Here is a 225922-nt window from a genome sequence, read left to right as displayed (position 1 = left end):
TTGTAATGGACAAAACCATGTGCTGGTGGTTTAAGTGAGGCCTGAGCTCTGGCTTGGTCCAGAACACCAAAAGCAGGAATAACCAGGCCCGTGGCCACTCTCTGGCAGGTAAGAGAAACTTTTATTTCCCAACCAAGTACCTTCCAAGATCAATCTAGAGAGTAAACATCCAGCAGGGGCCACGTGGGCCTACAAGCCTCCTCCCAGCTCGAACCCAGGAAAAGTGGCAGCCACTGCTGTTGCCTCTGAGGAATTCCTGACCTCAAAGCCAGGGCCATCACTCTGCAATCCTGAGGGACAGATGGGCCTGCTCATGGTGATGACACACCAGGTCACTTATCTGGAATGAGATGACATGACCATGAGGTCTGATAAGTCCAAATACTCTCCTGATTTTAAGTATGATTCTGGGCTTACTCGACCTGCTGATGTTATTTACGCTTGTGTATAACTCAGCACACTTGCTAGTACTTGCTAGTACGGTTCCCTTGAGTCTTGAGTGATCCTGGGTTTCCTACCACCAGGCCAGCTTAACTTACAGTCAAGCAAACAGGGATACTGCTCCCTAATTTTCAAATCTGTCCTTTCAAATTAATATCAAAGTTATGAGAAAAAATAAAAACTTTATTGGATGGTGTTACACTTATTTTACAGTTTAGTATTGCTTTATTTTGCAAAACATAAGGTAGGGGATGGCACACCCTCATGTTTCTGAAGTTTAGGACCTTTAAAGGTCTTAATCTGGCTACCCCTGCTATTAAGGAAAGTAGGGTGGCTGCCTTACACTGGCAAAGTAAGAGGCTAAACTTCCCCTATTTGCCCTTCCACCTCCCTTGCAACTTTACCTCTGTACCCTGACATAAAGCACTGTTTTAAAACATGGTGGTTCCAACGACTCCTATCAAGCCCTGCTTCTCCCCCCTCTCCCCTCCCTCCATCCCAACTGAAATTGTCCCGTGTCCCATCTGTTTCATTTTGTAAGAACACTTCAAATCTAGCGTCCATCAGACTGTGGCTGAACATCTCTGACCTATGAATACTGTCTAGTCTCATTTTAGCCCATAGAGAGATTAGCAGCTACCTCCAGAGTGTTTAAATGGGTTCATAAGCATTTTGCAAAGCAACTTTACTCTGTAAACAAGAACATGGACTAGGTACTAGCTTTTATTTAAACAAGGAAAACACTAAGGCTCAGACAGGTGGTCACACCGTCATTCGCCCAAAGTAAGTCATAAAGCATACTATGTACTCAATAAATATTAGCCCACCAGTCTTGACGGAAACAGCAAAGCTGGATACAAACCCACTCTGACTTCCAAGCCTATGTTCTTAGCCATTCTTAAGGGACGAACTCCATCATTCTGGCACAATGTTTCTCTTCCTGTCTCACCATATAAGCAGAACCTCCATCAACTCAGGTAATTAAACCAGCATCATTCAGGAACCTGCCTCTTCCTGATAGCTAATCAATTTCCAGTTTTTAAATTTTAATTACTATGTGGCTCTCAGCTGTCAATTTCCCCCCATCCTCATTTTCACTTCTCTGAAATGGTATATGGCCCACCCCCCATCTCCTTTCTAGATGCCCTCTCTACCTGTCAGTGGCAGTGACTGAAGACCGTCTGATCATGTCACTGTGCGCACGCTCCCCACTGCTCTCAACATTAATGTTCAAACTCTTCAGTGTGGTTTACAAATCCCTTCATGACCTAGTCCCTGCCCTCTTCTCCCCATGCCAGCTCTCCTGAACAAGTTTTCATCTCCCTTCTTGAACATGCGGTTTTGCTACCCTACTTCCCCATCTCTCTCTCGGCTAACTCCTACTAAGTCCTAGCCCTCAATTCCACATTTTCCAGGGAGCCTACCAGGACAATCCCCAATTTGTGACCCCAGGCAACTCTCCTTTGAGTTCTCTGCAATTCCTCAATCATAGCAGTCATCACACCAGGTGTGATGTACACCTGTCAGCTCATTTTTACCCTCTAAACCAGAAGTCCAGGATGGCAGAACTGGTGTCTCTTATGTTTAAAGCTGGATCTCCGAACCTGAGAGAGACTCAGTAAATGATTGTTGGAAGAACTGTTCTATTCTACCTCCTTGTGTGCTACCTCTCCTGAAGAAGTTTCCTGATAGCACCTGCTTTTTCTCTCATTGGCACCAAGTGTCTTGCCCAAGGAAGATATTATTAGTACAATTTTTGGATGAGTTCAAGACTACTTACTAGCCAGACCTCAAATTTTAGAAGAGATAGGTGCACTCTGCTCGATGCTTGATAAACCTGACTACCCATGTAGGTCTAAAAATTACAGGATGGCTGTTAACTCATAAAAGCTGTAAAAGAACGGGCCTTAAAAGCTTAAGTCTCTATTTTAATCAAATACCTTTATAGTGCAAATATAATAAACTCACATGCATTTTACTTTTACATACTCATAACAAGGTAATTACATAGGCTGAAGTCACACTGTTTTCCCAAGTGAATCTTCATTATAACCAAACCTACAGAGCACTTATGGAAACAAACTTCTGGCAAAGCTGGAACTGCACGGCATCACTGCTGTAGTGTAGAACATTAAGTGGACAAACTCAAGCTGTAGAAGCAGTAGCCAAATCAGCCACCCTGCTCTTCTGGGGAAGGACCCATATGCACACACCCTTTCCCCCAAGTACTATGATGCTACACCTGGTAGGGGATTAAAGACTGAACACAGTGCTTCCATCACACGAAGATTTTCACAAAGGAAACCCATCACAGAAATGGTGGGTTTTTTTTGTTTGTTTGTTTGTTTGCTTTTTAAGGATACTGCAATAGAAATATATTAACAATTGGCCTCAAATATCCAACATTTTCTTACACTTTAAATCAAAGTTGTAGGATCCTACAGGTCAATAAAGAACTCTCTTCACAGCACAGCTGTAATTCACTTTAAAACGCAAAATGTTCCCTTTGCACTATATCCTTACAAATAAACATAATATACATATAAATGAAAAGTTCAGATCCTGCATCAAGCATTACTTAATTTTGCCCTCTGATATAAACCTGGATATAGTCAAATTGGCAAAGTGTTCACTTAGTATTTTAGTTGAAGCAAAAGTAAAATAGATAATGGGCTTTCAGCAAAGCAGACCTTTATGAATTCTCAGAGGTTCAGTTGAAGTCACGATTGGTGAGGACAAGTGGAGCCACAAGGGTCCAGACATAGAGGAGGAGGCAGACCCAGCTGGAGCTGATCTTGACCCACACAGCTGGCCACTTGCTGGTCATGCTCTGGAACTCTGCGTCAGGGCTAAGAAAACAAAGAGTCAGGTAAAGAACTGGTTATCTGCACCCACCAGCCCCCTGAGCCAAAGCCAAGAAAACTGGCTGACATTACACTCTAGTAAGGTTCTAGAAGGAACTTGTGAAAGCTGCTATTATTAGAAGCAGGGGACTCTACCTCTCAAATAACTCTTATCTTGTCAGCATGAAGAACTGACTACTGCGTTCACTGGGCAAAGTTCTTCAGGAACACCTACCTGTTCTAGATATTGGGAAAGTCTAGATTAAAATGGCATCCCTGAAACTTTCCGTATCACATCATCACTTTGATCAGAATACTCTATATGGCCATCTCAAGACACAGAGGAAAATTAGTGAAGATGGATAAGACTGCTTTATGATTTTCTCTCTTAAGTAACTCAAGTCTGGAAGAACCCTCCATGGTTTGTACTGTAAGAATTCCAACTGGATTTTAAATCCAAGAGGAGAAAAAGTCAAAAGTATTTCAGAAAAGAGCACTGAACACAATTTCATTACATAGTTAAGAGAAGGGGATTCTGAGGTTAAGCATTGGATAGAGATTTTATAGACAGCCCAAGGAGGCCAAGTGGTCTTCCATCTGATTTGTCTGTGCCTCCTACCTGTACCAGCTGGTCAGGGTCATCATGATGTACAAAGAAGCCAAGGAAAGCATGAAGTGGAATAAGAAGTAGCTGTACTGCACTCCTTCTTTCTCATTGTCCACAGCCCGCCGAGGCTGTCCATCCTCTTCATCATTGCCACCATTGGCAGCTGTATCACGGAGGATCACACTGTCACTTCCTGACAAGGTCAGCTTACTTACTTGGCTATTGTTGGAAGTGCGGATGCTGGAAGGTGATCCAAAAGAAGACAAATCAGAAAAGAGGAATGAATTGATGAGATGAATTGCTGCCTTTGGCCTATATACATGAAGGTTATTTCTTTTTCTTTTTATAAATTTATTTTTTATTGGTGTTCAATTTGCCAACCTATAGAATAACACCCAATGCTCATCCCGTCAAGTGCCCACCTCAGTGCCTGTCACCCAGTCACCCCCACCCCCCGCCCACCTCCCCTTCCACCACCCCTAGTTTGTTTCCCAGAGTTAGGAGACTTTCATGTTCTCCCTTTCTGATATTTCCCACTAATTTTTTCTCCTTTCTGCTTTATTCCCTGTCACTATTTTTTTTATATTCCCCAAATGAATGAGACCATAAAATGTTTGTCCTTCTCTGATTGACTTATTTCACTCAGCATAATACCCTCCAGTTCCATCCACGTCGAAGCAAATGGTGGGTATTTGTCATTTCTAATGGCTGAGTAATATTCCATTGTAAACATAAACCACATCTTCTTTATCCATTCATCTTTCGATGGACATCGAGGGTCCTCATGAAGGTTATTTCTGAACTGCCCCTATGTGGGAACTGAAGGCCTTCTGAAGGGCTCTCCTTAAGAGTTCTCAACTGCTGCCTGTCATCACAAGACAGAGAGCACTCTCATCGGTTACCACTTAAAGTTTAACTGCTTAGGAGTTTCATTAAGTTTTCAATGTCTGCTTCCATGACTTCACAAGTGCCTCTTCCATGCTTAGAATGTACCACCTACCAACATTCTCCCAGCTATACTCATTCAATTCTCCATGTGCCATGTCTTCTAGAAAGCCTTCCCTGACACCAAGTCATCATGAGGCTGGGTTAAAGTCCTACAGCTCCTTATGCTTCCCTCTGCCATAGCACTTACCATTCCTGTCTTTCTTCCTAGTCCTAGAACTCCTCAACAATAATGACCGTAGTCATCTATGCATTTCCAGCACATGGCAGATGCTCACTGCAAGCTTATTAAATGACTGAATAAAAAAGTACACACAACTAAAGGACAAGAACCACATGATCATCTCAACAGACACACAAAAAGCAACCTGACCAAAATCTAATACCCTTTCCTGATAAAAAACACTCAACTTAGGAATAGAGGAGAAATTCTTCAAACTTATAAAGGGGCATCTATGAACAACCCAGAGCTGATATCATACTTAATATTAATAGTACAAGACTAAAAGATCTTCCCCTGAGATCAGGAACAAGACAAGTAGTCCACTGTCACCATTTCTATTTACTGTACTGGAGGTTCAAGCCAGAGCAATTAGGAAACGAAAAGATAAAAGGCACTTAGATTGGAAAAGTAAAATGATCTCTATTTGCAGGTGACTTGACCTTGTACATGGAAGATCTTAAGGAATATACACACTATTAGAATCAATAAATGATCTAGCAGAATACAAAATGAATATATGAAAATTCTATGTCTATACAGTAACAATGAAAAACCTAAAACATATATTAAGAAAACTATCTCACTTTTGGGCAGCCCGGGTGGCTCAGTGGTTTAGCACCGCCTTCAGCCCAGGGTGTGATCCTGGAGACCTGGGATTGAGTCCTGCATCGGGCTCCCTGCATGGAGCCTGCTTCTCCCTCTGCCTATGTCTGTGCCTCTCTATGTCTCTCATGAATAAAATCTTAAAACAAAAACAAAAACACCATCTCACTTCTAATACTGTCAAAAATAACACTTAGAATTATTAACAAAACATGTTTAAGACTTGTACACTAAAAACCATAAACCACTGAAAAAAACTGAAGACCTAAATGAAACATCCCATGTTACAAACTAGAAACCTTATTAACAGTGTTGAGATAGTAATACTAAGTTGATGAACAGATTCAATGTAATCCTTATCAAAATCTCAAACTGACAAGCTAAACCTAAAATTTACACAGAAATGCAAGGCCTTCTGAATAACCAAAACAATCTTGAAAAAGAACAAATCTGGACAAATTTGGAATAGGGTTATGAGTCCAGAAATAAACCATTACATTTATGGTCAAATGATTTTTGACAAGGATGCCAGGTCAACTCAACACAGTAAAGAATAGTCTTTTCAACAAATGGTGCTGAGACAACTAGATAGCCACACACAACAGAATGAAGGTGGACCCCTTACCACAAGCCATATACAAAAACAATAATAAGACAACCCAACTTAAAAATAGGCAAAAAATTTAAATACACATTTCTTCAAGATATACAAATGGCTAACCAGCGCATGAAAAGAAGGTTCAACATCATTAGTCATTGAGAATATGGAAATCAAGACCATAATGAAATGCCACTTCACATCCTCTAGAAAGGCTACAATAAAAAAGACAATTACAATGTAATGATTAAAAAATTATCAAATTGGAAGTCTTGTACAGTGGGACTGTTAAGATGATGTAGCCACGTCGGAAAACACTGGCAGTTCTCAAAAAAGTAAACAAAGAGGTACCACATAGCCTAGCAATTCTACAACTAGGTATAGATAAAAGAGAACTGAAAATGTATATCCACACAAAAAACCTGTACACAAATATTCACAGCAGCATTATTCATTATAGTCCCATTATAGTCCCATAGTTCATTATGATTCCATGGTGGAATCAACTCAAATAAACATCCATCAACTGACGATGGATTAACAAGATGTAGTATATATATCCACACAATGGAGTATCATTTCCAACAATTAAGTCCTATATAACATGGATGAACCTTGAAAACATCCTAAGTGAAATGAAAGCAGCCAGTCACCAAAGACCATATATTTCATGATTCCACATAAACGAAACATTCAAATAAACACATTTACAGAAACAAAAGGAGATTAGTTTCTGCCACTGCTGGAGCGGTAAGGAATAGGGAAGTGACTGCTAATGACCATGAAGTTTCTTTTTGGTAAAATAAAATGTTCTAAAATGGATGGTGGTGATGGCTGCACGATCCTGAAAACACAGACTAAACTACTCAACTGTATACTTTAAAAGTGTGAATTCTATAGTATGGAAATTGTATCTCAAAAACAAAACAAAACACATTAGGCCAAAAGCAAAACAAACAAAAGTCATAGACAACTTAAAAACACATAAGTATAGCTGTGTTCCAGTACAACTTTACAAGAATAGACAGCCCAAGAGCTGTAGTTTGCCAACCCTTAAACAATCATTAAGAAAAAAAAAATCTACATATACTTGGAAAGTTGTCCAAATTATGACAAATTCATATTTGAGAATACTATATGTATTTATAATATGTCCCTAACTTATTTTTAAAAATTATTTTATCAAGTAATATAAATACAATGTTATATGTAACTACATATAGAATTAAAATTACATATAATTATAAGGAAATAAATAAATTGATAGATAAGTAGAAGCACAGGGGGAAAAAGTATGAAGTAATACGCACCAAAATGTTAACCATAGAAGAGGTAAATTTGGAGGGAGGATACTTTCATTTCCCACTTTACCCTTATCTCACCTATGTTTTTAATTTGTATAAATATATTCTTGCCCATTTTTAGCTCATATTTTAAAACTACATGCTATTATATACAAAATATCAATAAAAAAACGGGTAAGAGGATGAACGCAAAGTGCTAACACATATTATATCTGAGCTCTTGTATTAGAGATTTTAAAATTAGATGTATACAATTCTACAGTTCTAGAAATATTTTTTACAACAATCAGAAAATTAAGATTTTCTTACCAAAAGGGGAAACCAACCAATTTTCAGAGCCACTACCCTAGCAGATTTATGGTCAGGTGAAGACTTTATCTTCCTATCCAGGGAGAAGGTATCTCTATGTCAGTTTGGAAGAACTTATTTGATGAGAGAATTTACTAGGCTTTAAGAAATATATGTGGCTAGGTAACTGAAGTTGAGGACTTTCAATAAAAAAGAGTTAAGTTGTTTTTCTTACTTCCTCACACTTACTTCCTTTGAAAGCAAAATAGCTTCTTTGCTCTGCCATTAAACTTGATGAGATTCTTGTCCCAAGTACTTTTTAACTTACCTAGAATACAAAAGGCAGAGAACGAAGCCTGTCAGCCCAATAAAATTCTCTAGATCTATAAAATGCCCACCCTTTGAGGGTGGTGCAGAGGTAGGGACTATGGCAGTTGAATTTCCAGGAGCCAAGGTTGGTGCGGTCATATGCGTCACAATGGTCCATAGGCCAGGGTTGCAGGAACGATCTGAAAGTGGAAGACTTTTTATTATCTTTAGTTAGAGATTCTCTTGTTCCAGGAAGGGATGTGAGGGATGTGCTCACACATCATTCAGTCATGATGTAAAACATGGGAATGCTAGACTTAAAAGAACCTGCAAATTCAGCAATTAGTTACCTACTTGTGTTGCAATCAGGGACTTAGTTTTAGAAAAAAAAGAAAAGATACAACAAAGCATTTGTCAAATTTCATAAATGTCTATCTTGACTTTACGGATTTTGACGTTTAACTGGCGAATCTTTTTGGGTCTGTTGTACAAAGGCTTTAAAGCACCGGGAGTTTTTCTGCTAGCTTTGTTTTTACAAGGTTATTAAAGAGGAGTACAATAGCAGTAAGTTGAGTCATCATTGAAGGGTCTGCTGTATAACCATTTTCCTTTAAAACAAGTCCATAGAATGCACTATTGAGACACAATGCAGTAACTACAGAAGGAGGTTTCTACAGCCATTTCCTCTAGAGCCTGTAACACCACAGTGAAATTCAATTACAACAATGCTACAAAGGGCCAAAACAATGGTGCCTTGTCCAACTCTTGACTAGTTGACTTATTCCAGGGAAAAGCCTAGACTGTGTAAGGACTGCGGTCCTTTAGGCTGTCAGCTATGAACAGCTACAGACAGACATGGAGAATAAAACTTGAAATGTGAGTATCTGCATCATCATACAGTGAACACAGTCCATTTAAGTGAAGCTTTTTGTTTGTTTGCCTGTTTGGTATTTGCTCCACCTCTAGTTTTTGCACCTGCCAAAGGAGTCATTTCCTACTTTCTCTCCATCAAATGAATGTGCTATTGACATTCCCTTACCGGGTTCATTTGACATGGCTGACCAGGTGAGGTACATGGTGTAGAGGGTGATGAGAGAGGACTGCAGGAGACCAGACCGAGGCTGGTGTTCCTATGGAATCAAAAAGAAAACAATGCCACAGGAACTGCAAGGGCTGACTTTCTAAAACCCAGTGGAATTCCCTGGGCCCCCCATGAAATGTTACTAACTGAGAACCTTCTTATTCTATTTGACAGTTGAAAGAGAACAAATAACCTTTCAGTCTGAGTTGGCCTGAAAAAGAACCAAGAAAGAGGAACCGTGTACTATTGGTTCCCAAGGCATTTGATAGCCCTGGAATGCCTGTGTATTCCGCAGAGGCTTTGATTTTAGTCCCTTGGTGGCATAGAGGCTAAGCTCAACGGCGGTGCTAACCAGCTAGGTGACCCATCATCTCTCTGGACCTTCAGTTTTCTCATTTTTGGAAGGAGAGGTGATGTGTACATCTCTTTTTCCTATTTCTTATATAAAGCTCCATGAATTTTTTTAAGGTATGGTATTTAAATGATGAAACTTGCACACATGAGTTTTGTTTTTAAATATTAAAAGCAACGATTCTCTAATCTCCCTAAAGCAGCTTAGTTATTGATTCATAAAAATCATTCTCATGACATAAACTATTTTGTAAGAGCTATAAAATTCTCAGGTTACCTAGGTGTTTTCTTTTCTTTTTTTAATACACTAGGGAAATTATTCACTTAATTATGATACAGGCACTCAATGGCACATTTTACAGTTACTAAATTAGAATTATGAAGAATTTATCATAATATGGGAAAATGTTTAAGTAGATAAACATAAACTCATATAAAGGTTACATTGGTTCAAGTTTAGCATTCATTAAAAATCTTTCATAGGAGGAAGGAGCATAAAACCATACCTGAATTTTTGGGTGGATGGATATAATAGACACCACAAAACAAAGGATCAAGTTAATACTGATGAAGAACTTGTTCTCTGTGCAGCCATCTGGTTTGGTGTAGTACGTGTAGAGCAAGCCGACAAAGACGACAGACAGAATGTAGCAGATGCTTGTGACGGAGAGCAAAGCTGGAAAATGGGAAACCAACATGAATGCACGTGACTGTGGCAAACATTTCTAACAAAGAATTCTCTTCTTCATATAAAAATAAAGACACGTTATTTTACTGTGATGGTGGTCCACATTTTACAGGGAAATTACAGAAGAGCCCAAGGTTGACGTTTCCGATCATGTTAGAGGTGGCTGGATTTACTTTATAGATCACCTACCTCAATTCCATGGGTTCAAATACCAGATATTTGATCATTCCAGCTAGAGTAAACTCTAACTGTATGCTACATAATGTGCATTATAAGCTTTTCTAGGAACTTGCACACCTTGTGGGCCCTCAAATTGGCCCAGTTCTAGCAAGCTAAATGCCAGGGATGGAGTCAGCAGAAAACAATGGACAGGCATCTTTTATGAAATTTGTCCTCTGCAGCCACTGGCTACATAAACCCGCTTCCTGCCATGATGAAACCACATCATTGTGGGAAAGTGGCATATTTGCTATTTTCGAAAACCTAAAATAATATTCCTTTATGTTCACATAATCAAGTTAGCTATATAACTCTGAAAATTAGAAAACATAAAAAAATAACAGTATGCCCAGCCAACTGTAGCAGTGGTGAGCTCAATTAACTTGTGCTTAATTCACAGCGTGGACTTATTTGAGAAAACCGGTTTCTATTAATTATCTCCATGGGTTTTGCATATTTAAAATTAAGCAATGTATATGATGTTACTATAAAATGATAATGTATGTTAAAGTACTAGCACAGTTCTTAATATTTTTCCATATGAATATGCAAGACGTATCTACTCTTTAGTTACTCCAAAATGACAAATCTGTAACTCATTATTAAATTCTTTTAAAGTTGAGTAATTCAAATGAATTATAAAAATTCATTTTTTATAGTAAGTAAACAGAAGTAAATAGATAAAAAATTAATACATTTCTATCAGAAATGGGGAGGTGTTTTGGGATTTCTAACTCATTATGAGAAAACAATTTTTTAAAAAAAATCTTCTATTTATTTATTTATTTATTTATTTATTTATTTATTTGAGAGAGAGAGAGACAGCATGAGCAGGGGGAGGGTAAGAGGCAGAGGAAGATGGAGGGAGAACTGTACTCCATGCTGAGTGTGGTGCCTGATGTGGGGCTCTATCTCAGAACCCTGAGATCATGGCCTGAAGCAAAGTCAGATGCTTAACCAACTGAGCCACCCAGGCACCCTAATAAAACAATTTCTTAAATTTCATGCTAAAATAAATAGTTATCAACAACTGAAGTGACCAACAAAATAGGGCAATGGTTAAATAAATTATGGTCTACCATGCCACAGAACACCATGGAACCATATACCATTAAGTAAGATGTATCTAAACTCACTGATATGTCAGAAGATACTCATCATATAGTTGGTGAGAAGAGTAAGTCATGGAGAATATATAATGTGAACCTATTTACATTTAAGAAACAAAAACATGTGTACATGTGCACAAATACATACAGATCCAGTAATCGTGGTCACATCTAGATAGGAAAGTGGGTTGCAAGTGAGTGGAGATTGGCATTTTTATTTTTTATTAAGTTCCACCATCTTTGTATTCGTTTTGGGGTGTTGTTTTTCTTTGGTTTTGCTTTTGTTATTTAAAATGCAAGCTAGGAAAAAAAAATGCAAGCTAGGGGGCGCCTGGGTGGCTCAGCTGGTTAAGCGGCTGCCTTTGGGTCAGGTTGTGAGTCCTGTTTTTCCCTCTGCCTCTCCCCCTCCTTATGTGCTCTATCTCAATAATATTTTTAAAAATTAATAAATAAATAAAAAAGCAAGCTAGATAAATAAGATGAAAAGAAAACTGGGCAGTTTGATAATGTGTACTAAAATCCCTAATATATCCATATTCTTCCACTCTTCTACTTCTAGGAATTTATTTTTTTTTTTTAAGATTTTTTATTTATTCATGAGAGAGAGAGAGAGAGAGAGACAGAGAGGCAGAGACACAGGCAGTGAGAGAAGCAGGCTCCATGCAGGGCGCCTGATGTGGGACTCCATCCCGGATCTTCAGGATCACACCCTGGGCCGAAGGCAGGTGCTAAACCACTGAGCCACCCAGGGATCCCCTAGGAATTTATTCTAAGGAAAAAACCAAGTATGTGCTCAGAAATATATTATTAGGTATTTATTGTTACACTGTAGTCACATAGTCACAAGCTAGTTCTCTGAGTCAACTGTAAGCTATTCGAATGTATAATATATGTAAAAATTAAATAAGATACAAATATACATCTTTTTCAGTGACTCCTCAGGTACATATGCAAGAAAAGACTGAAGGATACAGAATAATATGTTAACAGTGAGTATCAATTACTATAGATTTGCATTACAGGTAATCTGTTTTCTTCTGTAATTCCTGGTTTTTCATTCTTCACACAAGAGCAGCTGTTATGTTAATAATGGGTGGGGTGCAGAGGCTAGGGATCTCAACACTATTTTTTTAAATGGCTAGGTCGTTGCCCCTAATAAGTAGAGAACTCCAAAGTCCTTCCCCATTATTACAAGCTAGAAATCCTATTCCCACCCTAGAAATTTTAAGTGCCCTTTTTCCACCAGAAAGCTTTTACAAGGGATGTGGGCCATACTTTGAATAAAGCAGTAAAGACTGTTCACTTCTACCTGCCTGAGGGATGTGGGCAGATGACCCCTATGTATAACCTACCTGAGTACCCTGTCTGTGGAAACAAGGAAATCAAAACCAGAACTGTATCACCAAATATACAGATGTTTTTCCTTATCTGAACACATCTAGTTACATTACAAATTTCAAAATAAGTGAATTGAGAGAGCCAATGATTTCTATCACCTGTGCTTCCCCTTTCCAGTTATATGTATAATTCGGAATTGACTCAACTGGGAAACTAGTTTTTAAAAAGTCAGCTCTAATTTGGAAGTTTACACATTTAAATCAATGGAGATTTTTACTGTACATCCTGTTTAATACAGCATAATGCAATATGGCTCTTATAGGGGAGTTTAGATACTTACCGGCATACCAGCACCTTGGATTTCCTTCTTCCATTCGACTTACCCATGATTCATTCCAAGAGTGAGCAAAGTCTACCAACAGCACTAGCTGGATGAGGATGAACAAAAAGGCCCCAATCATGCCAACAATAAACCAGGCTACAAACCAAAAGAACAAAGTTATGCTTTACCACAAGAGTAACATTTCAGAATGTTACTATCCAATTTTAAAACGATTTCGATTCAAGAGAGAGGTGAGTAAAGACATATTCTGTCTCCAGCAGTATAAGATTATTCCAATTCCAAACTCAAAGGCTATTCTCTGAGAAGTGTTTTGCTGGGTTTCAGACCTTTTAAAACTTGTTCTGGCTGTGCCAAGGGCAGTATGGGATCTGACATTCCAAATGGTATAATAAGCCTTTTACTTTAGAAGGGGAAAAAAAAACACAGTGGAAATCCACAGCTATTTGACAGTGTATCTCTGTCTCTCATGAATAAATAAAAAATTCTTACCTGATATTATGGTAAGAAAGCATATTAAGATAGGGATAGTAGGACACATATGAGTACAGGTCCCCATGTTGACAAACTCTCAGATTAACTTAGTATTGCCAAGTGAGAAGGTAAGCGATTAAAATATTGGCAACATACGGTTCCAGAACAGCTGAGAAATGGGCTGAATACCTCCTGAGTATTCAGCCCATTTCAATTAATTGCTACCTTAATGGTAGTACCAAGTCATATAATTGAACGCCACCTCATTTAATTGCCAGTTCTGCAAAACCAGTAATGAAAATGTAACTTCAACTCTTATCATTTGTAAAGTTTGTATATATAGTATAATTAACTCTCAGCAGTGAGCCATACCTGTGGTGAAATGGCCCCCAGGGATGTAGAAAGAGCCAACCATGATACCAACAATGGCAGCAATTTTGAAGAACCAAAACCTATTAAAATACAAAAGTGCATTTATGAAATGTTAACTTTCGTCCTTCCACTGAGAAAAGTGAATTCCTGAAATGCAAAAGACTCAGTAGCATTTTCAATATGATTTTCTGGGCTTATTTCTTCATTTGATATGAAGTTGCTTCACTGAATTTTTCAGACAATTTCAGGACAAACATTAACCCAGAGAACAAATCATTGATAGACATAATAAGAGATAAACCTACAACTTAAGAATTTCCCTACATTTAGCAACTGAAGATAGGAATTTTTCTAGAAGTCTGGAGCATTCAACTAACAATGTTAGCTAAATATAAAGCAATTCACTATTAGATGTAGGGAAAAGTTATCACCTAATCCTTCTTTCACATATAGGACATAAGTGCCTTGTGCCCACAGTCACACAGTTCATCACTGGCAAAGCTAGGACCAAACGTGGCTTTTAGTCCACGATCTTTAAAGGCTTGTATGGCAAAGTGGAAGGAATCAGGCTTTGGAGCTAGACAGACCCAAGTTTTAATCCCAACCCCAACTCTCACTGGCTCAGAGATCTCAGGCACTTTATTTAATCTTTCTGAAATTCAGTTACTACATCTACAAAAATGAGATTAAAATACATATAAAGTGTATAAAACTTCCTTCAGTCTCCAAATAAGAATTATATGTCAAAGGAGAACGGAGGTGGGGGCAGTCAGGAATAGGAAACAACAGATTTATAAATCAGTGGCCCATGTATAACTAGTTTATCTTTCTGTATGATGTTCAATAGATCAAGTCTATTTCTTTTATTTTTTATTTTTTTCATTTATATCTTTTACCAGTAAAAAGCATATGTGTTTGCGTGTCCATACAGTGCCTAGCACAATCCTTGAACTGTTTCACAGGTGTTTGAAAAAATCTAGGAACTTGAAACAAAGGTATTGAAAAAAAGACAAAACTTTGCTCTTCCCCTCTACGCTACAGAACTCCAACTGAAAATGACACTGAAACAACTTCACATGTACAATAGGTCAGAAATATATGTGGGCCACTGATCCATATACTCTACTGCTTCCATGAGAATGGCAACATTAACTGCCCAAGGGGGGGATCCACACAATATAATATGGTAAGTAAATAATAAAATAAATTTACATACCCATTGTGTACTGCTGCTCTGGGATCTTTACTTGTTTTTACTTTTAACATGAGCAGAGAGAAGACAAAGAAAAAGATGGCCAAGGCAAAGTTGATCCTATATACAGCCTTATAACCAACCAGAACATCACAATCTTTATCCACCTTCCTATCAGCCATGTTGATTTTAAATCCCCCTTCACAGAATCCAGGAATCTGGAAAAAGCAATTTCAATGTTATGGGAATATCCACATTTAAACAAAGACTGTATCCTGTCATAAGAAGGCCTGAATTTATAAAACTGACTACTTCAACAACTGCAAGACTGTTTTGTGGGACTTTTCTCTTTGTCTTCCTTTTTTTCTTTTTTTTTTAATTTTTATTTATTTATGAGAGTCACACAGAGAGAGAGAGATGCAGAGACACAGGCAGAGGGAGAAGCAGGCTCCATGCACCGGGAGCCCGATGTGGGACTCGATCCCGGGTCTCCAGGATCGCGCCCTGGGCCAAAGGCAGGCGCCAAACCGCTGCGCCACCCAGGGATCCCATTCTCTTTGTCTTCCAATTCACTTACAATCTTATCCCCAAAGAGTAGAAACAATTTGCATTTCACAAATAACAGTGTTCTTTTCTTTGCTCTTCTTGCTGATGAGGTTATCTCCCATTTTGACATGAATTTTCATGCTACAACCGTCTCTTTCCACAGGTGAAGGGCTATCCTAGTTAAATGTTTAACTCTAAAACATATGTGGAAAGAATTTTCTCGTGCCACTCTTGTAATATCTTTCTTTCAAATGCTAGAGTAGAGCCTGAAGACGTTATTCTGAGTACCCTTATTTCTGGAAAAGGACTAATACTTTTATATTCTATGTCCTGACCGTACCCAAAAGTAATTTAAAAACCCAACAATCACAATGAATTTGACTGAGTTTTATAACAGTAAAGAAACAAGAACGTTAATTACAACTACAATTATGCAAAATAGAAAATACAAATAACCAGTCCATTAAGGCTACCGTTACTTCTACTCACCTTCTTCAGCTGCGTTTCCATCCCTTCCGTCAACATGATACAGGACAAAGCAGCACCCAGGAAGAGAATGAAAGCATAGATGAGGCGAGTCACCGTGGAATTCTTGCTGTTGGGACAGCAACTACACAGCAGACATGAGGCACCGCTGCAAAGGCAGGGAACCTGTAACAAGCACACCACAGCTATTTGAGACCTCTTCCAGTGGACTCCTTCATGTCATAAAGGTCACAGAGTAGAAGATGAGGCAAACCAGACTTTAACAGCTTTAACTGAAAGAGTTATGGCTAGGGGATCCCGGGGTGGCTCAGTGGTTTAGTGCCTGACTTCAGCCCGGGGCGTGATGTTGGAGTCCCGGGATTGAGTCCCACGTTGGGCTCCCTGCACGGAGCCTGCTTTTCCCTCTGCTTGTGTCTCTCTCTCTCTCTCTCTGTGTTATCATGAATAATTAAGTAAAATCTTAAAAAAAAAAAAAAAAAGGTATGGTTTGGAGGAAGTGGTTAAAAGCAGGGGTCCTGGGGCGCCTGGGTGGCTCAGTCAACTAAATATGTGACTCCTGATTTCGGCTCAGGTCTTCATCTCACAGTCATGAGTTTGAGCCCCATGCTGGGCTCTGTGCTGGGCATGGAGCCTAGTTAAGAAAAAAAAAAAGCATGGGTTCTAGAGTCAATATTATTTGTTTCTAACTCAGCAAGTTACATAAGCTAAGCTTATTTCTCCATCTGCAACTGAATAACGGAATCTTCCTCCCTCAGACATTGCTGTATTAAGTACTCAACACATGCCTAAAACATACTAAGACCCCAACAAATGTTACTTATACTCACACAGGATCCTACTTTATTTAGAAACAATATAAAAATTTAACTCTACTTGCTATTTAAGGAATCTTAGTTACCAAATTGGTATTATAGCATCAAGCACCATTACATGGAAACCCTTATACATAAAGATAACAAGAGCCATTTAGCTCAATTTAAAAATAACGTGGAGATTCCTCAAAAAAGTTAAACACAGGATCACCACTTGGCCCAGCAATTCCTCTCCTAAACATACACTTAAAAGAACTGAAATAGGTATTCAAACATAAGCTTGTACATGAATGTTCAAAGCAGCACTACTGACAGTTGCCAAAAGGCAGAAACAACCCAGATGTCCATTAATTGACAAATGGATACATAAAATGTGGTAAATCCACACAATGGAACATTATTCAATCACGAAAACGAATGAAGTACCGATACACGGTGCAACATGGGTGAACCTAAAAAAAAAACCATCAGGTTAAGTGAAAGAAGCCAGATCTAAAATGTCACACATTGTATTTCATTTATATGAAATATACAGAGTAAGTAAATCCAAAGACAGAAAGCATTAGTAGTTTCCAAAGGCTAGAAAAGGAGGGACACAGGCTGGGGAGTGACTGCTTAATGGGAATCAGGTTTTCTCTCTGGGGGGATAAATATGTTCTGGAACTACACAGATATGATGACAGCATAACACCGTGAATATACTAAATGCCACTGAACTATACATTTTAAAATGGTTAATTTTATGTTATGGAATTTTATCTCAATTGAAAAAAAAAAAAGAGTAACCTGGATCTCTGGTGAGCATTCTGGATGAAGGCATATTTGGAGCCATTTTTACTTGTAATTGCAACAGCCATGGGAAAATGATCACCCAGCTTCAGTCTCCAATTCTTAACTACAGTCTGGGCCAAAAGACCATATAGAGGTGAATAGCTGACTGCAGACAGAAACAGAAGTTTTACAGCCAAAAACAATGACACTAATTGCTTCATGTTTACTTTATCTGCATTCTCACACTCTTGACTCTCTTTAGCTAGTTATTTTCTGCCCTATTAAATAACCTCATAATAATTGCCTAGTGTTTGTTATGGGCTGAACTGTGTCCCCTTACCCCCACAAACTCATATATTGAAGTCCTGTTTCCCAATACCTGAAAGTGTAACCTTATTTGGAAATAAAATAATAGCAGATGTAATTAGCTAAAATGATGTTGTAGTGGAGAAGAGTGAGCACCTAATTAAACATGACTGGTATCATAAAAGGGAGAAATTTGGGCAAAAACATGAAGCACAGGGAAAACACCAAGTGAAGACAAAAGCAGAGATCTACGAGCCAAGGAATATTAAAGACTGCTAGCAAACCACCAGGAGCTGGGGAAGAAGCATGGAATAGATTCTCCTTCACCACTCTCAGGAGCCAACCCTGCTGACACCTTCAACTTGGGACTGCTAGCCTCCAGAAACTGAGACAAGTTTCTGTTGCTTAAACCACCCAGTTTGTGGTTTTTGTTTTTGTTTTATTTAGCCCTAGAAACCTTATACCCACTAACTTGTTTTTAAACATCATGAAAATATAAGTGCTTTTAAGAAGGGCCACCTACTGTTGTATCTCTTGTACCTTTAAAGTAGGCACTCAAAAAAATAAAAAATAAAAAAAAATAAAGTAGGCACTCAATCTGTATAACTGACCTACTATGTTAAGTCACTTCCCTATCTCAGTAAATGACAACTCTATTCTTCTGTTACTCAGGCCAAAAACCCTGGAGTCATCCTTGATGTTTTATTTTTCCAAAACCCTCGTCCAATCTGTCAGCACATTAGCTTTATCCTCAAAATATATCCAGAATCTGGGGCACCTGGCTGGCTCACTTGGTAGAGCAGGGACTCTTGATCTCAAGGTTGTGAGTTCAACCCTCAGGTTGGGTATGGAGCCTACTTTAATTTTTAAATAAATAAATAAAATAAATAAATATATCCAGAATCTGACTACTTTCTTAGCATCCTTAGCTATCATGTTGGTCCAAGCCACTACTATCATCTTTCACCCGGATAAAATGCGATGGCTCCAATTTCACTGCAGTAGCCACCCGATCAGAAACCAGAGTTGGTATGAAGATTATTTTAAGATGAAGACACTTGAAATTCAACAGATATGGTGAAGAAAAGGTTCTTGGAGCTTTCCTCATCTGACTAAAAGCAGCAACCTCTGGGATAGAAGGCTGCCATAAATTCCCTCTCCAAGGGAGTTTTATGGCCATCAAGAAGGCAAAAGCCCTTTGTACCTACATAAACAAGTATTACCACAAACTTTCTCATCTCCTGTTTGTTCTCCTAAAAACCCATTTGTCTTTCCTAAAGAAATCTATTTGTTCTTCCTATAGAAGCTCTTTTCTTTTCCTCTATTAAGTAAGGTATACAATAAGCCCTATTTTCTAACCATCCTTTGAGTTATTCATCACTGAACGATGAATAACATCCTGTGTGTGTGTGTTGCATGTGTACATAGTGCTTTTTTCTCTCTCGCTAATCTTTCAGCACTTTAATTTGCAGGCCCCCAACCACCAACCCCATAGAGGATGCAAGCAAAGTTTTTCCTCCTCTACACTGGTTTACCCTTTCTTTTCCACAATCTGTTCTCCAACACAGGTCAGATCACATCATTTCTCTTTTCTACAACGGATCCGTATATCACTTGAGTTAAAGTCCTTAAATTGGCCTGTTAAGACCACACAATGGGTATCCACATGATTTGGCTCCCTGCTACTTTTCCGACCTCATTTCCCATTATTCTTTCCCTCCCTCATTCCATTCTCTGGTACACTGCACTCCTTGCTATTCCTGCTGAACAAGAGATTAATAAAATAGAAAAGCAGTTTACAGATAGAAATGCTTCGATGGCATTAAGTCAAATATTAGTTTTACATCAAGGGCAAATGCGTTTCAGGTTATTAGGATGAGCAAGACATCTTTGTTTCAATTTACAAATTTACTCAGTTACCCTAACTATATATTTCTTCTAAATCTACTTTGCAAGTAGTCTGACCCACTACTAGGCTGTAAAATTCAATTTACTGGGATTTATTCTGTGATAGAAAAATTGTACAGCAGATGCTAAAGGTAAAAATCTCACAAAACTTGTGTCTAAACGCGCGTATTAAGTAAACTATGTAAAATCTTTTTTTTTTTTTTTTTTTAAATTTCGGGTCAAGGTCAAAAAATTGGAAAGCCACTGCTCTCAAGGAACCTGTAAATGACCAAACGCCCTTTTGATTTGGGGCCAACAACCTTCAAGAACGGAAAATACACTTTGTCCCTAAGAAGTGGTAGTGCAATGAGCTGAGATCGAGTCTTTGGTCAAGGAAAATCAGTTGGGAAGTAATGAAACATATAAGTGATTTTAAAAAATCCTACTCCTCGGGAGGGAGAACGTGAGGAAACTCACCATAGTCTCTTCCACAGATCCTAAAATTTCCTTGCAAAATATGGCGTTTACAATCTACCGAGCGATTCCACCCATTTATTCACTCTATCCTCACAGCAGCTCTCAGGGCGATGAATGCTGGGGTGATTATCCCCATATTACGGGAAGGGCCAAGGCCTTCTTCTGTTCCTTTGCACAACTGCAAACTGGCCTCGGTTAAAATCCCAGCTCCGCCACACACTCAGTAGCCCGGGTAAATCCGCGCTATGCGATAACGATATCCCGTAAGCCACCCCAAATTAAACGACGCCACTTGAAGAAGGCCCCTGGAAATGAAGCAGAGCGCCCTCGCCCCGGAACTCTCATTCCCCGGTCCGGGTTCCAGCGCCCGAGGAACCCAGAGGCCGGAAACCCCGCGGGGGCGGGGCAATCGAAATTGTAAACAATGACGGCCTGGCCTCCTGCGTTCCCCCCACAAACCCGGAAGGCGAGCCGCCCGATCCCGACCCGGGGGCGGGGAGCAGCGGGCATCACGGATTTGGGTCTGCGCCCCCGGATACGCTCTGCAGCCCAGGGCCCGTCCCCACAAGCCCCCAGCCGAGGCCCGATCGGGTCAGAGCTTGGGACGCCCTATCGCCCTCTCCAAAACGACACGTCCCGCAGAGACACCAGACCCCGAACTCACCCAGCTGGCGAGAGAGAAGACGCCCAGCACAGCCCCCATGGTGACGCTGGTGATGCCGGCGGCCGCCCGGGAGGATCCTAGCGCGGTGGTAACTGCCAGTCGAGGCGTCGCCTCAGAAACGCGGCGTTTTCTCAGGCCGGAAACGCGCGGGTGGCGTCATTGCGTGGCCCCGCCCACCGCCCTCGGCCGCCGCTGCCGAGAGAGCCTCTGTCATTGGTAGAGGGAGAAGGCGGGGCTAAATCTGCGTGGCGCAGAGGGAGAAGGTGGAGCCAAATCGACCCGGCGCTAAGGGGGAGGCGGAGCCAAACCGGCCCAGAGGGGAGGGAGGAGGCGGGGCTAATGCGGCCGGCTCGTGGGAGGGGAGGAGGCGGGGCTAATGCGGCCGGCTCGTGGGAGGGGAGGAGGCGGGGCTAATGCGGCCGGCGGGGGGAGGAGGCGGGGCTAATGCGGCCGGCTGGGGGGAGGAGGCGGGGCTAATGCGGCCGGCGGGGGGAGGAGGCGGGGCAAATGAGGCCGGCTGGGGGGAGGAGGCGGGGCTAGGCCGGCTCGGCGCGGGGAGGAGGCGGGGCTAATGCGGCCGGAGGGGGGGAGGAGGCGGGGCTAATGTGGCCGGCTCGGGGGAGGAGGCGGGGCGAGGCCGGCTCGTGGAGAGGAGGCGGGGCTAATGCGGCCGGAGGGGGGGGAGGAGGCGGGGCTAGGCCGGCTCGGCGGGGGGAGGAGGCGGGGCTAATGCGGCAGTGGGGGAGGAGGCGGGGCTAATGTGGCCGGCTCGGGGGGAGGAGGCGGGGCGAAGCCGGCTAGTGGGGAGGAGGCGGGGCTAACCCGGCCTGGCGCGGAGGAAGGAGGCTGGTCTCAGCCGGCTTGGAGAATGGGGCGAAAGCGACCCACAGCTGCAGGAGCTGTGAAGGCTTTATTCCTCCACCTCACCTGCATTTACTGGGAACCCACTATATGTCGAGATCGGAGGTACAGAAGTGCACAGAAATGTATGAAAAGAGTCTGAACATACATGCACCACGACACATTGTGATGGGTACCCTAAGTACGAGGGAGTACTCTTCAATAAAAGTTTATATAATGCTTACGATGTGAGGGGAAGGTAATGTAGTTGGGGGGGAGCTAGTCCCAGAAGGGTGTTCTGAGACGTTTATATTTAATCTGAGAACTGAAAAGACCAGTTTCAAGCAGCGAAGGATGGGCGTTGTTTCTGAAAATGTGAGGTGTAGACGCCACTCAGGGTACGTGAAAGGGCCTTGCGGTGCATGGACACGTTAGGCAGAGAAAAGTCCTGCTTCAAACCTAAGAGAGTTTGACACCAGTACTTAGTTAACGTGTTCCTAACCTTTGCTTATCTCCCTTTTTGACAGGGCGAGGGCTTCATTTTCCAAATCTCTCCAGAAGGTAAGCCCATCTTAAACAACATTGTTTTGTCTTAGGGTTTGTGTGTGTGCTTGCAGAAATTCTTTCATTTCTACCAAGCGGTGTTGCTGAACCCCAAGGTGGGCTGTCTGTCGCACTCCAGGCCAATACGCAAGAGACTGAGTTTTGCTTGGAAAGGAATAAGGAGCTTTATTCAAAAGGCTGACCACCTGGAGAGAAGGCACACTATTTTTTTTTCTAAATTTTATTTATTCATTCATGAGAGACACAGAGAGAGGCAGAGACATAGGCAGAGGGAGAAGCAGACTCCCTGTGGGGAGCCCTATGTGGGACTCCATCCCAGGGCCCCGGGGTCACGACCTGAGCCGAAGGCAGGCTCTCAACCAAGAGCCACCCAGGGGGAGTGCTGAGAAGGCACACTCTTGTCAGAAGGCCAGCTCTGAGGTTTCTGCCTGATTCAGGGATTTAGAAAGGGGTTTAGGGCAGTTAACCAGTAAAGGGAATGCAGTGGCCCTAACACTTTTTGGTTACGTGCCAGCTTTACCAACATTATCACAGGGCTGGAAGGTTGTGCAAGGGGGCCTGGTTCCTTAGTGCCTGGGGTTTGTGGAAGGGGGTCTGGTTTCTGTTTTGTGAGGTGCAGAAGTGCTATGTTACTTCTAGGAAAGAATGCACAATCTATAGATACACAAAGAAAGGTTAGTTCATCAGTCTTTGGGCTCTCAGTGTTTCTGAAGTTTAGATTATGAGGTTGGCCTGAGGGGCCAAGGCGGCTTCAGCCACGCTGGTTTTCCATTTAAGAAGTGATGTAAATTTCACTCTGGAAATTTAAGTAAAAACTGAAGGTCTATTTAAAGAAAAAATTTTGAGAAATGATTCACATAGATACATAAAAGTGCAGGTGGTATGCAGATATGGCAACAGTAATGAGTGTTGTACAGAGAACGAAGAAGGGAACATTTACCTCGGAATATAAGAACCTCTAGAGTTTGGAATCCTAGAATATTAAGATTAGAAGAAGCTTAGAAATATATTTCAATCTGTTTTTTTTTTTTTTTTTTTTTTTTTTTACAGAAATGGAAAAAGGCTCATAGTGAAATGGTTTACCCCAGGCCACAGAAAGGGCTGATGGCAGTGGAAGGAGAATTATTCAAACTTTCCCAATTCCCACCTGAGCCCTTCACCCCACCCCCATAACCCCTACCACTGAATACCTGCCCAAGTGGGGTTGCTTCTCCATCACTGAAAGTAACCCTTCCAAGTAACCCTTAAAATTCTTATGTCTTCCTATTTGGGTACTGCTGGACTGGGCTGAAGAAAGCTAAGACTGCGATAAAGTCCACAATCAAATCCCATCAGGAGCGTACCCGTACTCAAAAAAAAAAGAATCAGATTTATTTATCTTGTTCAGCAAGGGAGAATTCACATCAGAGAAAACATGAGGTACCTTGCTAAGAGGGAATTGGGAAGGGCTTATTGTAGGATTTGGGTTTGTGGTGGGTAACTAGAAGGAGGGTTTAAGCAAGTGGGGAACAGTTTTGAATTGGACTACAGTCGCAGGGGCAATTCAATGGTTAAGTATCTTATTAATAATTTTACCCAGGAGGTGGGAGGATTGAAGTGGGCCAGAATTATTATTGAGAAGGAAGCAGGACTTACTCATGTTAGGAGGAAATTGTCATTATTTGTGGTTCCACAGTGGCCTTGTCCTTGCCTTGTTCCAACTACAAAGTGGCCTTGTCTGAGATTTGTTTATCTTCCTTGAGTGCTATATACGTTCAGTAAGGAACATTGGGTCTGATAAAGTTTCATTTTCTCATCTGCCCAACTGTGGGATCCTGCCCATCTCTCAGTGTTTCTCACGCCAAGTGGTCGAGTGTACCTCCTCTAGGTGGCAAAAGTGGGGAAGCAGATCATCTGCTCCAATTTCCCACATCATGCAGAAACCTCTCAGCAGCATCTCCTGTGGGTGAGGAGCCCCCTGCCAACCAACGCAGCCCCTCCTATCTTTACAAGTTGATTGTCAAAACTGGGTTGTTTTTTCCTTTGTAAGGGAGGAAATTTTTCTCTACCCCCTAGGTTCAGAGATGGGACAGGGGAGGTCTGGAGGCTTTTTTTTTTTTAAATTTAAATTCAATTAATTAACATATAGTATATTATTAGTTTCAGAGGTAGAGTTCAGTGATTCATCAGTCTTATGTAATACCCAGTACTCATTACATCACATGTCCTCCTTAATGTTCATCACCCAGTTGCCCCATCCCTCACCCTTTTCCCCTCTAGCGGCCCTCAGTTTGTTTCCTATGATTAAGAGTCTCTTATGGTTTGTCTCCCTCTCTGATTTCGTCTTGTTTTATTTTTCCCTCCCTTCCCCTATGATTCTGTTGTATTTCTTAAATTCCACATGAGTGAGATCATATGAGAATTATATTTCTCTGACTGACTTATTCCTCTTAGCATAATACCCTTCAGTTCCATCTACCTGCTTGCAAATGGCAAGATTTCATTTTTTGGTTGGCTGAGTAGTATTCCATTGTGTGTGTGTGTGTGTGTATATATATATATATCACATCTTCTTTATCCATTGATCTGTCTGTCCATCTGTCGATGGACATCTCAGTTCCTTCCATAGTTTGGCTATTGTGGACATTGGTGCTATAAACATTGGGGTGCAAGTGCCCCCTCGGATCACTACATTTGTATCTTTGGGGTAAAGACCTAGTAATGCCATTGTTGGGCTCTATTTTCGACTTTTTGAGGAACCTCCATACTGTTTTCCAGAGTGGCTGCACCAGCTTGCATTCCCACCAACAGTGTAAGGGGGTGCCCCTTTCTCTACATCCTTGCCAACGTCTCGTGTTTCCTGACTTGTTCATTTTAGCCATTCTGTCCGGTGTAAGATGGTATCTCATTGTGGTTTTGATTTATATTTCCCTGATGCCAAGTGATGTTGAACATTTTTTTCATGTGTCTGTTGGCTGTATGTCGTCTTTGAAGAAATGTCTGTTCATGTCTTCTGCCCATTTCCTGATTGGATTATTTGTTCTTTGAGTGTTGAAAATCTATAAGGTCTATATAGATTTTGGATCCTAGTCATTTATCTAATAAGACATTTGCAAGTATCTTTTCCCATTCTGTCAGTTGTCTTTTGGTTTTGTCAACTGTTTGCTGTGCAAAAGCTTTATATTTTGATGCAGTCCCAAGAATTCATTTTGCCTTTGTTTCCGTGTCTAGCAAGAAGTTGCTGCAGTTGAGGTCAGAGAGGTTGCTACCTGTGTTCTCCTCTAGGACTTTGATGGATTCCTTTTTTTTTGTTTTTTATTCCTTTTTCTATAAATTTTTATTTCTTTTTTTTTTTAAGATTTTATTTATTTATTCATGAGAGACACAGAGAGAGACAGGGAGAAGCAGGTTCCACGCAGGGAGCCCGACATGGGACTCGATCCCAGGTCTCCAGGATCAGGCCCTGGGCTGAAGGCAGGCGCTAAACTGCTGAGCCATCTGGGCTGCCCCTTTGATGGATTCCTGTCTCACATTTAGGTTTTTCAACCATTTTGAGTGTTTTTGTGTATGGTGTGAGGAAATGGTCCAGTTTCATTCTTCGGCATGTAGCTGTCCAATTTTCCCAACACCATTTGTTGAAGAGACTGTCTTTTTTCCATTGGATATTCTTTCCTGGTTTGTCGAAGATTAGTTGAGCATAGAGTTGAGGGTCCATTTCTGGGTTCTCTATTCTTTTTCATTGATCTATGTGTCTGTTTTTGTGCTAGTACCTTACTGTTTGATGATTATAGGCCTGGAGGCTTTTATATCATTCTGACAAAGGATGGTAGGTACATTTTAAACTTGCAGAGAAGCGATAAGATGATGAAAAGTTTAGGCTATGAGGGTGGCAGACTATGGGAAGGTAAATATGGGAGAAATTAATGGAAGATAAGGATTGTTTTACAAGGTTTGTTATATATAGATTCCTCTCACTGATAAAAGTCTAGAGTTGCTGCTTGTGATTAACTTCTGCTCTTCCTAAGTGGGAGAGGAGGGGGGCAACACCTTCGCACACAGAAATTTATAAGGGTGCAGGCAGAGAACTTTTCTGTCTCTACTTCTCAATTGCTTTCAGCTCAAAATAATCTTTATGCCAAAGTGGCATATTCTGATTCGTTACATTCTTATATATTGTTTGAAAAGATAACACATGTACTTGGTTTTTAAAAACACTGCATAGGGAATCCCTGAGTGGCTCAGCGGTTTGGCGCCTGCCTTCAGCCCAGGGCCTGACCCTGGAGGCCCCCCCCCAGGATGAGTCCGCCTGGGGTTCCCAGCATGGAGCCTGCTTCTCCCTCCTCCTGTGTCTCTGCCTCTCTCTGTGTGTCTCTCATGAATGAATAAATAAAATATTTAAATAAATAAATAAAAATAAAAACACTGCATAAAAGTATAGTGAAAATGTATTATCTTACTCGGTCACCTCCCAGATCTCTTTACAAAGCTCATATATGCATATACCAGCATTACATGTATTATGTCATTCCCTTTCTACACGTGGTAGCATTCCAACCACATAGTGGTGCATATTGCTTTATTCACTTAACTTTTTTCATTTATTCAATAAATATTTACCAAGCTCTTACTATGTGCCGGGCAGTTCCCAGTGATGAGAAAACATCAGGGAACAAAACAAAATGCCTGCCCTTAAAAGAGCTTCTGCTGTGGTGAAAAGAGACAAGCAATAAACAAATATAAAATGTCAGATACCTGACAAGAGCTGTGAAGAAAATAAAACAGGTGAGAACAGAGTTGGTGGGCGTCTACTATCTTGAGTAGGCGGGGCAGGTGTTTTTGAAGACTTGGTGTTTAAACAAAGATACCAAAGAAATGACAAAGCAAGCTGCTCCAATATCTGGAGGAAGTGTGGTCCTAACGTGGAAGGAACAGTGAGCAGAAAGGCCACAAAACAGAAGCATGTGTTAAGTAACAAAATTCAACCAAGTAAATTTGAAGATCTAATTGGCTTTATTAAGTGATTCATCAGTCTAGTAGCACCCATCTAGCAGGTGGAGAGGCACTCCAAGGAATTACACAAAATGGAAGCTTTTATACAAGGAAAAGAGGAGCAAGAAAAGTCATTAGCAAAGGAAAGGGATTGTTCTAGGCCGGCCACTTTCTGAGAAAAAGCAAGTTTTCTTATCATGCAAATTACCTTGTTCTTTGGGGGATGGAGTGGTCCCAAGCCGCTTACTCTTTGGTGAGGATTGAAAAAATGAGGTTGAAACTGCAATTAGATTATATGTTGAGCACCCATTTGGGAATTCTGTCTAAGTGACACCATTTTGGGCCTGTGTTGTTGTTTTTCAAACACATGCTTTACTTAAAAACACAGCCAGTGTGACTAGAGCATGAACGAGAGGGAAAATGGTAAGAGATGAAGCTGAACATGGTAACAACTCTAGATTTTATTCTAAATGTGATGGAAAAACTGTTGAAAGGTTTTTTGTTGTTGTTGTTGCAAGGTTTTGAGCAGGGAAGGGACATGATCATACTTACATTTTATTTTTTTAGATTTTATTTGAGAGAAAAGGGAGGGGGGGAGATAGAAGAGAGAGAGAAGCCCCATGTGGGGCTCTATCCCAGGGGCCAGGGATCATGACCTGAGCCACCCAGGCGGTCCCACACTTATATTTTAAAAAGGACATTTTGGCTGCAGGGTGGAGAATAGACTGGGGCAGGGTTGGGTAAGGTGGGAAGTAAGAGTAGAAGCACAGAGGGGACTCCTTAGCAGACCACTGGTGTAAGCACAGCTTGCAGATAGGTCTTTTTTTTTTTAATTTTTATTTATTTATGATAGTCACAGAGAGATAGAGAGAGGCAGAGACACAGGCAGAGGGAGAAGCAGGCTCCATGCACCGGGAGCCCGACGTGGGATACGATCCCGGGTCTCCAGGATCGCGCCCTGGGCCAAAGGCAGGCGCCAAACCGCTGCGCCACCCAGGGATCCCTGCAGATAGGTCTTGATCCAAACTGTATCCACATCTACTTCTGTCTCTCTTAATTCTTGCTGTAAGTAATTCATTTCATGGGAGCAATGGATATCCTTTGTGCTCGCGTTCCAGTATATCTGCTGCAGGATTATTTCAAGAAATATAATTGCCGGTCAGAAGCTAAAGTAGACTTGCCATATTGAAATGAAATCTGATGATTTAATTGTCACGTTGAGCCCAAAGAAACAAGTTTATTCATTCTTTGCCACACAGCCCCTTCTGAGATTAAAGGGAAACGCATCTGCCACTCCTCCCACATCAGTTTTCTCGACTTTAAATATTCCCAGTCTAGCAAGCTTCTGCCTATGGCCCGGTTCCCTCCTGGAACCGTCCCTGTATCTGATGACAGAGAGAGAAACTGAGGCAAAGACCGGCTCGGAGGTACAAGTCCCCACCCCTCCCCCGCCTTACTGTCTCCTTTTTCCTCACCGTTCCTTTCCTTTCCCCTCCTCCCGGGGCCCAGTTCCAGGCGGCCAAACCCCACGCTGGTCCCCGGGGGCCCAGGACCGCAACTCGCACCCCTTTTCCCTCCCCTGGCCGCTCGGGGGCCGCGGAAGAGGACGCGAACCTGCCCGGTCCCTTCCGAGCCGCCGTAGCTCCCGCCGCGGGTGTTCGGCAGCTCCGGTCGCCAAGGCAACGCGCTCCGCTGCGCGCTGCGGGCGCCGAGCAGCCCGGCGGAGGCGCTGCGGGCCGGCGGCCCGGGCTCGGCGAGGCGGCGGGGCGGCAGGTGAGCAGGGCCGGGCGGCAGTCGCGACCCAGACGCGCCCGCACCGGCGTCGGCTCGTCGGGCAGGCCGGGGGCTGGGGCGCGGGGGACCCCCGGGAAGGAGGCTGGGGTCAGACCTTTATCCCCCTCCGCCGCGCCGGGGCGGCGCCCCCTCCTGCCCTTTAGCCCTGCTTGGCTTTGGCTTGGAGCGCGCTCTAGACTGTTTTCTGTATTGGGAGCGCATTGCGTGGCCTGACCTCAAAGTTTCTTTTCTTTTCTTTTTTTTTTTTTTAAGCCCCTTTAGTTTGGGGTTCGGGGAATAACTCAAAACTGAACAAAATGTATGTCTGTGTGACTCTCCTGGGGCCAGAGAGGATTGACTTCATTGTGCATCAGTTTTCCCATCTGCTAAATGGGCATAATAATAGTCTCATAAGGCACACGAAATTCATATTTAAAACTCTCGCAGGTAAGTCCTCAATATCTTGGAGCTTTTTATCATTTCTACTACCACTACAAGGAAGTCCATCATTGAGCCTGTATTGTGTCATGGCCTGGGCAGACCGCCAGGGGTAAAGTGAATGAGACATCTTGTCCTCAGGGAACTCCGCAGTTCTAAGGTATAAATAAGAATTCCTTGCAATTTGAGCTATGGTTTTGGACATACAAGGGACTGTGAATGCACAGAGAAGGCAGTTAACCTAGATTTCAGGAAATGAGGCTAGAGAGGGTGGTCAAAGGGAGATTCTAAAAGAAGATGATTTCCAAAATGAGACATGAAGGCTGTCTGTGAAGGCCAGATGAGGCTGGTGAAGTGCAGTGTGTTCCAGGCAGGCAGAGAGAGCTGCTTGTGCAAAGCTCAGAGGATAAGACTGCATGCAGGCTTATGGGGCCTCTGCAAGGATTTCGTAGGCTGGGTTAGAGACGGGATTCCAGGAAGCCAAAGTGTTCTGGCCAAACGATGTTTGAAAGATAAGCAGGTGTCCCTTCTGAAAGACTTTCTTGTATCTCCTTGTAAGTTTTGAAGAGTTTGGATTTTAGCTTGGGGGCATTGAGGAGCCCCCAAGCTTAAAATCAAAGGATTTTAAGCAGCCAGGCAGTGTGTGTTGCATGTGTTTGATCAGAGGTATGGTTTCAGAAAGATCAGGGTTTTTTTTTTGTCTCTTGGTCTTCATTACTTCAATCTGGTTTTCATTATGCAGCCATTCATTTATGGTGATTCAAAAAAATATTTATTAAAAGATTTATTTATTTACTGAGTGTCTGCTGTGTGCCAGGGATGGGGCGGGGGGCAGTAAGGACTCAGATCCTTGCCCTCATGGCATATATTCCAGACACGTTCCAGGGTATATTTGTGGGGTACAGATATAAATCCAGTACCAATGGAACTTAATATTGGAAGAGAATCATCAAGAGAGATTGAAAAAAAAAGAAAGAAAAAAGGGAGACCTAGGCCACTGTGTTGCACACTCTTGGATGAAGAGTTCACTTAGTCTATACTAAGAAGGAATGGCCAGAGAAGTAGGAGGAAAACTAGGAGGATGTAGTAATGAAAGCCAAAGGAAGATTTTAATTTTGGATTTTAATTTTGCTGGATGCTGCTTAGGTTTCAAGTTAAAGAAGTTAAACATTAAAATGTGTCCTTTGGATAAATAAATATGGAGGTCACTGGAGACCTAATTGAGCAGATTTGGTGAAATGGTGGGGGCGGAATCTAGAATATCGGCAGCTTCCAAAGGTTCAATGTAATATATCAGTGGGATGAGGAGAGAGTGGGATGTGAGAAAGTAAAGACAAAGTGTAGGCAGCTCACAGGAGTTTGGCTGTGAAGGGAGAGAGAGAGAAGGCTGGAGAGTGACTGGGGAATAAGGTGAAGTCTTAAGCATGAGAGAGATGTGAGCAGATTTAAATGCTGATGGCAAAGAGCCAGTAGTGAGGGGAGAGACTGAGAAAATACGCATGAAAGGGGGGAATCGATGACACTACTTTCCTGAGAAGGGAAGAGTGGATGACATCCACGGCACAGATCCTTTAGAAGGAGTCGATGGCTTCTCCGGAAGCAAGGCAGTCGCCAACAAGGAGTGCATCCCATGTAATGCAACAACAACTGCAAAATAAATAAATAAAAGGTCTGAGTGTGGAGAGAAAGTTGTATTTTCACTATCGTGAGATACTAGACATTTATTGAACTAATACATGTGTTAAGCACTTTTCATGCACTAGTCTCAATTAGCAATGTGATCTTGACAACAGTCCTGTGAGATAGCCTCTAGTATGATTCCTAGTCTATGGATGAGAAAATTGAGGGGTAAAATGCTTACTCCAGATCATACAGGATTTGAACCCAAGTCTGGCTGAACCCAGAGCTTTTACTTTTAATCACAATGATATGAGGATCTGCTGAGAAGATTCAAGAGAATTAATTTAAAAATAATTAATAATAAGGTTAAGTAAACAAGCTGGTAGGACATAGACAAAAAGCAAGAGCTTTATACAAGCAGTAATAGAAGACGTATTGTAGATGACATGAAAATAACAACATGAAAAATAAATATCTGGGAACAAACTTTCAAATAAATGTGCCCAGGCTAGCCACATAGAACAAGAGTGGCTGGAGGGGAGGGTGCTGGGTACTGATGGGTCTTTGGATAAGGAGGAAATATTTTTCCTTTTGTAAACTTGGGGTATTGATATCAGAAACTGGTCACATAAAATGAATGTCTATAATAAGGTATAATGAGAAAATACGCAAGATGTTGACTGTGATGTTTATATTATACAAAAAGCTGAAGAGTGGTTAAATTATGGTGCAATCATATGATATATACTGTAAGCCATTAAAAAAGAATGAGGTGGGAGCTATATATATGAGAAAGATGTTTGCATCATATGGTTCAGTGTGAAAAGCTCATTACAGTACAGTGTGTTCCTATTTTTGTTTTTTTAAGTATATACATATATACCTATGGGGAATAATGTCTAGAAAGATTAGTTCTTTTTAAAAATTTTGAATTGTGGCAAAATACCCATACCATAAAATTTGCCACTTAAACATTTTTAAGTGTATAGTTCAGTACTTTTAAAGATGTTCACATTGTTGTGCAACAGATCTCTAGAATTCTTTCTTCCTGTAAAACTGAAACTCTATTTCCATTTAACCTTTTCCTCATTTCCCCCCTCCCCAACCTCTGACAACCACCCTTCAACTTTCTGTTTCTATGAATTTGACTAACTTTATATAAATGGAATCATACAGTATTAGTCTTTGTACAACTGACTTATTTCAGTTAGCATAATGTTATCAAAGTTCATCCGTTGTATCCTGTGTCAGATTTCCTTCCTTTTTAAGGCTGAATAATATTTTATTGTAGGTACATATGCATTTTGTATATACACTGTACGTATAAACATTTTGTGTATCCGTTCCACAGATGGGCACTTGGGTTGCTTCCACCTTTTGGCTGTTGTCAGTAATGGGGCTATGAACAGGAGTGTACTAGAAAGATAAGTTCTGTGTGTCTGTGTCAGGAGATCATGGGGAGACTTTTATTCCTTTCCTTATTGCCTCCTTTTTCTTTTTTTATGAGCATGGATTGCTTTTATAATCAGAAAAAGCAATAAGGATATGTCCTGTTTGGGGAGATGGGGGGAGTAAAGGTTAAAAAAAAAAAAAAAGGCCTGATCTTGGGCAGTGGCAGCAGATTTGGGAGACATTTCAGGAGAATTAACAGGACTTGACCACTAAAAGGTAAGATAAGGCAGAGGAGAGTGGAAGACTGGCTATGCCAGGGACATTAGTCCTGGCTGGGCTTAGACTAGGGGAAAAGAGAGGATGCAAGGCTGGAGAGCCACCTGAGTCTTTGTCCGGGAATTTGGACTTTTTCCTGAAAGCAGAGGGAAGCCATTGAAAGGAAGGAAAATGACTTACCCAGAAATTGCGTTATAGAAAGATCACCCTGATTCCCTCCAACTCATTCTGCAAACTGAAGCCAGCCAGTGCCAAGTTTCCCTTTGTGTTACTTAGGCTTGGACCTCTGCTAATTTCCTTTTATTTGAGATGAAGCATTCGTGTTGAAAGATATATATCCACTCTCCTAAAAGCTCCTGGAATATTTATTCAAAGTCCTGTTTAGATGACATTGATTTCTAATTGTGTTCAGTTTTATCTCAATAACACAGTCTCCTGTAAATTTACTTTCTACCTTTAGCAGAGGAAGTATGAATAATTGGTAAAGTAAACAAGAAGTATAATTAACTCAAGTTAGAGGACTTCAATTTATTGCTAATAAATTTTGACACTCTCCTTTTGGAAGAAAAGGGCCAATGTACAGTAAACATTGTCATATTAAGGAGATATGTACTAACAGATTTTTGTTTTGTAATAACAAAAAAAAATTCTGGAAAATTCTAATAGACTTGTCTCTTTACCTATTTCTACTCTGACAAAACTAATCTCTGCTTCCAGAGCATCACAGAGAGAGGGAACTATTATGCTAACATATGTAAGAATTTTGCAGTTTATAAGGGCTGGATTTTCAAAAGATGTGAATCCATGATCTCATTTCATTCCTCCTCACAGTTGTGTGAGGCAGGGATTATCATTCCCATTTTCAGATGAGAAAATTAGAGATCAGAGGATTCAGGAGACCTCCAAAGTCCTACATCTGCTAAACTCTGGAGTTTCAATCTGTTTTTTTTTTTATATTATAGTTTCTTAATATGGAAATTTTTAAATATATTCAAAAGTATATAGTTAATACCAGTATACCCATACCCCCGCTTCAGTAGTTATCAGCATATGGTCAATTTTATTCTATCTGTAACCTTCACTCCCTCCCCACCTTGGATCGTTTTTTGCACCTTGTATTATTTTAAAGCAAATCTTAGCCAATTTATCATTTTGTCCGTAAATGCTTCAATAGTCAGCTAAGAGAGGACTCCCCCTTCCCCCGCTCCTTTTCCCCTATCTTCGTAAACCATTATCACACATGAAAAACGAATAGTTGTAACTCCTAAAAAATACTAATACTTACTTGGCATTCACATTTTCTCAACTATTTCATAAAAGTCTTTTTACAATTGGTTTGTTTAAATTGGGATCCACCTATGAAATCTGGTTGATAGTCTCTTAGGTCTTTTAATTTCTCCTTTCCTTTTTTTTCCCTATTTCCCTTTTATTCGTTGAAAAAGGAGGTCATTTGTCCCGTACAACTTCTCTTTCACATTCTGAATTTGGCTGATTGCCACCTCTTTTTTAATGTGTCCCTCCCTTCCCTTTATTTTTGTGGCTGTTATACTTTATAGGTGGTGCTATGCATCTCATCAGCAGACAGTAAAGTCTAGTTTTCTCACTGGATATGATTTTATGATTGATCATGGGGTTCAGGTGTTGTTAGCATGGTCCATTTGTTATGTTTCTCATCAGTCTTTTGCAGAATGGTTTTAGCAGCTATCCGTGGTCATCGTCCAGATCTATTATTTCTTTGGGGGTCAGAAAATGAATCTAGGTTTTCTGATGCCAAGTCATATACTCTGTTAAATCCCACTGTCTCCTTAATAAGGGAATGTTTTGCACACTGACCTATATTCTCTGCTCTGATAGGTGGAGAAAAATCACTCAATTAATAATTCAGCTTAATATATATATGTGTGTGTGTGTGTGTATGTGTGTATATATATATATATATATACATGTGTATATATTTAAATAGAGCCCATGTGCTGTGTCTAGTACTCATGGCTCACAACATTGCTTTCCTGGGCTGGTCTTATGTATTAGCAAAACCACTGATTGCCTACATCAGTGGTTTTCAAACTGCATGTTGTTCCACATGAATATGTTAAAGAATTATTTGGGGGATTTCTTCTTTTTTTAAATTTTTTTTATTTTTTAATTTTTTATTTATTTATGATAGTCACAGAGAGAGAGAGAGAGAGAGAGAGAGAGGCAAAGACGTAGGCAGAGGGAGAAGCAGGCTCCATGCACTGGGAGCCCGACGTGGGATTTGATCCCAGGTCTCCAGGATTGCGCCCTGGGCCAAAGGCAGGCGCTAAACCACTGCGCCACCCAGGGATCCCAGGGGGATTTCTTTTTTAATGAAAAACCAGAACAGAAAGAACAGAAAAAAAAAATCAGAGTACATCTCATATAGTAAAAATAAGCTTTGGTTTGTAAAGTTTTTGTTTCAGCTCTTTTTAGGTATCTCTGAGGCATGATGTAGAATGTATTTCTTATTAAGGTCTTGGTCAAACCAAATTGTTCCAGTGTTCAGATGACTATCCTGAGTTATAGCAAGTTTCTCAGTCAAGGGTTGAGTTATGTTCAAATGTGTTACTTGTGAAATAGTACAGTATGTTGATCAGTTTTAGAATTTCCTTTAAAGGCTTTTTTGGGTGACTGCCAGTTAGCCAAAGTTACATTACCCCAGTGACCCAATCCTCTAGTATTGAGGTTGAAGAAATGTGAATTCTTCAGAGATTATTTTTTTTCTTAAGATTTAATTTTTTTTTTTTTTATTTGAGAGAGAGCACAAGCAGGGTGGAGAGGGAGAAGCAGACTCCCCGTTGGGCAGGGAGCTGGATGCGGGGGCCTGGATTCCAGGACTCTCTGATCATGACAGTAAACCAAAGGCAGATGTTTAACTGATTGAACCACCCAGGTGCCCCTACAGTTAACATTTTAAAGCTGTGGAGATAGAGATGGAGTGAGTAAGTAGCTCAGAATTAGCCAGTAAGTGGAGGAGCAAAATTTCAAGGGTTTATCAAATCCTGGAAATATTCTGAATAAATGCGTAATGCTGAGTAGGTTCCTTAATAATAGTACCTACAGCATGGGATTGTTATAAGGTTTGAATATGTAGTTAAAGCAATGAGCATAGTACATAGTAAAAGCACTTAGCACAGCTTTCCACAAGAACCACTCAGTAAATATGAGCTATTACTATTTCTTTTTTAAAATAATGAACCCAGGATGCCTGGGTGGCTCAGCGGTTGAGCATCTGCCTTCAGCCGTAGTCCTGGGATCGAGTCCTGCATCCGGCTCCCTGCATGGAGCCTGCTTCTCCCTCTATCTCTGCCTCTCTCTCTGTGTCTCTCATGAATAAATAAATAAAATATTTTTAAAAAAACCATTTTCCTTTATGTCTCTCTTTTTTTTAAAGATTTTATTTATTTATTCATGAGAGACAGAGAGAGAGAGAGACTGGCAGAGACACAGGCAGAGGGAGAAGCAGGCTCCATGCAGGGAACCTCATGTGGGACTATCCTGGGTCTCCAGGATCATGCCCTGGGCTGAAGGCGACGCTAAACTGCTGAGCCACCCAGGCTGCCCTATGTCTCTTTTTAACCTTTCCTTATTCCAGAAATGATTAAAGCTATATGACAAGGATTCTTTTTTATTATTGTTTAGATTTAATTATGATTAATTAAATTAATCATTTAATTGATTTAATTGATGTATATTGTTGTATTAGTTTTAGGTAGGCAACATAATGATTTGGCTAATATTATGAAATGATTACCACAATAAATTTAGTTAACATCCATCAACACACACAGTTACAAATTTTTGTTTTTCTTGTGATGAGAATTTTTTGTGTGTGTGATGAGAATTTTTAAGATTTATTCTCTTAGCAGCTTTCAGATCTACAATACAGTATTGCTAACTATAGTCCTCATGCTGTACATTACATTTCTAGGATTTATCTTATAACTGGAAATTTGTGCTTTGACTACCTTTACCTGTTTTGCCATCCCTACCCCGTATGTCTGGCAACCACCAATTTGTTCTCTTTATCTATAGTTGTTTGTTGTTGTTGTTTTTTTTTTTTAAGAAGAAAAGTGTTCTCCATATATAAGTGAGAATACATGGTTTTGTTCTATGGCTTATTTCGCTTAGCATTATGCCCTCAGGGTCCATCCATGTCGTTGCCAATGATAGGAATTCTTTCTATTTTATGGTTGAATAATAGTGCATTGTGTATATATACCATATTTTCTTTATTCTTAGGTCAGTGAACACTTAGGTTGCTTCCATGTCTTGATATTATAAATAATATTGCAGTGAACATGGAAGTGCAGATATCTTTTCAAAATAGAGATTTCATTTCCTTCAGATCAATACTTAGAATTCCTGGATCATATGGTAGTTCTATTTTTAAGTTTTTGAGAAACCTTTATAGTGTTTCCATAGTGGATGTACTGATTTACATTCCCACCAACTGCATAAAGCATTTTTTCTTCTCCATATTTTTGCCAAGATTTGTTATCTGTTGTCTTTTTGAGAAAAGGCATTCTAACAGGTATAAGATGATACCTCATTGTGGTTTTGATTTGCATTTCCCTGATGATTAATGATATTGAGCACCTTTTTATGTATGTGTGGGCCATCTATGTCTTCTTTGAAAAAACATGTATTCAGATCCTCTGCCCATTTTTTAATTGTATTGAGTTTTTTTTCTATTTAGTTGTGTGAGTTACTTGTATATTTTGCGTATTAACCCTTTAGCAGATATGAAATTTGCAAATATTTTCTCCTGTAGGTTGCCTTTTAGTTGTGTTGATGGTTTTCTTTGCTGTGTAGAAACTTTTTAGTTTGATATAGTCCTACATGTTTATTTTTGCTTTTGTTCCCTTTGCTTTTGGCGTCACATCCAAAAAAACCATCATCAAAGACCAATGTCAAGGAGCTCACCTGCTATGTGTTAGGAGTTGTATGGTTTTAGGTCTTACATTCAAATCTTTAATCCATTTTAAGTTGATTCTTGTGTGTAGTGTAAGTGGCCCAGTTTTATTATTTTATATGTGGCTGCCCAATTTTCCCCAAACCATTTATTAAAAAAACCATCCTTTCCATTGGCTCCTGGCTCAGCAGGGAGTCTGCTACACCCTCTTCTTGTGCTCGCTCTCTCTCTCTCTTTCATGTGAATAAATAAAATCTTTTAAAAATATATAACTCCTAAGTTTTCTTTTTTTTAAATTTTTTTTAAAAATTTATTTATGATAGTCACACACAGAGAGAGAGAGAGAGAGAGGCAGACACACAGGCAGAGGGAGAAGCAGGCTCCATGCACTGGGAGCCCAACGTGGGACTCGATCCCGGGTCTCCAGGATCGCGCCCTGGGCCAAAGGCAGGTGCCAAACCGCTGCACCACCCAGGGATCCCAACTCCTAAGTTTTCATAAACCATTTAATATGATAACATTAGTTGCAAATGAGGTGGATTTGAGTGTTTTTTTGTTTGTTTGTTTGTTTGTTTTTTAAGATTTGTTTTAGAGAAAGAGAGTGTACATGAGGTTGGGGAGCAGAGGGAGGAGTAGAGAGAATCTTAAGCAGACCCTGTGCTGAGTGGGGATTCCCACACAGGGCTCAGTCTCATAACCCTGAGATCATCACCTGAGCCAAAATCAAGAGTTGGATGCTTAATCAATTGTGTTACCCAGATGCCCATTGGCTGAGTCTTTTTTTTTTTTTTTAATGTCATTTTTATTGGAATGCCTGGGTGGCTCAGCAGTTAAGCTGCCTGTGGTTTAGGATGTGATCCTAGAGTCCCAGGGTCAAGTCCCGTGTTGGGCTCCCTGCATGGAGCCTGTTTCTCCCTCTGCCTGTGTCTCAGCCTCTCTCTCTGTCTCTCATGAATAAATTAAAAAAAAAAAGATTTTATTTTTATTTACTAGAGAGAGAGTGGAGAACATGAGAAGGGGAGGAGCAGAGGGAAGACTAGCAGGCTCCACTGAGTGTGGAGCCTGATGCAGGGCCCCATCCCTCAACCCTGAGATCTCAACCTGAGCCAAAATCAATAATTGGATGCTTAACCAACTGAACCACTCAGGTGTCCCTAAGGTGAGATGGGGTTTGTTTGTTTGTTTTGAGAGATTGTCTGTGGCCAGTGTAGTTTTGAGACTAGACTGTGTTTGTATTTAAATATTTATACCACAACTTAGCAATTTTACTGCTTTCTGATTGTATTTTACTGCCTAGTAAAATAAATACTATATGTATAATTTTAAATCCATTTTTCTGAAACACAATACCTGTTCCTTGTTTAAAACTTGAGGTATTAGGTCTTTTCAACTTAGGTTCTTTTGTAATGGATAATCTATTAAAGCCAAAGGTACCATGATTGAAAGTCACTGAAACTTAATTAAAATAATATTTCCAGGGAGAGGCCAATAAAATGGCGTAAGTTTCCTGTAGGCGTAGAGTCACTGTTCTCTTCTAGCCAACGTTTGGGAAATGCTTGACCTCATAGGAATGCAGAGTTATATATGAGAAGAAAAAGAACTTGGGTTTCAGGCAGATCAGGGTAACCTTGGGCAAAGTCTTTGAGTCTTGATCTCTTATCAGTGAAATAGCTTGTAAGATCTTTTGAGAGTTAACCATTATATAAAACCTGGCCACTAGAAAGAGCTTAGAATGAGTTATGTTATCTTCTGTTCTTCTATTCCCATTTCCACAAACCTGCCTACTGTGTGCTTCTGCTTACCACCAAAAGGAAATTTGAAAAAAGGAAAAGTTGGTGGCCCCATCCTACTTTCAACATTAGTTAAACATGTGCAATTATATTGTTTTTTTGTGTGTATGAGGTTTAACATTCAGTGGTTCTTAATGATCTCTGCTTGTTTACATGTGGTCCATATGGCCACATTTTCGAACCAAAAATTGGCTTGAGTATAGTATACTCAGGATCAAGAAAACAGAATATATATATATTTTTTTAAGATTAAGTAATCTTTACACCCAACATGGGGCTCAAACTCACAACCCTAACATCAAGAGTGGCATGCTCTACCAACTGATCCAGTCAGGCACCCCTAGAGAACAGCATATTTTAAAATAGTGTAGTCTCAGGGAAATCCTAGATGTGTATTTACTGTATCCTAAGGAAGCAGTACAAAGTCATGGTGAGGCATTGGAATCCTTTGGACATGACTTCAGATCTTGGCCTGGGCACTTTTCTACTATCGTGCATGAGTTACTTAGCCTTTCTTTCTAAGGCTAAGCTTCTTTCTAAGCTCCAGCATTTCTTTGTTTGTAAAATGGATATAATGAGAGTTACTTGTCTCATGAGGATTGCAGGAGATAAACGTCTCAGCACAAGGCCTGGCAAGTAGTACTTGACATGTAAATGTTAAATGTTGTCATTATTATGAGGTCTTTGAAACAGGTACACTTATTCAGTAACCTTTTTTGCAAAAGCCTGTAGAAGAACAAAAATTTCTAAAGTAACTCAATATTTGGGAACTTACTATATAATAGCAGGCTTTATCAGGCCTGCTATGGCAAAGGTATAGAAATATTTTGAAGACCTAGTGCCCAACTTGGCATGCCCCTGGGGAAGACCTGATTTTCTCACAGTATTTGAATAACTCTAAGCACCTATTCCATTGCCTCTAAGATGCTCTTGGGAATGTGGATATTTTTTGGCTCATATAACTTGTATTTGTTCCAGGTAGGACAGATTTCAACATTAACTTAATCCAGCTGAGCTTCTTTCCCTGAGATTGTCTTGGTTGTGCCCTCCCCAGTTTGTTGGCTTCATCCTCAGGCCAGCAGCAAAATAGTTGTGGCAGTGCTGGGTCCCAGGTCCGCATATGGCACCCAGCAAAGGAATTGAGATTCTCTCCTCCTCTGTTCTCCTAAGTGAGAATTTTTCTCAGAAGTTCTCAGAATACTAATCCTAGAGTCTCAGTGGCCTGAATTGGGTCATTCGCCCATTCTTGAACCAGGTCCTGTCAGCATTGTCATGCAATGCCTTTGGCATAGGCTTTGTTCTTGAATAGGTTATGAGGAGGATGAAATTATCTTTAGGCCAATCAGGAATAGAATTGTGTTTCTATTAAGGTGTTTTTCTGTGAGCATGAGGAATGGCCTCTGAATAGATTGGGTAGCTAGGAATTATCGTTGGCTGCTGACCACAGTGCTTTAAAGAAGACAAATTATTCTTCTTTCAAAAAACATTAAGTCCAAAGTAGGCAGTCTGTTGCTCGCATGGTGGTTCTACAGTGCCCTCAGGCCGTCTACATCATTCTCTCTTTCAGCTTCACCATCTTTATCACATGGCTGTCACTTTCAGTGGTCACCTGTGGTCACCAGTGGGCTTCTGGCTCTAACCAGACAGTCCGTCCTCAAGGCAGGAAGAAGCAGGAAAGGAGAAGGCAAAAGACATGCTTTAAAGTACTGGAAGTCCCGCGAACACATTCAGTTACATCTTGTCCTTTCTTATGGGTGAGGGATGCTGGTAAATGTAGTTTCTCAGCTGACACATTGCTATTCCCAACAATCCAGGGATTGTGTTGCTGTGGAAGGAGGAAGGGCTGTAGGCCTGGCAATGTGCAATGCCCACCACAGAAGGCAGACGACAACCTCCACTATACCCTTCATTTGGAGGAAACCACAGTTTTTTGTTTAAAGATTTTTATTTATTTATTCATGAGACCCACAGAGACATAGGCAGAGGGAGAAGTAGATTTCCCACAGGGAACCCGATGTGGGACTTGATCCCAGGACTCTGAGATCACGACCTGAGCCAAAGGCAGATGCTCAACTGCTGAGCAAACCAGGTGTCCCAAAACCACAGTTTTGTATGTGTTTACTGTCCATGATTTTTTTTTTTTTTAAGATTTTACTTATTTATTCATGAGAGATACAGAGAGAGAGAGGCAGAGACACAGGCAGAGGGAGAAGCAGGCTCTCTCCAGGGAGCCTGACGTGGGACCCGATACCGGGACTCCAGGACCACGCTGTGGGCTGAAGGCAGGTGCTAAACCGCTGAGCCACCCAGGGATCTCCTGTCCATGATTTTTTAATCAAATAATGAGATCAGGGCAACCCTGGTGGCGCAGGGGTTTAGCGCCGCCTGCAGCCTAGGGCGTGATCCTGGAGACCCTGGATCGAGTCCCACGTCGGGCTCCCTGCATGGAGCCTGCTTCTCCCTCTGCCTGCATCTCTGCGCCTCTCTCACTCTCTCTGTGTCTCTATGAATAAATAAATAAAAAATCTTTAAAAAATAATGAGATCATATTCTACATGTGTTATAATTCATATTTTCCCTTTGATGGCATCTTGAGTATTTTTTCACATCAGTTAATATACAGTAGAAGCTTCTTTATCTCCACTTAACAGATGCTAGATTAATAGACCCTCTTCATTTTCATTGTAAAATTTAGTGTTTAATTCCCACAGCCCTCTAAATGTTCTTGGCCAATAAATAACTCTGTAGTATGCTGTCCACTATGATAGCCACTAGGCACATGTGGCTGTTTAAATTTTAGTTAATTTAAATTAAATAAAAGATTCAGTTTCTCTATTTCAAGAGCTACATGTGACTAATAATTACTGTGTTGAACAGCCCAGATATATATAGAACATTTCCATCATTTCAGAAACTTCCGTTGGACAGCCCTGTCCACAGCACCAGCACCCTGCAGTTCTCGCCTGTTTGGGTTTAGGGAGTTTAAGTGTAGTGATTAGAATCACCAACTTAGAACCAGACCACCTGTGTTTGAATTCTCATTCTGCCATTTACCAGTTTTGTGACTGCAGTAAGTTCCTTAGCTTCACTGTGCCTCAGTTTCCTTATTTGTAAAATGTTGGTTACAGTGGTACCTAGACTGTGACGGGTAAAGGATTCAGTGTATGTAGAGTGCTTAGAGTAGTGCTTGGCACATAGTAAACAATTATACATATTTGCTATGATGAGGATGTTATGATGATGGTGGTGGTGGTGGCGGTGATGACCATCAAGGTTAGCTGGGTTTGTTCCCAAATCTGTTCATGCCAGTTTGACTTACTCTTATAATTTCAAAATAAGTGTTATGTTGGCTAATGAGATTTGGGTACATAAAGGGAAAAAAGGACATTGTTCTTGTGAAAAATAAGCTTAATATGTCTGAAAGACTTGATAAAGGACAAAAAGAAAGTTCTTGTCAAATTAGAGGTGGAAGAGACCTCTGAAGAGACTGAGAAAAAGAGTTCATCAAAAGATAGGATTTTACCCTGAATAGCCAGGGGAATATTGAAAAAGAAAACCAGAGCTGGGGCATCACAATGTCAGATTTCAGGTTGTACTACAAAGCTGTGATCATCAAGACAGTGTGGTACTGGCACAAAAACAGACACACAGATCAATGGAACAGAACAGAGAATCCAGAAATGGGCCCTCAACTCTATGGTCAACTAATATTCGACAAAGCAGGAAAGACTGCTTCTTTTTTTTTTTTTTTTTTTAAGGAGAAGGCCTGTGAATATATTTGCTCAGTTATAAAACAGTGGCATTCAGTTGGAACCCGGACTATTTACAGCGGGGAACAGATACATACAGTTGTGAAGCTGTACAATAGAAGGGGTGTTAACCATAAGCCACCTGGCTAGCCGTGTGACTGAAAGGACGTCTGCGTTGCTGCCCAGTCCTCTGCTTCTTTGTCGGTCGCAACCAAGTCACTGGCAGGTATAAACAGGAAACACCAGGAGTGCAGAGGCCCATGTCTCCCACCCTTCCAGCCAAGGAGCCAGCTGCCCATCACAGACTGGTTTGTCTCCTTTCTTGGCCTCTGCCCATGGTGGCACTCAGTCATCCAGCAGGAAAAATGACGGTCTCAATAAATGGTGCTGGGAAAGTTGGACAGCCACGTACAGAAGAATGAAATTAGACCATTCTTTTACACCATACACCAAGATAAACTCAAAATGGATGAAAGATCTAAATGTGAGACAAGAATCCATCAAAACCCTAGAGGAGAACACAGGTAACACCCTTTCTGCACTTGGCCACAGCAACTTCTTGCAAGATACATCTATGAAGGCAAGGGAAACAAAAGCAAAAGTGAATTATTGGGACTTAATCCAGATAAAAAGCTTCTGCGTAGCAAAAGAAACAGTCAACAAAACTAAAAGACAACCTACAGAATGGGAGAGGATATTTGCAAATGACATATCAGATAAAGGGTTAGTATCCAAGATTATAAAGAACTTATTAAACTCAACAGCAAAGAAACAATCCAATCATGAAATGGGCGAAAGACATGAACAGAAATCTCACAGAGGAAGACATAGACATGGCCAACAAGCACATGAGAAAATGCTTCGCATCCCTGGCCATCAGGGAAATACAAATCAAAACCATAATGAGATACCACCTCACACCAGTGAGAATGGGGAAAATTAACAAGACAGGAAACCACAGATGTTGGAGACCATGTGGAGAAAGGGGAACCCTCTGGTACTGCTGGTGCACTCTGGAAAACTATGTGGAGGTTCCTCAAAGAGTTAAAAATAGATCTGCCCTACGACCCAGCAAATGCACTGCTGGGGATTTACCCCAAAGATACAGATGCAGTGAAACGCCGGGACACCTGCACCCCGATGTTTCTAGCAGCAATGTCCACAATAGCCAAACTGTGGAAGGAGCCTCGGTGTCCATCGAAAGATGAATGGATAAAGAAGATGTGGTCTATGTATACAATGGGATATTACTCAGCCATTAGAAATGACAAATACCCACCCTTTGCTTCAACGTGGATGGAACTGGAGGGTATTATGCTGAGTGAAGTAAGTCAATCGGAGAAGGACAAACATTATATGGTCTCATTCATTTGGGGAATATAAAAAATAGTGAAAGGGAATAAAGGGGAAAGGAGAGAAAATGAGTGGGAAATATCAGAGAGGGTGACAAAACATGAGAGACTCCTAACTCTGGGAAATGAACAAGGGGTAGTGGAAGGGGAGGTGGGTGGGTTGGGGTGATAGTGACGGGCACTGAGTGGGGCACTTGACAGGATGAGCACTGGGTGATATGCTATATGTTGGCAAATTGAACTCCAATAAAAAATATACAAAAAAAAAAAAAGATAGGATTTTGCTTTCAGACTATTTCATGTGGTTGTGGTTCATGTAGGAACTTTTTTTTTTTTTTTTAATTTTATTTATTCATGAGAGAAACAGAGAAGCAGAGACACAGGCAGAGGGAGCAGCAGACTCCCTGCAGGGAGCCTGATGCAGAACTTGATCCCAGGACCCCGGGATCACTCCCTTAGCCAAAGGCAGACGTTAAACCACTGAGCCACCCAGGTGTCCCTTATATAGGAACTTTAATTACTAGAATTTATTTCAAAGAAACAGCCTTAAAAAAAAAGTTTTGGTCCCTTATCAAGTATTAGGCAGATGGACATACATTTTTATTGATTCTTTAACTGACTATTTCTGGTTTTGTTTTGTTTTGTTTTGTTTTTTAATGATTTTTACCATGATTAGTCCTGATCCCATCGGGCAGAGAGTGGCTGTTTTATTTTTTAAATTGTTTTTTAAGGATTACTCTGCAACAATTGAAATGAAACTGAACCCTATTGTTGGACATTTTACGTGCTTCCTTGGTTTTTAGTGTTGGTGCTCTGGTGAGCTTCTTTACAGATAAATCTTCTACAATCAGCATGTTTTGATCTCAGGATTTCAGAGGAATCCTGCCCTTTTCACTGAGAGGCCTGAGTCTTAATCTAGGAACGATTAGAATACCATAAAAGAGGGCATGTGGGCATTCCAGCCCTAATTTTGCTTTTGGATTTAGCTCCATTTGTCCTTTTGGGCCACTTGCTGATTTTAGATAATGTTTAGTGTTTGATACACCAAGAAGTTTGGACTCCCCCAGAAAGTTCAGTGTAATGGAATACATCCTGATGTGACTTCTTTTTCCAATTCACATGGTACTTTGTTTGAACTTTGCTTTTTATAGCTTTTCTCATAAATAGTCTTCCTCTGTAATTATTTTTGCATTTGTGTTGTATTTGCTACTAAACTCTTGTAGGAGTTTGTTGGACCTAGAGTACTTTGTTGGACCTTTATATATCCTAACATAGTCGGCCTCCACTTTGTGTTCAAGGAAAGAATGGATGAATCAACGTCAGTTTCTTGTATTATGATATAGTCATCTACCATAACACTGCCTTTGCATTCCTTGTTGTTGGAGGCTAGTCTTCTAGGCTCTTTAATAGGTCAGATTCCACATTAGAGCAAAACATGTTAAATGTAAGGTAATTTTAAGATGTAAACAAAGGTGGAATAGCAGAAAAAGAAACTGCCATTACCCATCATCCATCTAGGTTATCAACATTTTAGAATCAGTTTTGATTTGGACATGAGGACCCTGGTGTGCCCATTTTGATTTTGTGGGGAAAGACACAGGCCAAGTATGATGGGCAGAGTGGAAAAAGAAGGTGATAGCCTAGGAAAACCTGCCTACCTCCCTCCTAGGATTGTTTTGAGGGTTATGTGAGTTGACAAATGAACAGTGCAAAGAACAGGGCGTAGCACAAGATGAATGCACCTCAGTGCTGCCATTGCCACACCAGTACTGTCACTGCTGCATAACTTGAGGGAGCAGAGTTTGTTGGCTGAGGCACTTATTAACTTGGTGACCGTGGACATCAGCCTTTCCAAGCTGTGGTTTCTTCATGTGAAAAATGAGAATGATAGTAACATCTTATATACCACATAAGGCAGTGCAATGAGGCATGTAAATGTGTTGTGGATCGATTAACATTAATCACAATTTTCTAGAGTGATGTTCTGTCCTAGAGGTACCATGCTTCCGGAATTTGGGGGGAGTCAAGCCTATTACTTGTATGAACTCTTGTTCTGAGACTGTATGATATTAACAGGCCCCAGAGTCATTCATCAGCCTAGCAGATAAATACTATAGCACAGAAAGCTTCATTTCCATTTGCAGAATAGTTGTTTCTAAAGCATGGAAATAATTTTACTTTATATAACTTGTCCATATATGCAGTGGAAATGAAATACTTATCAACCAAGTGGATAAAGGGATAAAAATAGTTTTCCTAAGGAACAGTTTGCTGGGAATTAGTGTTGGAAAAATATTGTGGCAGAATCGGTTTCATCATCTTTGAAATATAAACAGTATTTTCATTTGTCTTTATTTTTCTTATAACACTTTGCTCAATCCCTAATTAAAAATAGCTTTCCCGAATTCCTCCAGGATTCCTCTTTTAAAAAAATCAGTTTTCTTTTCTTTTAAACGAAGTCTAAGTTTGAAACACTTTGCTTTCTCCTTAGTACTGCAAAGAATTCTGTTTATGCAGAACATTCATCAAAATCACATGCCTATCTGTCTGAGATAAGAATTAGTAAGATACTGTGGGAAGAGAAGTGCAATATCCCTGGTGGTTATAATAAATTTCTGCAATGTTTGTTTGGATGGGACAATCAGCTGTCTTGTCTCCTGGGCATGAGAGTTATATAAATCCCAGTCAAAAGGTCAGTGTCCTGAACTTACATTCTCAAGAAGATTTTTCTTTTTTCAAACTACTACTTGCCATAGGTTTGACTTTTTAAAAGTTTGGTTTTTGTTGTTTTAGTTAGTAAAATTTGACCTTGTTACCATTTGTGATTTATAGCATCTTGTACTTTTATAAACTTCTTCATTCAAACAAACTAAACTCCCATTCTGTACTCCCAAATAACAACATAAATAAATACAAAATGCAGTTTTGTCTCAAAAAGAGCAATATCCTAATTGCCAGTATTTGACCCCAGTGACATATGACTCTCTTAGCTTTATTTCCCACAGACTGTTCTATTTAAATGTTTTATTACACGGCTTCTTTTCTTGGTGCTTTTCCCTGGGTTTCTAGTATATTTTGTTGATATTTCTTTTGAAAGGATATAACTTGGGGCACCTGGGTGGCTCAGTGGTTGAGCATCTGCCTTTGGCTCAGGTCATGATTCCGGGGTCCTGGGATCCAGTCCCACATCAGGCTCACTGCAGGGAGCCTGCTTCTCCCTCTGCCTATGTCTCTGCCTCTTTCTGTGTCTCTCATTAATAAATAAATAAAATCTTTAAAAAAATATGAAAGTCCTTAAAAAAAAAAAAGATCTACCTCACATCATCTCTAGTAGTCATCTAGCCAATGTTATACTAGAAGATATGCTTCTTCTAATTTTTACTTTTTTTTTTTTTTTTTTAGGATTTCATTTATTTATTTGAGAGAGAGAGCACAAGCAGCCCGGGAGGTGGGGTAGGGACAGAGGGAGAGGGAGCAACAGGCTACGCACTGAGCAGGGAGCCCAATATCTTAGGACCCTGTGATCATGACCTGAGGGGAGGGCGGACACTTAACTGACTGAGCCACCCAGGCTTCCCAGTGCTTCTTCTAATTTAAATCTAATTTAACCTTCTAGATTGGTTCTAGAGATGTTGACCAGGGAAAACTGTTGGATTTTTATAATTATGGGAATGCTTCCTTCTCTGTAATATGTGTTTACATCTCCTTGAGTGAAAAGGAAGTTAGAAAGGGGCTGAATATACTCCTTGATCTAACTTGTTAATCACTGAAAAATGAAATTTGGAACTAGTTTTAACTTCTGAAGGGTTTGGAAGATTTCTATCCAGTTTATGAGGTGTACCTTCTTTTTTTTTTATGTAATAGAACTATGGGATCAATTTTTCCTTTCATTTCAACATATATTTAGCATCTACTATTGTGTTGAGCGGTGGTTTTTTTTTTTTTTTTTTTTTTAAGATTTTATTTATTCATGAGAGACACAGAGAGAGAGAGGCAGAGACACAGGCAGAGGGAGAAGCAGGCTCCATGCAGGGAGCCCGACGTGGGACTCGATCCCGGGACTCCAGGATCATGCCCTGGGCTGGCGGCCGCGCTAAACCGCTGAGCTACCTGGGCTGCCCTGTGTTGAGTGCTTTACATATACTAGTTCATTTAATTCTCAGAGAATCCCTGGGTAGGTAGATAGGATTTACATACCCAGTTGCTTAAGCAGAAAATCTTCCTTGATCCCTTATACTGTCCTGTCCATACCCAGTCCATTTGGCTACATTGCCATAAGAGCAAAACCCTCTGCTCACTCTGCAACCTGTGAGCATTGGCTGACTCTTCACATGTTTCCCTGATTCCCTTTTACTTTTTTTTAATTTAAATTCAATTAATACATAGTGTATTATTAGTTTTGGAGGTAGAGTTGAGTGATTCATCAGTCTTCTCTAACACCCAGTGTTCATCACATCACATGTCCTCCTTAGTGTTCATCACCCAGTTGCCCTATCCCCCACCTCTCTCCCCTCCAGTGGCCCTCAGTTTGTTTCCTATGATTAAGAGTCTCTTATGGTTTGTCTCCCTCTCTGATTTCGTCTTGATTTATTTTTCCCTCCCTTCCCCTATGATCCTGTTGTATTTCTTAAATTCCACATGAATGAGATCATATGAGAATTATCTTTCTCTGACTGACTTATTTCTCTTAGCATAATACCCTTCAGTTCCATCTACCTGCTTGCAAATGGCAAGGTTTCATCTTTTGGTTGGCTGAGTAGTATTCCATTATATATATATATTACATCTTCTTTATCCATTGATCTGTCCATCTGTCAATGGACATCTCAGCTCCTTCCATAGTTTGGCTATTGTGGACATTGGTACTATAAACATTGGGGTGCAAGTGCCCCCTCGGATCACTACATTTGTATCTTTGGGGTAAAGACCTAGTAATGCAATTGTTGGGCTCTATTTTCGACTTTTTGAGGAACCTCCATACTGTTTTCCAGAGTGGCTGCACCAGCTTGCATTCCCACCAACAGTGTAAGGGGGGTGCCCCTTTCTCTACATCCTTGCCAACATCTCGTGTTTCCTGACCATTCTGTCTGGTGTAAGATGGTATCTCATTGAGGTTTTGATTTTTATTTCCCTGATGCCAAGTGATGTTGAACATTTTTTTTTCATGTGTCTGTTGGCTGTATGTCGTCTTTGAAGAAATGTCTGTTCATGTCTTCTGCCCATTTCCTGATTGGATTATTTGTTCTTTGGGTGTTGAGTTTGATGAGTTCTTTATAGATTTTGGATCCTAGCCCTTTATCTGATAAGACATTTGCAAGTATCTTCTCCCATTCTGTCAGTTGTCTTTTGGTTTTGTCAACTGTTTCCTTTGCTGTGCAAAAGCTTTATATTTTGATGCAGTCCCAAGAATTCATTTTTGCCTTTGTTTCCCTTGTCTTTGGAGACGTGTCTAGCAAAAAGTTGCTGCAGCTGATGTCAGAGAGGTTGCTGCCTGTGTTCTCCTCTAGGACTGTGATGGATTCCTGTCTCACATTTAGGTCTTTCATCCATTTTGAGTCTATTTTTGTGTATGGTGTGAGGAAATGGTCCAGTTTCATTCTTCTGCATGTGGCTGTCCAATTTTCCCAACACCATGTGTTGAAGAGACTGTCTTTTTTTCCATTGGATATTCTTTCCTGGTTTGTCGAAGATTAGTTGAGCATAGAGTTGAGAGTCCATTTCTGGGTTCTCTATTCTGTTTCGTTGATCTATGTGTCTTTATATCCTTCGACTATACTAAATTCCTGTATGAGTTATAGCAATTTGGGGTGGCGTCTTTTGGGTTTTCCACCTAGAGTATCATGTCATGTGTGAAGAATGAGAGTTTGACTTCTTTGCCAATTCAGATAGCATTTATTTTTTGTTGTTGTTGTCTGATTGCCGAGGCCAAGACTTACCTGATTCCCTTTTTGACTACTATAAAATTTATGGTTGTACACCTAAAACTAGTCCAATGTTATATATCAATTGTATCTCAATAAAACTGCAGGGGAGAGTGAGTATAGAGAGAAATGAGGGTCAATGTTAAATGCCCATGATCCAAGGCTTTAGGTATAGAACTCTATAGTTGTATTGTCTAGTATGATAGCCATTAGCCATATGTGACTATTTTTTAAAAAATATTTTATTTATTTATTCATGAGAGCCACAGAGAGAGAGAGGCAGAGACACAGGCAGAGAGAGAAGCAAGCTCCATGCAGGGAGCCCGATGCAGGATTCGACCCTGGGACTCCAGGATCATGCCTTGGGTTGAAGGCAGGCACTCAACTGCTGAGCCACCCAAGTGTCCCTACCACATGTTACTATTGAACACCTGAGATGTGGCTAGACTAAATTGAGATATGTTGCATATAAAATGGATTTCAAAAACTTAGCACAAAGATAAAAAAATATTAATAATTTGAGATTGATTACATGTTGAAATGATAATGTTTTAAAAATACTGGGTTAGGGACGCCTGGGTGGCTCAGTGGTTGAGCGTCTGCCTTCAGCTCAGTAAGTGATCCTGGAGTTCCGGGATCTAGTCCCACATCAGGCTCCCTGCGTGGAGCCTGCTTCTCCCCACTCTATGTCTCTGCCTCTCTCTGTGTCTCTCATAAATCAATAAATAAAAATAATAAGAAATGATCTAAAACTCTTAAAAAATACTGGGTTAAATAAAACAATAAAATTTTAAGAAACTATTTTATACATATATTACATATTATGTATATACATCTCCATATGGCAACCAGAGTGATTTTTTAAAAAAACTTTTGAGCTAACTGCAGATTCATATGCAGTTGTAAGAAATAATACTGAGATCCCATGTGCTGTTTACCTGTTCCCTTAGTTATTACTTAGCTCACCTGTGACCTCTTCAAGGCCTCTTTGACCACTCTCCCCACTTTCATTACCCTGCCCTATTACTCTTAATTTTTTTCATAGAATTTGATAATGTCTGAAATTATTTATTTACTTAGTTGCCTTCTGTCCAGTAGAAGGTGAGGTAAAGAGAATGGAAATCTTATCTGTTCTGTTCATTGCTTTATTACCAGTGCCTAGGAAAGGACATGTACATAGTAGGTGCTTGATAAGTATTTCCCGAATGACTGAACTTTAGGGAGGCAGAAACTAAGTTTCAAAGTGATTGAGTAACTTAACTATGATCACACAGCTAATAAATAGTGGAACCATGACTTGGAGCTACAGGCACAAAGACCCTAAAGGAGGGCTGGATTTGTCCTGTTCAAAGAACAGGTAGGACCATGATGCTGGAGGATAGGCAATGAGAGGGAGAGTACAGATTACAGTAGAGAAATAGTCCACGTGCAGGTCACCTCAGGCTTTGTAGACTGCTATGAGTAGAGTAGATCTCATTCTGAGTACAATGGGAGGCACTGGAAGGTTCTAACAAGGCAACAGTATGAAGAACATGGTCCAGCTTAGCTCATGGGAGTTCTGGGACCAAAGTCCTGGTCTAGAATGAAGCTTTCCTATTCCTTACTTTGCCCCTGTGTGCATACATTTCTCTTGGAGACCACTTCAGGAAAAGGACTATATCACCCAGTAATCACATTGGTCCTCCCAATAGAGAGTTCACGTAGAATGATGGATTTGCTGGGAGGGAAAGGATGACATGGCTCATAATGGCCTTTGGTGTGTTCAGGGAGGAGGCACCAGGTGACACCCAATCAGTTCGTCAGTGTACTCTGTCATCTGTAGGTGTGGCATATGCAGCTTGGAATGCTTTGGGATCACCCTTGGTGTGATATCTTACGTTAGCACAGAAGGTATTGTTAACTGAAGTATTCTGTTTGGGGCAAACCCTTTGGATCCAGTTTTTATCTGAGACAGCATTAAAAACAAGGGCAGTTCTTCAGAACAAATGCAGCAGCTGAGATGGAAGAAAAATTTCCTCATGCATTTGTGGCGAGGGACTATGAGAAGCCCAAGAAAATAGGGTAGCAAAGAAAGATGTAGCCCTTGTTCAAAGAACTTAAAATCTGTTTGGAGAGACACCTGCAAATTGAAAGGTTGTTGACACTTCAAAGCAGTTTTCTACTACTTGCCTGGGAGGACTCAGAGGAGGTCAGCCAAATATGGCTGAGCCTGGTAAGGCTCACAGAGGAGCTGGTACTTGGCCAGCATCCTGAAGGGTGAGTAAGAATTTAGGAGGGACAAAGGAGGATAGGTGTTCAGGTGGGGTGTGAGAGAACAAGGTCAGGAGGCATCTGAGAAAAGAAGAGCACTAGAGTAGCCTAAGGAGGATCCAACTGGTGGGAACAGGTTCAAGAAGGGAAAGAGAGGGAAAGGATCTAATTGGAAGGAAGTAGTATGACAATGACTTTTGGTCAAGAATTTCCAGCCTTTTTCTGTTTGAGCAAATAATTCAGAATGGAGAGATGGGCAGATGCATGGGTGGGTGACTATTCACTGAGGTATGATGAGAATAGCTGTCACTTCAGTAGCATCTACTCTGTGCCAGGCTCTGTTCTAAGCAGCTTCCATTTATTAACCTGTTTTATCCTTAAAACAGCTCTGGGAAGTAGTTACTGTTAATGATCTGCTTGTTACAGATGGGGAAACTGAGGCAGTAGTCTACCTAAGGTCACAGAGCTCTAGAGTCTGTACTCTTAGCCTCTATTATGGCTTCCCACTTAGTGGGGGCCAGGTAGATTCCCCCCCTAGCTTTGTATAATAAAACATTTCAAACATACAGGAAATAAATTTTTTTGAAGTACAGTGAGCATCTGCATCAGATACCTAGATGAAACATGGAACAGTGCTAACATTTTGCTGATATTTATAGATATTTATCTATTATAAGTGTGTATTTTTCAGTTTTTTACTGGACTATTCAAAGGTATGGCACAGATGTGATAATTCACCCCTGAATACAAAACAGCGTCATCTTCCTTTTAAATGGCATTTATATCCTTCCTTTTCCATGCATTCTTGGAAAATACATTGCCTCTAAAACCATGTGAAAGTATGCTGTTACAAGTGAAAAGGATTTAAGTTCTAGGCTCAGATCATTGTATTTTTTTCTTTTTTTAATTTATTTTATTTTTTTTATAATAAATTTATTTTTTATTGGTGTTCAATTTGCCAACATACAGAATAACACCCAGTGCTCATCCCGTCAAGTGCCCCCCTCAGTGCCCGTCACCCATTCACCCCCACCCCCCGCCCTCCTCCCCTTCCACCACCCCCAGTTCGTTTCCCAGAGTTAGGAGTCTTTATGTTCTGACTCCCTTTCTGATATTTCCCACACATTTCTTCTCCCTTCCCTTATATTCCTTTTCACTATTATTTATATTCCCCAAATGAATGAGACCATATAATGTTTGTCCTTCTCCGATTGACTTACTTCACTCAGCATAATACCCTCCAGTTCCATCCACGTTGAAGCAAAGGGTGGGTATTTGTCGTTTCTAATGGCTGAGTAATATCCCATTGTATACATAGACCACATCTTCTTATCCATTCATCTTTCGATGGACACCGAGGCTCCTTCCACAGTTTGGCTATTGTGGACATTGCTGCTATAAACATCGGGGTGCAGGTGTCCCGGCGTTTCACTGCATCTGTATCTTTGGGGTAAATCCCCAGCAGTGCAATTGCTGGGTCGTAGGGCAGGTCTATCTTTAACTCTTTGAGGAACCTCCACACAGTTTTCCAGAGTGGCTGCACCAGTTCACATTCCCACCAACAGTGTAAGAGGGTTCCCTTTTCTCCACATCCTCTCCAACATTTGTGGTTGGCTCAGATAATTATAAACAGGTTTTCCCCTTACATGAATGTCTTGGTATTTGCAAGTTAGGCAGGGTAATGGCAATTTTGTTTCTGTAAGACTACCTCACAGTTTGCTGGACATTTACTATCCTTGTCCCCACCTTCTAAATACCCATTTGAGTGAGTAGGCAGTCAAATACTGTGAAACCAAAGATGCCCTTTCTTCTTCCCCCAATTCCGAAAGCCCTCTAGTGACTGAGCCTGAGAGCATTGACGTAACTGGTCTTCTAATGATGGGGCTGTAGGTTAAATTAAAAGAAAATGTACACTCACAGAACCCATACTTCTGTGGGTAATGATTCAGTGTTAAAGTAATGGAAGTTGTAGAACTTACCTGTAGTGTTACCACATATGTTCTATATTTGTGTAGATATATTAATTTAGTCAATTCTGTCCCCCACTACTGCCACCACCACCACTTTGTTCCAGAAAGGCTTTATGACTTCCTTGATTCATTTAACCAATAAGAGTGTCTCCTCATGTATTGATCTGAATCAACTTAGGAAATATCTATAACTCTTGTGCTTTTATGTATAAAAGGACTTGAATTAGACTCAGGGCCCACTCAGTTTGCTTTTCCAGATTTATTTTCCCTGTTTTGGTAGAGATAGAGATGCTGAAGGATTTATCTCAACTGTAGTGCTCCCTGGACTCCACCATTTCTTTACTTTTCACCGTTGCCTGTCAAAAAGTCCCATTTGTCAAGCTTATCTCAAATGCCATCTTACTCATGGATCTTCCTCAGAGCCCTGCATCAGATATAATCTAAACCTCATAGCACATTCTTACTCATGATGCTAACCACAGACTGCCTGTGTTACGTTTGTGTTGTTTCCCTTACCTTCCACATATATTTCAGTAATAATTCCCTAGGCCAGTTGAATGTGGCAAGCCTTGTACAAGGTTCATGAAATAGAGATGCATCTCCCATAGATGATCTCACTTTCATCTTTACTTTATTGATCATTGGAAGAGCCTCTTGTTGGTATCCCTTGTGATACCTGGTACCTTGTTTTGTACCTGGTGATTTATATGCATTCCTGAACTGAGTTTGGGATATAGGGAGACAAGTACTTCCAAGTTAGATCTGAGTTAAAATCATGGCATTGCCACTTAAATCACTTAACTTCCACGAGCTCCAGATTTTTTTATCTATAAAATGCTGATAATAATAGCCATCTTACAGGATTGTTGCAAGTTTAAAGATGAATTATCTGAAGTGCAGGCACAGTTGAGCACAAAATAGGTGCTCATTCAGTGGTAGCTCTTGTAAGGGAGGCTCAGTCGTTCCTTTAGGTCAGTTGAGTGAGCAGTAGAAGTATTTAGGATCTCAATTGTCTTAAAGGAAATGCTTACTTAAGTCTTGGGGCTTCTCCAAGAAGAAACAGGCCTTGGAGAAGGTCTGGCCAATCGCTGATTAACTGTTCCCTTTTTAGAGTCAGTGATCTGAGTCTCTGTTTTGGAACTACTTATATAATGTATACCACCTGTTATTTGTGTATTTTTAGCAATGGGAGTCGGGTAATCCTAATCCTGTCTGTAAAAGAGCAAACTGTTTACCAGAAGCAGAGCTTTTTTCTTAACACTGACTCACACTGACTCATCCTTCTCATTTTCCTTCCCACCGCTCATAACAACCTTGCAAGGGAGAGAATTTTTAGGGAAATCAGTCGGGTTACTTTTTTTTTTTAACTTTCCAAAGTTGAAAGCTTGAAGGTATCGTGTCATTAATTCCATCTCAGGAGAGGCTACTGCTTTAGAATGGCTGTAATGACCAATGCCATGTAGCTGAATGTTTCACATAAAACCTTGTCTAGACAAGCCGATTCTGTTGGCTGAGGGATTAGACAAGTGCCTGAAATGTACATGTTAATCGACTAAACACATGTTGGCACCTTAACTTGCATTCTGTTGAACCTAGAAAATTTCTTCTGAGATAGAAAACCTGAGCAGAATCAGAGTCAGACCTATGATACCTTAACAGTTGGCTTTGAGATGACAGACACATAAGTCAGGCAGCACATTATAGTCAGCACAGTGGGGAGAGAAGGTTATAGATCAGATGACTAATACCCTCATGCCTTCATTTGATATACACTAAATGAATATTTACTGATCATCTGTGATATGGTAGGCGCTAATGCTGTAACAGTGAATAATAAAGACATGGAGCCTGCCGCCATGGACCTTATAATCTGACACATTTGCAATGAGTTCTGTGGTGGTGGAAGTAGAGGATGCTAAGGGAACAGAGAGGTGCCTTGTCCTGTACGTGTGAGCATGTGCTTGTGTGTGAAGGTGAAAGAAGGAAAAGGTGCCCAGGCTGAGACTGGCTGAAGTAGGCATTAACTGAGGGGAAAGCAGGTAGAGTGGGGCAGGGGCAGCTGAAGACATTCCAGGCAGAGGGAGCTCCATGTGTAAGGCTTTGAAGAGGGAAAGAGCTTGCTCATGGAGGAACCAAAATAAGTTCCATGGGGACCCAAGGACAGTTGATGGCGGGGGAAGTTTGGCACAAGAAACATTTGGAGAAGCAGCAGAGTCAGATCATGCAGAGCATTGTGGATCAGCTTATTAATTTAAAAAATTTTTTAAATTGAGGTAGATTTTCCGTACAGTGCTCATGACAAGTGCATATACTTTTGTAACAATACTCTATTATTAGAGTAAGGATTTTTAGCTTGATGGTGAGGCAGTGAGAGGAATGGGTTTTGGGCAGGGCCCAGACTTGCTGCTAATTGCTAGCTTAGAACCCTCTGGGTAGCAAGGGCACCAGTAGGACAGGACTGGAATAGGTGGTTGTGTGCAGGTGGGTGGGGAAACCCAGCTTGGGAATGTACCAGGATCTCAGATTTCCTAAAATGTTTTTAGCAGAGGACAAACCCCTAAGTGCTTTTGTAGGATCCAAAGTATCTACACAGAGTACAGAATGCTGTTGTTTTGCAAGGTCTTCCTGGAAAGACTCCCAGGCTGCCTGCAGTTTGGAGAAAGCCTCGCTAACTACAGAGGCAGTGTTTCTCCCGACTCCATTGAAACAAGAAAATAATCACCTTTTGGTGTATTTTTGTTACCTACAATACATGTGACATTTTTCTTTTCTAAGAGTAGGGTATTAAAAATATTGTTAAGTTTTGGCTTTTAGGGATTTACTGAAGCTTTTATCATTTAAATGTTCTATTTCAATATCTGGATTTTTGATATGGTGCCAGAAATCATTTAATGTGTTGCTGTGCAGTTTTTGTTATTGTTGTTTTAAGAAAAAAAGATACCATGTATAGAACTAATTATCCTCAGTGTTTCCGATTAGGAATTTTTTTTCTATTTAAAACAAATAAGCAAACATAAAAATGTATTGGGAGATTTGGGTGTGTTCTCTACCTCCCTTTTTTTTCTTTTTTAAAAATTGTAAAGAACAGTGTGTAAAAATATTTACTGCCCGGGCACTATGAAATATATCTTCAAGAAATTTGTTTCTCACCAGGTTTTATTTCTCCAGTGCTCAACAAGCTCTGCAGGTTTTATAGAAGTTTACTAAATATTTTTGTATGCATTGGGCTTAACCTAAATTTATCTAATTATCCATTCTGCCTTGTATCTCTCTGTGTCTAAATTCAGAGATACCATCTTGTTGGTTTGGGGTAGATTACGGAGTAGTTAAGGTCCACAGGGTTTAAGCTCACCCATAGTTCCTTAGTATATTTGAGGGCTTCCTCTGAAAAGCATCCTGCTCTAACTCTGAAACTATTTCTTTTGTTTTAGTGTGCCCACTTGTTTTGTATGTGTGTCTGTTTAGATTATTTTATTATTCCTTATATTTGTTATTGTTCCTCATGTTTAAATTTTTTTCATTTTTATTGAGGCATGATTGACAAATCAAATTGTATATGTTTAAAGTACACAGTGTGATAATTTAACATATGTATATTTAGTGATTACTACAATCAAGTTAATTAACACATCCATCACCTCAAATAGTTCCCTTTTAGTGTATATATGTGTGGTAAGAATGTTTAAGGTCTTAGCGAAATTCAAACAGTGTTATTAACTATAGTCATCATGCTGTTCATTGGATTGTTAGAGCTTAATCATATTATATCCGAAGGTTTGTCTCCCCATCTCCAGCCCCTGATAACTATCCTTCTATCCTGTTGGTTTCTGTGAATTCAAAATTAATGTCCTCTGCATTCATACATGCTGTTTCAAATGGCAGTCTTTACTTCTTTCTCATGGCTGAATAATATTCCACTGTGTGTGTACACACATACATATATATATATATACATACATATATATATACATACATATATATACACATATACATACCATCTCCTTTATCCATTCATCCATTGACAAAACCTTGGTTTGTTTCTGTGTCTTGGCTATTGTGAATAATGCTGCAGTGAACATGGAAGTATAGATATTTCTTTGAGTGTAGTGATTTCTTTGGATATATACACAGAAGTGGAATTATCATAGAGTAGTTCTATTTTTAATTTTTTGAAGAATCTCCATATTATTATCCAGTGTGGTTTTGATTTGTAAATTTCTGTGATGATCAGTGGTGTTGGTATCTTCTTCTATACCTGTTGGGCATTTTTTGTCTTCTTTGGAAAAATGTGTAGTCAAGTCCATTGTCTGTCTTTAAATTGGATTATTATTATTTTGATATTGAATTGAGTTCCTTATGTATTTTGGATATTAGCTCCTTATCAGATATATGTTTTACAAATATTTTCTTTAATTACACACGTTGTCTTTTCACTCTGTGGGTGGTGTACTTTGCTGTGCAGAAGCTTTTTAGTTTGATATGGTGTTACTTGTTTTGCTTTTGCTTTTGTTATCATGTCCAAAAAGGCATTGCCAAGACTAATGTCAAGGAGCTTTTTCCCTAGGCTTTCTTCGAGAAGCTTTATAGTTTCAGGTTTTACATTGTAGTCTTTAATCCATTTTGAGTTCATTTTCATAAGTGATATAAGGTAGGTTTAGTTTCATTATTTTGCATATGGATATCCAGTTTTCCCAATACTACTTATTGAAGAAATTATCTTTTCCCCATAGTATGTTCTTGGTGCTTTGTCAAAGATTAGTTGACTGTCTATGCCTATGTTTGTATCTGGGCTCTCTGCTCTGTTCCATTAGATTATGTGTCTCTTTTTCTGAAAGTACCATACTATTTTGACTACCGTAGCTCTCTATTATAGTTTGAAGTCAGGAAGTGTGATGCTTCAAGCTTTGTTTTTCTTTCTTAAGAGGATGTTGTTTATTTGTGATCTTTTGTGGTTTCTTATGAATTTTAGGGTTGTTTTTTCTGTTTTTCTATTTCTGTGAAAAATACCAATGGAATTTTTTTGTAAGATTTTATTTAATAGTGAGAGACAGAGAGAGGCAGAGACATAGGCAGAGGAAGAAGCAGGTTCCCTGTGGAGAGCCTGATGCAGAACTCGATCCCAGGACCCCAGAATCATGACTTGAGCCAAAGGCAGATGCTCAACCACTAAGCTACCCAGGTGCCCCATACCAATGGAATTTTGATAGGGATTGTGTTGAATCTGTAGATCACTTTAGGTCATATGGACATTTTAATAACATTAATTCTTCCAAACCATTAACATGGGATATCTTTCCTTTCACTTGTGTGTTTCTCAATCTCGTCAATTTCTTAGTTTTCAGTGTATAAATCTTATACTTCTTCAGTTAAATTTATTCCTAAATATTATTTTTGATGCTATTATAAATGAGGTTTTCTTAATTTCTCTTTCAGGTAATTCATTATCATTAGAAAAATAAAAATTACTGGTTTTTGTATGTTGATTTGATATTCTACAACTTTATTGAATTCGTTTTTTAGTTCTAAGTTTTTTGGTGGCTCTTTAGAGTTTTCTGTATATAAAATCATGTCGTCTGCAAACAGACAGTTTTACTTTCTCCTTTCCAAGTTAGATACTTTTCATTTCTTATCTAATTGCTCTGACTGGGCCTTCCGGTACTACGGTTAAATAGGGATGGCAAGAGTGGAGCGTCCTTGTCTTATTCCTGATCTTAAGGGAAAAGTTTCCAGATTTTCACTGATGAGTATGATATTAGTTCTGGGTATGTCTTATATGGCCTTTATTATGTGAAGGCAGCATTTCTTCTATACTAAATTGGTTGAGAGCTTTAATCATGAAAGGAGGAATTTTGTCAAACATTTTCTCTGTATCTACTGAAATAATCATACGATTATATCCTTCATTTTTATTAATGTGGTGTATCCCAATCATTGATTTGTATATGCTGAACCATTCTGGCATCCCACAGATAAATTCAACTTGATCAGAATGTATAACTTTTTATTGTGCTGTTGAATTCAGTTTGCTCATAGTTTGTTAAAGAGCTTTGCATCTATATTCATCAGGCTTATCAGCCTGTAACTTTCTTTTCTTCTAGTGTCTTTGGATGGCTTTGATATACTGGCCTTGTAAATAAATTGGAAACCTTCCTTCCTCTTCAGTTTTCTTAAGAGTTTGAGAAGGATTTGAATTAATTCCTCTTTAAAGCGTGTGGTAGAAGTCTCCAGAAAGGAGGAATTCTTCTTCTTTCATTTCTGATTTTGAGTCTTCTCTCTTTTTGTTTCTTGGTTTCTATAAAGGTTTGTCGATTTTATCTTTTCAAAAAAAGCAGCTCTTAGTTTTGTTGAACTTTCCTGTTGTTTTTCTCGTCTCTCTCTCAATTATTTCTGCTCTGATCTTTGTTATTTCCTTCCTTCTGTTAACCTTGGGCTTACTTTGTTCTTCTTTTTCTAGTTCCTCAAGGTATATAAAAATAGATTAATTGAGATTTTTCTTTTTTTTCCTTAATGTATGCGTTTATTGCTTTGACTGTACCATCCTGCCCTGACCTAGCCTCTAAGTTTTCTGTGGAGAAATCTACTGATAGCTTTATGGAGATTCCCTTGTATGTGAGGAATTTTTTTCCGCCTGCTACTTTTAAAATTCTTTCTCTGCCTTTGATTCTCGAGGGTTTTAGAATGTATCTTGGAGAAGATCTTCTGTTAAACCTTTTTTGGGGCCTATGAGCTTCATTAACTTGGACATCCAAATCTCTCCCTAGATTATTTCCTCAAATAAGCTTTCTGCCCTTTTCTCCCTTTTCTCCTTCTGTGATTCCAGTAGTACATAGTTTGTCTTTTTTTCTCTTGATGGCATCTCAGAAGTCACAAAGGCTTTCTTCACTCTTCTCATTCTTTGTTCTTCTCTGGCAACCTAGTTTCAAATTGTCTTTGACTTCACAGATCCTTTCCTTTGCTTTAATTAAGTCTGCTGATGATGTTTTCCATTGCATTTTATATTTCATTCATTATGCTCTTCAGCTGCAGAATTTCTCTTTGGTTCCTTTTAATGATTTCTGTCTCTGTTAAAATATTCATTTTGTTCATGTATTGTTTTCCTAATTTCATTGAATTGTCTTTCTGTGGTTTTTTTTGCAGCTCACTGAGCTGCCTTAAAACAACTATTTTGAAGTCTCTATTGGGCAGATCACAAACCTTCATTTCTTTGGGGTCGATGATTAGAATGTTACTGTGTTCTTTTGGTGATGTCATGTTACCTTGATTTTCTGTGTTCCTTGAAGTCTTGTGTTGCTCTCTTCACATTTGAAGAAGCAGTCACCTCCTCTAGTGTTTAGTGACTGGACTCAAGAAACATCTTCTGTCCACCCTACTAGGGATTCTGAGGCTTTATTAGACTTTTTCTATGGATACATCTGCTCTGTACTCTTGTTGCCTTTTGAGGAGGAATTCTGAAGATTTATGCCTTCTCTCAATAGTGTAAAGCCAGGTGGGGTACTGATAGCCTCTCATTTGCTTTCCTTTGGGTGGTCTGAATACTTAAGTTTGTGTGCTTTTTCTCAATCCCATATTGTCAAGCTAGCTTTCTCTGCATGTGCTTACTAGCCATCTGTAAAGGCTTGTCCTCCCTGCCCTCAGGGTGTGTGTGCACTTGGAGCCAGCCATGGAATGGTATGTGTGTGAATGAGGCTCACAGGATTTGGTGGGTGCCCATGGGCTAGTTTGGAGGTCTTCAGGTAAGGTGTTGTCAGGGGCTTGTGGGCAGGCTTTCTGATGGAGTCCATGAAGGAGCAGTGTGATCTGTGTCCCTTTGATGCCTTCCCAGAGTCCTAGCTGCTGTTCTCTCAGCCCTTCCCCATCCTATGGTCATGTGAACACCTTAGTCTTCTGGATGGAACGAGAAAGAATTGGACCTTTTGACAGCATCTTGCACAGCTGGGGATCTGGGCACTCACTCACACACATTCTCTTTTCCTCATGGGAGAAATCATGGGCTGAAAAGGTCTCTCTGGGGATCCCTGGGTGGCTCAGTGGTTTAGCGCCTGCCTTCGGCCCAGGGCGTGATCCTGGAGTCCCGGGATTAAGTCCCATGTCCGGCTCCCTGCATGGAGCCTGCTTCTCCCTCTGCCTGTGTCTCTGTCGCTCTCTCTTTCCATGTGTCTCTCATGAATAAATAAATAAAATCTTAAAAAAAAAAAAAAAAGAAAGAAAGAAAAGGTCTCTCTGGGCTCTGAACTGTGCTGTGGTAGAGGAGGGATGATTCAGATAAAGCAGAACTGTTCCTCTTACCCTCTTCAGTGAGTCCAGTCTTGGGTTTTTGTTTTTTTTTTCTCTAACAGTATGCTGAAAAATTTCCACCAGATTCCTGGACTTCCACAAAGATAATCTCTTGTCCATGAGTGTATTGCCAAAATTATTATCGTTTGGGGAAAAGATGATACAACACTCCTTTTCTCCTATTTTGCTAATGTCATTCCCATACATTTTTTTAACAAAATATTTTTTGCATGATGAAATTCATCTCACAGAACCCAAGGTTAGAAGGAATATTAGAGACTTCCACCAGTTTCAAAATTTATTGTTGATTAATTACTATTAACAATTAAATCCTTTACTGCCAAAAATAAAAGATTTTTTTTTTTTGGTCCTCATTTAATTAAATTTCCAAGTTTTTTTTTTTTTTTAATTTATTTATGATAGTCACACACACAGAGAGAGAGAGAGAGGCAGAGACACAGGCAGAGGGAGAAGCAGGCTCCATGCACCGGGAGCCGGACGTGGGATTCGATCCCGGGTCTCCAGGATCGCGCCCTGGGCCAAAGGCAGGCGCCAAACTGCTGCGCCACCCAGGGATCCCCAAGTTTTTTTTTTTTTAATGTTTGTCACATATATTTCAGTTGATAAATACCTTGTCCCTCATATGTGACAATCAAAAGTTAAGTATTAGTCATAATTATACATTTTGGCTAGTAATAGTATTAAGTTTGTAAAGATCTGTACTAAATTTGGATTCCAAGTATATAACATTTTCATTTACAGGAGAGTATAGATTTGAAAGATAGGTATATTTTTATTAATTGTCTTAAGTTGGGATGTGAAATCATAATGGAAGTATAGGTTTAAGTCTCTTGTGTGTTTCCTTTCCACAAGTCTAAATACGCCCTATTATTCAAAAAGTCCCACTCACTATTTTTATGATAGTGTAATAAAAGTCTCTGGCTTCTCCAAGCTTGTTTGTCCTCAAGCCTTCAAGGATTGTTTGCACTTCCAAAATAAATTCAGGGGTTGTATCTATCTTGCAGTATCTTAGTTCATTAAAATTAAAGGGATCATTAATTTTATTTGTCTTGTTAGGGTCAGATATAAACAAATGATTTTATTGGGATTTTCAGTGTATTTAGACTAATCAATTCTTAATGAAATTGACTTTTTCATTTATTTATACTATTTTACCAGTCAACTTCCTCACCTGAATAGTAAATGTTTAAAAGAGGCTACACATGTATACCTTGGTCTCAAAGAACTTTAGCAGAATATAGAATATAAACATGAGATGTGGTGCTGCTTTGGATTTCCAAGACCTTCCATGTCTGAGACTGAAAGAGAATTTGGAGGACCCTTTGTGTAACAAAGGGCCTAGAAACTTCTCTATTTTTTTTTAAAAGTTGACCAGCTTTCTGCAAGAGACCCCTGTAAAGCCGTGAGCCATTAGAAATAAAACTTTCAGTCTTTAAAGGAACCACAGTATCTTAATACAGCAAAATGAATATATGAGACCCCATTCCATAACGTAGATATGTTTCTGAAAGATACACCACTTTGTATTATTTTTTGCTATTTAAATTGTCATCTTCTCCATTGTATTAGTTCTAATAATAGTGCTAGTAGTAATTCACATTTCTGGAAGACTTAGTATATTTTATATGCATAATTTCCTTTAACCCTTATACCAATCCAATAAATTAGGTATTCTCTCCATTTTACAAGAGAACTGAGACCTAAATAGACTACATATAATTTAGTTGGTTGGCTGATTTGGTAAAGTTCAGATTCTTTTTGCCCTCTGTTAGGCACTCAATAGTAGGCATTCAGTAAGTTCTTGAGAAATAATTGTGTGAGATGTAAAACCATCTTGTCTTTTGCACGATTCCCTTCTATTTCAATCTTACTGCCAGCTCTCTAGTCTGAGCTCATATTTCTTCCAGTTTAATCAGTTTGCCTTTTTCTAGCCTCTCTTTACTTTAATGCATCCTTCTGCCAAAGTTATATCTGAATCCTACTTTGTACATGTCAATCTGCCACTTAAAATAATTCAATCATTTTTTATCACCTATTACCTAAGGAATGATAATGGGCTTTGGCTTTGAATGGCCCTCAGTAAGAAGAATAAGCACCTAGAGATTTCAGTGTATCCCAACTTCAGAACAGTCATCTCCTCTGGCTTTTGTTTTCCTTTTTAAAATAAGCTGTTTCTTAAAATAAAAATTTGTAAGTGGATAATTTTTAGAAATAACTATTATAAATTGCCTGGATAATCTTTCCAGAAACTGTGCATCTCCCAGCAGAAATATTAGATCTGTTGGTTGCTTTAAAATTACATCAATTAGCTCATATTGAACATACTGTTCTGCCACTAGTGTTCACATAGATCCAGTTTTTTCTTTTAAAAACTTCATAATTGTGTCAGTTACAAACCTTTGGCTTCAAGTAACAAAAAACAAAGAATGTACCAGAGAGATGTAGGACAAAGTTTGGAAAATGGTCAGGACCAAGGCAGGCCTGAGAATCATGAAGTAATAGGCTTAATGAGCCTCTTTCAGCTGAAGCAGCCAGGCCAGAATGTTGCCATTACTGCCCTAGGACTCTGTCAGGAATGAATTCCAACTGTCCCTTTGTCTTTGTGTCACTGGCTTATGATTCAGAGTCCAAGTGGTGGGAAGTACGTTCAAATAGGAGGTAGCAGTTGGATGCCGGACAGCTTAAAAAATGATGAATTTCCATTTCAGTGGTATTCTGTTGTATAAATATGCCATAATCCATTTAACTAGCAACCCCTTGGTAGAATTTCAAGTTGTCATGTTCATTTTTTTCACTAGCAAAAAACGGTTGCAAAGAAAATTAGTTTACATCTTTGTGAATTTTTGTTTAAGTGTATCTCTGGAATTAATTTCTAGTGGAAGATTGTGCTGTATCAGAGGGTATGTACGTTTTAAAATTTGTTGAATATTGCCAATTTATCCTTAGAAGTTTGCACTAGTTTACATTCTAGAGAGGGAACTAGCTTTCTTTTAATTTATAAGGTACAAAGTTATTTATAACCAAATACTCCATAAAAACCACAAGTGTCAGAACAGGTGGAAAACCAAATCTAAGTGGCTGGAGTATAGAATTTCAACATTAACCAAGCAATAAGTATATTAAGAGAAGCTTTTGATTAGCTAATTATATTTTTCCATGTAGAGGCTAATGTGTTCATCAATATACCCAAGGTATTCCAGCAGGCATTTTATGAAATAGTGAAAGGTAAGTTGACTTCCCTTATTTTTTCTCCATTCCGTCTTTTTGTTTTCCTCAATATTGGATTATTTCCTCATTTTACTTCTTTCAAGGTTTGTTGTACTTACTGATTTGAACAGTCAATACCATTATATGGTACAGAATTCCCAAGTTACTTGAAAGATATGTGGTGGGAATTCTACTTCCAGTAATGTCAGACGAGGTCACTTGAATCAGCCCTGCTGATGACAATTTAGAAAGCTGTACAAGATACAGGGACATTTTCCTGAAAGCTATAAGAAGTTTAGAAAATATTGAACAATTGTAAGAGAGATAAGCCTAGCTAAGAGAGGTAAAAAGGTAAGAGCGGTAAGCCTAGATGCCAAAGCCATTTTTGTTCTGAAGGCATTTGTTTATCCTGAGAAAGCATCCATGAAGTTTAAGTGATAATTTTAGTGGCCTCATCTGTGAGGACAGAATTCACAGCTTGTTGCCTGCAAAAGATAGGGACTCCATTAAACCACCTTTCCAATTTGAATGGGACCCTTAAGGACATGAGGGGGGGGAATCTTGAACTAAACCAGCCCTCATATAGCTTTGCAACCAAAGCTTTCAGGGAACATTTAACCTTGATGGTCTTAAATGAATAGCACCCTAAGGAAACTAGAAGCAAGCAAAAATCTTCTTTAAAGGAAGGTGTTATCCTGTATATCAAAATAGTCCTTTAGGGATGCCTCGATGGCTCAGTGGTTGAGTGTGTCTGCCTTTGGCTCAGGACATGATCCCAGAGTCCCGGAGATTGAGTCCCACATCGGGCTTCCTACAGGGAGCCTGCTTCTCCCCCTGCCTATGTCTCTGCCTCTCTGTGTGTCTCTCATGAATAAACAAAATGTTTAAAAAAATAGTCCTCTAAATAATTTGTTATATAATGATCAGCACATAGAAGAAAACCAGGTTTACAAGGAAACAAGATACCCATGAAAAGAACTAGAAAAAACAATATACAGCAAAAGCAACCTCAAAGCTATGAGATATTGGAATTTAAGACAGGGGCTATAAAACAACTTATTTATTATGTAAAAAGAAATAGAAGCTAAGAATGAAAATATCAGGAGGTAACGACACTATCAAAAACAACAACAGATTTGAAAAAGAAAACAACATTGTAGAACTGAAAATATAGCCAGAAACAAGAACGCAGTGGATTTGAAATCACCAAAGAGAGAATGAGCGAACTAGAAGGTAGGTTAGTTAAGAGAAAATGATCCAGAGAAAACCATTAAGAGACAAAAATGTACAAACTATCAAAGAGATGGTAAGAGAATTAAGAGGATCCAGTGAGGGACGCCTAGGTGGCTCAGCAGTTGAGCGTCTGCCTTTGACTCAAGGCGTAATCCCGGGATCCAAGATCGAGTCCCGCATCAGGGTCCTTGCAGAGAGCCTGCTTCTCCCTCTGCCTGTGTCTCTGCCTCTCTCTCTGTCTGGGTGTCTCATGAATAAATAAATAAAATCTTAAAAAAAAACTTAAAAAAAAAAGATCCAGTGAGAACATCAAATGTATTTAACTGGAATCCCAGAAAGAGAAGAGCAAGAATGGTGCAGAGGCAGTATTTGAAGAGGTAATAGCAGAGTATTTCTCAGAACTGTTGAAAGACATGAATTCAGATATCCAAAAGTATATAGCTCAGAATGCGTGTATTAGGAAATAAAAAGGCTAAAAAGTGATCAAGGATCTATCTTAAGTCAGAAAAAGCACAGCAAAATAATTCTAAAGAAAAAACAAATCAATGAAATATAAAGCAAATATATAATATAGTTTATCAATGAGAGTTTGGTTCTTGGAAAATATTAATTAAAAATGATAGACCCTGGTGAGGCTGATTAAAAAAAGGAAGGCAGGGAGGGAGGGAAGGAGAAAGGAGGAACGGTACAGATAACCAATATCAAGAGTGAAAAGTGAGGGGGATCATGTAGTCATTAGCAAGATAATGATATTGTGAACAATTTTATGCCAAAAATTTTGAAAATTTAGGTGAATGGGTAAATTTATTAATAATATAACTATAAATAAAAATTGAATCAGCAATTTAAAAACCTTTCCACAATGAAAACTGCAGGTCTGAATGACTTCACTACAAAGTTATATAAAGCATTTGAGAAAGAATTAATATTACACAAACTCTTCCTGAGGATAGAAAAAGAGATTATCAAAACAAAAAAAAAAATGTGACAGTAACACTGTGAGGAAGGAAAATTCACAGGCTTTTTTACTCATGGCTATGGAAAATCCTAAACTAAACATTAGCAAAGCAAAATCCAGTTTTTCACTTACTATTGTGGTGTAAGAAACAAACCAGAATGTGGCTTAAAATCGCAATTTTCTATACTAGAGTTTCTGTGGATCAGGAATTTGATCAGGTCACAACTGGGGTGGCTTGTGTCTGCTCCATTTTGTTTGGGCACCCAGCTGAGAAGACTCAAATTAGCTTGGAATCATCTGGAGATGTTTTTATTTCCATGTCCTACAGTCGATACTAGCTGTTGTGTAGACTGTCAGCTCATGTCGTGTAGGATCTCTCCTTGTGTAGGATCTCTCCTTGTGTTCTGTCTGCACTGGACTATTTTGAGCTTCCTGACAACATGGCAGCTGGGTTCTAAGTACAGGTGCTAAGTCAGTGAATTGGAAGTACTTAACATTTTTATGGTCTAATCTTGAAGTTCACATACTGCCACCCTGACAATACTCTCTTGGTTGAGATAGTTACAGAGGTCAGTCCAAATTTCAGGGAATGTGTCCCAGACCCTATACCCACTTGGAGGAGTGTCACAGTCACACTGTAAGAAAAACATGCAGGATAGAGTAGTATTGCTGAGGCCATCTTTGGAAAACATAGTTACCCTATCTAGCAGTATGTGAGAAGGATAATAGATCGTGACTAAGTTGGTTTTATACCCAAAATGCAAGGTTGATTTAAAACCATAGACTCAATTAGTGTCATTTGCTAACATTAAAAGAGAAAAATGATGATCGTGTGATAAAATGCAGCATCCATTCCTGATTAAAATAGCAGCAACAATGTCAGCCCCCTAGAAATAGGTAGAAAATAGGAAGGGAGCTTCCTTAATCTGGTGGCAAGAACTATAAAATATGTACAGCAAACATCATACTTAATGGTGAATTTTCAGTTTGACAAAGTTTTCACTTGGAGATCAGGAACGAGTTGCCCTATTAATGTTATTACATCTATTCAATATTTGTTGGAGGTTCTAGCGATTGCAATGAGGCAAGAAAAATGAAAGAATTGGAAAGGATGAATTAATAACTTCTTATTTACATGATGATATGATTGTTTATATAGAAATTATAAAAGATTTCTACAAATAAATTATCAAAGTTAATAACAGTTTTTCAAGTTTGCTGGATACTAAATCAATACACAAAATCAATTCTGTTTCCACATATTAGTACAAATAGAAAATTAAATTTTAAAAGATACTCTGTAAAGCAACATCAAGAATCACAAGCCTCTATGGAGAAAATTATAAAATTTTATTGGGAGATATTAAAGAAAACCACTAAAAGGAGATAGATCTTGTTGCAAATATTAGAAAACTCACTGCTACAGAGATATCAGTTCTTCATAAGACATGGGTGTTATTCTAGATTAGAAGGGATTTAAGAAATAAAACAATCAGATTCGAAGTGGGTTCTAGATTGGATCCTAAAAAGAAAAATCTTCCTGTCATCCTTATCCTTCAACTACCCTGGAGAGACCATTTCCAGTTTCTCATGCATTCTAAAGATATTCCATGCATATAAAAGTAAATATGCATATTTGTTTCTTTTCTTATTATAACGTAGATAGTATACTGCTCATATATTTCTGCATCAGGCTTTGTAAAGTATATATTTTGGAATCTTTTTGTATCACTAAATTATCATTGTTTGTGTATCTAAATTATGGCTGCATAGGCTTCTATTTGGAAGTACCTTGAATTTATTTAACCTATCTCTTATGAATAGATATTTAGATGATTTCTAAACTTTCGCTGCAGTGAATACGTATATCATATTTTTGGAAGTACATTTCTTTTTTTTTAAATCTTTTTTATTTTTTATTTATTTATGATAGTCACAGAGAGAGAGAGAGGCAGAGACATAGGCAGAGGGAGAAGCAGGCTCCATGCACCCGGAGCCCGACGTGGGATTCGATCCCGGGTCTCCAGGATCACGCCCTGGGCCAAAGGCAGGCGCTAAACAGCTGCGCCACCCAGGGATCCCTGGAAGTACATTTCTGATACATTCCTAAAAGTGGATTTCCCAAGGCAGAGGATAAGTGACATTTTTTATATTGATTGCCAAATGATACTACACTAATGTATGATTGTATCAGCGATGGATGAGAATTCCTGTCTTCGAACACCAGTGTGTTGGACTTTTTGATCCTCCTGAATGGTGGATGAAAAATAGAATATTAACTAATGTGGAATACGTTTTATATATTCAGAGCCATATGTATATACATTTCTCTAAATTCCCTGTTTATATTCTAAGCTTATTTCCCTCTTAGATTATTGGTCTTTATCTTACCAATTTCTAAAAACTCTTTGTAAACTAAGGAAATTGGCTATTCATACTATGATATATAATTTTTCCCAGTACGACTTATGATTTTTACTTTGCTGATCATGACTTTTGCCATGCAGGATGTTTTTATTTACATACAATAAAATTTAGCAATCTTTTCTTTAATGACTTCTGGATTTTATTTCATACTTGGAATGGCCCTCCCCATTGTGAGGCTATAAAATGTTGTGCCGTGTATTTTTCTAGGACTTATGTGGTTTGATATTTTTGCATTTAAATCTGTAGATCCATTGGGAATTATTTTTTGTGTGAAGTCTAAGACTCTGCTATTAATCTTACCTTTCTCAGGCAGATGGAGAGATGAATTTTGACCTTTGGAGAGGGGATCTGATAGAGTCTTGATCATCTTTTAGAGTATGGAATTCCCTTCACTCAGAAAAGCTGGAATGAGCATACGAAATCAGAGCTCCTCTTTCCCACAGCAGGTGGGAAAAATAGTTTTGTTTTTTTTTAAACTGAATCCTTTTTAAGTATTCCATTTCATTTATCAAAACTTTGAATTATTACAGTAGCAGTAGGCTTCATGATATGTTACAATTTTGATCTCGTTTTTGTTACATTTTAAAGTGGCTGTTTTCTGACATCACAAAAAGGCACAGCTTCATTTCATTTATAAGCTCTCTCTAAATTGTGATGTAGCATGAGTTACAGTGAATTCTAGTCATTATTTTTGTGATCATTGTTTCCAAGGGCTTTCCTTTCTGAATGCGTTTGCCTAATCCCAACTCCATCTCATCCAGTGATCTTTCTGTAACTCTCCATCCATGTATCACTTTATAAGACAGGTTATGAGCACAACCATAATGGGCCTCTTGCTCTTGCAGCCTCCTGAGTTAGGTGATGTTCTCAACAAGGTTCCTTTCAGACATTCCAGACCTTTCAGTCAAAAGCCCCAGCTGGTGTGCAGATACTTATTAGTGCAGCGCTTAGTGCTGCCAGCCTGTCTTTGTTGTTAGAGTCCAAAGGGCCTATTGGCTCTACTTCTGTAATTAAATCTTATTTTATTTTATTTTATTTGTTTTTTTTGCCTTTTGCTCTGTTAAGGTCCCCCTCTATTTCTTAGCTTCAGACAATGGTATCTCCAGCTCACAGAGTATTCTGTTGTTAGAAGTCCAGTAAACTCTCTGTCATAACATATGAATCATTTTTGGATATGGCCAGAAACTAATGGATAATGACGGGTGCTTGGAAGATCAGTCTTCCCTGTATGTTAAGCCAGGTTAAATCAGAATTACCCTTGGTGATATTTGCACATATAGAGTTAGTAGTTGGGTGTAGACGAATTGTAGGGACTGTGATTCAGGTCTAACCTTTTTCTCTTCTTTGACCCCATGTAATATATTTAGCCTACACTGAAGTCTTCTGTTTTTTGTTTATTTTTTATTTTTTATTTATTTATGATAGTCACACAGAGAGAGGGAGAGAGAGAGGCAGAGACACAGGCAGAGGGAGAAGCAGGCTCCATGCACCAGGAGCCCGACGTGGGACTTGATCCTGGGTCTCCAGGATCGCGCCCTGGGCCAAAGGCAGGTGCCAAACCACTGCACCACCCAGGGATCCCGAAGTCTTCTGTTTTTATGCCCCATCTTACAAGGCAGTAGCCTGATTCTCCTATCATGGGATCCACAGAATGGAAAAGTTCCAGTGTTACTGTGCCATCTGATTTTCTTCTTTCAAATTCACACTATTAATGAGCTTTTTGGTCAGTTTCCTCTAGTTTCTGTCTAATTTGTTGTTTAAATTACTCTTCAAGCACATCACCTTTCTTTTTGTTTTCCTTATTGGGACTTCTAAAAGCTTCAGCGTAGTATCTACAGAGTCTTGTTATCTCTGGGCCAACAGCCCCAGTCCTCTCCGAAAGGGAGGAGAGAATCCCTTTTATCTTCTGTAAGCCTGCTCTCTTTTAAAGACTGCTCTGCTTCAGGCCTGGAATCTTCTCCCGGCTAAGAATTTTCATCTGTGGACACAATAGCTTCTTCGCAGCTCTTCAATAAATAGCCTCTGTTTGCTGTAAATCATGGCATTGGTGCAGATTAGTTTGAAGTTACCTTTAGTTCTGTGGACTAACAGCCTTGTTCTTGATCTAATCTTTAGTTGTACTGAAATCCAGTGGATGTGTAATTACCATCAACATGCCAGGAGCAATGCAGTCAGTCATGGAAAATGAGAAGAAAGCTCTGGGGTCCTTTCTCTGTGATTTTCCCATCAAAGCTTTGGAAGCAGGACTCTGGCTGAGGAACTCAGAGACTTGCCCAGGGCACTTCCATCTCACAGATCCTGGCCCCTTCTCTCTCCTTATCATCTTGCTTTTTTAAAGTTCCTCCATTTTCTTCCATATTTTATTTTCTCTTTTCTTGGTATGCGTTGTCCAAAGGAACTTAAAAACAACTTTTTATATTTTTTTCTTTTTATAAAATACTGTATTTTTATTACAAAAAGCAACATTTAAAGTGCCAACAAACTGGGGCTCCTGGGTGGCTCAGATCATGATCTTGGGGTCCTGGGATTGAGCCCTGTGTCAGGTTCCACACTCAGTGGGGAGTCTGCTTCTCCCTCTATATGCTTTCTCTCACTCTTACTCTCTCTCAAATAAATAAAATATTTTAAAAAACAAAATAAAATGCCAACATACTAAAAGAAGATAATAAAAGTTAACTGGAGTGTTACTTTTTTATGCAAAATACTGTTTTCCCTTATACAACCATGAGCCTCTATTATATACATCTTAACATTAAAATAAGATGATTTTTCTCATGTCATGAGATATTCTTCTGTAGATCGCATTGTAACTGCATAATATGCCATTCTGCAGGTGTACCAAAAGTGCACTTTGCAGTTCCTAATTATGACTTCTAGAATTATTTTCAGTTTTTCAGTCTTATCAGCATCGCTGAAGTCAACAACCTGTGTCCAGTCTTTGCACTCATCCTCTAATGATCTCTCCCAGGATAAAGTCTTAGAAGTCAAATGACCTGGCATGCATATATATATTTCTTAATTAGTAAACTTTATTTTTTAGACTAGTTTTAGGTTCAAGCAAGATTAAGCAGAAAGTACAGAAAGTTCCCATATACCCCTGTGCATGTAGGATCTTAAGGATTTCAGCATGTGTTGTCAAATTGCTTTTTAGGACTGTTGCACCATTTTCCATTTTTTTTTAAATTTTTTTCTTAATTTTTATTTATTTATGATAGTCACACACAGAGAGAGAGAGAGGCAGAGACATAGGCAGAGGGAGAAGCAGGCTCCATGCACTGGGAGCCCAACGTGGGACTCGATCCCGGGTCTCCAGGATCGCGCCCTGGGCCAAAGGCAGGCGCTAAACCGCTGCGCCACCCAGGATTCCCCCATTTTCCATTCTTAACCTATATTTTCCCGTATCTCCACAGCACTGGGTGTTATCATTCAAAAGAAATCATTGATAAGGTACATTTAAAGTAGAATACCTATGCCAGTCATCGTAAGGCTGATTTTTTTCCTTCTGAAATTCAAATTTATGTTATTCATCCCATTACTCTTCTCTATGGTTGGTGATGGCAGAGTTCCACCAACCTTCCTTCCTTTGCCAGTTTAACAAAAATTAGAAAAGTATTGCTTGTACATAAAAATAAACACTTCCATAGAACAGAAAGATACACAGAGAAAAAAAGGGAGGGGGAAGTCTCCCTCTTCACTTAGCCAGCTTCCTCTTGAAAGCCACTGCTTCCTTACTTTAATGGTTTTTAGTGATTGTGGTTGTTACCTCCAAAATTATAAATAAGATTCCTACACACACATACATATTTTTTCTTTATTTGTGTTTTTAGACAGTTAACTTTATAAGTAGCTTTGTATCATTAAACAGCAGATGTCTTTAAACGTTCCAGTGCTTATCTAATCTTGCTAAACTTGTGCTTCTTATTTGACCTCAGAAAACTTCCCATGCTGGCTTTTAAGCTCAGGATTACATTTGACATATTTGCTAGGGTGATGGCACCCATCATTTGAGGTGTTTTGGCAAGACGGTTTTGGGATCCCTTGTGTTGGCTGAAATGGTAGTCAGTATTGATGCCTTCGCTATTCTCTTGAGTCCCCTCTGTAAAAAAAGTAGTTAGCACCCCTCCACTACACTCTACCTCCTGTTCTTCCCTCTAGCTTCCTACATTCGGATGAGATAGATGCTATTATTTTCTTCATTTTACAAATGAGATCTCAGAATTCAGAGAGATCAAGTGATTTGCCTGAGGTTACATAGCTCCTAAGTGGAGGAGGGAGCCAGGATTTTTTCCCAAGTACATCTGATTTCTTTCTCTTTTTTTTTCCTGAAGATTTTATTTATTTGAGAGTTAGTGACAGAGCTCATGAGCAGGATGAGGGGCAGAGGGAGAAGCAGACTCCTGGCTGGGCAGGGAGCCCAATATGGGACTCGATCCTGGGACTCCAAGATTATGACTAGAGCTGAAGATAGATGCTTAAACAACTGATACACCCTGGCACCCCTCAAGTGCATCTGATTTCAACACCCAGGCTTATCCTGGTGCCACATTAACATGTCCTCTCCACTCTGACTCTCAAGACTGTTACCTCCCCTGCCCTTCCTGTATCTGGCATTGCTGTCATTTTCCCTGCGAGTTTAGGAAAAGGTAGGTAGGTCTGTATTTTGATTTTGGCTGCAGGATTTACAACCTGTAAATTATCGAGTCACTATGCCCTTGAATATAAGCATTTACAAGATATTTTGCAGAAAAAATGAGATAATCTTGTGTAAAAGGTCCCATGTAATGCAAACATCAGACATGATTATTTCAGAGCTCAATAAATATTTGCTGATCTAACAATGCAAACCAGCAACGTGGATTGTAGGCTTCTCTTCGCATAGATTTTTCAGAACAATCTTAGTTTGTCAATTACTTTTTCTTAAAGTGGCATTTTAAAAAATCTGTGGTTACTGTTAAAGAGAAAAGCTCTCGTTTTTGTTTTTTGTTTTTTGGAGATATTTTTATGTAGACACAGAGAAATCGAAGTCCACAAAATAGCAGGCTGGCTATTTAAAATGGCCCCAGTGCCTTGGCATCTTGTTGCTTTCCTCTGCTTGTGCTCCATATTCATGTCACTCGTTTCCACCTGTTGTTCCATTTGTATTTAGGGAGTCAGTCCTGGGGCCAAAAAGGAAGTTGAGGGGTGAGGTTAGTCTGAAATATACAGTCTGGCTTATCATACCCTATCATAACAGTCTATAGTCTTTCCTTCCCTCAGTAGATTATACCTTTGTGAGTAGACGTATCACTTTGCGTTTATGTTTATACCTTTAGGATTATGTGTATTAGGTTTCCAACAAATGTTTATAAATCAATAGATGTCAGCGGTGTTCTAGTACTTTCTGCATAAACTACAAGGTGGCTTGGAGTATCCATTGTCAACAACAAGCAATGTCAGTCAGTGCTGTTGCAGTTTTCCTACAGAAATGAGGGCCTCTACAGAAATGAGAAATGGCCATCCCAGAAATGGCCTCTACAGGTTCCACAGACCTTTTGAAATGATATGCATTTAAAGGTGTGCATTATCTAAAGAGCAGGATCTTTGTTTTCATCACCTTCTCAAAGGAATATGTGACCTAAAATGAGTTAGCAACACCACACAAATTGTGAAAAGCTTTTCAGTGGTGTGGAAGGGTAGATGAGTTAATTTATTTTTGTGCCCAAACACTATCAGTCTGTTCCTTGATCCCTTTTGATAGGTAAACCATATATACCTCTGATACGTTAGCACCTTAAGATGTAGATAAGATCAGCTTGACTCCTTGTTTACAGTCCTGTGGAAGTCTGAAGTTTCCCCCAAGATTCTGCAGATTCCTTGGGGGTGAAGGTGTTTTCTCAGTCATCTCTTCCTCCTCTCTTTCCTGTTTCTTAACCTGTCAGTTCAGAATTGAAACTCAGTCCTTTCTTGGTTTCCATCAATAACAAAGAATACACTCACAGAAAGCATTTGTCAGTGTTGTTACCAGCTTTGCTGGTGATTTGGGAGCCCCAGACCCTGGACCTCTGGCATCTCCCTGGCTCCTTTCTCCTTCCCCTTCCTTTATTCCTTACAGATTTCCCTTGGAATTCAGTTATCCTTTCTTTATTGTGCAGAGCTACTTGGCAACCTTGAGCTTTTGTTATTTTTTGCATGGCTGAACTCAGAAAGGTGACCAGTAGCTAAAAAGGCCTCCCATTTGACAGCCTTTCTCTTCAGAAGGCAGATGTGGATATAAATATTTTTTTTCCTTTTGTATATATATTTTAACATCTTTTCAGATTTCTTGAATCCATCTGAATAATTCTGTAGGTCTATGTTCTTAATAAGAATCTCCCTGACTTACTCCACTGTGAATGTAGGCCTTTGCAGTGGGGTAGGACCTATAAGCCCACTGAAGATCTTGTTCTTAGATAGAACAAAAGAGGAGGAACATTTTTAGTTTGAGATCTACTAAACTGGCTTCCCTCACTGTCCCATAAACTAAGTTTCCTCCTCCACATTTCTTTAACTTTTTCTTCATATTCTTTTTTTGAAAAATAGTTATATATTTATTTTTTTATGACTGTGACATCAGTATGAATTTTATAAAAATTAGAACAACATGGAAGTACACAATTTAGTTAATGAAATAAAACAAAACAAATAAAAAAAACACCCCTCCTGCCATAATCCTGCTGTCCAGAGATAGCCTCTGGTAACAATTTGGTATATTGTACATCATTTTAGAGATGTAAATGCATATAACAACAATAGTAAAAGACTGATTATGAGCCATGTGCTGTGCTTTGTCTCATTAAATCTTCACTGTGTCTCTGAGATGGGGCCCCTTGTTTACCAAAAAGTAAACTTGAGGCTTATAACTGAAGACTTGCTAAACATATTTCCAATATTTGCTTCTATAGGTAGCCTGCAGTAAGTAAACATGTGTTTAACCATTGTTCTTGTCTGATTACCTCCACCTAACAAATTTCCAGAACTATAATGCTTGGTCAAAAACTATGCACATTGAAACTTATGGTTTATTTTGAGGGAGGTAGTTAAGAGCATGGGCTTTGTGTTCATGCATAGCAGTGTTTATATTCCTACTGCCACTTGCTAGTCACTCACTAGACTTAAACTGTGCCTCAGTTTGCTCATCTGTAAAATGGGATAAGAACAGAAACCTCTTGTGGCTGTGAGGATTAAATGAGATGATGAGTGAAGGCGAACAGTACACAGATAAATGAACAAGAAAAATAGCAGTACTGTGCAGGCAATTAAAGTAATGTGGGGCATCTGTCTTCAGCTCAGGACATGATCTCGGGGTCCTGGGATCGAGCTCTGTAAGGCCCTGTGCTCAGTGGCACAGAGTCTGCTTCTCTGTCTCCCTCTGACCCTTCCCCCACTTGGTGCTCTCTTTCTCTCTCAAATAAATAAATTTTTTTTAAGTGATGTGATAGGTAGATGGGTGAGATGGGTGGTTACCTGAGGTTGAGTGGGTTGGGGAAGTCCCCAAAAGGTGGCATTTTAGCTAAGGTCTGAATGATGAGGATATTCTTTCAATTCCTAGAAGTAGAGTCATGGGATCAAAATTGCATGCATTAAAGTCTTTGGTCAATATTGACCAACTGACCAGCAAAAAATTTCTCAAATAATTTACATTTCCTCCATATTACAAACATACTTCATTCCTTCACCCTTACCACCCTTTTCTCCTGTGTGATTTTAAAAAGTGGGATTAATCTAAAGATTATCTTGGAGACCTTTCTGTTTGCCTTCTAAAGAGCTTCCCTAGCGGGGGGCAAAAATAAGGAAACAAGTTAGTCTCTTGGAGGAATCCCTTAATTGTCCAGCATCACCCCCTATACTATAAACTTTTCTTCTCAGTGCCCTTTCCTCTCTGCCAGTTCCTGCCTGCATCATGTGATAGGACTGGAAGCTGCCAGCACGTTAGCCAGTATACATGTTGATTATCAACCACGTTTCCCCTTTGGAATTAGCCAGTGCCTGGCTCAGGGGAGGTGGCTGATCAGCATTGCCTTTGCTATAAAAATCTAGGCAGCTTTTAGAGGTAGGCTGGTTTTTCCAAACAAATGTGTTGGCAAGGGTGTAATAATAACCTTCTGTGAGTTAAAACCATGCAGAAGGCTCTGCACGTCTTTTTGTTCCCGTCAGACCCCTCTCCTGTGTGGCATGTGCCAGGGGCAGGGTCATTGGGAGCACTGTCCCTGCAGCTGCAGCTGCCACGGAAGCGGTGTGTAGGACCTCTTTTGTTTGTTTGTAGTGTGTATATGATTACATATTGTTGGTGGATCTGTTCTGTAACAGCCTTTTATCGTTCTAAACCTGTGTCGTAAGAAATATTCTTTTTGCAGGTCTCAAGTGGGGCTCAGCATCATTATGGTGATAAAATACCTGTTAAATTACAAAGCTCATTCAGATACTGTTTTAATTTTAGTGATTTTTTTTTATAGAATACACATATATTAGAATTTAATTTCTGATTCAAGGCCTAAAGAAAATGATATAATGTGGTTTAAGTTCATAAGCAAAAGGATTAAAAGTCGCTTGTTCTTAAAATGTGATTTCTTTTTATGATCTTGATCTTTTTAAACTCAGCAACTTAAATAAAACATCCTGAGGGCAACATGTGTGAGCGAAGGGGTCCGGGGGCGGCGTGGGGAGGGAATGTGTTTGATGAAATTGTCCAGGAGCAAAGCACCGCTCACTTGAAACCCAGAGATTTGTCATCCAAATATGTGCAGATTGCTGGTACTATAAATAGTTTGAACTCGAGTAAACAGCTTCTTCCCTCTAGCTGCTGCTTGGCCATTGTTCAGATGCCAGAACAGCCAGGGAGCAGCTTCTCTAGCCAAGCTCATGGCACTTGTGCCCAACTCTTAATCTCCTTCTTTGCCAGGCAGGGCCATCAGCTACCCAGGGTTTGAGATGACCAGAGGGCAGACATTCAGGCCCTTCCATTCCCCACTTTGGGCTCCTACCCTGACCCAGCCTGTCCTACAGCTTTATAAACTCACTCTGCTCTAGACTAGCACCAATCTGAGGTTCCTGGCAACTATAAAAAACCCTGGGGCCACATGGCCATTGACTTAAGTAGATTTAGGAGAACACAGACTTTTTTTTTTCCAGGGCCGAAGCATGCATGGCTCATTCCTTTCTTTTGGAGCCAAGAAGAGTGGCACTAGCTGTCAGAACTGCTGCGGGCTGCCTATGCCAGCAGCTGATCTGCTTTATGCCAGGAAGACAGGCTGCTGACATTTTCAGAACCCCTTTGAGGGCTCAAGTAAAATGCTGACATTAGAGCAACTAAGGACATTCCATGGTTTATTACTATATTTCCTTTGGAAAAAATAAGTCTCTTTTTAAAATTCCTGCTTCAGCTGCATTCATTTACAGTGACTCTTATGTCATATGCCTCTGAGGAGGTTACGAATAACATTTTGTTTTTTGGGGGCAGATGGTAGGGTTGATACAAAAGTACTGAATTAAGGATCAGAAAACCTGGATACTCAGGCAAGTTACCTTTCTGCCAAGAATAGATAATTCTGTCTCTCCTGCTTCATGGATTGGATGACAGGGTAGATATTAAAGTACTTTCTGGACTATCCCAAACTAGTAGAGTATAAAGGAGAGATGGGGTAGTGGAAGGAGTCTCAACAAGCCTGCCCTTCTACTCTGTAATCTCAAGCACATGGTTGATGTATCTCTCAACCTTAACCTTACCATCTGTAAAATGGGAATATGATATTGGCCTCCAAGAGTGTTGTAAAGTTTAGAGATAACATATAAAGCACTGACAAGTGGTAGATAATTATTAAATCACAGTAATGATTCTTATTATATTTAGTGTGGAGATACTCTGGGTTATTCAGGATTCTTGACCTGGAGAAACAGATTCAGTTTGTAGATGTCCAGATTAGCAAAAGGCCCAGCTAAAAGTTGATGGCAATAACTAATAAAAATAGATAACATTTTTAAAAAAAATCATAGTAATATATTAACATCATTTCTTTAAAAATCTGCCAGGTCCAGAAAGGCACCAGCTTCTTGCTTGCCCCCTCACCTGAGGCAACGTCTGCTTTTAGCCCTTCCGTGGTTCCCTCCATTTCTTTCTTTCTTTTTTTCCCCAGTAATCTCTAAATCCAATGTGGGGCTTGAACTCACAACCCCAAGAGCAAGAGTGCATGCTGCACTAACCAAGCCAGGCAGACACACTCCTCCCACCTCCCATTTCTTTTTTAAAGTTAATTGTGTTGGATGCCTGGGTGCTCAGTTGGTTAAGTGTCTGATTTAGGCTCAGGTAATGATCTCAGGGACCTGGGATTGAGCCCTATGTCAGGTTCTATACTCAGAGGGGGGTCTGCTTGTCCTGTCCCTTCCCCTGCTTGTGCTCTCTCTCTCTCAAATAAGTAAAATCTTTTTAAAAAAATTAAATTAATTGTGTTTTGGGACACTTGGGTGGCTCAGTGGGTTAAGTGTCTGACTCTTGATTTTTGGGTCGGGTCATGATCTGCACTCAGTGGGGAGCCTGTTTGAGATTCTCTCTCTCCCTTTCTCTCTCTCTCTCTCCCCCTCCCCCCATTCTTTATCTCTCTCAAATAAATAATCTTTAAAAAAATTGTTTTTGTCAAAATGGCACATTCTCATAGGTTTGCTTTATTCTTTTTAAGATCAAATACCATTATAAACTTGTACTGAAAAGAGCTGTCTCCTGCCCCCAGCCTTTTCCCCGGCCTCCTGCCCTGCTCCCAAAGGGATACCCTTTTGATCCTGCTGGCTGTTTGTTCTAATATTACTTCCATATATCCAAATAATATGCTTATTCAGCTATCTCTCTCTGTGAACATTCTTTATTATGGAAATTTTCAGACGTATACAATATTAGGATAATAAATTGAGTTGTCATGTACCACTCATTAACCAGCTTTAAGAATCATGACCTTTTGTTTCATGTATGCCTGTAGCCACTTTTCCTCCTGCTATTGGATAATTTTGGAATAAATTTTAGACATCATGTCATTTCATCAATAGCTACTTCAGCATGTATCTCTAAGAGAACAAGGGCTGCTTTTTTAAAAAACAACTACACTACCATTATTATACATAAAATAATCCCTTATTACTTGCAAAGATTGCTGATTAACAAATTCTAAGTATTTGTTCAAATCAGATTCAAACAAGGACCACATACCACTATACTGCTTTTTCTTTACCAATTTTATGTGTCACCTAATGACCCCCTAGGATGGTTCATGAGGCTTTAGCTTTTTTTACATGCACCAGAGCCCCCTTCACACTTCTTTTCCTTTTTCTCCAGATATCACAGTTTTTTGCTTAAATCAGTATTCAGTGATTTATAGCATTATGGCATTATAAATATTGTTTACTGCTGAGGCCAGTAACTTTTTGGTTGTTTTTCTTTTCTGTAGACTTTTCCTGGACTTAATAACAGCTTCTTAAAAATGGTCAGTTTTCCTTGTTTCTTACTGCAGAGGCTTCCCACACTTTCCTGTGGACTCTCAGTACAGTTTCCGGCAGGCCTGTCAGGGGGCCCCACAACTCTGGTTTCCTGGAGCCTCCTACCCTCCTGCTCTAGTCAGACTGGTGCCCTCCGGGTCTGTAGATCAGTTGGGGGTCTGGAGCTGTCCTCCTCTTCATCCTTCGTGTTCCTTACATCTCTTGTTAGATCCCTGCTTTCAAATCCTACTTTGTAGTTTAAACCCTCATTTAGATTAAAGTATATTCTCCAGAAGTTTATTGAGAAAACAGTACCCAAGGGAGAAACAGTTCTAAGTCCTTGCATGTCTCAAAAATGTCTTTATTTTGCCTAGCTGAGGATAAATTCTGGGTTCCAAGTCATTTTCCTTTAGAACTTTCCCCTTCGAAAGCATTGTTCCGTTGTCTTCAGGCAGCCAGTGTGGCTCGGAAGGAGTCTGATTCTTTTCTTTTGACACAGTTTGTATCTCTAGAAACATGTGAGATTTTTTTTCCTTTTGAATTCTGAAAGGTTAGAAGACTACATGTAGGCATGATAGACTCTCCTCCTCAGCACTTGATACACTTTTCAGTTTAAAGATGTAACTTTAAACTCTGGGAAAGTTTCCTCATGGTTTCTTTCTTTCTTTCTTTCTTTCTTTTCTTTCTTTTCTTTCTTTTCTTTCTTTCTTTTTTTAAGATTTTATTTATTTATTCATGAGAGACACACAGAGAGAGGCAGAGACACAGGCAGAGGGACAAGCAGGCACCTTGCAGGGAGCCCAATGTGGGACTCAGTCCCAGGACCCCAGGATCAAGACCTGAGCCAAAGGCAGATGCTTAACTATGGAGTCACCCAGGTGCCTCTCTTTCTCTAGAATTCCTATTTCAGTCTGTTGTTGAGCTTCCTGGATTATTGTTCTATATCAAAACTCCTTTTTATCCTGTAAATATTTTTTCCCTGTACTGTGTTTTGAAAGATTTTATTTTCCAGTTTTTCTACTGAACTGTTAATTTCAGTATTTATATTATTAATTTCCAAGAGCCTGGTTTTGTCAGCTTGTTTTGTGGACGTGGTATCTTCAGAATCTCTCTGATGACATAGAATTTTTTTAAAAGATTTTTATTTATTTATTTATTTATTTATTTATTTATTTATTTATTTATTTATGAGAGAGAGAGAGAGAGAGAGAGGCAGAGACACAGGCAGACAGAAGCACCATGCAGGGAGCCCGACATGGGACTGGATTCCGGGTCTCCAGTATCACACCCAGGGCTGAAGGCGGCGCTAAACCACTGAGCCACCCAGGCTGCCCGAATTTTTTTTTAAGGGTTTTCACTTGTCAGAATTTTCTTTCCCGTAAGCGTCCATTTTCTCTGTATTTTAGTTTCTTTTCTTTCTTTCTTTTTTTTTTTTTTTTTTTTTTTAGTTTCTGTCATGCTGTTGGTTTTCCTCAAATGCCCTGTGATACTTTTTCTTCCCCCCACTTGTAAACAGTAATAAAAACCTCCTTTTAGGAGATAGGCCCTTATTTCCTCTGGAATTGGTTGTCTCTTTGCCATCTAGGCCTCAGCCTTATGTGGAAAGCTGCTAGAAGCTCCATGTACCACACTGAACAGTACACTTTGATTTGGGACATCTGACTAGCAGTTAGACTAGGGGTCCTTCAAAGGATAAGAATGCCCAGTCTCATACTAGAAGGGAAGTATCCTGTGAACCTACCCATTTTTTAGGTACATACTTTCTGGGATCAAGCTTCTCTTCTCCTGCCATCCCTCCACTGGGTTTAGTGGCTGCATCAACAGCTGTCCTAGGGGGCTAGGAGGTGGCCCCTCAGAACCGCAAACCCTGCAGAGAAAGCAGCCAAGTGTCCTCTAAAACCAGAAAAAAAAGTCAAATATTTCTTTTTCATCTTTTATGGTATTGACTTCTCTCCACCCCCAAATGACTTAAGTGTCTGATTTTAAAACGTTGTTGTTGTTTTTCTAAGTAGGCTCCACGTATAATGCAGGACTTGAAGTAATCACCCTGGGATCAAGACGTGAGCTGAAATCAAGTCAGTTAACCAGCTGAACCACCCAAGCACCCCAAAACATTGTTTTCAGTGTAGATACGGTTCTTTTTTGGGTCCATATGCCAGCAGGTTAACTGGTTACTTCTGGGTGGTAAGATTATGGAGGATTTTCCTCCCTTCTTTCCTTTTTTATTTCCTTTTTTTTTTTTTTTAACAATAAGCAATTATAATTGGAAAGAAAACAAAATCTATATTTACAACTGTAAGTCTCAATCAGTATACTTTTCACTTAGTCTAGAAAAAAATGGGGATCTTCTAGCTGTGTGACAGTGAATAAGTGAGTTTGAAATGGCATGACAACTGAAATCTACCTTTGATACAGTGAAAAGCTAAGTGCATTTTGCAGCAGTTGTTTGGACTAGAAGGTCAGCTGTGGTGCCCAAAATTTATCATGTACTCCTTTCAACAGATACCAGTCAGTTGCCAGCTGAACAAGTTACATGACTGATCTATGTCTAGAATTTCCTCATTGGTCAGGTGGAGATAGTAATGCCTACCTCATAGGACCGTCATGGGAGTTAAATGAGAATTTATGTAGAGTAATTAGAATATTATCTGGCATATGGTAAACGTCTGTTAGAAGTTTTCATTATTTATAGATTTCCTTATTTTAATCAGTGTCTCATATGTACAAAATGCTCGTAAATTAAACACAGCTTTTCCATAAGAAGCTCAAATTCTAGCAGCTGAAGTCTGCTCAGAAATAAATATGTCTCATAGAGGAAAAAAGGTTAAGTTTCTTGAGAGAGGAACAGATAAAGTACTAAGGAAATTTAGAGAGAGAGAGACCCCTTCCAGGCTAAGGGTGAGGGGTCAGAATTAAGGGCAGCTTTGTGGCAAAAGGGGTTCTCTGAGCCCTTCAGACCGGCTGTGTGCTCAGAAGCAGCTGGAGTTTCCTTTATCCTCAGGTGGAGCTGATACTGCTGGCTGTGAAGAACTCCAGCTTTCCTGGAGGGCAACTTTTTCAAGAGCAGTAGAGGAAGGGACTCAGAATACAGGCCTGGCCCCAGGCAGCCTGCTAGGAGCCCAGGCTCTGTCACTCACTCCCGTGAGCCTTGTGCAGGTTGGTCAGCCTCAGCAGCACTGGTCTCCGTAGCTTTAAGAGGAGGGCATAGTAAACCTCCTGCTCCTGATAGTTGTAAGGATCATAGAAGGTGGTGTTTATAGAGTACTCAGCACAGAGCGTGACCCCAGTCCACAGAGTGTATCTGCCATTGTCAGAAGGCAGAATGACGTGCTGGTGTTGTCTGTTCTCTCCATGGAGTCTGACATAGATGTACGTTATTCAGTCAGCCATGCAAGTGTTACAAAATATATGTGGTCAAAGAAAACAACATCTTTGTTTTTATTTTAATTTTTTATTTTATTTTTAAGATTTTATTTATTTAGGGCAGCCCCGGTGGCTCAGCGGTTTAGCGCCGCCTTCAGCCGGGGCCTGATCCTGGAGGCCTGGGATCGAGTCCCACATCGGGCTCCCTGCATGGAGCCTGCTTCTCCCTCTGCCTGTGTCTCTGCCTCTCTCTCTCTCTCTCTGTCATGAATAAATAAATAAAATCTTTTAAAAAAAAAAAAGATTTTATTTATTTAGTTATTCATTTATTTTTTAAGATTTTATTTATTTTTTCATGAGAGACACAGAGAGGCAGAGACAGAGGGAGAAGCAGGCTCCATGCAAGGAGCCCGATGTGGGGACTGGATTCTAGGACCCCCGGGATCACGACCTGAGCCAAAGGCAGATGCTCAACCACTGAACCACCCAGGTGCCCCAATATATTTGTTTTTATGAATGGGCTCCCTACCTATTATTTTTGTTCAAATAACAAAACATGATTTCAAAGCATTGAGAGTGATTTTGGCAAACTGACCTGTCCAGGGCCCAGCTCATTTCCTGATGCCCACTTGAGCCTTTGGAGTAAAGGCTCGGCCAGACAATGGCCCCAGCCTCCACCTCCAGGCCTTCCAAGTTGAGTGTTGCTGCTGAGAACACGCCTGACAGTTCTCGGTGTCCTTATTCATTCTGACCTTCTAGAGAAATAATGGGTCCTTCTTCTGGTTTCCTAACATTCTTGACCTTACTCATTTACTGTTACATCAGTCTCAGGGTAGAGGATGGTGACACTGAGTCAGAATTAGAAAATAATGTCTTTACTTTAGGATGTCGTAGCTTATTTTTTTTTGCAAGTTTTTTTTTTCCAAATATTTTTGAACCTGTATTATGTGCCAGGCACTTAATCCACACAAGAGCCTTGTAGGGTAAGTGCTGTTACTGTTTGCACTTTACACAGAAGTTGATTTGCCCAAGACCATCCACTGCTAGAAGGTCCAGAGACGGGAAGGAAACCCAGGTCTCTCTGAGCTGCTAACTGCTGTTCTCTATGACTTAACAGGCTGGAGTTCTTTTCATTCCACCACAGCCCCACACCAACTTGTGGGAAAGCCTTCAGATTGGCAAACTCCCTCCTAACATATAGTCTGTTTGCTTGGTCCTCCATTACAGCATCAAAGATTTTGAGAATTAAAATTTTTGTTGGGGATCCCACCGCTCAGCAGTTTAGCTCCTGCCTTCAACCCAGGGTGTGATCTTGGAGTCCCGGGATCAAGTCCCACGTCGGGCTCCCTGCATGGAGCCTGCTTCTCCCTCTGCCTGTGTCTCTGCTTCTCTCTATATATTATCTCTCATGAATAAATAAATAAAATCTTTAAAAAATAAATAAATAAAATAAAATTTTTGTTAAGTCACAAACTCCCACAGCCTTACCCCCATCTATAAATAGCTTTTCTTTCCCAAGAGTTCCAATCCCAACTTCCCATCCAAGTAGGTTTAAGACAAATCAGATCTGCCCTTTGGAGGGAGGGGCGACTAATGCCCAGACTTCCTTCAAGTCATACGGTGTTTTGGGTAGCAATGCAAACAAGTACCCCCTCTTACCTACTGGCCTCTAGTGTTTCCTTTAGGCAATAGATTGACTACCTCAGTTCTCCACTGACCTGGCTGAACCCACCCCTTCCCCATTTGTTTGAATAAGTTTAGCTCATTTTTCTAAGTAGAAATGATCCCAATTAGAAATAAGGGCCATGCTCAGAGAAGTAACCATTTTGAGAAGTATCATTGGCATGTGTGTGGCACGTGTGCTGGCCTAAGTAGGAGTTAAAGACTCAGTTTCTAGGTCTGGGCCTTTAATCTTGAGCTTTGTTACCTTGGGCATATTACTTTACTTCTCTGTGTTTCATTTTCCTATCCAGGAAAAGCAGATTAAATAATTCAGCTCCTGGGTACTAATTCTCCTAAAACAAAAATCAGATGAGATTATATATGAAAACAAAGCTACCATCTATCAACACTTAGTATGTGCAGATATGTTCAGTTCCCTTGCATGTTTTCTTCAATTCTTACAGTCCTAAAAGGGAGCTCCTATTACCCTATTTTATAGTTTAAAAAAAATTCAGAGAAGTTAAGTCAAACAGGACTCAGATCCATATCTCTAGTTCCCAAATTGATGCCTATAAGCAATATACATGTAACACTGCTTCCCTCTGTATAAGAAGTACAGAGGTTTCTGTTTGTCTTCCCCTGGAAGCCTGTACAAATGCAAGAGATTATTATGGTCTCTTCTAATCATTGCTGTTCCATGTTAATCCCTAAGGACAATTTCATGCTCCTTTATCTTATCTGGTAGTTTATGCTGCCTCTTTCCATGTCTCCCAGGGCTTGTGCAGTGAATTCTCTGGGGTTTTCTCCCAGAGAAACAGTTCAGCTCCACCGCAAAGGGGGTCGACGAGCCAGGCCAAACCTGGCATCATGGGCATTGGCCTCTGACCTGTCACAGGTTCTTCCCTCCCTCAAGCGTGTAGTCAGCCAGCTTGTAGTAAAATTTTTTATGTTGCATTTGTTGGTAAGCTCCTTAGTCACTGAATTTCAGAAGTGGGAGACCCCAAAACCATCATTTTATAGATGGGGAAACTGAGGTCCAGGGAGAGAGGTGACTTGCTTGAGGTCATTCATTCAGTTAGGAGTGCAATTGAGACCAGAACCCGAGTTCTCCAGGCAATAAACTAGCGCTCCTTCTGAGCCTTGCACTTGGATATGTGTCATCTCCCCTATGTGAGGGACAAACCTAACACTGTGCCCAGCATGCACCTAGGAAACTTGGTGGAGAAATTGAACAACTTGGAAAATTGAGCAAAAGGAAATGAGGGTGAGGTGTAGTGGGGATGCAGATCTCCACCCTAATGAGGGTATTACGCACCAAAGAAGTGAATTAAAACCCAGCAAAGCAAACTAGATCGCCCTCCGTCAGCAGTGACTACAAGGCAAAGGGACTTAGGCCAGGAGCCCTGGCCCAGTGAGTAGATAGGAAGCCTTTTGTCACTAAGGCTGCGCTGTTGAAAATTGAAGGAAGGATGTTAGGCAAATGTGACGGCCTGGGATGCAGTTACAGCCCCCTGGCTCATTGTCCAGAGGAAATGGATCTCCCCCGTTGACAGAGAGGTGGAAACTGAGCAAGGGAGTTGAGTGGTTGACATCATCAGGCTGAGCATTGGGTTACAACAAATGGGGACTTACTTGGCTGGAGACGTGGGAAACACCCACTAAAACCTCGAAGTGCATTTCATTTAGAGACGCGGAGAGACAGAGTGAGAGGGAAGAAAGAATCCAGACTGCACTGCCCTGCCGGCTTGGTCTGCTAATCTCTAACCCTTAAAAGGGGAGGCATTTTGAATCCTGGTTTCTTAAATTCTCCCTTCGCTTGTGACTGAGGAGCCCTGGACTTTGGAGAAATTCTTTGGTCTTGTAAGTAGAACTTTATTCTCCACCGCCACCTCCACCCCCAGGGAGAGCAGGGCTTGGAGGCAGAGCTCTCTGGAGAGCTTGGCTTGCTTTACAGCCTGTTGGTCACAAAGTGTCTATTTTTATATTGTGATATATTATTGCTCTGAAAATTATGGCTTTGTCTGAAATTGCCTGGGGCAAGAGTCTGAACTCAAGTTTCACAGATGGGCTCCATTCAATCTCTGTTTGACTTTTTTTACCCAGAGAACGATGACAGATTGGCTAAAGCTTTAAAAGCAGCTCCTTGCATCAAGATAGGTGAAGAATTAAGTCCTTCCTTAAACACTGGGATTTGTAAAACTTTTAGTTTTTTCTCTGATTACGAAGGTGCTACAAACAATTTTAAACGCTCTAGAGAAAAATGTCTCTGGAAGTGACAATTCCCTGAAATCTTCCCCTCCCAAATACAAGATTGGTATTCTAAATGTAAGATACAGGAGTGTTCGGGTTTCTGAAGTTAACTTATCCCATGAGCCCCACTGCCACAGCAGCTGTGCGGACTCCCAAGATGGAAAGAAGTGTTGGAAGGCTTTAACTTTGGCTTTGTGGTCTTTTTATTCCTTCCTTTTTAAAATTTGCCATTGATGTCTAGAAAGTAAACAGAACAAACGTGAGTAAGCACTTCAGCATTTTATTTTTTGGGGTCTGTGTTTAGGATTTTCAACCAGGTGAGCCATTCTATGCAGAGGCCTTGTTGCTCCAGGCCCCTCACCGGTGGGCACCGGAGCTGACCACCTGAGCTGACAGTTCTCTGGTGGTTGGAGGTACATGTCCTGCAGCTGCTGCGAGCGACCCACCTCCCCTGCTAGCTGGTAGAGATAGTTGGGAAATCACGGTTAAAGAAGAAAGCCTTCGGCTTTAAGAACCAAGGGGCCACCCACACAGGCTTTGTGGCCCTGAGCAAGTGTTCTACACTACCTGGGCCCTGGTTTCCTCTTTTCTACCTAAATGAGGGGACAAAACTAGATGATGGCTATATTTTAGAATTCAGCCTGAAATAAACCATCCTTATCTCTTGCTTTGAGGAGAATCTTTAGGGCTTGAGGAGCAAACTGCCCTTTATTTTCAGTATGCCAGAGTGGGTAAAAACTAGCACCTATAAGGACAATTAAAAGAGGCCATAAAATAGGCAACAGTAAGTTACTTTCTGAGTTTTTATAGTTTTGTAAGTTTGTTGTTCCTGAAGAAAGAAAATCTCAGTGTGATGTGTGTGCATGTTTGCACTCTCACACACAATAGGGAGGGAGGAGAAATAACACTATTGAGTGTCTCTTAGGTGCTCAGCTTTTTGCATAACCTGAGGTGGTCAGTGTCGTCATTCCCTAACTCCACTGATTGAGGATTAACCTCCAGGGTATGTTCTCAGATTATCCTGAAGGTGTGTTCACCTGAACCGTGCTTACATAGTTACGCAGGACTTCCTTCCATTCACCCCATTCATCCTCTCTCCTAACCACAGGTTCGCACTCCTGAGTCTGTCTCTTCCATTACCATAATCCTGTTACCTGGTAGAAAGCCTGGCACACAGGTCCAGAGGAGGCCTAACATATTCCGTTTTATGGAGAGCCCGCCATCCTAGTCCCTAGCCTGGCTAAAAAGAGGGAGAAAAGGAAGGAAAATCTCTCTGCTGCTCTTCCACCGAGACATGGCCTCTGCTGCTTCAGGACAGCATGGCTGGAGCCAAAGGGCAAAGAAAAGCCAATGATGTTGTCAAATCTTGGATTTTTGAGTTGCCAGGGTTCTAGATGTTGGCAGTTTAAGGGACTTTTATCTTTACGGCTATTAGAGGCTCCAGCCCTTAGGAAGATGCAGTATTTAAAAACTGCTTGAATTGGGGTGCCTAAGTGACTCAGTCGGTTAAGTGTCTGCTTTCAGTCCAGGTCATGATCCTAGAGTCCCGAGATCAGGCCCGACGTTGGGCTCCCTGCTCAGCCAGGAGTTTGCTTCTCTCTCTGTCCCTTACCCCTCTCATGCTCTCTCTCTCCCTCTTTCATAAATAAAATCTTTTAAAAATAAAATAATTTTTAAAAACTGCTTGAATTAAGATCATGGTTACTAGGAGGGTTCTCAAAGCCCCTTTGCATATCTGAGAGTTTTGGTCTTCACCAGCATCTCAACCCTTTGAAAGTGGACCGTTGTTGCCATGGAATCACCCATGGTCATGGGCAGTGGGCTTCCGCCTCCGCCTCCACCTCCACCTCCGCCTCTGCTTCTGTCTCTGTCTCTGTCTCTGCCTCAGCCCCAGCCCAGCTACTCAAGATCTCTATCTACACTTTGGCTAATTAAAAAAATGATCCCAGGGGTACCTGGTTGGCTCAGTTGGTTAAATATCCGACCCTTGATTTCAATTCAGGTCTTTTTTTATTTTGTTTTTATTTATTTTTAATTTTTTTGGAGATTTTATTTATTCATGAGAGACACAGAGAGGGGCAGAGACACAGGCAGAGAAGCAGGCTCCCTGAGGGGAGCCCAATGCAGGAGTTGATCCTAGGATCCCGAGTTCATGACCTGAGCCAAAGGCAGATGCTCAACCACTGAGCCACCAGGGTGTCCCTTTATTGCTTTTTAAAAATATTTTATTTTTATCTATTTGAGAGAGTGTGCATGAGCAGGTAGAGGGGCAGAGAGAAAGGGAGAAGCAGACTCCCTGCTGAGCCGGGAGCCCAACATGGGCCTCTCCCCCAGGACCCTAGAATCATGACCTGAGCTGAAGGCAGACTCTTGACTGACTGAACCACCCACGTGCCCCTCGGCTCAGGTCTTGATCTCAGGGTCATGAGTTCAAGCCCTGTGTTGGGTTCCACACTATGCATGGCACCTACTTAAAAAAAGGGTGGTCCCTCTTCCAAAGATGGTGGTGAGGAGTTGATACTCTGGAATGACAGTACCTGCCTTTGATTTTTATTTTTGTATGAATTTGAATGTCTTTAGCAGGTGTGTTCTCCAGTTCATTACTATATTTGCCATTTGCTTGCCGGTCTGTCACCATCTCTAGTCTCTCCCCTGCCCCTTGGCCCCTATGGGCATTTACGTTTGCGCCCCTAGGCTGGTGGATGTCTGTAGTCCCTGTCACTCAGACTATCTAGAGTTCAGTAAGAAGCTGGGGAGAGTAGCAGTAAGAGCTCTGCCCTCACCACCTCCTAGGGGAGACATCTTGAACAGATTACCTTGTAGAGCCTGTTTCTCTAAGTAAGGGGTTGCAGTTATACCTACCTCCACGGGTACCACGAGGATGAAACAAAGCTCATAGCACATTAGTTGACACAAAAATACATGCTTGGATTAGCTATTTTATGGTTTCCAGAAGGAGAATGTTAGCCAGTGTATACAGGCCCTGGTCCCCTTGGTCGTAGCATGGCATTTATATGAGGGACATGAGGTCATCTCTGAACTGATAACTGTCGAAATCCCTTGGAGCTGCTATCCTGGCTCTTTCAGCCAAGCCTTAGCACTGTTTCCTATCACTCAGTCAGGTGCTAAGACCAAAAACAAAAGTGGATCCTCTTCTGCTGGGACCAGAGGATGCTGGCCCAGCCACTTAAGGAAGAAACTGGTGGCAGGTGTTATTTTCTGTGTGACAAGAAGCTGAGTTCACCCAATTAACTCTGCTGAGTGTTTTCACAAGGGGCCAGAAGTGATTCCTAAGTGGAGAGAGATGTGGAAAATCTAAAGTTCTTGGAAACAAGTCATTAATCACAACTCAAGGCTGAGCTCACTACCTCCTGGAAATCTCTCAGAAATGCCTTGTGAAAACTGTGAGCACTGCTCCTTCAAAGAGTGGTTCCTTTGGAAGCTGCAAGTCAGCTGCAATGCTGAATGATTCTGAACTGCAGATGAAAATGCATTCGCTCTTACTTGAGGAGGCCAGCATTTCCTAACTTTATTTTAAAGAAGTCTCTTTAATCTTCCAAGAAATTATTATTCTTCAACTTGGCTTTTCCAAAATGAATAATGACCTTCAGGACACTATAGAAATAAAAGTATTGGTAGCTGATGTGTTCTTATCATGTCCCAGGGACCTAGGTCAGTCATTATGTTTAGTACGTTATAAATGTGGTCTCTGCCTTTCAATAAATTACACTGAAGACAGACTAATACTGAGCACAAGGGTGGAGGAACAGGGCCATGAGGAGACAGCCTGTGGCCTTGTGAAGTTCTTGGTGCATCAGGAAAGACAGGATGGTGAATGTAAATGAACAGTTGCAGTGGATTGGCTTCTAGTGGGTGGGGGTCCTGGTCTTGAGCTGGTTGTTTATTCCCACACTTCCCCTCCATTTCCTGATTCTCAGAGCTTTGCCAGCATTTGCATTAGGGAGAAACCAGAGCTGCGCCCTACTAAAGCTTTCACTCCTGGCACCTTCCCATCCAAGGCTTCAGATGAAAGGCGGGAACTCTCCCTCACTCATTGCAGGGGCTCCACCTGGAGGACTCTGAATCTGCAATCCCAGGTTTAGTAAGGAGACATAAGGATGGGTAATTCTTCAGTCTAAGATCACTACTGGATTTTCTGTTGGCTTGTTTTTATGACATTTATTATGGTGGGTTTTTTTTTTCCAGATTACAAAATTAGAACATGTTCATGGAAGGAAAGCTAGACAGTATAGAAAAACACTTAAATCATCACCCAGTGGTTTCACATCTCCAATTTTTAAATAAGGCATGTCTAGGTCAGAGGTGAACTTTGTTGGATCTCTTACACACATTCCACTTGGGTATCAGAAAGTTTCTGCCAGTGTAAGAAACTCCCATTTAGCAGTACATGCTTGTCCTGTCCTCCCCTCCTCTATCTTCTCACCCATATACTACCACTGCTTTTCAGGTTTCACTTCTGATTCTCTTCGCCTGTCTCAGAAGTGCTCATGCCTTATGCTGCAGTCCCCCAGGTAGGAGAAATCATTGTCTATAGTTGGTGAGAGGCTGGAGCCTTCCTTTGTACTTTCCTGTGTGTGTACAAGAATCCATCCACTGTGCAGAAGAACCCTTGTGTTTAGGCATTATGCAAGGCGCTATGGGGAATACCAAGATAAATTAGACTTCTAAGTAGCTTGTAGTCTGATAGGGGAAAAAAGACTCAGATAACTCTCACACATGTCATTATGTGCCCCAAGAGAGGGACGGTGCCATGGAAAGCTTGAGAAAGAGGAACAGTTCAATACAGTCTTCATGTTTTCAGATAATACTCATTGAGCCCCTAATTATCTGCTAGGCACTAGGCAAGGTGATAGGTAGACAGTATTTCATAAAACAGGCATGATCCTTCTGCACATGGTCCTTCACGGCCACAGATGAATGGTGGTGTTATAAAGTGAATACACAGGAATGTGGTCAGGGCAGGCTTGCTTGAAGAGGCAGAGGTTAAACTGAGGTGAGGTGTCCATTAGGCCAAGAGCTAAGGCAGGAGGTGGGGAAGTAGGGCATTGTGGGAAGGTATAATCCAGGTAGGGACAGTTACATGTGTGCAAGAGCCCATGGCAGGAAAGCATATGCAATATCAGAGAGAATAAAGGGAAGCCAGTGTGGCCAAAGCATAGAGGAAAAGGAAACTGAGAAAGAGGTGGAGATTAGAGTTCAGAGAATTAGTCAGGGGCTGCCTGATGATGATGATGATGGTGGTGGTGGTGGTAGTGATGAGTCAGTAAGGCCTTTGTGGGTGGTGGTTGCTGTGTGGGGGATGGGTTGAAGGGAAGTCACAGTAGTCATGGGGAGTGAGGATTGGCATTGGGTAGGACCATTGGGAGCCAGGGGTGGGTGGGATGAATGGAAGGAAGAGGTAGATGGATTTGAAACTATTAAACGTAGAAATTTAGTGGCTTCTAGTCTGTGCCAGACCCAGGGCTAGACCCTGAGGGCATAGAGATGAAAGAGATACATCCTCTGTCCCCTGGGCTTTAGAGGTCTAATGGCATTGAAGGTTGGGTACAATGTGAGTGGGCAGACACAGGAATATGGGATTTCCTTTCTATATTTAGCAGCTCTATTCCAGTATATGAACAAAGTTTCTCTCTGAGGTGGCGTAGGATATTACTCCAAGACTATAATTTTTTTCCTAAGGTACAGGAAAAACTGTTAGTCCCAAGAGCCTGCTTTTATTCATCGGCTTGTCTGTAATTCCCCCTTCTCCCTGTGATTTCATACCTCAGCTCCCTACTGGACTTGGATTTGGAGACTCAAATTTGAGTTGCAGCTCTGTTTCCAACTTGCCATGTGACTTAGAAAGATTCTTAACTTCTCTGAGTCAGGGATCCCTGGGTGGCGCAGTGGTTTGGCGCCTGCCTTTGGCCCAGGGCGCGATCCTGGAGACCCGGGATCGAATCCCACATTGGGCTCCCGGTGCATGGAGCCTGCTTCTCCCTCTGCCTGTGTCTCTGCCTCTCTCTCTCTCTCTGTGACTATCATAAAAAAAAAAAAATTTAAAAAAAATTAAAAAAAAAAAAAAAAACTTCTCTGAGTCATTTTCACCTGTTAGTGGGAATGATACTCATCTGATGCCCAGTCATTGTGAAGGTGAAATGAGAAAGGTACTTTAAAGTGCTCTGTAAACAATAAAGTGTTGTAGAAATGTGAGGTATCATTATTATTTCAAGGCAAAATTTATTGTCAGTGAAATAAAATAACAGTTAAAAACAAAGCACTTCACCAGGGAAGGCCAGAATGTACCTTGCACGTAACTGAAATGCATATTTGGTATAGTCGCTGTTCTTCAGGAGCTTGTTGGGAACACTGTTCCTCATCTCTTCTATTTCATCTGCTGGTATAAACCCTTTCCTCTCCTCCTTCCATCAGAATGGTTTGCAAAGCCATTTCACTTCTTTGGATTCCAGAACCCATTTGATGTAGAAGCCAAAGCATCTGCTTGGAGACCAAGAGAGCCTGTGAGCAGAGATGAGGGATTTACAGGGCTTTGGTTCCCAGCAGCCAGTTCACTCCCAGGAGTGTATTTAATTGGTTTGGGGGAGGAAAGCAGTCAAGGGCACTGAGCCATGGAAAACAGTCAACAGCACAGAACAAGCCGACACACCACCTAAACGGGGCAATTTCAAGCCAAAGGTTTAGGCTTTCTTTTGGGGTTTAATAGGGAAAATACTATTTTTTCTTAGAAAATATTTTGCCCCTTCTTAAATAAAAAGCATAAATGCTTAGGAATTAAAATACCTTTTTTCCCCTCTATGAAGCTTTATTTTTTTTTTTAATTGTTTTCCAGCTATTAAGATGTTCTATTTCGGACAAAAAAGAAAGTGACAGTAAATGAAGTTAACTATCCCATGTAAAGATAATACACGTAGTGTATAACATGCTTATCAGCGTTTTTCTCTGCTCTCATATGCTTGTCATTGTTTTTATTTTCATTAATTTTCCCAAAAATAATACATGTGCTCCTTGTAACTAAAGAATTTGAAGATGTTATAAAGAAAAAGTTATAGTTTCTCCCTTCCCCCTGCTTCCCATTTCCGTCCTTCTGAAATGAGTTTGGTGCATATCCTTTCACACCTTTCTCCCGTCTTCTGTTGAAATGGATGTAGGGTTGGGTAGATGTGTGGTTATTTGTTTTGTCAGAAGTGGGATCATACTTTTATTTTGCACTTTATTTTTCCCACTAAACAATACGTCCTGGGTAGGTATAAATCTAATGCATCCTTTTAAGTAGCTTCAGGGCTTTTAGACCTAGAGGTCCACAATATATTCAGCATTTCTCCTTTGATAGATTTTAAATCTGTTATGTTTTGTTTTCACTAGAAATATTGTTGCGTTAAATATCTTTATATACATATCCTTCTCTGCTGGTGCTTTTATTTTAGTTGAAGTATAGCTGACACATAATGTTACATTAGTTTCAGATGTGTGACATAGTGATTAGACAAGTCATAGGTGATGCTGTGTCACTATAGCCATAGCCGCCATCTGTCACCATACAACACTATTATAATACCATTGACTATACTGGCGCTTTTATCTCTATAGGTTACATTTTCAAAAACAGTATCGTACTTTAATAATAATGTACATGTTGTATATGTATTTGACATTTTAATAGAGTATCATCCAACTTTTTATAAAGTTTAGTAAATTACATCCTTCCCAGAAATAGGAGTACTTCCATTTCCCTACATCCTTGCCAATATTATTATTTTTTTCATCTTTGCCAATATTAGATATTCTTTCCTTTTTTCCCTCCTACCTTCTGTCCCCGCTCCCCCTTCCCCTCCTCCCTCCATCCCTTCCTCTATCTGTACTGTTTTTTTCTGTGACCAAGCTGATGTCAGAAAATGGTGTCCTGCCTTGTATTTTCTTTACTATTAGTGAGATTGAACATTGTTTCATGTTAGTTGGCCATTTTATTTTCCTCTTCTGTACATTTCCTTCACCTTTTTTTCTTAGGAATTGTTTACTTTTTTCTCAAGTTACAGGAGCTCTTTTTATATTTATGTATTAAGGATTCTATATGTATTGCAAATATTTTTTCTAATCTATTATTTGTTTACGAAACTTTTTCTATTTTTTTCTTCACAGTGTCTGGATTTTTTTGCCTTGTTTAGTAATAATTTCCCCACCTCAGAGTTATATAAATATTTTTCCTAAACGTTCTTCCAATTCTTTTATGGTTTTAATTATTTAATCCTGAACCTTTAATCCCTTTGGAATTATGTTTAACGTAGCAAAGAGGTAGTGATGAAGCTTTGTTCAAGATATGTCAGCACTATTTCTTAAATAAGCCTTCTTTTCTGTTTTGCATTGAAATTCCATCTTTGTGATAAATAAGTTCCTTTCTTGTATCCATTTCTGAACTTGCTGCTTTAGTCCACAGACCTATTTGTGTATCCCTGCGTTACAACCATATCTTTTTCTTCAGTCTTTATAAAGTAAATTTTTATTATCTCTTAAGACAGATCCTCTGTTTACATTTAAAAAATAATTTCCTTTCTTATTTCTTGGCTAAATTTTGGGGAATTTATTATTCCATATGAACTTTAAAGTAATTTTACTTTAAAACCCCCAAAAAACTTTATATTCTTATTAAAGTTTAATTAAAACTAAGTAGTAATTTAGAGATGATTAATGTTTTTGGATAATTAGACCTCTCTACCCAGGAACATGCTAACTGCTTTGAAACTTAAATGTTCTATTTCTATGTTTTGTCATTTGACCTTAAAAGTTTTTAATATGCATCATGGATATATTGTCTCAATTAAACAGTATTTCTGTTTGTCCTGAAGTTTTTGTTCTGATCTCTCTTCCATCCTTGATGCTCTTATTGTCAAATATGTTATCATCAAATTTGTGTTTATGTCCCCACTTAGCTTTATTTTACTCAGTGTTTTAGATTTACCAACACGCTGTATACTAACTTTGCTCACTGTTGATTCCAAAAATCTCACTTTCTGTGTTTGGTTTCCCTTCTGTTGGAGAACATTCTTGGAGTCTGAAGGGCAAACTTGCTCAGTTTTTGTCTGAAAATGTCTTTTGCACTCACTCTTGATTTTTTAGAATTCTAGATAGGCAGCATGTATAATGATTGTGAAAGTTATGTGTGCCTCTTACAAAGTTTTTAACCAAAACAAAAATTATTCATGGAAAAAGTAAAAGTCTTTCACTCCTTTTCCCATAGTTCCTGAGTCCCAGAGAGACTGTTTATGGTTTGCTGCTGTGTAGATATAAAAAACTGTGTATGTATACAAATGTTGTAGTTTTCTAAGCATAAACAATTGTGTTCATAATTTTTATTAAATATGATGACATATACAGTTTGTAGTACTTTTTTAACAGAGCATGTACATTTTTCCTTGTCAGTACAACGAAATCTGTCTCATTCGTTGTAATGGCCGCCTACTTTCTTGCTGTATTAATACACTGTAACTTAATTCTTCCTCTTAACATTTAACTTGTTTCCTATTTTCTTTGCTGTTACACAGTATATGTTACTGAGCATCCTTTTACTTGTGGGATCATACCTATAGCATAAACTCCTAGATATTTGACCCAAAGGATGTGTACTTTTAACATGTTACTAGATGTTAACTAGTAGTAGCTTAACTTGTCTTCCCAAAAGATTGTTTTAGTTTACAGCCATAGAGTGTGTCTGGCTCTAATTTTTGTTTTTCTTCTGGTCCCTTAGAATTTCCACACTGATTAGTCAACAGTGGAAAATCTGAAGAGATGCAAGTAGGAAAAAGAAACTAAACCAGGTGGGTAGTCACAGTGCTCATACCACTGTACTGTAGTATCCCAAATGTTTGTCTAAATACCTTTATTTCTATTTGAACAAATAGATTCCAAGTGAAATTAGAAAGGAATTTTGGTCCCATGAAGAAAAAAGCAGGATGGCCCTTTACGGAAGTTCTACAATAACACACTGCAGTTTACAGACCATTTTTTAAATAGCATCAGAAAAACAGTTTGCTTCTAGTGGCTCCAAAGAGAATGAGTTTCTCTAGCCATCTACTTATGCTGATGGAATCATACACAGGAGTTATTAGCAGATTTGGGCATGATGCCAACTTTCCTGTCCACCAATTGTTGCAAAGCTATTTTCATAAAGTCTAGGGCACATTATGGGAATTTTAATACTGTGATAGAGGAGCAAAAGCAAGAAAAACCCAGCCTGGAGAAACAAGCACAGCCCACTAGTTTGATGCAGAGAGCTGGTGCAGGTCCCTTCTAGTCGGAAGAGAATTGTAGTTCATGAAATACGAATGGCCTGCTTGGAAGTATGGCTACTCTGGGCCTGTGTTCACATTGAAGCATTTCTGGCATCAGTTAATCATTTTTAACAGCCTCTGATCCATTTTTCAGTCCCCTCCCTTCCCCACAACCTGCCCACCATCTTTCAGCTGTGTCTCCCTGCAGTTAGAGCAGAATCTCCAGCCTTTATTTCTCTGTCCAAGACCTAGTAGTCCCAGGAGCTTGGGGGATTTCCACCTCCTTTGAATTCCTTCTCTTGGTCTAGCCTGCCTCTAGCTCCTAAGATTCCTTTTTGTTGGTGGCAGAGTGAAAGTGTAGTCTATCTGGCAGCTGCCCTAGGGCTGGGGCTCCCCAGCTGTTTATCAGCAAGGCTTTTGTCCTGTTCTTACTGACTGTCCCTGGGAATCCCCTGGATGCAGTTATTTGCAGTGACTAAGATGCAGCAATCAGCTCCCAGGACTGTTTATCTGGCTAAGGCCAGTTCGGGAGGGCATGCCTCTAGAAGGTCTCTGTTGCAGTTGCTGTGGGAGTACTGGGGCTCACAGCCACAGAATCTTGAGGATGCCAGGGTTATAGGAAGTCTGGAGTTGCAGTTTTGTTTTTTGTTTTTAAAGATTTCATTTATTCATGAGAGACATAGAAAGAGGCAGAGACTGGGGACCCCGATGAGGATTTGATCCCAGGACCCTGTGATCTGAGCTGAAGGCAGATGCTCAACCACTGAGCCACCCAAGCTCCCCTAGAGCTACAATTTTCAACCAGGGGTTTATGGTTAGTTTCTGGGATTCAGGATTCCTCTGTACTCATGGGTACAGTATTTACAAATATACTTTTCTGGGCCAAATGTCCATAGCTTTGCTCAGATTCTCAAAGGGATCTGTGACCTCTGAATTTTAGAAACCATTAGTCTAGAGAAAGCCTGCTGTATCCCCCTGGGCACTAGCCTCCCAGATGCCAGGATCTTTTTTTTTTTTTTTAAGATTTTATTTATTAATGAGAGACAGAGAGAGAAAGAGAGAGAGAGAGAGAAGCAGAGACACAGGCAGAGGGAGAAGCAGGCTCCACGCAGGGAGCCCGACATAGGACTTCATCCCGGGTCTCCAGGATCACGCCCTGGGCTGAAGGTGGTGCTAAACCACTGAGCCACCCGGGCTGCCCAGATGCCAGGATCTTGAGAAACCTTACCAGGTCTCTGGTATTTCTGTTTAAGGGTGAACTGGGACAAATTACCTAGTGTCACTGAAGCTGAAAGCCTTCCAATGGGATGTCCCAAAGTCCAATCCTGAAATTATACTCCCAGTGCCTGTTTCATCTTATTGAACACATCAGGTATTGAATACTCTAGGTGTTTTTTCTGGTTTCTAGCCCATAGCTCAGAAGGGTCCCTTTAGGGCAGCTGTACTAACAGTGGTGAGAATAGTGTTGATGACTGAAATTCAGTCTGGCTTCCCATTGCCAGAAACAGCAAAAATTCTTTATCCACATCATCTTTAACTCACACAACCCTCCAGTGAGGTAAGTACTGCTGTTTTACAAATGGAGAAACAGAGGCACAGAGAGATCTAGTAATTCACCAGAGATCATGTAAGTCAGTAAGTGATACATGACCCATGCACGTGAGCTTAACCACCAAGCTTTATGATGAAAGTAGAGTGCGTTGGCAGAAAAACTAAAGTAAACAAAATAAAGATGGTCTGGACGTCTGGGTGGCTAAGTGGTTGAGCTTCTGCCTTTGGCTCAGGTCATGATCCTGGGGTCCTGGGATCAAGCCCCTCATCAGGCTCCTCTCAGTGAGCCTGCTTTTCCCTCTGTCTATGTCTCTGCATCTCTCTCTGTGTCTCTCATGAATAAATAAAATCTTTAAAAAAAGAAAAGAAAAAATATGGGGCCATTTAGTGTAGATCAAACTGTCCTGTATATTGTAATAGAGCATTGCTGTATTATAGCAGATACACAGCTATGATCTCCAATCATTTAGAAAAGGTTGGTAACACATTAATGCATTATATGAGAAAAATTTCTGTCTGTTATAATTCAGATAAGGGCTTTTTTATAGCTTTATTGAGATATAATTCATATACTGTACAATTCACTCATTTAAAGTGTACAAGTCAGTGGCCTTCAGTGTATTTATGAAGTTGTTAGTCTATCACCATAATCAGTTTTAGAACATTTTCATTACCCGTCACCTTCCCAACCCCCCATCCCTCCCCAGTCCTAGGCAACGCCACTATTCAACTTTCTGTCTCCAGACGAGGTTTTGATACTTACAAGAGTAACAGTGGGAATCTTGGTGATCTGGAGTGAGTCATTCCCTGAAGGATAATTAGACAAATGAAATTTGACTCCAACGTATTTTATAAATGGCTTAATGGCTGAGAAGCTACAAGCGTGTCTTTGATATGCCCAAATTTGGGGTTGACGTAGGCAAGAAACAAGTTTTTTCTGAGTCATTTCCACTTGTCAACATTCCCTGTCAAGTAGGCTCTTCTTGGTGAGCAGCTGTAAAACAGTGGCTTCATGGGGCCACTCTTCCCCACTGGCATCAGAATCAGAGGCAATTCAGCACAGGATCTTTTTTTCTGTCATCCGAATCCCTGGTGTGGTTTCTCTCTTTGCCTTACTATAGTTGTCATTGTGAAGGCTGCTCATGTAGATGCCTGTCACTCTTTGAAATTCAGGAGACAGCATGCACAGGATCCTGCCAGGCCCTCGGAGGACACCCAGCTGCATGGCTCTCTCCAGCTTTTTCATGGTAGCGACTCCATTGTATTCTTTCCTGACTCATTCGTTTATTCATTCTTTCTTTGAGAAAACCTTTAGTAGGCACTGTGCAGCAGGCTCGTGGTAGGTGCTCAGGAAATCTGGGCTCTGAAAGGCTCCTCCTGCCCCTTGTTAGAGCGGGTGCCTTGTTTCACCCAGGTGGGGGCAGCCATTTATGTAGAGAGAAGCCAGAGGGACAGCGAGTTTGATAACAGAACAGTCCGGTGATGGGGATGAGACAGATGCGCTCTCAGCCACATCAGGACAAAGCCCCCATCACTGGCAGGCAGCATCCCAAAGAATGTGCACTGAATTAGGAGTGAGGAAGAATGGGTTCAATCCCGATTTGCTGACTAATCGGATGGGGGCCTTAGGTGGCTCTGTGAGTCCTGGTCTCTCCATTGTGAGGGTTAGATAATGCAGTGCCTCTGAGGTACTTTCAGGACCGTTGCTGGGAAGAGTATGCACTTAGTAAGTATTGAATGAATGACGGAAGGAATGAGGGAACGTTCTATGATTCTCAGTGCTAGAAGAGAACTTGAGCAGGTCAGGTGGCTAGGTAGACACAAATGTACATGAAGACAAAGGAGACCCTCCCTTTCCTCTCCTTGGCAGCCCACTCCTGCCACTGCCGCAGCCTCACCTATTCTGGGGGAGTGGGGGCTCTCACATCCTCTGCTTCCCTGAGGCCTAGGAGCCAACCAGTCCTGGGTGAGAATGCAGTCTCCAGTACATCCCAGTATATTTATTTATTTATTTATTTTCATCCCAGTATATTTAAAAGGGATCTAGTTATACAGGGCTACCATGAAGGAACTAAGAGGATATATGGAAAGCACCTGTTACCGTGTCCTGATGCACAGTATATATACCCCATATGTAAGAGCCATTTTAATTTTATTCTTATCGTTGTTATTTGGTCAGGAGCCAGGGCTCAGATTGGTATTTCAATCACTGGCTTGACAGTGTAGATGTTCTTAAGTTTCTATTTTGTTTACCAATTCATTCACATGACTATATTTATTGAGCCTCTTCCATATATCAGGAGCTATGCTGTGTGCTGGTGATACAGTGACAAACATGGAAAGTCAGGGTACTTGTCCTCTTGGAACCAGTTGGGAAGACAGATAGTGAACAGATATATCAACACTTGCATCATGAAAAAATAGAGAGCTTTTATCTTTTCTGCTGGGTCAGGGAAGAGGATGCTCTGGCTGAAGGGTATCTGTCCTGAGCCACTAGGAGTTACACAGGACACTTGGGCTGGGGGCCAGCCATCTCATGAAGACTCCATTCCTGGAAGTGGAGGGTGGAGGGCTGCAATACTGAATCCAGGGACTGGGAATCTGTGCAGACTGCTATTGTGGGCCGAGGACACAGGGGAATCCATATTCCCTGCCTTATTTTTCCAGGTTCCAAGGGAGGCCATTTTAGTTAGTATTTACCTATGTTGTGTCTTGCGGATTCTGATCTGACTTCTATCCAGACAGAGGCAGAAAGAATAGAATGAGAACTTTGTTTCTCTTTCAGCTTAAGACAAGAGGCTCCAAGTCCTGCTGGCACTACCTTCAGGCATACAGTGTCTGTGTTCTGTGAGCCCTGCGTGATGAGGTGGCCTCACTCACCCAAAGCTTCCCTCACCCCACACTAGCCAGAAAGCTCTGAAAATTGGTATGCAAGGGAACTATTAAAGCATCCAATTGGAAATGCCTGTGAAAGAGTAAAATCAAAATCACAGCGCAATCTAGAGGCACCTTTGTCCTCCAGGACCCCAGAAGGGGTCAGCCACCCTCAGGGTTCCTGCACTCCAGCTTTGTGACCTCCTGCCAATCTTTCTGCACACCAGGCAAGCCCCCACCTCTTGCATCTCCTCCCTCCACCTGGCACAGTTTCCCCAGGTATTTGCCTGCTTCCCTCCCTGCCTTCGGCTCTCTGCACCAGGGTCCCACCTATCAGAGGCTCCCTGTCCACTCTATAAAAAAATCCCATACCTCTTGCCCTGCTTTGGTTTTCTCCTTAGTACTTTTGCCACCTGCTGTTTATTCTGTTTGCTCGTTAGTATGAGTTGCTCCACTAGAATGTCAGCTTCATGAGAGCAGAGAGTCTGTTTTGTTCACAGCCAAATCCCCAGTGCCCAGTGAGGGATAGATATAAAGGAAGGAGGGCGAGTAACTTCCTTAAAATTAGTGACTGTGTATAAATGACTGAGCTTCCCCTGAGCCCCCCACTCTGCCTTACACATCTTTTCATTACAGTTCTTAACTACCAAGTTCTTTAAAGATTCTGAAAAATTTTAAAGGTTTGTATACAGAAATAATCCCTAAACTCTGTTCTGTCCCCTCACCTGTGTGGGCTCTGACACCCTCCTGGCAGTAGCAGAAGTCCATGCCCTGTGTCCCCATGTGGCACTACTAGAATCCCTGTGACAGGCAAGGGGTGCAGCTTGAAACCATCTCCCAGCGATCCTGGTAATTGTGCTATGTGCCCCCCACACTGTTTATAAGTATCAAGGTGTGAGTCAATCTCCCCAACTAGGCCATGAACTCCCCTCAAGAGCAGTGATGTCGTACTGTTCTTGCATTCATGGTGTCTGGTCCCAAGCCTAGTATACACTGAATAACAAGTAAAATTTTGTTGAACCAACAGATGGATACGTTAATATTATAGAAATCATATCTTGCTGCTTTTTATCCTCCACAGTGGATTTAGCGTATGTTTTTTATAGACTTCTGGAGGGGGGGGCACATAGGCAGCTCAGTGGTTGAGATCTGCCTTCGGCTCAAGTCATGATCCCAGGGTTCAGGGATCGAGTCCCGCATCAGGTTCACCACAGGGAGCCTGCCTCTCCCTCTGTCTGTGTCTCTGCTTCTCTCTGTGTGTCTCTCATGAATAAATAAATAAATAAAATGTTAAAAAAAAAAAAAAAAGACACCTGGAGAGGGACCCCAGAGCTGACAGTAGCATGCTAGGGACCACTCTGGCTATCCATTGCTGAATAACACTACAGCTCTGGTACTTAGTGGTTTGAAATAACAGTAATAATTTGATATCTCTCATGATTTCTGTGGGTCAGAAATTGGAGAACACCTTGGCTGAGTACTTGTGTCTTGGGTCTCTCATGCAAGAACAGCTAAGGGCCAGTGCATCTAGCAGCTGCCGGCTGCATCTTTTCACATGCCCTAGCAGGATTTCTCCATGTGGACACTTCTTTGGGCTGGTTTGAGCTTCCTCAGACCGTGGCAGCCTCGGATTCCTTATGTGCAGCTCAAAGCTCCAAAGACAAAAGTGTCCCGAGAGAGCCAGGGGGAGGCTGTGTCTCCTCCCCTTACCCCATTTTGGTGGTCACACAGCATCACTCCTGTTGCATCCATTAGTTAGGCCACATCATTCAAAGGATTCAAATTAAATTCCCCCTCTTGATAGGAGGAGCATCAAAGTACTTATAGATATGTGTCAGAACCACCACAAAGACCCCAGCTTACCCACTTCATTCTACATTTGAGACACCCAAGGTCTGAGGGGAGAAGAACCTTACCCAGAGGTACTTAGCAGAGCTGGAGCTCAGGTCAGCCTCTGGACCTTTGGCTGGCCTGCATGGAAGTGATAGTACTTTCCTTTCCTGCCCTCCCTCCACAGTATGCTGGGGACTGCCAGTCTCTGGGAACTGTTTTAGCCAAGCCATCAGCAAGCTCAGATAGTGTAAACAGCAGAAGGCCTGGGGAGACCCAGTATGCCTGGTCCCCAAGTGGTAATCCAGCGGGACTTTCTGCCTCTTTCCAGAGACCTCTACAGAAGCACAGATGTTCATGGATTGAAGAGCTTGTATCACTGTCTCAATCCCCAGGCCCAACCCTCGCCCTGCCCTAGAGAGAGATGTGGCTGCTGAGGGAATGCGAGTTTCAAAATTTGTACCCCAAATAATTATTTTTCCATTGCTGTGAAGCTAGATGACAAAAAATAGGATTTGGTGGCTGAATTCAGAGAATCAACCTAACATCACCAAAAAAGATTCTGAAGATTTTTACCTCCAGCTGAAAATTCTAAATAGAACTTCGCTTAAGTGGGGGAAAAGTACATGTAGGTATATGTTTTAGCCAGCGGTGTAGAATATTTTCTTGGGACTTCATTGCTTTCTTGCTCTTCCCTCAGAAGTGCCTTACTCTGAGGTTGGAGACAGGAGAAAAGGGAATGGACAGCAGCATTTAGCAAACCCTTACTAAGTTCCAGGTAGATGCTGATTCATTTCTGTGCCTTCTAGCCGAATACCACAGGCTCAGTCCCACCCCACACTCGGTGGATATATCACTCTGGGGAAGCTACTTAACTTCTCTGCACTTCAGCTTTCACTTCCGTAGAACAAGACTAAGAACACTTTCCACCTCATAGAGCTGCTATAAAATTTAATGAGATAATGCCTATAAGATGCTTAGTGCACAGTCTGGCATGTAGTAAGGGCTCTTTAAATGCTGGCTCTAATTATTCCCCACAACCACCTTTTGAGGCAGTTGTCATACCCACCCAGCAATCCCCATCTTCCAGAAGAGGAATCTGTGGTCAGGTGAGTCTCCCAGCTGTAGGGGCAGAAGCCAATGACTCTGTAGCCCCTGTCACATCCACCACACTACACAGGACTACAGGTGGCTCAGCCAGGACTTACAGAAGCGATGAGCCCTGGAGGCTGCTGTGCCCTGTAGGTCCCTCTGGTCAGAGTCCCAGAGCAACAAAATCTGAAAAGGCAGGGCCAGGAATCCATGTACAAGGCGCTGTAAGGGGAGCAGAGAAACAGAGAATATTCCATGCAGAGAGAACAGTCTCGTGAAGGCCTAAGGTCAGGAAGAACTTAGTTGGTTTGAGGAATTAAAGAGTAAATGGACCACAAGATAGCGGGAATGTGAAGAAAGATCACAGAGGAAGGCAAGGCCAGGTCAATGCAGGACTTCAGAGTCTGGTGGGATGAGTTTGGATTTTGCCAGACGTCGAATGGAAACGCTTCCAAGGTTGAATGAAGCAAGGGAATGATCCAAAGTCTGATTTGCAGACCTCACCCCTGCTGCTCATGTAGAATATAGACCTTGGGCCAAGGGCAAGGGCAAGAGCAGAGCGAGGATCCAGTGAGGAAGCTCCACCAAGGGTGCAGGTGAGGCATGATGGAGACCATGGAGGGGGAAGGAGGGCATATTCAAGCTGAGCTTTGCAAGTGGAAATGACAGGACCTGGTGATTTTTGATGTATATGAGTGGAGGATGAGGAGGAATCCAGGATGACTTCAGGCTTCCAGCTTGAGCAGTCTGGAGAGATGGTGCCTTCACTGAGCTGGAGAAGGCTAGAGGGAGCAGGCTTATGACTTGACACATTGAAGTAGACAGATTGGCAAATCTGGAGCTCTGGAGAGATGCCTTAGGCTATGTGGGAAGTCCTCAATTTACTGTTAAGGGAAAGGATTAAGAACTTCCAGGGACCAATAAAGAGGAGAACCCAAGTCTGGTCCTGATCCCAGTCCTAGGCAGCCTGGCCTGTAACACAAAAGTCCCTAACAGAGGAGGCATCTGTGTGGAAGGGGTTACGACACGGCCCAAGAGGTTAGGGGAGGCTCTGGAGGACAGTGATCCTAGTAAAAGGATGTCTGCAGGGACTGGCAACCAGGAGGTCGCTGAGGACTTTGTGTGACTCAGCTCCCTGCCCTATCCTCCTTACTGAGCGGACTCCCAAAGCTTGTGTCTCCACCACCTGGCCCTCTGGGTGCAGAGGCCAAGGCCCTGTCTGACTGCCTCCAAGTGAAGCCTCCCTGGAGGCTCCTCCCGTAAGGCCTTGCCCTGGCAGGAGACTTCTCTCTGGTGGGCCAATCTGGGTGTGCCCCCAAGGCACCTGGTAAGAATCTGCTGCCCTGCCCTTTCTCAGGTTCTGGCATGTGCTCTGTTTGGGCCCTTGACTTTCCTGCTGCTGGCCTCAGTGCCTCTTCTGGCCGTCCATCAGAGTTCAGAAGAGTCGCTTCCCTTTGAAGTTGAGGAATGCCAGCTCAGTAGGCCCTGGTATTTCTATCAGGTTTCCACAGCCCGTTCTTCCCTCAGAGAAGCCTTTAAGAACATTCTCCCCTGAGGAGGCCTCTCCCACGAGACCAAGTCTCACTCCGTGCCCTGTGTCTTTTGCAAAAGGGTCTGCTTTCTTTTTGTATGGTCTCTGCAAATATTTAATTTTTGAAAAAGAAAAGGAAAACAGGAAGTGACCTTTCTGGTATATTTGGAAAACAGTTTGGAGTTGTGCTGGAATCTGCCTGAGCAATGAGGGCTAGTAGCTGCAGTCTTGGAACAGACCATGGAGTTCTTGGCAGAGCCCAGGGCCTCTTCTGTTTATGGAGGGGGGGTGGGTGCTTAGAAACCGAAAGGAAAGGCAGCTTCCTGTGGGGAGCTTGACAGTGCCCAGAGCAAGCACCTGCAAGAGTCTCCGACCCTGGGTCACCAGGGCTCTGTGTCTAGGTCTGGGAAGCTGTTTACAAGAGTCTTCCCTTTCGTCCTGGACATTTGGAGTCAAATGTCTTACAAGTGACCAGATCCCAAGAAGGCCCTTGAATCTCCTGAGGCTGTGGAAGAGTGAGGAATGTCACTCTTGAGTACTTCATGGGGCTGGAGAGCTGAGATGGGAGGTCTTAGATCACTAGACCCAGAGTGGCTGTTGGCTTTGCCTGGATCACACTCTGTCCAACTTTCCTGTTGATCTCAGGACAGGGTCACCTGCGTGAAGAGGCTTTCCCTGACCATACAACCCTTAACTAAATATCCACACACAGAACCCTGTTCTCTTCTTCCTTCGCACTTACCACTGTCTGTGATGATCATTAACCTGTGCATTGCCTTTCTCTCTTATCAGATGGTAAATGCCTTTTAAGTCTCCAATGTACAGTCTTTACTGGCACAGTGCCTGGCATATAGGTGTTTGGTAAACAATGAATGAACAAGAGGAAGGAGGGAATGAGAGGGAAGGAGGAAGGAAAGAATGTCAGGACTGGAAGACATGTAGAGAGCATATTTCAACCTTTGTTATATTCATATGGGAGAAAAGGAAGCTGGGAGAGAGGATGGGGATCACCCTTCAGCATGGAGATTGAGCCAGGCCTTTGGCCCCTTTTATGATCAGGGCAGCACACCCCTCGATCTTTCTGCCCTGGAATCTGGAACATCTTCTATTATTTACTCATTCATCAAATATTCATTGAACTTCAACCGTGTGCTAGGCCTTTCAGATATAGCAGGATACATGCCAGCCACGGCTGCCTCTTGTGCGGAACTTACATTCCCTTCATAAAGAACAAGAGAAGGAAGTATAAGTTTTTGGCCTTCTACATACCTACGAACTATGTTTTATCAAACATAAAGTAAAAACAAAGGATTTGAATGAAAATGTCAAGAAGACAGTTTTACTGATAAGACACCCAATTGAAACAGGCCATACTAACGACTTATTGTGTGCTTCTTATATTCCACATACCTTGTAAGACTCTTTACACACATCGTCTCTGTCAGTCTTTGCAGTAGACCCCTGATCAGCAGGGTGTTACTGTCATCCCCACACTGCTGAGGAGGAAGCAAGTCCAGAGAGGTGAGGGGAATGGTCTAAGGTCTCCAAGCTAGTGAATAGGGATGCCGGACGGCATGTTTATACTGAGATGCCTACCAAAACATACACCACCACCCCCCCTGGGGCTCCTGAAGGGGCAGATTGGTATGGAAGAAAGAGCTCTGGACCAAGAGTTAGGACTCCTTGATGCAAGAAATTTGGGCAAGTGGCTTTTTCTGAGCCTCAGTTTTCCCAGTTTCCTGGGGCTCCTGAAGGGGCAGATTGGTATGGAAGAAAGAGCTCTGGACCAAGAGTTAGGACTCCTTGATGCAAGAAATTTGGGTAAGTGGCTTTTTCTGAGCCTCAGTTTTTGGGCAAGTGGCTTTTTCTGAGCCTCATTAATGAGAGACTTCTCAAGATGGAGTCTGGGATCTCCTTCAGTTTAATTATTCCACAAATGGTTTTGAGGTCAGTGAAGAAAGTAATTAAGGTAGATCTCTAGCTCATACCTTAAACTCCAGATCAGAGACTTCAGTGTGAAAAATAAAGTCATGAAAAAATTAAAAAACAAAAACCCAAACCTCAAAAGGTACAAAGGAAAAGGCATAAGCACCCAGACACTGTCCCCAGGGCAAGCACTTTCTCTGTTTTTCCAGATATACCGTATGCAATATATATATTCCCTCCCTCCCTTCTTCCTTTTTCCTTTATATCAAACAGAAAGTTTGGCCTTCTATGCACATGAAAGTGTAAGAAATAAACGAGGGAGAATTCTTTACTAATCTCAGAATGGGAAAAACTTTTCTGAGCATGATCTTCTGAGAGTGATCCAGAACCTAGAAGCCATAAAATAAAATATGGATCAGCTTGATCACGTGAATAGAAAAATTGTGTGCATGGGGAAAAAATGCCAAAAATAAAGTCAAAGAACAAATGACAAGTAAAAAATACTTGTAATTCCTCATACAGTAAAAAGACTAATTTCCTTTATATGTAAATTCCTACAAATCAATTTTTAAAAAAAGCTATAATCCAGTAGAAAAATAGGCAAAGGGATTTGAATAAACAGTGTACAGAAAAAGAAATAGACATGGAAAGATGGTCAGCTTTGCTCACAGGAACAGTATAAGCTAAAGAACCAGTTACTGTTTCATTCACCCTTCAGACAGAGGGCGGAGAAATGAGGATGTTGATGAGGGTGTATTGAAACAAAGTTTGGGCAGTCCCGGTGGCGCAGCGGTTTGGCGCCTCCTGCAGCCTGGGGTGTGATCCTGGAGACCCAGGATCAAGTTCCGCATCGGGGTCCCTGCATGGAGCCTGCTTCTCCCTCTGCCTACGTCTCTGCCTCTCTCTCTCTCTCTGTCTCTCATGAATAAATAAATAAAATCTTAAAAAAAAGAAAAAAGAAAAAAAAGAAAGTGTTCCTCATATATATCCAATGGGAAATAACCTTTGTAGAGGCAGATTTTGGTGGTGTCTATTCACCACCCCTTTCCCATCCACAGATCCTTTAATGTGGCAATTCTCTTATGGAAGCAACCCCAGGAGTACCTGGCTGGGTCAGTCTGTAGAGCATGTGACTCTTGATCTTGAGGTTGTGGGTTCAAGCCCCACACTGGGTATAGAGATTATTTTTAAAAAATTAAATCTTAAAAAAAAGAAACAACCCCAAAGTCCATCAAGAGGGAAGTAATCGGTCTACAGCAGAGACAGCAGTATACCATACAGTCAATGAAAAAAAGAAAAAAAAGTTTTAGCTATAAAGAATTTTGGGTTTCTCACATTTTGATTGGTAATCAGTGCTGTGGCTTCAGGGTGATCTGGAATTGTTTCCAGGATACATTTTTAAATGAAAAAAAAAACAATAAAAAACAACTTTTGAGGTTTGGGTTTTTGTTTTTGTTTTTTAATTTTTTAAGCTTTATGTTACATGTTACACTTTTCAGAGTATTTTCACATGGGTATTACGTGCATTTTAAAATCTCTTTCCATGGTACTGACTTCAATATGAAATCTGAACTTAGTTTTAATTTGAATTTGTAACTATATTTGAGATTTAAGTGGAAGATGAAACCAGGAAGCCTTTGTCTTCACGTGGTGAAGATATGACTTTAGAGGACAGTATATTGGGTCTTATTATTTTCTGGATATGGAATTTAAGTGTGTATATTTAATTATACATCTTTGAAGCAGAAATAATTGTCTAACAATATAATACACACAAGGTTTTGCTGGTCTAATTTTGAGCTCTACCTGTGGACCCTTAAAGTTACCTATACCAGTTTTTTTCTTATTGAACAACTTGTCTCTACATTGTTACCAGCCTCTCTCTCTGAAGTGACTGCCTCTGTGGACATTATTAAAGTCCATTATTGAAGTCCAGGCAAATGAGACAGGAATGAACCCACAGTTGCAATATATGCAAAAGCACTGCACCAGGAGTAGCCCCGCTTTCTAGCTTTGTTGCCTTTTGCAAGTTTGTTCGTTCTTTCACTCTCTCCCTTTCTTATCTGAAGTATAGTTGACATGCAGTGTTACATTAGTTTCACCTGTACAGTATAGTGATTTGACAAGTTTATACCTTGCACTGTGTTCACTGCAATGCTGTCATTGACTGTATTCCCTATGCTGTACCTTTTATCCCCATGAGTTAATCATTCTGTAACTGGAAGCCTGTGTGTTCCATTTCCCTTCACCCATTATGCCCATCCACTGCCCCCCTCCCCTGGGGCAACCATCAGTTTGTTCTTTGTATTTATAGACCTGTTTCTGCTTTTGGTTTGTTTGTTTATTCACTTGTTTTATTTTTTAGATTCTACATGTGAGTGAAATTATAGGGTATTTGTCTTTCCCTTCTCTGACTTATTTCATTTATTAGCATGACACCTTCTAGGTCCATCCATGTTGTCTCAAATAGCGAGATATCCTTATTTATGATGAAAGAATACTCCATTGTATACATATACCACATCTTTATCCATTCACCCATGCAGACACTTGGGTTGCTTCCATATCTCGGCTATTGTAAATAATCCTGCAATAAACAGGGTACCTGGTTGGCTCAGTTGGTTAAGCATCTGCTTAACCATTCAGCTCAGATCAAGATCTTGGGGTCATGGGATCAAGCCCTGCATTGTGCTCCCTGTTCAGTGGAGAGCCTGCTTCTCCCTCTGCTGTTCCCCCTGCTTCTTCGCTTACTCTCTCAAATGCACAAATAAAATCTTTAAAAAAAAATAATGCTGCAACAAACTTAGGAGGGCGTGTATTTTTTCAAATTAGTGTTTTCATTTTCTTTGGGTAAATACTCAGTAGTGGAATTGCTGGATCATATGGTAATTCTATTTCTAATTTTTTGTGGAACCCCTATAACTGTTTCCCACAGTGGCTATACCAATTTATATTCCCACTGACAGTGCATAAAGGTTCCTTTTTCTCCACATCCTCACTAATACTTATTATTTCTTGTCTTTTATACTAGCCATTCTGACAGATTTAAGGTGATATTTCATTGTGGTTTTGATTTGTATTTCCCTGATAATGAGTGGTATTGAGCACCCGTTTCATGTGCCTGTTGGCCATCTGTATGTCTTCTTTGGAAAAAATATCTATGCAGCTCCTCTGTCCATTTTTTTTTTGTTTTTTTTTTCCTCTGTCCATTTTAATCAGATTATTTATGGGTTTTTTTTTTTTGTGTTGGGCTATATAAATTCTTTTTGTATTTTGGATATTAGTCCCTTATCAGATATATCATTTGCAAATATCTTCTCCCATTCAGTAGGTTTGCCTTTTTATTTCATTGATGGTTTCCTTCTCTGTGCAAAGCTTTTTATTTTGATGTAGTCCCAATAGTTTTTGTTTTTGTTTCTCTTGCCTTAAAAAGAAACATGCCTAGAAAAATGTCGCTTATGGTTAGTGTTAAAGAGATTACTGCCTGTTTTCTTCTAGGAGTTTCATGATTTTAGATCATACATTTAGGTCTTTAATCTATCTTGAATTTATTTTGGTGTATGGTATAAGAAAGTAGCCCAGTTTTCCCAGCACGATTTATTGAAGAGACTGTTTTCCCCAGTGTATATTCTTGCCTTCTTTGTTGTAGATTAATTGACCATGTGAGCATGGGTTTATTTCTCGGCTCATTATTCTGTTCCATTAGGATCTAGGTGTCTGTTTTATGTGTCAGTACCATACTGTTTTGATACTACAGCTTTGTTGTCTATCTTGAAGTGTGATACCTCCAGCTTTGTTCTTATTTCTCAAGATCGCTTTGGCTATTTGGGGCCTTTTGTTGGTTCCATATAAATTTTAGTATTATTTCTTACAGTTCTGTGAAAAATGCTGTTGGTATTTTGATAGAGATTCCGTTGAAGCTATAGATTGCTTTGGGTAGTATGGAATTTTAACAATTAACAATAACAATTTAATTCTTCCATTAATGGAAGGAAATACTTTTCCATTTGTTTGTGTCATCTTCAGTTTCTTTCATTAATATTTTATAATTTTCAGTACGAGTCTTTCACTGCCTGGCTGTTTCTAAGGATTTTATTCTTTTTGATGCATGGTTTTTTGTTTTTTTTTTTTTTGAGTTTTATATTACATGCACACATACTCAAAAATGAAATAATTTAAAAATAAAGTGAATGTTTTCACTATGAAGAATACAGAAAAAATTTTAATTGTAATTTAAATATGTGATGCTATCATTGAGATTTTTCTCTATTTAACAGTTGGGAACATTTTCCCATGTCTGTTAAAAATATTCAGAAACATGGGGCACCTGGGTGGCTCAGTCAGTTAAGCGGCTCAGTCAGTTAAGCGTCCAAATCTTGATTTCAGCTCAGGTCATGATCTCAGGGTCTTGGGACTGAACCTCACCTCAGGCTCCACACTCAGCAGAGAGAAGCCTGCCTAAGATTTTCTCTCTCTTTCTCTCTAAAATAAAATAATAAAATAAAATAAAATAAATAAAATAAAAATCACAAATGTTTTAATGCCTGAAGTATACTTCATTTGGCTGTAAATTAGTTAGATATGTATATATTTCTCTGTTTTCCATATAGGAGCTCATTTTGATATCTTAGTTTTTGACTATTGTAAGTAATATAATGAATATCTTTGTACATTTATCCTCATGCACAACTTGGATTCTTAGAATCAATTATTATGAGCTGAGCTGCTCAAGGATATGAAAAAAGTTGAAGTTTCTTAATGCATCTGAGCAAATCACTCCCCAGAGAGGCTCTGGCAGTTTATACTGTCGTTAGCAGTCTGATAATGACCATTTTCTGATGCAGTTTCCAACTCTAAGGATTCATTTCCCCATTGCTGTTGACTTTAAAGAACATAGAGCAAACATTCAAATGTTGAAGATAAATGAAATTGTGTGCTTGTGCTGCGGATCAGGGGGCTCCCCAGACTAAATCCTAAGACAGCTTTAGAATCCCTCTTCCCCAAGAGGATGAGGATGGGGAAGAGGCAGCCAGAGCACGCTGGCTGCATTGGTGTTTTCTAGGATTGGGCTTTGCACTTGGCACATTTCCCTCTCTGAGCTAGGAGGATCAGCTCTTTGCACAGGGTAACTTTGTTAGGCAAGTGCAGGAGCCAAAGCCCTAGGGTGTCTCTTCCAATGAGAAGCTGACCTTTTAGATGGAGCTTATAACTCCATCCCACAGTGTCAGACCCTAGAGATAATGGACAAGAATATCAGTAGTCTACAACGGACAGAGACCTTTCCTGGCAGCGCTTGGGAGTTGCCACAGATAGGGAAAGAGAGATGGAGGGAAGATAGATAAGTAGACAGAAATTTGAGAACTATTTATTGAGCACATAGTCTTTGCCTGGCACTGGTCGAGAATCTAAGGATGCAGCAGCCAGAGTGTGTTGGCTCTGCTGCCTGGATTAGGCCTTTTGGTCTGGCATAGTGAAACCCTGTTCTATGGAACCAACATCCTAGTTGGAAAGAAGTTGAGGAGACAGAGCTTGGGAGGTGGTGTGGCCTTCCCAGGGCCTGTCCCTTGTGCTTGGCAGCAGATGTAACACAGAGGATGAGCCTGGGCCCAGGAGCCAGATAGATCCCCCTACCACCTTTCTGAGTCATGGTTATAAGCTCACCTCGATGACCTCAGAAGGCTATTGTGGCAATTTAGTAAGTGAGGTACAGAAAGTGTAGAATGACTTGGTAACTGTTACCTTTATTATTACTATTAGAATTGTCAGAAATTTTATTATTACTGTTACTGCAACAGGCCAGTCCCCTGTTCTGAAGCTTTGAGCCATTTCCCAAGAGGGAGAGTGCAGAAGTAAAACTTCTGTGACCTGCAGAAGGAACCACATCTGGGACTTCAGAGAGTTTGTTGTTTTGTTTTTTGCTGAGAAAACCAAGCACTGGGGCAACTTCTTTCTCTCAAGGCAGCCAAGAAAAGTAGTCTGAGCACACCCTCTATTGGAGCTTGGGGGGATTGCCTTAGACAAGCCCTGCCTTTATTTTACGGATGGGGTAACAGAGGCCCAGAGAGGGGCAGAGCATTCTCATATTCTCCCATGCTATATTCTGTAGTTGTGTCTTGATCTAGATGTTGTGGGGAGATGTGGGGCCAGCCCTCCATACTGGCAGACCAGCCCGTCCTTCCACGCTCACTCCCTCTCCACACTTACTAAGCCCCCTACGCCAGGCACCTTCTGCCAGTGTCAGTCACCTAATGAAAGCATCATGCAGTTGGGCTGATAAGAACTTCCACCATTACAGAAATAGTCTTAGAAGTAAAAGTTCCACTTAGTTACAAAGAACCACACTTGACAAAGTTTTTTTCCTCATATCTGCTCTTTCCCTACAGAAACTAGTTTCTATCTTAGGTGTTGTTTTGCAATTAACAGTTTATCTCAGAAACCTTGCTATATCAGTACAGGTCCATCTGGTATAATTTGAATGCCTTCAGAAAATCAGAGGTGCTCAGTGAGAAATGTTCATGTCCCTCTAGCAGATGAACATTTTTTATATAATCGCAATACTGATCGTTGGCAAGGGTGCAGATAAATGGGCAATCTTATGTGTCGCAAATGGGAATATAAATAGGAATAGTGCAGAATTTAAAATATTTTCCCCTCATTTTTTGTCATCATAAGTACCTATGCTATTCACAAAGGCAGCTTGGCAATGTGTCTAAACAATGTGCTTAAAAATCATCTCATCCTTCTCTTTAGCCCAGCAATTCTGCTTCTAGAGATGTACTCTAAGAAAATAACTAGAGCTAGGCACAGAGATTTACATAAAGATCTTGTACTGTCTATAATGGTAGAAAATTGGAAACACCTCTATGTTCATTTCTAGAGGACTGATCAAATCTTGGTACATCCAAGTACCTGTGTACAAAACTCATCTAGAGGGAACCTTAATGACATGTTCTAGAATATTCTACGGAGGAGGCTATAAAATACAGTATGAACCCCGATTTTTTTTAAAAGATTGAGAGCGCAACCGAGCCACCCAGGCGCCCCGTCCCCGATGTTTTCAAATATATATGGCTCTTCTTTATATATGTGGTTTTCTTCTCTCTGTAGGCTGTATTATCAACCAGTAGAGCTCTTAATCATCTCTGTAGCAGTAACTTCTAATTTCCTTTCTTCCCCATACCATCCCCCATCTCTCTGTGAGTTCTAGGCCGTTAACTCCACGCACCTACTCTGCATCTCCCCCTACAGGGCTCACAAGCATCTCCAAGTTGGTGTGGTCAGATAGAACTCTTAATCTTCACCTCACCATCATGCCCCAAAATTTTCCTCTGCTGTTCATCTTAGTAAACTACACTTCAGCTTAGTTGGATCAGAAAGTTCACTTCCCCACCAGTCAGATACCAGGTCCTATTGATTTAACCTCCAAGGTAATCTAGAATCTGCACCACTACCTCCTCCTTCCTCCACTGACCATCTTCTTACACCTGACCTTCAGGAGCCCACAACTTGCCCACTTCTGGGCCCTGCTCAACCCAGGTGCCAGAGTCATCTTTGAAAGTGCAGATATGATCTTTAGTGACCTTTACAGATGTGATCTGGCCCCTTCCTATCTCAGCAGCATCCTTGGTGTCCCTGCGCCCTCGGTCAGCATATCCAGCCCATGGCTCTTTTGGTTCTTGCATCCCACAATACCCTTCACTCTCCTTAGCCTTCGTAGATGCTCTTCCCCTCAACTCCTTGTCTAGATAACAAGTCTTCTTGGAGCTCATCTAAAATGTTGCTTCCTGATCCCCAGCCTTGGTCAGACCCAGGTAAGTCACTCCAGCACCCTGCCTTCCTCCTGGAATCCCTGAACACTGGTAGTCCCTTGGGTGATTTAGGCAATTTGTTATGGCCCCCAGAAGACTGCTGGCTCCTTGAGGGCTGAGACTGGCTGATATGTTCACGGCTGCATCTACAGCACGTAGCCAGTACTAGATATTTTTCAGTAACTTTAGAGGAAAGACAAAGGATGTTTTTTAAACTATTGATAGTAGTTTCTTGGCTGTGAAATTATGGGTGATTTATTTTGTTCTTCATACTCTTCTGTATTTTGTCTTCAATGATCAAAGCAAAAACTATCGTTTTGTCAAAAGACATCCATGCTGGGGGCCAAAGCGGAGTCTTTGCTTTGGGATGCACTTGGACTCACCTGTCCCTCTGCCCCTGTTCCCACAGGTCTGAGGAGCAATGCGACAGGCATGATGGAGGTTGAGTCCTCCTACTCAGATTTCATTTCCTGTGACCGGACAGGCCGTCGAAACGCGGTCCCTGACATCCAGGGGGATTCCGAGGCTGTGAGCGTGAGGAAGCTGGCTGGAGACATGGGCGAGCTGACACTTGAGGGAGCAGGTCAGAATGCATGGGTCTTCATTCTTGCTCACGAGTCCCTCTTCCAGGCTCTGGGGCTGCCCTTCAAGTCCTAGACTACTCACTTTAAATCAGGCCCCAGTCTCATGGTCAATGGCCAAGAGGCTAACCAGTTTCTAGGCTGGAGGGTACCAGTGTCTCAGGCCCTGAGAACTGTCTGGCCAGGCATCCTGGGCCCCTCCCTTTCCTCCCCACCACCTCCATCCACAGCATCCACAGGTACTGCCAGTTCCCTTCCCAGACACATCCCAGGTCCCTCTACCCTCAGCACCCAGAACCCCTACCTGGCTCACTCATGGCCCACACACTTGGCCTCCCTGTACCACTCCCCACCAGCTAGCCAGCTGCCAGCAGGCTTCTTCAAACCATCCTGTCCTATCATGCCTCTACCCCAAGCCCCGTCACACTCATATTGAAGCAGGAGTTGTCACAGCACCCTACGGTGTGACCAAGCCCTGCCCTCCTCTCAGATTTAACTGGGGGTCTCTCTATCCTCACCCCATTCCCACCATTGGTCTGTCAAGGCACAGGCATGCTCTCCCCAGAGCCATCTGTGTCATGGTTTCCTCTGCTGAAACCTTCCCACCTGTCCTATGGCTGAATTCCTACTAGGTGCTCAGAGGGGCCTGCCCTGACACTGATTGAATGACAAGATTTCATGAGTTTGAATGTGAGCTCCAGGAGAGCAGCTGCTTGGAAGCCACAGGCTGCCTGAACAAATGAGGGAAATAGCAGCCAGCAACCCCCATAGTGCCTGGGGAATTTGTCCTTCCCTTCCTGTCCTAGTGGACCTCCTCTGCTCAGTGCACTGGTCAGCCCTGGGACTTTGTTCTGAGCAGCCTTCCCTGACCCTCCTGCACTGGGTAGAGCCCTCTCCTCCCTGTCCCCATAGCTCCTCAGGGGTGATGTCTGTGTCACTTCTCACAGCAGACTGCAACTATAGGGTTCCAGGTGTCTCCCACAGAGCTGTCCTGGAGGGCCACTGTCTAATCCTGCACCCCACCCCCAATGTAGTCTCCAATCTAGTGCCCTTGGTGCTTATTGGCCAGAACGAAGTATAGAGCACACTGTGGAGAAATGGACTCAACCCACTACTGTTATAGATGGACCAACAGGCCCAAGAGGCTGGGTGGCTTGCTCAGGATCACCAGTAAATTAACACAGAACAGCACCCTGCCGAAGGAAGCACACCCCATATCCCTTCCCTTGTCCAGTGATAATGTCAACCCTCCCTCCTGTGGCCTGTACTCCTCACGGCTTACCTCAGCCTGCTGCCTCTGACCCAGCCAGAGGAGAGCACATGTGTTTCTCAACCCCTGTGGACCTTAACACACTGCTCCCTCGGGCTCCCCTCACCTGGCTCACCTGTCTCATTCTTAGAGACCAGACTGTTCTCTGCTGAGAAACCTTCCCTGACCACAAGCAGGAGGTGGCACCTCTGCTACCAGCCACCCCCATCATCCCATTTAGCATAGCACCCCTCCCCCAAGCTGTGGGCTTCTCTCACCTGGATCTTTGTCTTATGCACATGGTACATGGCATTTGGCAGGTTGGAGAAGTTGCCTAGTCAATGGCTACTCACTGACCAGCCTGCCTCACTTCCACACTGGGCGTGCAGCCAGAGGCCTTGCTCAGAGCTTCTGCACCCTTATCCTCAGCTCTGCTAAACTTTTCTGTCCCCCTCTACCTCTGCAGTGGTAGCCACTCTTCCATGGACCCAGGCCTTTTGAATACCTATTTTCTCTAATTTGGAATCCCTCAAGTCTCTGGGTCCTCTGGGTCTAGGACATTTGCCTGCTGGGATGACAGACATTTAAAAAGGGGACCTGGGGAAGGAACAATGTTCACTGCAAGGAAGTGAAGCACTCATGCTAGAGTTGTAAGCTGCCTTGGGCCCTGCACCGAGTGATTTCCACAGGCAGACCTGGGGGCTGTGCTCAGTCCCCCAGACTCACTGAGGGAGTGAGCCTATGGGCTTATAGAGGCCCGGCTTAGAATCTGTTTGCTTAATACAGCCCAGGAGGCAGATGCCTACCCAGATGGAAGGCGAGGCATGGCTTTGGCCTGTCCTAAAGGCTTGGCTGCCCAGTCCTCCCAAGTCTGTGGCCTGCTGGTGTTTGTTAACGCTAAGCAGAGCATACACCAACCTTTGCCTTCCCTGGTATCTCTTATGTGGGGAGCGCAAAGGTTTCCTTACTTTGCCTAATAATGAAACAGATAAGACATAAAAGGAGTACACTGCCCAGCAGTACGTAATAATGAAACAACAGATAAGACATAAAAGGAGTACACTGCCCAGCAGTACGTAACCATGAAACATTTTAAGGTGTGCCCTGAAACTAGCTCAAGGGAGTGAGTCCCAAGGGTACTGGTTGGTGACGAAAGTGCTCAAGAACCTTCTCTTCCACGGCCCCTGGGTGGCTCAGTTGGTTAAGCATCCAACTTGATTTTGGCTCGGGTCATGATCTCAAGGCCGTGAGATCTAGCCCTGCATTGGTTTCCACGCTGAGTGTGGAGCCGCTTAAAGTTCTCCCTCTCCACCTCCTTCCCCACTCACTCTCGTGCTCTCTAAAAAACAAAACAAAACACTTCCCTCTACTGAGAGAGAGCTGGGACTGGCACAGAGGAAGTGTTACCATTGGTGAAGACCTTCTACATGCCAGATGACCACCTGCAGGCCCTATACCCCCATCACATGTGGGCGGAGGTTTCACCATCCTCACTTTATAGGTCAGGAATCAAAGGCTCAGAGAGATGAAACAAATTGCCTGGGGTCCCACAGCAAAGAAATGGCAGAGTAGAAATTACCAGGGAATCTAACAAGAATGTTCCAGCTTGCCAGGACAAGAAGCTCAGGGTCAAATAGAACATCACAAGTTGGGAAATTTGCCCAAAGTGCAGACTAGTTTATCAGGCTTCTGGAGGGCCAGAAGGCCTCTCTGGGCCCAAGCTTTTGCTACAGGTGCCACCCCAGGGTAGGGAGTCGTGATGGGGGCAGGCGCCAGGTATCCGGTTCTGGCTGCACCACTCACTGCCAGCTGCTCGCACTGCTACAGGGGCAGAATGAGGCAGTGTCGAGGACAGCTGGCCCTTAGAAACCCTGGAGTGTGCTGCTTTGTGGCTGAAGTTAGTCAGTGAAAAAGACATTGGCTCCCTCCACTGCTTCTCTCTGAGCCTGCTCTTCTCATCCATGTCATGACCCTAATCACTCCAGGCTGTGTGGACTGCATGGTAAAGTGCCTGCCAGTCCACAGCCTCTGGAGCTCAGGACAGGGTGTGGTCCTCGGCCTCAGTCAGTGTAGGGCTCAGTCTGAGGATGCAAGACAGAGGCCCTAGCGGGAGGGTGGGGATAGTCTGGTAAGGACACAGCAAAGTGAAACAGCCCTGGGCCCTGCCTCAGCCACACCTTGGTTCCCCACTGAGCAACCTTCACATTTGCCCTCTCCTTTTGAAGAACCCACACAAACCTAACGCTCAACAGCCCTTCACCGAGGCTTGTAGCTATCCTCCTCCGTGATCCTGGCCTTGCATTGACCTTAGTAGCACCACACGCATTTTCTTTGTAAACAGTAACGTGTTAGAGGCCAGGCTAAAGGCCCCTTTGGCCACCACCACCTGTACTCCAGCTCCTGTCCTGCGCCCCAGGGCTCATCCACTTTGGTTGGGCCCTTCCAGATGGCCTTCTATCCTTTACGTTTGTGTATATGCTCCTCTTCTCTCCTCTCCAGAAGGACAGACAGAAGTGGGCACCCCAGACAAGGAAGCTAGCAACCAGCCCGAGAGCAGCGATGGGACCACCTCGTCTTGAGTCGGACTTTGCCCATGGAGGATGGAAAAGAGACCTGCTGTCCTCACCAGGACAGGGAGCCCTGGCACTGGCCTGGCAGTCTCTTCTCTGAGCCCCTGTCCCAAGCAGGCCAGGCCAGAGTGAAAAGGCACCCCCAGAGGCCACCGTGGCCCCTGCCCTGGGCAAGCCCTCCACCTGCACCCTCAGGCTGCACTGGCCCACCTCCTCCTCACTGTGCCCAGGTACACTTTCGAGGCCCTGTAGCTGTGGGGTGTTATTTATTCAGCAGGCACCTGAGTGAGCAGCCCCCTCAAGAGCGCATCTCCACAGGTGGCCTGGGCAACAGCCACAGTCCAGCTCTGCCCCCCTTTCCAAACCCAACCTTCTGGGTCAAGATCTTCACATCCCTTTTTTAAAAAACACTTTTAAACTTTTTAAAAACTTTAAACCTTTTTTCAGCAGAGAGGGAGAGAGCTGGCTTTTTTGGGGGGGTGGGGGGCGGGGGAGGCATTATAAGCTAAACCGACCTTCTATGCAGCTCTGCGTCCCCTCATGGAGCTCCACAGATCCATTTCTAGGGAAGGGGTTTTGTGCTCATATCTGTCTGACCAACTCTTTGCCCTTTCTACCAAGATAAGTGACACTTAGGACCCAGGAAATAAATGCTGATGATTTGTGTGACTGGTTTACAATTTCTCCTTTAAACAGCAAAAGTAGGGGTGGGCCTGGTTTTCCCAAGTCTGCAGTTAGCTGGGATCCGTCACTGCCCTGGGCTTCAGTGCAGGAAGTACCTGAGAAGAGGTCAGTCTTCCAGAGCCTGGCACTCTTCTTGGCCTGGTGCCTGATGAGTCTTCTTCCAGCTGTCCCTCTCACTCACCCCAGTCCACAACTCAATTTGCCCACATGGACAGGCCCAGCCCTTAAAACCTACAGTGGGAGGGGGCTAAGAGGGAGCATTTAAGCAGATTCACTCTTCAAGAGAAGCTTTGTTTCTTCTGGAGGGAGGGCAGACTATGGTCCCGTCTTTGCCCCCAGCCTTAGAAGCTCTAGCCTCCCCGTCACAGCCCCCACACCAGATCTCAGGACCCGCCACTGAGGAGGCTGCCCAAGTCTGGGAGCCCAGAGACTCCTTTTGTTCTCACTCTGCCCAAAAACCACAGTTGCTGCACAATACCAGCCATTGGCTTCTTTATTGAGCACCAGATTTTCAGCATGCGTCACTATAGGAGGGAGGTTTCAGATTCAACCAGACTCTAGCCCGTAGTCAGGAGAGATGTGGTGTGCCGAGGTATTCCTGTGTATAGAAACAGGCACATGGCTTCAAGAGCAGCAGAAGTTGACTATAGGCATCATCGTCTTTCTTGAAAAAGTAAAGGTAAGTGTCATTCAACCCCAGAGAATTGAGGAGGCTCCATCCACAGGGGAGGGCTTGGAGAGGTGGCCATGATGTCTTCAGGGATGCTGCCCTGCTTGACAGGTCAGAGACACAAAGGTTAGCACCTACCAATACCCAGGATGTAGAAGATTCCCAGAACATCAGAGCAAGAGAGGAACCCCTTTCTGCAGATGGGAAGACTAAGGCTTAGAGCAAGGGAATGTTTTGCCAGCATCACACAGGAAGGCAGGAGAGGAACTGAGCACCTGGGCCCAGCTCCCCCACCCTTGGCTTTAGACAGACATGAAGATGACCCAGGTTGCCAAGACCTTTGAGACTGAGCTTTGGAAAGTCTCCCCCGAGACCAGCCTAAAGATGGCATTAGAAGGTAAGGGGATCTAGTGAGGCACCATCAGCTAGAGCCACACAGCAAGGGAGGGCTTCTTGTAGGAAATTCCACAGAAAGCCAGGCTGCAGCCCAGGCAAATCAACAGCCCAGAAGCTCAGCCAGGAACATACCTGCAGCATCCAAAGATGGCATCCCATAGGCTTTATAGAGCAGATCAAGAAGCTGCTTCTTTTCATCTTCTGGGAGGAAACTAGACTTTGCCGCATTGATGTTCTAGAAGGGCCAGAATGGCAGATAATATGAAACCAGAGAGCATGGAGGAAAGCCCTTGGCAATCGAGTGATGAGCCATCCTCTTCAATGAGCATGAGCAATTGATTAAGCTTAGAGTGGGGAAGGACGTGTCCGGTGTCACATGGCAGCAAGTGCCAGAGCAGAGACCATGAGGTTCAGTGTTCTTAAAGTGATGACACACTTTAAGACATGACACCGTGATGGGAGAAGGAAGTTGGAGAAATTGGGAGACTGGGTGGGATATGTAGGGCCAGAGATTCCTGCAGGGACAGATTTGGGGTATCAAAACTCCTAAAATCAAGGGCTCAGCCTGGCATCTATGAATGGCCTGAGAAATGTGTATAGAATTTTATAGCTGAGCACACCTTTCCGGAGAAAGAGTCGACAGCTTTTAAAGGAATCTTTGCAGGCACTCCATGCAAGCAAAGCCAGAAAAACCTGGTCCTAGCTCGGCATGCCAGTCTGAGAGCTTGTCCATAGAAGCCACCTGACTCTAGGTCTGGCTTGGCTTGGCCCAGTGAGGCAAACTCCCCCCTGATCTCCAGAGGTTGCAGGCCCTAACCAAGGCCTGCAGGCCTCACACACAGGTCCGGGTCAAGGCCCTCAGGACTCACGGCCACTCACCAGTCTCTTAAACTCCTCCTCGGTAAAGTCCATGCTCTGTTTGGTCATCTGGTAATCCGTTTCCAGGGTGGACTTGAAGATGAGTGGGTCATCCGTGTTGAGTGAGTAGTTAGCCTGGTCATTTTTGAGCCTGGAGGTGAGGGAAGAGCCACCTGTGTTCACTTACTCCAGTGAATAGTCACCGCAGCCTTAAGCCTTGCAGCACCCCGCCCCCCACCCCGCGCCGCTTGCTGTACAGGGGAAGAAAATTCACAGAACTCGGGTGACTTGCACGATGCCACGTAACTAGCATCTTCAGACTCGAACCCATCTGAGTGGGCCAGAGCCAGGCAAAGGCAGAAGAGGAACAGGTGGAATGGGGGCCTGGGGAGGCCAAACAAGCAGCCCCTCCTCAGTTACCTCCCTCTCTAGCCTTCACCTTCACAGCCGACATCCTGGGAGAGTCATCTGTTCCCCCTTCACCCTCAATCCCACTGGGATGGACTCTTCAACCACCACCCCATGGAAAGGGCTCCTGGCACAAGCCCAGATCACCACCCTCTGTTGAAGTGCAGTGGCTCTTACTCGACTTGTGTCCCAGGATTTTATACTGTCAGCTATTCTTAGAACCCTTTCTCTGGATTTCTCAGGCCAGTATCTTCTGTCTGTCCCCTTCAGTGTCACTGTCCTGGGTTCTCTCCTAGGCCTTCTCGCTCCATCCACCATCTCCTGAGGCTGTCACTTCTCCAACCACCATATCTGTGTAGCTGATTTGTGAATCTTTCTCCAGCCCACAGGCTGTATCCCCATGTGCCGGGCTCTGCAGGTACTACACACTCCCCCTCCCGAAGCTGACCTCAGGAACCCCGTAATTACAACACCAGAGCCCTTGTTCCTTATCCTGGGTCAGGGAAGGGTGGCTTTGCCCTCCTGAGGCTGAGGCCACTCCCAGGGCTCAGTCACAAAACAGCTGGAAGAAGGACCAAGGCCTCTAGTTTGATGGTGGATCAGGAGCAGAGTGGAGCACCCAGAGGTGCCAGGAGAAGGGACCACATGAACTAGAGAGACTCCTCTTCCAGATGCCCAGGAGACGGAATCTAGAAGCGTGGAAGCCCCCCCTTCTGACCGAAGAGTGCACGAGTGAGAGGCCCCCAGTCCTGCCATTTAGGAGCTGGGCTACCTCATGTCACAACACATCAAGCTTTGGCCTCCTTGTTTGTAAGTGGAGGACAACAGCACCTGCTTCCCAAGGACTTGAAGAGATTTCCTAGCAAGAGGCCCCGCCCAGGCCAGTGCCAGTCCCTGTACTTCCCTCCTGCCCTTAGCTTTGCTGGTACAGAACTGAACGGGCCCCAGGGACTGGGCCTCACCGAACCACCGCGTGCTCCGTGTCCGACTTCCAGGCGCCTGTGAGGTAGCTGGACCAGGGGCAGATCTGGAAGAGCAGGTGGGTGGCTGGCACGGGGACCCCCGCCCCTCTGTGCCCCAGGCCGGAGCCACCTACTCTGACACTGTTCTTGCTGCAGCCACACTGGCCTCCCAGCTGCTGAGTCCTGTGAACCCCCTCCTGGCATCTCCACCACCTGGCTGCTCTTAACGCCCCCTGCCCATTCCTACCACGCTGGCCCCGCTTCTTCAGCTCCCGGGGCCCTCTGGGCTCTCTACTCTCTTCCTCCTGCTCCCTGGCCACTCACCTCGAAGTGCATGTTTTCCTGCCGCAGCCTGGCATAAAGGGCCTCGTCCTCCAGCGTGCGGTAGCCATGGCCCAGCCTCTCCGTCTTGAGCGTGTCCACAGCCTGCAGAGAAGTGGAGTAGAGCCCAGTACGAGGTGGGGACGAAGTGGGGAGGGGCCCCAGGCCAGCCCAGCAACCTCACCTCTTTGACCACCTCCGCTGAGCCCACCTCCCCTGCGTGCACAGTGCGGTGGATGCCTCTCCTCACAGCCTCCTGGAAGGGCAAGAGCTGGTCACAGGCGGCCTGGGGGGCCCCCCCAACACACAGGGGCCTGGTGAAGCCCCCGGCCTTCACCACACTTTGGGTCTAAGCTTTGGCAGGCTTGAACCATGCCCAGTCAGCTGGCCTGCTTCAAGATGGGGAAGTGAGGTTTTTGTTTGTGTCATCCTAATGCAAGTGGTAGCTACCAATTTTTTAGTTTTATGGGTCAATCATCATATGAAAGGGCTTGTATGTGTTACCTAATATCCACAAATATTCTAATACCCATTTCACAAGAGGAGAAACAGGCCCAGGAAAGTAAGAAGACAAACAGCTGGGAAGAGGGGAGTCAAGCTCTGAGACTCCAGAGCCCCATTCTAAAGCCTGTGCTTTGGCCACAGGAAGCACATTGTGAGGCTTTGAGATGTCTGCTCCGATTCCGTCATCGCAATAGATGAAAGAGAAGCCCAGAGAAGGGATAGTCTCCCCAAGGTCACACAGCAAGTTACAGGCAGAAATGGGCTCAGAACTCCCACCACCAAGGGGGATCTCCTGTGTATACCAAATCTCCAATTTTCAGCACCGCCAGGACCCAACTATGTTGCACTTGAGAATGGAGGCGGCCTCCCTCTCCCCGGGGCTCTCCCTCCAGGGTGGAAAGGCGCTCCTGTGGCTCACGCAGGGGCAGCCCCTCCTGCCTCCTCCACACTGGACCTACCTCATAGGCCTTCACGTGTCCCGGGAAGAGACTGCTCCCTTTAATGGTCTCGTCTCCTGCCAGGTCGATGGCCACCACAGTCTGCTGGTACTTCTGACACAGCTCCACCACCTCCAGGGACCAGTCTGTGGGCAAGACGCCCACCGGCCTCTGTTGGCAGCTCTGAGGAGAGAAGCCCCCCAACCTCCCCTGCTCACTGTCCCCTGACCTGAGGCCAGTGCAAGGCGAGGGGCCCAGATGTCTTCACATCCTAATGGCCATGGCCTAAGCACATGGCCTTCAGCAAACTGTTCCATCGGGGCCTCAGAGTTTCCTCACTTGATCCCACAGCAGCCCTCAAGCGGGGCATAACCCCACTTGGCAGGGAGGAGACAGAGGCCCCCTGCCGTTTCACATTTAAGCCCCCAATAGAACTCACGCTACAGTTACTGAACGTATTGCTAATGTACTCTGTCCTCTTAACCAATCAAGTCATCACGAAGTGTTTAAGAACGGAGGGTCATAGGCTTTGGAACCAGAGGCCGCACCTCCCTCAGCCTCAGCTCCCCCACCCAGCAATGGCAGGCCCGCCTCACACAGGCTGCGGCCAGATCGGAGGAGAGACCCAAAGTCACCCAGGTAGGCCCCGAGGTGGCGTGAACCCTGTGGCTCGCACTGCCCCCTAGAGCAGGGAACGAGTGCCATCACTGCCTGCGACGTGTATCTGGGGTCTGAAGAGGGGAGGGGCCTTGTCCAGTCACACCTTGGAAGCTGGGGCTCTGGACATCTGATCAGTGTCAGCCACAGGCGAGACTCCTTAGAAGCCCCGGATATCAGGCTACTCACGGGCCCGTGGCCGAGACAGGAGGAGGCCTGGCCCACAGGGTCTCAAGGGAAGACGGGCTCATCAGAACGTGGCTTAGATGGGGGTTTTTCTACTGTTCAGCTTCCTTTGTTTTTATGCTTCCTGCATGCAGGTCACACGGCTGTCAGGCCTGGTCTCCCCGGGTAGAAGGGTCTCTCTGTCGCCAGGAGTTCTGAGCTTGCCCAGGGGAAGCTCCAAAGACTTCCGGAAGCCCCAAGCCTGCTGGTGGGCTCCACAAAGACCATGGGGTTGGGGGCATGGAGAGACCAGATGTGGCTCCGGTGCCAGACCGGGAGGCCGGGGCCAGTGTCAGAGGGCAGCCTGGGGCAGGGCTGAAGGTGTACTCACTGGGCTGGTGGCGCAGGCAGCACAGGATGGACCTCACTTTCACCTTGAAGTCCCGTTCTCCCTCCTGCAGGCTCTGGCTCACCAGGGCCACCACCTCATCCGGGGTGAGGTCCCCTCTGTGTAGGGAGAGGAGTAGGGATGGGCCAGGGATAAAGGAAGGGCTGAAGGACAGCCCTGGGCCTGGGACGTGGGCTTTGGGGAGGGGCAGAGAAAGAAGATGCTTCCAGAAGCAGCTCCACCCCCCTACCAACCCACTGCCTCTGAGAAAAGACATGGTCCCAGGTCCCAGCACGCCCCCTTCCAGCTGGGGAGGCCAGACACAGCCCTGGCCCTCGGATGGAGGGCACTGCTAAGCCCGCCTGGCCTGCTTCCGGCTCATCCACCGCTATCAGAGTCCTAGCGGCAAGGGGGCAGGGGGCCGAGTGATACCACTGCGAGATCTCTGCGGGCCAGGCAGAGGGCGGGAATGGGCTGCCCTCCCCTCAGCTACAGGGTTAGAACGGGACACACAGAAGTCCCTGGACAAGGGGACCCCTAGACTGTGGGCTCGTGTCCAGGACAAGGGGGGCAGGTAAGACATTGCCACACACGTTTTCCAAAGGTAAAAAAACTAAAAATAAAAAAAGCCCAGCTGAGGGCTGAGAACCAGGTCTCTTGTGACGGAATTAAACCCATCTTTCTGAGGCCACAGTCAGGACCAGGGAGCAAGATTAGGTCAGAGGCTCCCAAAAGTCCGCCCAGGGGGTCTCGGGTCAGGCCACCCCACCACAGCCCTGGAACGGCCCCCTCCAGGCAGCACTCACTCAGGCTGGTTCCAGGGGATTGGCTCCACTTTACAGTTGGCCAGCAGGTGCGGGCTGTAGCGCACCTCCACGTACACCACGCCCTCCTTGGCCTTCATCTCGACGAACTCGTAGGCGATCCTTTTGATGGCCTCCCGGGAGCCCCTGGGAAGGGAAGACGGGTTGGGGACAAGCTTCCCCAAGTCCCCTGGGAGCTCCTGGAGCAACAAGGCTGCCCCAACCCTTGGCAGATCAAACCCACTTCTGGCCCCCCAGCCCCAAGTTCCAGGTATCTGCTGGAGAAGATCCTAGAAACATGGCAGGTCCTGTCGGCTCTACCTCCAAACTACATGCCAATTCTTGCCCCCTCCACTCCAACCGCCGCCTACACGGACCTCCCGGGCCATGCTTGCCCCTGCAACTGTTTTCCACACAGCAGTACAGCAGTCTTTTTAAAATGTGAATCAAACCACAGTGCTCCTGCGCTCTGAACCCTAGTGGCTTCCTACCTCACAGAGTGACATCTCAGTTCCGTGGCCCCTGTCACTCTCCCCTAACCTTCCTTCTGACTCATTCCATGAGGCCACCAGAGCCTTCTTTCTGTTCAAGGAACAATCCAAGCTCCTTCCCATGTCAGGGCCTTTGTGTTTGCAGCTCCAGCCTGCACGGCTCTTCCTCTCTGGGTCATCCTAGGCTCCTTCTCTCCATTTAGGTCCAGCTCACCTGGCCTCCTCAGAGAGCCCTTCGGACCACCTTGCCTTGAAAGGACTCCTCTGCCATGGCCTACCTGTTCCCCGAGGCTTCACCGCCAGGGCACTTACCCCGACTTGACGTTCTTACCGCATGGCTTGTCAGTTATTTTGTATCCCCCCTGCTAGAATGTAGTTTCTGTGAGACAAGGGTCCTGTCATGGTCTGGTCATGGCTAGGACCCCTCAGCCCAGGACAGAGCCTAGGATGCAGCGGCCACTTAGATGTTTGTTGAGTGATGGGTGTAGGTCAACAGGGGAGAGAAATCAAAGAACACACACAGGCAACACACACACAAAAAGATAAGTGGGATTGCATCAAACACAAAAGCATACGACAAGGGGGACCTTCAATAGGGTGAAAAGGCAACCTACTGAGTGGGGAGAAAATATCTGCAAATCCTCCCTGATGAGGGGCTAACATCAAAGCTACAAGGAACTTCTCCTGCTCAATAGCAGAAATACCAAATAATCTAATTTTTCAAATGGGCAAAGGACCAGAATCAACATTTCTCAAAAGGCATGCAAACGGCTAACAGTTTTATGTAAAGATGCTCAACATCACTACTCATCAGGGAAATGAAAATCGGAACCACAGGGACAGATCACCTCACACCTGTCAGGGTGGCTGCTATCAACAAGTGTGGGTGAGGATGCAGAGAAAGGGGGCCCCTCGTGCGCTGTTGGCGGGAATGCAAATGTGGGCAGCCACTCTAGATGACAGTGGTGGTGGCTCAAGAAAACTTTTAAAAAGTTACCTGAGGATCCAGCCATCCTATTTCCAGACCTTTATCCAAAGGAAACGAAGTCAGCATCTCAAAGAGATACCTGCACCATGATGTTCACTGCGGCATTATTTACAATTGCCAAGACATGGTTACAACCTAAAGGTCCATCGACAGATGAATGGATAAAGAAAATGTGCTACACACACACACACACACACACACACACACAGTAAATATCGTTCCGCCTTAAGGCAATTCAGGCATGTGCAACATAGATGAACCTGGATGACACTATGCTAAGTGAAATAAGCCAGACACAGAAAAACAAATACATGATCTCACTTGCATGTGGAATCTAAAACAGCCCAACTCATAAAAGCAGAGAGTAGAACAGTAGTTGTCAGGAGCATGTTGAACAGGGAAGGGGGGAATGGGAGATGTTGGTCAAAAGGCACAAAGTGTCAGTTCTACAAGATGAGGTAAGTTCTGGAGATCTAATGTTCAGCACGGTGACCACAGTTAACAGTACTGTAACATATACTTGAGATTTGCTAGGAGGGGAGATCTCAAGTGTTCCCACTAATTCTACCCCAATAAAATTAAAAGAGAGAGAGAGGAAAGGACACAGATGGACAAATCCAGAGAGTACCTGGGGTGGTGGAGAAGCCAGCGACTTGTGAATCCTGATTCCCACACTTACCTGTTGCATGACTCTGGTTAGTCACCCTGACATTTACCGTCATATGTGACTGTGAGGACAAATATGTTAAACTTCATAAAACCCACCTAGGCCAGGGCTTGGAATAGAACAGATACTTGAAGTATTTTAGTTGTTGAGTGTTGGCTCTAGACGCAAGGCACACATTTACCTGCCAGGGCTGCTCTAAGTGGTGATCAAGTGACAGTGAACTATACCTAGCTGGAAGTTTCCACCATGAAGAGTGAACACAGAATGGTCACCAGAATGCACCAGAAATTGGCCACCCTGGGAAAAGGGTCATTGCAAGTACCATGCTTTTAAAAAGAAAGAAAACAAAAGCTACTGGAGGGGGAGGAGTGGGGAGAAAGTACCATGCTTTTGAGGATGAGGATGGGCAGCCACTACCTTTCCCAGTGGGCAGGGGCAGGGCCTGGATCTAGGACCTCGGACCTGCTGCAGGGGAGCTGGCCACCCAGGAGGAGGGTGCCCTATCTCCCCCACGGCTGTTGGAACACATTCATTCCACGCTATGACCAGCACTGGGAATACAGCAAACAAGGCAGACAAAATCCCTGTCCTCACGGAGCCTACAGTTTAGTAGGAGAGCCAGGTAAGTGAGTAAAACATACCATCTATAGTAGGTAGTTGGTGAAATGGTCTAAGGATACACATAAAACGGGAGGGGACTACGGTTTTCAGCAGTACAGCCAGGGAGGGCCTCACTGAAAAAACTTGAGCAGCCCTGAGGAGGAGGCGAGGAAGCTAGCCACAGGGCATCTATGGGGAACAACATTCCAGGCAGAAGGAACAGCATGCACAGAGGACCTGAGGTTGGGAACGTGCTTGTTGCCCCAGGTGCCACAGGAGGCCTGCGTGCTGGGAGAGAAGTGAGAAGTGTAAGGGCAGAAGATGAAGGTTCTCATCTAACACCTGTGGATGGTGACAAGTGGTGGGGACATTAGTTTTGTGGGCCCCAGCCCCAAAGGCGAAGCAACTTGGAAGGAGATGGTGCCAAACAGCCTGGTCATCTTGGGCCTTCAGGGAGCTAGGCATATTCTGTTTTGTGGCCGAGGACAGGAGCTGCCTTGGGGGTGATGTGGGAGAGGTGCCTGGGCCTGCTCAGGAGCTCCACCCATCCGTATGTTCTGGTGTGAGGGTGCCGGGGGAGATATGACAGGTGCCTCCAGAAGGCACACGCCTCGGTGCATCTACTGACCAGGACCGGGATGGGGCCAGTCGGTGTTTCCCAGGCTGAGTCCACAAGCTTCCAGCAAGAAGCCTTGGCACGCATCTTCCTTCCTCAGAATTCCTCACGCCTGCCCATCTATTTATCTACTCAAGGGCCTCCATCCGCCTCACAGACCTCCTTCACTGGTCTCCCAACAACCCATACTTGGAACGTGCTCCAAACTTTTCTTAGGTCTAGCCTTCTGGACGACATCATACCTTCTCCATCCCAAAGTCTGGGCCACGCTTCCTCCTCCAGGCAGCTTTCCCTAACTGCCTCCAGCCCATTTGCCTCTTCTCCTCCCAAGCTCTGGCAGCACAGACTACAGAGGCCTGCCCCACCTGGCCTGGGGAACATTGCCTGGGAGGGACAGCGCCAGGAAGCCCAAGGTGGCCTCAGGGCGGGATGTGGGCTTCACCCCTTGCAGCTGTGTGGTCCTGGGCACGCTCCTACAATCCCCTGAGCTTGCATATCCTCTCTGCAAATGGGGAGCATGTCCCATAACAGGACTGTTGACAACTACAAAGTATAGTTGTGTGAACTGCACACGTATTCTAGATCTGAGATATTGTTACAAGAAAAAGAAGGAACAGAAGGTAATATAGAAACACCTGGGCCTGGCTATCAATAAACAGGGAGCCTGTGGAGGACAGAGCTGTGTCCAGGCCAAGCTCCAGCCCCAGGAGGTAGATAGGATCACAAGCCCCATTGTCTAGATGAGGGAACAGAGTCCCAGAGAAGCTACGTTTTCCCAACGTGACAGTTATTTCCTGAAAGAATTGGGCACTAGGATGTGGGCTCTTGACCTCATACTCTGTCGCTTTCCTGTAGAAGTTGAAGAAATTTCAAGACGTTATACCCACTTTCCAGAAGGAGAAAATGAAGACCCAAAAGGTATGGGAAGAGTCAGCACACGTATACACGAGGATGAGCAGCAGAGCTGGGGTCTCAGAGCACCTTCTCCCACCCCACAGGGGGAGGTGCAGGCACAGGTCCCGGCACAGGGTCTGGGGCCAGGGGTCGGGGGTCGGAGGTTGACTCACGCGATGGCGGGCATGTAGTAGTTAAACTTGGCCAGGAAGCCGGGGAAGCTGAGCGGCTTGTCCATGCAGATGATGTCCTGCAGCTCCTCTACGGTCTCAGCAGGGAGGGCAATCCCCCTCTTCCTGCGAACAAAGCAGTGAGGGCAGCTGAGGACGGGATCCGACTAACTCCTCACCGGGACCAGAGCAGGACACCCGGGATCCCTTCATCCAGCTCCTCCCATTGAACAGACAGGAAGACGGAGGCCTGGGGCATAGAGACCCCAGACTGGAAACCTTCCAGCATCTCCTGTCCCCAAGGCCGTGACCAGCCAGGGACTGTTGGGGAGGGGGGGTAACTGTGGTTAAAGTCTGCGATGTATGCACGCGTGCACACACGCACACCCCTGCTCCTGGGAACAGGGAAGCTGCCAGGGAAGCCCACAGTTTCCAGCAGCGGGCAGGGCCAGGTCAGGGGTTACCAGGGCAGTTACTGCAGCACAATGCCCGGGGCAGGGGCAGGTACCAGACTTCCCTCCTCCGCCCTCCGGCCAGCACATCAGGGAGGGAGAGGGTGGGCGCGGGCTCCTGGGAGGGTGCTCCCCGGCCGTCACCTCGGGGCTTCTGCTGCCCCCCAGGCCGGCCCCCCTGGCCCGGAGCCTCCTCGCAGCCGGGGCAGCAGGGGCGACACCCGGCCTGCCTCCTCTGCCACCACCCGCAGGTCACCAGGGCCTCGGGCTTCCCACTTTGAAGGTAAAAGGGGCAGGCGAGGAACACCAGACAGGCAAGAAAGGCTTCCCCCAGAAAGAACTCTCAGGAAACCACGCCGGGAACAGAAGAAAACCCGAAACCCCTACCGCGGGGCGCCTCACGGACCGGAGAGGTTACGTCCCTGAAATAGAACACCCCTTTCAGAAAGGGGGTCCCCGAGACGAAGAAATCGAAACCTAAAAGAATACGGTGCCTTCATCAGGATGTAATAAAATGAACGGACAATATAGTCCTCCAGCAAGTAGAACAAAAGAAGATAAAAAAAATAGCAAATGATTAAGGAAATTGGGCGATTAAATCAGGTTCCAACATCTGGTTTTCTACAAAGCAAGAACAGAAGATGGGAGGGAGGGGTCGCCAGGGAGATGGAAGTTTGACTAGTGTGTTTAAGTCTTTAATGACTTCAGTGGCCCAAATACTAAAATGTTTCCCTCCATAAATGCCTGTCCCCTAAGCCCCCGACACAGGCCCTCCTCCCCTTCTGGTGGCCCAAGTCCCTAGGAGGGCCCTCAGCCTGCAGGACACGGCTGGGGGGAGATGGCACCCCGGGGCGGTCCTCGCGCTCCGCTCCGTGCCCCCTGAGTGTCCCGTTGCTGGGCCACCCCCCCCCCCCCCGCCCCCGCAGAGCCTCTCTGGCAAGGGCTGTGCTCTGGAGAGCTTTCAGGAGCTGGCGGTAGAAGCAGACGAGGGCTCTGGTGCCCGCATCGTCCCCGCAGGGGCCACAGGGGGTGGGCCTGCTGCACTTGCTGCGTGCCAGCCTCCTGGTGGTCCCCTGCCAGCGACCTCCACCACCGCTGCTGGCAGGGCTCTTTCCTCCTGGCCATTCTTTCAGACTCTCCCCCTTACACCCCTGCCCAAGGAACTCCTCCCCTTTCGTGGTTTTCAGCCCAAAATCCAGAGGCCTCTACCGCTACACACCACCGCATGAGGACCCACGATGCGCTGGCTACTGGAGAGAGCAGTGACCAAGACAGACCCTGACCCCCCCCCCCCCCTCCTGCCACTTCTCCCCTCTGCCCCCATGTTTCCAAATCTAGCCCCACCATCCCCCCCAGCTCCCCAACCCATGGAAGGGCCTCCCCCCCACACACACACACACTGAAACCCCCAGCTCCAACGGCCTCGCCCACCACCAGCCAGTCCCCAAGTCCCACTTATTCTACTTCCCAAATGTCTGTCCCACTGGTCCCACCTTCTCCAGCCTCTCTCCTCGACAGCCGCCCAGAGATCTTTCGCCACCCAGAGCGGTCTGGGAAGGCTGGGCCGAGGAGCGGATATGTAGAGCAGAAATAAGAGAGAGGAGGGAACAGAGGAGGCTCCAGGCAGAAGCCAAGAGAGGAGGAGAGGGCAGGGCAGCCGGAGTTCCCGGGGGGTCAGTGGTAGGTGATGAGCCAGAGGGCAGGTGGGGATTTATCCCCCAAAGCACCAGGAAGCCACTGAAGGATTTCAAGCAGGGAGCGGCGTGAAGAGATTTACTTCAAGAGCTTCTGGCTGCCAGAAGCTTCTGGGTAACAGATCCAAGAGCTGCTACAGGGGTCCCAGCCCAAAACAAGCAGATGCTCTTCTGGATCTCACGCAGGCCTGGGCCTCTGGAAGCCGCTCAGACCGAGCTGTAAAGCTCTTGTCTGGGACCCACAGTTGAGGCAAGGAGTTTTCCCTAGGGCCCCCTGCCACCCCAGCCACGGGGCAGCAGAGCTGGGACAGCGCTTGCTTCTCGGATGCTCCCTACGCCCCTGGTCAGCCAGGCCCTGGCCAGTCCTCCTCTTGCCGTGGTGGGTGATGTGCCTACGGGGAGCCCGCCGCAGAGAACCCGGGCTCGGGAGCTCGAGGTCCATCTCCCTCCTGCGTGTATGGACGCCCAGGAGCCGTCCCACCCGAGGACCTCCACGTCCTCGTCAGTAGCACAGATAGTGCTTTCTTTGGAGCATCCAGAGAAGAAGAAATGAGGTGGTTTACATGCCCAGGGTAAGGCCGCCAACTCCAAAGCCTGACGGACTGGTTTTGAAAAGGCGCAAGATGTGTATGATCTAAAAAGAAACCAGAGTATTGGACTGATTTCGAATCCCAGCTGCATTTCTTTTTTTTTTTTTAATAAGATTTATTTATTTATTTATTCATGATAGACGTAGAGAGAGAGAGAGAGGCAGAAACACAGGCAGAGAGAGAAGCAGGCTCCATGCAGGGAGCCTGATGCGGGACTCGATCCTGGGTCTCCAGGATCACGCCCTGGGCTGAAGGCAGGTGCTAAACCACTGAGCCACCCAGGGATCCCCCCCCCCCCCCCAGCTGCGTTTCTTAAAGGCTGTGTGACCTTGAGAGACTGACTCACCTTCTCTGTTTACTAGGTCTGGCAGGATTGAGAAACCTCCAGTGCAGACTAAGGAGAAGGGGGCAGAGAGGCAACACAGCCTTTGCACGTCTTTAAGGGGCATGGATGGACTTTGGCTTTGGCACGGAGCAAGCTAGGAGCGTGGGGAGAGTTTGAGCAGGGGAGGGACCAGTCAGACTAGGTTTTGACTACAGTACCGTGGGGACAGGAGATGGGGGGAGGCCAATCAGGAAGCCACTGCCACAGTCCAGGTGAAGGATGCTGGTGGCTCAGGCCAGAGTGGTGAAGGGAACGAGTGCCAAATCTAGAATGTTCTGTGGCCAAAGAGTTGACAGGCTCCTGAAGGAGATCGAGAGAGGCGCAGAAGCCCCGGAGAGGACTGAATCCTAGGAGCGGACAGAAGAAGTGAGTAGGTAAGAACACAGGCAACAGAGGCCCAAATCAGAGGCAGAAGAGGGGCGACTGGATTTGGCCGACGGGGAGAGGGTCTTCCTTCCTTCTCTCAGCCCATCTCCACCAGGAAGTCCTCCAGTATGGTTAGGGCATCCATAGCTGAGTCTGACCAACTCCCTGGTCCCCTGCCCACTGACTTTGGGCTCAAACTCCACCTGGCATTCGTAATACCCCTGCCCTGAGGCCCGTCCAGGGCTCCGGAGGTGCCAAGGTCATGTGGGAAACAGAAAATGGACCAGCCTCCCCACAGGGGTGATTTCCCTCCCTCCTCTCTCCACCCTCTCCCGGACTCCGGCCTTCTTCCTCCACTAATAAGTGCTCTCTGACCCCTTAATGAGTACCCAAGATGAGATGCCATCATGGTGCTGGATAACCCGCCCCAACAGCCTCATTTGGGACTCTGAGACAGTCGCTGGCACTCAGCACAGGCAAAGGACAGGCAGAGATAAGCCAAGCAGCTTCACCCCACTTTGCCAGAGCCATAGCTTTTAATTAATAGCATTATTAAGTGCCCTTATGGACACTGTGCCTAGCCCTGAGCTAAGTGTTCTCCAAACTGCTTCAGCTAAGCCTCTAGCTGGCAGTAGTAATGGGCAGGGGTGTGGACTCGGGCTCACACCCATGCTTAGGAGATAAGTCCCTTCCTGGCGCCTGGGTGGCTAAGCGGCTGACCATCTGTTTTTGGCTCAGGTCCTGATCTCAGGGTCCTGGGATGGAGTCCTGCATTGGGCTCCCGGCTCTGCAGGAAGCTTGCTTCTCCCTCTGCCTCTCTGTCTCTCTGCCTCTAACGAATAAATAAAATCTTAAAAAAAAAAAAAAAAAAAAAAAAGCAAGAGTTAAGTCCCCTCCTCCATAAAACAGAGGCGACAATAGTACCCCCTTGCAAGTTGTCTTGAGGGGTCAGTGCGGCAGCCCCAGTGCAGCGCCTTGTGGCACAAGGCACACAGTAAATGCTAACAGATGACTTAGGAGAGTTTGGAGAATTAAATCAGTAGCAACTTCCCAAGGAGAGTGAGGTCTGCAGAAGCAGGACAAAGTGGAGGACAGTGTTCTTGTCAGAACTCAGACTCGGGGTTGGGAGAGATGCTCCTGAGGACTGAGGACAGACTGCCCAGCCTCACCAGTTCTGCAGAGTCGCGGTGTCTGGAGAACCCAGGGGACTCTGGCTTAGGGAGCAGGGTGCTCACATTCGGGTCTGGAGCTCAACTGCTCCAGGTGATGTGAGAGGTGGAGTCCTTCCAGCTCCAAGTGAGTGTCCAGCAAACACATGAGGAGCATAGTCTGTGGGGGCAGAAGGGGCCCCATCTCCTAGGTCAGCTCTGGGGGGAGGCCCTGTTTTTGCCCTCAAGCTACAGCCCAGGTGGCAGCCAGGAGACAGTAGGCCCGTATTTGAATATCTAGACCCGCTGACCTCTTAAGCCACCTGAGCAAGGGGCCGCCATGAGCTCTGGGGTGGGGAGGGAGGGGCCGGTGTCCCTCACTGGGGGGGCACCGGGGGCCCTACAACCCCCTCGCATGCATGCAAGCCAAGCGGAAGGCACACTGTCCTGTGGAAGATGAAGACCGGCCCCCAGAGGGGGCGCTGCCTGTCTACCTCCCCCAGTGGGCTATTGGCATGCAACACAGGGAAGGCCTTGGAGATCCCGATGGCTCTGGGTCAGCTCTAGACTCTGCTGTTTATGGTCATGTGGCCTCAAGCAACTGCCTTCACTTTTTTTGAGCCCCCAGCTGTCCTCAGTGGGATGGGCATCGCAATGCTCTTCTCTGGGGAGGTATTAAATTTGCTGAGTCAAGGAGAGGGCTCAGCCCAGCAGCCCAGCACCAGGAGATGCGCAGCAAATAGTCCTGGAATCCCATGTAGGGGCACCGCCTCTGCCTAGGCTCTCTACGGAGTCAAAACACAGCGATGGGTGCAGCCCTGAGGACTGCCTCCTCTTGTGTGTGCGTGTGCATGTGTGTGCTGTGAGCATGTATGCATGCAGACACCTGCATATAAGGGGGGTAAGCTCCTCCTGGCTCACTCAGCAGCAGGAGGACATGAGTCGGAAGCATAGAAAGCAGAGGACGTGGGCTGTGGGTCTCCAGCTCAGAGCTGAGGGGCCACTATTTCCCCACAGACCACCTTCTTCTGGCCGGGGGGCTGGCTTCATTCCATGAGGATACTGGAAGGAACAAACACCCTGGAATTCTCTGGAGACCTCTGGGTTGAACTGTGGACCCCCAAATGTCCCCAAACAGGATGAAGGTCTCTTATCTGTGGACTTACCGGCTGAAGTATAAGATGGTTTCAGGCTTGATGGCCCCATCGAGGTGGACATGCAGCTCCACCTGCAAGAGGGCAGGGAGAGGAAATGGGGGGTTGGGTAGAGAACAAACAGCCATCAATGTCTGCAGGACCTTCCAGAGGGTTCGTGTTCACAATGACCATGATAACCATTAGCCCCACTGACTGGACACTTAACCACATCCGCTCCCCAAACACACATCATCTTATTCCGTCCTCATCTGTGGGGTGGGTTTAATGGCCCTCTCCTGCTCTCTCACGGTTAAGACCACAGAGGTTCAACCATAGTTGAGTTTCAGGGAGGTTAAGTAACTCGCCCCAGTTCACACACAAGCCACAGAGGCAGGAACCCAGCCCCATACCTCGGTTCTTAACCACAGCTGGTAAACAGCAGAACCAGAACTCGAGCCTGAGGCTGGGGTTCTAACACACAAGGCCAGCCTGGGTGCCGTAGGAGCCCCGGCCACCACCCGAGCAGAGTCTGCTCTCTGCCAAATCACTGAACAAAATCCAACCTTCACAAAAAAGTATCGACCGCAGACTTCCCAGACCCGTGAATATCCACAGTGGCTTTCAAAAACCCAGGCTTCATTTTCAAAAGCAGGTGTTACTTAAACACAGTTACCAGGAATCACTAGGAGACAACGCAAGATCTTTCCAGTACTCCAGAAGGGTCCAAGTTACTTGGCCATCTGTGTGATCATCTCACACACACACACACACACACACACAGCCCCACAAAGCCAGGAGATTAAGGACATGGGCTTTGGAGACAGTCCATCAGACAGACTCCCAGCTCTGTCCCTTCACTGGCTGTGTGATCTCAGCCAAGATGCTTGATCTCTCAGATCCTCTGTTTCCTCAGCTGCAAAGCAACAGGGTATTTCTGCCTCTTTGTCCAAGAACAATTGTAAGGATCACAAAAACAAAAAACAAAAACAAAAACCCCCAAACCCCACAATGTAGGTGGACATGTGTGGTTTACAGAAAGCAGGCCTGGCCTCTCAGCCAGTGCATCTTCCAGGAGCTGTAAAGCACAACAGGTGCTGGGAGAAAGAGGGAAAGGGACTTTTCCTGGGCCAGGAGGAGATCTAGAAAACTCCAGGGACATCTGCCCAATTGGGGTCTTCTCTGGAATTTGGGGACCTGGACAAGAAAGTAGTAGCTGTCCTGGCTAGGGATGGAGCAATGGGCCCATCCACTGAGGCCAGCAGGCAAAGAGCTACCAAGCTTGCCTCCCAGTAGGAGGTCCAAGTAATCAGACCTCTCCAGAAGTCGCCCAGCCTACAAAGGACCCAGGGGCACTCAGCCCAGGCTCAGAGGCAAGCGAGCTGGATTCCCTGACAAAGTAAGTTCAATGCCCACTAGCTAAATGTTCATTGCCTTGTAAACATTGAAGCTTCCAGCCAATGGAACTGCCAAGGAACCTTGTGTGACCCTGGACAGGGGCCCTCCCCTCTCTGAGCCTATGGGGTATTTCTTTTTTTTTTTTTTTTTTTTAAGATTTTATTTATTCATTCATGAAAGAGAGGCGGGGGGCAGAGACACAGGCAGAGGGAGAAGCAGGCTCCATGCAGGGAGCCTGATGTGGGACTTGATCCCAGGACTCCAGGATCACGCCCTGGGCTGAAGGCAGTGCTAAACCGCTGAGCCACCCAGGGATCCCCTTCTTTCTTTTTTTTAATCCTTAACCCACACATGGCCGTGCTAAGAATCTGGCCAGAGAGGGAGGATACTTTGTGGTTAGATCTGGAATCCCGGCTCCTCCACTCACTCATTGCTAACCTGTAGAAAATTACTTCAGGTTCAGTACCTTGGCACCCTCAAGGATAACATGCCTTTCTCCTAGGGCTTTGTGAGGTTTGACCACGTTCATTCATGTTGTGTGCCAGCCCAGTACTTAGCACGGGGCAGAAGCTAAAACAGCATCAGTCAAGGGTCCTGCATTCACCAAACTGTGAAGGCCCTGCTGAGTACTAGGAGTTGGAAAGGAGAGCTCAAGGGATAGAGTCTCAGTCCTGGGATGCGTACGGGCCAGCAAGGGAAGAGGCAGTAAATAAATGTCACAGTGACAAATGTGCAATCACAAGCCAAGACCACTCCTTGAGAGACAAAAACAGTCCTACAAAAGAGAACAAACAAAAGACCTTGCCCAGCTAGAGGACCAACAGTGGCTTCCTGGAAAAAACAGAGCTTGAACCAAGATCCAAAAGATGAAGAGGAACCAACGAGGCAGAGGCAGGGTGAGAAGGAAGGCAGGAAGAGCATTCCAGGCAGAGGGAACAGAATGTGCAAAGGCCATGTGGTAGGAGAACAGGAGATACAGGAGAGGAACTGAAACAGGACTCTGAGAAGGAAGGGGTCACAGAGCTGGAGAGGCTGCAGGCCTGCCCAGACCACAAGGAATCCAGTTTTAGCAGAGCACAGAGAAGCCACAGCAGGCTTTGAAGCCGGCTGGAGGGTGAGGCTGACTCAGACCACAACCAGCTGGAGGCTACTGCAGTCAAATTTATGAGAGATGATGGTGCTTTGGACCAGGGTGCAAGACAGATATGGAAAAGCAGGGGGACAGAAAGAGGGACCAAGGATAATACCTCAGGTTAGGTCTGGGTGGGTGTGGGCAGTGATTCCCACACTCTGGACGCTGTCAAGGAAGAAGCCCAAGTGCTATGAGGGAAGAATGGGCAGGGGTGCAGGGAGGGAGACATGGTCAGTTTGATCTTAGTGAGGTGAAGCTGGGAGCCCTCCAAACGTAACTGGACAGAGCCAGTGGATGGGCAGTTCTAGAGTGCTCAGACACCCAGGCTGGCAATGCAAGTAGGAATATGGGCAACTGAAGCCGAGGTCTTCAGTGAGCTCACCCGGGGACAGCGGGTCAACCGAGGCGCTGAGGCGGAAGCCTTCACACAAGTGCCAGCACCCAGTGGCTCTACAGGAGAGGGGGAGCCCAGAGAAGAGCTGCCAGAGAGGCTGGGGGCAACCCAGGAATGTGGTGTGCCCAAGGCAAGGGGCCATCAGATTGCAAGGAGGAGTGGCCCATTGGGTCAGCGGAATGGCAGCTCCCCAAACAGGTCTACATCTGAATCCCCAGAAGTTGTATTACCCCCCATGGCAAAAAAAGAGAGAGATGGTTTAAAGTCTTGAGGACTCTATCCTGGATTATCTGGATAATGCAATTACCCATTCCTTACGAGGGAGGGAGAGTTTTGAGCGAAACTCCTGTAAGAGGCAGCAGCGACGTGACCACTGAGGCAGATGGGAGCCACATGGTCACAAGCCAAGGGCAGCCTGGAACCACTTGAAGCTGGAAGAGGCCACAAATGGATCTCTCAGAGGGCGTGTGACCCTACGGAGAGCTTGATATCGGACTTCTGACCTCCAGAATGAGGAGAAAATTGTTGATGTTCTAAGCTACACACGTTGGACTTCTGACCTCCAGAATAGGGAGAAAACTGCTGATGTTCTAAGCTACCTGGCGTGTGTGACAACTTGTTACAGCAGCTACATGAAACAAGTAGGTCCTGCCAGTGGCCAAGCACTAGGCGAACAGAAACACGTCCCTGGGACTGAGGCCACAGGGCCCCGGGGCCCAGAAGAGAGGTGCTTGGCCCCGGCTGCCTGTTAGGAGCCCCTGGGAAGCTCTGAAAGTCGCCTTGGCCTGAGCCCACCCCGGTCCATGAAGTCACAGTCCTCAGGCCCCGGGCCTGCGCGGGGAAGGGGGAAGATGGGGGGTGTTGCTGGTTTTCAATACACGGAGCCAAGACTGAGAACCCCTGTCTTACAGGAAATGTTCTGGGAGCCTGTGGGGGGCAGAAACCATGCTGGAATAGGGCAAGAAGGAGGTAATGAAACGGAGAAAGTGCAGATTCTTCTTCCCAGAATTTCACCCCTCAAGGGGAAGAAAGCGCTGGAGAAAGGACTAGAAGTCAATGTGGGTGAAGAGTGGCTTCTCCGTGCGGTGGGAGTGACGGGCAAGTTGCAAGAGTGCTGGAGAAGAGGGGGTGCAGGAGACCACGAGAAGGTAGGAGGGAGCCCTCTGACAAGGGACAAATGGGGGAGGAGCCTGGAGGGGCAGCCAGGCAAGGGAAAGAGAGAGGACCAAGAAGGGCCCCGGGGAAGAGGAACCGCAAGTGCAGACATCTGATTCAGGTCCAGGGGGGGGAGTGGCCTGATGTGGAGAAGGAGCTTAGTGGGGGAGAGAGGAGGCCACCGAAGGCGAGGGGGTGGAAGGCAGGGACTGCTCGCAGGTCACAGTCCAGGGGGGTCCACTGAAGGGTTTGGGATCAGGAGGCACCATTTCAAAGCTCTTTCTGGCTGCCATATGCAAAATAGGGGAAAAGGAAGCCAGGACAGAAGACAAGGCTCCCCTGTCCCATAAGAGATAAGCACCCACAGGGAGTATCTGCCCGCAGCTCCGGACATGCTCCCTGCACATGGGCTACCCAGTGCAGCAGTGCAGGGGAAGAGGGTCTTAGATTGCTAGCCGCAGGAGGCAAGAGCACCCCTGGGGACAGAGAAAGGAGAGCCTGCTGCCCCATGTGCCCTACATGCCCCACCCCTCCCAGGGCTTCCTGGGAAGCTGCCCAGACACATTTTAGGGAAGAAGCAGAGGTAGCAACCACCCCTTAGGCAGCCCAAGCTCCCCAGGCAGCCCCAGCTCCTCAGGCAGGCCTCCCACGGAACTTTCTGGAAAACTGCCCCTACCCCATGAAGATGTCTGTCAGCATACCCCAGGTGATACTGGGGTGTAAGCTCAGGGACTGGGGTGGGGACCCTGCTCTACTGTCCCCATTCAGGGAAAAGGAACAGCAGTGGCCTCTGATCATTGAGCTGGACCATGTACATATATTAACTGATTTCATCCTCGCAACCAGTAAGGCAGGAACTTCATTACCATCTTACAGCACAGAAACCAGAAAGCTCCAAGAAGGATCCAAAGACACAAAGGCAGGCAGTGATGGATTCGAACCCAGGTCTGAGTCCCAGCTCTTACTAGGCTTTCCCCACAGGCCTAGCCTCGGAGAGGCTGTCATTAGCAATTCAGCAATAAAGGCAGCAGCCTTCTGTTATCAGGTCCTTTATCTCAGTTCAACTTGACCCCCAGGCAAGGTACACATTAGCCAGGGTGCTGCGGAAGGAGGAGAAACAGGCCTGCCAAGCTAAACTGGGAGGAACACAGCCACCTGCCCTGTGCTGCCCAGGCTGATAGCAACAGAGCTGGGTTAGAACCCGTCTCTCTAAGTCCAGGTCCTGCCCAGGCCCCCCACCCCATGCCCAGCCTCCTGGCCTCTCTGGCAGGGAGTCGCGCCCCTCCTCGCGTGCACATGCTCTCCGTGGGGCTGACTCAGCAAGCCTCTGACCGAACTGCAGGAAATCCCAGAGAGGAATAGCAAGCATCCAAGCATCCCCAGTTACTAAATCTTTACAAAGCCCCCACGAGGTGCTGGGCACAGGAAAACATGTTAAATCCTGCCCTCAGGTGATGCCAGCCAGCCAGCCGGCCCAGGGAGGTACACTCACCGACGGGTCAGAGGCAGAGCCAGGACGGGGACAAGGGTCATGGACTCCTGGGCCAGACGCTCCCGGACGGAACTCCTGCTCATCCCTGGCAGGCTCTGTGCCTTCGAGGCACACCCAAACACCCCAGTCAAGCTACTTCTCCCCAGGCTCCCCAGACACACCATTCGGGTTTGTTTTCATCCCGCTGACTTTTTATATTCACTTACCACAGCTGTCTCCCTATTAGTTCCCTCAAAGTGGGGACCTTGCATCATGCTGCTGTGTCTTCGGGGCTTAGGACTGTGCCCAGCACAGCAAAAAGTACTCAGGACACACCAAATAACCAAGTAATTGTTTTCTCCCCCCCGTCCTAGGTCAGCAGTACAGTGTCCTCTCCTGGGGGGCAAGGAAGGGACAGACCCACCCCCTTGGGCCTGGAAGAGAACCCAGACAGGGCAGAGTGGCCCGGGTTGCTTGACTGGCCCCCAGAACCCGCATGAGCCACAGGTGGCCTCCACCCGCCAACCAGCCACCCTCTCCCTTCTTAGCCCTGCTCTTGGCAGTGGTGCCCAGGGAGTCTGGGTCCACCGTGGCCTCTGAGCAGACTCTGGGGTAAAGCCAGGAGACACGGCAGCCCTGGGCTGACAGGTTGTTTTTTTTTTTTTTTTTTTTTTTCAATCACACTTCCACCAGGAAGTCTTCCGAGCTCAGCCCCATCTGAGCTGCTGCAGAGCTCAGGTACAGAGCTGAAGGGGCTGAGGATCTCTCTCGGTGCCTCTTGCTGCCTTTGGGCCTGACCAAGCTCTCACCTGCTGCGGTGAGCCTCCCCAGAGGTTTCAAAAGACAAGGCAGGCAACAGCCCAGGAATGGCAGTAAGTTATTCCTCATTTTATAGGTGAGGAGACAGAGACACAAGAGATTAAGGAACCAGCCTGAGGCCAGACTAGTTAAGTACCACAGCCGGAAGCTGGGTGAGTCAACGCCAGAGGTTGTAACAGCCACAATGCGCTCCCTTCATCCTGCCCATCAGTGCTGAGTCAATGCTGGTAAAATCTAAGCAGAAGGATTGAGAACCATGTTCCATAGCAGGTAACATTGGGTGTCCCCACCCCACCCCCGAGCCAGGCTTGTGCTTCGTGTTTTATGTAGGCTGGACACGAATCTGATTCCTCTGGTACAGACTGGAAAACTCACTGTTTTGCCTCCATGGCCACAAGGACCCCAGGGCTGGTTTCTTCCCTCACCTTGCTGCTCTGGGGCCTCAGAAAGCTAAGGGGTGAGAGCGAGCCTGACCCCAAACGCTGAGCAAATATAGGCTGGAAGCTCACTCTGGCCCCCCCAGCCTGCTCTTCTCCCCTGTCCAAAGCCAGGTCCAGTGCTATCATTCCCTGCCCGGGAGGGGCACCCCTCCTAGGGCAACCAGGGTAGGTATACAAGTTCCTCACAGGGCCCCTTCCCATATAGGCCAGGCCAACCCAAGGCCTGATGTAGCATCAGGACTGTGACCACATTTCCCCTCTCTGGTCCTTGCTGCTTCTGTCAAACAAAAGGCTTCCTTGAAACCCAAGCTCATTTATTCCCTTCCCTCCCAAGTGCCACATGTGTTATAATGGATAAGGAAAGCACGCTGAGGGGCTTTTTAAAAACAGGTGGCTCAGTGGGTTAAGCATCTGCCTTCAGCTCAGGTTCCTGATCTCAGGGTCCTGGGATGGAGTCCCAGGGGAATCTGCTTCTCCCTCTGCCCCGCTCCCTGGCTCATGCTTGCCTACATGCTCTGAAATAAAATCTTTTAAAAATAAATAAGTAAAATATTTTTAAAAATTAGAACAGGTGGCTCTGGTAACCAAAAACACCAGAAGCCCGAATCAGTGCCAATGGTGGGCTTTACGGTGGCTTTGAAGCAGGAAGTCAAGAGGTAAGGCAGGGGAAAGGGGCTTCCCAGAGGGCACCAGGACCCCCCACTACCGTCCCAGGGGAAGAAAAGCATACTTAAGGACCTGCTGCTCGTCAGCCAGGGGCTTCACAGGTGCCACTTAGCACAACTTCCCCAAGAACCCATGACCTTGGTCTTAATGCATCTTATAAGAGACGGAAGTGGAGTTGCAGAGAAACGTGAGCTCTTGTGGCCACCAAGCACCAAGGCAGGGACCCACTCTCAATCTACCTGAGGCCCCAGGTGACTCTGAGTCCACTCCCTCTCCTCAAAGTGGGAATGGCAAATCGCCAAGACAACTGACAGCGTCCATTTCAGTTTTAGGTAGAACTGGGTTCAAGTCTAGCTCTGCTTTCTGGCTATGTGACTTTGGAAAATTCCTCTCTCTGAGCCATTCCCTCATACAGAATTGAAGATAAGAGGATCTACCTTAAAGCGATACTGTGAGCATTAAATGAATATATACAAAGCAGTGAGAACAGTGCCTGGTATGGAGTGAACATTCAAAAAGGAGAAATAAAAAAGTGATGTGGGTGGGTCGCCTGGCTGGTTTGGTCCATAGAGAATGTGACTCTTACAACTTTTTAAAGTCATTAGTTCAAGCCCCACACTGGCTACAGAGCCTACTTAAAAAATTATGTGGGAGATTTAGCCCCAGTTCTCTGCATCAGGGAGGGACAATCTAGAAACTGTGCTCTTCCAAAATGGGCCAGTCCACTTGCTGGTCTACAGCTTTGAGATGTGCTCATTTTTGTGGCCTTGGGCAAGTCACTTCACCCCTCAGCTTCCTGGTCTGTTAGACGAGGAAGAGATCTACCTTGTCCAAGTGTCCAGAGATTTGTGATGTAAATCACAGAAGGTGCCAGGTACCCACTGTTACTACAAAAACAGGCATGTGATCCGTGACGAAGAACTCCTAAGCACCATGGGATTTTCCAGCCTTGCCTCGTGTAGAAATACACTGATAAGGGCCACCCACCCCTCCACCTCCTCCACACCTCCTCGAGTGCCCAACAGGTGCTCAGAAAGCATTGGTTAGAATAACACAATCAAACCAGGGAGGCAGCCACCTAGGGCCTTGGTACTCAAAGTGTAGTCCGTGGTCCAGCAGTGTTGGTACTGCCTGTGAGCCTGTTAGAAGGGATCGTATCAAGTCCCACCCCAAACCTCTCAATTCAGTGTCTGAATGTTAACCAGGCACTCAGGGGATGGGGTACACATTAAAGTTTAGAAAGCCTTGTTCTGCTTTCTTAAAACTGGCCAGGTCCTGGGCCTCACTTAGTGGTAGCCAGAAGAAGCCAAACAGCCCAGCAGAGGCTCCTGTCCCAGAGGGGCCTACACGAGGGCCACAGGCACCTATACCCCAAAGGCTTCTGCAAAGGCAATTTTAGGAAAGCTGGCTATGGGATTTTTGATGCTAGCTCCCTGGGCTCTACCCTAGCCTGGCTGCTTCCTTGCTGTGTAACCACAGACCAATGATCTCTCTGCTCCTCTATTCATCTGTTGAATGGGGTGCTACCCGCTACCTCAGAGTCATTGCTAGAATCAAATGAATTAATGAAAGTAACGCGTTCAGAACAGTAATAACGACTGTTATTAGCTCAGCACAGGGCAATAACGACTTAATTAGCTCCAGCTACTAATACTACTTCTCATTATGATCTGTTCCAACCCACATGAAGGCAGAGAGCTGGCTCCGGTCACAGTGGCTGAGACACGCTCCTTTTTGCTTCTCCTGCCAGCTCAGGCATGTTCCCTCCTTGCAATATAAAATTTAATCACCTCATTACATCGTGGAGAATCTTTTCCCTCTCAAGCATCTTTTAATCTCTGGACATCTCTCCCCAAACAGGTGGAGCCCATTTCCCAGGTGTGGAAACTGAGGCCCAGAAAGGGAGAATAACCTGCCAGCTTGAAGCAGAGAAGATTGGGTGAGGCCCAAAAAGGGTAAAAGAGTCTCTCCCGCAGGGGGCTATTACAAGTGTTGCAAGGACAGATTTGGTGCACATCAGTTCTACAGAAGCATTGCCTACCACTTATCTGGAAAATGACAATTTCAAGGGGCTTCCCAGTCAAGAGGCTTTGTTTACCGCCTCAGGATTCAGATCAGGGCAAGTGGTTTCCCCAGGCCAAGGGCCGAGGGAATCCAAAAGTATTTTAAAAAGAAAAAAGAAAAAAAAGCCTTCACAAGGAAAGCAGCACCAGTGATGGGGCATCCAGACAAGGCATGAAGGAGGCATAGGGTGGGGTCCAGCAGGAGTGCTCCCCCGCTCACATCAAACAACGTCTGGAAGGGGGTAGCTGAGCATTTACCCTACGATGAGGGTATCAGCGGTGGGGGCCAGGCCTTACCTCCTCCGGTGCTGCCCACCCCTCCTCCAGCACTCCCACACACACGGGATTCTCACCAACACTTTTGTGATACCTGCCATCATCACTCACACCTATTTCTCAGAGAGGTAAATGGAGTCTGATTACAACTCACTCCTTCCCATCACCACCACCCTCCAGCAGTCTCAAACCCTGCTGACAGACCCCCGGACCCCTCCCGCCTGTGGACTGAACCTCCGTGCTCCAAACCTGATCCAGCCTTTCCCGGGAGGCCACAGCTGGTGGGAGGAGGGACCACGGAGTTATCCCTCCAGGCCAGTGGCTGTGTCTTGGCCCTAAATGAACCCAGGGCCTAAGGCCCACTCAGCCCCTAGCAGGGAGAGGGGTCGCCCTGCTGCCCGCCCTCCGCTCTACGGCACGGTCCTTCCGACTGGCACATCCACAAACCTGAGCTCCTGGGCGCTCCCAAAACCATCACAGTGTTGGGGTATACAACACAGTGTTTCCGCAACACTTGAGGTGCCTATGGGTGTAGACACCCGGCCCCATTTTACGGCCGAGGTTCCAGGGGTCGAGCCCCCTGCCTGGGCTCACACGGCGACCCAGCGCCGGCGGCGCCCCAGGCCCATTTGACAGGTAGTGAAACTGAGACTCAGGCCAAGTCAGGGGCAGAGGCAGAACACGGAAGCCAGCCGGGCGCCCGGGGATTCGGGACCCTCCCGGCCTCATTGTCTCTCACTCAAGGGCCAGGAGGCAGCGAGGGCCCGAGCCGAGGGAAGGAAGCGGCTGCAGGGGCCCCGATTCACTCCCGGGCTGGGGACGCCCCTAAGGCCTCCAGCCAGACCAGGAGGCGGCCCCCCCGGACCCCGAGCCCCGCCCGCTCTCACTTTGGGCTTGTCGAAGGCGGGCGTCTGGGTCATGGTGCCAAGCGTGCGCCCCTGCGCGGCTCCCTCCGCCGGTCGGTGCTCGCCCCAGGACCTGCGGGGACCGCGGCGCGCCACGATCCTCTTAACGAGGCCCGGGGCAGGGCCCGCCCCGCCCGGCCCCGCCCCCGGCCCCCGCCCGGCCCCGCCCCCGGCCCCGGCCCCGCCCCCGCCCTCGCCGAAGCCCCGCCCCCGCCCGGCCCCGCCCCCTCGTCGAAGCCCCCGCCTCGCCCCTCCCCTCCCCCGCGGACCTCAGTTGTGCGTTTCCCGGATCCGTGACCCGCGCGCCAGCGCCAGGCCCGGGACGCCGGGTTGGAGCCACCTGTGGGCTCAGGCTCCAGCCGCCCGGCCCCTCGGCCTCCCGCCCGGCCCATCGGGCAGCCTTCAAGCCACCGCCGGGGCGCCCGCAGCGTGCCAGGCCCCCGCTGGAAGCTGGGAACCGTGAGCGTCCAGACTCCGTGGGACTTGCACTCTACTGGGCGGGACACACGTTCATCACAGAATCGCTCGACATGAATGTGTAGTTGGGGGACCAGCGTGGCTTGCAGGTCGGGGAAGGGTTCTCTGAGTTTCCTAGGTGAAGGGTTGGGGTGGAAGAGAGCAGCCCAGGGGAGGAGGACGGCTCTGCGTGAGACCCCAGGAGCTGGGAAATGAAAGGCGAGGAGGGGGCCTGAGCAAATACCCTCCTAGGCATTCACCCTCCAGAAGCCTGCCTGTGTGCCGTCAGGGAACATTTCGAGGATGTTCACACCAGCACTGTTCCTAACAACAAAAGTATTGGAAACACCCCCAAGTGCTCATCCACAGGGAATGGGCAAATAAACTGGAATACTCACACCATAGAATGTTACACAACCGGGAAATGGAATGAATTTCTGCACGGCAGAGAAGCGAGATCTCAGAAACAATTTTTTTTTTTTCCAGAAACAATTTTAAATGAAAAAACAAGTTGCAGAACATATACACTATGGTGCAACTTTTAGAATGTATAGTGAAAGCAAAACCAAAAATATGCATGTTTAGATACATGCATGGGTAGAAAAAACTTTTTAAAAAAATATTTTATTTATTTCTTCATGAGAGACACAGAAAGAGAAGCAGAGACAAAGGCAGAGAGAGAAGCAGGCTCCCTGTGGGGAGCCGGGTGCAGGACTCCATCCAGAGACGGTGGGATCACGCCCTGGGCCAAAGGCAGATGCTCAACCACTGAGCCACTCAGGTGCCCCCAAAAAAACCTTTAAAGGGAAAGACAAACACATATTTGGGAAGAATGGTCTATCTCGAGAGAATGGGGAAGGGGGAGGAGAGGAGCTTACATTTACATTCCAGTTATTGGTAATGTTCCAGTACTTGGGTAGTATGGTGGTTTTAGTTTATTTCATAATATTATAAATAAATTAATAAGTAAGGGGAAAAGAGAATGAGGAAATGGGAATGGAGTTAAATAGTCAAGTGAGAGCTAGGTCACACAGCGGTGCGTGTGGGACATGGCGAGCGATTGCTTGGTCTTTTTCCCCTGAAAACACTGGAACACTGGAAAATCAGTGGACAATGTAAATAGAGGCAAAACGAAATCAAACTTTTATTTGGGGGGAAAAGTAGTCTCCAGCTACTCAGAGGATGGTCTGGGAATCGTTGGCATCGATATCACCTGGGACCAATCAGAACTGCAGACTATTAGACCCCTTCCCAGCCCATCTTTACAGATAAGGACACTGAGGCTCAGACAAAGGAAGAGTTTGCTAAGCAAGTGTTGGAAGTGGCAGAGACGGAATTTGAGTTTGAATCCAATTCTAGGGCCTTCACTCTCTGCCTTATTACTATCTCCCCAGCCCCTGTCATGACTTTCAAGTCTCTCTCCAACCTCTGTTCCTTGACTTCCTGGCACATGCCCCAAACACTAGTCAACCTGGAGGACTGGCTGGGCAAGTAAAGGTGACCACAAGTTCTTTGCTATTCCTCCCATTGCAAGAGTTTCCTCATGTTGTATCTGGGCTCCATGGAGGGACTTGTTTGATACAACGCAGTGGAAATGTCATTCCTGGACTTTAAGCCTAGGTCATAAGCAACCTTGCAGCTTCCACTGGGGCATCTTGAACATTCTCCCTGGGAACCCCGAGTCACTCTAGTCTTGGTGAGCCGGGCTTTTCCGCCCCTCCCACCAAGAAACTAAACATATTCGTGAAGCCATGCTGGACTCGCCAGACCAGAATGGTGGCCAGCTGAATATGTGACTTCAGTCACACCATGTGGAACAGAAGAATTACCCAGCTGACCCCAACCCAAACTCTTGACTTACAGAATTGTATGTAGTAAAATTGTTATTTGAAGCCACTGAGTCTTAGGGGTAGACCTGTCTGCACAAAGTAACAGGAATGCTGGTGCCTACTCACCCCAGCCCTTCCAGTCTCTGCACCAGAGTTTACTCCATCCTGACACCTGGAAAAGCCTTTTTCAGATCCTGCACTACCGAAATCCTGCAGGTCAAAGACAAACAATCAGGCTGTATGCTGCATATCTGTTTGCCCCTCCAAATGCACACTCCCTACCCTCTTCCACGCTGCTGTGTGCCAGGCAACCTGACCACTGTGGAAACACCAGCAAGTTCTCTTGACCTCTGGCTTCTGGCTGCGTTTGGTCAATAGGGGGCACCAGCAGGAGATCAGAAATTGCCGGGAGGGAGAAGTCAGGATGTTTATTCTTTCTCTCCCCCTGCCCTCATGTATAGTCACTTGGTCAGTTGTGTCTCTGCACCAAGGCCACAGATCCTGGCAGGTGGTCTTGTCCTCACCATCCTGGTCCCTCTGCCCATCTTCAAAGGCAATGATTTCCTTTTGTTACTACCCCCAGGCTACTGCAATACTCCTTATTGCTCCCTGTAAACTTTGTTCTGGGTTAGGGTGCCCAAGAAGCAGAGCCTGGGGCAAAGATTCGAGTGCAAGTAGTATATTTAGGAAGAGATCCCAGGAAACAGTGGCAAGGCAGTGCAGAGAAAGACCGAAAGTGAGCCTGTGGAGGCAGGCTATGGGCCAAGGCACCTAGAGCCCAGTCCTCCGGGGAGCTCTGGGAGGCAACAGGTCTCTCAGACTTAACCCAGCTGAGGAGTGAGGAACCTGGGAGGTTCATCTGCCAACCGCCCTTTGCCTTTGTTTGAGGGCTGCTTCCAGGGCATTGGCCCTAGCACTCTGGGCTTGCTCAACGCACTGGCTAAGCTTACATCCCTGGCCAGAAAACACACCTGCAGCAGAGAGCGAACGAGATTAGCAGTAAAGCTCCATGCAGAGATGATGCTAAGGGCATGTGGGGTGGACCCACCCACAGCTTTGTAAATCATTTATTTTTTCCACCTTTATTGAGGTATAATTGACAAATAAAACTGTAAATAATTAAAGCATACAATGTGATGATTTGATAGACGTATACATGTGAAAAGATTTCCCCCATCAAGTTAACGAACATACTTATCACATATTTTCCTCTCTCTCTCATCCTCTCTCTCTCTCTCTTTTTTTTTTTTTTTTTTTTTTTTTTGGTGAGGCCATTTATGTTCTACTCTCCTAGCACATTTCAACATTTCAGTTATGCATCGGTTATACATTAGATCCTTGGACCTTATTCATTTCATAACTGAATGTACATAATGCAATTCCCCTCAGTTATTCAGTCTGCGTGTTTACCTGGTTCCTGCCAGGCTCCTGAGTGATATAGACAGGTCTGAAACTTCTCCACATCAATCAAGGGTGAGCCAGTGTCTACACAGTTGGAAGAGGGGTAGAGAGATAAAAATCTCACTCACAATCTAATTCCAGGGACGCCTGGGTGGCTCAGTGATTGAGTGTCTGCCTTCATCCCAGGGCGTGATCCTGGGGTCCTGGAATCGAGTCCTGCATCAGGCTCTCCACAGGGAGCCGGCTTCTCCCTCTGCCTATGTCTCTGCCTCTCTCTCTCTCTCTCTCTCTCTGTCTCTCATGAATAAATAAATAAAATCTTAAAAAAAAATCTAGTTCTAGCCAACAATAACAATAAATGCACGAAAACAGAGAACTAAGGAATAAGAGTATCCCAATTGGAAACAACTGGTCAGGAGTATCATCTCCAGCTAGACAAAGAACTAAGCTGGGACCATAGCTTTGGTAACAGTACTACAGAGCCAAATGTAATTGTTCGAGCCGTGAAGCAGAAACGTTACATAACAGAGAATATCAGGCTTTAGTGGCAGATTATCAGTCAGGGTGATCCTAGCTACTATTACACACAGGGTGTTACAGATATCCAGCAGATATGCTAGAAATAGCGTTCCTGCTTATATAACAATTCTGAGCAAGTGTCAACTCTCTCTAACTGGTCCTTCTGGGATTCAGGTTGAATCTTCAATAGGTGGGTCTCAAGTGGCCCTGGGGGTCATCACTACTCCAGCCATTCACTGGGCAAAGAGAGTATTAAGGAGTGTTGGGGGTTTGAGGGGCAGGGCTCTGAAGTGGCACATCATTGCAGCCCATGCTCAATCATCAGCTGGATAACGTGCCCCACTGAGCTGGGGGAGAGCCTGGGAAATGTAGTCCAGCAGCACACCTGGGAAGGTGAGAAGACTACAGGTGTGGGTGAGTGCTAGCAGTCTCGGCTGGAGTGGGAATACATCTTCCTCCAGGTAGGTCTTCTCCTCCCCTTCCCATAAGAGTTGTCATCAACTGTGTGTCAGAGAATCCTGTAACCTCATCTAACCTTAACAGCCAGGTGGAGAATCTCCAAAGGCAGGACAAGGTCAACTTATCCTGGATCCCCAGCCCTACCCCAGGGCCTGGTGGAAAGTAGGAACTCACTACCTGTTGGCGGAGTCATAGAATGTGAGTGATAGAATGGAAGTCATTGTTCTCTAGCTCCTGAGATATATGGGATGCCCTTACCTGAGCGTGACCTTGTGTCCAGCCCTGTGCATGACTTTTTGTCCAGCCCTGTGGGGGGATCAGGCTGCCTTGGATTAAGGAAGGGCAAGATAATGCCTAAGGAAAGAATTTTAAGACGTAGGCAAAATCCCTCCCTACCTCACACACTCATACCAAACTTGTGTCACAATGATAACTACTGTTTAGTGAGCGCCTATTTTGTGCTGGTCACTTATTCACATGCAGATGCCTTCATCTAGAGATTCCCCCCTCCCCCAGTGGCCCGATGATGTAGGTTCTGTGATTAGCCCCATTCACTGGTGAAGAAATCAAGGCTCAAGGTGATAATAGGTGGGGGTGCCTGGGTAGTTTGGTTGGGTGTCTGCCTTCGGCTCAGGTCATGATCACAGGGTCTTGGGATGGAGCCGCACGTCAAGCTCCTGGCTTGGCGGGAAGCCTGCTTCTCCCTCTCCCCACTGCCCATGCTCTCTCCCCACCCTTCTCAAATCAATAAATAAAAATGAAATCTTAAAAAAAAGAAGTGGTAAAAGGTGAAGCTGGAATTTGAGTGTGAAGATATTAGATGCAGAGCCTGTGCTCTTGACTTCTGTTAGTATTCAAGAGAAAGCAGGATAGATTGGACAACAGCCAGGCCTGGGGGAAGAGCCCGGGACAGGCAGGCGGGAGCCCTGGGTTCATATCCGGCTCAACGGCTGGCTCTGTGTGACTGAGGATGGGCCACCTCACTTGTTTAACACGTAGTTCCCTAGGCTGGCTCTGTGCCAGGCATGAAGGATATGCCGAAAAAAAAAATCCATTCTCCCAATGCAGCAGAGGAACTAGCAGTATCAATTTGATAATGGTATGACAAGGGTCATTAAGTATTTCTTCTCCTTGGCTCTATTGTCTTCTGTGAAACTTTAAGCAAGGAGTTGGAAAGTCAAGGGTTGCAAACTCAAAGACTGACAGAGCAAGCATGGAATGCAGACAGACTGGAGTCTTGGCTCTACCACTTCCAGCTCTGTGACTTGGGGCCAGTCTTCTCTGGGCCTCAAATTCCTCATCTGTTGAGTGGAGATAACACATAATACATACCGAGCTCATGGGATAATGCATGGACATCCCTAATTCATAGGATAACCTACATAGATACCTAACTCCTAGGATAACCCATAGAATACCTAGTTTGTAGGAAAACCCATATACAAATCTAGCTCATAGGCAACCTATATACATACCGAACTCATAGGATATCATGAGCTAACATATATGTACACAAGCCTAGCTCATGGGATAGTACATAGACGTGCCTAGCTCATGCGAGAGCAGGGGAAGGACCATGCCACGGGACAGCAGATGTCCCATATGAATGCTACCGTGCTGAAGTACGGATCCAGTGACACCGGATGCCCCACTTATTCAAGAAAATCCAGAAACCACAATTTTAATGTTTAAAATGTGTTCAGACAGATGGAGATTATACTTATCATGGTGAGCACTGAGTGATTTATAGAATTGTCAAATCACTATGTTGTATCCCTAAACCTAATATAACATTGCGGGAGAAGTATACGTCAATAATAAAATTTAAAATTAATCAAAACCAAGAGGTATAGTTCTAAAAATATTAATAAAAAAGCAACACTGGAAAAGAAAATGTATTCAGGGCACCTGGGTGGCTCAGTTGGTTGAGCACCTGCTTTCAGCTCTGGTTGTGATCCTGAACTCCTGGGACTGAGCCCTTCATGGGGCTCCCTGCTTGGTGGGGAGCCTGCTTCTCCCTCCCCTCCCTCCTCCTGCTCTCTTTCGCTACCTCTGTCACTATCTCCGTTTCTCTCTCTCAAATAAATAAATAAAAGGTTTTAAAAAATGTATTCAAATATCTCCTAATTTTAAAAACTTTGTATGAGCTAAGAAAAACATCAATGGACTAAATTTTGCTCCTGGCTCTGTGGACTTCATAACAACCAAAATCTTTGCTTATTCTGACCTCTGAATAGGAAAGAGGACAAGGGAGGTGTTGTCCTCAACTCAAATTTAAACAGACAGAATTAAGATCCATTGCACAGGACAGAAAAATTCTTAAAAAAAAAGATTCTATTTATTTATTCATGAGAGACAGAGAGACCGAGTTATAGGCAGAGGGAGAAGCAGGCTCCCTCTGGGGAGCCTGATGTGGGACTCGATCCCAGGACCCCAGGATCATGCCCTGAGCCAAAGGCAGATGCTCAACCACTCAGCCACCCAGGCGCCCCAGGATAGAAAATTCTAAAACAGTAGCCAAAACAAGAACGAAGTTCATTTCTGTCATGTAAAAGAAGTCCAAAGGTAGGCAGTGCAGGCTGCTATGGCAACTCGGTGAAGATGGTTCCTTCCACCTCTCTGCTTTGCCATCCCTGGCATGTGGCCTTTATCCTCATTGCCCAGCATGGCTGCTGGAGCACTGGCCATCACATCTGCAGCCCAGAGAGCAGAGAGGAAGAAGAGCTCTCTTCCTTCAAAGATAATTCCTGATTTCCTCACAACATTCCCACTCCTAGAGTCAAATGGCCACACCTGAGTGAAAAGGAGACTGAAAAATGCCCGTAGCTGGGAGGCAAGGTAGCTAACTAGAAAGCGAGCTCTGGTTACTCAAGAAGAGGGTGGTAGAAATTGGGAGGCAACGAGCCGTTGGAGCCACAATGCAGCGTCTGATGCGTCAGGAGGGTGTGTGGAGAGGGGAGGGCTGTGGCCAGGCGGCCAGGCCCTGCTGTCCACTTCCCCTCTCCCGCCCCCACCTCTTTGAGGCTCTCACTGACCAACAGAAGGAAATAGGAGAACAAGACTGAAGGAGACCAGCCGAATATAACCACGAGAGCAGCAACTTACCAAGGGCCGGTGCTAGTCCAGGCCTTGCGCAGAGCCCGTGCGAACGTGACCTCAGATGAGCATCTGCCGGGCTCTCTCTTGGGTGAGCCTCCAGCCATGGTGGGGATGTGCCAGCCAGTCAGGGAGACCTGGAAGTCCCCTGGGATCACCCCCCGCCCCCCCCCCCCCCCAGCTTTCTGCTTCCAGTCCTGTCCCTCACCTCCGTCTTTGGAGGTTCCTGGTGTCTCTCAGCCCTGAGCCTTCCTGAGGATCTTCAATTGTCTCATGTCCTGATGGCTCCCCGCGCCCCCCCCCCCCCAACAAAGAGTCAGGTTTCAGCTTTCTGAGTTTCTTCAGTCAGCCCCCACTCACCATCTGTTCCAGCTTCTAGAATTTGGTTGACGCTTCTCATCTGCTGTTAGTTCCTCACGTGGTCGCTTTCTCCCAGTGGATAGGTGTGCATTAAAAAAAAAAAAAAAAAAAAAAAGCTTTGTCATTTTATTCGACTTTCAGAGAACAGCAGAGGTAAAGAAATGTGTTTAGTCTACCAGGTTTAGCTAGCAGCCTCCAGCCTGCATTCTTGACCAGGGACACCCTTAACACGTGGGATGATCCCCCACGCCCACCCCACCAGCCCAGGCACGTTCCTCTCCTACCTCCATAGCCCAGACCTGCTCATCAAGGGCAGGCACCTTGGCTCCCTTTACTTTGCACTTAGACAGAACTGGGCAGCCGATGGCAGGTGGTTAGAAGTCCCCGATGCGGCTCATTCCTAAGAAGTCAGGTGTGGGCTTTAACAGGTTAAAATTCCAAGGTAGGGATGAGAGCCAGTCATTTTCCGAATTGGAATATCAGAGTAAATGTCCCTCTGGAGGAATAGTCTCACTGTGTTTACAATGGATTCCAAAGTCAATGTTCAAGGCGTAGGCCACATAGAGTCACACTTGTCCTCATAAGCCCTCAGGCAGGTGCCAGCTTGCACACACACACACACACACACACACACACACACTGCCTCTCGGTGAGTCTGACGCAGCCAGCATTCGCTCTCGAGTTTTCTCCCGGTGTCTTGGTTAAGTACCTGCAGGAGATCCTGGTTTGGGTTGAGAAGCCATGTTATGTGACAATATGCATCTTCAGACCCTGGGATCCCCCTCAGTGGATCGTGATGTTCGTGACACTTATAAGAGAACAGGCACATGGTCCCCAAGAACTAAGGCGACCAACCATCCCAGTTTGGTGGGACTGAGGGATTTCCTGGGACACAGGACAATTCCAGGGAAGACTGGATGGTTGGCCACCCCTCGAGAACACCTATAATACAGATTTACTCCTCACACTCTCTCCTGGGCATACACTTGTTGCACATGGAGCTGAAAATGCTTATTCTCTGCTCTTTACCACCATACCCCAGGCAGAGAGTAGGGCAGTTCAGAGAGTAGGCTCCGGAACCAGGATGCTGGGGTCCAAACCCCAGCTCCAACACTCACCAGCTTTGAAGCAAGTCATTTCATCTCCCTCTGTCTCAGATTCCTTAGCTATAAAATGGGAACAATAGTAATAATGAGTTCTCCTCCACAACGTTATTGTAAGGATGAAATGAGTAAATAGATATAAAGCACTTGGAATGTATATAGTCCACAACCTCTTATCTCAAACCCTGATGTCTCAGGGCCCTCACATGCTTTGGAGTTTGGGAAGTTTTTGGGTTTTAAGAAGCACATACCAGGGATGCCTGGCTGGTTCAGTTAGTGGACCCTTTGACCCTTGATCTCAGGGTTGTAAATTCAAGGGTAGAGATTACTTAACAATAACAGAAAGAAGAAAGAAGGAAAGAAGGAAAGAAAGGAAGGAAGGAAGGAAGGAAGGAAGGAAGGAAGGAAGGAAGGAAGAAAGAAAAGAGAAAAAGAAAGAAAGAAAGAAAGAAAGAAAGAAAGAAAGAAAGAAAGAAAGAAAGAAAGAAAGAAAGAAAGAAAGAAAACACCGTATGTCATATAACACATCAGTGGGGTCTGGGGTAGCATCCCATAGTTATAAACACGTTAATACTTCTGCAGAAAATAACGTGAATATTTATCTGTTCAGGGTAGGTTTTTCCACCAAACGAGTTTAGTGCTAACCTTATTTTGTTCAGAATTTCTTGGATTCAGAAGTGTGGGGAAGGGATTGTAGACATGTGTACAGGTTTGCTGTGTCATTGTTTAATGCACATCTAGTCTAAGTGCCACGTAATTGCCCCTTAAGGACAACTCAGGCTTTTGTGCCCAAGTTCCCCATGGGTTCATGAAGCTTCCTAGTAGGGCCTTTGCACCAGCAGCTCTGAGGGGACACTCTCTTTCCTTCTTTCTCTACTCAGACCCTCAAATGTAGTCATTTCTTTCTGTTCCTGTCAATATGCTGATGGTGGGTGGTGGTGGCAGTGGGGTGGTTGGTGGTCAGTGGTGGTTGTTGTTGGGGGGTGTGGGGGTGTTTGTTGGTGGTAGTGGTTGGCAGGTGGGGTATTTGGTGACTGATGATGTTTGGTGGTGGGGTATTTGGTGATTGGTGGTGGTTGGTAGTGAGGTATTTGGTGGTCGGTGGTGGTTGGCGGTGGGGTATTTGGTGGTTTGGGTGGTGGGATGCAAAATCAAGTCTCCAAGCACCTTTCCTGGTCTGAGCTGGGGAGTCAGCTGGGCCCCAGTGGCCAGCATCAGGGTTAGGGGTGGAGGGTGGTCATAAGCTATGGAGAAGTGATGAACAAGCTGAGCTTCTGGCAAAGCTGCCATGGGTTCTAGGCAGTGGCCTGGTCTGGGCAGGTGAGAGAGTAAAGCCAAAGGATTCCTAACAGCCTCTGGGCATCCACAAACACCTCCACAGCAGATGCTACTTTACTTACAGAAAAGTGTCAGAGGGGACTCTGGGAAGGTCCCTGGTTGGGATATGTTTTGGGCACTCCAGAAATGCATGCCTGGCAGGTGCTCGAGGTACTAGGGAGTTGCAGTGGCTGCAAGGGGGCAGGCGAAGCTCCCCAGCATAGCCACTGGGAGAGGGCTCACCTGGAATGTCCCTGCACACATCACAGAGCACCCTCCCCACCCTCCTGACGGTGACATTCCTGGCACAACAACCTTGACATGGGATTGTTTTGCAAATCATTTCTTTCTGGAGTTGATTGTCTGGAGAGGAAAACTGGCTTCTGCTTCTTTGCAGTGGAGCTTTGGCAACCAAGGGCATGGGTCCTTGGGGCGGGGGGGGGGGGAGAGAAAGAGAGAGAGAGAGAGAGAGAAAGGGAGGATTGAAGTCAGGCCTCCACATCAGACACAGGTCTACCCCTTGGGGAAAGCACCTGATTTCACCTGCTGAACATTTCTAAGCCTTCTGCAAACTGGAATCATAGAGCAATCATGGCTCCCTCGTCTTTTCACCCCCTCCACCATCTGGGGTGCCCCTTCCTCTCTTGGGCACTTAGCTCTCCTTTTACCCCAAAAGTGCCCTAGACTTTGAACCTCTCCCTCTTCTCACTTCCTAATCAAACCTCCTCTCTGCTCAGAAGTGAGAAAGATCTTGAGAAAGAACCATGGAGTAGGAGCTGGGAGACTTCAGGCCAAGTTCAGCTCTGCCCCCTAATACACCGTGAATTTGAGGTGGTCCCCTGTCTTCCGTGTGCCTCAATTTCCCTGTTTACTGAGTTAGGCAGATTGAGGTCAGGGATCAGGTGAGCTGGAAAATCCAGGCTGGGCTACAGGGGGCAGCAGCTGCAAAATTCCAGCTCATGGTTGTCGCATGGGAAAGTGAACCCCATTTCTGACTTTTCTGAAGAAGCTGCATTAGTCAGAAGAAGCTGCTGTAACGAGCAGCCCCAAAGTGCAAAGCTTTAATACTGCAAAGGTTTATATCCTGGTACTGTGGTCCAATGTGGGCCAGCCGTGGAAGGGCCCTGCTCCTTTTATGTGATGGCTCTGTCCTCTCCTCAGGCCTGGGAGTCCTCCTCAACACCCACCTCCCCAGATCTTCTGTATCTGGTCAGCAGACAGGGAAGAGAGTGTGCAGGACCCGGGGAGGGGGGCAGGATTGGGGACCAGGCAGGAAGTGGTGCATATTACTTCCCCCCACAATCCGGTGACTGGACTATTGCCACGTGGTCCCAACTAACTGCAAGGGAGGCCATGTGCCGGGAAGAACAGGGCACAGGTTGGGTGACAGCTAGCCAGTTTCTGCTATAAGCTGGACACCTGGATTCTATGCAAAACCTTCTCATCTTTAAATGTTAGCAAATGATTCCAACTTGTAAAAGGAATTGTGCGGAATAAAGAAAATCTGCTTAGAAGCCAGAGAGCCTGCACGGTGTGGGTCTGTGACCTGTGGGTGGGGCAGCCTCCTCTTACCTGCCTGGGCCGAGATTCCACACTGGTGAGGCAGCGGCCTTCGCCTGGTTGTGCGCTCACACCCTCCTGCCACAAACGCCTGCTGCACTCCTACTCCACGCTGGGCCCCACTATCAGGAGGGAGGACGTGAGAACAAGGCAAAAAAAAAAACAACATTCCTTCCCTGGAGGAGCTCACAGCTGTTTTTATCCCTGGGTAGAAAATAGCATTCGATTTAAAAAACTAAATGTTAGAGTTATTTGCCATAGTGCTACATTTTAGCAGAGGAGCATTCCTTAATGGAAAAGAATGATTCCCAGAGGGGGAGATGCTAGGCCCGAGGACTGCCAGGGAGAGCAGGGGCGCGGTCAGTGGCCCTGGCTGCGGAGTCTCCTCATCATTCTGCAGCTTGGGGCGGGGGGGGGGGGGGGGGGGGGGGGGGGGGGCACTCAGGCAAGCGGTTCGTCCTGCTGAGCCTCAGCCTTCACCTCTGCAAAATAGGGGTAATACCATCTATCTTACAAGGCTGTGAAGAAAGAGGAGGAGGAGGTAGAAATGCCGAGCATGGTATATGGAACACTCTGGGTACACGCTCTGTGGTCCCAGTGGCCACTGGGGTGACTCAGGGGTGACTACTCCGGGGCAGGTGTTGTGTCAGCAACACCTTAATTCCCAACTAGCATGTACAGCCTGTGACCCCAGGGCAGGCCCCGGGCTGAGTGCTGGGGACATGTGTGGGGAGGTCTGGCCCTGCTGAGAGGCACTCAGTCCAGGGGCGCTGCCTTCCCATCTCTGTGGGTGTGAGCCAGGCCCTCACCTGACCTGTGATGGAGGTGAGCCAGCCCTCGCCCTCCAAGCAGGAGGCGGGGGGGAGGAATGCATGCTGATCCCAGAGTCACTTGACTGTAACAAGCAGGTTGGTCATCTTGGTTGACATCAGCAGGGCAGCATGAGGTCTAGCATAGGGAGGACCACTGGGCTGGGGGTGGGGGTGGGGGGTGAGATGGTGGGGAGGAGGAAAAGCCTCCCGCTTAGGCCTCACCTCACAAAAATAAAGCCGCCACTTGCTGCTGCAGCTCCAGGGCCAGAGCACGTCCGCTCAGCAAACATGATCGACAGTCCCCTCACCCCGTGGGAGGAGGTACGGCCATAAAACCCATTTTACAGAGGAGCACATCGAGGTGCAGAATGGCGAGGCTAACTTGCTCCAGGCCACGCGGCTGCTAAGGAATGGTCAGGAAGTTTAAACCCAGGTCCACACTCTTATCTCAGCCCTCACAACAGTGCCTGGGAGGGAGAGGTCTGTTGAGGGGCTCAGAGGACCACCTCTCTGGGTTCCTGATCAGCTATTCAGGATGGAGGAAGAGAAGCAGGCCAGCTAGGGCTCTGAAGGCATCTGGCAGGAAGTGTACTCCTCTGTCTGCAGTTCATCTGGGAAGCTGGGGTCACTCCCTCCCTCCCTTGCTCCCTCCCTCCTTCCCTCTGTCCTTCCTTCCAGGTTGATTCCCAGCTCTGGCAGTTACTATCCGGGTGATGCTGGCAGGTGGTCACTTCAGCCTTCAGGGCCTGTGATTGTACTGTGTACCAGGCGCTGCTCAAAGTCTACTAAGGGCTCAGTGAGCTTTAGACGGACTTGGCCTCCAGCCTCCTGGGCCAGCTAACCTCCTGGGAGGCTCTGGAGGCCTCCTAGAAGCTGCGATGCTGCAGAAGAGGGAGACAAGACCAGCTGCATGCAGTTCACTGAGGTGGGTAGGGTGGGGATTTCGTGCTGGCGGAGGGGTGGGGTGGGAGGGGTGGATTTCCCAGGCTTATTGTAAAACTCACAAAGCTTAACTCTAGAGCCCTTCACTTCCCGAGTGTCTTCCTGTGACCTGGGAGGGGCCCCAGCAAGACACAGGATCACATGCTGCCCTAGAGTTGGCCACAGTAGGCTGTTTTGCTGCAGTTAGGCCTTCTCTGCCTCCTCCCTGTCACATTTCCTGTGACCTCGGATATTGCTGGAGCTGCTGTGGCACTCGGGGGAAACTAGCAAGGGGAAGTTGTCACGGCACACGATGTCAATGAGGCTTGAAAACAAAACTCAAAACACACCAAGGCAAACAGGATGTTGGCAACAAACTGGTTGGTGGGTGGCATCAGTTCAAATACTTTTTAAGTTTAGTAATCAAGGAAAACAAGAAGAATCCTGAAGTCCTCTATGTTAAACCCTGGACCTTGATTGAAGTTTTTCTAAATTTGACAACAATTCTAAAACTTTTGATGCTACCAATAATGAGTTGTGAAGTTGAAAGAAACCTTTTGAAACTACTGACAAAGGGGGGAGGGCGTGGATAAGACATATCCACCTCCCTTTTGATCAACTGTGCTAGAGAAAATGAAGATAAAGAAAATGACATTATTAAATCAATGTCAAGTGAAGAGGTTATCCTGAAAGTAGATGACCAAATGTAGGAATAAAAATATTCTGGAAGCATATCAGGTGGCCAATATAAATCTTACATTCTTTTTTCTGGACATTTCTGTATAGTGTTTATCACCTTTTTAAATGCTATGGTTTTGTTTCTCATTCTAAATATTCACATGTTTATCTGGTTGTGCGTTCTTTTTTTTTTTTTCTCAAAAAGAGTTTCTCAGCTTTCTAAGTTTTAGACCCACAAGACCTGGATGCAATTCTATGGAGAGGATGTGGCATGTGCAAAGGCCCAGTGGTAGTGGGGTAGGAACATGGCTATGTTTGAGGAATAGAAGCATAGAAGCACAGAGAGGACAGACAGAGGAGAGGGTGAGAGGGTATTGCCCATGAACCTGACGAGAAATCTCACTGGCTGTGTGGCCAAATATGGGAAGGAATCTTGGGATCCTTATCCAGAAAGATCAAGGCCAAAGAAAGGACCTCCTAAGTCTTTCTTCAAACCTCCTACCCGTGTAGGAATCCTCTCCTTGCTGCCCGCTGATGCTGGCTCTGTGTACCTCCTGGGAGGCAGAGCTTATCTCCTCCCCCAAATCTTATGCTATCAGAAGGCAAAACTCTGACTATGGGAAGTTCTTCTGTCAAGCTGACCACTAACCATCTTCAGTTCTCCCTTGGGTCCTCATCTTCCCTTGGGCTCAGAAATTACTGGTTGCTACCTACTTCTGCCTGTTTCATTATAGCTCTGCAGACACTTGGGGGCAGGGTTCAGGTGCTGTTCTTAATCAGGATAACGTGGCTTCCTTCAAAGATTTCTCTTATAACATGACTTCCAAAGTCTTCCTTATCCATTATCTCAATGATTTCTTAACCACTCATACATAGATGATGATGATGATGATGATGATGATGAGAGTTGAGTGCTTAGCTGTGTATAGGCTCTGTGCTGGGTGTCGTTTATGCTTCATCATTAAAGCAATCCTACAAAATAGGTACAATTATGAAGCCCACCTCACATACAAGGAAACCAAGGTTCAAAGAGACTGAATAAGCAGCTGAGATTACAGAGCATACAGGTGGTATAATCGGACTCTGTGATTTTAGAGCTCATGCTTTGAACCACCACATTAAATGAGTGGAATTAGGAGGCTCCAGTCTGTGCAGATGAGAATTCTCCTTCAAGACTGTCACATTGGGGCGCCTGGGTGGCTCAGTCGGTTAAGCATCTCCCTTCAGCTCAGGTCATAATCTTGAGGTCCTGGGATCCAGCCCTGCATCGGGCTCCCTGCTCAGCCGGGGTCTGCTTCTTCCTCTTCCTCTGCCCCTTCAACGACTTGCGCCCTCTCTCTCTCTCTCTCTCTCTAACAAATAAATAAAATCTTAAGAAAAAAAGACTGTAACATAGACATCCTAAATTTCTAGTGTGACTGACCTGTCCAGTGGATTGTGGGTAGACTTGTCTTATAATTGTATGAGTCAAGCCTTAAAATCAATCTCCTTCCTCTCTCTATATATACACACGCACATAAACACACACATAGACACACACCCACATGCACACATACACACACATACCTTCTATTGGTCCTGTCTCCACACCTCCAGTCTGTATGTGTCTTAACAGGCACCTAAGATCATCAGGCCCTATCAGCATACTATTATCAATAAACTGGACCAATGTGATCCTTGTGGGATGGCGAGATGATCATGCAGAGCTGGAGAACTGACCTGTTGAAGGAAGGTGGTGACAGTCAGCTACTGTCCCTGCCAGGAACATCAAACTGATGTAGGAAAAACATTGGGGTTCAGAGCTGATGGCTAAGAAAGATTTCTTGAGCTGTTTTCAGTGCAAACAGGTGGTTTTATTAGAACACAGGGACGGGACCCATGGGCAGAGAGAGCTGCACCGGTTATGAGGAGTGGCCCATTATGTACTCTCAAGCTGGGAGCAGGTAAAGGATAGAGTAAGTCTCTAAGGAATTTTGGAAGCCAGGTTTCCAGGACTTTGAGGGGCTTAGCTATCGTTAGGGAAATGTCATTTATTACTGTCTAAAAAACATGAGTCCTGAGACCCTTCAGATACATATCAGTGGGTCAAATGCTTGGGGGATGATTGCTAACGGGTATCTTGGGGAGTTTAGAGATAAAGGAAGCAAAGGATTAACTTCGAGGCAGCTGAGTCCCCAGGGGAAGGTTACTCTGCCTGTTTCAAGGACTTGTCAATGGTCTGTACAAAGTAAGGAAATTTAATTTTTAAATTTTTTCTTTGGCCTTTGCTTCTCACATCAAAACTACTCTGGTGTGGGAGTATTATTCTGCTAACCGTGGGACATGGGGCAAGCATGAGACTCGCTTCCCTTTTCTGGGTGTCCGTTTTCTCTGTTAGAATGAGAGAGCTGGGTTAGATGACCTTCCAAGACCTTGTGATTCCTTCTAATCCTGAACTGGTGTGAATGACCAGACCGCTCTGTCCTGCCGGCTGTGGGATCTTGACAGCCCATCAACTTCTCTGAGGTTTTCTTCCATGAGAGATCCAGCCGGTAACCTACCTCTTAGTCTGCTGTGCAGCTAAAATACAGCAGAGAGGCGGCATAAGCACCGTGATTAAGGGCACTGGCGTGGGATCCCTGGGTGGCTCAGTGGTTTAGCACCTGCCTTCAGCCTGGGGCGTGATCCTGGAGTCCTGGGATCGAGTCCCACATTAGGCTTCCTGCATGGAGCCTGCTTCTTCTCTGTCTCTGCCGCTCTCTCTCATGAATAAATAAATAAAATCTTTAAAAAAAAATAAGGGCACTGGCGCTAGCAGGTGGCTGGACTTTGAGTCTGAGATCCACCAGCACTTGGCTTTGGGGATACCTTGACCAATTCACTTCACCTCCCTCAGTCTATGTTCTCATCTGCTAAATGAAGACCAATGTCCCTACCTTGAAGGACTTTGCCAAACTAGATCCTGATTATTAAGTGCCTATCCCATCTTAGCTACCTGAGGAGTTTCTAGACCTCCTTTCTCCTTGAATCCATATGGTCACAATCTTTCAAAGCTTCGTGTCTTCACATATCAAGTGGGAATAAGGAACCCTACCCACTACAGAGCTAGTAACCTCACCATATGGCTTTAATTTCCTGAAAGTTACCTGCTAGACAAACAGGAATGAAAGGATTCTGTAGGGCAGCCAGTGAGTCTAGGGGAAGGACACACACTCCATTCTCTTAAGCACTGATCAGGGGGTCATGGTTGTAGGGGCAAAAGAACAGAGGGGAGCCCCCAAAAACTGATTATCTGGGGCCTCTGGAACCCTGTTGTTTCTTGGGGTCCCTTCTGGGAGGAGAGAATTTAAGTTTGTGGCAAAGGGAGACTCACTATAGGAAAGGCGCCGGGGCTGGTGGTGCCCTGCAGCCTGCCCCAAGCCCTCCTGGTTCAGGAAGGGGAGGAAGATCCACTCAGCAGACACCCGACCCCATGGACGCCCCTCCCAGCCTCAGATAGGACCTGTCAGAGGCCAGGCTGCAGCTGGTGGCGATGAGCTCAGAGCAGGGTATGCGGAACCTACCCAGGTGCAGCCTAGGGCCAAGTGGGACCAGCCTGGTTGTGTTCCCTCCTTCCCTGCCCTACCCCTCCTGATGGCCAGGGAGCTAAGCACCGCCCTCAGCCCATTATAACAACAACCATTCGCACCTGCTCTGCCCTGCATGCTGCCCCAAACAGGCACCGCCCTGACCCCATGGGATCCTCTAATGGCCTGCAAGGGAGGAGACTGGCAGATGGCCACCTTCATTTTATAGTCGGGGAGGACAAGGCCCAGGGCAGGGCCAGTTTATGTATTTGCCTCGTCCAGCAGACCAATAGCAACTTGAGGAGGACTAGATCTCCATCACTGGGTCATTCATCCCAGGCAGATGAAACAGCAGATGCAAAGGTCCTGAGGCAAGAATGCACCTGATATGTTGGAGAACAATCTTGGCCAGTGAGCAGAGTAGTGAGAAGAGCCACAGATGAGTTGAAGAAGTGGGCCTTAGCCAGATCACATGAGGCCTTGCAGACCATGAAAACAAGTTCTGGCTTTTATTCTAGTTGCCGAGGAATTCACTGGAAGGTGCCCACTCTGAGAGTAGATACTGAGAAGACAATAGCCAGGAAGGCAATAAATAGCCTCCTGTTCTGGCCTCCAATGTAGGAGGCAGACAGTCCTCGAGAGGGTGACCGCACTCCGAGGGGGTGCTCACAGGGGCTGCGGGAGCACAGAGGGGGTGCTGCCCCAGCCAGGGAGCCGGGGAGTACTTTCTGGGGGCAGTTTCTGCTGAGACTCAGGGCTGAACCAGAGTCAGCCAGCTGGAAAGAGAATTACAGGGAGGGACCAGAAGTGGCACTGCAGGCAGAGGGAGGAGCAAGTGCCAAGGACACCCACCCAACACCCCAAGCCTGAAGAAGAGAGGAAGCGGGGAGGAGGACTAGGGGGTGGGGTTGGGAGTGAGGACCTTAAGGAGTTTAGTGTGGCTAGCCGCTAAGAAGCAGCCAGGGGCTGTCTGGGGGGCGGCGGGGACAGAGCCGGCAGCTGGCAGGGGGCTGCTTCTCTCACTGTACTGTGAACCGTTCTCTATGCCCATCAGCTTTTTCCTGCCGGGGCTCTAAGGGCTGCCTCCGATCCTTCCTCTGCACGTCCTGTTGCATAGTAACCAGTCCTTAAATGCTGGGCATTTGGGTTCTTTCTAGTTTTCTCCTGTTTTAAACAATGCTGGGGGGGGGGGGGGAATAAATAAATAAAAACACCAATGCTGAAATGGGGCGCCTGGGTGGCTCAGTCAGGTGGCCAACTCTTGGTTTCAGCTCAGGGCATGATCTCAGGGTCCTGGGATGGAGCTCAGTGGGGAGTCTGTGTGAGGATTCTCTCTCACTCCCCCTGCTCCCTTGCACACACGCATGCTCTCTCAAATAAATCTTTAAAAAAAAATGCTGTGATGAACATCTTGTCCATATATTTTAGGGCACATGTATAATTATCTCCATACAGTAAAGATGGGAAGTCTTGGGGGCTGCCCAGTAGACTGGTTTGAGCTGGATCTTTTTGCCAAACCAGTCTCGGGGTTTCTCGGGCAGCACTTTGATGGGTGTCTGCTTGAAGGGCCCTGGACAGGGAGATGCTTCGAGAAGACTTGAGAGAGTGATAAAGAGCCCTGACCATGACTGACCACTCACTGCCCAGGCCAGATAAAAGGCAGGGAGGAGCCCCCGATCCTGGCCCCACATTTCCTGCTGCTGTACGTTTGTCTGTCCAGCTGGCCTGGTGCACCAGCTCCTGGCCTCTCCCAAGGAGGCAACAAAAGTACTCCAGGTGCAGGTCTTAAAAGTTGGGGTACCAGATGTGGGGTTCACACCCTTCACTCTTCAGGGAAAAGCTCAGAGGTCCTGAGTTCCCTCATTTGTAAGTCTACCCACTAGGAGTAAGGTTTGTGGTGAGACTGTGTCTTAGCCTCTCCTACCTGCTCCGGTGCGGGTTCTCCTTCGCCCGATGTGCAGGAGTCCTTCAGCGAATTGTTCTGTATGTAGCTGTAGACCCAGCGTCCACGGGAGGAAGAGAGTTCAGAATCTTCTACGCTGCCATCTCGAACCAGAACTACAACAAAAGTACTTCACACTGAGCACGCATCTGGGTTCAAATCACGGTCATACCACTAATGAGCTGAGTGACCCTAGACCAATTACTCAAACTCTCTGAACCTCAGTGTCCTCATCTGTATAATAGAGAAAATAACCTAACAGGGTTGTCCTGGAAGTTAAGTGCCATTAACAAGTACCTGGCTCGCAGTGAACGACAGCGTATATTCCCATTGTCATCTTGGGTCTCCAGTCTTTTTGAAAAACCTGCAACAGTTCTATAAAGAGAAAACTCACATGCCTTACAATGTACTCATTTAAAGTGTGCAGTTCAATGGTTTTTCATATATTTATTGCAGTCACTTTTGGAACTTTTTCATCATCTCCCAGAGAAAAAATTTACCCATTTATAGTCATCCCTAGGCCCCTGCCTATCTCTCTCCCCGAGCAGCCCTAGGCAATCCTAGTTTACTTTCTGTTTCTGTGTATTTGCCTATTCCAGACATTTCAAATAAATGGAATCATACAAAGGGAATCTTACAAAGTCTATTGTGCCTGGCTTCTTTTACTTAACATGAGGTTTCCATGGTTCATCTATGTTGTAGCATGAATCCATACGTCATTCCTTGGTATTGTTGGACAATATTCCGTTGTATGAATAATGCTGCTGTGAACATTTATGCATGGACATGTTTTCATTTCTCTTGGATATAGGCCTAAGAGTAGGAATTGCTGGGTCATATGGTAACTCTATTTTTAACCTTTTGGGGAACTGCCAGACTGTTTTCCAAAGCAGCTGCATCATCTCACATTCCCACCGGCAGTGCATGAAGGTTGCAATTTCTCCATATCTTTACCAGCACTTGTTATTGTTTTTTTTATTATAGCCATCCTAGCAGGTGTGTAGTGGGATCTCATTGGGGTTTGGGTGTGCATTTCCCTGATGGCTCATGTCTCCATTTTTTTCAATGGAATCCGCTTTGTTTCCAGAGACGGATAAATCCTGGGACACCCCTTTCCCAATATGGAAACACTAACTTTTTCCCAAAAAGGAAAAAGAATCTTATATGGAAAAAGTGTTCATTATTACTTCATAACATACTTTAATCTGGCTCTTCCATAAATGGATATTTCCCTGTTTGGGCACCTTGGATAGTTTCCAATTTTCTTCTGTTATCTCCAATAGTTATAAAGATGTTGTCACATGGGAAGTGTTCATGATAAGTAAACAAAAGCAGAATAAAAAAATACTCAATTTAGTCATCTTATCTTAGCTGAAAACAATGTATGTTTGTTAATTCATCCAAATGTGTTTTGACCAACATGCTGAGTTCCAAGCCCTGAGCCAGCTGACTGATGGACAAAGCCCAGAAAGGAGCAGTAAAGATGCAGATACTACTTGTGTGGGGGTGGCGGGGCCCTGAGTAATACATTCCCCACACTTCCCCACCTCTTTTTCCAAACTCTCTTGGCTGTTGTTATGGTCCCCTTGTAATGAGAAAACTGAGGGAAAGAAGAAAAAATTACTGATCTGGGAGTAATATTTCTTGAGCCAGATATCCTGCAAAGCTATTGTTTTATGGACTCTCCACGCAACTTGGGAGGTTGATAACACAGTAGCTATTATTATGACACCATGTGTCTGGTGCTGTTCTACCAATGAGATGACATGTTACACAGGTAATTGTCCCCATGTTATACAGGAGGAAGCCAAGGCAAGGCAAGGAGGTGCCCTTCCACTTTGGTGGTCTGTCTTTCCACATTACCCACACATGAGCAGAGCGGCACACAAACTCATGTTCACACTCAGATCTGCATCAGCATCCTTGGACACACCCAGGAGCGTATGTGCCACACCCAGACTCACATGCGTGCTCTCCTGCAGGACTGCTCATATCCGCAGGCATGCGCAGGGCACGTGCATCCATGTGAGCTCCATGCACATATATATCCATGTGCATAGAGGCTGTATACATTTGGACTCACATCTAAGAGTGGGAAAATGCATACAGATAAAGCAGCCAAAGTCCAACTCCTGCCTCCTCCCTGCACCCTCAAAGCACCTTCTGGTGTGTGTACAGCACAGCACTGGGTGAGGTGTAGACAGATGTCTATAGGCTCAAAGAGCAGAGATGACTTTGCACTAGAAACCAAGGGTCACCCACTAACTCTAGATGAGACTACAGCAACTAGAAGGCCTTATCTGCTGGGGGGCTGCAGGGCCTGACCTGAGAGCCCACATACAGTGTGCCCAACCCTGTACCAGGAGCTCCAAGGGCTGTACAAAAGAAGACATGATCCAGGTCCTCCAGGGGTGCCCAAGGGATCGAGAAGACAAGATTCACACCTAGGGGTGGCTTCACATAGTGGTCAATGGCAAGCATTCTAGTGACAGACTGCCTGGCTTAGAAATCTTGATTCTATCATTTACTCGCTGTGTGACCTGGGCAAGTTAGTTAACTGATGGGTGCCTCAGTCTTCCCATCTATAAAATGGGGGAAATTCTAATGCTTACCCCTTAGGATTGTTGCCTAACAAGTACTACATAAGTACATATTTGCAAAATAAGCCGTTTGGGGCAAACGGGGTTTAGGGATGAAGGGCAGGCACTGAGTAGAAATTCCTCAGGATCCTGGCCCTGGGTCCTACTGGCTGGGTAACCATAGACAAGTCACAAAACCTCTCTGAACTTTAGTTTCTCATTTGTAAACTTTGCACAAATCATTGTTGATCACTAAACAAATATTTATTGAGGCCCTACTATGTGCCACACCCAGGGCTAGGCAGAGAGAATATAGAAGTGAGCAAGCCAGACTGTCCCTGCCTGCAGGGAGCCTTCAGAGTTGGAGGGAGGATAAAGTAAAAACATCCAGTGCATAGTAGATGCCCACTATCCCTTCTTTTCTCCCTTGTCTACCATTGTGAAGACAATGCATCAACAGTGTAGAGAGTTTGGAGAATACAGAGGGTGGGGGGACCTATCACCCAGAATCTATTCACCCCCAACAAAACTACTAATTTCATTTTTTGCTAATCAAGCCAGTACACGGCTTGCCTCATACTGAGACACTTTAAAAACCATTTGGATTAATCAATCCATTGCTTTTGTGATCAGCAGAAAACAGTTAATGCCTCTGCAGCCTATTTGTTGGAAAGAAACACAATCAATCATGGCCAGCCCTCGGCACACAGACGCCTTTCCCTTCTTGGGACCTGTAACATTTCCATCTCATGGAAAATGAAATTGAGGCTTAGAGAGGTCAAGTCACTTGCCAAAGGTCACACAGTCAGAAATGTGAAGAGCCAGTTTCAGAAGCTAGAGATCTTTGGCCTACATTGTCTCGGGCTGTGGGATGCAGCCAGGGATGGACAGTAGGGCTTTGGTCATGGTGAGCGGGCTGCCTTTCCACTTGCTGAAGTTCGGGGTTTGGAGAGTCTTTGTGGGCCAGACCTAAGAACACAGGATAATTGTCAGGCTCTTAAATGGTCTTGGGGGTCTCTTCTGAGCTCAGAAACCTCTCCCTCTTACCTCTTTGGGAGCTTAGGGGCCTGCTTAGCCAGGGTCCAGCACTGGAAACGTTTGTGATATCTGGTTCCCTCTAGTGGGCAAAAAGCACAAACCTCTGGATCCCCCAGGGACCTGGGATCTGCTTCCACCTTCACCCTCCAGCCCCAGCCTTGCAGGGTGGAAGTCAGCTACCCTTGCTTCTGCTAATGGTGGTTGGCACACAAGTGCTTACCGTGCGCAGGCACTCTGACACCTAATCTCATGTAATTCCTGCAATAACTCTTTCAAAGTAGGAATCATTACTACCAATCATAAATAATCTGAAACTTGGGAAAATGACTTACCAAGGGCACATAGCTGGTAGGCGGCAGAGTCAGGAGGTGAACCCTTGGCACTCATAGGAGAGAGCATCGTCAAGGAAGTCTTCTTCTTCTTCTTTCTTCTTCCTCTTCCTCTTCTTCTTCTTCTTTTAGATTATTTATTTATTTGAGAGAGAGAGAGCATAGGAGCAAGAGGGAGGAGCAGAAGGAGAGGGAGAAGCAGATACCCTGCTGAGCAGAGAGCCCCACGAGGGGCTCAATCCAGGACCCTGAGATCATGACCTGAGCTGAAGGCAGATGCTGAACAGACTGAGCCACCCAGGTGCCCCCAAGGAAGTCTTCCTGCACCAGGCAACAGCCCTGTGTGGTTGCACACGAAGTGTATGTGTGTGTTGGGGGTGGGGGGGAATTCACACTCCCCCACAAGGCCTTTGTGGGGAAAGGTGGGAGCCCAGGTGAGGCATGGGGTCATAGAGGTGTGAAGGTCCCAGGCATGGTGGCTTGTCACCCCTGCTGTGAAGTGAGGTGGCCATTCCTCAGGACAGGAAATAGAAGTGGTTGGCTGGACAGTGGTGCACCTGTGGATAGCCAGCTGCTCCTCTGTCTCCTTTACTAGCCTCTACGCCACCCTTTTCTCTTTCCTCCAGGAGTAAAAATCAACAGTCCCCCAACATCCTGCAGCTACCTTTAACTTAGCACTTGCTGTGCGCCACACCCGTGAAGCTCCTTCATGTCCCATCACTTGATTATTCCTCCAGGAAACCCGGGATCAGAGGAATGGCTGATGATTTCCATTTTACGCATAGAGGGTAGAGATCCCAGAGAGCTGATTGCTGACCAGGTCACACAGCAGTAAATGGTTAGAAGTGAGATCAAACCAGGCTCCAGGGGCCCGTCTTCCTCTCCTGGCCCAAGCTGCGGTGACGAAACTCAGTGCTGCCAGCAGAGGGAGGCATGCCCTCAAACACAAGCCCCACTTCCCAGAATCCTGGCCAACAGAATTCTCCAGGCAGCAGCAGCCCCACTGCAGCCACTCCTGATTCTGGAACACCTGGTTCAGGTGGGGCCCAGGGAGCACAGGGATGTGTTGGAGGAATAGCAAACAGCCCTCAAACGAGGCCGGCCCAAGGTTCACAGAAAAGGAAACACAGTAGTTTTTAATGCATAAAAAGATTGAGCTCACTTCTTATCACTGAAACCTGAGTTAAATCCACAGCAAGCAGGGCCTTCTGATCTATCAAGTCGGCAGTTGTGCAGGTGATGGCATGGCCAAACACGCCCTCACACTTTGTCGATGGGATTTATTTATTTATTTATTTATTTATTTATTTATTTATTTATTTATTTCCGATGGGATTTAAACTTGGTTTAACACGTTACAGTAGGTGACTTGATAGATCTATCAAAACTGCAAGTTTGCGTGCATCCGAACAGGAATGCATGATACATGGCTACACGGACTTGTACTCGACCTGTGTTATTCAGTATGTGGCCACCAGCCACGCTGAGGTCTCAGTGTGTTGAGTCTGGATTGAGATGTGCTGTAAGTATAAAAATACACACCAGATGTTGTTAGTGTGAAAAGGCAAAATAACTCTTTCATAGCTTTTTTTATATTGATGCTGTATTGAAATGATATTTTTGATAGGTTGGGTTAAATGATTTTTCAAGTTAATTATACTTGGTTTTTTTTTTCTTATGCTTTTTACTTTTAAAATGCATCTGCTAGAAAATTTTAAGTTACACAGGTGGTCTACATTTGTGGCTTGACTTTTTTTTTGTAGTGAAATACACATAACATCAAAGTTCTCATTGTAACCATTTCTAAGGATACAGCTTAGTGGCATCAAGCACATTCACACTTTTGTGCAACCATTACCACCATCCACGCCCAGAACTTTTTCATCATCCTGTGCAGAAACTCTGTCCCATTAAACAACTCCCCATTCCCTCCTCCTCCCAGGCCCCGGAAGCCACCTTTCTGGTCTCCGCCTCCATAAATCTGACTGCTCTCAGTGAGTGAAACATGCAGTATTTGTCTTTTTTTTTTTTTTTTTTTTGTATTTGTCCTTTTGAGTCGGGCTCATTTCACCCAGCATAATGTCTTCATGGTTCATGGTGCAGCAGGTGTCAGAATTTCCTTCTAAGGCAGAGCAATATTCCATTGTATTTATGTACCACATTTTTTAAAAAAGATTTTATTTGTTTATTCATGAAAGACATAAAGAGAGAGAGAGGCAGAGACATAGGCAGAGGGAGAAGCAGGCTCCCTGCAGAAAGCCCAATGTGGGACTTTATCCCAGGACCCCGGGATCACGACCTGAGCCAAAGGCTGACACTCAACCACTGAGCCACACAGGTGCCCTACGTACCACATTTTATCTATTCATCAGTTGATGGACCTTTGGGTTGCTTCCACCTATTGGCTGTTGTCAATAATGCTGTGATGAACATTTATGTACAAATATCTAGTTGAGCCCCTGTTTTCAATTCCTTTTTTCTAAAGACTATTTATTTATTTATTTATTTATTTATTTATCCAACTAAGAGAGAGCGAGCACAAGCAGGTAGAGTGGAGGGAGAGGGAGAAGCAGGCTCCCCTCTGAGCAGAGAGCCTGACTCGGGGCTCTATCCCAGGACCCTGGGATCATGACCTGAGCCAAAGGCAGAGGGCCAACCGACTGAGCCACCTAGGCATCCCACCTGTTTTCAATTCTTTTTTTTTTAATTTTTAAAAAAAATTTTTTTATTTATTATTTATGATAGTCACAGAGAGAGAGAGAGAGAGAGGCAGAGACACAGGCAGTGGGAGAAGCAGGCTCCATGCACCGGGAGCCCGACATGGGATTCGATCCCGGGTCTCCAGGATCGCGCCCTGGGCCAAAGGCAGGTGCCAAACCGCTGCGCCACCCAGGGATCCCCCTGTTTTCAATTCTTGAGTGTATATTGTAGGATATGTTACTGAACAGCACTATACTAATAATTTCCATAGCAGCACTGTTTGAAATGTCCCCAAACTGGGAACAGCCCAAATGCCCATCAATGGCAGGATGGATAAATAAATTTTGGTATATTCACACGGAGCAGTGCAGTAAGAACGAATGACTAAGTGCCTGCCACAGTGTGGACGAAGCAGACACACAATGCAGTACGTGTGGTGTGAGTCCACTTACATAAAGTTTAAGTGAGGCAGAGCTAACCCTATGATGTTAGAGGTCAGGGTGACAGCTCCACGAGGGGGCTTCTGCGGGGCTGGTGGGGTTCTGCTAATCAGGCACAGGCGGCAGGAGTGCAACTGCTTTGTGAAAATTCACCAAGCTAAACAGTTAGGATTGGTGCTCAGTTTTGTGTATACGTTAGGCTTCCATAAGAAGTTCCAAAAAGGGGCCCCTGGGTGGCTCAGTGGTTGAGTGTCTGCCTTTGGCTCAGGTCATGATCCCGGGGTCCTGGGATGGAGTCCCACGTCGGGCTCCCTGCATGGAGCCTGCTTCTCCCTCTGCCTGTGTCTCTGCCTCTCTCTATGCCTGTCGTGAGTAAATAAATAAAATCTTAAAAAAAAAAAAAAAGCTCCAAAAAATGCACAAGCCCTTTGATCCAGCGATTCTAGTTTTAGGACTTAAACTACAGATATATTTTCACATGTGTGAAATAAAGCATGTACGAGGTTTTCCACCGCAGTTTCTTATCATAGCAAACAATTAGAGACATACCAACTCACACCGCTAGGATGGCTACTGTCAACGAAAATACCAAGTACTGGCGAGGATGTGGAGAAATGGGAACGTTTGTAGCTGCTGTGGAAAACAGAATGGCAGTTCCTCAAAAAATTAAAAATAGAATCACCATGTATCATTCAGCAATTCCACTTCTGGTGACTCCCCAAAAGAATTGGAAGCAGAGTCTTAAGCAGATATTTGTACATCCATGTTCTTTCTTTTCCTACTTTCTTTCTTTTCCTCCTTTCTTTCTTATTTTTAAAGATTTTATTTATTTATTCATGACAGACACACACACACACAGAGGCAGAGACACAGGCAGAGGGAGAAGCAGGCTCCATGCAGGGAGCCTGACATGGGACTCGATCCCAGGTCTCCAGGATCACACCCCGGGCTGAAAGCGACACTAAACCTCTGGGCCACCTGGGCTGCCCAACATCCATGTTCTTAACAGCATTACTCCTAGGTGCCACATAGACACGGCCCAGGTGTTCATTCATGGATAGATGAACAACATGTTTATATAATAACAGAATACTATTCAGCCGTACAAAAGAAGAAAATTCTGACAAAGGCTGCAACGTGGATGGAGCTCGAGTTCACATTGTGTTCAATGAAATGAGCCAGTCATAGGAGGACAGGTGATCCCACTAGAAGAGTCCCCCCCGAGTGATGAAAGTCATGGGGACAGCAATCAGAAGTGTGGGTGCCAGGGCCTGGGGGAGGCAGTGGAGCAAGTTGTTTAAATGCTACAGCTTCAGTTTTACCAGATGAGAAGAGTACTGGGGATGGTGGTGGGGATGGTGGCACAGCAACTTGAATATACTCAGTACCACGTAACTGTACACTTAAAATGGTTGAAATGGCAAATTTTATATTATGCATGCATATTTTACCACAATTAAAATTTCTAAAAAGGGAGGTGTCTATAAGAAAAGGTGAGAAAATTATTTAAGATACAGCGGATCATAAAAGTCAAGGGGGAACAGAGTGTAAGGAATGTTTGCATTTGTTTAAATATATCAAAATGTTAAACAGAAGACACAGTGACAGGATAGAAGTGACCTTCCAGACTAGGTTACCATGTACAAAGGAGTCACAAAGGAAGAGGCCAGGGATACATCACTCCAGTCTTCACCCCTCATCGCTTAGAGAAAGGGGGAGGAGACTGTACAGGAGGAGGGGCAGCTCCAGCCTGAGGGACCCCCCCCCTCCCCGAACCCTGAGATGGCCAAACAGAGATGGCACGGGGTGGCCCAGGTGGCTCAGTGGTTTAGCGCTGTCTTCAACCCAGGGTGTGATCCTGGAGACCCGGGATCGAGTCCCATGTCAGGCTCCCTGCATGGAGCATGCTTCTCCCTCTGCCTGTGTCTCTGTCTCTTTCTCTCACTGTATCTCTCATGAATAAATAAATGAAATCTTAAAAAAAAAAAAAAAAAAACAGAGATGGCACATCCAGACGTTGGCCCCAGGGACCTGAGAGGGTTTCTGGAACAGATGGGGCTGGGGTAGGGGTTGCTGGCAGGAGTCATCTTGGGTCCTGTTCCAAGAAGTTGGAGATGGATGTGGGATTCCTAGCGCTGAGCATGGAGTGGCAAGTGACCCCAGGAGGAGAGTTGTATCCACCAAGGTCAAGGATGAGAGGAGCCTTCAGCAATGGCCAAATTCATGGAGCCCACACCACCTCCTATGATGGGAAAGGCAGCTTGAAATGTCTGCTGGTTACAGCGTTGGAAGTCAGCCAGGCCAGGGGAGGCTCTGGTAAGACCTTCCCTCTCCGGGTTCCACCTCTGCGCAGCCCCCTCGGCCCCACCCACAGGGGAGGAGATGAGGAATGGAGAAGGAGCTCCCCACCCGGCCCTCTGCCTGCCCCCCTGCAGGGAAGAAGCAGGGGAGAAGCTCTAATCCTAAATCCAATTGGGAGTTCCCCTAAGTATCTTGACTTGACATTGAAAATTTGAGTGCAGACCATGTTTGCATCTGAAAATGATAGTAGAATAGTTACCTAAGAGCTGTCGAGATAACATGGCTCCATTCCACGTGCTTTCGGATTCTCCAGGGGGTTGGCAGAGGAAGGAGAGGAAGCAGAGAGAGGGAGAGAGTGAGAGAGAGAGAGAGAGAGAGAGAGAGAGGAGCTGGGAAGCTCTCTTAAGGCCACGCCCAGGACTAGCACAAAGTTTCTTCTGCTATGTTCTATTGACCAAAGAGAGACTCAAGGCCAACCCATATATGAGGGGATAAATAATCCACCTTTTAAACAGAGGAACTAGGTCAAAGTCACATTGTAAAGGGGTGTGGGAACAGTGAGGAATGGAGAATTGGGTCCACTTTCATGACCAGTCTACCAAAAAGGCCTTGCGTCCCTTGCAAGGGAGGCTGGGAAATGTAGGCCAGCTGCATGTCCAGAAAGAAGAGGACGTGTGTCTCTGCCACACCTGCCCCCTCTCTTGCTGGTGCACATTTAGGCACAAGCCTCCTGTGCTCTCAGCCCAGCCAGGTGGCTTAGCAGGAGTCTCTCTTCTCAGGGATTGAGGTCCAGACTCCCCATCTGTGCCACCATTCACTTCTGCTCCCAGGAACTCCATTTTCTCATCTGTAAAACAGGGATATAACAATAATAATTGCCTCCCCTTGACGTGGTGGTGATGAAAGCACTCTTCAGTTCATGAAAGCCTCAGATTTTGCAAAGAACTAGATGACACTGTGCCGTCAAAAACATTAGGTAACTAGGGGACACAAGAAATCAAGACATATGTGCAGACCTGGGGAGATGTGTTAACAGGGGCCAGGGGAGCAATCAGAAGGGCTGTTGCAGGAGAGATTCCTGTAGCCAAACCTTGACAGGTGATGAGCAGAATCGGAACAGAGCCAGGAGACAGGGAAAGGCATGGCCGGGAGCAGGAACAGCACATGTGAAGGTTTGGAGGCCAGAACACGCGTGGTGTGTTAAAAGGTCCCATGCCCTACTATTTAAAACAGAAATTCCCAAAGGGTGGGATGGATGCTGGCTGGCCTAGGGGCTGACGCATGCTTATGTGCTTGTTCCTTGGCAAGATGGGTTTGAAAAAGGGGGGAAAAAGAATGAGAGATTGAAAACAGATTATTGGGGAGAAAAGTACTTCAGGCTCGAGACAACTGTCTCTGCAGTCTCTGGCTCCTGTCCCGCCCATTCCCCAGCCCTGACGCAAGGCTGGCTGGAAGAAGGTGTTTCTCCTGGGATTGTTCAAGCTGAGGGCCTAGCTGGCAGGAGACTAAAGCCTACCCCATTCCTGCCTGGATGCCAAACTCTGCTTAATATACCCACGGCCTGACAGCATGCGTTAAGCCATGTGAAATGCTCCTCAAGATACATTCTGTTATTGCCCCCATTTCCCAGATGAACAAACTGAGGCTTAGAGAGGTTAACTGGCTTAGCCACAACCACATAGCCAGCCAAGGGTGAGTCTGACCAATTCCATTGCCTTTCCTGGGCCTGGAGTCCAGACAGAGCAGGGAATGTTTAGAACAGCAAGGAAGAGTGTTCCAGGGGGTACAAGGTTTAGTGTGTGAGGCGGTATGGTGCAGTGAGTAAGTGTTTGACTCAAAAGTCAGATTTGGGGGCTGTTTGTTACAGCAGCATGACCTAGCCTATCCTGACTGGTACAAGACATGATAAACTAAGTTACATGTCCTTTAAAAGGTTAGGACTTCCCATCTTCCTCTCAGAAGCAGCATATTTTCAAAAACTGTAATTTTAAAATATTTTCAAAGAGATTTGTTTATTCATTAGAGAGAGAGAGAGAGGTGGGGGAGGGGCAGAGGGAAAGGGAGACCAGAAGACTCCCCACAGAGCAGAGGGCCTATCCCAGGGCTCAATCCCCCAACCCCAAAATCATGACTTGAGCTGAAATCAAGAGTCAGACACTCAACTGACTGAGTCAACCAGATGCCCCTAAAAACTGTAACTTCTAAATTTCGACAAACCACAGGTGACATAAAGTCTTCCATCTTAATATTGGAACAGTTCCGAGGCATTAAGTGCATTCCCACGGTTAGGCTCCCATCGCCACCATCCGTCCCCAGAGCTCCTTTCATGCCGTGACGCTCAGACTCTGTTCCCATCTAACAGGGACTTCTTCTCCTGCCCCTGCTCCGGGCCACCACCCGTGTACTTTCTGCCTCTGAATCTGACGGCTCTAGGTGCCTCGGGTACGTGGACTCACGCGCTACCAGGCCGTACGTGGCTGGCTTCCTTCACTCAGCGTAACGTCCTCAAGGCCCAACCACGTCGTAGCCTGGGTCAGAATGTCCTTCCTTTTTAAGGCTGAATACTATCCCACTGCACGTGTAGACCCCATCCTGCTTGTTCATTCATGGGCACCTGGGCAGCTACCACCTTTTGGCCGGTGGGAATAATGCTACAAATGTGGGTGCACAGGTATTTGGAGCAGCATTTTTAAGCAAGGTTGTTGGGGTTGTACCTGCACTGACCAAGAAGCCAGGAGACTCCAGGACTCCGGACTCCACCACGAACTTGCTGTGTCGCTTTGGACACATTACTTCGTGCATCTGATTCAAACTTTGCTCACTTCGCTGCCTACCTCCCGGTAGCGTGCTGAGACCCACGAGACCGTGGAGTGTGGACGCTTTCTGTGAAGAGAAGCCACGAGGGACTGTTACTGCTATTACTCAGTGGGGGTGAGGGCAGTGATTTCCCAAAGGCATGAGTCACTAATGGTGGAATTCCAGGCATCAGGAGATGCAGTTCTGGGCACCAGAGCCCAGATTCCGCACAGAACAGGGATCCTGACCCTGCGAGGGAGCCACACCCTCTCTCCTTGGCCACTGGCTGTTGTGAGGAAGGAGTCGGTGAATGGAGTAACATATGGTCTTTAGGGTAGAGCCTGCAGTCTCATCACCTCACAATTGTTAAGGAGGCTCAGAAAGGGCGATACACTTGCCCAGGGCCACACAGCCAGTGAGCAGCAGAAGCCAAACTAGAACTCGAAGCTCCAGACTCCCAGCCCTGCACCACACTGCCTCCCACGTGGTTCTGGTTCTAGGAAGAGCAGTTGGGGCAGGGGGCGGGGAGTAACCAAAAGGCCTCAAGGGGGAAGTAGAACTTTGTTCTCTGGTGTCTCATGGAGATTGACCTGAGAAACTTCCATCTTACAGCCCTCTCTGTACTTTGCAAAATCCTGAGACCACTAGTGATACAATATTTGCTACTATTAACTGAACCCTTCCTAAGTCCCAGGCTTAGAGCTGAGCACGTCACATGCCCGGTCCCCTTTCATCCCTCCCATAAGCTAAGAACCAGCGTTTTGCCATTTGAAAGGCCCCAAACCTTAATTCAACGGCATCCCCAAGGTCATAAAATGGGAAGTGGCCAGAGCTGGCTTTGAACCCAGGGCAGCGTGTCTGTGGACTCTGTGTACCGAAGTGCCCTGATTGATGGCTTCAGCTGAATTCGGTTACAGCTGTGAGGTAGAGGTGGTGGGGGCAGAGTGGAGGGGCTGACTGTACCCATTGTTTAAGTGGGAAAACTGAGGCTTAGAGCAGATTAGTGGCACGTGGGCAAGAGGTGGAATCAGGGCTAGGCCTTGGGCAGACTTGAGTCCAGCATGTCTGCTCCGGGCAAGAGAAAGCTCTTCCAGGAGGGCACCAGCCCCTTTCAGACCTCAGCAGGATGGGGAGGGGGTGGTGATGGAACCCACATGTGGTCCCCTCCACCCAGCTATAACCGCGGCTGCCAGCACTTAAGGAGTGCTAGCTGGCCTCGCGGTCTTGAGCTTGACACATCTTCACCCATGTTGAAGGCATCCACTTTCCTCCTCTGCTTTGCAGATGAAAACATTCAGGTTCAGAAGGGGGAGCTCACTTGTCCAGCTGACCAGGCTAGAAAGTTGTGGAATTGAGATGCTAAAGTCTGGCCTCTTCATCCACCATGCAAGTTCCCCTCCCCTTGGGAGGCGACAGCAGCGGCCTGAGCGAACCCTGCCCAGCCCACCACACCTGAGGCTCATGAGATTCCATTTGCCAAGGGTCCCCAAACACACGGTTCTCAGAAACCCACATTCCTCAAGTGGAGCCACCCCCACCTAGGTTCTCTGCGGTCCACAAGATCATCCGCAGGGTGTGGGCCAGAGGGCTGAGCCAACAGAGGGGCTGGTGACCCCACAGACGGCTGCTCAGCCGGGACAGATTTGGCGGCTCGCTACAGAAGCCTTCCCCTTCCTGTATGTGCTCCTCTTAGCAGAGGCCTGGGAGGGAGGCAGCGTCTCCTGGGCCTCATCCTTCTGGGGTGCTCAATCCAGCTCCAGTCTAGAACCCATTGCCCACTCTCTCTCCGGCCTCCAAACTTCTCTCTAGAGCTTGCCTTTGTTCCAGTATGGGGTGGGCAGTGTGTTCGAGAAATCTCTTCCCCAGCCCCAGGGGCTGAGCCATTCACAGTTCTCCAGTCCCCTTGGCTGGCTTTCAGGGATGGGCATGCGTATTGGCTGGGTTAAGTCATGTTAGCAGCCGTAACAGATACCTCCAAGATTTCAGTGGCTTTCTGCCACAAAAGTCTGATTTTTTTTCTCACGTGCCGGGATAAGGAGTCTTGGCAGGAGGACTGTGCTCTGTGTGGCCATTCAGGGCCTGAGACTCTTCCTGTCTTGTGACTGGGCCTTCCTCATCCTCATAGTCCTCTCCATTCAACGGGCAGATGGGGAAAGACAGCAAGGACCCTAGGCCAGACCTGAAAAGGAAGCATTTATTTTTGCTCATATCCCATTGGTCAGCCACACCTAACTGCAAAAGAGGCCGGGAACTGTAGCCTTTCTGTGCACCCAGAAGGAAGATGGCTATTGGTGAATGCTAGCGGGCTTCCATGGGTGGGTGACTCAGTTCTCACCAAGGAGACACAAAGTCTGCTGGGAGGGCTCTGAGGAGGGCTTGCCTTGTGTATGAGAAGCTCCAGAGGGAGCAGTTCCTCTGTTCTTTCCCTTCAGGTGGTTGTGTGAGGATATGATGTCTGAAACTTTGGCAGCCATGCTGAGACCATGAGGCGCTGAAGCCAGCACACTGAGGATGCTGGAGCTGCCGTATGCATCCTGGGTGCCATCACTGAGCCTCCGAACTAACCACTCCCGGCACTACCCAACCTGCGGATTTCTTGACCACAAAGGTCCTTACTGTTGAAGTCAGGAGTATCAGGAGATTCTATTACTTGCAGCCTAAAACCCCCTAACTGACCGATACTCGGTAGTGAATGCCAAAAACACTCAAGCCAATGCACGTGGTGTTGTGCTTATTTTGGGGGGAAGAGGTGGGGAGGGTATAGCAGTTCAAACACAAAATGAGCATCTACCACATGCCAGGCCCTTGACATACATAGTGTCTATGTGGGGGCAAGCTGCCTGGGTTCAAATCTTGGTTCCATCACCTCACCAGCCCATGACCTTGGACAAGTCACTCAATCCAACTTCTCTGTGCCACAGTCTCTCCATTACTAACATTGGGGTGCTTATCAATACTCCACCTATTCAGTGGAAGATTAAATGTCCGATTCAGGTAAAGAGTTTAGCACGTTATCAGTGAATGTGAGCTACAAAATCCTGACCAGACCCTGGGAGGTGTGAGGAATATCAACCCCATTGGAGGGATGGGGAATCTGAAGTTCACGGAAATGAAGCCCAAGGGCATACAGATACAAAGAGGCAGAACCTGGATTGGAACCCAGGCCTAGTTGAGCACCTACTACGTGCTGGGCGTTGTGGCAGGTGTTTAGTTACGTTTTCCCATTGGATGTGCACGGCAGTCCTGCATGGGAGGTGGCGCTCTGGTTGCTGTGCCTGTTCCTGCTGAACAGAGGGGAAAACCGTGGCTCAGGGAGGTGAGGAAACTGGCCTACAGGCAGGCTCACGATGCCAGCACTTGAACCTAGGCCTGGGTCCAAGGCTTTATGCTTTCTGCTATTTAGAAGCCTTTCTCACGGGGACCCGCAGACTATGACAGCGGAGCCTCAGACATCGGAGGAATAATACAACTGGCCCCCAGGGCTCTTCAGGTTCTCCTGGACTCGTTCCCTAGTGCTGGCTGCCAGTTCAGCCTGTCTCCAAGGTTGTCCTGGTGATGGCTGCGCACCTTTGCTCTGCCAGGAAAATAACCAGGACCTGGAGTGGAAGAGCCTGAGAGAGGGAAAGTTGACTCATTTTATAAAGCAGAGCTTTTTTTTAAAAAAAATATTTTTATTTATTCATGAGAGAGAGAGAGAGAGAGAGACAGAGACAGAGGCAGAGGGAGAAGCGGGCTCCATGCAGGGAGCCCAACGTGGGACTCGATCCCGTGACTCCAGGATCAGGCCCTGGGCTGAAGGCAGGGGCTAAACCACTAAGCCACCTAGGGATCCCCTGAAGCAGAGCTTGTTAGGCTGATCCAGAACCGGGCAGGCTGTCTTGAGATGCGATGAGCTCCCCTGTCCTGGGAGAGTACAAGCAAAGCCCGGTGCCCCGTCTTCTTCTGTGAAGAAGGTTACAGAAGTAACTCCCGCTTGGAAAATGATACTGGATTCAAAGAGCTTTTTGGTTTTGAAAATCTGTGATTGTAAGGTTCTCAGCCTCCGGTCTAGGATTGCACAATACTCAAAATCTAGGAGTCTGGGATTGTAGGCATTGTTCCCACTCCGTGTTTTTTGCTCCCCTCTTGGTGATTGGACTGTGGAACACCTACTGACTCAGGGAAGGGATATTTCAGTGAAAGCAGAGAGTCACTTTTTAGGTTTCAAAAGCCCCCCTTTCTCCCCAGAAGACCATTCCTGAAGGGACTGGGGGCAGAGTGAAGACATCATGAGTCAGAGGAAGACATGCTTCGCTGCTTTCTCTGTCCCTCCACTCTACAACCTTCGGGACAGTGGCTGTTCCGTCGCTCCGGATCCTGGGGTGAGGGGACATGAAGCCGGGCTGCAGAGGCCCGAGAGGCCACGCAGCATGAGTAACTGAGAAATGAGACTCGGGGGTGGTTGTTACTGCACCATGACCTAGCTGACCCTGACGGATACACACCTCCCCCCCACCACACCCCCTGCTTCTCCTCCTCCCAAATAAGAAAGCTGGGAAGGGAGCCAGAGAAGCTCTGAGTGAACATTTTTTTTGAATTGTGTGGGTCAACATGACCCCAGACGGCTCTGAGGAATCCAAAAGTAGAGTGAGGAAGGCATCGAAAGATGAAACGGTCATGTGGTGTGTCTAAGCCTCGGGAGCCCGAGACGCCTTCACACCAAGACACAGCCTCAGGGAAAATGCTCACACACACGTGTGCAAATGCATACCTCTGTGTGTGTGTGTGTGTGTGAGAGAGAGAGAGAGAGAGAGAGAGAGAGAGAGGGAAAGAAATTGATCAGGATTGATTTTCTGCCACGGGAGATCACAACAAAAATGCCAAAGAGAGGGACACCTGGGTGGCTCAGCAGTTGAGCGTCTGCCTTCAGCTCAGCGCGTGATCCCGGGGTCCCGGGATCGAGTCCCACCTCGGGCTCCCCTGCAGGGAGCCCGTTCTCCCTCTGCCTATGTCTCTGCCTCTCTTTCTGTATCTCTCATGAATAAATAAAATCTTTAAAAATAAATGCCAAATAGATTACATATCCTGCTCACCTGAATTTTGAACTGAGATTTGCAGCTGCTACATGTAATTCTAAGATTTCACAATCCCAGAGTCTTGGGTTCTGGACTTTTCCCACGACTCTTTCCTTGAGTGGAAAGAAGATTGTATGTGGACATGGCAGCACCATGGTCTGGGAACCAGAACTGAGCTCTACACCCAAATGTCACCTGCCCAGGGATGCCCCCCGCAGGCCACACGAACAAAAATGTGACTCCTACCATCTGGGCATTCTCCATCCCTTTTGTTTTTCTCCAAAGTCCTTAGTATCAACTGATATACTTCATATTTCACTTATTCCTTTATTATCTGTTTCCCCCACTTGATCATAAGTTTCAGAAGGGTGGAGATTCCTTTCTTCTTTCTCCTTCCTCCTTTTCTTCCTTCTGTTCTTTTTCTATCTCACTTATTTTTCTTTCTATTAATAAAATATTTCAAACATACAGAAAACATAGAAAACATATAATGAACACCCATTTGCTATTTGCCCATCCCCTAGATTTTATTACTGTTAATATTTTACCATATTTGCTTCATTTTGGGGGGGTACCAGCATTTTCTTTTCTTTTTTATTCTTTTCTTTTAAAAGATTTTTTAAAATTTGACACACACACAGAGAGAGAGAGAGAGAGCACAAGCAGGAGGAGCGGTAGGCAGAGGGAGAGGAAGAAGCAGGCTCCCCACTGAGCAGAGAGCCAGAAGCGGGGTTTGATCCCAGAGCTGGGATCATGACCTGGGCTGAAGGCAGATGCTTCAACAACTGAGCCACCCAGGCACCACCCACCCCGCTTTTTTTAAAGCAGCATTTTCTAAAGTAAATAATATTCGTCATGTTATTTCCTCTTTAAAAGCTTAAAGGCAGAGAGTTTTGTCTCTTCTATTCTTGCTTTATTATTCACTGCCTGGAGGTTGGTAGGCCTTCAATAAAATAGCTATTGAGTGACTGGATCTCATTTAATTAATCCTCATGCAAGAAGGGATTATTATCATTCCCATTTCTGGAAGAGGAAACAGGCACAGAGAGGTAAAGTAAGGTGCCCAAGGCCACACAGCTAGAAGGCAGTGAAAGGGGTCCTTGAGCTTGGGCAGGCTGAGTCCAGAGCCCAGGCATTTCCTGCACTAGAGCTCTCTAGGTGGCTTCTACTGGGATGTTCCTTCATCCTCTCTGTCCACCTGTCCCATCTAACCACCATCAACAGAGGACACCACAGAGGACACCAAGGGAGGGGGGTTCACAGGCCAGCCAGAAGCCCCTCATCCCCCTCTGGGCACCTGGGTGTTCTCCATAAAAGCTGGGGCCCTCTCTCTTGCCCAGGGGTGGAGACAGAAGGCTCCCTCCCAGATGAGTGACCTTTGGGGTTTGTTATTAGTAGAGATTCTTTCTGGGGAACGTGATGGCTGATGCTGGGAGCCTGGGTCCCCAGACTTAACCCACAGGAATGTGGGGAGGAATCTCCAGGCCTCTGCCCTGCAGGCCAGCTCTCTGGGCCGCCTTGGGCCAGCCAGAGGAGGGCGGTTCTAGGCAGCTCTCCCGGTTGCTGGGCCTTCTGGGGAGGTGGATCGGGACCTTTTATTCCTAGGCTGGGAGGCAGCTCCCCAGAGTAAAAAGAGGTCTAGGCTTCAAAATCTAAGAATCTGGAGATCTGCTTCTTCCTAGTGCCTCTTCCATGTGACACTGCACAGGTGCCCCACCTGGTGAAGGCTCGGCTTTCACATCTATCAAATGGGGATAATTATTATCCCAACTCACAGCAGATCTGGGACTAGGATGAGGCAAGCTGGGTGCCCAGGACACATGTAAGGAGGCGTTGGCTCTCAGGCAAGAGAGTCCTACACCCCTTAAATTAGGCCTGTCATCTGACTGCCAACTCTCGTCCTAGCCCTTCCTTTCAGAGCTGTCTTGAGAAAGAAATGGGATTCTGTGCAGAGCACATTAACACAGGGCCTAGCACACGCCTCAGGCTTGCTCTTTGGGAAATGCTGCTGCTTGTTTGTTATTCTTACTGTTCTTCAGAAGGAGGCTGGGCCCTTTCCCAGGCCCGGCCCTGTTTCCCGGCTCTCTCACTGGCCTGCATCTCCGTCCACCTGGGCATACTGCACGGTTTGCACAACTTAATGGTCCCTTTCTCTCGGTATTTAATTCCTGCCAATCTCATGACCTTCCTTGTCCTGTAGCTCCTGCTCCACGATAATTGTTAATATTTCCCAGGTGCTTTGCATATGCTGGGCCCTGTGCTAAGCTTGTATACGCCACCTCTCTCCTAATCTTTACTGTGACCCTGTGACTAGGAACCATGATATGGCCATTTTACAAACAAGGGAGCCAAGGCACTAGAACATGAAGTAACTTGTCCTGTGATGGGCCGTGAGGGAGGGCTAGAGCTCGGGGTAGGCCCAGGTGGTCTAACCGAAAACCCCGCGTGTTGGAGCCCAGACATGGTTCCTTCGGTCTTCCACCAGCCTGGCCCACGAGGTATAGACACATGACTCAAGCCGGGGGCCCCCACGCCCACTGGGGGAGACTGACCTCCCAGAGCTAAGTCAGGCACCAGGTGCTTAGGGGACAGGGGGATGGCCTAGATGCCCTCGGAGGATTTCCAGGCCACAGCAGGAGGTCTCTGAGTTCTTCCCCAATCAGACAGCAGCTTCTGCCTTCAGGCTGCCATGGTAATGACCCTGAGCTCATATTTATAGAACATTCACCCTGAACCAGTGCAGTGCTCCATTCCTCATATTCAAGACCCCCATCAAGCCTCACAACATTCCTCTCATTCATGATTGTCCATGTTATGAATGAAAGAGACCCCAAGGCAGATGGCTGGGGGCAGAGCCCAAGTATATGGCAGGTCCAAGATCTGAACTCCCATTCAGCCACTGAATGCCAAGTGGGCTGGGGGCTGAAGGCTTGGCTGCTGAGGGCCTTGTGGGCACTTGCCCCCAGACAACTGCTACCTTCTGTGCCTCTTCCTGCTGCTGGCAGCCACTGTGGGCAACATGGGGTTAACCTTCAAAGTAGGTCATTGCTGGGGCTCTGGCTGAGGCTGGGCTGGGGACAGAGGAGGCAGTTTCTGGGCTGCAAGGAGTCCCAGCTCGGCCACTCCCTGCCCCAGGCCCTGGGCCCCAAATGCACGTACACATGGCTCCAGATCAAGTGGAACATAGGGCAGGTAAGCTTTGATCTGGGGGAGACAGCTTATCACCAGGAACAATGCTGAGGTTTGTCACTTGTACAAACCTCAGCCAACTCCTAACTCTTTCATTTGTAATTCATCTTTGATCCTGGTCACCAGAATGGTCATACGTCGGGCACATGCAAACTCTGCTCGGGACTGTCCAGGGGTTTATACCCCACAGGACAGTTTAGATCTTTCCCTGGCATTCCAGGCTGTTTGCAGACATCCCTCACTCCTGCCCCCTGGTGCTACCATCACTCACACACCTCAGCCCCACACACCACAGTCTTTGCTAGTCTACAAACAGCCTGTGCTGCAGAGACTAGTAGTACAGTGGCTTGACCCTGCCTCTTTCTCTCTCCACAGGGGAGTCCCTCTGCCTAGAGTGTCCTCCCTCCCCCTAGATCCTCAGGCCTGGCTAAACACAGCCCTGAACTCCCAGGCCTGAGGGCTGCTGTGCAATTTAATCCCACACTGACGATGGGGATCTTAGTGGTTAGAAACGTAGGCTCTGAACTTCGTCGTGGTTCAGGCCTGGCTTTGCCACTTACCAGCTGTGGGGCCTTGGGCTGGCCTCTCTGAACCTCAGTTTGCTTCTCTGAACACATAAAGAATGACACAAGCAACTCCATCTGAGTGCTGAGGATCTGGAAGGATGTCATGCAGGCGAAGTGCTGAGCTCAGTGCCTGTAGCCTCTCAGGGCTCAGAAAGGATTAGGTGTCCTTCTACTCCTTCTGCAGCCAGGTTTACACACCAAGTGGGTGCTGGTCTCCATGCTGGGTGCTGGGATAGAGCGGTGACTGTAGTCATGTGGCCCCTGCTCCCACAGAGACACCGGACAGATGTTCACCAGTTCATTTCCATTGTGACAACAGTAGTTGAATGTATCACCCTAGACCTACTAACCCCCCAAACGCTCACCTTGATCAGATTTATCTCCATAATTGCAGCTCCTCAGTCACAGTGTGGATCTCAGCAAATATTTAAGTTGAAAAGATTTCTTTTTTTTTAAGATTTTATTTATTTATTCATGAGAGAAAGAGAGAGAGAGAGAGACAGAGACACAGGCAGAGGGAGAAGAAGGCTCCATGCAGGGAGCCCGACGTGGGACTCGATCCCGGGTCTCCAGGATCACGCCCTGGGCCGAAGGCAGTGCTAAACCGCTGAGCCACGTGGGCTGCCAGAAAAGATTTCCGTAATAAACATCGCACTGGAGATGCGATAGCGACTGGTGTGGTGCACTGCGCACATATGAGATCATTTAATTGTACCAACATCTCCATGAAGTGTGTACTGTTATCATTACCCACATTTTGTAGGTGGGGAAACCGAGGCAGAGAAAAGTTGAGCAAGCTGTCCAGAGTGATACAGCCAGTGAGGGGCAAGGTCAGGATTCGAACCCAGGCAGCCTCACTCCAGAGCCCACTGGGTGCTACATGCTTCTTTTAAATTGAGGCCATTTTCTAGGGGTGTCCAGAAAGGGCCTGGTCCCCTGACCCAGCTCAGGAAGCTGGACCGGGAGGCCTGAAGACCTCCCCCATCTCTGCCACCCCCTGTTCCCTGGGGGGGGGGGGGGGCTCTTCAGCACTACACTCCCCAGGTGGGTCGGGAGGACAAGGCCTCAGCTCAGCCTTTCATGTCCTCTGCCAAGCTGGCACTTTGAGGCCTGGGGGTGCCTCAGGGGATCCCAGCCCAGCAGCTGCGCTGGCCTCAGGGCCAGTGTTTCCGTAAACACCCCAGTGAGCCAGCCCCACGTGGCCATCCGTGGGCTGCCGGCCCTGGGGGCCGAGGTTTGGCTGACCCTGTGAGGTTTCCTCCAGCATGGCCACTTCCACCCCTCTGCCTGGCTGGGCTTCCAGTAATGAAGTGTTTTCTCCAGGGCTGGTGGGGCTGGATGGCTGGGCCACCGGGGGCCCTGCTGCCCCACTTCCTGCACTGGGATCCTGGACGCTGGCCTGGATGCCCCTCGCTGCAGCCCTGGGCAGCCTGCATGTCCACCCCCGTGCCCGAGGGTGAAATTACCCCTGAGGGGGCAGGTCTTGGGATCCTGAGAGATGGGGCTGCGCCCAGAGGGAGGCTGTGGCTGGTCCTTTCTGAGGGGTTGCGGGGTTAGAGAAACAGCCTCTCCTGGACACAGAGCCAGGCAGCTTGGAGGTGGAAGGGCAAGTCTCAGCTGTGACTCCGGCCTCCTCCCCACCCAAAGCCAAGGGCTGCGAGGGGTCGTGGGATGGGCTGAGACTGGGGAGGATGGGCTGGGATGAGCTATCCCCTGAGTGCAGCTAGCCCCCAGCCCTTTAATTCTCATGACAACTCTGCTTGGAAACTAAGGCCCAGAGACATGGAGTGACTTGCCCAAGGACACAGCAAATGACAGAGCCAGGTTGTGACTGGGTCTCTCCCTTCCTTCTGAATCACTTCTTATTTTCTGAATCCCAAATAGTAGAAACTGGGAGGTGCTTCTGGGTCATCTTTTGAGAGGCAGTGTGGCACAGTGGTAGGGCCCTGGGGGCTGCTGGGGGGTAGAGAGGACCCAGGGCCCCAGCTGAGGGCCCCCACCCTCTGCTTCATGCCAAACCATTTAAACCACTTTCCTTAGGCCTGTTTTAAATATTAGAGTTTTGTATGGGAGTTTGTTCTGAATAGGGGTCGGCTGTCTTGAGAAGGGGGCTCTGGGGTGACAAGGAGCCAAGAGTGGGGCTCCCCTTCCTCTACCTGGGGACCCTGGGGCCCAAACTGATGACTGGCTTATGACTCACTCCCTTCTTAGCACACCCTTCTGTCCCATGACTGAGAGCCCCAAGGAGGACCTCTAACCAGGGTCCTCCTAACCAATGCCCTCCCCACCCCCAACACACATAGGGACTGGGAACAATTAACTCCGGCCTCAGGCCAGGCCAGATGTTCACATGGGTATTGATTTTGCTAACCACATGTGACTCAAGGGCTCCCTCAGCACTGGAAGGCTCCCAAGAGGCCACAGAGGGTCCCCCTGTCATGTCACAGTGGGGGATGTGAGGCACAGAGAGGGCAGGTGACTTCCTTAAGTTTACTCAGGGGTAGAGAGGAGGAAGGAAGCTGGCATTCTGATGCCTGACCCAGAGCCTTCCTACATCTCTGATAGTCCCTGGATGTCCCAAGGCCTCTGTCCCTATTCTTACCCCCAGCCACAAATGTCCTCCCCAGCAGACACAGGGCCCTCCGTGACCAGGCCTTTCTAGCTTTATCTTAGTCTGCCACCCACTTGGCTCTGCGGGCTTTATCCAGACTCAGCTCCTCACAGCTCCACAAACAGCTCCTGCTTTCATGGGTCCTCCCAGGCCTTTGTTCTCACACCCTCTGTTGTAATGGCCTTTTTGCCCGGACACTCCTACTTCTGCTTCAAGACTTGGCTCAGATGTCACCTCCCCCAGTAAGGCTTCCAGAGCCACCCTTCCCACCTCCCAGACTGGGTTCGATCCTCTCCTCTCAGTGCTTTTCCACCTACTGTGCTCTCATCACCCCCACTTGTCTCTCTCTGCCCCTCTAATCTGTGAGCTCACAGGGCAGAAACCTTATTTTAATTCTTTATATACTAGTAGGGTCTTACCCACTGCATTCAGTGTTTGTTGAGTTAAATGCATGGGTGGATGGATATACAAATGGATGGATGGGTGGAAGGATGGATGGAAGGATAGATGGATGGAAGGATGAATGGATGCATGGATGGATGGATGGATGGATGGATTTTTTTTTTTTAGGTTTCTCAACCCCCTTTATTTTCAGAAAATTTGACAATTTAAAATACACTTGGACCAATAGCTGGATGGATGAATGTTCAAACAAACGAACCAATGGATCAACAGATGGACTGATGAAGAGATGAATGGATTAGGTATGGATATGGACATGTAATGGCACCTGTAGGGATTCAGACTGTGAGAGCTAAGTCCCTAGAGACTGGATATCCCCACGGATAAAGAGGCTCTTGAATGGGGAGTAACTAAATCCATTATCTACATCCTCCAAGACATGTCTAGCCAAGAGCAAGGCTACCTCTGCCCTGGCACCCAGTCCTCGTGAGCAACAACTTGTTCCAGCTCAACGAGGTCTCCTGAACTCTGGTAATTAGTCAGACATTGGTTGAATGAACCACCTTTGCCTCCTGATGTTCTAGAACTCTGTATTCCTGAGGGCCCTCCCTCCAAACTTCCCTCTGGGTCAGAGCTGCCACTCCCTGCTTCCAGGCATAGAAATAGATTCCTAGAGTCAAGAGGCCCTAGAAAATATGGAGTTTACCCCTCTTCCATTTAACAGATGAGGAAACTGAGGCCCAAGCAAGGCCAAGGAACTTACCCAAGAATGTACAGTAATAGAGCTAGGATTAGAGGTCCCCCAATTCATTCATTCATGCATGCATGCAACAAATACGTATCTCTAGCACCTCACATTTGCCAGGTTCAGCGCCTTCTCCTTGGCATACTAAGTCTGCAAATAAACCCCGGTGCCAATTTCCAAAGCCCTTTCCATGTCCCATCATGACTTCCTCCCCAGCAGGCTTATCAATGCTTCACCAGCTGCACCTTTGGCACAGCCCCTGTGCCAGCTCCGCCCCCCCCCCCCCCCCCCCCCAGCAAGTGAGGACCAGTTCATTGCCAGGCCCTCCAGTTCACACTGCGATGTGAAGCCGTGCGCAGCGGCGGTCACATGCGTGTGCTGAGAGCTCCACATTCCAACCCCGCCTTGGGGAGGACCGCGTCAGCCCCTGCACGCAGACCCTTGCCAGCGCAGACTGAAGCCAAGTGTTAAACGGTTCAAGCCCCAGAGCTGTCCCAGGGCAGGGGGAAGGAGCTCATCGTGGCACCTGAGATCTCAGGGTCAGGAGCAGGCCTCCGACCCCTGGCCACACTGGGGAATGTGTGGGAGAGGAGGCCGTGGAGAGGCGCCTGGGGCCGGGCATCTGCGGACCAGCGCGTGGGGGCAGGCGGTACTTGCACCAGCTCCTCCCAACAAGGTCATGGGCGAGGGCAGCGTGGAGGCAGCGGTCTTAGACGGAGGAGCCCAGACCTGGGTGAGCCGTGGCCATTCACTGGGCCCATCCTGATGGAGGTGACCTCGCTGGAGACAGGGAAGGACTCAGGATTTGAGGGCCCAAATGAGGTTCAGCTGCACAGTAACTTCTGGACACAAATCAATGAACTAGAGAACAAAAGAAGAATGTGGAAGAGCAGAACTAAAAGCTGCTCCTAGGATAAAATGAACACAACGCAGGCTCGTTCTGGCCGATGAAACACCAGCAGGAGTGCGGAGCACCCTCTGGTCCAAGGCAGCGAGGCCCCAGGGTGCCTTCTCCGAGGTGACCTGGGGCGATTCCCAAACTGGAACACTCGTGCAGGCAGAACACCTGGGGGTCTCATTAAAATGCAGATTCTGATTCTGGGCGGGCCTGGGATTCCACACTTGGGAACAAGCTACCTGGGTGATGCTGACATCCCAGCAGGCAGGTAGGGAGGGGGGAGCCAGAGGATCGGCCCCAAGACGGAGGAGACCTGCCTGACTCCATTGGACCATTCAGGAGCAAAGATAAACCTCCGTTGGGTTACGCCACTGAGATTTGGGGATGTGTGACCTCGGCATAGCCTAATGCACCCTGATTAACGCAGTAGGTTGGGGGATTATCGTGTAGTCAGGCAACCAGTATTCACTGAGCTGCTTCCAGGAGCTCACTGTGTGCCCCAGGCGCCTCCCTCTTCAGGAGGCACTCACTGTCCGGGTGGTGCAGTGCCAGGGGGCACCTGAGAGGAACAGCCCTTACATTTTGCTCCCTTGGGGCATCTAGGAGCCCCTCTTACCACATCCTAATCCAGGCACTGTGAGTCCTGGGGGAGCCAGGATTTGAACCCAAGATATTTTGATTTATGAACCTGTGTTTCCTTCCAGAAATGCAAAGGGCAGCCAGGCTCATTCTGGGGTCTTATTTGTGGGGAAGGCTATAGCAGCAAGCTGAGAGACGCACGGGTCCCCTGGACTGTCACAGCCCTCTAGCACCAAACTTGGCAGTTTGGGGGGCCTGACCCACGTGTAACCAGTCAGCAAAGTGGCAGTTCCCACCGCAGGCTTTCAACACTCTGAACTGTGCATGGAAGGCTCATCTCTGACACTTCCATCACCAAACGCCCCGATGCCAGGCCGCGTGCTTCCAGAACTGGCCGGGCCCCAGGGCCTCCCACTGTCCACACGCTGCCATCCTCGGTTATGAGAGAGAACAAGTTCCAAGCAAACAGCCACACTCTGACTCAGAGAGGCCCTGGTGGGTGTGGGGGGGGAGGATGGTGGTGGCAGCACTTCCACTCATCCCTTGTCGCCTCCCTGGCCCACGCTGGCTCATGCCTTCTTCACTCCCCTGGGAGCCCACTGCAGCCTCACATCCTAGCTGTTGGCGGAGGCCCTCCCTCAGATGCTGCCCTGAGCTGTGCGCCTCTCGCAGGCTCCTCCCCACACCTAAATTCTCCTGCCTTCCTTCTTGCCTCAGACAGAGAAGTGGCTCCACGCTGTCCCTTCCAGGAAAAATTGATCAACGGTGATAGAGGTCAGAATAGTGAGTAGCTGGAAGGGGCATGAGGAACCTTCTGGAAATGTATTGTGCCCTGGGTGGTGGTTACAAGGGTGTGCACATATGTAAAGAGTTGTCAAGATGGGGGCATCTGGGTGCTCAGTGGTTAAGTGTCTGGCTTTGGCTCAGGTCGTGATCCTGGGGTCTTGGGATTGAGTCCTGCATTGGGCTCCCCACAGGGAGCCTGCTTCTCCCTCTGCCTGTGTCTCTGCCTCTGTCTCTGTGTCTCTCATGAATAAATAAATAAAATCTTTAAAAAAAAAAAAGAGTTGTTGAGATATATACTTCCCAGTACACATTACCCCTCAATTAAAAAATATATGCCACTGAGAGCTCTATTAGCAGTAGCCAAAATAAATAACAAAACCACAAGATAAGGTTTTGGAGTCCAGTGGACCTGCACTGAAAACCTGGCTCTATTTTCTGGCTGTGTAACCTTAGACAAATTACTTAACCTCTCTGAACCTCCCCTTTCTTATTGAGGCAAAGACTGTGAGGATTAGAAACACATTTTATAAAAACAAAAACAAAAACAAAAAAACCCTTAGCCTAAGGCTGGCTTCCTCTGTGTGCCATTTATGTAATCACTTTAATTGTTCTTAAAACCAGTGGTCCTAGCAAGGACAGGGCACGGGAGTGGTCTTCCCTGGGTGCAGGCAACAAGTGGGGTACGTTGTAGAGAATTTAAAGATAAAATGAAACTTATGAGAAGTCAGTATATAAATAGAAATACAAATCATGTCAGTATTGGGGCGCCTGGGTGGCTCAGTCGGCTGAGCCTCTGACTCTTGGTTTCAGCTCAGGTCATGATCTCAGGGTCTTGAGACTGAGCCCCGAGTCTGGCTCACACTCAGCTCAGAGACTGCTGAAGACTCTCTCCCTCTCCGTTGCCCCTCCCCCTGCTCTCTCTTTCTAAGATAAATACATCTTTTAAAAAATAAATAAACCATGTCGTATATAAATATAAATCATGTCAGTCACAAAATACTTCGTCCTGAAAACATTTTTTTGGTCCAAGTTCTAAACAATTGATGCGGTAACTGTTGAATTTTACTCATATGTACGTAAGCTTCAAATTTAGCACATTTTAATTCCTTATTGTTTTATTTTTTCTTTTAGAGAGAGAAAGAGCAAGAGAAAGCTCTCTCTTCCACAGGGGATGGGCAGAGGCAGAGGGAGAGAGAGAATCTCAAGCAGACTCCATGCGGGGCCCAATTTCACAACCCCGGAGATCATGACCTTAGCTGAAATAAAGAGTGGGGCGCTTAACCGACTGAGCCAGCCAGGCACCCCCTAATTTCTTACCCTTTAATAAACCTATCCTACATGGACGTGAACTTGGAGGTCTCTAGGAAGACAGCTGTCGAGCGCACATGAACTCAGGAACGTGTGACCAGAAGCAGAAGCTCTTGACGGTTCAGAATCCTGCACAGCCCTGTCTCCAACCCTGGGGGTGCGATTCTGTACCCCAACAGTAGATCCAAAGCAAAAACAGTCACAGAGTGATGGTGAAGACGAAGATATAGGTATTTTAATTCTCTCGTTCTATGTGAGTCCTTGGAGTTTGGGCTTGTGCTTAAAATTAAAAATAGTGAAACAGTGTGACTGCGAAGGGGGGCTGTTTTTGTCTGGTAAGTGCAAACTTCAGTTCATACGTGAAAAGTATTTGTCTCATCTCGTGGTTATTACTGAAAATAATCCTGTTGTGTGCAGGAGCGGGGTGCTCAGCAACGATCCGCTCTGGGTGTTTGGCACCCTAGGCACACCTTAGACTAAAACATAAGCATGTAGAGATGAACGCACACTGCATCGCCTTCCCTCCAGGCCTGGGGACACCCCCACCCCGACCCTGCCCTCCTCTTCCTCCAGCCAGAACCACCGAGCCTAGTGTGCATTTCCACCTTCCTCCATCCCATCGCCTCCTTCCCTGGGGACTGCAGTCGGGAGGGAGTCTCCCCCTCAGTCACTCAGTCTGACCCTAAAGCAGGTCACTCTTCTTCCTCATCCCTGGCCCATTCGAGAACCCAGGGCCCTCACTTCGAGGTCTGGAGTACTGGTGGAGACCATGGGGGTCCAAGCCTTCCCAACCCAACTCTTGACACCACCTGTTTAGTGTCTTTACCAAATTCTGTAGTCCAAGGCCTTGTCTTCACATCCCTCACCCCCCAGTGGCTGGACCTTTGGAGGTGCCCCCAGAAATTGATGGTTTGAATTTGGGTGTCCTGCCCCCGCCCCCCCCCCCCCCCCCCCCCCGTGTACAACACCACTCCCCACCTCCCTCAGCTCCGGCCACACTTTGGCTCCCAGAATAGGCACATTATCATGCTCACCCCCGCCTCTAGACGTTTGTACGCACTGTTCCCTCTGCCTGCCACATTCTGCCTTCTGTTACCCTCTTTCTGTGGTTCTCTGTAAAGGCACCTCCTCCAGGAAGCCATCCCTCACCTTCGGTCTGGACAACGACCCCTCCTCAATATGCCCAGGAAGTCCACCTGTCTTCGCACTGCCGTCTCCCACTCTGGGTTTTGTCCAAAGTCACTGTTGTGTCTCCAGCTCTCACAGACGGGGGCCTCGGAGATGGTTGAATGAAACGAAATGGATTTGGTTTCTCCAGATCACCTGGCAGGGCCCAGCAAGTGCCAGCACACAGTAGGTCCAACCTGCATGGGCCCATCACCATGGGCCACCTTCCAGAGCCCAGGGAAGCAGGCCGGAGGGAGGCCCCTTGTTGCCAAAAGCAAACAGGCCGCCCAGGGAAGTTTTGCTCTGGGTCACACCCGCCTCTGGGTGGCTGCCAATCTTCCTGCCAGAAACCACAGGCCCAGCCGAAACTGCCCAGAGTCCGGGCCACGGGGCTTCGGAGGACGTGGGTCAGCGCTGCACACGGGCTATTTGCTGAGCTCTTCCTGGGTCCGCAGCCCCCCCAGGGCTCGGGCAGGGGTCTGGGGGCAGGGCCACAGCAGCAGCAGCAGCTCCGAAGGCCCCCTTGGGCTGGGAGGAGCTAGAGAGGCCCCTGCCAGCCTGTCACAGGCTCTTGGCACTGGCTCTGGCTTTCACACACGCAAACACAGACACACGCACACGCACACACTCACACTCACACTGGCAGGCACCCGCTTGGTGGCCTCCACGTCTCATCTTCAGGTAAATGGGCTCATCAGTGGGAGCATGAGGATGGAGAGAAGAGAAGGAATGTAGAGACCAGCGTGTGTGTGTGTGTGTGTGTGTGTGTGTGTGTGTGTGTGTGTGTATTTGTGTGTTTGTGTGCCTGGGAGTGACCTCACAGCCTCCGGAACATAAAGACTTACAGGTCCTGCCTCCCAGGCTCAAAGCTGGCTCCGTGGGGGACACAGTGACATGAGAGGCACACCACAGACCCTCCTTCTGGCCTTCTCCCTCCTCTGCCTCCTCTCAAAGGTAAGGGCTCCCGGGGCCCCAGGACGTCCTGCTGACTTCCTCGGTGTGGTGGGGGAGGTGTGAAATCCCAGCCAAGGATCCCCTGGGGGAATTCCTGCAGGTCCCTCAAGGTGGGCACAACCCAGCTTCCCCCCTGGTACCCAGACACTTGCCTCTGGCCAGCTCTGCTATGTGACTCCAGGCAAGTCCCTCCTCCTCCCTAAGCCTCACCTGCTTCCTCAGCTAAAGGGGCATAATGATCACGAGGCACTTTGGCAATTCAGCAGAAGTGCTCGGTGCAGGACCTGGGACATGGCAGGTGTTCAAAGAAGAGGGCCATGGCTATTAGCAGTCCCCAGGGCCCTTCTAAGCTGACGTGGGCGTCCTCACTATAAATGGGGAGACACAACATACAACCTGCTTTGCCTAACTCAGAGCCAGGACTTGAAGGGATGTTGGTGTCTCACTGATTGTAAAGTTCATACTGCAAGGGCATTAATGCTGTTGGCAGTGAGTGACCTGCAGACCCTGGCTGAAGTGGGACAGGGAGTCACCTCGTGGAATAATGATCTCCTCTTATGGAACATTTTCCAAAAGGTTTGTGAAATAGCTACCTTGCCTAACATATCCAATGACCTAAGGAATTACTATTCCCTGTTTTTGGTCAAGCTCAGAGAGGGCAATAATTCCTAAGGAATTATTATTCCCTGTTTTTGGTCAAGGGCTCAGAGAGGGCAAGCAACTTGCCTAAAATCACACAGCAAAGAAACATCAGAGTAACAGAGGAGGTGGAGCCCAGGATCGGCTTGGGGTGGTGTGTGGTGGGGGAAGGGACCCTTCTATTTGCACCTCTCCTGCCCTGCCTCTTCCCCTACCTGGATCAAGGCCACAACTGCCGAGCCCTGTCATTCCCTCAGCAAATGCTGAGTTCCTGATGCCACGGAGATCGGCCCCAGCACAAGCCATGATCTCACTGTAGGTTCATGCTCCCTTGAGGAGCATGGCCGGAGCTTTCTCTTGTGGGTCCTGAGCAGTAGTGGGGGCAAGGCTGAGAACCTTGCTAGCAACCCGACCCCACTGTTTCTTCTCCCGAAGGGGCTGAGCAAAACGTGATGCCCGAGCAGGTGGCTTGGGGAGTTGGAGCAGGGGATTTGGGGTTCCGGGCCCAGGCTTAAATGAAAGACCGAAATGAAGCCATCCTGGACCCACTGTCTACCCCTCCCTTCTTCCCCGTCCCAGGGAGCCAGGCAGCATCCTGCACAGAACTCAGAGACTTAGTCATCGTGAAGGTGGAAAGCCACAACAATCCTCAGAGAGAGGACTCCAAGTCTTCCAGCAGGCAGTGGGCTCCTGGGCTCAGGCCTGTGAACAGACGCAGGTGGCAGAGACCTGGAAATGGACAAAGTTACAGTGACCAAGAGCTAGCCAGGAGCTCATTTAATCCCTGCCACAATTATAAGACAGGTGATCTCCACCCCATTTTACCAAGAAGGAAGTGGCTCCCTCCCCACGAGGCAGTTAAGCCTTATATTGAAGGTCACACAGCTCATCAGTGATACAACTTGGATTTCAACCCTTCCCTAGAATATTCCATGTCCAGGGCTCTTCCCAGGGGTGGCTGCAGCAAAGGTCTGGGGAAACCACATGTATCGGGTGATTAGGAAGGGCCTGGAGATCGAGGGAGTCCAGAGAGGGCCTCTCTCTCCTTGGCTGTGCTCCCTCGACCTGTCTCTGTCCCTCCTGAACAAATCGGTAAACTGAGGCAGAGGCAAAGCTGGCAACAGAGCTGCCCAGGGACAAGAAGTAGGTGTGGTAATAAAAGCCTGGTTCTTGGATTCATATGAATCTGAATTCTGGTTCTGACTCTACCTTTTATCGGTGATGTCACTACACTGTTTTAAGCATCTGTTTCCTTGTCTTTACAGTGGGCACAAAGCTGGTACCTCCTCTTACAGGGTTAGACAACATGTTACAGCTCACGGCTTGCCCGCGGTAAATGTTAGCCACAATCATCAATATCATTAGTGGCCCTTCCTGGGTATCAGGACCTGCACACCTGGCCCCAGCCATGCTCGCCCTGTAGAGAGCCCAGAGTGGGAACCTGGGTACAAAGCAGAAAGCCTGTGGCCTGGCACCCCTGCTTTCAGGTGGGAGGGACCCGAGAGCCAATTCTGGTCAGAGTTCCTATTTCCCACTAACCAAGGGAACCCAACCTCTGGTTTGAAAGGGAACCCCAGTGGCTCAGTGGTTGAGCATCTGCCTTTGGCTCAGGTTGTGATCTGGGGGTCCTGGGATCGAGTCTCTATCAGGCTACCCATAGGGAGCCTGCTTCTCCCTCTGCCTATATCTCTGCCTCTCTCTCTCTGTGTCTCTCATGAATAAATAAATACAATCTTAATAAAGAAAAGGAACCCCAAAGTCCAGCCGATTGCTCCTCAGGTCCATTCCATGAGAACCATTTCTGGATTTATTAAAATACAGAATTAGGTTCCTATAGAGGGGCCCAAGATGCCACTGTAGACTTTCAGGCGACGCTGCTGCTGGTGGTCCAGACCAGGCTTTGAGGGGCAAGGCTAGGCCATCTTCTCTAGAATCTCTTCAGTATCACCCAGTCTCTGGCTTGGAACTCCTGCAGAGATGGCAACTTGCTCTCCAGTGAGGCTCCAGGCACTGAGCACCCACTTGCCTCATTGCCGGTGTTGTCTTAGGCTGGAGCCCCCTCCCCTGCCAGGGCTGGTCGGCCAGTTTGGGGCAGCCCCTGGTGGCCAGGGTGCAAGCTGCAGGCCACTGAATGTAGGTTTGCAGGACTAGGGGGTCCTAGGGGTGGGACAAAGTGGGGACCAGGGTGAAGGGCTCATTGCCTGCTTTGGGGCCACATACAAGTTAGGAGGTTATGTATTCCATTTTTGTAAACTTTAAGTCTTCCATTCTCCAAATAAAACCCTCTCTGGTCCTCCAAGGATCCTACTGACCTAAAGGTTGGTCTGTCACTGAAGGGGCCACTGGGAGCATCTTGAGTGATGTCTGCCTCTGGGTCCCCACCTTCAAATCAAATGGACATATGGGGAGACCATGGCATCTGGTTTCTGGTTTGGTTGTTTCTCTGTCCTGAGTGGGGAGGAGCAACCAGGGTAGTTGGGTCGATGCCTTGACCCTGTCCCTGGGAGGGGTCCCTGGCTCAGGCTTTTCTCTATTCCAGGATCCTTAAGGAGGTTCCCAGCTCTACAGCTAACACACTGTGACTTTTGGCAAGACCCTTTCTCTCTCTGGAGCTCAGTTTCCCCCACCTCACCCGGGCAGGGGAACGGGGGTTAGTACTGGAGCAGACATGCTCCAAACCTAGCTGTGCACCAGAAGTCCCTGGACAGTCCGATAAAAATACAGATTCCAGGGCCCTGTCTCTGGAAGTCCTATTTGGCAAATCCCAGGGGAGGCTCGGGGATCGGTATTTTACCAAGTCTCCTGGCTGATTTGATATGTATCCAGAAATATGTTCTGGATTATTCCAAAGACCAAAAACATCTATGATACTATTTGATTGATTCAGCTGTCAAGATAAATATTCGCAGTCTACATGCTAGAAAATGTACCGTAGCTTGTCATTATAATCCTTGCTTTTGTTGCTTTTGCCTTTCTGAAAGCTTCTAGAGGGCAGGGCCTAATCATTCATCGTAATTTCCAGTGGTGATCATCATAGCTGAATGCACTGAACATCTACGGCATCTAGGCTGTGTGCTCAGGGTTTAATATGTACCATTTTATGTACTCCTGGAAACAATCCTCTGAGTTAAATATTACTTTTGCTCCCTTTTTACAGATGAAGAAACTGAGGCTTGGAGAGCTTAAGCAACTTGCCCAAGGCCACTCAGAGTTAGGATGGGCTCTCTAGTCCAAAGTCCTTGCTCCTGACCACAATGCCACACTGCCTCTTAGGGAGGAGAGTCACCAGATGGCCAGGGTTCAAGGCCAGGTCTGTGTGACCCTGGGGCCCAAGTGTGGACCGCTCACTGCGCACCTTGAATGACCATGGCTGAGTGACATGCTCTGTCTCTGCAGGTGTGTGCTCAGCTGTGCCCAACGCCGTGTGCCTGCCCCTGGCCACCACCCCGATGTCCACCGGGGGTGCCCCTGGTGCTGGATGGCTGTAGCTGCTGCCGGGTGTGTGCGCGGCGGCTGGGGGAGCCCTGTGACCACCTCCACGTCTGCGACCCCAGCCAGGGTCTGGTTTGCCAGCCCAGGGCGGGCCCTGGTGGCCGAGGGGCCGTGTGCCTCTGTAAGCAGGTTTGCGGGACTCACGTGGGTATGTTTGGGAGGGTCAAGGCTGAGGGATCCCAAGCTGAAGAGGAGCTCTTCTCTCTCTACTTCCTCACTTCAGGTACACCAGCCCAGCCATTCCAGCCAAACCTGGGGATCCTGGTTTCCCTAGGCCCTCCCTCTGCTCCTCCCTTCGACCACACCCACCACCTGAATGGATATCCCCCCCCACCCCCCATTCCTACCTGCCCAAATCACAACCAACTGTCAAAGCCAAGCTCAAACACTCCTCCCCTGAGAAGTCCTCCCAGATTCTTCAAACCAGGAATCACTATCCTTTCTCAGGACCTTCACAACACTTCTGAGAAGATAAAAAATGCAACCATTTATTTAGGACACAGAGTATTATGTGTCAGGCAGTATGCTGAAACTTACTGCATGATCCTCCCATAAATCACATAATCCTCACAGTGATCCTATGAGGTATGTCCTTTCAGACTCACTTTGTAGGTGAGTAAACTGAGGCTCAGTAATATTAACTGGCACAGCTTGGGACCAGGTCACACAGTTTCTGAAGCAACATTTCATTCTGTCTTCTTCCTGGATTGGGAGCCCCTGGACCATAGTTTGAATCCTGAGTTTGCCATTTACTAATGACCTTGAGCGTGTGACATCTCCCACCATTCCAAGCTTTGGTGCCCTCTGATGCCTTAGATCAGAGTTTTTCAACTTTGCCGTTTGGCTCAGATACTTCTTTGCTATAATTCTTCATGGCAGTGCGTGTGGGGGGAGATGCTGTCCTGTACATGGCAAGACATTCAGCAGCATCCCTGGTCTCTGCTCACTGGATGCCAGTAGCCTGTCCCCCACCTTCAAGTCGTGACAATCTGTTTTAGACATCGCCAAATGTCCCCTGGGGTACAAAATCATCTCCAATAGAGAACCACTTCTTTAGAGAAACAGAAAAACATGAGGGCATTTTTTTCAAAAATAAGTCTTGTAGAGCAATCTACCTCTATCATCTATTTGCATGCATCACTTTAAAAAATGAACAAGAGAGAGAAGGGCTCATGAGTCACCGATAATGAGTCCACTTATAGAAAAAAACAAGGTTGGAAAAAACCCAACAAGACTAATAGACATGAAGTTATCAATACTAAATCCTTGTTAAATGCTTTTTTTTTTTTTTTAAGATCAAGGGAGTATAATCATGAGAAAATAGTGCTTTGTTTTATGAACTCAGATGATTGCTAATAAAAATGTAGCTAAAGGAAAAATGACATAAGTAACACTCAGCTTACCAGGCTGTTGTTTTAATTAGCCAGGACACATGTAAAGCGTTTGGCAGAGCTTCACTTATTGAACACTTGCATAGCATTTACTGTGTGCCAGGCTCTAAGGGTTTCACAAATATCACCTCATTTAATCTCACAACAACCATATGAGGTTGGTACTAATGTCATCTGCATTTTATAAATGGTAGAGAGAGAGGAGAGAGGGGGGGGTGGGGGGTGGCACACAGAGAGGTTAGGCAACTTGCCCAAGGTCACACAGCTTATAAGTGGCTGAGCTGGGATTTGAACTCAGGGACCTGGCTTCACAATCTTCATTTCCATCATTCTACTGCCTGACACTCAGCATTTGATGAGTACATATTGGCTGCTGTTGCCCCTGAGTCTAATAAGGGGCTTTTCTTATTCCACCTTGATCCAGACTTCAAACAGCGGGAGGTAAAAAATGTACTTGGTCTTTGCTTCTTCCTACAACTCCCAGCCCTGGTCAGGCAACGTAGTGGGTGCTTATGAGCCAAATCTGGAGGCTGATGAACCCCACAGGTGAGCCCGCACAGAGGCAGAGTCTAGGTCTTGGCTCTGGAGGGAATACGCTGTCCCAAACGCTCCTCTCAATTCCTAGGACGGACCTCTGACAGCAGACTCCAAGCTGTGCCTGTCCACTGTCAGCTCCAGATACTCCCACCCCCACCCCAAGCGTGCAGCCTCCCCAGCTCAGCCCAGGGCATCTCCACCCTTCCTGGCACTTGACGTCTCACGTTTTGCACACCCCACATACGGCCCACCAGCAATGTCTTCACGATATTCTAAAACCTGACATTCTGGTCCCTTCTCAATCCATCCGCTGCTACCAGCCTGGTCTGACCCTCATCCTCACGTGCTGGGTGTTGCAGCAGCCCTGAAATGGCCTCCCTGCCTCTGTCCTTGCCCCCTACTCTGTTCCCAACACAGCACCCCAGGGCCCCTTTCAATACACATCAGATCCCATCCCTCCTTGTCCTCAAGGTCTCCAACAGCTTCCCACAACCTCTGAGTAAAAGCCAGTCCTCTCAGTGGCTACAAGGCCGCACGGGGTCCTGCTCCTGTTTTCTCTCTGACCCCATCCAACTCCCTTCCTCCTTCCTACTCAATGCTTCGACCACACTGGCTTATTTCTTTCCTTAAATACCTCAGCAGGGGTGGGGTGGAGTGGGGTGTCCCACCTCAGGGCCTTTGCACTGGCTCTTTGCTCTACCAGCATTCTCTCCCCCAAATATATACATGGCAAGGTCCTGCATCTTCTTCCCATATGTACTCAAATACCACCTTCCCCGATCACCATATTCAACACCTCTCTCCTGAACCTTGCCCTCCATTATTCTCGCTGTAATCACCACTGGACGTCACAGACTCCACTTATTTCCACTAGAGCAGAAGCTCCAAAGAGGGCAGGATTTACGCCTGTTTTAGTCACTGTTGTATCACAAGTCCCTGGAACAGTGCCTGGTGCCCAGTAGGCACCCAGTAAATAACAGCTGGCTGAATGATAGATAGAAACAGCTCTGGAGAGGGTAGCAGTAACATTCAGTAAGCACATCCTGTGGGCAACCCCTTGACACGTGATTTCATTTTACCCTTAATGAAGTAGGTCTTACTATTAAACTGATTTTGCAGATAAAGGAACTGGGGTTCAGAGGGGTGAAGTCACCTGCCTAAGGTCACATGGTATGCAAGTGGCTAAAGGTTAAAAAAAAAAAATCCTCTGTTATTCCTTTTCCTGTAAGGGACTCTCAGAGGGAAAGAGGGATGCAGAAATCACCAGATGAGAGGACTGGGCTCTGAAGTTGAGGGAAGTTGCTGGACAAGGGGGCATTGGAAGGGCCTGGAAGGAGAAGTAGAGTTTTGGCAACTATATGTGTACATGGTGCAGATAGGGAGGTGGACTGAAGAGTATGTTTGAAGGTGCCTCCTGGCATTTGGGACCATGTACAAACATGTGCACAGACCCCAGGGTGGGGAGTGGCTGCCCAGGAATCATTAGTCCCACCCCCAGCCAGCTTCGAGCTGGAGGACCAGGAGAGGTGCCAGGAAACCTTGCTAAAATTATCACCCCTCCGGCTGCCTTTCCCAAATAATCCCTCTGTTTACCAGGTCATCCCAGAGACCAGGAGGCCCCAGGGCTATGGCACCAGGAGTCTGGTGGGGGACCTCTAGGGATTAAGGTTTCCAGGAAACCAGCAGCACATGATCCAGGCCAAAAGGTCAGGGATTTGGAGCCAAAGGGCTATAGCCTGGAAGAAAGAGGGAGACAGTTGTCACTGGTCCCTGGAACAACCACCACTCACTCCTATTAACTGAGCATCCGCTATGTTTCAGGCTTGGGTGAAATGCTTTAAGTACACTAGTTCATTTAATCTTCTGGTGGCCCTGAGAGTAGGGTACAGCAGCTCAGAGAGATGCAGTAACTTGGCCCAGGTCCCACAGTTAGCAAGTGGGTACAGAGGCTGGCACCCACATCTGTGCAGTTCCCAAATTCCTGCATGGGCCTACTGGAGTTTTTTCTTTGAAGACCTGGGAAAACCTGCCTTCCAGTAAATCCTTCCTCAGACCCCACTGAACTGCCACCCACGTCTCCAGGACCTCCAGATTCCTCCTTGCAGTGCACTTTCCCAGCAGCTCACTTGTGCCTCTCCACAGTATTTCATTCTGTTTTGGAGATGGTGGCTTTCACATCTGTCACCTGCCTGGCCCTCCATCTCTTAGGACAAGGGTTGGGTCTTCATCCTGTCTAGGAACCCAGTGGTTGGCACACAGGGGGGCACTGTACATATCTCCAGAGCGATAAGAAATCAGAACTCTTTTATTAGTGTCTCTCATGTGCTTGGCCTGGCACGAGGCATTCATTCCAAGGGCATTTGCTGAGGGTCTGTGGGTCCCCTCCATGCTCTGAGCCAGTACAGGGCAGAGTGGGGGGAGGGCGCCAGTATGAACACTCTCAGCCCTCGCCGCCCAAGGAGTGTTTGTTCAGTGGAGGAAGTGGGAATAATGCCCCTATCTTGAAGGGTGCATTTGAAGTGTGTTTCTTGAGCACCTACCATATGCCTCGCACCATGCTAGATGTTCTGTACATATTATCTCATGTACCTGAAGGTGCTGAGCTGTTCTCATCATTGCCATTGTTAAGGTGACTCAGAGAAGGTAGGTGACTTATCCGAAGTCACAAAGCCAGCAAGGTAAGCCCTGGCCAGACAGTGATGACTACAACATAGCAGATGCACACTGTAGGCTTGTTGCATGTACTCTCAGTGTGTATTTAAGTTATATATTATTAATATATAGTAATTAATTATATTAATAGTAACAACAGAACAGCTGGGATCTATTGGAGGTTTCTTTTATGTTGGATTCATTACATAAATCATTTCATTTAGTCTCTACCACAACCCTGTGAAATAAGTGCAGTTAGAACTCATTTTGCAGACAAGGAAACTGAGGCAAGAAGTGAAGTCGCTTAGCCAAGCTCCATAGCTAATAAAAAGCAGAAAAATTAAATAAAATAAAATTAAAAAAAAAAAAAAAAAGCAGAGCAGGAGCTCCAACCAAGCCAGTGGTCCCACAACCCCTGTATTGGGATGCGGTATGTCACTGTCTTCCCACGGGCGCCAGGGCAGGTTGGCAGTAGGGATGGGGTGCGCATCGCAGGCTGGAGCCCCTCGGCAGTGCTCAGACGCCTGTAAGGGCCCTGGTCTCCCGGCAGGTCTGGGCCAGCTCTGCAGAGAGACCTGGCTGGCACGGTCTTGCTCAGGGAAAAGTTGGGGGTCACAGACGGGGGTCCGGTTTCTCCTCCGCAGGGGGAGACGATGAAGGGAGCTGTGAGGTGAACGGCCGCGTGTACCGGGACGGGGAGACCTTCCAGCCCCACTGCAGGATCCGCTGCCACTGTGAGGACGGCGGCTTCACCTGTGTGCCGCTGTGCAGCGAGGACGTCCGGCTGCCCAGCTGGGACTGCCCGCATCCCCGGAGGGTTGAGGTCCCCGGCAGGTGCTGCCCTGAGTGGGTGTGCGACCGGGGAGGGGAGCTGGGGACCCAGCCCCTCCCAGCCCAAGGTGAGCGCGGGCCGGCCCAGGCCAGGGGCGGGGCCACCTGGGGGCAGGGCCACCTGGGGCGGGGCGGGGCCACCTGGGGGCGGAGCCACCTGGGGCGGGGCGGGGGCGGGGCTTCGTGCGACACACCTGGACCTGTCAAAGCGCAGGTTTCCCTGACAGCAGCTGGGAGGGGCTGGTGGCTGAGGAGACAGGGAAAGCCCAGTGGGGAGTCACAAGACCTCTTTCAAACTGACAAAACGAGAAGGATATAATTTTAAATCATAAATAATGGAAAACAAAAACTGGTGGCAGAGCGGGGAAGGGAAAGGAGGACTGGGATACTTGAACGGTCGCATTTCATAACAGAGGTATATTATTATGATGTATGCTATTAATCTATTTCTAATATATCGCTATGTCTTAATAATATATTTACATAAATATTATATAATGTTAATATGTCATTCTTTGGGCTTATCCAAAGAGGAACTTAAAACTGAACCAGGTGAGGTGGTTGTCTCTAGGATGTGGGCTTAGAGGTGGGCAGAGGCAGAAGAAAGACAGCTCATGCTGTAAACTCTTTAGTTTTAGAGATTTTGTTACTGTTACATCACTGGGGTATCGTTATTAGATGAATGTGATCTTTTAAAAGAAAGGCATCTGAAAAGAAGGCATTGGTCCATTAATGATGGTGCCACATGAGAGTAGAACATCGTGGGTTCAGCATGAAGTCTGCCTGGGTTCTAAGCCCAGCCTCACTATTTCCTAGATGTGTGACTCTGAGAAAGTTGCTCGCCTTCTCTGTGCCTCAGTTCCTCCCACTGTAGGATGAGAGTAAGGGCATCCACCTTGCAGAGCTGCTGTGAGGACCAGATGAGTAAATACAAGAAAAGCAGTCACGGCAGTGGCTCGCACGCAGCGCTCCATCCATGGTGGCTGTCATTATCCCTATGATGGAATGGGACATATCCACTTAAATACAGAGGAGAATGCCAGTGAGTTCATCTTATGTATAAAAAAGCAGGATAGGACACTGTAGTTGCAATTTGATTTCCATTGTGCGTGTACGTATGTGTGCATGCCCACTGCACACAGGTGCATACCACGCAGCCTTTATCAACCTCAGCATGAGTGACGGTTGAGCTGGGTGATGCTCTGTAGTGTGAGAGCTGGCCTGGGCACCAGAGGATATTTAGCAGCATCCCTGCTGGGTTCCAGTACCCCCACTCCCAGTCATGACCACCAGAATGCCTCTAGACATTGCCAAATGTTCCTGGGGGGAGGGACAAAGTCGCCCCCAGTTGAGAACCATTTGGTTGATAAGGACCAGAAGAGAGGACACCAAAATATTAACAGAGCATAATAAGATGTGAGGAGGAGGGAAAGCTAGATCGTGAACCCCTCCTCTTGTTCCAGGTACAGGCTTAGAAAGTCTAGCATCTTTGCCACTGGGTCACAGCATCACTCTACACTGGCCACGACCTCCTTCCTGGAAGATGTCATGGGGTGCAGAAATGAGAAACCCACCATTACTGGGGTCATCATGATGGTCATCATGGCCAACACCACGATAGTTGCCTAATAACCAACACAAATGAGGTGCTTTGGGTAGCAGCACCATTCTAAGTATGTCCCCTCCATTATTTTATTCAGCCCTGACATCAACCATTAGAAAATTTACATAGGAAGGAACTGAGGTCCAGAGAGGTTAAGCAATGTGACAAAGATGGCACCGCCAGCAGCTGGCTTGATTTGGCTGCCAAGTCCTGACCTCACAGTGCTGACCTCCCTTTCTTCCCCAGGACCCCAGTTTTCTGGCCTTGCCGCTCCCCCACCTCCTGGAGTCCCCTGCCCAGAATGGAGCACAGCCTGGGGCCCCTGTTCAACCACCTGCGGGCTGGGCGTGGCCACTCGGGTATCCAACCAGAACCTCCTCTGCCGACTGGAGACCCAGCGCCGCCTGTGCCTGCCCAGGCCCTGTCCACCTGCAAGGGGCCGCAGCCCACGGAACAGTACCTTTTAGAGCAGGGCTGGGAATAGGGAGGCTCAGTGCCCACCCTCCCCAGCAGGCAACCCCGTGCTTGGGCCCTGAGCAGACGGCAGATGGCCCCTCCCCACGCCCTTGGCTGGGGCAACGGTATCCTGGCCCCGGAAGACAAGAATGTTCACAAGCCGTCTGGTCCATCTGGACCCTGACATAGAGTCGGGATGTATGCCCCAGTCTCCCTTCCTCTACCTCACAGCCTAGGGGCTGGCCAAGGTGTCCCGGGTCTTCTGGTTCATTCCTGGCCTCCACACAGCCTTTATCAAACATGCGCATGGGCAAGCTTTCCAGCAGTTAGGGCAACCAGCTGTCCTTTAATCAGTAGGCCAAGGCAGGTGCTGGGCTGGACTGGCTGTCTTTCTGGGGGTGTGGTGAAGAGGGGCACACAGATATTCTGAATCTCCTGCTCCCTTTCCTGGAGTGATGGAAGAACATCCCCGAATATGTGCCTATGCCAGAGCCTGTAGGTCAGGCTTGTGCTGTAGAAAGCCCTCCCCATCCTGGGCGGAATTCACAGGCTGCATTCTTTGTGAAGATCAGGAGGTGAAATCACAGTTTTGAAGAAAGTCAGAAAACAAGCCTGAGAGTGATTTGTTAAACCCAGCTTGTATTAATAAGAATGAACCTTTCTCAAGCACCTGCCATGTGCCAGGCACTGAGCTAGACACTTTATATATAGGTTGGTGCTTTGCGACATTTAAGACCAGAGGAAAGCAGGGGAGAATTAAGGATAACCCCTGGGGACTGGGGAACGTGGCTCAAAATAAACCAACCCAAGTGTGACATTCTGTCTGAAGTCTCATGTTTTATTATATTTTTTAAACCCTACATATAAATTTTCCATCCTCCTCTGTGATCTACACGTGTGTGTTTAAAAATAACAACTGTGTTCCCATCAGACTCCAACCAGGAAATTAGAGAACATGCTCCATATTTAAACAGGGATTTCTTACTAAACTAATGTTATTGAGGCATGGTTTACACGCAGTGAAACACGCGGGCCTTAATATACTGCTTACCCGGTCTTTGCAAACATGCACACCTGTGTAATCAACACCTCAATCAAGGTACAGAACATTTCCAGAATCTCAGGAAGTTTCCTGTGGCCCCTTCCTGGTCATCCCCTCCACCCCTGAAGGCAACCACTGTTCTGAGTTTTACCACCATAGATGATGGGATAGCTGCCAGTTCTCGAACCTCTCCTCAGTAGAATCACGCAGTAGGTATTCGCCTATGAATAGCTTCTTTCACTCGGTACCAGCTGTTGGGATGGAGGGTTTGAGGGAGAGCCCAGAAGCTGGGGCCCGCCAGGGCAAGATGGCATCAGAGCAGGGCTGTCTTCTGGGAGCAGATTCAGCTTTGTAGACTAACAAAATGCTGATAGAAATGGGGAGGTAGACCTGGCTTCCCCCAGTTTCTGGTAGTTCCTCCTATTGGTCAAACCCACTGGGAAGGTAAGAAATGAGGGAGCCCAGGAGCTTGGGGCCTTGAGATAGGAAGCAGAGCAGGGGAAGGGGTGACCCCAGCTCACAGGATGCACACGACCTGCCCCTCAGAACACCTGCCTCCAGCACTTTGCTCCAGTACCACCTCCTCCAAAAACCCCAGATCGAGAATCACCGGCAGCGGCTGAGCCACCCAATCTCCACAAACAGAACTAACTTCAGTTCACAGAGGAGGAGACTGCTTGGAAAGGGGACATGTCCAAAAGCTGGTCTGCAGCTGCGGGGAGGTGTTAGCTCACGCCAAGCTTACCTGATTCAAACCTGGGTTGATGGTCTCTCCCAGGTTGAGGGTTTCAGTAAGTCAGGCTCCCCAAGGGTAAACTCTGAACACATTGCTGGAAAAAGTTCAGGTAATGTCTCTAGAGACGGTGACAATGACTGTGACAACAGACTTGCATTGAATGATTCCTGCATGTGGGGCCTTTGCTGCCAGGGGCTTTACCCGCCATTGCATGTTTCTCTTGGGACATCCCTAAAGGAAAGTGCAACTGATGTTCTCATTCTAGGGATGGGTAAACTAAGACTCAGAGCAATGAATGAGTTGTCCTAGGGGTGTGGTGCTGGACCCCTGGGCTGGCTGGCTGCAAGGCCTGTCACCTCACTACCAAGTAGCTAGGAACAGAGCCGCACAGAGTGTGTATGTGAGGTATCTAGACAATAGGTGTAAGGAGGTCATCTCTATACAATAGGTGCTCAATAAAGACTTACTGCATAAATAATAAGAGAGCTAACATATTGAGCTCTAACCACATACAAGACTCTGTTCCAAGCATCTTCCATGTAATCACTCACTCGACCCCATAATAACCATTTGAAGTATAACTATGCCCATTTCCCAGACAGAGAAACTGAGATATGGCAAATTAAGGAAATAGCCTAAGTTCACAGAGTTCCGAGTTGGCAGAACCAGGATTCAAACCCAGAGAGTCCTGCTTGAGGGCCCATGCCCTTGGCCACCAGGCTCCCCTGTGTGCGGTCGCTGCAGCATTCAGGGGTAGGGCACGACAGCCTGGACAGGTGGCTGTGGGAACGGGAAAGAGGGAACGGATGGGGGAATCAACATAGCCCAATGTTGCCTGTGAGATCTGGTTTGAAGGATGGATGCGAAGAGCAGGAGAACTACCCAACACATCCCTGGGCTTTGTGCTGAAGGATGGCAGGATGGACGGGCCACACGGGCAGAAACCAGGGAGAGGGGGGAGCCCCTACAGGTGGGAGGGGGTGTCCTCGTTGTTTTGAGTTTGAGGAGGCAGTAGTCACTCAGGACAGTGTGGCTGGAGGCAACTAGAGATCAAAGATGGGTTGAGTAGACATGGACAGACAGACAAGACTTCAGGTTGGGAATTGGAGTTGCTCGCACAGAGAGGAGTAGATCATCAGATTGCCCTGGCCATTTAGTTATGGAAACACAGACAAGTCCGTGTGTATGCTGGTGTGTATAACCTCTCCTCACCCCTGTCCTCTCCACTGCTCCCCCAGCTGGGGTCCATCGCCATCTCTGCCGTGATGACTTCAGCAGCCTCCTCTTGCTCTCCTGGCTTCCACCCTGATCCTTACAGTGTGGATCCTGTTAAAACCAAGCCAGACCATGCCACATAACCTACAGGGCCCTGCACTGTGCCCCAGTCACCTCTCTGCCCTCACCCCCTTGCTCATGCTCCTCTGTCCTCCCAGCTGTTTCTTGTACATGTCAGACACACTTCCACCTCAGGACCTTTGCACTGGCTGTTCCTGCTGCCTGACATCACCTTCCCCCAGGCACACCCCAATGACTAATCCCCTTGCTCTCTTTCTGGTGTGACTCATAAGTTAACACTTCACTGAGAACCCACTGAGAACCCCTCTTCCATTCCCCCTGATACATGTGGCACACATCATGGTGTGACATACTACCTGACTTGTTTGTCACATTTATTATTTGTTGCCTGACTCCACAGTTGCTGGCTGGGACTTATTTTCTGCCTTGCTCCCTGATGGATTCCCAGGACCTAAAACCATACCCAGGACAGAACCTGGCTTGGTCCTTACTGAATGAATGAAATAATATATTTTCCTTTTGAAAAAGGGATTTAATGGGGCTAAGAAAAGTAAATACATCGTTGTCAAATGGGAATGGCTGCCCAGTGGACAGTGATTGCCCAGTGGCCATGTCTGGGTGGATTAGGGCTCCCGCCCATCCCCACCCAATATTCAACCTCTATAGTTCTCAAAGTGGTGTCCCCAGACCAGAAGGATCAGCCTCACCTGGGAACTGATTAGAAATGCAAACATCTCGTATTCCATTCCAGACTCACGGAAACTCTTGGGATGGGGCCAGAAGTCTGTTTTAGTAAGTCCTCCACCTCATTAGACTCGTGTAAGATTATTAGGGTGGGTAATAGCTCGCCAGGAGAATGGAAGACGGCAGCGCGCTGCTGCCCCCTTGCGGCACTGGCGTGCACGAGCGGCCGGGATTCCTCCCTACTTGTGTCAGTCCTGCGGTTTGGTTTTCTTTACTGCAAAGACTTCACAGATGCCCAGACTGCACAGGTGCCCGTGAGGACCCCTGCACTGCCCTGGGGGAGAGCCTTCCATCTGTCCCCAGGACGACTCCTCTGGTCCTTCTGTCCACAGCCCAGTCCCTCCTCCCAGGGGCTAGACTCTGCAGCCAGAGGCTCTTTCTGGAGCACAGTTAAGGTTATGCCACAGTTTCAACCCCTCCAAGGCTCAGAGCTGCCCTCTGGGATGGGTCCAGACTCCTTCCATGACTCACGGGCTCTGTTAGGTCTTCCAGCTTCCTCTGTGCCCCACCACACTGGAGGGTTGGGGCTCCCCACTCCGGCCCAGGGGCACTCCTTTCCTCAGGTCTAACCTGGGCTGATCCCCAATTGTTCTCCATATAGTCCTGGTTATCATGTCTACCTGAGGTCAACCCTCCCCTTGTGCGCTGGCTCCCACCCCTCTTGCCTCCTCAGGTGATGCGGCCCTGCCAGATGCCCTTTCCACGCCCCTGTCTTCCATTTCTCCCTCTCTTCCAGATGATTCCCATCAACGTACACACATGTTGGCTACTCCGCTAACAAGAGGTAGGGATGTTCTCTTCAAGGGGCAACTCCAGCAGCCTCATTGGGGGTGCCATGTACTCTCAGAAAGTCCATCTGCCTCTTGATGGACAAAGTCTGGTCTAGGGTCAGCCAATCCTCAGCAATAGGCTTGTGATGTAGCCGATTCTCAAGAACTCTTCTGCTATGATTGATTATAACACCAGCGGGAACCAAGGGCAGGAGCCCAGGCCTCTGGGACACCCTCAGGTGAGCCAATGAGCATAGCTGTAAGTGGCCCTTAACACTGATCTGGTTCTTACCCGTGGCCCATTCACTGCCTCCTGGCCCCTCACTACCAGCTTTCACTAAAGTGTTCTGAATCTCATGGCTGGGCTGGGTCTTTTCATCCACTCTCGGTGGGGTGGGCAACATGAACACGAGCTGCTTCTCCGCAGCCCTGAAGCCAGCAGGCAGCCAAGCACAGGTGGTTGGCCTTGACTTTCACCATCTTCTCCCCTCAAAGACCAGACCTCCATGTCCAGATAACCCTCCTGCATCCCCAATCCCAAGACAACTCCTTCATATGCTGTCGCCCTCCTGTCCTCTCTTGGCACCTGCTCTGCACCCAGCCCTCATCCCCATCAAAGCCCAAGGTTTTGGAACCAGATGCACGGTGTCACCACCTACTCCAGATGGCCAGTCCAGGGTCCAGATGGGAAGGCCTCCCTGGGACCTTTCACTCAGCAGATTTCTCAGCTATCTGAATTCCATCTCCAAAAGAAATCTACATTTATTTTACAATTTTAAGTCAACAGTCATATTTGTAACGTTTCCTTAATCACTGTAGTGTACATATGGGTCTTCATTATATTACTACTTCTACCCTGATGTATGTCTTTAAGGAAAACCAGATTCCAGTACTAAATAGGCCCCAAATTGGGAGCATTCTTCCTGGGCAAGGAATATTTTAACATTGACAATGTTTAGATTTACTGGCATGTGGTGATGATAAAAAGCAGATCAAATTTAGCCAGTTTAAAATTTTTTTAAAAGATTTATTTATTTATTATTAATTAGAGAGAGAGAGAGACAGACAGAGAGAGAGAGAGCGAGAGAGAGAGAGAGAGAGGCAGAGACACAGGAGGAGGGAGGAGCAGGCTCCATGCCGGGAGCCCAACTCGGGACTTGATCCCGGGACTCCAGGATCGCACCCTGGGCCAAAGGCAGGCACTAAAACATTGAGCCACCCAGGGATCCCCAGTTTTAAAAATCTTTAAAGACAGGGATGCCAGGGTGGTCAGTTGAGTGTCTTCAGCTCGGGTCATGATACTGGGGTCCCGGGATCCAGCCCCACATGGGGCTCTCTGCTTGGCAGGGAGCTTGCTTCTCCCTCTCCCTCTGCTGCTCCCCCTGCTTGTGCGCTCTCTCTCACTCTCTGGCAAACAAATAAATGAAAAATCTTTTTAAAAAGTCTTTAAAGACAATGTACCTCTTTGTCACCCGCATCTGGGGGGGGGGGCAGACCACTTCACCACTATGACCTCCCCTCAGCCTACCATGGCTTACTAGCTAAACCACAAAGTCTATTCCTCAGTTACATAACATTCCTAACATGTGGTTCCGGTTGGTGGTCTCCTCCACAAAACGATTAAGAGACTCAGGCTCCTTCTATCTTATGGCTCCACCCCGTCCCCACCTTCTCTGCATCCAGAATGGCACAAACAGGTCAGGTAGGCAGTTCGGCCATTCCATGCAAAGCCTCAAGACTGTTTCTGTAACAATTGGGATAGTGTTACCATCATTTTGACTCAAGTAGCCAAACTATTACAGGGTAAGCCTTTGATTGCCAGAGGCTAGGTCTGCCATCGTGAGAAGAGACTGCCTGAGAAATAAAATCACACAGAGCCAAGTAATTAAGAGAAACAGATGCCAGACAATAGGTTTTGAACTGCTGGATCCAGCCATGCCTGAAGTTATATATCTCTAAATGTTTCGGTTATGTGAACCCCTAAATTCCATTTATATTTAAACAAGCCTGAGTTGGGTTTCTATCACTTGAGCTAAAAGAGTCTTGACAAATATAATCGTATATGCCAGTGTAATTACCGGTCTATTCTTGGCTTTTCTGTTGGGCTTTGCTCCCTAGAAGCCAAGTGGATTTCTGATTCATCCTTGTGTCCCTGAAGCCAGCACAGGACCTGGCACACTGTAGGTATTTACCACATGCCTGCTGAATGGTGACAGAGTTGGGTTCCAGCCTCAATTCTGCCTCTGGTTTGTGACCTTGAGCAACTGATTTTCCCTTCTGAGCCCTGCTTCCAACTGCAGTGGAGATGGTCATCTCTGACCTGCCTTGCTTGAGGGCTGTGGCGAGGACCAGGTAAGTCCAGGCTTATGAAAGTGCTTGGCAAACGAAAGTTCTACATATATGGGAGCTATAATTATATTTTCAAGGATATACATTTTGTCCTAATTTCACCAGTTCTGTGTTCTCGGGACACAAAGCAGACGGCATGTTGGAAGAACAGAAGGAAGATCCGAGAAGAGCAGCCTCAGCTGCCCTCGGCACCACCTCCCTGCAAAATCAGGCTTCACGCACCTGCAGATGAGACAAGCAAGATGGGCCCCTGGTGCCCAGCATCCGTCTCCCACAGAAATCCCTGAGATGAGGGGTCCCAGTGCCTCCTTACATTTGAGTCCTTGTAAGTGACATGATAATGGGGCAGAGCCTGGCTTCTCGTTCCCCAAACTCTCTTTTCCTCCTGGGCACCCAGAGAGACACAGCATTTTCTGCCCAGGTAACTGAGGTCTGGCCAGGGGGGATATGATTCTAGATCTGAACCATAAACCCCCTGTACAATCCACCACACTTGTCTGCTGGTCCTGTGTAGAGGACCCCAGTGGGGGACTTCAAAGCTCTAGAACATGAATCTTAACTGTTCTTTATGAGGCAAGGTCTCATCGGGCAGCTGGTTGTTGGGCGAACGCGATCAAAAAGACTAGACTGCAGATTGACCCCTGAGCTGGCCCCGGCACTCAGAGGCTCCCCACCCCTCCCCTGTCCTTGGAACAGGGGTTCCACTTGCCTTTCCTGCTCCCAGAGACGGCTCCAAGGACACAGCCTTGAGATGGTGATGCAGCATTGAAAACACCTGCACAGCATACGTGACTAAGCCCAGGCAGGGCTTCTTTACAAGCTTTTAGAATTTGGCAGGCAGGTGCACGGAGCCACTGGTCTTGCTGCTGCCCGAGACAAGCCTCGTATGCGAATTCCCTCCACCATTATTAAAACTTCCACCTACCAACCTGGAGCAGCCTGCCCCTCCCTTTGGTCTCTCCCTGCCTGCGTATATGGGGGCCAGCTTCAGTCTACACCCGGGAAGCTCCCAAGAGGGTTGTGCGCCTATGCTGGCAAAATCTATGATCTCCTTCTCACGCTAGTAATATTAAACGCATAAAACAAAACATATGGGATTACAAGGGAAACAAATGATCAAAATATCATCACTAAAACAAAAAAGTATGTGAGACAATTACATATGTGCCTCTTTTTTTAACCAGGTAAACAAGATTGAGTCTGGTTACCATAATTTCAGTGGTGAGTAAGGAGGATACGGAGTACTTTGAGATGTCTGCAATAACTGCAGCGTGCTATGAAAATACCCGTGATTTCTACGGGCAACAGGTAGGCACAGCTAATACTACTTTAAATTCCATGCACAGACCCCTCGTCTCTGGGATAAAAGTCTCTGCGTCAGGGCACGATAGGACAAGAAGAAGCCTGGGTCCTTGGGTGACCTCATAGAACAGAGGCCCCTGCCAATATATTCAACCCAGAAGAAAAGACTATTTCCCCCCAGGAACATTGAGACTCTGGGGCCAGGCTTGATTTACTGCACCAGCTGGGTGAACCGCAACAAGTCATCCAACCTCTCTGAACTCAACATCCCCATAAAGAAACTGTAGGCCCCAACTCCAGTCTTACAGGGTGCCCATGAGGACAGGGGACAATGGCTCTAGATGCTTGCAAGCTCTATGTAAAGTGTATCTGAGGTCTTCAGGCATCACCTCTTGAACTGGGACTAAAAATAAGGACAACACAATGGAATCTCCTTGAGTGAAATGGACACCATCTGTAGGAACGTCTTTTTAACCTGAACTGATGACCTTCCTAATGGGGGGGGGGGGCATGAAATTCATTCTAAGAGGATGATGATTATAAATAATCCTTGTGAATGTGCCCCATTGTTCTTACTCTGCAAATGGAGTTGGGAGTCTTACTGGGACTCCCACATATTTTATGAAATTTGGTAATTTATGAAGAGCAAAAGGCAGGAGACCACAAAAATAGCCATTCATAGTATCACTCCAAACTAATAAAGCTGAAAGAGGATCTGATCCCTGGCCTGGCAGAGGTTTGAATGACGTTAATACTTAATATGTCCCGAGGGTTCCAATGTGTCTCAAACTGATCTAACTACTTGGCCTGTATCATTGGTTTATCGAGTGATCTGAATTTATGAAAGACACGCAGAAATGGGTTTAGTTTCCCTTCAACATGGTCTTTGAACACATTCAGTCAAACTTCTTGCCTGTGCCTCTCGGTCCAGCATGAACGCTTCTGCTGAATCAGCACTGACCCTACACCTCAAGAATGCATATTCTTTAACCTAACAAACTGTTAAGCAGCCTAACAAGGTGCACCTTGTCACACTATGTGGCACGTACTCTTGTTGATGGCATCTTACAGCTACTGAGGCCCAGAGAGGTAAGGTAACTTGCCCCAGGTCACACAGCTAGTAAGTCATACATACAGGATTCAAACCCAGGCTATCTGGCTCTGGGATCTTGCCCTTAAGCTCTGCATTATAGTTCTCTGCAGCACTGAGAGCAGTGGGAGAGTTCATTTCACACCTTTCTCACCCCCCCCCCCACTCCTTCTGAGTTTTAGCTTCTCCTGTTTGAGGCCTGAAGGGAGCAGGGAAGGGGAGGGAAGGGGATGGAAATATAGCTGGTTTTGCTTCAGGTTATCTCAGGGGGATGGATTCCTTCTGTGCGGCAAGTGTCCAAAGGCTGATATCCCTGGGCCACATGAGGAGCTTATTCTGGGGCCTCTGTAGTGGTCTCCTATCTGTTGAGGGATATCTGAGACCCCTTGACCTCTCTCAAACTCTGCCCCCAGAAGTACACTTCCCAGCCTCTTTCTGCCAGAGTCCTCTTTCCTGGAAAGCAAAAACGATCATCCCTTTTGGGCAGGATACTGAGCAGATGGCCCAGCACCTACTCAGCTCATGGGAAGCTCGCCCATCTTTGCATGGCCAAATGGTTGGGTATGCAGGATGCCCCCCCCCCCACTCCCCACCACCCTGCCATCTCTCTTGAACCACTTTCTCCAGGCTCACACAGACACTGTGGGCAGATGTGCAAGCCTGCCTGATAAATGGTCAGAAGATCAGGTACCATTCACCACTTCTGGCAAGAACCCGAAATCTACCAGCAGAATCTGTCAGGACAAGGGGAACACCCCTTTCTCCTTTCCCCCAAGAAAATGGAAAAAGAAAAGGTATGTCGTTTCTCCCTGCTCTAGAAAATCATTCTCAGATTTGAATCTTCTGCTAATGGAGGCCGAGGGGGCAGGGATGCAGGAGGAGAAAAGCTCGTATGACATCCCTAAAAAGGTCCTACAGACATGTGTCTTGTGGCTTTCTGGAATATGGGGGCATTTAGCACCTTGTGGCATTTTAACTGGAAAGATGAGGCAACAGGAAAAGTTTCAGTTAAGATTCTGTTACATGTATGTCGTCAAATTTCATCCTCACAACAGCCCTATATGGCAAGTTTATTGATTAGGGTAACGGTAGTTGCTATAACAAGCAAACCCCAAAATTCAGCTGCTTAACACAACAGAAGTTTCTTTCTTACTCACATAATATTCCAAGGAGGGTGTTCCTGTTGGAGTTCCCTCGTGTGGGAGCCAAGTGGCTCACAGGTTATGGCTCCGGGCTGGGGGGCCTTCTGCAGCTAGATGGCAGGCAGGGATGGAGAAGCTCACCTGCTTCCTGAAGGCCCCGCCTGGAGATGACACTCACCACTCCCACTCATGTTCCATTGGTGGGGGCTAGTTATGGGGTCATGCTAGGCTGCAAAGGAGGCTGGGAAGTGTAGTCTCTGTCTGGGTAGGAGTCTTCCAGAGACAACATTGCACTAGTCTTTATAGTGTGACACAGAAGCTTGCTCTTTCTTTCTTTCTTTCTTTTTTTCTTTCTTTCTTTTTTTCTTTCTTTCTTTCTTTCTTTCTCTCTTTCTTCTTTTTTTCTTTCTTAAAGATTTTATTTATTCATTCACTTAAGATTTTATTTATTTTTAAAGATTTTTTATCTCTCTCAATAAAAAGCACAAGAGGAGAGAGGGAGAGGGAGAAGCAGACTCCCTCCTGGCTGAGCAGGGAGCCACCTTGGGGCTCAGTCCCAGGACCTGGAGATCACAACCTGAGCTGAAAGCAGATGCTAACTATCTGAGCCCCCCAAGTCCCCACAAAGAAGCTTTCTTTACCAAGGTCTGTTTAATCAGGCTAACAAGTGCTCTGCATTCTTTCCAAACACAACACTCCTGCCCCAAGCATAATAATGAATGCTCACGGCTGGTGGGCCACACCAGGCACTCTGGCACTCTTGCCTCCCTCTGTTCCCTCCCACAGAATAATGTTATAGATCGAAAGTTTGTGTACTCCTCACCCCCAAATTCATGTGTTGAAGTCCTAACCCTCAATGATGGTATCAGGAGGTAAGGTCAAGAGAGGGTGGAGCCCTTATGAATGGGATTGGTGCCCTTATAGGAAGAGGTATGAGAGGGTTTGCTTTCTCTGTCACCCAGGAAGAGGGCTTTCACCAAGAACCCGGCCATGCTGGCACCCTGATCTCAGACTTCCAGCCTCCATCACTGTGAGAAACAAGCCACTTAATCTATGGTATTCTGTTATAGCAGCCTGAGCGAAGACAAATGGCACATTTGCCAAGAATCTGTTGGGTTTGCTCCCAAACCAATTTGCACCGGCCACACTTGTTATTGTAACGATATTCCACAGGCTGGTGAAATATGAGTGCAAAAAGGAAGAGATTTGTTTTTATGAAATTCGCTAGAGATGAGTTGCTAAAAAATACTGTTGATTTAGGCATGGAAGAAACAATGACAAGACAGCCAGAAAAAAACTGCCACAAGAATCTAGAGAGATTCTGCACTCAAGCTGCTGCACAAGGTCTTCAAATCCTGTTCCGCTTGAAAGAAACCCAAATCGGAAACCAGAAGGCAGATTCTGTAGCTTATGTGAGAGGACAGGGTGAAAAGCCAATTAATAGCTCCACACTCAAAGATAAGAATGGCAAATGTTCAAGGTGTATGTCATTTAGAATAATTCCACGCTTTCGTTCACTAACCCTGGGCCCCACTGAGCTGGGTGTGTAGGCTTCCACAGGATTATGAGCCTCATCTTATAGGTGAATAAACTGAGGCCCAGCGTGATGGCAGCTAAATGATGGAGCCAAGACTCGAAAGCAGCCAGTCCGGTTGCAAAGTCTGTGCTGACTCCCTGTACCAGTGATGTCCAATGGAAGTTTCCATGATGATGGAGATGTTCTAACCTGTGCCTGACCCTGGCATGTGTGGCTAATGAGCAGGTGATATGGGCTGGTGTGACTGAAGAACTGAATTTTAAAACTGAATTGAATTTTAATTAATTTTTTAAAAGATTTCATTTATTCATGAAAGACACAGAGAGGCAGAGACACAGGCAGAGGGAGAAGCGAGCTTCCTGTGGGAAGCCCGATGCGGAACTTGATCCTAGGACCCCAGGATCATGACCTGATCCGAAGGCAGATGCTCAA

The 225922-nt window shown here is 45.8% G+C and overlaps 4 protein-coding genes across 22 annotated transcripts; 2 read left to right on the top strand and 2 right to left on the bottom strand.

Annotated features, from left to right (window-relative positions):
* Nucleotides 1-606: 606 nt before the first annotated feature.
* On the bottom strand, nucleotides 607-21588 carry SERINC3 (serine incorporator 3). 3 transcript variants are annotated; one of them, XM_025998745.2, is made up of 10 exons: nucleotides 21275-21588; nucleotides 16361-16522; nucleotides 15350-15543; nucleotides 14134-14213; nucleotides 13288-13425; nucleotides 10100-10269; nucleotides 9201-9291; nucleotides 8181-8361; nucleotides 3904-4131; nucleotides 607-3290 (listed from the first exon to the last, which is right to left on the bottom strand). In XM_025998745.2, exons 1-10 carry the CDS (start codon nucleotides 21311-21313, stop codon nucleotides 3152-3154), a joined length of 1422 nt encoding a protein of 473 aa, XP_025854530.1. In that variant the 5' UTR covers nucleotides 21314-21588; the 3' UTR covers nucleotides 607-3151. The 3 variants fall into 3 exon arrangements, with proteins under 3 accessions (XP_025854530.1, XP_072591857.1, XP_072591858.1); XM_072735756.1 differs by lacking the exon at nucleotides 21275-21588 and adding an exon at nucleotides 20611-21093; XM_072735757.1 differs by lacking the exon at nucleotides 21275-21588 and adding an exon at nucleotides 17536-17621 and having other exon boundaries at nucleotides 16361-16970.
* A 545-nt stretch (nucleotides 21589-22133) lies between these two features.
* PKIG (cAMP-dependent protein kinase inhibitor gamma) lies at nucleotides 22134-123944 on the top strand. Of its 9 annotated transcripts, XM_072735768.1 has the most exons (6): nucleotides 89448-89590; nucleotides 94449-94512; nucleotides 99234-99291; nucleotides 99741-99810; nucleotides 119285-119458; nucleotides 123205-123944. In XM_072735768.1, exons 5-6 carry the CDS (start codon nucleotides 119308-119310, stop codon nucleotides 123282-123284), a joined length of 231 nt encoding a protein of 76 aa, XP_072591869.1. In that variant the 5' UTR covers nucleotides 89448-89590; nucleotides 94449-94512; nucleotides 99234-99291; nucleotides 99741-99810; nucleotides 119285-119307; the 3' UTR covers nucleotides 123285-123944. The 9 variants fall into 9 exon arrangements, with proteins under 9 accessions (XP_072591870.1, XP_072591873.1, XP_072591875.1 ...); XM_072735769.1 differs by lacking the exons at nucleotides 89448-89590; nucleotides 94449-94512; nucleotides 99234-99291 and adding exons at nucleotides 22134-22240; nucleotides 22642-22675; XM_072735772.1 differs by lacking the exons at nucleotides 89448-89590; nucleotides 94449-94512 and adding an exon at nucleotides 22647-22675.
* A 490-nt stretch (nucleotides 123945-124434) lies between these two features.
* ADA (adenosine deaminase) lies at nucleotides 124435-159331 on the bottom strand. 8 transcript variants are annotated; one of them, XM_072735758.1, is made up of 14 exons: nucleotides 159211-159329; nucleotides 155137-155211; nucleotides 153853-153936; nucleotides 140756-140817; nucleotides 134958-135080; nucleotides 130532-130675; nucleotides 129729-129844; nucleotides 128537-128661; nucleotides 127759-127830; nucleotides 127578-127679; nucleotides 127254-127318; nucleotides 125905-126034; nucleotides 125158-125260; nucleotides 124435-124732 (listed from the first exon to the last, which is right to left on the bottom strand). In XM_072735758.1, the coding sequence occupies exons 2-14, from the start codon at nucleotides 155188-155190 to the stop codon at nucleotides 124716-124718; spliced, it is 1197 nt and encodes a 398-aa protein (XP_072591859.1). In that variant the 5' UTR covers nucleotides 155191-155211; nucleotides 159211-159329; the 3' UTR covers nucleotides 124435-124715. The 8 variants fall into 8 exon arrangements, with proteins under 8 accessions (XP_072591859.1, XP_025854523.1, XP_072591860.1 ...); XM_025998738.2 differs by having other exon boundaries at nucleotides 124435-124729; nucleotides 159211-159326; XM_072735759.1 differs by lacking the exon at nucleotides 127759-127830 and having other exon boundaries at nucleotides 159211-159331.
* A 41923-nt stretch (nucleotides 159332-201254) lies between these two features.
* On the top strand, nucleotides 201255-214297 carry CCN5 (cellular communication network factor 5). 2 transcript variants are annotated; one of them, XM_025998736.2, is made up of 5 exons: nucleotides 201255-201608; nucleotides 201789-201881; nucleotides 205917-206133; nucleotides 211237-211491; nucleotides 213273-214297. In XM_025998736.2, the coding sequence occupies exons 2-5, from the start codon at nucleotides 201822-201824 to the stop codon at nucleotides 213491-213493; spliced, it is 753 nt and encodes a 250-aa protein (XP_025854521.1). In that variant the 5' UTR covers nucleotides 201255-201608; nucleotides 201789-201821; the 3' UTR covers nucleotides 213494-214297. The 2 variants fall into 2 exon arrangements, with proteins under 2 accessions (XP_025854521.1, XP_025854522.1); XM_025998737.2 differs by having other exon boundaries at nucleotides 201273-201608; nucleotides 201767-201881.
* Nucleotides 214298-225922: the final 11625 nt, after the last annotated feature.

Source organism: Vulpes vulpes, chromosome 14 (assembly GCF_048418805.1).
Source record: "Vulpes vulpes isolate BD-2025 chromosome 14, VulVul3, whole genome shotgun sequence".
Taxonomy (NCBI): domain Eukaryota; kingdom Metazoa; phylum Chordata; class Mammalia; order Carnivora; family Canidae; genus Vulpes; species Vulpes vulpes.
This window is presented reverse-complemented; position numbering and strand designations above follow the sequence as displayed.

What these genes read in the sequence shown, in the direction of transcription:
- SERINC3 (XM_025998745.2), bottom strand. Translation starts at nt 21,313, where the DNA reads ATGGGGGCTGTGCTGGGCGTCTTCTCTCTCGCCAGCTGG. An exon ending in CCATCCACCCAAAAATTCAG is followed by an intron (nt 9,292 to 10,099) that starts GTATGGTTTTAT and finishes TTGATTCCATAG; the next exon opens with GAACACCAGCCTCGGTCTGG. An exon ending in ACCCTGACCAGCTGGTACAG is followed by an intron (nt 3,291 to 3,903) that starts GTAGGAGGCACA and finishes TTGTTTTCTTAG; the next exon opens with CCCTGACGCAGAGTTCCAGA.
- PKIG (XM_072735769.1), top strand. Translation starts at nt 119,308, where the DNA reads ATGATGGAGGTTGAGTCCTCCTACTCAGATTTCATTTCCTGTGACCGG. An exon ending in GCTGACACTTGAGGGAGCAG is followed by an intron (nt 119,459 to 123,204) that starts GTCAGAATGCAT and finishes TCTCCTCTCCAG; the next exon opens with AAGGACAGACAGAAGTGGGC.
- ADA (XM_072735758.1), bottom strand. Translation starts at nt 155,190, where the DNA reads ATGTGGAGAAGTTTCAGACCTGTCTATATCACTCAGGAGCCTGGCAGG. An exon ending in GACACGTGAAGGCCTATGAG is followed by an intron (nt 127,831 to 128,536) that starts GTAGGTCCAGTG and finishes TTGCCCTTCCAG; the next exon opens with GAGGCTGTGAGGAGAGGCAT. An exon ending in AGGAGGAGTTTAAGAGACTG is followed by an intron (nt 125,261 to 125,904) that starts GTGAGTGGCCGT and finishes TGGCCCTTCTAG; the next exon opens with AACATCAATGCGGCAAAGTC.
- CCN5 (XM_025998736.2), top strand. Translation starts at nt 201,822, where the DNA reads ATGAGAGGCACACCACAGACCCTCCTTCTGGCCTTCTCCCTCCTCTGC. An exon ending in CCGAGGGGCCGTGTGCCTCT is followed by an intron (nt 206,134 to 211,236) that starts GTAAGCAGGTTT and finishes TCTCCTCCGCAG; the next exon opens with GGGGAGACGATGAAGGGAGC. An exon ending in CCAGCCCCTCCCAGCCCAAG is followed by an intron (nt 211,492 to 213,272) that starts GTGAGCGCGGGC and finishes TTTCTTCCCCAG; the next exon opens with GACCCCAGTTTTCTGGCCTT.